The sequence below is a fragment of the Papio anubis genome, chromosome 3 (assembly GCF_008728515.1).
Source record: "Papio anubis isolate 15944 chromosome 3, Panubis1.0, whole genome shotgun sequence".
Lineage (NCBI taxonomy): Eukaryota > Metazoa > Chordata > Mammalia > Primates > Cercopithecidae > Papio > Papio anubis.
This window is the reverse complement of record NC_044978.1, coordinates 120327648-120616005: the sequence shown is the minus strand read 5'-3', so window position 1 is coordinate 120616005 and position 288358 is coordinate 120327648. Positions and strand designations below refer to the sequence as shown.

The 288358-nt window shown below is 41.7% G+C and overlaps 1 protein-coding gene and 1 long non-coding RNA gene across 7 annotated transcripts; both read right to left on the bottom strand.

Moving 5' to 3' along the window:
- Positions 1–52325: 52325 nt before the first annotated feature.
- Positions 52326–72241, bottom strand: LOC108585937. The gene is made up of 3 exons (XR_001902539.3): positions 71589–72241; positions 62153–62209; positions 52326–52347 (listed from the first exon to the last, which is right to left on the bottom strand). It is a non-coding gene; the product is annotated as an uncharacterized LOC108585937 (long non-coding RNA).
- Positions 72242–78438: 6197 nt separating this feature from the next.
- SHROOM3 (shroom family member 3) lies at positions 78439–277207 on the bottom strand. 6 transcript variants are annotated; one of them, XM_017958757.3, is made up of 11 exons: positions 275063–277207; positions 204718–204813; positions 147278–147409; positions 125569–125700; positions 114610–117793; positions 107912–107985; positions 101914–102795; positions 100174–100662; positions 97521–97671; positions 84238–84510; positions 78439–79422 (listed from the first exon to the last, which is right to left on the bottom strand). In XM_017958757.3, the coding sequence occupies exons 4-11, from the start codon at positions 125625–125627 to the stop codon at positions 79054–79056; spliced, it is 5481 nt and encodes a 1826-aa protein (XP_017814246.2). In that variant the 5' UTR covers positions 125628–125700; positions 147278–147409; positions 204718–204813; positions 275063–277207; the 3' UTR covers positions 78439–79053. The 6 variants fall into 6 exon arrangements, with proteins under 6 accessions (XP_017814246.2, XP_009205171.2, XP_031520384.1 ...); XM_009206907.4 differs by lacking the exon at positions 204718–204813; XM_031664524.1 differs by lacking the exon at positions 275063–277207 and having other exon boundaries at positions 204718–205515.
- Positions 277208–288358: the final 11151 nt, after the last annotated feature.

Here is a 288358-nt window from a genome sequence, read left to right as displayed (position 1 = left end):
AACTCCTGGCCTCAAATGATCTGCCTGCCTCGGTCTCTCAAACTGCTGGGATTACAGGCGTGAGCCATCATGACCGGTGAGTAGCAGCTTTTAGTGTCCTATTTTTACAAGGGAAGACCAGCAGGAAGCAGAATTTGGTGATTCGAGTGTAACTCTGCTGGGGGTGGGAGTTCCTACACTCACCTGCCGTACACTTTCCCCTCTGCTTAGCCTCTGACCCTCTGTGTCTGATCTCTAGGCTCTGGGTACCCAACCTTAGTTTTTATCCGTTGGCCACTTTGCTCTAGTGCTTTATGTTAGAGCCTTGAAGCTCCTGTACATTAAACTTTGGTTAAGGTTGTCTCTGCCCATGGTATCTCGTTTCCTTTAATAACATCCTGGCCGGGCGCGGTGGCTCACGCCTGTAATCCCAGCACTTTGGGAGGCCGAGACGGGCGGATCACCTAAGGTCAGGAGGTCAAGACCAGCCTGGCTAACACGGTGAAACCCCGTCTAAAAAAAAAAAAAAAAAAAACATCCTTTGCCTGACCCTGAACCTTAGAACCAACCACTCTCCCCTGTCCCTTGACTCAGTCAGCTACAAGCCATACTTCCCTCTTCTCCCTCAACCAGTCAGAGAGAAAACAAAACCTATTTATTCATCCCATTGACAAATATTTATTAAGGGTCTACTAACTACCAGACACACTTTTGACCCAGGGAATAAAATAGACAAAACTTTACCCTCGTATGGAGCCTACATTCTATTAGAGGGAGATAGAAAACAAAATAAATTGGCCAATATGTAATTTGATAGATGGTGATAGATTGTTATGGAGAAAAATAAAGGTTGTCTTATGCAGCCTGTGGGTCTAGACCCAAAAAGCAGTCACTGGGAATAAGAGAATCTACTTAGCCATAATCTCTCTGTGGTGGATCCAGGCAACTGGTTTGGTCACAAAGTTCAAGAATCGCTGCTCTTTTCCATACCTGGGATTTCTCAATGCTTTTATAATAATGCCACCTGTTTACCAAATTTCCCTGATGATAAGATGCAAGAAGTACAGGTTCATTGTGAATTCTGAGAGGTAACCAAAGAACACTTTTCTTAATGGAGAAACAAATACCTATGCAACTAAATCAGGTTAGTGCAAATCAATTAAGTTCTTTCTAGGAAGGAGAATAAGCAAAGTGTAATTGGACCTTCTTGGAAAATAAGTAGTGTGATCTGATAGTAAAGATAAGCTCCCACTGAGAAATAGCATTTTGATTTCAGGCTGATGTGACATTAATGAGGAAATTTCAGAGACTGGAACCTCTGGGGTGTAATTTGTTGTCTTCACCAAGTTTCAGTCCAAGCTGCAGTTTACAAAGGCATTTACAATGTCATGTGGTTGAGAGGGCTGTGGCTTTCACCGGTTCAGGTATGCACTCAGCGTGAGATTTGGGCTGGTAGCACTCGGTAGAGTTTTGACCCACCCTGAAAGTTGATGAGGATTAGAAGTTGAGGCTGGGCACAGTGGCTCACACCTGTAATCCCAGCACTTTATGAGGCCGAGTCGGGCGGATCACCTAAGGTCAGGAGGTCAAGACCAGCCTGGCCAACATGGTGAAACCCCATCTCTACTAAGTAAAGTACAAAAATTAGCCAGACATGGTGGCAGGTGCCTGTAGTCCCAGGTACTCGGGAGGCTGAGGCAGGAGAATCACTTGAACCCGGGAGGTGGAGGTTGCAGTGAGCCCAGATTGCACCACTGCACTCTAGCCTGGGTGACAAGAGCGAGACTCCGTCTCACAAAAAATCAAAAGCAAAAACAAGTTGATGACGAGTTGCCATCATGAGGAACTGAGGGGAAGAAAGGGAAGCTTCCCTGTCTGTGCCCCTGCTGTCTCACTCTTAACCCAGCCACAGGTCCTAAATATCCCAGAGTTGCCTTTAAGCTTGCTGAAGGCCTGCATTGTGCTCTACCTTCCCCCATAGCAGAGGTAGCAGAGCCTGCTCCAAAATTGTTCTGAGCCCATTACTTACCTTTCATTTATTTTTTCGAAAAAAATTATATTCTTTCATGGTAGGGGATCTCAGAATCAAAACACTTTGATGATAGAAAAAAAAAAAGAGAAAAACCATCTAATAAAACCATCTCGGCCGGGTGTGCTGGCTCACACCTGTAATCCCAACACTTTGGGAGGCCAAGGCAGGCAGATCACCTGAGGCCAGGAGTTCTAGACCAGCCTGGCCAACATAGTGAAATCCCAACTCCACTAAAAACACAAAAAATTAGCTGGGTGTGGTGGCACACACCTGTAATCCCAGTTACGCAGGAGGCTGAGGCAGGAGAATCTCTTAAATCTGGGAGGCGGAGATCGCAGTGAGCCGAGATCGCACCATTGCACTCCAGCCTGCGCAACAAGGAAGATCCCATCTCTAGGGGAAAAAAAAAAAAAAAAAAAAAAACTCATCTTGGCTGTTCTCAAAGTTGAGTGTACATATTAACTGTCTGGGGAATAAAACGGTGATTCCTGGGCTTTAGGACAGATCTACTTAGTCATAATCTCTCTGTGGTGGATCCAAGTAATTGGTATGTTCACAAAGTTCAAGAATCACTGCTCTTTTCCATACCTGGGATTTCCCAATGCCTTTATAAAAAAGCCACCTGTTTACCAAACTTCCCTGATGATAAGATGCATCTGGGGCCTTGTTAAACAGATTCACAGGCCCCCTTCAAACACCTGAATCAATTCCAAGACAACAGCCTGAGTATCTGTCCTTTAATCAGTCCCTTGTATGTTTTATGTTTAATCATCACAGAAGTCTGAGCATGCTGCTCTGGAAGCCTGCCTATCGGTATGTAACAACAGGAAGCCACCTTTAGACTCAGAGAAAACATGCCATAGATCAATCATGGACTGTCTACCCTTGGAAGAAGTATCCTGTTTCAGTTCAATCTGCTGTAGCCAGTTAGGGTAGGATTACATGGTATAGAATATGATCATTCATACCATTTTTTTCCTGGGAAAAAATGGCAGTTCTGGAATTATAACAATAAAAAGCAAAGATATAACCTAATTCCTAAGTAAAGGCTTGAGTGTTTTTCAATTTATCGCAAGAGAAATTGGCAATTCTAATAAGAATAAAACAAGACAGGATGTGAAATAAGGGGAGTATGAGATGAAAACTTATAGCACAAACACATGTTACATTCTGAGTTTTTAGTGATTGTCTTTGTGTTCACCTTTACTTGAGCCTTCTTGAGTGGATCTTTGATCTTCACAATCCATGAAGCTCTGCCTGTCAGACAGCTGCTGAGAAATAAAGTGTCTTAGACTGTTTTAGCTGCTATAATAAAGTACCATAAACTACGTGGCTTATAAACAACAGAAATTTATTTCTCACAGCTCTCGGGGCTGGGAAGTCTACAATCAAACTGGGTCTGGACAATAAAGGGACAGGGAAGACTGCAGGAATCTTGTCTAAAGCATGGGGTTGGAGCATCTGAATTTCAGTACATAAGCTTACATTACTCACTAGAAAGTAAGCTTTGCAAGAACAGAATTTTGTCTTTTTTGTGCATAGATTTATCCCACAGGTAAGAAAAAATGCCTGACACATTGCACCAGCAGATTTGGGCCAGAGGGACTGCTTTCTGCTTCATAGACGATGCCCTCTAGCTTTGTCTTCACATGGAAGGAGTGAACAAGCTCTCTTGGGCCTATTTTGTAAGGGCATTAGTCCCATTCAGGAAGGTGGAGCCCTCGTGACCTAAACATATCTCCAAAAGTTCCACCTCCTAATACCATCACCATGGGGGTTAGGATTTCAACATATGAACTTTGAGGGAACATAAACATTCAAACCATAGCACAAAGGAAGTTGATATGTTATAGAAGCATTGATTTCACATTGCTTTCCTCGTAACATTTCTAAAAATATTTTGATGCGGTGATAATCTGTGAATTTGAACTTTGAGCCCACTTCTATCCAGTGACTACCTGGTATGTTGGTTTTAGGACCATTTTTCTATTAAAAAATATTGAACATTTCAAAATGCTTTTGTTATATGGGTTATATTTATTGATATCCACTGTATTAGAAACTAAAGTAGATACATCTTTATTTTAATTTATTCATTCATTTAAAAGTAACAGTCAATGTATATGTTAATATAATTTTTTTTTTAAGTTAGCAATAGGACAGTCATTGTCTTACATTTTTGCGAATATCTTTCATGTCTGGCCTATTAAAGATGGCTAGATTCTCATATCTGCTTCTGTGTGTGTTCAGTTGCAACATCACATGTCATGTGGCATCTAGAAAACTCCACGGCACCCTCAAGAGAGAATAAGAGTGGGAAAGCCCTCATCGACTACCTCAAAGGGTTTTGGGGATTCCCTGGTGTCCCCAAACCATACTTTGAGAACTGCCACACTAGATATTGCAGCTAAATAGGAATATACCCCAGTCCTTGGAAAACATAAATTATTTTTTCTTCTTGAATGTAAACATTCCCTTACAATATCCTATTAATGTCCAGTTTCCTAACCTTCTCTGTCCCCTCATTGAATTCATTGTTCACTTCTATCAGCATCTAAAAATAATGAGATAACATTTCTTGAGCAGCTTCTGTATGCCAGGCTCTAGACTAAGCATTCTAAGTGCACTATCACTTTTAATCTTTATACCAACTCTAGGAGCCAGGCTGTATTGTTATCTCTATTTTATTAATGAGGAAAATGAGGTGTGGAGAAAGGAGTAATATGCCCAAATTATAGAGCAAGTAACTTACGAAACTGGGAATCAAATCTAGGATCATCTGACTCTAGACTTTATGCTTTTAATTATTTGCCCATTTCAAACTCAACTATAATTTTGAAACAAAATTTCTCCTTTCATACATTCCATGTGTGTTTTAAATTGTTCTCAGTTTTTGGAAATTCAATCCAGAAGGTTATGTGTCTATTGGGAGCCCTACATTTGCAGTTGTCTCTTTTCTTTTGTGTTGTTCTGGAATGACTTCAGAAACTTTGAGGCTTTGGCTGCATACTGGTCTTTGGGAATCCTGGTCCCTTGAGTTTTTGTTTTTGTCATTGCTGTTCTACCCATTTGTGCTGGGTTGAAAAGTGTCATCCAAAAATTTGTGTCATAGTCTCATATGCTGGAACCTCAAGATAGGACCTTGTTTGGAAACAGGGTCTTTGCAGATGTAATTTAAGATAAGGCTCAAAATGGGATCACACTGGAGTAGGGTGGGCCCTAAGCCCAATGAGAGTATCCTGACACAGAGAGACATAGGGAAGAAGGTTGTCAGAAGCCAGAGACAGAGATTGGAGTTATGCTTCCACAAGCCAAGGAATGCCAGCAGCCACCAAAATCTGGAAGAGCGAAGAAAGGATTCTCCTCTAGAGACTTTGGAGGGAGTGTGGCTCTCCTTGACACTTGTGGCTCCAGAACTGTGAGATACATAAATTCCTGTTGTTTTAAGCCACCCAGTTTGTAGTAATTTGTTATTGCAGCCCTAGGGAACACCATCCTTCAAGACCTGGACCCACATTCACCTCTTTTCCAATACCTTCCCTCATCAGCTGAGACAGAGTTCCTGCTGTCTACACCAATGCTCCAAAACCTAATATAGACTTCAGTTTTTATTGTGCACATATCATCTTCTCCAGAAGGAAAGTTTTTTTTGTTTTTTGTTTTTTGAAATCGTTCCTTGAGCCTATGCTTAGCTCCTAGTCCAGTGATACACAGTAGTGCCCTCTTAACCACCATTTTCCTTTTTTGTGGTTTCAGTTACCTGTGATCAACAGTAGTCTGCAAATATTAAATGGAAAGGAACAGAAATAAACAATCCCTATGTTTTAAATTGCTCACTGTTCTCAGTAGTGTGATGAAAGCTTTGCTGTCCAGCTCCATACTGTTTGGGATGTGCATCAGCCCTTTGTCCAGTGTATCGAGGATGCAGATGCTACCCACCCGTTAGTCACTTACTAGCCACCTCAGTTATCAGATTGACTGCCAAGGTATTGCAGTGCTTGTGTTCAAGTTACCATTATTTTATTTAATAATGGCTCCAAAGCATAAGAGTAGTGATGTTGACATATTATTGTAATTGTTCTATTCTTAATTATTATTGTTAATCTCTTTACTATGCCTAATTTATAACTTAAACTTGATTATACATATGTATGTATAGGAATAAACATAGTATATACAGGGTTCAGAACTATCCATGGTTTTGGGTATCCACAGGGGGGCTTGGAACGTATCCCTGGTGGATAAGGGGGACTACTGCACATATGTTAAGTATCTAATATATAATTGTTGAGTATATGGTTTTCCGAATTCATTCTTTCCGTTTAATGAATAAATTCAGAAGGTTAATTAATCCAAATATTTATAGAATGCCTACAATGTGTCAGGCATTTTTTTCTTACCTGTGGGATAAATCCATGCACAAAAAAGACAAAAATTCTGTGCTTATGAAGCTTACTTTCTAGTGAGTAATGTAAGCTTACATTTTGAAATTCGGATACTCCAGCCCCATGCTTTAGACAAGGTTCCTGCAGTCTTCCCTGTCCCTTTATTATCCAGACCCAGTTTCCAAGGCTAGGACTATTCTTGGCATCCTTACAGATCTTCCTCTTGATGATCAAGGTTGGGGGAGCAGAGGAGGGAGTGAAATGACTTGAGAGGCAGCTCAGTTCGCTCAGAATTGTTCTCTCATAAGCCATCCAGTGCCCCGAACTTCTTTCTGCCCAGTTACACGTTTGTAAGCTATTTTGCAGCCAACTTCTGGAGACAATATTTGCAAGTCTGCATGCAGGCCGAGAAAATGGGAAGGCACGTGCCTTCCTGGCATAGCATTAGCCAGAACTCAGTGCTTTGGTCTAGTCCCAGAGAGGTGGCTGGTACCACTTTTGCCAGGACCTGTGGCTGATCAGCTGTTCTCTGTTGTTGCCAAAATAAAGGATTCTGGCTTTTCTAAGTAGAGAGAGATGCCAGACCCCAGGCCCACATGTTTGGGATAAGTAGTGTGTATTTTGATAGGGGATATGTGTAGAACAAAGAATATGTTCTTTAGTCTTATTTTGATTTTCAGCCCCCAGTAAACCTTACTGCTATGAGAGCCAGTCTCCCTGTAGCTAATTTGAGGCATGAGGGTGGCTGGTGGTAGAGGAAGAATGCCAGTGTATCGATCAGCCTGTCCAATAGGCAAACACATGTTTGAAGAATAATCCTCAGTTGTTTGGGAGTGTGGTAAAATGGCACTCTCCCACACTGTTCTGGGAGGAGATAAAGCAAACTGATACAAACTTGCTAGTGAGCATTTTGGCAACATGTATCAAAAACCTTAAAATGTTCATCCTCTTTAATCAGGTAATTCTGTTTCCAGGAATTTATCCTGAGGATATAATTTTATATTTGCGCAAAGACTTATTCAGAAAGAGCTTTCTATAGTATTATTCACAATAATAAAAGACAATGCAAATGTTCATCCATGCAGAATGGGTTAAATTATCAATGCTACATCTATCCATGAAAATGTGAAACAACCATTAAAAATTATGTTCAAAGATTAGAAAATGTTAATACTTTTTAGGTAATGATGCATGAAGGTTCATTATGATATTCTCTTTCCTTGTAGTATGGTTGAAATTTTCCACCATAAAACTAAAAAAACTCTTGTTCTCAAAGAATGTTTATATGTAATGGAAAATTTTATAAGGCAAATGTTTATAAGGCTTTATTAAGTGCTAAAGGCAGGTGATAAAACAGTATGTATAAATATATGATGGGAATTCCGCTTTCGGATGCGGTAGCGGTGGCTCAAGCCACCTGTAATCCCAGCACTTTGGAGGCGAGACGGTGGTCCACAAAGTCAGGAGATCGAGACCATCCTGGCTAACCTGAGTGAAACCATTCCTACTAAAAAATACAAAAAAAAAACTAGCGAGGTGGCGCCCTGTAGTCCCAGCTACTCTGGGCTGGGCAGGAAAGAATGGCGTGAACCCGGGGAGCTTGCAGTGAGCTGAGATCCGGCCACTGCACTCCAGCCTGAAGTGAAAGAGCAAGACTCCGTCTCAAAAAAAAAAAGAATTCCATAGGATCCTAACTTTGTAAAACAGATTAAAAAAAATTCTGACACACACATATATACACTCATACATATATATTCACACATATGTAATAATATATTTATGTTGATTATATGGTTTATTAGTCAGGGTTCTCTAGAGGGACAGAACTAATAGGATATATATATATAAAAGTTTATTAAGCAGTATTAACTGACATGATCACAAGGTCCCACAACAGGCTGTCTGCAAGTTGAGCAGCAAGGAAGCCAGTCTGAGTCCCAAAGCTGAAGAACTTGGAGTCCGATGTTCAAGGGTAGGAAGCATCCAGCACGGGAGAAAGATGTAGGCTGAGAGGCTAAGCCAGTCTAGCCTTTCACATTTTTCTGCCTGCTTTATATTCTAGCCTCATTGACAGCTGATTAGATGGTGCCCACCCAGGTTAAGGTTGGGTCTGCCCTTCCCAGCCCATTGACACAAACGTTAATCTCCTTTAGGAATACCCTCACAGACACACCCAAGATCAATATTTTGCACCCTTCAATCCAATCAAGTTGACACTCAGTATTAACCATCACATATGTGTATATATGGGACATATATATGTATATATAATTTGAACAGAAAGCTATGTTAGCAGTGCATATCCCTGGGTAGTGCAACTATGGGAATTTTAGATTTTCTTTTTATAAATCTTTATATTTTCAAAGATTTATTGAATAATCATGCATTACTTTTATAATTAGCAAAAATAATCATTGAATATTAAATGGGAAGATAGTCTTTTTAATGAAGGGGAAGAATCAGACAGGTCTGGGTCCTGGTTCATGACTTACCAGCTCTGTGACTTGAGGCAAGTTTTTTGACCTTCATAACTCTCAGTTTATGTGTCTCTAATAAGAAAAAAAGTACTGCAAATTTGTGGTGTTTATATGAAGTTTAGATAAAATAATGCAAATAAAGCTTTTAACATTGTGTCTAATAGAGATAAAGGCTCAATAAATTTTAATAAAACTTCAGTCTGACTCTGCTGTGATCATGATAGCATAATTGGTAGTTGATTAGCCTTCCAGCAATGAAAACAAATTAGAAAACTAGACGAAATATATGAAACAACTATCTTCAGACATTGGACAACAGGCATGCAGAATTTTGATTACTGACAGAAGGAAAACAAATTCAGTGAGCTCTCCAGCTTCCCTGGCTTTCTGGACTACGGTCCAGGAAGGGGGATTACTAACAGAGTGTGATAGCGTTGCTGAAATGAGGAGACATAGATCAGACTTTGGGGAGGTCAAGACAACAAGAATTTATAAGGCAAGTTATCAGAGAGAAAGAATATTCAGGCCAGGTGTGGTGGCTCATGCCTGTAATCCTAGCAGTTTGGGAGGCCGAGGCAGGCAGATCACCTGAGATCAGGAGTTTGAGACCAGTCTGGCCAAAATGGCAAAACCCAATCTCTACTAAAAATACAAAAACAAAACAAAAAAATTTAGCCGGGTATGGTGGTGCATGCCTGTAGTCCCAGCGACTTGGGAGGCTGAGGCAGGAGAATCACTTGAACCCAGGAAGCGGAGGTTGCAGTGAGTCGAGATCATGCCACTGCACTCCAGCCTGGGCAACAGAACGAGACTGTGTCTCAAAACAAACAAACAAACAAACAAACACACAAAACCATTAGCCAGGCATGGTGTCAGCTGCCTGTGATCCCAGCTACTCGGGAGTGAGCCGAGATAGTGCCACTGCACTCCAGTGTGGGTGACAGAGCGAGACTCCATCTTAAAAAAAAAAAAAAAGGATCCAGAGAAGGGACTGCATAAGTATTCATAGGCGTTCCCTTGAGTCTGTAGCCAAATACCAGACTGCATATGTGTAAGGTGAGACTCCATAGGTTGGGCACATAAAACAATGATCAGGGAAAGAAAAACTACCAGGGAACTGCAAACTGAATAATAACTGGAACCTGCAGAAGGTTAAGAGACGCTCGCTAGGGCCCAGAAAAGGCCACCCCTTAGGAGTAAGGCCAGAGTGGTCATAAAATAAAGGGTACTTTAGGCCATCCCAAACACAGCTTAAAAATAAGCCTCAAAAAGACTAAGCTAGTCTGGGCATGGTGGCTCATGCCTATAATCCCAACACTTTGGGAGGCTGAGGCAGGATGATCACTTGAGCCCGGGGGTTCAAGACCACCCTGAGCAACATGGTGAGACTCTCATCTCTACAAAAAATTTTAAAAATTAGCCACATGTGGTGGCATATGCCTATGGTCGCAGCTACTTGGGAGACTGCTTGAGCCCAGGAGGTTGAGACTAGAGTGAGAGTGAGACTCCGTCTCAAAAAAAAAAAAGGAAAAACATAACATTCACAATGTCAAAATCCAATAAAAACATTACTAGACATGAAAGAAAAGATGAAAATGTGATCCTTAACCAGAAGAAAACCAATCAATAGAAATGGGACCAGAAATGATATAAACAATGAAATTAGCAGCCAAGAATTTTAAGAGAAATTATATTGTGAATATGTTAAGGAATTAACTTATTGTAAGGATACAAGTATTACAAAATAACACAATGGAGTTGGGTTCAATAACACATGTGTAAGTAAAAGGTATGACAAAGGCAGAGTGGGGAAATCAGATTGTTATAAAGGTCTAATATGATATATGCAGCAGAACAATTTTACCTGAAGGTAGACTGTGATAAGGTAAAGATGCATATTGTAAACCCTAGAGCAATCACCATACAAATAGACTAAAGATGTATAAGCTGGCCGAGTGCATTGGCTCATGCCTGTAATCACAACAGTTTCGGAGGTTGAGGTGGGCAGATTTGCTTGAGTCCAGGAGTTTCAGAACAGTCTGGGCAACATGGCAAAAACCTACTTCTAGAAAAAAATACAAAAATTAGCCACGCATAGTGGTGCATGCCTGTAGTCCCAACTACTCAGAAGGCTGAGGTGGGAGGATCACTTCTTTAGCCTGGGAGACGGAGGTTGCAGTGAGCTAGATGGTGCCACTGCACTCCAGCCTGGATGACAGAGCAAGACCGTATTGCCAAAAAAAAAAAAAAAAAAAAAAAGTATAAACCAATAAGGGAGAATAAATAAAATACTTTTAAAAAAAATCCAAAAGAGGCCAGGCATAGTGGCTCATGCCTGTAATCCCAGCACTTTGGGAGGCTGAGGTGGGTGAATCATGAGGTCAAGAGATAGAGACCATCCTGGCCAACATGGTGAAACCCCGTCTCTACTAAAAATACAAAAATTAGCTGGGCCTGGTGGTGCGCACCTCTAGTCCCAGCTACTTGGGAAGCTGAGGCAGGAGAATCGCTTGAACCTGGGAGGCAGAGGTTGCAGTGAGCTACTGCACTCCAGCCTGGTGACAGAGTGAGACTCTGTCTCAAAAAAAGAAAAGAAAAAACAAGAAAAAGAAAAAGAAAGAAAATAGGAAACAGAAAAAAGTGAACAAAGAAGAGATGAGACAACAAAATGGTTGCTATAAATTCAACAATTGCATTAAATATAAGTGGACTAAATGCATCAATTAAAAGCAGAGATTATCAGATGGGAAAAAAAAGAAGACACATACATGTCTTGTAAAAGAAACACACTCTACGAAAACAGAGGCTGAGTAATCTTAGCACTTTGGGAAGCCGAGGAGGAAGGGAACACTTGAGCCCAAGAGTTTGAGACCAGCTTGGGCAACAGAGTAAGACCCTGTCTCTACAAAAACAAAAAACAAACAACAACAACAACAAAACCAAAAAACCAGCCAGGCGTAGTGGCATGTGCCTGTAGTCCTAGCTACTGTGGAGGCTGAGGTGGGAAGATCACCTGAGCCCGGGAGGTTGAGGCTGCAGAGCTGTGATTATACCACTGGAAAGAGAGACAAGAGAGAGAGAGAGAGGGAGAGAGAGAAAGAAGAGAAGAGAAAGAAAGAAGACAAGAAGCTGGGTGCGGTGGCTCAAGCCTGTAATCCCAGCACTTTGGGAGGCTGAGACGGGCGGATCACGAGGTCAGGAGATCGAGACCATCCTGGCTAACATAGTGAAACCCCGTCTCTACTAAAAAAAAAATACAAAAAAAACTAGCCGGGCGAGGTGGCGGGCGCCTGTAGTCCCACCTACTCGGGAGGCTGAGGCAGGAGAATGGCATGAACCCGGGAGGCGGAGCTTGCAGTGAGCTGAGACCCGGCCACTGCACTCCAGCCTGGGCGACAGAGCGAGACCCCGTCTCAAAAAAAAAAAAAAAAAAAAAAAGGAAAGAAGAAGAGAAGAGAAGAAGAAACTAAATGTAAAGACAGAGTTTTAAAATAAATGAATCAAAATACACCATGCAAATATTAATCAAGAGAAAACTGGCCAGGTGCTCATGCCTGTAATTCCAGCACTTTGGGAGGCTGAGGTGGGTGGATCACTTGAGGTCAAGAGTTAGAGACCAGCCTGGCCAATATGGTGAAACCTAGGCTCTACTAAAAATACAAAAATTAGCCGGGCATGGTGGCGGGCGCCTGTAGTCCCAGCTGGTCGGGAGCCTGAGACACAAGAATCACTTGAACCTGGGAGGTGGAAGTTGCAGTGAGCCGAGATCATGCCACTGCACTCCAGCCTAGGTGACAAAGTGAAACTCTGTCTCAAAAGAAAAAAAAAAAAGCAATATACCTATATGAAAGTGAACTTTAGGACATAACTATCATCAACAACAATATAGGGGACATTTCATAATGAAAAAAGAGTCACTTCATAATGATATATGTGTGTGTGTATACACACAATGAATATATAGCTATTCTAAATGTATGCATTTAATAACAGATATTCAGAATACATGAAAACTGACAGAACTGAAATAGACAAATCCACAATTATAGTTAGAGATTTTAATAATTTATAAAATAAGTAGGTAACCAGTAAGGATATAGATTTGAAAAAAATGCTATCTACCAACATAACCCAGTTGGCATAGATAGGCACTACACCAAACAGTGGCAGAATACATATTCTTTCCAAGTACATATGGAATATTCATCAAGGGAGACCATAGGGTAGGTTATGAAATAAGTCTAAATAAATTTAAAAGAAGTATATCTTCTGATGACAATGTAATACAATTAAATGAGAAAAAATGTATCTATAAAATCTCTGAAATATTTGGAAATTAAACAAGGCACTTCTAGGCTGGGCACAGTGGCTCACACCTCTAATTCTAGCACTTTGGGAGGCCAAGGCAGGCGGATCACCTGAGGTCGGGAGTTTGAGACCAGCCTGGCCAACATGGTGAAACTCTATCTCTACTAAAAATACAAAAGAAAAAAAAATTAGCTTGGTGTGGTGTTGTGCACCTGTAATCCCAGTACTCGGGAACCTGAGGCAAGAGAGTCACTTGAACCAAGGAGGCAGAGGTTGTAGTGAGCCAAGATGGCACCACTACTCTCCAACCTGGGTGACAGAGCAGTACTCTATCTCCAAAAAAAAAAAAAAAAGAAAGAAAGAAAGAAAAAAAAGAAATTAGAAGAGAAGTTAGAAAATATTTCCACTTGAGGCTGGGCATGGTAACTCACGCCTGTAATCTCAGCACTTTGGGAGGCCGAGATAGGTGGATCACCTGAGGTCGAGAGTTCAAGACCAGCCTGACCAACATGGAGAAACCCCGTCTCTACTAAAAACACAAAATTAGCCAGGCATGGTGGTGCACGCCTGTAATCCCAGCTACTCAGGAGGCTGAGGCAGGAGAATTGCTTAAACCTGGGAGGCGGAGGTTGCGGTGAGCTGATATTATAAACAAAGTTAGTTCCAAAATTAACATCTAGAGCGATACTCCACCTCAAGAAGCTAAAAGAAAAGATTAAAAAAGAAAATATTTCCACTTCAATGACAATGAAATACAAAATATCAGAATTTGCAGGATTCAATTAAATAGTGTTTAGAGGGAAATTTATAGCTTTAAATGTCTATATTATAAACAAAGTTAGTTCCAAAATTAACATCTAAGCATTCCACCTCAAGAAGCTAAAAGAAAAGATTAAAAGAAACTCAAAGCAAGTAGAAGGCAGGAAATAATAAAGAGCAGAAATCAATGAAATAAAAATGGGCAAAGACAGAAAACCCAGTTAAAACAAAAGTTGGGTTTTTTTTTTGAAGGTTCAGTATAATTGATAAATCTTTAGCTGAGCTGAACAAAAAAGGGCAGGGGGAGAGAACACGCATTACCAGCATTAGAAATGAAAGAATTGCTAGCACTACAGACTGTGAACATTTATGACAATACATTTGACAATTTAGATGAAATCAGGAAATTCTTTAAAGACATAGATAACTAAGATATAGCAAGAAATGGAGTGGAATGCCTCAGATCCTGGGTTCTGGAGTCAGGCTGCTAGGGTTGGAATATGTGCTCTTTCACCCACTAGCTGTGTGAGATTGAGCAAATTCCTTAACTTTTCTGTGCCTCAGTTTCTTCTTCTGTAATATCAGGATAATAGAGTTTTTGTGAAGATTAAATTATATTGTAAAGATCCATGCCTGACACTATATAAGTGTTAGCTTTTATCATTCCTTAAATTTATATGATTTTTCTGGGTTGAGACTTACAATTGATATGGCTCAAATGAAAGAAAGTTGATGCTACTTGGGAGGCTGAGGCCAGGGGACCACTTGAGGCCAAGGAGTTTGAGGATGCAGTGAGCTATGATTGCACCACGGCACTGCAGTCTGGGTGATGGAGTGAGACCAGAAAGAGAGTTGAAGATTTTTGGGCAATGCTAGAACTTTTCTTGGTCAATAAGACAGGCTATTAATGGATATAGCTAGAAAGTTCATATATACAGTTCAAAAGTATATTGGTGGTTTGTTTAAATTCAACATAGAAAATCAATCAACTTCAAAAAAAGAAAAGCCCTGATGAAACATACTGCCCTTTGCCACAACCTCCTAGCTCCTGACATTATTCACTTCCCTACACAATCCTGAAAGAGAGTTAAAAGGTTGACCTCATGGTATGTTGAAAGACTTATGTTTTCAGTGGTCAAAGGGCAGTCAAAAGTAACTATTGGAAACAGGGCGCTCCTGAGTCAGTTGGCAGATGGGGGGAAATGCAGTTTATTTTCTATGGTTTCCAATCAACCAGGAACAGAGTTTCTCATCATAGATTCTGAAACACCAGAAGTTACTTGGCCATCCAGTTTCCTTCCTCCCATGGGCCCACTGAGTCAGAGCCATGCCACGCACTCTCTCTGGTCACCACTGTGCAGTGGCCCCACCAGCCTGCCGCCATCCATCACGCTGAAAGCCTTGGTACAAGCCTTGGTACATCCATCACGCTGAAAGCCTTGGTACAAGGATAGGGCTCTTGGCCAGCCAAGACTGACAGCCAATGACACCACCCACTGACCAAGGCTGTCTTCTCCCGAGGGCTTCTGCCTGCTGCCTGGGAAGCCAGATGTTGTCTCCTCCAAGTGCCCTGCTCAGAAGGTCTCTTGTCCTCAATTGTTTCACTGGGACTCAGTCCCCACCAAGCATCAACTGGGTAGCAATGCCTCAGGCAAAGAGGTGAGCCAAGAAATTATCTACCAAAAAAGAACATGAACCCAAGCTGACTTTGGGCATCTATATCCTATGTGATGCCCTTCAGAAAGCATGGTGTCATTTTCCAAATCAGTTCCCAGGAATCCAGGGATAAAAGTTTTTCAAAACCAAATAGCCATCAATGTCTGAGGCAAGACTGGGTCTTTTCTAAGAGGTCAATAGTCCTTTTCTCTGTGCCTTGGGGTCCCCAGGGATCCTCAAATGCTCAACATGTAAAGGTCCCACTGATGGGTGTGCCGGCAGAGTCTATGAATCTTGCTTTTCTTGAGAAACCTGGGACTCTCCAAAAAGGGGAGAGAAGTAGGCATGCATTTTAAATCCCTTGTAAAATTTGGGAAAGGCTTGAGTAACTCCTTAAGAGAGAGCATAGCCGTTAATTTTAGAATCTGGACCTGCCGTTCTGGTGAACATTCTGTAATCAGAGATTCCACAACCACATTGGCTAGAGTCTGGGCTTGGGGCTACACAGAGCTGAGTTCAAATCCCTGCCCTGGAATTTATGAGCCATGTGACATTGGGCAAGTAATGTAATTGCTTGTAATTACTTGAAAATAATAATAATGGCTTGTTGTGTAGATTCAATGATCAAGCTGTTTGCAAAGCATCTGGGTGGTGCATGGCATTGAGCAGATACCTAACATGGCTAGCTATTATAATCATCATTATTAGGCTCATATAATCATCAGTCCAAGCTATGAAACACATCCTGTTTGGCACATTGGTAGTTTTTTTTATAGTATATAGAAATATGGGGCCAGGCTGGGCATGGTGGCTCATGCCTTTAATCCCAGCACTTTGGGAGGCTGAAGAGGGTGGATCACCTGAGGCCAGGAGTTCAAGACCAGCCTGGTCAACATGGTGAAACCCTGTCTCTACTAAAAATTCAAAAATTAGCCGGGTGTGGTGGTGTGCAACTGTAATCCCAGCTACGTGGGAGGCTGAGGCAGGAGAATCACTTGAACCCTGGAGGTGGAGGTTGCAGTGAGCCAAGATTGCACTGCACTCTAGCCCAGGCAACAGAGCAAGACTCTGTCTCAAAAGAAAAAAAAATTAAAATTTAAATTTAAAAAAAGAAGTATGGGGCCAGATGTGGTGGCTCATGCCTGTAATCCCAACACTTTGGGAGGCCAAGACAGGAGGACTGTTGACCCCAGGAGTTTGAGAGTTTGAGGCTGCAGTGAACTATGATTGCACCACTGCACTCCAAGCTAAGCAACAGAGCGAGATCCTGTCTCTAAAAATAAATAAATTAATTAATTAATTTAATTTAATTAAAATTTTTAAAAAATGTATTTTCTGCCTTTGAAGAATTTATATTCTAGGAAATTTAATACGGCCTAACCCAAAGAGTAATACCAACTGGTTCATAGTGATGGGAAATAGATCAGTAAGGAAAAATTTTGAAGGAAGTGGACAGCAGGGTCTTCAGTAACACTATGCTGATCCCTCTACTAATTTTCAATTTCATTCAAATTATTTATTCATTTATGGACTTACAGTGTAATTTATTTACGAATATTTGCTAAGGTCCCTTCTATGTAGGCCCTTCAACTTCAATGCCAAGTTGGCATTAGACAATCAGAAACCCTCATAAACCAATGGCTTGTCATGGAACTAATTAGTGAGCAAGCTAAAGATTCAGGCTCAGGCCTCACTGGATTTTTGAGGCGGGTCTTGCTCTGTCACAGGCTTCCAGATGCAGTGGCGGATCTCCGGCTGCTGCAAGCTCCGCTCCGGGTTTCGCCCATTCTCCTGCCTCAGCCTCCCGAGTGGCTGGGACTGGCCATGCACCTCGCCCGGCTGAATTTTGTATTTTTAGTAGAGGCGAGGGGTTTCACACGTCCCTTCAAGGATGGTCTCAAATCTCCTGACCTGCATTGATCCGCCCATCTCGGCCTCCCAAAGTGCTGGGATTACAGGCTTGAGCCACCGCGCCCGGCCCTCACTGGATTTTTATACCCTGTTTATGTAAGGACAAGGAGTACTTTTATGGTATTTTTCTAGCCATTCTATGTACCTTGAATACTATTAGTTTCACCAGTGGAGGCCCATTTCTGATATCAGTGGTGCTCATTAAAACACAACTAGTTTGCCAATAAAACCCCATCTCTGACATTGAGTATATTTATTTGAAACTGCTGTTGAGGTACGATAATGCAAAGACCAGCTCCAGAGGAGGACACTTTCTGAGATAACACAAGCTGCTTGCCCTTTCACTGGGCATCCTTGATTAGTTTTGGGGTTTTTGCTTAAGAAACAGACAGGTAATAGCACATTGCAAATGCTAAAATACTTTAAAATAAATTATAGACACTATTACCTGTGTGTGCAGAAGACTCACAGCATGAACTCAATATCATCTAGGATCTGACCTTCAGTTTCCTGGGCTAGACATCTGATTTTGTCCTCACACCACAAGGGAAAAGCTCAAATTAGCCAAGCTCATGGAGCCTGGGTGTATGAATCCAGAAAGTCAAGTTGTTTGTTTATAATGATAACTCAAACTTTTGTGCAGCTTTGATATTGATGGGATAAGCATATTTTCTCCCTGGACACCAATTTAAGGGGAAGCTATCATCTTAAAGCTGCTTGTTGAACACTGAAATATGAATAAGAAAACGCTGTGATTGGCTGATCTGCAACAGATATAGACCTGCCAGAGGTATTTAAGTCCATAAGCGAAGACACTTTCTATCCTTAACTGCGCTTAAACAGTCATGGCCAGTTTCTGACTTTTTGAGTTTCATGCCGCAGGAGGCTATTCACACAAAAGGTCATTAATCCAGCCACTATATAATTCATTACATTTCTATTTATTAAATTACTATGATATTCTACTTCCTAACACTCTAGAAATACCCACTTTTCCTTTATTGAAGTTTGGAGTACAGTCAAATTCTTCTATTATGCATTGATTGGAAGACGGTTTATCACATTCCCTTTCAGTGTGTAGATTATACTGATTAAAATTTTGGGGAGGGGGTTTTTAGTGTTCGATGACAGTGTTCTTTTAATCACAAGAAACAGAAAACCCAACTCAGAATTTGTAAAGTTTCCGTCACAGCTGGATCTCAGGGTTCAGACAATGCCATTAACCTAATCCTTTCAATCTCCTCTATTCCACGTTGGCTTCATTTTCAAGTTGGCTCCTGCCAAGTAGGTGGCTCCTGCCCTACAGTTCCAGGCACACATCTTCCCAGTTTCAAGATCGGTTGACAGTCTCTTTTTCTCGATAGTTCAATAAAAACTTCTAAAGCTAAATCTCATTGGCCTGGCTTGGGTTATGTGCCCATTCCTAAACTAAGAATGGAGTCCAGGGAGTTGAAATACATGGATTGTCTAGACCTTGTTTACATGGCCATATCGGGTTTTGTACTATGATTTTTGTACCATGAATTGAAAGCTAGTGTAAAATAATGGTGCTGTTACCAGAAGAAGGTGGGCAGAATCCAGACAGGCAAAACCAGTGGAAATCTCTGGGGGAGGCAACCTTATTTTTCTTATCTCCAAGTTCTGGGTAGGGATATTGGGGCAGGGAGAGTACTTTTCAGCTGTGCCATGTATGTCCAAAACCAGGTAGTATGGATGATGTAAGGTATGAGCTGTAGCATCCAGGAACTCAGTCTAGCAGTGAGAATAAATATGTGCACAAATGACCACAACAAATGAACAAAACAAGGTAAGTATCATGAATAGTATAGAGGAAAAATGGGACTTATCTAAGTTCAGAGGAAAGAGGAACTTGTTTTTCAAAAAGGCAAAGGAAGACTTCATGGAAGAGGTGGCACTTGAGGTAGGGTTAAAGGACAGATAGGGTTTTGATAGGTACAGACAGAGGAGTTGACATTACAGGGGGAGGGAACTGCATGAGCAAACCCACTGCAATTGGAAAGAGGATAATGGGCAAGCGTTTTGGTGTCTCCTGGAATTGCTTCAGACTGTGTGTGGAGGGTGCTGTAAAGGTGATGTGATTAAGGTTGAATAGCAGGTGGTGGTAGGTTTAGGCAGCTTACCCAGGAGAAGGGCCTTCTCCCGACGATAAAGGTAGGTGAGTTTTAGGACCTGTGATGATGTCTCATACATAGCTTCTGTTACATTTCTGTTTGTTTTTGGTGTTTTTGTTTTGTTTTGTTTTGTTTTTGGAGACAGAGTTTCACTCTATCTATCGCCTAGGCTGGAGTGCAGTGGCACGATCTTGGCTCACTGCAACCTCTGCCTCCTGGGTTCAAGAGATTCTCATGCCTCAGCCTCCCAAGTAGCTGGGGCTACAGGCACATGCAACTATGCCCAGCTAATTTTTTTGTATTTTTGTAGAGACGGAGTTTCGCCATGTTGGCCAGGCTGGTCTCGAGCTCCTGACCTCAGGTGATCCGTCCGCCTCAGCCCCCAAAAGTGCTGGGATTATAGGCATCAGCTACTAAACCTGGCCCTGTTTCAACATTCCTAATTAAAAGTGTGATCCAGGATGCTTTTCAATATGCAGTTTCCTGCACTGATCCCAGACCTTACAGAATCAGCATCTCTGAGCAAGGAAGTCCTTAAGCTTTTCATCTAGGGCTGAGCCCAAATGAATTCCCAGGCATTCTCCAAGCCCACATTCAGCTATCTTCCATTTTGACAGGAAATGCCCACTTTCAGTCACACTACTTTTAAAAAAGCCCATAGCCCTTCCAGACTAAGACTCCTCTGCCCCATCCTGCCCTACTGGACCCAATGCCCAGGTGCCACAGCCTTTGGGCTGAGAAGAGCAGAGCTGAGCATGGGTCCAGAAAGAGGCAGGGTACAGGCCTCCTTTAACCCTAAGGAAGAAAACAAGAGTCTTATCAGATCCACGGGACTAGCCAAGCAGTTCTTCCTGTAACTGCTCTTCATGAGGAGACCCAGAGGAGAAGGTTTCAGATTTTGTTTGGAAAAAGCCAGACTGCCTGACGTCCCTCAGTACTGAATCTCCAAAGGCTGTGGGTATTAACAGGCACAAAACTGCAATTCAGGGGCCTCCAGCCCTTTGTGGGAGTGGGTGGGCTTCCACTCCAGGTAAATAAACACTTCAATTCAATTGAGCGCACATTGCCAGTAACTCACTTTCTTTCTTTCTTTATTTTGGGGCCTGCCACTGTGCTTTGTATTGAGTAGCCTGCACAGTATTCTTCTACATGAAAGGACACGTCCTCTGAAGCAAAATTTCACAGTTCACAGTGCTCTGTACATCTTGGGAACTGTGTCAGCATTTTTGGAAAGGAAAACAGTGGACTATGATGTTTATATCATTGAAGTTGAGAGATCATCTCACTTAAAACTTCCAAAGCTCTACTGGAAACTGAAGAGATAAGTAAAGAACAGAGAGACCCAGATGAGAGCCTGATCATTTTCTTCTATTGATTTTGGTGGGGGGGTCTCAACTGCCATACAGTCTCCAGCCCTTCCACTGCTCCACACGTACACTGCCCGCTTTGGAGCTGGGATGAATGAGCAGAGCTACCTGGAATCCTCTTCCTAAGAACAGGAGAAGAGCACCCAGGGGCTGCCCTTGCCCCTGCCCAGCAGGCGAGCCAGGGGTCCCCAGCTCAACTCCCTCCCTGAAGGACTTAGGAGAGTTGTCCAGGGAGCCTGCCTTTCTAACCCTGTCCCTACCTCCCATGCACCCTGCTGTTCCCCTTGGCCCCAGGCTCATGCCGCTTAGTGCAGGGCAGGCAAATTCAGGCTTCAGCTCCCAAACCACAGCATTTTGAGCCCAAGAACTCCTTCTGGAATGAGGCTGGCCTCCCTCAGGCTGGTGTGGCTGTTGTTTTCATTCCCTCACTCTGCCCCCTTCCCCATCCCCATTTCATTTTACTCTCAGTTTTCAATCCCTTTGGAGTAGAAAGTGTGACTCTGATTCCTCCTGTGTGGCTCCTAGCATGGTGATGACTTCTTTCTTTCCACTTCCTGGCTCTGCTGATGTGACCTTTGGAATTTCTTGGCTCACTATCAGAAACCCTAATTTTTCCCAGCGTCTGTTTAAACACCGTGCTTCCGGTGACAATGCCCTTTGCCTTTCTAACCTTTTTGTCATCTGGCTCCAAGTTCCAAAGGGGATTTTACTGCCTGCTGGGTCAGTAACAGTGCCCTGTGACTAGAAGAAGGCTTCATAGTACATTTCCTTTGTATATGGAGTTGCCAAATTTTAAAGACTGGCACTTGGGGAAATGTCAGGGCTTTTCTTGACCTGTTGAAAAGCTGCAGCCTGTAGCCTGGCGTGGGTGCGCTCCTCGGTGTGGGCGACCCTGCCTTTCCAGCCTCCCCTTCCACCACAGCTCCTTTCCTTCAGCATCTGCTTAAACATTATCCAGCACTCTTGCCTCTGGGCTTTGCTTAAGCTGCTACCTCTGCCAGATCCTCTTTTCCTATCCACTTTTCTATGCTGTATGGCACATATTGTGTGTCCATGCCCACTCCAAAAAGCTTTCTAGATCCCTACCTACCTGACTTAATATCTCTCCCAGCCCCTGCACTCCCATTATGCTATTCTTATATATTTTTATTTTGATTTATTTTTATGGGTACCTAGAAGGTGTGTTCTCATATTTTCTTGATTCTAAGTGGCACAGTTCTTTGATTACAGCTATACTGTAGTCCCCTTTTATCTGCAGGGGACATGTTCCAAGACCCCCAGTGGATGCCTAAAACCACAGATGGCACTAAACCTCATATGCATTATGTTTTTATCCTATGCATACCTATGTACATACCTATGTTAAAGTTTCACTTATAAACTAGGCCCAGTAAGAGATTAGCTAACAACAAAATAGAACAATTATAACAATATACTATAATAATAGTTATGTGAATGCCGGGCATGGTGGTTTACGCCTGTAATCCCAACACTTTGGGAGGCCGAGCTGGGTGGATCACGAGGTCAAGAGATCGAGACCATCCTGGCCAACATGGTGAAACCTCATCTCTACTAAAAATACAAAAAATTAGCCAGGCGTGGTGGCATGCGCCTATAGTCCCAGCTACTTGGGAGGCTGAGGCAGGAGAATTGGTTGAACCCGGGAGGCGGAGGTTGCAGTGAGCTGAGATCGTGCCACTGCACTCCAGCCTGGCAACAGAGCGAGACTCAGTCTAAAAAAAAAAAAAAGCTATGTGAATGTGGTCTCTCTCTCAAAATATGTTATTGTGCTGTGCTCACTCAGACCACAGTTGACCATGGGGTAACTGAAACCTTGGAAAGTGAAACCATGGATAAGGGAGGACTATTGTATTGAGCTACTAGTCACATATTATAAATTCACGTATTTAATGTGCACAATGTAATGGTTTTTAGAAGTCACAGAGTTGTGCAACCATTCCCACAATCAGTTCTAGAATATTTTCATCACGCTAAAAAGAAATCTCCTGCCCTTTAGCTGTCACCCACTAGTTCCTCTTTCCTAGCCTTAACAACCACTCATCTACTTTCTGTCTCTATAGATTTGCCAATTCAGGATGCTTTATACAAACAGAATCAGACTAAATGTGACCTGTTTTGTCTGGCTTCTTTCATTTAGTATAATGTTTTCAAGATTCATCAATATTGTAGCATGTGTTAGTAGTACTTCATTCAAGAGGCATCTTTTTAAAACATTTTAACATCTCTGCAATAAAGATGCATCTTCTAATCAATAGTGAGCATCGTTTAATTAGCATCAACTTTTATTTCTTAGTAATGCTTAGAATAATGATGTATCTTCCAGTCAATGGCATCTAATTCAATGAAATGCTACATTTATGTCCCTGGGTATTACCCCTTATCACAGTCAGCTTTGCGGCCAAGTAATTTGTTTATGTGTCAGTCTTGTCTCCTAAACTTCAGGCTCCAGATGAACAGAGCTATGCCTTAATTATCTTTGTGTCCTTCAAAAGACCTAGTACAGGTCGGGTGCGGTGGCTGACGACTGTAATCCCAGCACTTTGGGAGGCCAAAGTGGGTGGATCACTTGAGGTCAGGAGTTCGAGACCAGCCTGGCCAATATGGTGAAACTCCGTCTCTACTAAAAATACAAAAATTAGCCGGGTGTAGTGGTGCATGTCGGTAATCCCAGCTACTTGGGAGGCTGAGGCAGGAGAATAGCTTGAACCTGCCTATACACTTTTAATTAAAATGATAAGTTTTTGGTGACTGGTATAGTTAATTACCTAAACATGTGAACACCTACTGTGTGCCAGGTCCTATGTTCTAAGCAGAGAGTGTTATAAAGATGCTCAAAATATAGTTCCTCTTCTAAGGAATTCATATTTTGGAAAGACGTTTCTATAAATGTTATAGAACAAGGAGAATGGGTAAGTGTGACAAAGGGGTTAACAATGCTGTGAGAGACAGAGAGAGGTGGAAGAAGGTTTTGAGAAGATAGCACATGAACTAAACACATAGGTGCTAAGAACACAGGTTTACACTCCGACAGTCCTGGATTCTGCCAATTCTTTAGAAATTTGGCATGATATTGAATTCCCCATGTCTTGTCTCTTGATCTGAAAAATGGACGTAACAAGAGTGTGTATCTCTCACAGTTGTTATAAGAATTAAATGAGACAGTGAGTGCCAACTATCTGGCATATTAGTTTGTGCTGAAATAAATGATAGTTATTTGTGAATTTTAGATCATTTTAGAAATTATTTAGTCAGCCCTCTCCCGCACACACCTAATTTTATGCAGTAAGATCTTAGCCCTAAGCGGCTTATGTTTCAGCAAGAAGAGGGGAAAGCAAGGTTCCTGGAACAGAGATGTTTGAGGGATAAAACATTAAAATGGCTGAGAATTTTCAGTAAATGAGATAAGCACATTACAGGTGAGTTTGCAGAGGTCTGTTCCTCAAGTTCAACCCACTGACTCTCCTTTTTTCCTCCTCATCGGCAGCTACTTTATTTATTTATTTATTTATTATATTTATTTTAATGGAAGCTTCATATTTATAGGTATAATATGCCCAGGGTTTGAATAGCCTTTAACAAGAAAAGTCCCAGTCCAGACTTGATTATAAGCTCTAGTTCCTTCCTGGATATTATTTTTCTGTTCGCAGTAAAGCCGTATATTTCCTGAACTGCCAGGGGTGAGGTTTCTGCATTTTCATTCCCTGGTTATCTAGCATGATGGGCAGGGTTCTACTTAACACCGAGAACTTTTTAAAACAAGAGTTAAGTAGAACTCTGCCCATGATGCTAGATAACATTTAACGTGCCTGTATGCGTTTTTTAAACATTTTACTTCAGAATACTAATGTCTTGTTGAAAAGAGGAATAAATCACTGCTTTTTGGGGTTTTGTTACTTTGTTTTCTTTGAGACAGGGTCTTTCTATGTTGCCCAGGCTGGAGTGCAGTGGTGTGATCCTGGCACACTGCAACCCCTGCCTGTCGAGCTCAAGTGATCCTCCCACCTCAGCCTCCTGAGTAGCTGGGACTGTAGGCATGTGCTACCACACTTGGCTAATTGTTAATGTTTTTTATAGATATGAGGTCTCACTATATTGCCCAGGCTGGTCTTTAACTCCTGGGATCAAGCAATCCTCCTGCCTTGGCCTCCCAAAGTGCTGGAATTATAGGCGTGAGTCATTGCTCCTGGTCTGAAACACTATATTTTGAATGAATAAATGAACAAACAAATGGTTACAGGGTTGGTTTTGACAATTAGCCACTGAAACAAATTATATTTATTTTCCAAGGGGAAAATCAGGTATAGATTAAAGCTAAAAAATTGTACTCATGTATTAACATTTTTTTCAGTTTTATGAATAACATCATATTCATATCACTGTTTAACCAACAGAGCTACAATGATTAGGTTTACATAGTTTGCTTTCTAAGTAGACAGACAAATAAAGTTGTTGATTCCACGGCTGCCAGCCTTTGTCTAATAGAAGATTCTGAAAGATATGCAGAGCTAAGAAGCTCTACTGAGAACTGAGGCTGGACTCTTCTTTCCCTCTGGGTGGTAGAGCAAGGGATGGTGCTCTGTTTCAGGACACTGGTCTCTTCAGCGTGGGTCACAGCATGGGCCCAAGTGTGCACATATCAGAAGTGGGATTGTATTAAACAGGGGCATGAGTGTTAATTCAGTTAACAGAAAAGGCAAGAGAATTTTTTTTTTTTTTTTTTTTTTTAAAAGGGTTTTTTTCTTTTCACCCAGGCTGGAGTGCAATGGCGTGATCTTGGCTCACCACAACCTCTGCCTCCTAGGTTCAAGTGATTCTCCTGCCTCAGCCTCTCAAGTAGCTGGGATTACAGGTGCCTGCCACCATGCCTGGCTAATTTTTGTATTTTTAGCAGAGATGGGGTTTCACCATGTTGGCCAGGCTGGTCTTTAAACTTCTGACCTCAGGTGATCCACCTTGCCTCAGCCTCCCAAAGTGCTGGGATTACAGGTGTGAGCCACCACGCCTGGCCTAAATTTAAATTAAATAGTGGCTTAAGCAAGATAAAGCTCATTTCTCTCCCACTTAAAAGAACCCCCAGTTTAGATGGCTCAGGGCAGGAATAGCTCCACAGCACCGGCTCCTCTCAGCTCTCTGCTGCAACATCCCTCTGTTGTGGTCCTCCAGTTTCCAAGATGGTAGCTGGAGCCCTAGCCACACATCTGGAGTGGACAAAGAAGTGACAAAGGAGGAGGCCAAACTCTTACATCATTTGCTTTTAAGAAGATTTCTCAGAAGTTGCCACACAGCACTCTAATACCTCATTGACCAGAATGTAATCATGGAGACACCAGACTCCAAAGGAGAATGTGGGAAAGGTGGTCTTTATTCTAGGTAGTCATGTGCCCTGATAAAAACCAGTTTCATTACTGAGGAAAAAAGAGAAGAATGAATGTAGAGGTAGCAACCATCAGCCTCTGCCATGAGGGTATACAGTCCCTACACCTGCCCCTGAGGTTACGATATACATGGACCTGGGACTTCCATGTCCTTGGGAAAGTTCTCTTATAGAACAGGCCCATGAAAAATGTCCCAGGATGAGCAGCTCTGCTTTCCCTCCATAGGAATGGCTCACAAGGATTTGCCCTTCATCTTGAAAGTCCCCAAGCCCCCACATTAGGGTCTCCTTTGGATGCAACTGGAACATTATGTCCCTCTACTTTAACCCTTGCCCATTTTCTTTTGAAACTAAATTTGAGACTAGGCTTAACCCCTTGGTAAATGTATAATGTTGGGCAGGTAATTAAACATTTCTGTCCTCATTTTCCATACCTCTGAAATGTGAATAATCTATAATAATGATCCTCAAGTCTGACACAAAGTTGGTGCTCAAAAAATGTCAACTTACTTTCCCAACCAAAAGGGCTGCATGAGAGTGTGGACAGCCCAGCGTCCTAATACACTTTCTTGAGATATTTCTAATTTAATTCATACTCTAAATCTAATCTTTATCCAATTCTAATTGTATTAATAGGGTTTGCATTTACTGAGTGCATACTATGTGTCAGGCACTATTCTAAGTGTTTTGCATGTGTTAACTCATTTAAACTTCACAATAATGCTATGAGCTAGGTACCATTTTACAGAGAGGGGTTAAGTAACATGCTGGAGCTCTCACACCCAGGAAGGGATAAAGAGAACTAAGACATGAATCCTGGTAGTCTGACTCCAGAGCCTGTGAGTTTAACCACGAGTGAGAAATCTTCCCTGTGGAGCCCTCTCATCTGTTTCAGATCTTCATCAAAGCTTTGTACATTTATCAGGATCTAAACCTTTTGAGGTCCCAAAGTCCCTCCTATCCTCCCCATCCTTTATCTTCTTAACTTTCATCCTCTTACATAATTCTTTTTACTGGAGTTAATGATCAGTTATTCAACAAGTATGTGTGTTAAGACAGTCTTTGGAGGTAGAGAGGAGAATGATCATTATCAGCGACTGGGAAGGGTGTGTGGGTGGGAGGGGAGAATGAAGAGAGGTTGGTTATTCGACACAAACAGGGCCAAGTGCAGTGGCTCATGCCTGTAATCCCAGTACTTTGGGATGCTGAGATGAGAGGATCGCTTGAGTCCAGGAGTTTGAGACGAGCCTTTGCAACATAGTGAGACCCCTGTCTCGACTACCACCACTACCAACAACAAATTAGCTAGGCATGATGGTTGTGCACCTATAGTCCCAGCTACTTGCGAAGTTGAGGTGGGAGGATCACTTGTGCCCAGGAGTTTGAGGCTGCAGTGAGCTGTGATGGCATCACCGCACTCCAGCCTGGGCAAGAGAGTGAGATTCTGTCCCCCTCCCCACTCCCCTCAAAAAAAAAGAAGAGGAAGAAGGAAATGCGGACATATGCTACCACACAGACGAAACTTGAAGACTTATGCTAAGTGAAATAACCCAGACTCAAAAGGACAAATACTTCATAATTCCACTTATGTGAGGTACCTAGAGAATGGTCAAGTTCATACAGACAGAAAGTAGAATGGTGGTAGCCAGTGGCTGAGGAGTGAGGAGAATGGGGAGTTATTATTTAATGGGTATGGAGTTTCGTTTAGGGAGATGAAAAAGTTCCGGAGACGGATGGTGGTGATGGTGGCACAACACTGTGAATGTACTTAATGCCACTGAACTATACATTTAAAAATAATTAAAATGATACATTTTATGTTATGTTTATCACAATTTAAAAAACAATTACAATGCAATGAAGTATGTGCTAAGAGGCTGCAGTCGAGGCCCATAACCAGGGCGACCTGCCTGCTCATCTCTTGGGTCACTGATACGACCTTTGCTTAACTCCTCAGCTCATTTTCCTTGGCTGGGCTCACAGCATTCCTTTCTCTTGGCCCTCGCGCTAGACTGTGCAAGCTTCTAGGGAATGGGAGAAGTCTGGTGGAATAGCTTATTATGGCGGAGTGCTGTAGAAATGCCGGTTGCGGAGGCCTGGGCTGGGGCCAAGTCTAGGCAATCTAGTAGCTGGGAGTTGAGGCCTTCATGGATAATACATGGCAATTCAGGTGAGCAAAGATGGGGTCCTGAACTAGATGAGGGCAAGAAGAGATGGAGAGAAGTGGAGGAATTTGAAAAAGATTTTGGATGCAGACTTGATAGAACTTAGTGACCTATGGGAAAAGTAGCATGAGAAAAAGGGCACCCAAGGAGGACACCCAGGCTTCTGGTTTAGGGGATGGCTTGGCGGGGAGTGCTACTTCTGAGACATGGAATAGAGGACGATAAACATATTTGTCAGGGGACATGATGACTTCTATTTTTCATCTTTGGACATGCTGGGGGTAAGGTGCTTGCAATATATCCAAGTAAGCAGGCAGCTACCCTAAAGAAAATATCAGTTTTAATTTTCTTCAAAAAAGACTCAGAAGGATCCACTAGGAGAACAGATTGAGATTTAAAGAAAAAAAAAAAAGTGTTGCTCAGAAACCTTCCAAAGAGAATGTAGGACCAGATGTGCAGCTTGCATAATTCTGGCATCTTCCTAAGTCTCATTTCTGATTTATGTTTATTTTCAGCAAGTAACCCACACTCAGTTTGATTCTCTTGTTCTTATTAGCAAAATCACTGATTGGGATTCAGAACTAGTTATGTGGTCTTCCCGGTTGGAATCCAAGCCATTATTTCCAGTGCTTGAAAGGAAGGAATAAAATTATTTAGCTTTGGGGGATTATAAAACACAACCCCCTAATTTTATGTTATTAGAAATGGTCTCTGTTTCTAAACTTGACTCGCCTTCAAAAGGACTGTCATTGGGGAGATATTTCCATCATTTTATTTGCTTTGTTTTTAGATTATATTTACCTTTCATTTTAAATCTACCAACTCTACAGCTACAATCTTCAGACATTACTTTTGGAGATACTGAATTGGCCTTAGCCTTTCCAGTCTGTTTCCCTCTTCTCACAGCCCTCTGAGGCTTGAGGATATACCCAGATAAACCATCAAGCTCATCCCTAAGGCTTTCTCCCATCTGCCTAAACTTGGGAGGTCTCTCTTCACACATTAGGCAAGTTTTCCTTCCTCTTTCCTCAGCAGGGAGAACACTGAAGAGTTGAGATGCCTGGGGTTTCGGTACTGCTCCTTTGTTTATCAGCTTGTGTGGCAACAAACAACCAGAAACACTCTTGTGCATGTTCATTATCTTATGATAATGGCCCTCAATTTCTTCATCTGTGAAATGGGGATAAACTTATCTATTCACCTTTTCTACTTCACACATAACATCAGAGCCCCTGGGAAGCTATCATATCTGATTTTAAATGACATACTTAAGTTCCTGACTCTAGGCTCTGGCTTCCAGATGGCATTTCTGGACCTACCTGCTGACTGAAGAGCCCTTGGGCCTTGAGTGAACCTTGGAAGTAGCCAGGAAGTAGTCACTGCAGGTGTTGGTGAGACCCAGTGCTGTGCTGGCTTCAAATCTGACCCAGCGCAGGCCCACGGGTGGTGGCTAGTATCACCCCTCCTCCAGCTCCAGGCAGCTGAGCATGGAGAAAAAGACTCTGTTTGGAGGAAAGTAACGGAAGAGAATAACAGTCCCTGTCTGGTAATCCAGATAATTCTCTTTGATCTTACCAACGACCACCAAGGCGGTGCCTGTACGAGTCTGCAAGAGTCACAGTGTTACTGGGTTTGGGTTGCCGTCTAATGCAGATACTACCACAGTGACCAAAGATGTAGATCACAACACCCAAGTATTCCCTTTGAATACTTTTTAAAAAATGTTTTATTTTATTTGAGACAGGGTCTTGCCCTGTTGCCTAGGCTGGAGGGTAGTGGCACAAACATAGCTCACTGTAGCCTCGAACCCTAGGCTCAAGTGATCTTCCCACCTCAGCCTTCCAAGTAGCTAGGAACACAGACAACGTGCCACTGTGCCTGGCTAATTAAATTTTTTTTTTTTTTTTTTGCAGAGACAGGGTTTTGCCACGTTGCCCAGCCTGGTGTCAAACTCCTGAACTCAAGCAATCTTCCCTCCTCGGCCTTCCAAAATGCTAGGATCACAGGCATGAGCTACCACGCCTGGCCCCTTTGAATACTTGAAAAGCCTTCTCAAGAAGGATGGATACAAACAAGCCCAGACTGTGAAGACTGTAATAAATACCTAACTCTTCAATGCCCAAACATCAACAAACATCCCCAAGCACCAAGATTATCCAGGAAAACATGACCTCCCCAAATGAACTAAATAAGGCACCAGTGGTCAATCTGGGAGAAACAGAAATATGTGAATTTTCAGACAAAAAAATCAAAATAGCTGTTTTGAGGAAGCTCAGTGAAATTCAAGATAACACAAAGAAGGAATTCAAAATACTATCAGATAAATTTACAAAGAGGTCGAAATAATTTTTTAAAAATTAAGTAGAAACAATGGAGCTGAAAAATTCAATTGACATACTAAAGAATGCATCAGTCTCTCAATAGTAGAATTGATCAAGTAGAAGAAAAAAATAGCTTAAAGATAGGCTATTTGAAAATATAGTCAGAGAAGACAAAATAAAAAAGAATTTTAAAAATGAAGCACACCTACAAGATCTAGAAAACAGCCTCAAAAGGGCAAATCTAAGAGTTATTAGCCTTAAAGAGGAGGTTGAGACAGAGACTGGGGCAGAAAGTTTATGCAAAGGGATAATAACACGTGACCTCTCAAATGGAGAGAAAGGTATCAATATACAAATAAGTACAAGAAGGTTATAGAATACCAAACATATTTAACCAAAATAAGACTACAACTAGACATTTAATAATCAAACTCCCAAAGGTCAAGAATAAGGTAAAGATCCTAAAAGCAGCAAGAGAAAAGAAACAAATAACATAAAAGAAGCTCTGATAGATCTGGCAGCAGACTCTTCGCTGGAAACCTTACAGGCTAGGAGAGAGTGGTATGACATATTTAGAACACTGAAGGAAAAAGACTTTCACCCTAGAATAGTATATCCAGTGAAAAGATCCTTCAAATGTGGAGGAGAAATGGAATTTTCCAGACAAACAAAAGCCAAGGGATTTCATCCATACCAGACTTGTACTACAAGAAATGCTAAATGGAGAGCTTCAATCTAAAAGAAAAGGACATGAGTGAGCAATATGAAATCATCTGAAGGTACAAAACTCACCGGTAACAGTAAGAATATAGAAAATTAGAATATAATAACACTAACTGTGGTAAAGTATTCATATCTCAAATAGAAAGACTTGAACATGAACCTATAAAAATAACAACTACAGCAGCTTTTCAAGACATAGAAAGTATAGTAAGATATAAATAGAAACCAAAAGTTAAAAAGTTGGAGGATAAAGTTAAAGTGTAGAGTGTTTATTGGTTTTCTCTTTGCTTGTTTGTCAGTTTTTGCAATCAGTGTTAAGTTGTCATCAGTTTAAAATAATGGGTTATAAGATGTTACTTGCAAGCCTCATGGTAACCTGACATCAAAAAGCCCACAATAGATACACAAAAAATAAAAAGCAAAAAATTAAAACATACCTCCAAAGAAAATCACCTTCAGAAAAAGGAAGACAGGAAGGAAGGAAGAGAAGACCAGAAAACAATCAGAAAACAAATGTTAAAATGGCAGTAGTAGGTCCTTACTTATCAATAATAATATTGAATATAAACGGACTAAACTCTCCAATGAAAAGGCACACAGTGACTGATTGGTAAAAACAAAAAGAAAAAGAAAACAAGACCCAGCCATCTCCTGCCTATAACAAACACACTTCACCTATAAAGTCACTTGTAGACTGAAAATAAAGGAATGGAAAAAGATATTTCATGCCAATGGAAACTAAAAAGGAGCAAGAGTAGCTACACATATAAAACAAAATTGATTTCAAGACCAAAACTATAAAAGAGACAAAGAAGGTCATTATGTAATGATAAAGTGATCAGTTCAGCAAGATGATATAACAGTTGTAAATGTATATGCACCAACACTGGAGTGCCCAGATATATAAAGCAAATATTATTAGAGCTAAAATGAGAGATAGGTCTCAATATAATTATAGCTGAAGACTTCACCACCCCACTTTCAGCACTGGACAGATTATCCAGACAGAAAATGAACCAAGAATCACTGGACTTAATCTGCACTACAGATCAAGTGGACCTAATCAATGTTTACAGAATATTTCATTCAACAGCTGTGGAATACACATTCTTCTCCTCAGCACAGGGATCATTCTCAAGGACAGACCGTATGTTAGCTCACAAAACATGTTTTAAAACATTTTTAAGGCCGGGCGCGGTGGCTCAAGCCTGTAATCCCAGCACTGTGGGAGGCCGAGACGGGCGGATCACGAGGTCAGGAGATCGAGACTATCCTGGCTAACACGGTGAAACCCCGTCTCTATTAAGAAATACAAAAAACTAGCCGGGCGAGGTGGCGGGCGCCTGTAGTCCCAGCTACTCGGGAGGCTGAGGCCGGAGAATGGCGTGAACCCGGGAGGCGGAGCTTGCAGTGAGCTGAGATCCGGCCACTGCAGTCCAGCCTGGGTGACAGAGCGAGACTCCGTCTCAAAAAAAAAAAAAAAAAAAAATTTTAAAAACCTGAAATAATGTTAAGCATCTTCTCTGACCACAATGGAATAAAACTAAAAATCAATAACAAGAGGAATTTTGGAAACTGTACAAACACATGGAAATTAAACAATATGCTCCTGAATGATGAGTAGGTCAATTAAAAGAGTAAGAAGGAAATTGAAAAACTTCTTGAAACAAATCAAAATGGAAATACAACATATCAAAACCTTTGGGATATGGGAAAGTAGTACTAAGAAGTTTATAACTATAAGTGCTTAAATCAAAAAAGAGAAAAAAGTTCAAATAAATAACATAATGATACTTTTTAACGAACTGAAAAAGCAAGACCAAACTAAACCCAAAGTTGGTACAAGAAATGAAAGAATAAAGATCAGAGCAGAAATAAATGAAATTGAAACAAATAAAATAATACAAAAGATTAATGAAACAAATCATTGTTTTTTTGAAAACATAAAATTGACAAAACTTTAGCCAGACTAACAAGAAACAAAAATAGAGAACAGTCTGGGAAACATTGTGAGACCCTGTCTGTACAAAAAGTAGAAAAAACTAGCTGAGTGTGGTGGCATGTGTCTGTAGTCGTAGCTACTCAGGAAGCCAAGGTGTGAGGATAACTTGAGCCTGAGAGATGGAGTCTGCAGTGAGCTGTGATCATGTCACTGCATTACAGTCTGGGAGACAGAGTGAGACCTTGTCTCAAAAACAAAACAAAACAAAAATAGAGAGAGGATCCAAATAAATGAAATCAGAGATTTTAAAAGGAGACATTACAATCAGTACTGCAGAAATTCAAAAGATCATTAGAGGCTACCATGAGCAACTATATGTCAACAAATTGGAAAACACAGAATACATGAATAAATTCCTAGACACATACAATCTACCAAGATTGAACCATGAAGAAACCCAAAACCTGAACAGACCAATAACAAGTAACAAGATTGAAGCTGTAGTAAAAAGTCTCCTAGCAAAGACCAGGACCCAGTGACTTCACTGCTGAATTTTACCAAACATTTAAAGAAGAACTTATATCAACTCTACTCAAACTATTCCAAGAAATAGAAAAGGAGTACTTCCAAACTCATTCTGTGAGGCCAGTAGTATCCTGATACCAAAACTAGGCAAGGATGATCAAAAAAAGAAAACTATAGGCCAATATCCCTGATGAACATTGATGTAAAAATCCTCAACAAAATACTAGCAAACTGAATTCAACAAAACATTAAAAAGATCTTCATCATGACCAAGGGGGATTTATCCCAGGGATGCAAAGATGGTACAACATATGCAGATCAATCAATACGATACATCATATCAACAGAATGAAGAATAAAAACCATATGATTGTTTCAATTGATGCTGAAAAAGCATTTAATAAAATTCAACATCCCTTCATGATAAATAAAAAAACAAAAGAAACTAGATATAATAGGAACATACCTCAACACAACAAAAGCTATATATGACAGACCCACAACTAGTATCACACTGAGTAGGAAAAAACTGAAAGCCTTTCCTCTAAAGTCTGGAACAAGACAAGGATACCCATTTTCTTTTCTTTCTTTTTTTTTTTAAATTTTTGTTTTACTTTAAGTTCTGGATACACATGCAGAATGTGCAGGTTAAATAGGTATATGTGTGCCATTGTGGTTTGCTCCACCTATCAACCCACCATCTAGGTTTTAAGCCCTGCATGCATTAGCTATTTGTCCTGGTGCTCTCCCTCCTTGCACTGCCCACCCCGGACTGGACCAGTGTGTGTTATTCCCCTCCTAGTGGCCATGTGTTCTCATTGTTCAACTCCCACTTATGAATGAGAGCATGTGGTGTTTGGTTTTCTGTTCCTGTGTTAGTTTGCTGAGAATGATGGCTTCCAGCTTCATCCATATCTCTGCCAAGGACATATCTCATTCCTTTTTATGGCTACATAGTATTCCATGGTGTATATATAATACATTTTCTTTATCCAGTCTATCATTGATGGAAGGATGCCCACTTTCACCACTGTTATTCAACATAGTACTGGAATCCTAGCTAGAGCAATCACACAAGGGAAACAAATAAAGGACATCCAAATTGGAAGGGAAGACGTTAAATTATCCTTGTTTAAAGATGATATTACATTTGGAAAACCCTAAAGACTCTACCAAGAAACTATTAGAATTGATAAATAAATTCAGCCTAGTTGCAGGATATAAAATACGAAAGTCAGTGGCATTTCTATATGCCAACAGTTAAGAATTTAAAAAAGAAATCAAGAAAGTAATCTCATTTATAATAGCTACAAACAAAATACCTAGGAATAAACTTAAGCAAAAAAGTGAAATATCTCTACAGTGAAAACTACAAAAGATTAATGAAAGAAATTGAAGACGACACAGAAAAATTGAAAGATATTCTACGTTCACAGATTGGAAGAATCAATATTTTTAAAATGTTCATACTACCCAAAGCAATTTACACATTCAATGCAATCCTTATCAAAATACCAATGTCATTCTTCACAGAAATAGAAAAAATAATCTTAAAATTTCTATGGAACCACAGAATACCGAAAAGAGCCAAAACCATCCTGAGCAAAAAGAATGAAAGTGGAGGAATTACCTGACTTCAAGTTATACTACAGAGCTATTGTAACCAAAACAGGATGGTATTGGCATAAAAACAGACACATATACCAGTGGAATGGAACAGAGAACCTAGAAATAAATCCATACGTCTACAGTGAGCTCAATTTTGACAACGGTGCCAAGAACATACACTGGGGAGAAAACAGTCTCTTCAATAAATGGTGCTGGAGAAAGTGGATATTCATATGCAGAAGAATGAAACTAGACCCCTATCTCTCACCATAGACAAAAATCAAATAAAAATGGATTAAAGACTTAAATCTAATGCCTGAATCTACAAAACTACTAAAAGAAAACATTAGGGAAACTCTCTAGGAAATTGGTCTGAGCGAAGATTTCTTGAGTAATAAAAACCACAGGTCACCAAGGCAAAAGTGGACAAATGGGAATATATCAAGTTAAAAATCTTCTGCACCACAAAGGAAATAATAAATGAAGTGAAGAGACAATCCACACAATAGGAGAAAATATTTGCAAACTCTCCCTCTGACAAGGACTTAATAACCAGACTATATATGAAGCTCAAACAGCTCTATAGGAAAAAAACTAATAATCTAATTTTTTTTTTTTTTTTTTTTTGAGACGGAGTCTCGCTGTGCTCCCAGGCTGGAGTGCAGTGGCCTGATCTCGGCTCACTGCAAGCTCCGCCTCCCGGGTTCACGCCATTCTCCCGCCTCAGCCTCCCAAGTAGCTGAGACTACAGGTGCCCGCCACCACGCCCGGCTAGTTTTTTGTATTTTCAGTAGAGACGGGGTTTCACCATGTTAGCCAGGATAGTCTCGATCTCCTGACCTCGTGATCCACCCGCCTCGGCCTCCCAAAGTGCTGGGATTACAGGCTTGAGCCACTGCGCCCGGCCAATAATCTAATTTTTAACATGGACAAAAGATATGAATAGATATTTCTCAAAAGAAGACATACTAATGGCAAACAGTATATGAAAAGTTGCTCAATATCATCGGTCATCAGAGAAATGGAAATCAAAACTACAACGAAATGTCATCTCACCCTAGTTAGAATGGCTTATATCCAAAAGACAGGCACTAACAGATGCTGGCGAGGATGTGGAGAAAAGGGAACCCTCATACACTGTTGGTGGCAATGTAAATTAGTATAACTGCCATGGAGAACAAGTCAAAGGTTCCTCAAAAAACTAAAGTAGAGCTACACTATGATCCAGCAATCCCACTGCTAGGTATACATCCAAAATAAAGGAAATCAGGATATCAAAGGGACATTTGCACTCCCATGCTTACCGCCAGCACCATTCACAGTAGCCAAGATGTGGAAGCAGCCTAAGTGTCCATCAATGGACAAATGGATAAAGAAATGTGGTACATATTCACAATAGAGTACTGTTTAGCCATTAGAAAACAAAGTCCTATCATCTGTAGCAACATGGATGGTCATTATAGTAAGTAAAATAAACCAGGCACAGGAAAGACAAACTTCATATGCTTACTTGTTTGCGGGAGCTAAAAATTAAAACAACTGAACTCAAGGGGATAGATAGTAGAAGGTTAGTTACCAGAGGCTGGGATGGGTGGTCAGATGCAAGACGGGAAGAGGAGATGGTTAATGGGTACATAAATGCAGTTCGAAAACATGAATAAAATCTGGTATTTGATAGCACAATAGGGTAATTACAGTCAACAATAATTTATTGCATACTTAAAAATAACTACAAGAGTATAATTGGAATGTTTGTAACACAAAGCAATGATATATGCTTGAGGTGATGGTTACCCCATTTACCCTGATGTGATTATTACACATTGTATGCCTAGATCAAAATATCTCATGTATCCCATAAATATGTATACCCATGTACCCATAAACATTTAACAAAATACGTAAAAGGCATAAATAGGGTGGCTCACGCTGTAATCCCATCACTTTGGAGGATTATTTTAGGCCAGGAGGAGTTTGAGACTAGCCTGGGCAACATAGTGAGAACCAGTCTGTTTTAAAAAAAAGACATACAGCATCCAGCTGAAAGCTGTGTTTCCAAAGCTCCTCACCAGCTAGTTTCCTGGTTTTGTTTCTTTGAAAGTATCTGCCAGCTATTCCAATGTTCCCTTTACGTGAATAATATTCATTATTATTATTATTATTTTTTTTTTGAGACAGAGTCTCGCTGTGTCTCCCAGGCTGGAGTGCAGTGGCGTGATCTCGGCTCACTGCAAGCTCCGCCTCCCGGGTTCACGCCATTCTCCCACCCCATCTCTATTAAAAATACAAAAATTAGCCAAGTGTAGTGGTGCATGCCTGTAGTCCCAGCTACTCAGGAGGCTGACCCAGGAGAATCGCTTGAACCCAGAAGTGGAGGTTGCAGTGAGCCGAGATCACGCCACTGCATTCCAGCCTGGGCAACAGAGGGAGACTCTGTCTCAAAAAAGAAAAAGAAAAAGAAAAAGAAAAGAAAAGAAAAGAAGAGCCTCAGTTTTTAACTTAGATAAGCAGATACAATTATACCCATTTTACAGATGAGGAAACAGAGCCTCAGAGAAGTTAAAACAGACAACCTTAATTCACAAGGCAATAAGCAGCAGTTATAGGATTATAAACCAGGTTTGAGTGAATCTGGAGCTCCTGCCTTTAACCATTACAATTTATTGACTCACTAGCTTCTCCACTTTTCTTTTCTTTCTTTTTTTCTTTCGTTCTTTCTTTTTTTTTTTTTTTTGTTGTTGTTTTTTGTTTTTTGAGACAGGGTCTAGCTCCGTCACCGAGGCTGAAGTGCAGTGGCAAAATCACGGCTTACGGCTCACTGGAGCCTCAACCTCATGGGTTCAAGTGATCCTCCCACAGCAGCCTCATGAGTAGCTGGGTTTACAGGCCTGCCACTATGCCTTACTAATTTAAATTTTTTTGTTTGTTTGTTTGTTTTGTTTTGGTAGAGACGGGGCGTCATGATGTTGCCCATGCTGGTCTCAAACTCCTGGTCTCAAGTGATCCGCCCACTTTGGCCTCTCAAAGTGCAGGAATTACAGCTATGAACCACTGTGCCTGGCCTGCTCTACTTTTCAATGCCACTTCTTTCTTTCCTCCTCCTCCTCTCCCTCCAATATCCCTTTTCCTACCAGTATCTTTACCTCTAAGCTTTGAAAGTGTCTATTTTGGAAACCGCAAAGAAAATAAATCTGTTTGAATGCTCGCCACAGACTTGGGGCAAGTCATTAGTGTGGGAAGGGGAAGTGGAGAGAGGGCAGAGGGAAGTGAGGGGCTGACAGGTCGCAGGAACACACATTTGAGTGTGTTTGCTGCACCCCGTCATCCTTCCCAGACGAGAGGTGACAGATCCGTGGAACAGGTTTCCAGAAGAGGGAAGCTCCCCCTCAGCTTTTCAGCTTCTCGTTCCCTGGATTCTTCTTTTTTGACTGATGTTTTCCACCCGAAATATTGTCTGGACTGCGGGTTGGCCGAAGGAGGGAGGGAAAGGGGGCCCCAAACCGGAAAGGGGGATGGGGAGAGGAAGAAGCAGCAAAAAAGAAAAGCAGCTGGAACTCATCTCCTGGGGACCAGCCAAGGAGGCCCAGGCCCTGGGAAATCTGCTTGTCTCCTTCTAAGCAATCCCTCTTCCAGCTTCCTTTTCAGTCTGTGTGACTCCGACTCAGACCATGTGTGGCAGCTCCCAACAGCAGGCACTGCAGATGTCCCAGCAGAGATGGAGACCCCCACCGGGAGAGGAGACCTGCTTCCAAGCTGTGAGGAGCCAGTTGCCAAAACTTACAGATGTCCTTCCAGTGTCAATGTTGCAAATCAGAAAAAAAAAAAAAAAAAAATCCATGGGTATGCATGACTCCAGCCAGGAGGGCAGTGTGGCCAGCAGATATGTGGAGTTTTATTGACAGAAGGATAATAAAAGTACTGGACTTGATAGAGGAATTTTAAAACTTCAGTACTCTTATTTCTGCAGGATTCTGGTCTCCAGATTGCTCAGCAAAGGGTAGGCGCCCTTGTGGAGGGAAAGGAACCTAGGAAATGAGTTTCACTGAATGACTGTGGGGGAGCGTGAAAGAATTCTCTACGAAGGGTCTTAAAACCATTCCAGGCTTGTTTTAAATTTAGAGAAAATTAGGTCATTCTGTAATCATTTTAGGGCTGTGCATGAGGTCAGGAGAAACTATTTTGGAAAATAGATTATATCATGTCACTTCCCTGCTTAAAACCACTGGGAGCTTCCATTAAAATAATGGAAGCCAGGCACGGCAGCATGCTCCTGATCCAAGCTACTCAGGATGCTGAAGGAGGAGAATCCCTCCCTTGAGCCTAGGAGTTTAAGACCAGCCTGGGCAACGTAGCAAGACCCTTTATTTTTTATTTTTTAAAGAGTAAATTCCGAATGCCCTGCCATAGCCTACAGACCTTCCTGGCAGACCCTCGTCTACATTTCCCACCTCATCTCCCACTTCGTAGGCTCCCCGCATGCTGATCTTCTTTTGATCCTGCAAGCTCCAAACTCAGGCTCTTTCCTAACCCCTCAAAGGGAACATGCTGTTCCCTTTGCCTAGAAAAGTGGTGTTCCTAGCCTCAGTTTATGAAAATGCTTTTCAAACTACAGATCATAACCCATTAGTGAGTGGTTAATTTAGTGGGCCATAACTTACTTTTTTTTTTTTTTTTTTGAGATAGAGTACTGCTCAGTCACCAGGCTGGAGAGCGGTGGCACGATCTTGGATCACTGCAACCTCTGTCTCCCAGGTTCAAGTCATTCTCCTGCCTCTGCCTCCTAAGTAGCTGGGATTATAAGCGTGCACCACCATGCCCAGTTAATTTTTGTATTTTTAGTAGAGATGGGGTTTCACCATGTCAGGCTGGACTCGAACTCCTGACCTCAAGTGACCCACCCACCTCAGCCTCCCAAAGTGCTGGGATTACAGGTGTGAGCCACAGCGACTGGCCTATAACTTATTTTTCTTTAAAAAAAAAAAATGTGTACCTGTATATTCTGGATGCTGTAAAATAAATTTCTTGCTAATGGGTCTTAGTTCATAAATGTTGACAGCCACTGGCTTAGGAGTTGGTGGTGGGTAATTCAGGCTTTGTTTTTTGTTTTGAGACAAGGTCTCATTCTGTTGTGGAGCTCAGTAGCATGATCTCAACTCACTGCAACCTTCACCTCCTGAGCTCAAGTGATCCTCCCACCTCAGCCTCCCAAGTAGCTGGGACTATAGGTACATGACACCACAGCCAGATAATTTTTGTATTTTTTGTAGAGTTGGGGTTTTGCCATGTTGCCCAGGCTGGTCTTGAACTCCTGAGCTCAAGCAATCTGTCCACCTTAGCCTCCCAAAGTGCTAGGATTAAAGGCATGAGCCACCACGCCTGGTTTTTATTATTTTTTTTCCCCTAATAGTGCAGAGGCACTATTACCAATGTTTGATAGAGGTGAATTGCATCTGGCCTCAAAGATCATTAAGCAGCTTAACAAATTTTTGGGGTGCTATGTAGCGGAAGAAAAGAAGTGTGGGAATTAACAAAATGAGCACAAATTTTTCCCTTCCCTGCTCTCTTGCCCTTGCAGTGCGATTGCAGCTCCACCTATCATGAGATGGACTTTATTTCTCCATCTCTGGAATCTGGGCTGAGCTTGTGACTTACTTTGATCAATGGAACAGGTAGCAAATATGACACAAGCAGAAACTTGAAAAGTCCTAGCACATTAGGGCTTGCCCACTCTTCCTACTCTTGAGAATCCTGTAACCACCACCTTAGTTATAAGCCTCAGCAAGCCTGCTGGAGAATGAGTGACACGTGGCCCTCTTACCCCACTGCCCTAGCTGACAGCCAGCACCAACCACCAGACATGTGAGTGAGGCCATCTTAGGCCAAGTGACCTCAGCTGACCCGCTGGTGAATTGCAAACACATGAGCAAGTCCAGCTGGGATCAGCTAGGCCTGGCCCAGATCAGAAGAACCAGCCACTTGACCTGCAGACTTGTGAGTAATACATGATTGTTGTTTTAAGCTACAAAGTTTCAGGATTGTTAGTTATTGCAGCAAAAGCTAACTGATACAAGAAAAATGGGAATGGAAATGGAAGTTAAAAGAGGAAATAGATGAAGGCCAGGCACAGTGGCTCACACCTGTAATCCCAGCACTTTGGGAGGCAGAGGTAGGGGGATCACTTTAGGTCAGGAGTTCGAGACCACCTTGGCCAACATGGCGAAACCCTATCTCTACTAAAAAAACAAAAATTAGCCAGGCATGGTGGCACACACCTATAATCCCAGCTACTCAGGAGGCTGAGGCACTAGAATCACTTGAACTCAGGAGGTGGAAGCTGCAGTAAGCCAAGATCACACCACTGCACTCCAGCCTGGACGACAGAGCAAGACTGTCTCAAAAAAAGAAAAAAAAAAGAAAGAAAAGAAAAATGAAATAGATGTGAAAACGGAAGTTACAGTGAAATGAGAGGCTGTTGGCAATCTTTATCCCTTCTCTCCAGGCCTACAGGGAGGCTGAATTCTTTGTCCTACAGATCAGCAGGTCTATTCCTGAATCTCAAGATGGTATTTCAAAGCCTAGCTCAATGCCTAACTTGTAGAATTATCCTCAGTAAATATTTGTTGAACAAATCAATGGCTTGGAGATAATTTCTTCCCTTTGAATTGTAAAATAAAGCTTGGAAATTGGCTAGCAGCTTCCAGTCTCCATGTTGTATACATTTGTGGTTGATATACTTTGGATATTTGTCCCCTCAAATCTCATGTTGAAATGCAATCCCCAGTGTTAGATGTGGGGCTGGATGGGAGGTATTTGGGTCATGAAGGTAGATCCTGCATGGCTTGTCCTTGCAATAGTGAGTTCTCAGGAGATCTGGTTATGTAAAAGTGTGGCACCTCCCCGCATCTCACTCCCACTCTCACCATGTGACACACCCTTTCCTGCTTCACCTTCTCTCATGAGTAAATGCTCCCTGAGGCCTCTCTCAAAGCTGAGCAGATGCTGGTACTTTGCTTGTACAGCCTGTAGAAATTGAGCCAATTAAACCTCTTTTCTTTATACATTACCCAGCCTCAGGTATTTCTTTCTAGCAATGCAAGAATGGCCTAACACAGTGGTATAAATAGGAGCATGGCTATGTATGGGACCCACAATTAAAAGTTCCACAGCGGCACTGCTATTTAGTCAACCCAATATCCTTTCCTAAACTCTTATTTCCTTGTCAGTTTTACTACAGAGGCTTGGAAAACCTAAATATTCCATTTTCCAGACTCCCTTGCAGCTAACAATGGCCAAATGACAAAGATCAATGAGATATAAATGAAAGTCTGCTGGAATGTTGCTGGAAAAAATTTTGTTTTTCTAATAAAAGCAGCTCTGGTGCCAGGCATGGTAGCTCACACCGGTAATCCCAGTGCTTTGGGAGGCAGAAGGAGGAGGATCACTTGAGGCCAGGAGTTTGAGACCAGCTTGTGCAACATAGTGAGTCCCTTGTCTTTATAAATAAAAAGACATTAGCCAGTTGCGGTGGCACACACCTTATACTTCTGGCTACTTGGGAAGCTGAGACAGGAGGATCACTTGAGCCCAGGAGTTTGAAATTGCAATGAGCTATGATTGCTTCATTGCACTTCAGCCTGGGTGACAGAGTAAAACTCTGTCAAAAGAAAAGAAAAGAAAAAAGAGAAGAGAGAAAAGACACTCTGGTTGGCATTGCCTATGCTGCTCCTTTTCTACCTACTTTGAATGCAGACGTGATCCCTACAGATGTTTGGATCAGCAGCAGCCATCTTTTGATGATAAGGGAAAGTCCATAAAAATCACAGAGAACTTGACTTAGATCATTGGGAATTTTGCAAATTCTGCCTGTGTCACATTTGCTGATTTCCCAATGGCTCAGCATTAATATGGCAGAGGACCAAAGAAGGGTGTGAATACCAGGAAATGTGATTCACTGGAGCCATTAATATAACAATATACCACTACCTTCCTCAAGACACTTTATTTCCATCTGTTGAAAAATTGCTGTAGTATACTCTTTTTATTAGAATAAGACATTGGACTTATCTGCCAAAAATTGTAACAAATACACAAATCTATGATGTCTAAAATGTGAACAGTACCTTCTTAGATGGCATCATGGTGCAGTGCACAGCCTGCACAACCATACCTAGTGACTGTAGTAAATCTTATCAGCCTACTTTAATTATGTGTTGAGGACTGGGTTCAAGTTTAATGTCTCTTTGGTGCTTCACACTTAATACCATGCCTACCATTTTATAAAAATGTGTCTTCTGTCACTTTCTATAAATTTCATTTATCTTTCACAGAGCCCCTCTGAACAGTATTTATTACAGCAAGATCTCCAGACCACCTGCATCAAAATCACGTAAAGAACTTGATAAATGCAGATTCCTGGGCCCCACCACAGACTTACTGGCCTAAAAGTTAAAGCTTCAACTTCTTAGCGTGGTGTCTGATATGGTTTGGCTCTGTGTCCCCATCCAAATCTCATCTCGAATTGTAATCCCCACGTGTCAAGGGAGGGACCTGGTGGGAAGTGATTGGATCATGGGGGCAATTTCCCCCATGCTGTTCTCCTGATAGTGAGTTCTGATGAGATCTGAGGGTTTTATGAGTGCTGGTTTCCTCTGCTCTTCTCTCTTTCCTGCTCTCTTGTGAAAAAGGTACTTGCTTCTCCTTTGCCTTCTGCCATTTTTGTAAGTTTCCTGAGGCCTCCCCAGCTATGCGGAGGCCTGACTCATTAACTGTGAGTCATTCAAACCTCTTTCCTTTGTAAATTACCCAGTCTCAGGTATTTCATTATAGCAGTGTGAAAACAGACTAATACAGTGTATTAGTGTGTTTGTGCTGCTATAACAAAAATACTGTAGACTGGGTAACTTATAAACAGAAATTTACAGCTCACAGTTCTGAGGGCTGGAAAGTCTAAGATGAAGGTGGAAGCAGATTTGGTGTCTGGTAAGGGTTTGTTCTCTGCCTTGTGGGTAGTGCCTGGTTGCTACATCCTCACATGGTGGAAGGGGTAAATGAGCTGCCTTCAGCTTCTTTTATAAAGGCACTCATCCCATTCATGAGAACTGAGCCTGACTTCCCAAAAGGCTGCCTGTTAATAGTCTCACATTGGGGATTGTTTTAACATATGAATTTGGGGGGACACATTCAGAACTTTACCTTCATCTTGGTCTTTCCACTGCCCCCAGCATTCTCCCAGACAAATGCACATCCTGCAGGTACACACAGATGTACTCAGCAAACTTCAAATATGCTAGACACTTACCTTGGGGCCTGAACTCTCACAATTCCTCCTTGGAATAACTCCACCTCCTCCTACTTGTTTAGTCTGGTGAAATTTCTCTTATCCTTCAAGGCTCAGCTTAAAGGCCAGCTTCTCTGAAAAACCGTTCCTATTGCCTCTTCCCCTGATTGGAGTCTGCTCTCCTGAGCTTTTCTTGCTACTTAACAGTGCTACTCCAAATTTACAAGTCTACAATTGTTTTTCTTACATCTTATTTGTTACAGCTTCACATTTAGTAAGTCTTAATAAATGTTTTTCAATGAAGTCAACTGCTTTAAAATAATTATAATATTTTTAACGTTACAAAAACATAGTTTAACAATAAAATGGGTCTTGCTCGCCCAGCACAGTGTCTCATGCCTGTAGCACTTTGGGAAGCTGAGGCAGGAGGATTGCTTGAGTCCTGGAGTTTGAGACCAGCCTGGGCAACATACGGAGACCCTGTCTCAAAAAAAAACTAGCCAGGCATGGTGGCACAAAACTGTGGTCTCAGCTACCCAGGAGGCTGAGGCGGGAGGATTGCTTGAGCCCAGGAGGTTGAGGCTGCAATGAGCTGTGATTATGCTGCCGCATTCCACCTTGGGCAGCAGAGCGAAACACTGTCTCAAAATCATCACCATCTATATCTCAGATTGTGCTAAACAAATCTCAAACACACAAACATACCCCCAGAAAGCGAGACAAAAATTTTCTCTAGGAAATAGTGGTAAAGGTTGTTTTCTCAACTTATAAGGAGAAATTCATTCAGAACATTTTATTTTGAGATGGAGTCTCACTGTTGTCCAGGCTGCAGTGCAGTGGCACAATCTCTACTCACTGCAACCTCCACCTCCTGGGTTCAAGCGATTCTCCTGCATCAGCCTCCTGAGTAGTTGGGATTACAGGTATGTGCCACCACACCTGGCTAATTCTTTTGGATTTTTTTTTTTTTTCAGTAGAGATAGGGTTTCTCCACGTTGGCCAGGCTAGTCTCAAACTCTTGACCTCAATTGATCCACCCACCTCGGCCTCCCAAAGTGTTGGGATTACAGGAGTGAGCCACAGCACCCAACCCAGAACATTTTATTCTTAATGCTAGTATTTAGAGTAAATTTAGATTCAAGAGCATTTTACTTACATTTTATTTTTGTTATGGAAATGTCTAACATACATGAAAGTAGAAAGTCCAGCACAATGATTCCTGAGTACCTATCACTCAGCTCCAGCAATGGCAGCTGCTGTTCTTTCAAATGATGCTAATTCTAAAACACTTTTATTCACTTAAAAACAGAGTTCAAAATCAATTAATTTAAAAACACCCTTGTGTGTGTGTTGGAAAACCAGCCATGGTTTTAAAATAACGTTATTAACAATCATCAGTGGACAGCTGAAGGCAGAAAGCCACCATTTTCAACTGAGTGCCCTGTTGGGGAGAGGGAGTCTCAGACTGCCCAGGCAGGGGAGGGGACTGGCAATAGAGGAATCAGTACTCTGCCCTGCTGCTCAAATTCCCCAGTAGCTAGTTGAGCCAAGATAAGAAGAGCAATATGTGGGCCACAAGGTTCTTCAAGGAGAAATGGACATCAGAGGTTTTGACTAGGGTCCCAAATTCACAAGGAGCTTCATATTTAGACTTACATGACATCTTGAGTTACATTGTTTTGTGAGTGTGTGTTAAGGAATAATTTGTTTAGTGTAAACACCTAAGATATTCTACAGTTTGTGTGACTTTGGGGCATTTATTGTCATGCACGTCCGTGTGAAGAGACCACCAAACAGGCTTTGTGTGAGCAATAAAGCTTTTTTTTTTTTTTTGAGACGGAGTCTCGCTCTGTCGCCCAGGCTGGAGTGCAGTGGCCCGATCTCGGCTCACTGCAAGCTCCGCCTCCCGGGTTTACGCCATTCTCCTGCCTCAGCCTCCCGAGTAGCGGGGACTACAGGCGCCCGCCACCTCGCCCGGCTAGTTTTTTGTATTTTTTTAGTAGAGACGGGGTTTCACCGTGTCAGCCAGGATGGTCTCGATCTCCTGACCTCGTGATCCGCCCGTCTCGGCCTCCCAAAGTGCTAGGATTACAGGCTTGAGCCACCGCGCCCGGCCGCAATAAAGCTTTTTAATCACCTGGGTGCAGGCGGGCTGAGTCCAAAAAGAGAATCAGCAAAGAGAGATAAGGGTGGGGCCGTTTTGTAGGATTTGGGTAGGTAAAGGAAAATTACAGTCAAAGGGGGGTTGTTCTCTGGTGGGCAGGAGTGGGGGGGTCACAAGGTGCACAGTCGGGGAGCTCTTTGAGCCAGGATGAGCCAGGAAAAGGACTTTCACAAGGTAATGTCATCACTTAAGGCAAGGACCGGCCATTTTCACTTCTTTTGTGGTGGAATGTCATCAGTTAAGGCAGGGGCAGGGCATTTGAACTTCTTTTGTGATTCTTCAGTTACTTCAGGCCATCTGGGCTTATACGTGCAAGTCACAGGGGATGCGATGGCTTGGCTTGGGCTCAGAGGCCTGACATCTATCAAATTTTAAAAAGTGGTTCCGGGATCCTCGGTAAAAGGAAGTGGCTTGAGGTGCTCTTGACCGCTAGAAGACTCTGATAAAAGTTAGGTTAAAAAACAAGCAGCACTTTTCAGTTTTGTCCAAGATTTTCTTCACTACTAGCTCCTGGCTGAAGCTGATTGAAATAGTGTCAAGGATAGAATTGGGTTCAAGAGTGACAAAAATGGGGAAAAAAAATTAAATTAAAAAAAGACCCAGAAGCCAATTAAATAAGATGGTTGGAGAGGCAGGAAGGGAAGTAAAAAGGAAAAAATAAGAGATAGGAATGGGGTGGGGCACACTGAGAAGAGAGTGGCTGAGAGGAGAGGAGCAGTGTTCTCTTGGGGTCCACAAAAGGAAGTCTGGACTTAATTTTATTTAATCCAAGTGCTTTTGGCTTTCTTAGAAAGCAGGATGCCAAGGCACAAAAAGTCAGGATCTTGATAATTAAATTTTTTTAAACTGGAAAGCAAATACCAGGATTTTCCCTAGAGACACACTCACCACAGGACACATGGGCGAGGGAGAGCCTGAATTGCTGTTTCTTACATAAACATTAAAACCCAAGGCTTTCCATCTCTCCCTACCCCTCTCCCCCAACCCCCAAATGGTAGCTGTGAGAGCCCTCAATGAGACTCCTAGGAGGGCTTCCCACAGTCTGGGGCCACTCTGCTTCTCTGTAAGGGGGAAAACAATGAGAGGAATTCAGGGCTCCCTACTAGGCTGGCGCTGACCCGCGACAGGAAGCAGCCTCTTGGAGAAGAAAGGAGGAAGAAAGAATTGCTGACTTGATTCCCCTGCCTCCCAAGGAACCCGGGAGGAGGGCACTGAGGAGTTGGTGGCATCCCGGAGAAAGGGTGGCCTTTGTGAAAAGTGCAGGCTCCACTGGATGCTTGGAATGACTGCTCCTGCCACACTTTCTAAGGTCTCCTCCAGGAAGGGGGAGGAGTGCAGTGAGAGCGGGGTGAGGACTTGCTTCACCACACAAGGAAAGCTGGTGAACCAGTGAGCACTGGGTGAAGAAAGAGAACTAGGGTCTGGAGAAGAGCCAGTGGAGAAAGCCTGTGGGGCGGCTCCTTAATGAGCTCATCCATCCAGGCAGGTTAAATGGCAGGCAACTGGGTTGCCCAGGAAGCAGTTCGCACAGCTGAAGTTTAGAGACTAAACAATACGCAATCACGATAATTTCCTCTGCCTGTGACTCATCTCCGAGGGTGTCCAGGTGATAGTGCAAAGATAGACTGAGACAGAAGGTCTTTCTTTTCTAGTAGCAAATGCGGAGAGCAGGAGCAATGATATTAAGTCAGGAATGCATTTCTCGGAAATCTAAAAAAAGTGTTTTGTCACTTTATTGATAACATTTCAAAACTATTTTTGACTTGCATTGCCTAATTACTTTGATTTTTAGGTAGTGCAAAGCTCTTTGTAATGCATAACAAACACATGCTTCCTCCCGCACCCCACTTAGGGAGAAAACAGAATGTTGGGCTTTTGCAGCCTAACAAGTTTATGTAACAAGCGGCATCCTTTTTGCTGTTTATGCATGAAGGGAAGCCTTGGGGAAAGTGGATGAAGTGTGGAATTCCAAGATTTTAATAAATATCAAACACAAGAAAAACTCTCTACTTGGTTGGGATGAATCATGTTCTTTGCCAACTGCCTGTTAAAGCATTTTGTTTCCATCTCAGGGAGGAGAGGAGGGAGGCTAGAAGGAGGAAAGAAACATCTTCAGGGTGCTCTTAGCAATGCATTTCTGCTTCCTGGCTCGTGGCCTCTTTTCTCCTTAGAACTGTTTTTAATCTTTGTTGGAGAACAAAGCCTCTTTCAACATTCCTTAGCTTACAGATGGGTAATGAGGCAAGAAGGTGAAGTATCCTAACTGGCACCCAATATGAACCCAGTTCTCAAGTCCACTTATTTTTTTAAACCTCACTGTCTCTGCTATAGGGTTAATTCTCCTCCCGCCCCCTCTCTCAGGCCGCTTCCCCTCCCCTCCCTGTGCATTTGCCGGCACAGAGCTCGTCTCAGAGGGGAGAGAAGAGCCATTTGATCCTGGCCTCACATATGGCCTTTAGGCCTTATCTCTCGATGAGCTTATGCAAGCAGCCATTACAGTTGCATGCGTGTAAAGAACACTGGTAATCAAGGCGGCCCTTTAAAATACAGCACAATTACAACTTTTTGTATCTATTTGGCATGTATTCATTTAAAAAATACATTTAGGGCCTCAAAAGAAGTGGCCCAGGCCTCTTTCACCCGATAAGCCTTGCGTGCGCTGTTAGCAAACTCACACAAGTGAAGAGGGACCTTTCTCTGCTACACAGCGTCCTCCGTGGTGAGCTGCAGGGAAGCGTTCTCAGCAGGGAGGGTCGCCCTCACCAAGAAGCCAAAGGGAAGAGGACGGAATCTTATCTCGGAGGGACGCCCTTAGTCTTCAGAAGGAACTTTATTTATTTTTCTGTTTCACAGCGATCTGTGGAATGTGTGGGTTCCCTGAAGAGGTGGACGGACCCCCGGGGTCGTGCGTTTTCTCAGCCCTGGACCCCTAGCGGAGCTCGATCCTTCCAGAGCTCAGGGCCAGAAATGTTGCGATTCCGAACACTTTCCCCTTCTTCTGAGAGGAGCCGCCCGGCAGACGCTCATCATTAAGAGGCAACGTAATTAACAACGAATGTTTTCCCTTGGCGCTAATGCGAACACCCTGGGGAACTGCCAAGTCTGGTAGGGGAATCGCAGCCGGGGGTGTCTGGGGGAAGCCAGCCGGTGGGCCTGGGATTGCTTGTAGGCGCAGCAGCAAGGAGGGCGAGGTCGAGTGGAATAGAGGTCAGAGACCTTGCTGAACTGCTGGCCTTTTCATGTTTCGGACCCTGAGAGTAAGCTGAGAGAATGGATGGGGTCAAGGCTGGGACAGGCTCTTGGCTACTGCCTGTGGGAGGGGATCTGGGCGGGAAACTGAGACCGGGCGGAAAGGAGGGAGGCAGACCGCTCGCTCTAGGCGCTGAGGTCCGACACCCGCTTGATTTGTCAGTGTCGCCAACAGCCCTCCTCCTGTTGTCAGCAAGGACAGTCGGGAGGGCCTGCTGAGGGCCAGGCACAGTGCAGGGGCGAGCGCCCGAAGGGATCAGCCGCTGGTCTCTGTGCCCAGGGGTTCAAGGCCTGGGAGGAGACGGGCTTTGAAGAGACTTATAAAACAGTGGTGGGTGCTAATTTAGACATATTCCAGACATAGTCACAGGGCGGTCCCGACCAGAGGAGTTTAAGTCAGTGTTACAGTGCTTTATTTAATTACTATTATTTTTGGAAGGCTGTGTGCACCTAGAGGAGGCCAGGGGCTATCTGTGTCTGTTCACTGCTCTATCACTCCCACCTGGGATAACTCTTGGCAAATATGATGCCAGCACCCATTGACCAGGTGCTTAAGATATATAAGGTTGGTGCAAAGTATTTGTATGGTGCAGTCATCATATAAATACTTTTGGCATATAAATGTCATCATTTGGCAGTCATCCTCAGCATAGCCTTGAGACAGATTAGCCCCATTTTACAGATTATCAAACTAAGGCAAAGGATAATAGTGAATCTGGGTCTGAATGTAGTCTGTCTGGATTTTAAAACCTATGTTTTAAAATCATAGTATGAGGCATAAATTGTCTCAGAACTTGAAGAATGACTAGGAGACCAGGAGGGTTGGGTCGGGGGGAATTTTTGCTTTTATTTTCATGGTTTTGCTTCTCAGGTGTTGAGAGTGGTGCACCCTAAAAGTCCCACTCATGTTTTGGTTGCCTGTGCTTGAGGGATATTACTCAAGAAATCTTTGCCCAGTCCAACGTCCTGGAGCGTTTTCCCATTGTTTTCTTGTAGTAGTTTCATGGTTCGAGGCCTTGGATTTAAGTCTTTAATCCATTTTGATTTGATTTTTGTATATAGTGAGATGGAGTCTAGTTTCCTTCTTCTGCATATGGATATCCAGTTTCCCCAGCACCATTTGTTGAAGAGACTGTCCTTTCCCCAATGCATGTTCTTGGCACCTTTGTTGAAAATGAGTTCACTCTAGATGTATGAATTTATTTCTGGGTTCTCCATTCTGTTCCATTGGTCTATGGGTCTGTTTTCATGCCAGTACCGTGCTGTTTTGGTTATAATAACTGTAGCATAATTTAAAGTCAGGTAATGTTCCTCCAGTTTCATTCTTTTTGTTCGGAATGGCTTTGGCTCTTTTGGATCTTTTGTGGTTGCATATAAATTTTATAATTTTTTCTATTTCTATGAAGAATGTCATTGGTGTTTTGATAGAGCTTGCAGTGACTCTGTAGAGTGCTTTGGGTAATATGGACATTTTAACAATATTGATCTAGTCCATGAACATGGAATATCTTTCAATTTTTTTGTGTCTTCAATTTCTTACATCAGTGTTTTACAGTTTTCATCATAGAGATGTTTCATTTTTTGATTAATTCCTAAGTATTTTATTTTATGTGTACCTATTGTGAGATTACTTTCTTGATTTCTTTTTCAGATTGTTCAGCGTTAACATACTGAAATGCTACTGATTTTTTGTAGATTTTGTATACTTCAACTTGACTGAATTTATCAGCTCTAATAGTTTTTTGGTGGAGTCTTTAGGTTTTTCCAAATATAAGATTTTATCACCAGCAAATGAGGATTATTTGACTTCTTTCTTTGCATTTGGATGCTCTCGCTCTCTCTTTCTCTTTTTCTTTCTTTCTTTCTGCCACTCATGTTTTATATTTACTGAGGTTCAACAGGTTTTGGCCCAATTGCCTGTCTCAATTCTGAAGTCAGCATCTCAGGCACTATTGTTCATGATGCAGAAAGGCTATGAGGAAACAAAAAGGGGAAAACTTGATTCTAACATCCCTGTACAGAATTATATACAGTGTGAAAGCAAAGAGGTGGGGCCATATACAGTTGGGCAAATGTAAACCAAGTTTATTTTTGCTGCCCTGTGGAATTGTACATTCTCTCATCTAGGCCTTTTTAATCTTTTAGATACCTACCTGCTTTATTTTGTCTAGACCTGTACAGTACTTAGGAAAAGAACTGTAACTCAAACATGGTAAGGTGCAAATAGCTAATATTTGTAACTTCAACAAGCATTTAATGAGCTTACCCTTGTTAAACTAAAATCTGGCCTGAGAAAGCCTCTGTACTCACATACTTGAGTCCTTATGGACAAACCGTAACCTAACTTAGTAGGTAGACAAACTATGAACCTGATGTAGGAGTATGTAACAAGAGCTGAGTCTTAGCCAATCCTGAGGCAGAAGAATAGGATCCACTCACAGGCGGCCAACTGTTCAAACTGTGTCCAAATAAGGCAAAGGCTGAGCTGTAACCAATCTGGCTGTTTCTGTACCTCACTTCCGTTTTCTATATGTCACCTTCCTCTCTCTGTCCATAAATTTGCTCTGGCCACGTTGTATTGCTCGAGTTGCTCCAAATCTGTAATTCTGAGGGCTGCCCAGTTTGCGAATTTTTTTTTTCTTACTTCATTTTTACAATGGGAAAGAGGAGAGAAAGAGTATAGATTTTTAAAAAGGGAATAGGAAACTTATGTCTTTTAAGACCTTTTCGTGATTAGAAGAGAGCATGTGTATGAATAACTGGGTTCTAAATCTTGGATATTTTGAGATCATAAGTCAGGCCTTTTCTCTAAGTTCTTTTCCTCCCCCTCTCTAAGGCAAGGGATCTGGCTGAGTGGGGAAATTAGGAGGAGGCTGCAACCCTTTATGACTTTTATATTTAAAAGTCCAAACTCTTAGGCAAAGTAAACTCCCTAGGACAGATGATCCCTCTTAGAAGAATAGAGGAGAAGAGCTAGTGCTTCCTAACACCCCAGAATCTATTAGTTTCTGGAAGCAGAGGGGCTCCACTGGCCTGCTGGCTTGCATGAAGAAGTAGTAAGTGCTCAGATTAGAAACGATTGTGTGTGGTTTAGGAGTGGGTGGTCACACCATGTATTGGCCAAACCAGGACACATTTGACAGTGAAAGGGGGCGCTATTAATAATTACGCTGGGACAATAAGCATAAACCAGTACTGTCCCAGGCAAACTGGGATATACAGCAGAATGAAACATACGCAGCTTCAGAAACTAGTAGAATGCCCTAAGCAGGGTGCAGAAGTACCAAATCACTGGGCCTGAAGGGCCATGCACATAGGAGTGATGGGTGGGTAACCCAGTGTAACCTGGGTGATAATTAATTGATGACCCCTGGAGCCCTCTCCTTTCTCTCAGGCAATAAAATGATTACTGTTTATTCATTAAACGTGGAAAGGAAAAAGGAGGGAAGGAGCAACTAGATTGTAATAAACTGTAAGCCTCGAAAGTGCAGGGATTATGTCCGCTTTGTTCATCTACTTCTAGCAGAGGGATTTCAAAGTAAAACCCGATAACTATTGAATGAATGAATGAGGTAAATCTGTATCCTGGGAATAACGGTGGTACTAATAACAGACATAGAGGGTGTAGGAGGGAGGAGAGTTTTGGTTTTGAAAATATTGGCCTTGTCCAGGAGCATGCCTGTGGGTCATGCCTGTAATCCCAGCACTTTGGGAGGCCAAGATGGGAGGATCGCTTGAGGCTAGGAGTTGGAGACCAGCCTGGGCCTCATAGCAAGAGCCCATCTCTACAAAAAATAAAATAATTGGCCGGAAATAAGCAGCCAGGACCTGTTGTCCTGGCTACTCAGGAGGCTGGAGCAGGAGGATAGCTTGAGCCCAGGAGTTTGAGTCTGCAGTGAGCTACGATTGTACCACTGCACTCCGGCCTAGGTAACAGATCCAGACCCTGTCTCCAAAAAAAAAAAAAAAAAAAAAAAAGGGAATACTGGCTTTGAGGTGGCAGTGATATAGTTTTCCAAGGAACTATCTACGAATCATGTGGACATGTGCAACTGTAGCAAGGGAAGTGAGTGCTTGGGAGTCAGATGCATGTTAATAGTGACTGCTGGTCACAGGGAAAGAAAAGAATAAGTCAGAGTTCTAGGGGACTGGAGGAAATATAATCCAAGGGAGGCAATAAGGAATTATCAAACTACTGTATTTGAATTTCAACAAGGGTCAGAGTTTAAAGGAATGACTCTTTGAGGATAGAATTTAATTCATAGAGAAGGTGGGATGGGAGGGAATGGGTGAGAATGGACTGCTCAGTAGGTAAACATTATTCACTGGGGCAGGCTGTTAATTAGCCCCAGTATCGATTTTTTTCTTCGTTCATTTAGTAATAGAGGCCCTACACCCTCGATGAGTTTTTTTCCTCAACAATTTACTTTGAAAATGTTCAAATAACAAAAATACAAGAATTTTGCAATAAAAACAAATATACCCACCATCTAGATTCTACCATTAACATTTTATGGTTCTTGTTTGAGCACTAATCTATCCATCTATCCATTTTAAATGTTGACATATTTTTTAAAAAATTGCACTTTTAAATCCTTTGTGCCTGTCATTACCCAGAGTTCAATATTTGTTTAGTTTTTCTTTTGTTATAAAATTTAAATTCAATAAAATGCACAAATCTTAAGTGTATATGCACTGAATTTCCCCAAATAATCTAATAAGCATTTTATTATAAATATTAAAATAATATAACATAAACATTTTATTATAAATATTATAATTATATATTATAACATATAATAAACATTTTATTGTAAATTTTTTCCAAATATACATCATACTGAAAAGAATTTCATAATGAGCCGCTGTATACTCCCCACCTAATTTTACCTTAACAGTTTATTATAAATGCTTCCTCAATCTATCCACTCATCTGCCTGTCTCTCAGTCAACCTAATTTTTGAGGCATTTCAAATACCTTATTTCTCTCAAGTGCTTCAACATGGGTATCAATCAGAGATAAATGTATGTTTACAGTTTCCTTTCATTTGATGCAGAATTTACATGCAGGAAAATACACAAATTTTAAATGTACATTCACTGAATTTTAACACACACATACACTCATGTAACTTGAGCCTCAATGAAGTTCTAGAACATTACCATCACCCCAGAAAGTTCCCTTTTGCTCCTTATCACGCAATCCGTGCCCCACTTGCCCCAGAGTTTTAATGTTTTCTACCGTAGATTTCATTTGCTAATGGAATCATACAGTATATGTACACTCTTCTGTGAAAGGCTTTTTTCACTCAGCATAATATTTTTGAGATTCATTCATGTTGTTGCTTTTATCAGTATTCCACGTCTTTTTATTACAGAGTAGTAGTTCATTGTGTGAATATACCAAATTGTTCTATTGGTAGATATACCTGGGCTGTTTCCAATTTGGGGATATATTGAGTAAAGCTGCCATGAATGTTCTTATACATGTCTTTTTGTGGATGTATGTTTTTATTTCTCATGAGTAAATACCTGGAATTGGATTGCTGGGTTATAAGGGTAGGAATGTAAGTTAAGATTTGTAAGAAACTGCCAGATATTTTCCCCAAAGTGTTTCTAACTCCTACACTCCCATCAACAGGGTATTAGAGTTCTTGTTGCTGTATGCTTACCAACATTTGGAATTGTCAGTCTTTTAATTTTGGCCATTGTGGTGGCTATGTAGTCATAACCCATTATGTTTTAAATTTGCATTTCCCTGATGATTAATCATGGTGAGCACTTGCCTGTTAATTGCCTATTCATGTGATGACTTGCCTATTAATTGTCTCAATAATAGCTTTTTGACGAGTAGAAGTTTTAAATTTTGATGAAATTTATATATGTTTCTGGCTTTCTGTGACCAGTGTCACAAAATTTTGCCTCTCCCTAAGTCACAGAGATATTCTCATATGTTTGCCTCTAAAAGCTTTATGATTATAGCTTTTATGTTTAGATCTATGATTTGATGGGGTTCAAGACACACTACCCTAACAACTTGATCTTTGAGGAAAGAACAGAAGCAAGAAGGTCATTCTTTGACCTCCTCCTGCCCTTCTTCCCTGACCCAGGCCATAAAACAGTTGACCTTCCCTTGAAGTAGGCTGTATGACCCTAATGTGAACTTTGAAGACCCAGAGATGTCCAGAAGAATCTGAACAAACAGGCCTTGCTAAATTCTCCCCAGTTTATTACCGTTAAATCCTACCCCTTTTGTCCAATTTTACTTCTCAACTATCCACTTCATTAAACTTAGCATAGAAACACAGTTTTTCCTGTTTCTTTGGGTCTTCATTTCTGAAGGCTCCTGTGTCACATAAAACTTAAATACATTTGTGTGCTTTTCTCTTGTTAGCCTGTCTTTTTTTATAGGTTCCTCAGCTGTGAATCTGGTGATGGGTGAGACAGATTCATTTACAGTTAACTTTTTTGTGTGGTGTGAAGAGGGACCCGGTTAATTTTTTTCCAATATGAACATCAGATTATTACAGTTTTATTTGTTGAAAGTACCTTCGTCCCTATTTGTGTTGGTGCCTCTTTTGAAAAATCAAATGGCCATATAAGTGCCATCCTATTTCTGGGCTGTATTCTGTTCTGTAAATCTGTATCTTGATCCTTAAGCCAGTACCACACTTCCTTGATTAATCTTTATGGTAAGTCTTGCAGTCAGGTAATATACATACTCCAAATTTGTTATTTTTCAAAATGCCTTAGCTATCCTAGAGTCTTTGAAAATCCATATAAATTTTATAACAAGCTTGTCAATTAAAAAAGACCTTGGGATTATTATCACCGGATTACATTGAATCTATGATCAGTTTGGGTAGAACTGACATGTTTCCATTTATTTTAAATGCCTTAATTTCTCTCAACAATGTTTTATAGTTATCAGTAGAGTAGTCTTGCATGTCTTTGACTACATTTGTTCCTGAATATTTTATTTTATTTTTTAGATCGTGTCTCGCTCTATCACCCAGGTGGGAGTGCAGTGGTGCAGTCTTGGCTCATTGCAACCTCTGTCTCCTGGGTTCAAGCAATTCTCCTGCCTTAACCTCCCAAGTAACTGGAATAACAGGTGCCCACCACCATGCCCAGCTAATTTTTGTATTTTTAGTAGAGATGCAGTTTCACCATGTTGGCCAGGCTGATCTCGAACTCCTGATCTCAGTTGACCTGCCTGCTTCAGGCTCCCAAAGTGCTGGGATTATAGACATGAGCCATTGTGCCCAGCCCTGAATATTTTATTTTATAATACAATTATAAATTAAAGTTCTGGTTAGTTTTCAGTTGTTTGCTGCTAGTATGCTGGAATACAATTGTTTTTGTATATTTACTTTATATCTTGAAACCCTGTTAAATTCACTTATTAGTTCTAACAGTTGTTTATAGGTTAAGACTTTTTTGTAAACAATTACATCAAATGCAAATAGAGATAATTTTACTTCTTCCTTTGTAAGTTTTTGTCTTTTATTCTTTTTGCCTTATGGCAAAGTCTAGTACCTCCAATACAATGTAAAATAGAGGTAGTTGCAGTGGATATCCTTGCCTTGATCCCAATTTTAGGGGGAACTTTCAATATTTCACTATTAAGTATAACATTAGCTATAGATGTTTGGGTTAATTATATTTTTCAAGGAAGTATCCATTTCCTCTACATTGTTGAAATTTTTTTTTGCATAAAGTTCATAATATTCTCTTGTTAGATCCTTCCTGATGTAGGTAATTTATATTCTCACTTTTTTTCCTGGATTAAATTGGGGAATTATCAGTTCTGTTGACTTTTGTTCTTGTTAATTTCCTCAGTTGTTTGTTTTGTCCTTTGTTGAGTTTTGCTCTGGCCTTTATTATTTTCTTCTTCCTCCTTAGTTTTGGTTTGTGTTGCTCTTTCTCTAGCTTTATTTAAAAAACAAAACAAAACAAAAAAAAGGAACAGAGTCAGACTTGCTCAGCCTGCCTTGTAGCTAGGACTACAGGTGCACACCACCATGCCTGGCTGTTTTTTTTTTATTTAAAATTGTTTTTTGTAGAGATGAGATCTTGCTATGTTACCCAGGCTGGTCCCAAATTCCTGGGCTCAAGCAATCCTTTTGCCTTGGCCTCCCAAAGTGCTAGGATTACAGGTGTGAGCCATTGTGCCCAGCTAGAGCTTTTAAAGTAGAACCTTAGCTATTGATTTTAGTCTATTCTTCTTTTCTAATATAAGCATTTTCTACCATAGATTGTATTTGCAAATAGAATCATTATATATGTATACTATTAATTTCCCTCTATTCATTTCCTTCAATATATCCCATAATTCTTGATGTATTTCATTATTACTCAGTTTAAAATATTTTCTAATTTTTCTTATGATCTCCTCTTTGGTTTGGCTGCAGTATGAAAGCATTTTAATTTCCAAATATTTGCAATTTTCCTACATATCTTACTGTTATTTCTAATTTCAGTGTCAGGGAACATAATCTGTATGGTTTTAATCCTTTTAATTTTATTGAGACTTGTTTTATGGGCATGTATATGGTCTATCTTGGTGCATATATCATGTGTAATTGAAAAAAAATTATATTCTTCACTTATTAGGTTTAATGTTCTAAAATATCAGTTAGGTCAAGATAACTGACCTTGTTCCAATCATCTATGTGCTTACTGAGACTTTTTGGCCTAGTTTTAACTATTTTTTAAAAATCTTACTTTAAGTTCCAAAATATGTGTGCAGAACGTGCAGGTTTGTTACATAGGTAAACGTGTGCCATGGTGGTTTACTGAACCCATCAACCTGCCATCTAGGTAGTAATCCCCACATGCATTCGGTATTTATCCTATTAACTGATTAGGAAGAGATATTAAGATCATAGATTTATATTCTGTCTTTAATTTTGTCAATTGTGTTATGCATTTTGAAGCTTTTTAAGTAGATATGTATTATAGTTTTTGATGAATTGACACTTTTATCACTATGAAATTGCCCTCTTTATCTGTGGTAAAACTTTTAGTCTTGTATCTATTTTATCTGATATTAATATAGCCACTTCAGTTTTATGATTACTGATTGCATGTCATTTTTCATCTAATTACCTTTAATATATTACTTTCTAAATATTTAAGTGTATCTTGAAAGTAAAGTTGGGTCTTGGCTTTATAATTTATTTGGACAATTACCACCTTTAAATTGGAATGTTTAGCTCACTAAAATGTAATGCAATTACTGATAATGTTGAGTTTAGGGTTAAAGTGTCAATGCTTTCTGTTTGTCTCCTTTGTTCTTTGTTTCTCTGTTCTTCCTTTCCTGCTCTCTTTTGAAGTATTTTTTAAAATTTCTTTTTTTTTTTTTTTTTTTTTTTTTTGAGATGGAGTCTTGCTCTGTCTCCCAGGCTGGAGTGCAGTGGTACAATCTCAGTTCACTACAACCTCTGGTTCAAGTGATTGTCCTGCCTCAGCCTCTAGAGTAGCTGGGATTACAGGCATGCGACCATGCCCAGCTAATTTTTGTATTTTTTTTTTTTAGTAGAGACAGAGTAGAGACAGAGATTACAGGCGTGAGCCACTGTGCCTGGCCAAAGTTTTGTTTTAACTTATGGACTGACCTTTTAGTTATAACTTTTTGTATTTTAAAATTCATAGTCTAGAGATTACAATTACAGACTCTTGGTTCCTTGTAATTTATTAAAATTCTTCATTTTTTATGTTATTCAAACTGAATTTCTATTGATCTATTTCAAGTTCATTGACCATTTCATCATCTCTATTTTGCCTTAGATACATTCAGTGTCTTTTTCATTTCAGATATTATATGTTTCAGGCTTATAAATTTTCTTTTCATGATCTTTATTTGTCTTCTGAGATGTACTCTCTTTTAATTCACTATGAGCCTTTATTATGAACATTTTCCTTTACCTCACTGAGCATAGTTAGATTCGCTGCCTTAAGATCTTTTTTGTGCTAATTCTAGCCTCTGGGTCAACCCAGGGGTTGGTCTTTGCTGACTGTCATTTCTTTTGAGATTGGATCACATATTCCTGCTTCCTCATATGTCAAGTAATTCTGGATTGTAACCTGGACAATGTGACTATTGTATCCTGGAAACTCTGTATTCTGTTGTATCTTTCTTCAACGAGTGTTGATATTTTTGTTTTAATAGGCAATTAATGTGGTTGAAATAAAATTTCAAGCTCTAGCTTTTGGTGAACAGCTCAAATCTCAGTACAATTATTATATTTTTAGATTGTCTTCTTGCAATCTGCCCTGCAAATGCATAGTTCAGGGTTCAGTCAGAAATTTGGGCAGAGTTAAAAACAAGAGTTAGGCCTTTTTTCTTTCTTTTTTTTTTTTTTTTTTTTTTTTGAGACGGAGTCTCGCTCTGTCGCCCAGGCTGGATTGCAGTGGCCCGATCTCGGCTCACTGCAAGCTCCGCCTCCCGGGTTCACGCCATTCTCCTGCCTCAGCCTCCGGAGTAGCTGGGACTACAGGCGCCCGCCACCACGCCCGGCCAGGCCTTTTTTCTTTATCTTTCTTCTGTGTTGCCTTGCTGCCTTTTTAGCAATTGTGGTTTGTCTGAACTCTCCTCTGCTGCATTGAGCCAGAAAAATAGTGGGTTTGCTATCAGATTTTTAGCTGTTCATAAGATGCTGACTGTGGCCTGCCCTCGGGATACAAGCCCTAAAAATGGAAAACATCATGTTCCTTTTTAAAATTTTGATGAATTTTCAAGACTCTTTTGTTCCTTCCCCAGAGCTTTCAGGTAGATGTTTTTGTATTTTGTCCTTTATGGTTGATAAATGCAGGAGGATCAACCTATTAGGGTACTCCTTCACCATATTCACAGTGGAACTCCTCGAAGAATTTTAACTAAACACAATGTCATCCATGTAGAGTTGATACTTTCTAGGTCTGACCATATGCCTAAGTTCTTATCACTGGAATTTAAGACGAAGAGATTTATGTAATTTGGTTGGGGGTTGTATCCTTAAGAGTAATTGGCTTGCCTTTCCTTTCTCTCTTTTTTCTCTTAGGGTCTTTGACCATACAGATGAGAGTGAAACCTTAGGGGATGACAGAGTAATAAGAAGGAATGATGGGCCGGGCGCAGTGGCTCACGCCTGTAATCCCAGCACTTTGGGAGGTTGGGGCGGGCGATCGGACAGGAGATCGAGACCATCCTGGCCAACACTTGGTGAAACCCCGTCTCTACCAAAAATACAAAAAAAAATTAGCCGGGTGTGGTGGCAGCTGCCTTGAGTCCCAGCTACTCGGGAGGCTGAGGCAGGAGAATGGCGTGAACCCGGGAGGCGGAGCTTGCAGTGAGCTGAGATCTCGCCACTGCACTCCAGCCCGGACGACTGACCGAGACTGTCTCAAAAAAAAAAAAAAAAAAAGAAGGAATGATGGATCCCATATAGTTTCGTGAAACAAAGCCACTGAATGCCCACCTACCTCTTGACTTTCATGAGAGACAAATTCCTCTCTTGTTTTAGTCACTGTATTTTTCATCTATCTGTTACAGCAGCTTAGGCTATATCTTAATTATGATGAAAATTTCTGGAGTGTTTATCTTCAAGATCCCCAATAACTGGATGCAGGATAAAAACCAGTAACCTAGTTGTTTAGTCAATGTCAGATAACTAGTTTGCCCAGTTTCTCACTTTCCTTTCCCACTATTTTTTTAAATTGAGGTATAATTGACAATATAATACACAGATCTTAAATATTCAGCTTGATGAATGTTGAGAATTGCATATACTCACGTGTAGGGGAGAAAAAACACCTTTTCCTCTATCCATCTTAGGTTCGTGGCTGAGGCCCTACAACAAAAGACAGATTAACAAAAGGAAAGCATGTAAATTTGTTTAATGTAAGTTTTATGTGACATGGAGCCTTCATAGGGGAATAAAGACCCAAAGAAATAAATTAACGTGAGTATTTTGTGATAGGTTTGAAGAAGAGTGAACCGTCATGGAGAAATATAATAGAGCAAAAAGGGTATGATCCAGGGGAAATAAACATGGGAGAACTTAGCAAGCGTGTGTGTTCAGATTCCTGTCAGTGTGCTTGTGTCTTCAGAGATAAGGATGCTCCCTTCCTTTGGGTATTGAGACGGTACTTCTCTTTGAGGGTCTTATGACCTGTTTCAGGGGATGGTCAGAAAATCCTTCCTAGGTTTTATGACCTGCTTCAGTGGAGTACAGTGGGGAAAGATCTGAGGCACCTTCCTATACATGCTGTTTCTCAAATTTCTTCAACTTAAAATATTTAATATGCCAAGGTTCCTCATTCTGGGGTACCGTGTTCTGAACCGCATTACATGTAACCACCACCCTAAGCATGACACAGAATATTTCTAACTTCCAGTAAATTCCCTTTTGCCATCCACAACCACTTTCTCATTTCTTTCATTACTTTTGTCTATCATTTGTTTATATCAAGTTCTGTTCTGGAACTTGATATAAACAAAGTATGTATGCTTGTGTGTGTGTCTTCTTTTGCTTAACACAGTGGTTTTGTAATTCGTTCATGTTGTTACATGTATCAGTAATTCATTCTTTTTTATTGATAGTAGTATTCTGTGGCATTCGGCTACAGCAATTTGGTTTACATATTTACCTGTTGATGAACATTTGGGTTGTTTTGTGTTTTGACTATTGTGATTCAAGCTGCTATGAACATTTTTGTACAAGTCTTTTGTATGGACATACATTTTCATTTCTCTGTGGAAATTATCTAGAAGTAAAATTGCTAGATCATAGGGTAAATATGTTTAATTTTATAACTACCAAAGTTTGCTCAAGTGGCTTACATGCTCACCAGCAGTGCGTGAGGACTCGGTTTCCTGCGTTACTCACCGACACTTGATCTCAGTCATTCTAGTGAGTGTGTAATGGACTCTTACTGTGTTTTAACCTTCCATTTCCCTGATAATTTAAAAACATTGATCACCTTGTGCATATTGGCTCTTTGCACGTCTTCTTCTGTCAAATGTCTATTTAATTCTTTTTCCACGTTTTGTATTTATATTTGCTGATTTGTATTTATATGTAACATGTAAGACAGGGTTCAGAGCACACTACCCCAAAATATAGCACTTTGGCATTTGAGAAAACAGTAGAAGCAAGAAAGACTCTCAATCTTCTCCTGCCATTCTCCCCTAAAGCAGGACATAAAATAATTCTGACTTTCCTCTAAAGTAGGTCATAAGACCTTCATTCCAAAGGGGTCCTCCCTATATCCAGAGGAAGGAAATAAAGACACAGAGAAGTATCTGAACAAGCAGACCTTGCTAAGTTTCCCTCCATTTATCACCATTAGATCAGATTCCTTTGTCTAATCATAATTCTATATGACTATCTACTCTTCATCAAACCGAAGCATAAAAAGATACACTTTTCCCTGTTTCTCTTGGCCTTCATTCCTAAAGGCTCCCATGTCATATAAAACTTGTATTAAATAAATTTGTGGGATTTTTTTTCTTGTTAATCTGTATTTTGTCTCAGCCATGAACCTTGTGATAGGTAAAAAATATATATTACTTTTTCTTTCCTATGTGGAAATAAATATATTTGTATTTACACCTCATAGACACATTTCTTTTTTAAAAAGCTGTATTTGCAAGATTTATTTAAATCTTATGTGTATTTGGGATGGTTAAAGAGGGAATTGATATAGATTATGGAAGGGGCTAAATCCCCACCTAAGCCACCCCCAGGTGCTTTGACCCTAGCAGGCGATGGGGTACAGAGACTGACTATTGGTAGAGCAAAATTGAAGATCTCTTAAAGAAAAGCAAAGACCAGGAATCAATGCCTCCATCACCTCTGGATTCAGTACTATCAAAGCAAGCATTGCTCCCCTTACATGACCAACCCCTCCCAACCCACTTTGGGGTGAAATTTTCTAGCTCCCCATCTACAGCACATAGCCCCATTACAGGTATCTCTCCCTGCAACCTGCAGTTGAGATAATTCACTATGTTCCTCTCTTGTGTCAAACTCTTCATAAGCATGAATTCTGGTGGCTGGATAAGCTCCATCAAACAGATATTTTCTTACTTATTCATTCTTCTACTAATTTCTATTTTCTATCAGCAATATATGAGGGTTTTGCTTTCTGTAGATCCTTGCCAACACTTGTTATTATTCATCTTTTTTTTTTTTTTTAACTATAGCCATCCTAGTGGGTATGGAGTCGTATCTCATGATTTTGATTTGCACTTCCCTAATGATTGATGATGCTTACCATCTTTTCATGTGCATTTTGCCCATTTGTATATTTTCATTGAAGAAATGTCTTTTTAAATCCTTTACCCATTTTAAAAATTATTTATCTTTTTATTATTGAGTTGTAAAAGTTAGTTGTATGTTCTGGATACAAGTCCTTTATTAGGTATATGATTTGCAAAAAAATTTTCCCATCATGTGGTTTGTCTTTTTGCTGTTTTCTCCCTACATTATTCCCTTTTTGTAGCTTTTATTTCCTTATTTTTAATTGACACATAATTGTACATATTTATGGAGTACAGTGTGATATTTTCATACATGCCTATACAATGTGTAATGATCAAGTTAGGGTAATTAGCATATCTGTTACCTCAAACACATATTATTTCTTTGTATTTGGAATGTTCAAAATCTGCTTTTAGCTATTCGAAAATATATAATAAACTGTTTTTCCTTATACCCACCCTATAGTGCTGTAGAGCCGCAGAATTGATTCCTCCCATCTAGCTGTACTTTTGTGTCCATTAACCAACCTTAGGCTATCCCACTCTCCCCTCTACCCTTCCCCACCACTACTAACCACTGTTCTATCCTCCACTTCTGTGAGGTCAACTTTTTTAGCCTCCACTATGAGTGAGAGCATACTGTGTTTGTCTTTGTATCTGTCTTATTTCACTTAAGATAATGTCCTCCTAGCTCATCCATGTTGTCATGAATGACAGAGATTTGTTCTTTTTTGTGGCTAAATAGTGTTCCATTGGGTATATATACCACATTTTCTTTATCCATTCATCTGTTGACTGACACTTAGGTTGAGTCCATATTAGGGTATTGTGAATAGTGCTGGAATAAACATGGGGATGCAGATACCTCTTTGACATACTAATTTCCTTTCCTTTGAATATATACCCAGTAGTGAGATTGCTGGATTGTGTGATAGTTCTGTCTTTAGTTTTTTGAAGAACCTCTGTACAGTTTTCCATAATGGCTATACTAATTTATATTCCCACCAAGAGTGTATGAGTTCCCCCTTCTTCACATCCTTGCCAGCATTTATTTTTTGTCTTTTTGATAATAGCTGTTCTAATTGGAGTGACATGATACCTCATTGTGGTTTTGATTTTTGTTTCTCTGATGTTGAAAATTTAGTGATGTTGAGCATTTTTTCATATACCTCTTGGCCGTTTGTATGTCTTCTTTTGAGATATTTATTGAGCTCATTAGCCCATTTTAAAATCAGATTATTAGGTTTTTTGCCATTGAGTTGTTTGAGATTTTTATGCTGGATATTAGTCTTTTTTTTTTTTTTTTTTTGAGACGGAGTCTCGCTTTGTCGCCCAGGCTGGAGTGCAGTGGCGCGATCTCGGCTCACTGCAAGCTCCGCCTCCCAGGTTCCCGCCATTCTCCTGCCTCAGCCTCCCGAGTAGCTGGGACTACAGGCGCCCGCCACCACGACCGGCTAATTTTTTGTATTTTTAGTAGAGACGGGGTTTCACTGGGTTAGCCAGGATGGTCTCGATCTCCTGACCTCGTGATCTGCCCGTCTCGGCCTCCCAAAGTGCTGGGATTACAGGCGTGAGCCACCGCGCCCAGCCTGGATATTAGTCTTGTGTCAGATAAATAGTTGGCAAATATTTTTCTCTTGTTCTGCAGGTTGTTTTTTTATTCTGTTCATTTTTACCTTTTGCTATGCAGAAGCTTTCTAGTTTGATATTTGCTAGTTTTTGCTTTTTAGTTCGTCTTTGTCTATTTTTGCTTTTGTTGACTGTACTTTTGAGGTCCTCTCCATAAAATATTTTCCCAGACCAATGTCTAGAAGTGTTTTCCCTACGATTTTTTCTTTCTCTTTTTTTCTTTTCTTTTCTTTTTTTTTTTTTTGGAACAGGATCCAGCTGTGAGTCACCCAGGCTGGAGTGCAGTGATATGACCACGACTCCCTGCAGCCTTGACCTCTTAGGCTCAAACAATCCTTCCACCTCAGCCTTCTGAGTAGCTGGGACTACAGGTGTGTAACACTATACCTGGCTAGTTTTTTATGTTTATTTTTGTAGAGATGGGGGTCTCTCTCTGTTTCCCAGTCTAGTCTCAAACTCCTGGGCTCAAGTGATCCTCCCACCTCAGCTTCCCAAAGTGCTGGGATTACAGGAACAAGCCACTGCACCTGGTTTTCCCCTATGTTTTCTTCTAGTAGTTTCATAGTTTCAGGTCTTATAATCAACCTTGAATCCATATTTGGTTGATTTTTTTTTAATATAGTGAGAGATAGGGGTCTATTTTTATTTTTCTGCAACTGGATACCCAGTTTTCCAGTACCACTTACTGAAAAGACTGACCCTTCCTCAATGAATGTTCTTGATATCTTTGTTGAAAATCTGTTGGCTATAAATATGTGAATTTATTTCTGGATTCTCTGTTGTGTTCCATTGGTCTGTAGCTCTGGTTTTATGCCAGTACCTTACTATAGCTTTGTAGTGTATTTGGAAGCCTGGTAGTGTAAGGCCTCCAGTTTTGGTGTTTTTGGTTTTTAGTTTTGTTTAGTTTAGTTTTGCTCTGCTCAGGATTGCTTTGGCTATTTGGAGTCTTCTGTGGTTCTGTGTGAATTTTAGGACTTTTTTTCTATTTTTGTGAAGAATGTCATTAGTATTTTGGTAGGGATTGTATTGAATCTATAGATAGTTTTTGGTAGTATAGCCATTTTCACAATATTAATTCTTCCAAGCCGTGAACATGGAATATCTTTTCTTTCTTTTTTTTCATCCTCTTGCATTTCTTTCATTGGTGTTTTATAGTTTTTCTTCTAGAAATCTTTTACCTCCTTGGTTCATTTTATGCCTAGGCCTTTTATTATTATTTTTTGGTAGCTATTGTAAATAGGATTACTTTGACTTCTTTTTCTGCTACTTTGTTGCTGGTATATAGAAATGCTATTGATTTTTGTATGTTGATTTTGTACACTGTAACTTTACTGAATTTATCAGTTCTAGGAGTTTTCTGGTACAGCTTTTTAGGGCTTTCTATATATAACATCATGTTATCTGCAAACAGAAAATTTGACTTCCTCCTTTCCAGTTTGGATGCCCTTTATTTCTTTCTGTTGCCTAATTGCTCTAGCTAGTAATTCCTGTACTGTGTCGAATAAAAGTGGGGAAAGTGGGCACTGTTGTGTTGTTGCAACGTTTGGAGGAAAGGATTTCAACTTTTCCTCATTTGGCATGATGTTGATTGTGGGTCTGTTATATATGGCCTTTATTGTGTTGACGTATATTCTTTCTATACTTAGCTTGTTGAAAGTTTTTTTCATGAAGGTATGTTGAATTTTATCAAACGCTTTTTCTGTGTCTATTGAGATGATCATATGGTTTTTGCCCTCTATTATATTAATGTGATGTATCATGTTTATTGATTTGCATATGTTAAACTATTCTTGTATCCATGGGATAAATCTCGCTTAATTATATACGATGAATGATGTTTTTAATGTGCTGCTGGATTCGGTTTGCTATTATTTTGTTGTGCATTTTTGTATCTATGTTCATCAGGAATATTGGCCTATAGGTGTGTGTGTGCGCGCGCGTGTGTGTGTCCGTCCTTGTCTGGTTTTGTTATCAATACTGGGCTCACAGAATGAGTTTGGAAGAATTTCTTCCTCTTCAATTGTCTGGAAGAGTTTGAGAAAAATTGGTATTAGTCCTTCTTTAAATGTTTGGTAGAATTCCACAGAAAAGCCGTTGGTTCCTGGGCTCTTCCTTGATGGTAGACTTTTTATTACAGATTCAATCTTGTTACTTGTTGGTGTATTTAGACTTCCTATTTATTCTTCGTTTAATCTTGATAGGTTGTATAGTCCAGGAATTTATCCATTTTTGCCAGGTTTTCTAACTTGGCACATAGTTGTTTGTAATAGTTTCTAGTGATCCTTTGTATTTCTGTGGTGTCAATTGTAATGTCTCGTTTTTTGTTTCTGATTTTATTTGGGATTTTTCTCTTTTTTCTTGGTTAGTCTAGCTAGTGGTTTGTCAGTTTTTGTTTATCTTTTAAAAAAAACAACTTTTTATTTCACTGGTTTTTTTTTTTTTTTTAGTTGTATTTGTTTTTAGTCCCAATTTTGTTTCTTTCTGCTCTGATCTTTAGTATTTCTTTCCTTCTAATTTTGGGTTTGGGTTGTTCTTGCTTTTCTAGTTTCTTGAGATACATTGTTATATTGTTTATTTGAAACCTTTAAACTTTTTTGATGTAGGTGTTTATTGCCATAAATGTTCTTAATACTGCTTTTGTTGTATTCCATAGGTTTTAGTATGTTGTTTCTATTTTCTTTCTTTTTTTTTTTTTTTTTTTGAGACGGAGTCTCGCTCTGTCGCCCAGGCTGGAGTGCAGTGGCCTGATCTCAGCTCACTGCAAGCTCCGCCTCCCGGGTTCACGCCATTCTCCTGCCTCAGCCTCCTGAGTAGCTGGGACTACAGGCGCCCGCCACCTCGCCCGGCTAGTTTTTTTTTGTACTTTTTAGTAGAGACGGGGTTTCACCGTGTTCGCCAGGATGGTCTCGATCTCCTGACCTCGTTATCCGCCCGCCTCGGCCTCCCAAAGTGCTGGGATTACAGGCTTGAGCCACCGCGCCCGGCTCTATTTTCATTTGTTTCAAAACATTTACAAATTTTTTCCTTTTTTATTTCATTTTTTTAGAAACGGGATCTTGCTCTGTTCCCCAGGCTGGAATGCAGTCATAGCTCATTGCAGCCTTGAACACCTCAGCTCAAGCAATCCTCCTGTTCCAGCCTCCTGAGTAGCAAGGACTATAGGAGACTGCCACTATGCCTGGCTAATTTAAAAAATATATATTTTGTAGATATAGAGTCTTGCTATTTACTCAGGCTTGTCTTGAACTCCTGGGCTCAAGCAATCCTCCTGCCTCAGCCTTCCAAACGGATGGGATTATAAACATGAGCCACTATGCCTGGCTAATTTCCTTCTTAACTTCTTCATTGATCCATTGGTCATTCAGGAATATGTTATTTAATTTCCATATTTGTAAAGTTCTTCTTATTGATTTCTATTTTTATTCCATTGTGGTCAGAAAAGATACTTGACATAATTTTAATTATTTAAAAACTTTTAAGACTTGTTTTGTGGCCTGATATGGGGTTTATCCTGGAGAGTATCCCATGTGCTGATAAAAAGAATATATATTGTGCAGCTGTTGGATGAAATGTTTTGTAAATGTCTGTTAGGTTCATTTGATCTAAAGAGCAGTTTAAGTCCAATGTTTCTTTGTTAATTTTCTGTCTTGATAATGTGTCCAATGCTGAGAGTGGGGTGTTGAAGTCTTCTTCTATTATTATATTCAAGTCGATGGGGAGAGTTAAAGGGATTCCTCTTGGTGTCAGGTATGACATGGTCTACAAGCAGCTGCACCAGCGCTGGGTTTGAGGTGCAGGTGCTCAGAGCAGCTGTAGGGCTCAGAGTCTCACAAACCCATTGTGGCACTTGGGTCTTGGGGTGTAGATTTGCTCTCTGTGACAGGGTTGGATGTAGGTTGCCCACACCACCAGAATCGGTAACTCCGAGTCATCCCCTGTAGCTGAGGCAGGGTTGTGGTGATGGTTCTTCCACTGGGTACAGGGCACACCACTGGCCAGACTCAGGAAGAACAAGGGTGCTCTGGAGGTTTGGGCCTGGGGAGCGGGAGATCCCTGCAATCTGGGAACTCGAGTCAATAGGGCTCAGTGGCAACTCAGGTCCCATAAGGTGACTGTGTAGTAGTGACTCTAAACTAAGCTTGTCCAACCTATGGTGTGTGGCCACATGTGGTCCAGATGACTTTGTATGTGGCCCAACACAAATTCATAAACTTTCTTAAAACATTGAGTTTTTTTTTTTAAGTCTGTCAGCTGTCATCACCTATCATGTTAGTATATTTTACGTGTGGCCCAAGACAATTTTTCTTCCACTGTGGCCCAGGGAAGCCAAAAGATTGGATACCCCTCCTCTAGACCGTGGGATGGTGGGACTCGGCAGTGTCCCAGAGTGAGAGGCCAGGTGCAGTGGCAGCAAGTATCCCAGAATGGTGGAGCACATCTGTCGTTTGGGCCTTGGGGGAGCAGGGAATAGCAAGTGATATCTTCACTTCCCAAGAAGAGGGGTATCTCAGCAGTTCAGACTTGAGGGAGCTAGTCCAGCCCCAAGGAAGCACAGGGTACTAGAGTCGTTTGGCCTGTAGGACAGGGTGTCTCACCTCAACCACTGCTCTATTTCCCTGGGACGTGGGGTACTACATCAGCTCAGCCCTGTGATCACAGCTGCTCAGCTTGGCCAAGGCACCAATTCCCCAGGGGCTGTGCTGCTTCAGGACTGGGAGGCATGACTGTTCTGGGTGGCCCAGGGACCATTTCCCTCAGTTGCAGGACACTGCATCAGCATTAAGTCCTAGGGTGCATGGCCTCTCTGAGTGGTAGCCGAGGCATCATTTTTTGGGATGCAGGGTGCTGCTTCAACTTAAGTAGAGGGGAAGAGTGACTACTGTGAACAGCTTAGGTACTGTTGCAGGGAGGCAGGGTGCCGCTTCAGCTCTGGCCTGAAAGGACAGGGGTAGGGGTAGGTGGAGTGACTCCACCTCTGCTTGGCGCTATGGGAAGGCTGTAACAGCTACTTGCAGCTCAGCTTGGGGCTGTCAGGTCACCGGGATAGGGTGGTTAAGTGGCAGCTTAGCCTCAGGGATGAAAGGGAGCTGGGGCTATGCACCCCTGGAGCAAGACACACTCCAGCTGTAGTTTCAGTTCCTAGGTGGTATAGCACAGTAGCCACGTGGGCTGTGGGGCACAGCACGGTGTTCGCTCCTTCTCTTGGGGAGCACAGCTATGTGGACTCCAGGCAGGTCCCCCAGCTGGGCTGAGTGCCTGTGAGGACCGCAGGGGACCCCAGTGATGAGGCTTGTAGATATCCAAGGTGCTGATGGGGATTTATGGAGTCCTCTTACCTCCACACCATAAGGAGAAGTTCTTCCTGGTTCCCAGCTAGTCCCAGTTAGGAGACAGGACAGTAGAGGCCCAGGATTTCCTTCCATTCTCTTTGGCCATCCTGAATTTCTCTGCTCACTGGGGTTTCTGTTACTTCTCTGATGCACTGTGGCACTCTCCCTCACTTATTTTGGTTAAAATGTAGTTGTTTATTCATTGTTCTGGTGGTCATTGTGAGAGAGACGAGCACCAGGGGCTTCCAGTTGGCCATCTTGCTCAATGCCATAAATCTCCTATAGATAGAAGTCTTTATTTGGTACTTTCTACTGATTTCTGATCAGTATGATCTGAAGAGCTGTAGTTGGTTGTACTTTTATTAGCAGACATATCATATATCTTCTCAATTAGCTATGCAAATGCATATATTTAATCATCTAGAGTAATGATGAACTCAGAGATTTCCTGCTGTACCTCCCTCCCTACACATGCGTCTCTCTCATCTACCTGTAGAGGCACATTAATTAACCCCACACTGTAAATTGATTTTCTTAGTTTCTTCTTCCTAAGCACATTTTACTCCTTAGTTAGCTTTTAACTGACATTTGCAAGAAGGATTTACTTTTTTTTTTTTTTTTTTGAGACAGAGTCTCACTCTGTTGCCCAGGCTGAAGTGCAGTGATGCAATCTCATCTCACTGCAAACTCCGCCTGCTGGGTTCAAGCAATTCTCCTGCCTCAGCCTCCAGAGTAGCTGGGACCACAGGCGTGCACCACCATGCCTGGCTAATTTTTGTATTATTATTATTTTTTTTTTTTAGCAGAGACAGGGTTTCAGCATGTTGGCCAGGCCAGTCTTGATCTCCTGACCTCAAATAATCCACCCACCTTGGCCTCCCAAAGGCACGGGCTCACTCTGTCTCGAAAGAACAAAACAAAACAAAAACCCAAAAACAAACAAAAAACACATTCAGTGATACATTATCAAACTGAGGTTGACCTTCTGAGGCAACTTGGAAGATGTTGTTTGTTCTTCATATCCTAAGCTTAAGTTCCTTTTCTGCCTATCTGCTTTCACTGGAAGGGACATCAGACTACCTTCCTGCCTTTTAATAAATCTGCTCTAAACCATTGTGTACAAGGTTAGGTATTCTATTTCTTTTTTTTTTTTTTTTTCTTTTAATCTTTGAGGGAAGATGGCCTTTTAAAATTCTCATTCCGGTGTTCATGAGCTGTCTTTGAGTTGTTCCTTTTTTATCAAATCAATTATTATCACTACAAAATAAAGCCAATTCCTATATTCTGTTCTAATTAGAGATGAGGAATAGCTCTCATTCATTCTTACACATAAACAATCTTGCAACATCTTTAGATTTTTTTTTTTTAACTTGAGGTGAGATTCTTAATTTTTCTTTCAAATTAAAAACAAAACAAAACACACCTGGGCATGGTGGCTCACGCCTGTAATCCCAGCACTTTGGGAGGTTGAGGCAGGAGGACTGCTTCAGTTCAGGAGTTTGAGACCAGCCTGGGAAACATAGGGAGACCCCATCTCTGCCAAAAATATTTTAAATTAGCCAGGTGTGGTGGCTCATGCCTGTGGTCCCAGCTACTTGAGAGGCTGAAGCAGGAGGATCACTTAAGCCCGGGAGTTCAAGGCTGTGGTGAGCTATGCTTGCACCACTGAACTTCATGTATAAATATGAATCATTTTGGGAATAAATGAGCAGGAAAATATGACAGTTGCAGATGTTGGAATAGAGAAAAACATACGTGGAGACACACCAAGAGAGACATGGACACATACAGAGGTATACAGAGACAGAGCTAAGCAGAGAGAGACCTCAACAGAAACAAACCTTAGACATGCTCTTAAATTGGCCTGAATCTAAATCTGTTTCTTTAGATACTTGGAGTAATATAGGTGTATGGAGCACATTTAAAGAAAACATAAATGAGAAACTGCTTTCCATGTGACACCTCCTTCAAGAGATATGTTGTCCATTTTATAAGCACTGTTTATTATCTGAGGAATGGTTCTTACAGAATCAGCAACTATAAAATTATATGTGATATCAGAAGATAATGCCAGGGTATATATGTAGAACAATATGTCTGTGACAGCTATCAATTTATTGGCTCTCAGCTCTGGATTAACCCTTCAATCAAGTGTCTGTGGTGATGGGCAGGGTCCTTTTAAGCATCTCTCCTTTACAGTCAGCACGATGTTAAGCTTTTTCCATAGGGGGCGCTGTTGGGGTCGCTGGTGGCTGCTGCCTGATGGGTCAGTGGTATGGGTGTGAGGACATCTGATGGAGTTCTGCTCCAACCACTGCCTACAATTAATTGGTGGTGCCTTGGGACCTTGCAGCCTCATTCTGGCCATAACCTTCTCCTGGGCCTGTGGATTACAAACTTGAGCCCTGAAAGATTCCTGCAGGATCAGTGCCCGGAAAGCCTTCCGCCGACATTGGGTCCTCACTCTCTGCAGATACTGTGCGGATCACCTGTGACCTGGAGGGTTCCCACTGATGAGTCACACCTGCTGCAGGCCCTCACTCTCTGTGCACAGCCAGGCCGTTGATTGCTGGTGGACTGACCCTGCCTGCACTCTGGAGAGTTGTTTCCTATGTGCTCAGGGACTGCAGAGCAGTTCCAGCCTGGGCAAACCAGCTAACTTCCCTGCTATGTGGGTCGAGTTCAGTTCTCCAAGGAGGTCTGAACCTCAGGGTTGGGACTTTTTCCCAGCTTGTCTTTCCTTGAGTACTCTTCCTTAACTCTAGGATACCAGACAGAATTTCCTTATGTCCTATCGTCACTCGTTTATCAGAATAACTCTTTATATAAATTATATTTCCCCCGTTCAACCTACTGTAAAGCAATAGCAATGCTGATGTCTTAGCAAGAAATACAGCTGCCTTTCCACTTAGAGAATAATTTATAGAATGAAGTAGGAATCAATGAGCCAGTTTTTTCATTCACAACTTTTTTCTTGCCTAATTTTGATTTTAGAGTTTCAAAATTGGGTGACAGCTGCTTTCATTTCTCAAAGGAAATGAACACAGTCTTGTTTCATTAGCTAGATTGTCAAATCCACACCAGGAGAGGTTCTAATTCATATGAAGGATAAAATTTGTGATGAAGCAACAGGAATCTGATTCCCACTGAATCAGTAAAGTTCCCACTGAAAAGGCCAGTTGATTAATTTCAGTCAGGGCAGAACTTAAAATTACTGGCAACGTGTGATAAAACTGATTCCTTTTGAGGAAAAATAATTAGTGCAATTAAATCGGAATAAGTGCATAACTTGTTTAAAACAGATCTAGGGAAGAGTGAACAGGGGACAAAATCTGTATCACAACCTTGGCGATTACATAAAAGTAGTGGAGACAGTATAAACTTATAATTATATAGCTAATAGAATAAATATGACAGGACTTTCAACTTCTAAGGTTATTTTTATTTTTAAATTAACTTCAATTTCTCAGTTTTTTATTTAAATTTAAAAAATTATTCAGATTATTAAATTCATGTTAGTCTTATTGTGATCATAACAGTAGGAACTGTACAGATGATTGGCAGTGGCTCTCAAATGTTAAAATACATCAGAATAACATGGGAAACTTGCCGAAATGCAGATTCCAGCAGACTTGGTTATGTCATAGCAATTGGAATTTTTAACAAGCATTCCAAGGATTCTGATGCAGATCGTATCCTGACCACACTTTGAGAAACCAAGATTTAGTTTCTGAATGAGCTCCCCATTAAGAAATGTGAAGTTTTATTTAGAAATTAATAAGACAACCCTTTCTGATATTAAAATGGTCTTTATCATTTTATCCTATGCATCCCAAAGAGTTAAGGCAGCAGGAAATACTTTATTCCAATTATTCCTGTGTAGAAGAGCCCATTCACATTCACCTGACCACTTTTTATACCTTGTTAGGAAATGAAGTTATTTCTGGCTGTAGTTCTTCCTTTTTCTAATAGTAAGGTGAATAAAACTCATGTTGTTCCAAAAGGAAAATAATAACTCCAACCTAACGATGAAGCCAGCACTACCATGGACAATTAAACTGAAGACAAGTAAATTTGGAACCATGTAAGAATAAAAAGCCAACATTTCCCTGGGTATCCAGAGACCCAGTATCTTAATAAGAGATGCCTGAATAACATACGAGTTTAAAGGCAGAGCTTAAAGCATATATTTACCATTTAAACTCATGAATTATTTTAGGTGAGATATTAACAGTGGAGGAATAGGAAAACTGGGATGTCCCAGGCTGTTTCTCCTTTATAGCTCCCTCAAAGGACCTCAGTTAAGCCCACACTCCTCACTTTAAAAGACAGCCACTGATTCTTAGGGGTGGATCCACACTTGTTAATCTTCTAGTCTGGAAACCAGCTGTGCAAAACAAACCCTAAAATGTTCCCCTACAGCAAAGGAAAAGATGTTTGGTTTCGACACCGTCTCGTCTCGTAGAGAAACTCACTGTGGATCCTCCCTTCATTCTTTGGGGTTAAGTGGCCACCGCAAGAAACAAAACAGCATGAGAAATGGCTGAGTCAGCCAACATGTAGTGACATGCCCAGGAACTTCTCAAGTGGCCCAGGAAGTGGAGGCCTCCTGATTTTCTCGCAGGACATTGTCCTTTCCTGGAACCTTGCAGGTGGCTAGAGTATCTGCATTTGGAGTATTGCAAGATTATCTCACCTGACTTCTGACCAGAAGTATATCTCCAAAATGATCACATCCACAGAGACAATTATTGACTGTGAACAAACATTCTCAGCGACATCACACGTGTTCTGAAACCCTGACCACCAACATGCTCCTGACTGTTTTCATGGTCTTGGCAAAGGATACTGTTGGGAGAAAGAAGGATGGTTTCTACTGTAAATGACATTTTAAAAATAGTGGGAGAAGAATGCAAAATGGGAAAGGGATAAATACATAGATTTCTAGCTAAACGCATTTAAAATGAAACTTTGAAATTTGGGTTAGTGATTTCTTTAAAGCACAGAGGTCAAGTCCTACTACAATAAATATCACATTCACCTGAAAATTGTATTTCAAAGTCTCACTTGGTACCTTACCCATTTCACATAACAGAACAATGTTTCCATGTAATGAAAGAATGGATACAATCCTAGGAATGTCACAAGCTTTCTGATGTTTGTGGCATGCCAAGCAGCATTGCCTGTTACTGTGCTGTGGGAGTCAATTACTTTTATGTCTATACATTAGAAAAGTGGCGGGTGCAGTGGCTCATGCCTGTAATCCCAGCACTTCTGGGGTCAAAGTGGTAGGATCCCTTGAGCCCAGGAGTTTGAAACCAGCCTGGGCAACATAGCGAGACCCCCGTCTCTACAAAAAAATAAAAAAATTAGCAAGGCATAGTGGTGCACACCTGTGGTCCCAGCTACTCGGAAGGCTGAGATGGGAGGATGGCTTGAGCCTCAGAAGCTGAGACTGCAATGAGCTGTGATCACACCACTGCACTCCAGCCTCGGCAACACAGTAAGACCCTTTCTCAAGAAAATAAATAAAAGTTATTGAGAAAGACTGAATATGTAAAATGTTCCCCAGTCAAATTGTGAAAAATGGTAATCTTGAAGAGTGTTGGGAACTGGGAGCCCCCTGGATTCCTCTGAGGAATTTCACTAAGAATAGCTGTAGGTGTTTGCTGGCTGGCTTCCACCTGGCTTGGCTTGTGAGGGCTCATTCAGTATCAGCAAGACACACAGGTAGTTACTGATGGAGTTAATTTCAGGCCCATGTTGGCCTAAGACTGATGACCATGCAGTGTGGCTATTGAATGCTGTCACTGGTTCTACTGCTTCCCTGGGAGACAGGACCTCTGAATGAAAACACCCCTGGGAAACCAAGGTGCTGTCTTATTTGTATCAATGGAGTCACACAGTATATAAGCTCCAAAGAACAAAGCCATAGCTTTGGTTGACTATGCAAAGGAAACTTCTGGGTGGCCAGTTGTTTATAAGTTAATCAAAACACATCTCTACTGGAGACCCAAACTATAATTTTGATATTCTTACCTAGGAGATAAAACTTCATTAAGTAATTAAAATGTACTAAGGGGAGAAGGGACATTTGGTTCCCTTGTCATTTTTTTTTACTGCAAAATTTTACTCCCCCAATTTTCTAACACTGGCTACTATGAAACTCGTAAGCCCAAATCAACAAAGGTGGCCACCAGCCACAGATCAAACGTGAAATAACAAATCTACCTACAGCACAGCCTAGGATGTACCATCTGCTCAAAGTATTAGGCTACTGCTATCTCCAGTAGCTGTAAACATAGCCTGGCTGCCAGCCCATAACTCCTCAGCCTTCCACTTCGTTTCTATAGGCTTACAACTGGAGTTACAGAGTAATCTCTGAAATGTTATTATTGAAACACCATAAAGCAAAATCAGTCTTCAGAGGTTAAGGAGGGAGTTCTTAATCAAAGTGTGGTTGACAGTGACATTTTAGAAAACTTTTTTTTTTAAAGCATCATTAAAACAGTCTCAATAAACAGGCTGTGTTTAGCCCAAATCTTGTTCAGGAGAACAGCATGGGTTTTGAATTTTGTTGGATTCTGGATGTCCTCCTCCTATGATACAGGTCTGAGAGTTGTCTTTCTTAATAAAATTTAGCTTTGTTTCCCCACCAGTGATAATGACATGAAGCACTAGGAAATGATGCAATAACCGCAGTGCATGAGGCCTTCCTCCTGGGGAAGGTGTGATACAGGAAAAGAACAGGGGAACAGGACTCCCCCATACTCGGTCCAGTGGAAGTGCAGAATGCCTGCTTGTGTTTGTAAAAATAAGACAGGAATGTTAAGAAAAAGTCTTCACGCTCAACGTGACTATCTTTGGAATTCATTTCATTAAGGTTTTCACAAAATACAAAGCTCAAACGTAATCGTCTACGTCCACCACAAAACAGAATCAAGTAAGTGGTTAGCACAACAAACATAATGATCTTTTCCATTTTAAAAAATATAAATAACAATGTTCAAGGTTTTACAGTTTTCTTAGTGTGTGTCTTTTTAAGGCTTTATGTTGCAGACCCTTCATTAATGGTACTTGTACCCTGCCATCAGGATACACTGCCCACCAGCAAGGAAGGCCACTGTGGATACATTCCTGAGGGGGACACACACTGATCCATGTTGCCTCAGCCTGTTAAAAACTAAATGATCAAACACCCTCCAATCAGTTCTCAGTTTCATTAACTTTCTTTCTACTACAAAGTAATAATAGAAAGGGGTACGTGTCCAGCAGCATTCGAGCTCTCAGAAGATCAATCAGGAAGGGCAAGAAGGAAAAAGGCTTCCTCCTGGAGAGAATTTTTTTCCTTTCATCCAGAACAAACACCAGTAACCCAGATAGTTCAAACAGTGGTTTGTACTGAAACATTTTTCAGATTAAATAGTGTTGAGAGAAACAGTGATCTTTTGGTTGGGTATTTTAGAAGAGGTTAAAGTGGAGAGGTTAATGTTGGGAAAACACCACTGAAAGTACAGCCCCCAGCAGGAGTGGGCTCACTCGTGAGGTTTGGGGGCAGAGCCAGGGCCCCAGCCTTGGGAATGAAATCTGAGGGCAGGCTCTCCAGCAGACACTTGACTTGCTCCTGACCCAGCTTGATCTTGTCGTCCAGTTTCCGCTGCTCGATGAGGAGCGTGGACTTCATTTTCACGAAGTGCTGGTAGTCCTGGAGCTGCTCCTCTGAAAGGTAATTGGCCAGGATGCCCAGCACTATCCGCTCCCTGCGATCCAGGTTCTCCTTCAGCTCCCGGGCGTCCTCATGCTGACCAGCCAGGATCTTCCTTTTCTCGTAGAGAGAGCTCTGCCAGGGAAAATCGGACAGATCAATGAGGGCCAGGGAAAAGGAGAAAAGAGCCAGACTCCCTGCAAGGACACCTCTGACAGAAATGGGAAATATCTAAGCTCTAATCCTATTGTCACTCCTAAGTAAGGAGGCTAACTTTTTGAAAATCAGCTTATTATCCTTATATTACATATTACAGCATTCTCTAGTTTATAACATCATAGGGTAGCTTCAGTTTGAGAGGTGTTACATTAAATTGGGGATAAAATTGCTTTCGGATTCTTGACTTTAAAACCAATAATCAGCTGGGCATGGTGGTTCACGCCTGAAATTACAGCACTTTGGGAGGCTGGGACGGGTGAATCACTTGAGGCCAGGAGTTCAAAACCAGCCTGGCCAACAAGGTGAAACCCCGTCTCTACTAAAAATACAAAAATCAGCCAGGCATGGTGGTGCATGCCTGTAGTACCAGCTACTTGAGAGGCTGAGGCATGAGAATTGCTTGAACCCAGGAGGCGGAGGTTGCAGTGAGCCGAGATTACGCCACTGCACTCCAGCCTGGGTGACAGAGTGAGACTCTGTCTCAAAAAAAACCAAAAAAAACCCAAAAAAATCACGGTACCTTGAGTATATACACTAATATGGTGGTTCTCAAGGTGTGGTTGCTGGACCAGCAGCAGTGGCATCACCTGGGAAATTGTTAGAAATGCAAGGATTCAGGCCCTCTTCCACCTCCTGAATAAAAAACTCTGGAGGTGAGGCCCAGTAACCTGTTTTAACAAGGCTTCCAGATGATTCTTTTGGGGCTAAAGTTTGAGAACCTCTCCCTAATTCATAATAACAATGAGATCATCATATTTCCCATCTCTAAAGAAGTCAGTTTCTATTTTTATAGTTCTCTTTTGCAGGCCTCTGAATCTAAAATGAGAGAAATTCTGTTGAACAATGATGGCAATGTCATACTCTAAGAGTTTCTTATGCTTCTCTGTGATATTGTAGCATACGTTATATTTAATGTGGTTCTCTGTCCAACATGCTGACACATAATATCATTTTTAAATTCAAAAAAATTTATATTTAACCATTCAGACATTTTAGGCAAAGTAATTGAGGAGACAAACCCACAGCCAACATTACACTGAACAAGGAAAAGTTGAAAGCATTCCCCCTGAGAACTGGAACAAGACAAGGATGCTCACTTTCACCACTGCTATTCAACATTGTACTAAAAGTTCTAGCCAGAGCAGTCAGGCAAGAGAAAGAAATGGCATCCAAATTGGTAAAGAGGAAGTCAAACTGTTGCTGTTTGCCAATGATAGGATCCTATACCTAGAAAACCCTAAAGACCATCCAAAAAGCTCCTACATCTAATAAATGAATTCAGTAAAGTCTCAGGATACAAAATCAACATACACAAATAAGTAGCACTGCTATATACCAACAGCGACCAAGCTGAGAATAAAATCAAGTGAGCAAACTTACTTGTATTTAAGAATGGAGGCGTGCATGTAAGTGTTGAATTTAATTCAGTTCTAGAACAATTTATCTTGCCCTAACTAGAAACTTCTCTAGTCTTTCTTATCTCAGATATCTAGAGCATTCATCCAGGTGGCCCAATAGGAAACTTGGAGTTATTTTCTGCTCTACCCTTCCCCTCATCTAACATGCCCCTTGCTAATCCAAATTCATTCTCTAATTTATTCCCTCTTCTCTATCCCCGGGACAATTGTCTACATCAATAGCATAAAACCTCCTTGTCTAGACTATTACAATGAGCCTCCCAACTGTTATTTTAACATCAATCTTGCCCCTCCCCAGGCTGACTAAGTCACAAAGTTAGTTCATGACTCTTCCCGACCTACAGGCTGAAGTCTAAAGTCTAGGGTATGACTGCAGTAAGGTCTTTGTGATGATTTTCTGTGCTGGATATTGTGTCTGCCTCTCCAGGTCCACTCTCCTCTGCCCTGTGCTGAGGGAATCTGAACTCTAGGGGTTGCATCCACTGGGCTCCCTTGCTGTCTGGATTTGACCACGGGGAGTGATGGAAAAGACTGGAGAGTGCAAAAAGAAATTGTGGCATGTATCCCTGGCTGCCTCTGTGCCAGGCTTCGAGTTAGTGGCAGTTGCATTCTTTCACCAGGGCCTCAGTGCTGTAGGGCAGCTACAGCTATGGTTCTGATCAGGGCTCCCTTCCCCTTGCTCCTTCAGAAAGAGGCCGATAATGGCTTTGCTGCTGATGCTAGCTCTGGGTGAGAGACAAGGGGAGGAGCCCTCATTACCCTTTCCTGGTTTCCCCCTTAATCCTTCCCATACCTTCTTTGAACTTGCTTCTTTATCCCTTTTGATGGGGCCATGTACTTTCTGTCAGTTTCTAATATTCCTATAGCTCACTTTTTTTTTTTTTTTTTTCCGGAGACCGTCTTGCTCTGTCATCCAGGCTGGAGTGCAGTGGTGTGATTTTGGCTCACTGCAACCTCCACTTCCCAGGTTCAAGCAATTCTCCTGCCTCAGCCTCCTAAGTAGCTGGGATTACAGGCACGCGCTACCACACCCGGCTAATTTTTGTATTTTTAGTACAGACGGGGTTTTGCCATGTTGGCCAGGCTGGTCTCAAACTCCTGACCTCGTGATCTGCCCGTCTTGGCCTCCCAAAGTGCTGGGATTACAGGTGTGAGCCACTGTGCCCAGCCTTAGCTCACTATTTTTAAAAACAAACCAACGAAGCAATCACTGTATGTTCTAGACATACCAAACCACATGCAAATCAATTCTTAAATGTGGCATCTCTTTCTTGACTTTATCCATGGTATTTCTTCTAAATGGTGAGGCCCTTCACCTCTCAGTCCTCTTAGAATTAAGATGTTCTTCTAAACTGTATTCATGTGCCACTGTGTGAAGTCCTTCCTGCCTTACACTCCCCCAACTAAGAAGTGTTTGGTGGCTGTTTCTCACTATGCTCAGCACCAGCACACAATTGCTCCTGCATGCTGCTTTCCTCCATAACTTGTGAGTTCCTGGAGAGCAGGGCCGGTGTCTTAGTCAGCATTTGTCCCCAGCAGACACAGCACCTCATATTTGACAGGCTACTGTTAGCTGTTTGTCGAGTGGAAGAAAGGAGGAAAGGACACACTTCTGAGTTAGGTAGTATCAGACAATTTCTAGATAAGGAAGCTGACTCAGCACATTGACATGAGGTAGATGCTGAGAGTGGTGCTGCAGAGTTCCTAAATGCTGAGTCACTTTCCTAAATGATTAGGATCCAGACTTTTTCTAATCCTTTTAAAATCTATTTGAAAAAGGACATCTTTCCTTTTAATGCAATATATTAGAAATTATTGGAGAATCCATGAGAGCAATGAAAAAGAAAGATGGTATGGTAGGCTGGACGTGGTGGCTGATGCCTGCAATCCCAGCACTTTGTGAGGCCAGGGCGGGTGGATCACCTGAGGTCAGGAGCTCAAGACCAGCCTGGCCAATATGGAAAACCCCGTCTCTACTAAAAATACAAAAATTAGCTGGGCATGGTGGTGTGCGCCTATAATATTAGCTACTTGGGAGGCTGAGGCATGATAATGGCATGAACCCGGGAGCCAGAAGTTGTAGTGAGCTTAGACTGCGCCACTGCACTCAAGCCTGGGTGACAGAGTGAGACTCCGTCTCAAAAACAAAAAAAAAAGAAAAAGATGGTAGCATAGACAAGAAAAGGAGCCCCTTTTCATGGCTGGAGTACTTTCCATCTTCTAGCATGTATGTACACACACACACACACTGTGCACATATATATAAAATAATTGTGTCTACTGTTTGTTGTTCAGTATCAGGAAGGTAGGATCTGTCTGCTTTGCTCACAAATGTATCCCAGTTGTGCCTTAGTCCACTAAGTGACGCACACGAGACCTCCACTATTTGCTGTACAGATGAGTAGACGAAGAATGCTCTGTAGCTCTGGAATTCTGTTCAATGTAGTGATACAACTTGGGGTCTGCAGTAGGACTCCTATCCTAGCTCCCCCACTGGGCTGTTGTGAGGATTCCATGAGACTGCGCATAAGCTTGCAGTGCCTGACAGGTGGAAGGTCTTGGTGAACTGTCTCCAGCGGGGTCAGCACTGGACCTGTCCCCCTGTACCCTCCCTTCAAGGAGGGGGTGCAGTGGAGACACCCCGGTGCATCCTCATTGAGTGCCTGTGGCCCCTCCTGTAAGATACCCTGGAGCCTTGAGCCTATGTTCCTGCCCCCTCCCTGTTTCAATGTATTCATCATGTTTTTATCTTTTTTTGAAAGAAAGGAAGGAAGACAGTTGGGAGGAAAGAAACTCTGGTGCCTGTGGTTTTCACTTTCCCAAGAATTCCGTGAACCTTAAGTGTCAGCATTACATCTTTTTTTTTTTTTTTTTTTTTGAGGTGGTCGCCCAGGCTGGAGTGCAGTGGTGCAATCTCGGCTCACTGCAACCTCTGCCTCCCAGGTTCAAGTGATTCTCCTGCCTCAGCCTCCCGAGTAGCTGGGATGACAAGCATGCACCATGGTGCCTGGCTAATTTTTGTATTTTTAGTAGAGACGGGGTTTCACCATGTTGGTTCACCATCTTGGCTAGGGCTGCCTTGGGCTCCCAAAATGCTGGAATTACAGGTATGAGCCACCACACCCAGCCAGCATTGTATCTTGACACAGAAAATGCCTTCTCTGTTTCTTGGTTACCTATATATGTATTCTCTCCCTGCCCCAAACGTATTGCCACAAATCCTCCTGAGAGAAGGGATGGCATCTAATGGCACCTCTCTATGTATGTGGGCTCTGAGGGAGAACCTGTTGAACTGCATCACGAGGCCACCTACCCTTTCTTCATTACTGGCATCTTCACCAAGGCCGCTAAGGACATTCTCAACACGGGCTAGACGCCCTGAGAGGGATAGCAGCAGGTTGACCACCTTGTCCAAATCCCCTATGAACATCCTATACTTGTCAAACTCATTGGGCTTGCAGAGCTCGCTGATCAGAGCCTCCACCTCTTCTCCCAGAGCGTTGTTGAGCTTGATGTCCATCAGCAGGCTCCCCTTCGCCTCCTGGAGGGTCTCCAGCTTGTGGGTGAGGCTTCCAATGAGCTCAGCCTGAAATGACAGATGAGACCGCAAAGATCAGCCAACAGGAGGTGCCAGTGGAAGCAGGAGTCACCTGCCCCAGCTGCTTTCTGTCATCTTCAAGGCTCAGCTGAATACCCTCCCCCTCCTCTATATGGAGTGTTCCCCAATATTATGCTATAATAGCCTTCTTTCCCTAAGGGTCTACCATTGCTTTTCTCTAAACCTCATATGCCAACACACAACCTTGTAATGTTCTCCATTGTGTCATGCTATGTACAGCTTTGCCTTCTAACTGGTTTCTTAACTATTTTAACTATTCTTTTTTTTTTTTTGATATGGAGTTTTGCTCTTGTCACCCAGACTGGAGTGCAATGGTGTAATCTTGGCTCACTGCAACCTCTGCCTCCTGGGTTCAAGCAATTCTCCTGCCTCAGCCTCCCAAATAGCTGGGATTACAGGCGCCCATCACCATGCCTGGCTAATGTGTCTGTTTTTAGTAGAGACGGGTTTCATAATGTTGGCCAGGCTGGTCTTGAACTCCTGACCTCAAGTGATGTACCCACCTCGGCTTCTCAAAGTGCTGGGATTATAGGTGTAAGCCACCGTGCCTGGCCAACTACTCATTTTTAAAAGTCCTTTTAAGACATGTTCTCATTTGATCCTCATGACAATACCATGGGTAAGTAGGCAGGTAGAGTAAACAGTACTCTTATTTTACAAATACAGAGGCCAAGGGTCAGAGGAATTAAGGGATTCGCCCAAGGTCTTAGAGTTGAGTTGAATATTAACTGTAGCTACCATTTGTAGAGCAGTTGATATGTGCCATACATATGGAGAAACTCTACATTGATTATGTTACTTAGTCTTCCCAGCAATCTTACAGTAGATACTGTTTTATCTACCTATAACAAGGGAGGAAACTAAGATGGCCTAATGGTGCACACGTACCATCAGGTAGGGCTGCTGTGAACTCAAGTCAGCCTCACTTTAGGGGCCACCCATGTATAATTATTAGAAATTGACACCAAGACCTTTATCAGAAAGTCAACTCCTTGTTCTACCTCCCCTGTCTCCAGTTACCAGAGCTGTGCAATTCGACACCTTAATTTGCCACATATTTTCATACTTATAAAACAGTGAGGCAAATACCCAATATATTTAACTGAAGGAAGGAAGTAAATGTCTTAGTGGCTTCTAGTTTGAATTCATTTATATTAAGTGTCTACTGCTTCTTTTGCAAAACAGAAATTAAACTACACGGTTTTTGTAATTAGTGTCTCATTTTTCTCTTAGCCTAAAATAGCTAGATGGAAAGAAGACAATGTTTTTTAGTTAAAACTTACTTTTTTTTTTTAACCACTAAAAAGGTCCCAGCTCAACTGCACACACACACACACACACACACACTATATATATATATATATATATATTTAAAATCAGTGTGTGTATATATACACACACGCCCCAAACTGGCTTCAACTGGAAACTTGGTTAAACATAAAGGTTACAACTTCTATGTTGGAAGTATATGTTAATTTTAAAGGAAAAATAAATAAACAGGAAAAACCTATTTTTGACCAACAGAATTGAAGGGTACTGACAACTTGTGTATTATTTCAATATCAGCACCAGAGAAGGTCCATGAGGAATGTAATCACAATGACTAGGGAAATATTTATTTCTCCACAATCTGCCCATCTTGGAGTTGGAGCATCAGAGGTACTTCACAAGTGAGTGAGGTTCATAATGTCCTTGAAATGTCTAAGTTCTGGCTTTAATGGTGACATCTTGTTTTCTCAATCTGCCTAATCCTAGAGGCTGCAGGTGGCTAAAAAATTCACATCCAGGCCAGGCGCAGTGGCTCACGCCTGTAATCCCAACACTTTGGGAGGCCGAGGTGGGCGGATCACCTGAGGTCAGGAGTTTGAGACCAACCTGGCCAACATGGTGAAACCCCATCTCCACTGAAAAAAATACAAAAATTAGCTGGTTGTGATGGTGGGCATCTGTAATCCCAGCTACTAGAAGGCTAAGGCAGGAGAATCGCTTGAACCCGAGAGGTGGAGTTTGCAGTGAGCCTAGATCGCACCACTGCACTCCAGCCTGGGCGACAGAACGAGACTCTGTCTCTAAATCAGTCAATCAATCAATCCATATCTGCTGTACCATCTCATCACAGGTTATAATCTTTGGTTTTCCTCAAGCTGTTAAAATTGCATAATATTAATTATTTAAGTTTTCTTATCTTCTCCTGGAAAAATTTCATTTTCCAAAAAAGCAATTCCGGCTGGAAGCTATGAAATTTACCTGCAAGGTAACATGTTATGTACCTCCAGCAAAATGCCGGGCAGGGTGTGATGATCTTTCACTGTGATATCAGCTCATATAGAGAAGAAGGCAAGGATACTGAAATGCAAAGCAACAGGAAAAATAAACACTGCATGCTGTTGTACCTCCCAGCATTCCTGCTGGACTGGGTTAAGACAAGTCAAATGTCATCATTCCTGTTTTTCAGATAGATGAGAGAGAATGTCATCTACGTGAAGTCAGCCCAGGAATTTTTAACTTGTAGGGTACATTTCCTAGGCTTGTTGCTCTAGATGTTACTGGAAGACACTTAAAGACAACCAGGTTATACCAAATTGAAAGAGATAGTTATCACGGCAAAACATTCTTATCACTCCACCCTCAGGAAAAGGCCTTCGGCTCATTCAAATTTCAGGCGTCCATTTCAACCTCATGTCCTGAGAAGCAGAATTTCTAGAATGTCTAGAAAATGCTTTTTAAAAACTAAATAGTGGAAAGAAACAAGGTGCTTTTTTTCAGCCTGTTTTTCATTATTTCTATTAATGACTTTTTTGGAAACTAGTATTATGTGTTGTCATTTCTGGAAGGAACTAAAACACTTATTAAATTATTATTTCATGTGACCTCATTGTATTTAAAACTCCTCCTGTGGCTCTCAGAGGCTGGTTTTGTTTTGTTTTGTTTTGTTTTTTTGAGATGGAGTTTCGCTCTTGTTGCCCAGGCTGGAGTGCAATGGCGCGATCTTGGCTCACTGCAACCTTCGCCTCCCGGGCGCAAGTGATTCTCCTGCCTCAGCCTCCCGAGTAGCTGGGATTACTGGCACCTGCCACCATGCCCAGCTAATTTTGTACTTTTAGTGGAGATGGGGTTTCACTATGTTGGTCAGGCTAGTTTTGAACTCCTGACCTCAGGTTATTCACCTGCCTTGGCCTCCCAAAGTGCTGGGATTAGGGGTGTAAGCCACCGCACCCAGCCAGAGGCTGCTATTTTAAAGGATGTGTGTGATGCTTATCAATTTGCAAATGGGCAGAAACCAAGGATAAGTAGTTTGCTCTTATATGTGGGGGTGAGTGATGAGAGGAGAGAACTCTTCCTTTCAAATTTGCTGCCGAACTCAGCTCAAAAGCTCTCGCGGGCACTTAAGCAGATCAGCAACACTGCAGGGGTGGCCCTGAGGTGAGCATGGCTCAGTGGACTGGAAGGGCCAAAATAACTTGACCCAGCTGAACTGCAATCAGGCTTCAGACACAGCTGTCCAACCTACCTCATCTTTCCTTCCCAGACCCTGTTTTGGTTTTCAGAGACATCAGTGCTGGGCAGAACCATAAATAAATCTGTCACAGGAGCATGTGTGTACCCCAGGCTTCACAGTACAAGAAAGAACAGAATGAGATGAAAATGTATAGAAGTGACGCAGGGAGGCTTCTGTGGAAAGAACCAATATACATTTTGTGGCATTCTGATTTTGGAAAGTTATTAATATTTGCTGGACTATAATGTGACATCTCACAGCTCAGCCATAGATGCTAAGGCCAGAATTACTGAGTGGTCACATCAGTCACTCCTGGCTGAATGTTCCTCAGGTAAATGGCATTTCAATTTTTTAAAAACCCTAACAAGCCCCTTAAAATATTAGAATTTGAATTTAAAAATGCAATTAAGAGGGATTTGAGAAACTGACAGCAGCAAGAGAAAGCTGGCTGTACTAAATAGCCATTTCTTTGCCAGGCAGATCTCTTCCAAAAAACCTACCAATTTCTACCAGAATAACTCACCGGGGGAGGGAGAAGAGGTGTGTTTTGTTTTAAATAACACACTAGTCTCTCAGGAGCTACTTAATTTGTAAAATCATTTATCCACTTCTCATCTGGCATAAACTGTTAGCTCACCCTGTGTGAGATGCTATTTATAAGAGTTCTTCCTCCAAACATAGCTTCGCAGACCCTTCCTCCCACCTCATCCTCTGCAGAAAGGTCCTGCTGGACCCTTCCCCACTTCCTGCCTGCAGCAGGATGAACACTGGACAAGGAGGCAGGAGGATCTGACATAAAATTCGGCATCAGGCAAGTCACTTGACCTTCTGTGTCTCAGTTATCCACAGCAAGAAGAAAATAACGCCTGCTGAAAACTAATAATAATGTCAGCTCTTTCTCTGTGCCAGACACCATTTAAGTGTTTCACTATTCAATTACTACTTGCAACAACCCGCTGAGAGAGGTATTATTATTATCCCCATTTACTGATGAGGAAAGTGAGGAGGATAGAGGTTATTTAACTTGTTCAAGGCCACACAGCTGGTAAGTGACAGAGCCAGGCTTAAATGCAGATCATCTGGCTTTCATCACTATATTAAAATAGCTCATAAGAATACTATGAGGCTCACACAAGGCTGGCGGAAATCACAACATATGATATTAGTTTCAAAAGAAGTCATAATAGAAATAAAGCCCTGAGGATAAAAAGAAAAGCCTTGTTTCTTTCCACTATTGAGTTTTTTAAAAGCATTTTCTAGAAATTTGACTTCTCGAGACATGAATGTTGAAATGGATGCCAGAAGTTTGAAGAGTTGAAGGCTGATGCAATCACTTTGGAAAATATGAAAGTATTATACACATTCTAATTATTTTTTGTGCAGTCGTTAAGATTAGACAACAATTTGAAGATAACACACCACTCATATTAGATAGATGTCTGTAGGGGGAATACACCTTCCCCTGACAAGACCACGTCACCAGTAACATCACTCTACACACACAGTTGGCCTCTGTGTGTCTCCGTCTTAAGAGTAATTAGGACTACTAGCCAAGTGGTTGGGATTCAGGAATAGAGTGGAATTCAGCTTAGCTTGTAAAAACTAGGATGAGATAAAGCCATTTCTACCATATAGGCTTTGCTGGTATCTTTCTTTCTTTAGTCTTAAAAGGAAGGATGCAGGCTGCAGCAGCCATTTCTGCTTTCTTTAGCTGAATTTCACCCTCAGTGAGGCAGAGGCAGTTTCTGTCCTAGTGACAGCAACTGGATCACAGCTCCATCCCATGTTGTGTAACCTCATTAAAGCAGAAGGATCACAGGGACCTGGCTGCCATTTCAGATGTTCTCCAGCACATTCTCTATCAACAACGGTTCTTTACCATTTCCTCTCAGGAAGGCTTATGGCCAGAAAGCCACCCAATCTACTCAAGGTCTCTTGGTTGCAGTTAGCAGGGATCTTTGATAACCCACTAGAAACAATACTAAATTTCTTCAAATTTAACTAAACTCATCATCTCCTCTCCCCCGAATGGCCTCCCACTTTTCCGTTTGAGTTCTGACAGTTAGCTAGGCCTGGGGCTTGCGAGTCACCCTTGACTCTTTCTCTTTCCCTTTTTCTGCATCTAATCTGTCACTAGGTTCTGCCCATCTTACTCCTCCTCTTTTTTTTAATGGCCCTGTTTCTCACTGATCCTACTGCACTGGCCCTGAGACCCATATCACTACTTTCCCAGAGGGCTATGAGACCCCCACGTCCACCCTCCTCCTGTCCTCCTCCACACGCAGCTGCCAGAGTGACTGCTCTAAAATGTCCCTCTGTCACAAACCCTGGGGCTGTGGGGGCCAAGACAGCACCAGCCCACTGCAGCCTTTCCTACTTATCACAATTAAAATCTCTAGATTCTGGAGAGGACCCTGAAAAGTTCACCATAGCAGTGATGGGGGAAGGCAGTCAAGCCTGAAGTGCAACCCATAATGGGGGTGAGTGAGTTTCCTGTTTTCTGTCCTTGATGTTGTAGCTCTGACCCAAGGACAGGCCCAGTGCAGAGCTGCTCAGAGGCTACAGTAGCAAAAACCCTGCCTTTAAAGCCAGAGGTCTAGGAAAGGGGCCTCTGTGAGCTAGAGTGTGGAGGAAATCCTGTCCTTTTCCAACCTGCTCTCTTTTCTCTCTTCTCCCAGCTCTGTCCCCAAGGGTGGCTGCACTCAGAGCTGCATTGCACAGCGGGGCACAGGTTCTCGAACCCCAAGAGAAAACTCTTCCCTCTGGCCAGAGGAACTGGGAAAATGAGACCCTGTTGTCCAAAGACTGTGAGGAGAATCCCCATTATCCTTCCCTCTTTTCCAGTGAGGGTGGTCCCAGTCATGCAGAACTGCACAGCAGCACAGAACACCAGGAGAGCCTCTCTCTCCAGCCAGAGAGTGTGGGGCTAACACTGGACAGGAGAGAGCTGAGAAAGAAGATGCCCTCATTTTGTGCAGGAGCAGACACAAGTCTTCGGCACAGTTTCAGTCTACACGTTTGTGGTTATAGCCACAGCAGCACAGCAAAGGCTTTGAGAAATGACACTCGAGTCTCAGACTAACCTCTGCAAGAGGCACACGTGGGACAGACTGGTACAATATAGCAATGGCCCTGAAAATGGAATTGACATTGGAACTACCACCCAAGGGTAATACAGAACCTGCGGGCTAAACCTAACTAGGTTGACTGCCTCCTAAAACTAAAGCATAACAAAAAGAAATTCTCTAAAGGATTCTAACAGAACTCAGTCTCACAGCATAATATTCAAAATGTTCAAAATACAATACAAAAATTGCCCAGTATACAAAGAACCAGTGAAATGGTGACCAATTCTCAGGGGAAAAGGCAATGAACAGATGCTAATGCTGAGATAACCCAGATGTTGCCCAGGCTGGAGCTCAGTGGCGTAATCAGAGCTCACTGCAGCCTCGCCCCCTCAGGCTCAGGTGATCCTCCCACCTCAGCATCCCGGGTAGCTGGGATTACAGGTACGTACCACCACCCCTGGCTAATTTTTTTTTTTCTTTTTTTTTTTTGTAGAGATGGAGTTTCACCATGTTGACCAGGCTGGTCTTGAACTCTTAGACTCAAGGGATCTGCCTGCCTCGGCCTCCCTAAGTGCTGGGTTACAGGCATGAGCCACTGTGCCTAGACTCTAAAAGAGTCTTTAAAACAACTTTGAAAAGAGGCACGTTCTCAGCAAAGAAATATAAACTTTTTTTTTTTTTTTTTGAGACGGAGTTCGCTTCACGCCCAGGCTGGAGTGCAGTGGCCAGATCTCAGCTCACCGCAAGCCCGGCCCTGGGTTTAGCCACCTCCCACCTCAGCCTCCCAGTAGCTGGACTACAGGCTCATATCGCCGTTTTGTATTTTTAGTAGAGACGGGGTTTCACCGTGTTAGCCAGGATGGTCTCGATTTCCTGACCTCGTGATCCGCCCGTCTCGGCCTCCCAAAGTGCTGGGATTACAGGCTTGAGCCACTGCGCCCGGCCTAAACTATTTTTTAAATGTAAATTTTAGAACTGAAAACTATAATATTTGAAATTAAAAAAAAAATAACTGGCAGAATGGAGATAGGAAAGTCAGTGAACTTGAAAACAGACCAATAGAAATTATCCAATCTGAAGGACTGAAAGAAAACAGATTAAAAAAAAAATGAACGGAGCTTGTGGGACATGAACCGTCATTGAAATACTGTGTCACTAGTCACTAAAGTCCTGGAGGGAGAAGGGAAAGAGATTAATGCATTAAGAATATTTGAAGACAGAATGGCTGAAAACTTCCAGAATTTTGTGAAAGACATAAATTTACAGAATCAAGAGGCTCAGCAAACCCCAAATACGATCAACTCAAAACTAAGTCCGTCCACATCATAATCAAAATGCTAAAGACTAAAGAGAGTGGCCAGAGGAAAACAACATATTGAATACAGGAGGAGCCAATATTTAAAGGACTGTGCATTTTTCATTAGAAACCATGGAAGCAAGAGGAAAGTGAACATTTGTTAAGTACTGAAAGAAAAGAGTCAACCCAGAATTCCACATCCAGCGAAAATGTCCTTCAAGGGTGACAGTAGAATAAAGACATTCCTAGACGGAGAAAACTAAAAGAATGTGTTATCAGCAGACCTATTCTAAAATAAATACTGAAAGGAAGACAGACCAGAGGGAGAGCTGGAACTTCAGGAATGAAGGAAGAGCAGCAGGAATGGGCAGCTGAGAACCAGTGATCTCCTGAGAAAAGCTGACTCAGAGGACAACAGATTCCTTTTGCCTTTTGAAACATTCCTCTAAGTTTCTGAAGCCAAAGCCTGTTGGCCTTCAGAATAGGGAATCATGTGATCGGTTTAAGTAGAATTTTGCTTAATAATAAGGCAGGCTTTAGTTAAAAAATTGACAGCTCTGATTATTTGCACTGTCTTTAGTTTTATGTGTATCAGAAGTTCAGACAATGAAAGCTTCATATTTTAACTGATACTTACATTTACTTGGAATATTATTATTCATCATCTAGGATATATAAATAGAAATATCAAAGTAAAACTAAAGTGTTATTTTTAATTTATAAAAGAGTTATTAGTAAACCAAGACTCTAGTTCCTAGCCTAGATATATATCTTAGGTTATTAATAACTTTAAATATTAATAACAAATTATTACTTTGCAAAAGTTGGTCAAAGGCTACATTCTACCTCAAAATAATACTGGAGAATGGATATTGACCAAGTTTAATTTTTCTAAACCATCATTAGAAAAGCTTTTTGTATTTCAGGAAGAAAACTGCATTTTGCTGAATATATTAACAGATGCTTTCAACAACATCACTTATTTAAAACTTTGTGTTTCCAAACCAGATATGTAAATGTAAGTGATACTGATGAAAATTCAATTACACATTTATAAACTACAAGTTTATACTTGTAGTATTACAACAAACTAAACCTCAAAGCGTTCTCCATTGTCATATGATAAAATCCGAACTTCAGCATTTCACACAAAGCCCTACATGACCTTATGACCTGCTGGCTCTTGTGAACCCTTCCAGCCTCATCTCGCACTGTTTGTGGCCCTCCTTTGTTATTTTCTAAATTTGGTAATTTTTTTTTTTTTTTTTTTTGAGACAGTGTCTCACTCTGTCACTGAGGCTGGATTGGAGTGGCACAATCTTGGTTCACTGCAGCCTCTGCCTGTTGGGCTCAAGCGATTCTCCCCTCAGCCTCCCAAGTAGCTGGGACCACAGGTGTGTGCCATCATGCTCAGCTAATTTTTAAATTTTTTTTTTTGAGATGGAGTCTCGCTCTGTCACCAGGCTGGAGTGCAGTGGCATGATCTCAGCTCACTGCAACCTCTGCCTCCTGGATTCAAGCAATTTTCCTGCCTTAGCCTTCCGAGTAGCTGGGATTACAGGCGTGCACCAACACACCTGGCTAATTTTTTATATTTTTGATAGAGACAGGGTTTCACTATATTGCTCAGGCTGGTCTTTAACTCCTGGGCTCCAGAAATCCTCCTGCCTTGGCCTCCCAAAGTGTTGGGATTACAGGCATGAGCCACTGTGCCTGGCCTAAATTTGGTGATTTTTTATTTAATCATGAGCCCTTGTTACATTCCAAAATATCAAACTACTTGAAGCATGCTTCTTTACCATACACATTCTATGCTTTTTCGTATCTTTCAGTTTCTCCCTATGCTTCTCCTTTTGTCCCAAATGCCCGTTTTCTTCTGACTCCCGTCGATACATTCTTCAATGCTGATCTCAGGTTTTATCTTCCGGGAGGAGGTAAAACCTGACTCTACTCTCTTGAGTTAGGAACTGCTCCTTTGGGCTCCCCCGGCACAGTCCATGTGTCTGTCAGAAGATCAATAATGTATACTAAAATAATCCACCTCCCTTGCTAATCCAGAGTTCCAGGAGAGCAGACACAGTGTCTTATTCATGTTTGTATGCCCAAGGCAGAGCACAGTGTCTGAAACAGAGAAGGCGTGTTCTCAGTAACTGTTTATGAGCCTAACATTTTACACTCACAAAGTGATGCAAACCCTCAGGCCACTTGCAGCCCTAGAAGACAGGATTGAAGGAAGAAGGAACCAAAGGAAATTCTAACTGGACGTGGAGGCCTCATTAACTAAATAGCCTTTTCTCATCTTTCTTTCTCCCTGAAGAGCCAGATAAGCCCATGGGGCAAGTGGGTATCATCCCCCTGGTGCTGTGGGCAATATTTTCCACAGTGAAGAGAGAAAACAAATGTGAGCTGTTTTTCCTTGTAAGAGTCTGATTTAGGAAAGTGCCTAGCCTTGTTGGCAATAAGGCACCTTCTCACTGAATATCTTAACACGAAAGATATCAGATGCCATCAATATTTGCATACTTACATGACATTGCCTTTAACACTTCTCTAATAAGATATGATATGCTCTTACACCCTGCAGCTTAAAAAGCACATTAATATCCATCAGTTAATTGGACCCCACAACTATTATGTGAGAGATCATTACCACTTCCATTTTATAAAGAAAAAAGGGTCAAGAAAGGTCAAGCTAGTTGCTTAACTTCCAGATTTTTTTTTTCTTCTGAATTCTAATCCCATGATGTCCCATCCAAGTACTAACCAGGCCCGACCCTGGTCACCTTCTGAGATCAGATGTGTTCAGGATAGCAAGGCCATAGACTCTAATCCTAGAACCTTTCCACAGTGGCCTTCTGGATATTTTTCTTCAGTTAAATGGTAAAATTCAACTTGGGAGTTTTGCACTTTATAACTTCATGAAACAAATGTTTATTGAGCACGTGCTAGGTGCCAGGCCCTGGTTATGTGGCTGTGACATTTCCTCTCCCTAGGATCCCTTTCACCCTGAGTGGGGTTTTGTCTTCCTAAGCCCGTGACTCCTCAAAAAGGCACTCCAAATGACTCGAAACTCCTCAGTCCTCAAGTCACAGACACTGCTGTTCTCATATTTTTGGTTTAAAATGGGTTTTAACTGGTTTTAATCTCAAACTCTAGCTCTGGTTAGTTATACCCAGAGAACCTCCAGTTTAGCTCAGTTCCCAGGGCAGCAAGGTTTAAAGGCAGCTGACCTGGGAGCAATTTTTAGCAAGCTTTAGGGTCAGAAACACATAAGGTTAGATCTGACTTTAGCATCTATTAACTGTGTGACCCCAGCCCTCTAATTCTCATTAGCATAAAATGTGGTGGTACAAGTGTCAGAGGAGTTTTGTGCAAATAAGATAGTACAGCATTGTGTTGAAAAGAAAACTAAACACATAGCCCGCACTTGGAATGAAATACATGCTACCTATTTCCCGTGAGGATGAATTAATTCTCTCTTTTTTCATATTCTCAATCTAAAAATACTTTTTGCCACATAATGCTTCGTGTGAGAGGGTGATAATTGAAAGTGATGGGAAAACAGTTAATTGGGTACACATGGACATAAATATGGGAACAACAGACACTGGGGAATAAAAGAAGGGGAGGAAGGAAAAGGGACAAAGGTTAAAAACTACTATGGGTACTATGCTCACTACCTGGATGATGCATACAATCATACAGCAAGCCTCAGGATCATGCAATATACCTTTGTAACAAACCTGCCTATGCCCCCGATTCTAAAAAGTTAGAAAAAAAAAAAACCACTTAAAAATTAAGATAGGGAGGAAAAGCAATGAGTATTTGCCACACTGCAACTGTCAAGCAGGTATGCCCACAGGCAGAAAACAAAAAAATTGTAAAACCTTCAGTTAAAGATGCCATGGCAACCTGGTACATGTAAGGGTATATACATAGCTCTCTCTTTGGGATAAATATAGACAGACCAAAAGCCAAGTGGTCTTATTTGCAATCAGGGGACCTGTTAAATGAAGTGCTTAGCTGTGCTGGGGCAGGTACATATCAGGGGTATACAATGACAAGTCTGTACATAGGAAAACTTTGGGCTAGCAGGGAACTTGCTACTACAATGGTTGCATCAGCATGTTAGTCATGAGCCAGAGGTGCTGCAAAGATCTCTCCTGTCCAATTACCCTCTGCTCCTCGGGTCTGTATCCTGTGGTTTCATTCCAACAGACAAGACAGCTTGGGACACATTGTAGAGCAAATGAAATAAAATGACCCTAGAAAGTTTCTCCTGGAATCAGGATCACTGAAAACCACTTACATTCCAGGCTCAGAAAGAAGCAAGCAAGCTTTCCTTTGCAGCACGCATGCCCGAGCTGCATAGAGAGCTGCAAGCACAGCAGAAGGCAGCCCCTCTGGTGCTATAGAGAAAGTGGAATGGCGAGAACTTTCTCCCCTGCAGACACAGCCCAGTTTAGATCTCCATGGCATGTGGGAAGACAGCAGCAGCACCATGGTCATTTTTTAAGTGTCTAACATTTGAAATCTCTGTAGGAGTATCAAATGCTAACAACTAGATTCCAGTCCTGCACTTTCAAGCTATTCACTGAAGTCCTGCAAAGAGGGCTGGGGAAGATATAAAAGTTAATATTACTTTTTCTCAGAAGTGTCATTTGACAATTGGCCTCCTTCCCTAAAAAAGTTTCTAGATTTTTACATTTTCCTTTTGACCATGAAACACGAAAATTACACACACCGTTGGCACTGGCCAAACAGCAGCTGAGAACAGTGTCAGGGTCCTGGTGCTGGATTGGGAGGCTAGGTACTTGGGTTCAAGTCCTGGCTATGAGACTTCTAAGAAATAATCCCTCTAAGTTTCACTTCTGTTATTTGTAAAAATGAAAAGGACAGTAGCTTACCTGCCCTGCCTACTCGCAGAAAAGCTAAGAGGAAATTGGTTAAAGTGCCATGTAAATCCAAAAAGTCTAATGATTTTGGTGCAATTTGGTGATGCGACAGGTCCTTTCCCCACCTGCCTCAAGAGGCCCAGTCACCACGCTAATTACGTGGACTTTGTCGATTTTTCTGGGGAAAGCAGAACAAGGGCATCCCATTCTTTATTTACCTTCTTTTCATTGACATCTGCCTGTTCCTCTTCCTCATTCACTTCTGCTGGCATCTCTTTGATTTTGTTCAGCAGCTCAGCCTTGGGAGCAGACACACTGTAGTAGGCAGGGCAGTTGACCAGCATGCTCACTGCTTCCTTGTCTTCATTCCTGGGCCAGAAAGAGCACAAAGTACAGCCATACAGAGCATGCCAGAGGCTTTGTTTCACTGCAGACATCAGTCCATTCAGAAGCGCGTGACAATTCTATTTAATTTCTTTCTCAGAAATTAGGATAAACTAGTAACTGTTAAGTAATGAGTGATTACTATGTACAAGGCTGTTGAAGCCAGGCAAACCTCTCTGCTTTTGTGATTCATATAAGAACGATACTGACTCCTTATTCCAGAGAAAGGCAGTGTGGAACCATGACTCAATCAATGTGAAAGTATTTTCAAGGTGCTGCACAAACCTCAGGTTTTAGGTCAATTATTTCCTATGTAATCTTTCCAGTGCCTACTATGTATTGTTGCTTGAACACACAAAAATTTTCCTTCTCAAGTATGCCTGCTATCCCATATAAGCCTAGGAAATCTGCAGTTTGCTGGTCCGCAGTGAACTAATACAAGATATAAAATCTACTCATTGATAATATAATAGGGATGTTTCAAGGCTGAAGAAAAAACTCGGAATTGAGAAACCTGCTATCTAGTGTTCTCTGTTTTACCACATTTGAGTTGCCTTTCAGCCTATAATTCATATTCGACCCACTGAATAAATGACTCTATGGAAGTAAGATTCTCTTGGAGAGGAACTTTATTCAATCTTGTGATATTATTTAACATCTAGCCCACCATTTTACTATGAAATAAGGAACCACACACACAAAAATCATCTTTACTAGTTTCCCGCTTGATAACTGTCCCAGTAAGCAACAATGACCACATTTAATCCAGTTAATTGAAAGACAGGGAAAAGATTTTCTAATACATTTTTGTTTTCAGATATGTCCACCGCATTACAAATGGGATTCTCTGGCATCTGACCAACCCTCACAATGGCTACTGGCTATCTCATGCCCAACAGGACAATGCTTATTTCCACCAGGAGATGGCGCATGCCTTTTATTTATTTATTTTTTAAATCCCCAGGAAGATCTCAGTGCTGCAAAAGCTACATGACCATTCTGCTTCTAAACTGATGGAGTAAACATGTATTTTCAGTGGTAACGCTACGAAATACTTTGCTAAGAATGTTACTTTGGTCCTTCTACAGCCAGTGGTCAGAGAACAGAATGACCATACTGCAACCACCCATGGCGAACTGACTGGCACATCCACAAAAATAGTATCTTTGGGGTCCCCATAGTACCCAGTGGATTACTTTGCACATTGCAGGTGCTCAGTATGTGTTTGCTAAAGACATGACCCTGGATAAATCACTTCACCTCAATTAGTCTATTTCCCAAGTCTGAAAATAAAAGCGGGGGAATGGACAAGGTGACAGTTAAGGCCTTGAATCAGAAGCGCTTCTGACAACATGACAAATAGCTTGTAAGTATCACACAGCTCTTTCCTTTCTCTCTCCTCCACAAAATGAAACGTGGTGTTCCTGTTAGTAATTTAGTTAGGATCAGTTGGAAATTTTTAAAATGCAATCCTAAATTTGGATAAAATGTTCTGTTTTTATTTAGTCTGGAAGCCACTAACTGCTGAGTCCCAGACTGTCAATCCACAAAGATTTCACTGAAAATTAAAGAGAAAATGAAAGCTACTCAATCTTTCTCATAGTAGTCTTTTAAGGAAATAAAACATGCAAGAAAATACTGCAGTAACCCAGGAGAAATGAAAAGCATCAAAAACACGAACTGCACACTGGGGCACGTGTTAGTTACATGGCTGGTTCAAGGAGCTTCAGAAGTAGAGGCTCACGGACTGGGCCAAACCAGAGAGTGCGCCCCTACTCAGACCTTTCCTGATTTTCAGGTTTTGTGCCAACACCCACCTTAATGCCTCAGAGGTAAGGGTCAGTGTAATACATGAACTTATTTCTCTAGGCTCTCCTCCTTACAAAGCCCTTCCCCTCTCAGTCTTGGCAAGACGTTGGCCACGCTCACCACTTCTACTTGCTCCTTTCCCAGCACCGAGCCCTGAGGGCCTCTCTGCCAGAGCAGCTCTGATACAGAACGGGCAAGTACACCTTCGCTGAGCTGGGGACGCTGTGTAATTGCTGGACACAGACACAGTCATGGGGCTGTGATCAAATCCAGGTGCTATCATTCTCATGTTCAATGACCTTGGTGAGCATGGTCTTAATTCCTCTGTACTTCAGTTTCCTCATTTGTAAATGGAGATAAAATTGGTAGCTACCTCAGCAAGTTCTTGTGAAAATTAAATAATGTTGATATAAATAAATAAATACAATGCTTGACACGTGAAAAATGGGTATTAATTGCAGTTATTATCATTATTACTATTACTTTCTTTGTTGTTGCATTATCTGTCCCGCATCCTTCCTCCCAGAGCCATTCCTGCAAGACTGAGATAAAAATGGCACTCTTGGGTCAGGAGCTGTGGAAGTGGGAAAACATCAGGCAACTAGTCCTAGACTTATCATCATCCCCATGGAAGGAGTTCGATTGTAAGTCGCTCTGAAGACATCACCAGGGACTTACCTCTTGCCTTCACATCCGGAAGAGCTGACAGTTCTCTGTATGGCCTTCCTCTTTACGCTGTTTTCCTTCAGCAAGTTCACATCTCGGGGAAACAAACCTTCCATCAGGTCCATTGTTGTCTTCAGCCTGGAATCTGGATCCAAAATGTCTGCCAGAGATTTGTCTTGGTGGACAATTTCCTTGGCCAGAGCCTCTGTTCTAATGTCTTCTGAGCTCTTCTGAGGATCAGAATTGACTTTCTTTTCTAAACCCTGAGTTCCATTGACTGGATCATGGGTGAGGCTTTGAGTCCGGATGGGTGCTGGCTGCCCACCAAGAGACCCAGCAAGTTGGGGGTGAACACTCATGAAGGAGGGTGGTGTGGACTCAGCCTCTGAACCCTTGATAGAAGTTTGGAGTCTGGAAGCCAGTGTCTGACTACCTACCACATGAGCTGCACCAGGCATGTGCCTTTCCCTTGCAATTGTCACTTTAGAAAGTTTGTTGGAGCTGCCAGGGATATTAAAAAAAAAGAGAAAGAGAAAGTAATAAGAGAAGGGTGATGATAAGAGGGTGGAGGAAGACTGAGGGAGAAGCTTTCCACATCAGGGTTGTAGCTTTCCACATCTTCCACATTTTCCACAACTTACTGACAGAGCTAATGTTAAAGAATATGGCTTCTGATTATAAGTGGGTCTCCTGATACCGAACCCCTAAATCAAAAACATTTACCTACCTAGTCACAGTTCATGCTAGACACACAAACATACATAGATATATACATAGGAGTGGGGTGAGATAGTCACATTTCTGAGGTCAACCCCGTCTTTTGAAAACCACAGCACTCTAAAGGGCCTCCTGAGCCCAGCAGCTGGTCAGGAGGTTGTCATCTCCTGAGGAAGATGGAATAGGAATTCAGTTTGGGTGAATGTTGCTGTTAGATTCCAGAGATTTCTGAAAGGTCTAGGTTAAATTAACAGGGGGTAGTGGTAATAAGTCACTCTTGCGGTGTTTAAGGAAAGCTACTCCAAAGGTGCTGTCAGGCAATGTGTTTTTTTTGGTGTTTTGAGAGATCACTTGTTCTAGGGACTGTGTGTTGGGGAATGCTGCTTTCTCATTCTCCTAGCTTCCAAGAGGTTTTCCCTAAACATTACTGACCTTGAGCCCTACTCTTTATTCCTATGGACATGGAGTGATTTTGGAAAGAGAGCTCAGCATTCACATCCCAGTCTCTTCTCTTTCGAGACTGAGGCTGCCTCACGGCTGTGTATAATAATATCTATGTGTATTTGTGTGTCTAGCATGACCTTTGATGAAGTAGGTAAACCTGTTTAACTTGGGGGTTCAGTATCAAGGGGCCCACTTACAATCTGAAGTCATATTCTTTCATGTTAGCTCTGTCAGTAATAAAAGTGATGTTTTTGTCTTCTATATGCCCTCCTCTTTTGTCTTATTTCCTAACTGATTCAGAACTCGGCCAGGGAGGAGGGATTTACTTGGACCGCCTGAGCCTATCCTGTCCCCAGAAGTGAAATGTGCCCCTTGGGTTCCAGCTTTCGTTTCTGCCACCCTGACTCCTCGGTACCCAATGACACTGGTCCAACTACCTCCTGAGGCAAACAGATGAATACTGTCCTGAGCCGAGCTGTATAGAAACATCTCCATGCCAGGTCTCTTCTGTGGCCAGCAGAAGGACCTGGGCCACCTGGGGCATGACACTCTCCTGTTAGTGAAGGAAACCTGCCCAGTCTGCTCACTCACCTGGGGCGCGGCCCCTCAGGATCCTCACTGTCCAGCTGCGCCTCACACACTGCGTGGGGAGGAGGTGGAGGGAAGTCATCCATGCTATACACCAGGGTTTCCTGACTGGGGGGGGGGGGGGGGGGGGGGGGAAGAGTTTCAAACGTGGGGCTGGACGTGGCCTTGGGGTGCAGATCCCTCACAAACACTTCGTCTTCATAATCCTCGCGAGGTGGCGGGGAGTCCCGCAGGACGGATTCAGATATTCGGAGGGAGATCCTCCCTGGAGTGCTCGGGGTCCCAAGAGGCGTGTCTGGGTCAGAAGTGCTGCACGAACTTGGAAGACTCTGCTGTTTTTGATAGTGCTTCAGGTTTGCAAACTCAGGGGCTGCGGATTCCTCAGGAAGGCTGTCCTCTCTGCCTGCGTGGGCCCACTTCACTCGAGAAGGCGGTGGCCACTGAGGCAGTGAGACCCTCTTCCTCGTTCCCTCTTCTACCCCATGCTCTGGGCCATCACCCTCACAGCCTCTTGGACCGGGAGGCTGGGTCAGGGTGTGACCATTGCTTCTGTGGGTCATGGCAGGGGTGTAGGGCGGGAGAGGCTGTCGCCCTGTCTGACCATCCTGTGAGCAGTAGCCAGAGGGAACAGCTGAAGGCAGAGGGGTGCCAAGTGGGGTCAGGGGTGCAGCCCTGGTGTCTGTGAGCTGCCCTTGCGTTCCTGCCAGTGGTGGCCTGGGACAGGGTGTCCTGCTGGCTTGCCTCTGATGGTCCGGGGTTCCAGGACATTCACTAGGAACGGAGGAATCACCAATGGCTTTGCAACCTGAACCACCCCAACGAGGGGTGGGATGGTGGAAGAGCAGCGGCATCTCTTCTTGGCCTGTTTCTGAACAACTGAGTGACCTGGAACAGCACACAGACAGGAGGGTTACAGCTCTGAAGAAAGGGGCAAGCATGCAGCCCAATGTTCCTTACATAGATGAGAAAAGCACTTAAGAGGAAGGAGGACCTCCTTTCCTCCCCCCAGAAACTGCACACTGTCCTCCCTGGCTGCTCACAGGAAGACCCATGTTAAACTAGTACTCGACAGGCATAAATTCCTACAGGAAAATGTCACATGGAATGCCTGGGTTCACAAGGCATTTTCTTTTATTAACCCTCTCACCGCCCCCACATCCTGTACATACCATGCAACATAAGGCAGCTTTTGAGGACAGGCTTCAGGATATAAAAACAAACAGTACATTTCTGCAGCCCCTTTTAGGACTACTTCAGGAAATAGCTCCCAGCTCTGGGGAAGAATAACACTGCCTTCTTCTCTCCCAGTGTAATCCCCACGGGGGAGGTCTGTTTTGAAAGCATTTGCATGGACTGCTGAATTTGAAGGTTTTATTTACGTTTGGTCACTCTCCTAGTGTTTTCATTTCATCTGATGAAAAATAAAAAGGAGGGGGAAAGGCTCACCTAAGGAGCTAATAAACAGTTACCTCTCGAGAAAGAGGCTGGCAATAATAAGCAAATATGGTACGTGGTGATTTAAACAACTGTACTCTAGACTCCGAGGAAAAACCCAACAATTCGCAAAACTTTTGTTATTGTGTTCTAAAGGAGAAAAAAACCACAAACCAAAACAAAGGAAAAAGAGTCTGTGGCACTGCCTGCTATGCAAGAGTTAATGTGAGGATAAAAAGCTCTCCAGCAAACCCACCGTGATTTGTACATTCCCTGTCTGCAGTTCCCTGACTGGCTCTGTGAGTGAATCTGGACCGCAGATGGCACGTTTCATCTCACGGATCAGACTCCTCTGAGGGAGCGGTGACTCAGTCCCACATCAGAGCAATAATACAGGGCTTGCCACAAGATCATCCAAGGGCCAGGCAAGCAGAATGCGTGGTGGAAGAAGATGGCAAAGAACCAAATTAGCTCTTCTCATGCCTTTATTTTTCCTTTATTACACACAGATGCAGATGATGAAATAAAGGGCCCACCTCTCTCTCTGATGCAACCCCTCCCTTCCGATGACCGGTCCCTTTCATTCAAACATGGTTTCTTTACCAGGAACCTCCCCATAGTGAAGAGTAGCCACTCTGCACTTCCTGGTGGCTTCCCCCATGAGCATATTAGAAACCCCAAGGAAGGAGATTCGCTGGGGATGCTCTTCCCTTCTCTCATCCATCCTGGCATCCCCAATACCTGGCACCAAGTACCCCCTCAGCAAGTGTCTGTTGAACAGTGACGTCTCCTTTGCCCAGCTGCTCTCCAGACTGTAGCATACAAACTGTTTTTAAACTCAGCATCCTTTAAGAGGACGTGGAGTCAGCTGAAATCTGATGTTTTAACGACTAATTCAGATGCCTTTATTTTATTTATTATATCTTGAGGCTTTTCTAAAGGGGGAGACATCACTAAAACATACAATAATATAACACTTATCCTTTAAAGATCCAGCCCAATAGACTTTCATATGATATTTTTAGTTTGTGTGACCTTACTTTACACAGACTGTATTAAAGTGGCATTTTCTTTTTGAAGATAATATCAGTAGTAAATGCTTAGCTTGGTTGATAATGCTTCTCCATGGTGATTATTTTGTGTTTTTAGGAATGAAGTTTGGGATAAAAAAAAAAAGACTTTGTTCAAGTCCCTTTTATAATACAGTGTGAGAGGCTCACCCAGAATCTTGCTGATATGTATCCAGGAATCCTACTATTCAAGAATGGATTTTGAGAGCAATTAGTCTCACCTTTGTTTTGTTTTGCTTTTTTTAAAAAAAGCACTTTTTAAAAATTGTGGTTAAAAAAGCAACATAAAATTTCATCTTAACCATTTTTAAGTTCAGTAGTGTTAATATGTTCACACTGTTGTGAAACAGATCTCCAGAACTTTCACAACTTGCAACCTAAAACTATGTACCCGCTAAATAATAACTCCCCATTTCCCCCTCCTACTAAACCCTGGAAATCACCATTTTACTTTGTGTTTTTATGAATTTGACTACTTTAAGCACTTCATACAAGTGAAATTATACAGTATGTCTTTTTTGTGACTGGCCTGTTTCACCTCACATAATGTCATGTTGTAGCATGTGGCAGAATTTCCTTTTTAAGGCTGAGTAACATTCCATTGTATGGCTACACCACATTTTGTTTTATCCAATCATCTGTCATGAGTAGACATTTGGGTTGTTTTCACCTCTTGGTGAATAGTAAATACTGCTGCTATGAACATGGGTGTGCAATATATCTCTTGGAGACCCTGCTTTCAATTCTTTTGGACATATACTCAGAAGTAGCATTGCCAGATCATATGGTAGTTCTATTTTTAATGTTCTGAGACCTCCATGCTGTTTTTCATATGGCTGCACCATTTTATATTCCCACTAACAGTGTGCAAGATTTCCAATTTTCCCATATCCTCACCAACATTTGTTGTTTTTCGTTTTCTTAATTGCAGCCATCCTAATGTGTGTGAGGTAACATCTCATTGTGGATTGTGGTTTTGAGTTCTCTGATGATTAGTGGTGTTGAGCATCTTTTCACTTGCTTGTTGGCCATGTGTCTGCCATCTTTAGAGAAATGTCTATTTAAATCATTTGCCCATTTTTATACAGACAAGTAAATTTTTATGTTTGAAATTAACAAGTGAATGTCTGAATTTAGTTTGATTGGTGTCCTCTAGTGTTTTTCTTTAAAATGGAAGCTAAAAAGAATGGAGAATAGTTTGAAAGCAGGAAAGAAGTATATAATAATGATAACTATTGTCTCTTTGTGACCCATGAAGGCATCAAACTCTTATAAAACTTGAACGGTGCAAAATCTCTATTTTTCTATGAATTAGAGCATTTTATGTTTTTACAAAAGCACTAATGTAAAGTCTGAATTTCATGTATTTAGAAAGAATTATGTCAGCATGGAGGAAAACTGATCCTAATAAGCATCCATGGAGGACAGAGGGCACATTCCTCCAAATTCCACCTTCCAAATTATTCTGACATTTCAATATTGTCCACAGTTGATGGGACTTCTGTCTTCCTACTATTATTAATAGAGTGACTATGGTAAAAGACCATGCAAGCCTTTAGAAAAAAAAAAGAATGTTATACTTTTTTGTGTCTTCTTGGTTGTGGTGGTCAGAAAAACACGCTGCAAGCAGAATTTTTAGTATTCAAAATTCATAGCGCAGGATCTGTGATCAAGTCCCTCCCATGTTTTCCTGTGGGCTGCACTTTCCATGGCTATGCTTTTCCCCAGGACAGCTGAGAATTACATGTCCTGAAATTATCACTATCTTTTTCAGCAAGCATTAGGCATGCAGCTGCACCTATGCTAATGTCAGTTGCTGAAGAACAGGACAAGCATTTCAGTTATTCAGCGGTATGTGATGCTTGTCATATTTATTCTTTTGGCATTTTTACAGCTCATAATTTTTTTTTTAAACACAGAACTAGTTTTGTTGAGGAAGATTTCCCCCTCCCCACAAAATTGCTACCTGTGTTTCTCAGATTGTCGATATTGCCACTGAGCCAACAAGCAGTCCACACACCTGTCACCTTCAATTTTTTTTTTCCTTTCCAACTTTTATTTTAGGTTCAAGGACTACATGTACAGGTTTGTTACATGGGTAAATTGCATGTCGCTGGGGTTTGGTGTACAGATAATTTTGTCACCCAGGTAAGCACAGTACCTGATAGGTAGTTTTTTCAATCCTCACCTTCCTACCACCCTCCGCCCTCAAACAGGCACCAGTGTCTATTGTTCCCTTCTCTGTGTCCATGTGTACTTAATGTTTAGCTTCCACTTGTAAGTGAGAACATGTGGTATTTGTTTTTTTGTTCCTGTGTTCATTTGCTTAGGATGATGGCCTTCAGCTCCATCCATGTTGCTGCAAAGGACATGATCTTGTTCTTTTTTCACCTTTGCCCATTTTTAAATAGGGTTATTTGATTGTTTGTTGTTTAGTCCCACCTTTGATTTCAGACCAATTTTCTTTAGCAGTGCTCTAGTTTATTGTTACTTTTCCCTTGTCTCTAGCTTTTAATTAATGCACCCAAACTAACCAAAGTCCTCAGTCTCACCTTGAATACTTTCTTCCTTGTCAACACAGCTACAGGAGCAAGAGCATATAAATATAGAAGGCTGATGTTGGCTGGAAAGCAGGTAATTAATACCTACTTCCTGACCATGTTGGCTGCTTCTACTTGACAGTATTGCGTTGTGTTATTAAGAAGGTGAATGTAGAAACAATGATTGAATGAAATATAAGAAAAATTAAGGAAATGGCTTAAAAACATGGAAAGGAGTAGGTAGGGTATAGGTATATTATCATTAGTAATAATAGATTAAAGTAGATAACTCTGTAATGCTGCATTAAAACTACATACAGAGTACATGGTTCAGAGAAAAACCCTTTCTGGAAATTTCTACTTATTAAGTCCCATGTGAACAGTTCAAAATTTTAAATTCTAAAAAAGTGCTCATTATATTTTTCTACCTAGAATATGATTTTGATGGCATTTTAAAAAAATGACTTTCCTCTGTTTTCTATCCCCACATGTATAAAATTATGATTTTGAGCTTTATTTTTCACCTCCAATGCTTACAGTTTGCCTTCCTCTGTGAAGCTGTTCATGAAATGCCCATTCTTCCCTAGCACTGTGGTCACCAGACGTGATGCTCTGCACACAGAGCTGGATGAGATGAGCCACACAGGAGGCCCTGTTTGTGACAGCCAAGGGGCATGCGCGAGAAAAGCACCTCCATTAATTATTCTGTTGTCAAACTGGTTAGCCAAGTCTACCTTGTCCTCAATAGCACATGTTCAAAACCTATTTTGAACAAGTGTCATTCTCAAAGAAAATCATTTCTAAATGGAAAATAAAAAGTTATCCATGGCCTAGACAAATCAAAAAAGCATGTGACACTATACAACATCATATTTCAATTTCTTGTAGAAAGGAACAAGAGTAGTTTAACACCAGCAGCATTCATACGTGGAGAGCATCATAAGTACACGTACATACCTAGATCCAGGACCAGCCAAATAACATGGATCCTTCACAAGACCAAAGCCATTGTCTTGCCCCAAAAGCACATCCTTGAAACACAAGAAAGACACAGCATTACTGCCAATAAACAGGTGTTTAAATTTACCAAGGGGGTGGGGTAAAAAGGAGAAGAAACACCTATTTACTGGCAACCTACTATTGTCAGGCCACGTGGTGGCACTCTTACATAATCCCATGGCATCAATGCAGGAGATAAGCTGAAGATTTAAAAAAAAAAAAAGTGCCAGAGTCAGAATTTGAACTTCAGTCTGTCTCACCAGGTGCCTCCTCTAACAAGGATGTTTCCTAAGTAAGAGAAGTCTCCTAACGATTATCTCCAGAGTTCAAAACAACTGCTAAACTTGAAATAGGGTAATGAAGACAATGAATTCAATGGGTCAAACTTTTCAAATGGCAATAGGGAAATATGAGAGATGACGGGAAAGGATAGACTATTACATTTTGCAAAAATCTCAAATGTTCTTAGTTACAATTAGTGAAGATATGAATTTGGATTGTAATTGGGTTGCAATAAGTTCTGGGAAAAAGTTCACTCACATGTGAGATCAATAACTCTAGGGACTTTTCAGGGGTAGTTGTTTTTTATCAATGAGGGTATATACTGGGGTCCTGAAAGGGTTGTCAGTTTTTGACAGTATACAATTTGGTCCCTGTGTTCAGGTCCATGAGTTCAGGTCCATGTTGCTATTGATGATAATACATTCAACTCCCAATTATTTATGACAGGAGACAGGCAAAAACCAGAAAAAAATAAATCCATATATAATCTCTAACTTAATTTCAGTAATTTATTTTGCCATTTAACCCTGCCCAAAGGGTTAACTGCTCTTCACCCCGTTCCTCATTGTTTTTGTTTAGTGGCTGAGAAACTAATAAGCAATGGAAAGGGTCAAAGGTGATAGCAGGCAGAAGAAACAAACCCCTGAACATTATTCATAATTGCAGCTACAGGTACTGGGTATTTACTGTGTACCAGACACTCTGCTAAGTACCTTGCACCAACAAATTATATGCCTGGAATATTAGGCACTTGACTTTTTTTTTTTTTTGTAACTTAATCTATAACAATTGGAAGCGGGGTATGTAATTGCAGCTCAGCGAGGTGACATATCTTGCCCACAGTTAAGTAAGTGGAGAAACTATGATTCAAGCCATGATCTCAAAGCCCAAGGTCTTGCCATGGAATCTTTACAGGTTGAATGGCAGCTGGGCTGGATGCAATCAGACTTGAATGGCTTGAGAAAAATGAATTCCATAGTGTTCTGATTCACTCAAGTATCATTGTAGGGAATGAGAATTCCTGCTCTCCATGAAATTTATGGTCCTTTAAAAGTCTTTTCCCACCACTTTTCCCTATGTTGACATGAATGTGCCACTTTGCCAATAATTAATTGGAAAAGCCTAGGTCCCATGTGAGCTCCTAACACAGTAAAGTATAAATATATATTCATATCCTATTATATCCTTTGCATTTCAGTTTGACAATGAATCTAACTTCTGTATTCACATGATTTGGCCCCTACAATATCAAGCTTAAACTATTTATGTGGATGTGGGTAAAATAAAGGAATTAGACCCAGTAATAAATGATTGAGAGAATTCTCTCAATCTTCTGTCAATCAAAATACCACTTGGACAAAGGAAAATATCTTCCCAATCTGATACAAGTCCAAGAAGATAAATTCCTGTTGCATTTCTTGCTTTAATTTAAGCATATATTCACTGTCAAGACTTAAATTTTCTGTGAACTGGTAAGAAGTACAAAGTACTTATTATGGCAATTACAGCAAAAAAGCAGTGGCTATGGGAAAAATACTAGGCATAGAATTATACCAACTTCTTGTCTAATTTATTTTTGTTAATTATCTCAAAATTGACTTAAAAATACACCAGTTCTTAGCATACTTAATAATGTAAATCAGCTGGGCACGGTGGCTCACGCCTGTGATCCCAGCACTTTGGGAGGCGGAGACGGGTGGATCACGAGGTCAGGAGATCGAGACCATCCTGGCTAACACGGTGAAACCCCGTCTCTACTAAAAGTACAAAAAAAATTACCCGGGCATGGTGGCAGACGCCTGTAGTCCCAGGTACTCGGGAGGCTGAGGAAGGAGAATGATGTGAACCCGGGAGGCGGAGCTTGCAGTGAGCTGAGATCGCGCCACTCTGTCTCCAATAATAATAATAATAATAATAATAATAATAATAATAATAATGTAAATCTAAAGTCTACTGAATCTCAGTCCTCTTGTTTTGGGTTCCAAGTTAGTTATCTCAATATCTCTGTCACTGATGAAATGTGAAGACAACAATATTCACCTACTTTAGAATATTTCAAGTAACTACTAAAATTAACTAGAAATCCTTATGAAAAATCTGATGTCATGTGTCACTTAACAACAGGGATATGTTCTGAGAAATGCATCATTAGGCAATTTTGTCCTTGTGCAAACATCATAGAGTGTGCTTACAGAAACCAGATGACACAGACTACTACATCCCTAGGCTATATGGTATAGGCCTATTGCTCCTAGGCTACAAACTTGCACAGCATATTACTGTACTGAATACTGTAGGCAGTTGCAACACAATGATATGTATTTTTGTTTCTAAACATGGAGAAGGTACGGTAAAAGTATAGTATTATAATCTTATGGGACCACTGTCGCATATCTGGTCCATCCTTGACCATTATATGATGCATGACTGAAATAGTAATCAATAAAAGTTAAAATGAAATAAATTCATTGGCTGAATATCTGATATTTTCAGATACAGAACGTTTAACTCTTGCCTCTCTTTCCCCATTCCCAGCCTCTTTTTATTCAAGGAGACGGCATGGTATATTGACTTAAAGACTCTGCAGTCAGGCAGTATGGGGTCAAAACCTCACCTTACTACTTTGGGCAAATTTTGTATCCTCTTTGTGACTTGGTTCATTCTTCTGTAACTTAGAGATAATAATAGTATTTACCTCATTGCACAGATGTGAGGACTAATTTTATTTTATTTTATTTTTTGAGACAGAGTCTCGCTCTGTTGCCCAGGCTGGAGGGCAGTGGCGCAATGTCAGCTCACTGCAACCTCTGCCTCCTGAGTTCAAGCAATTCTCATGCCTCAGTCTCCCAAGTAGCTGGGACTACAGATGCACACCACCATGCCTAGCTAATTTTTGTATTTTTAGTAGAGACGGGGTTTTGCCATGTTGGCCAGGCTGATCTCGAACTCCTGGCCTCAAGCTATCTACCCACTTTGGCCTCCCAAGGTGCTGGGATTACAGGTGTGCACCACAGCACCCAGCCAAGACTAACTTTATACTTATAAAACACAACACAATGACTGGCACACAGCAAAATTTTGATTATTGTTAGCTATTTGTATCTTCACATTTTGTGGAAAGTTGATTCTGTTTTGTATAAGCTTAAATGTGTGCGTGTAGAAAGGTATTAAAAAAGATTTACAAGTTGCATTCCACAGAATCAAGTCTATATCCAATACTGTGGTTCCATGCATTGAGCAATTTCCTCAGCAATTCAATAAGGTTTGTCACAGCATCTCATAGTGATTATGTTATACATCAGACAAAATACTGTGAGAACCAGAGAAGTCTCTAACTTAGCATCTGGGGGAAAAATCCCCACCAGTAATCTTATTTCTCCAAGGGTTTCTCTTTATAGGCTCTACTATATTTTAAATCTATGCAATGAACAGATACACATTTCTGTCTCTAAGGCAGAAATGTTGGATATCTTTCTGTAGCTTTGCAGGTCCTACCCACTTTTAACAGGTTAAGCTTTCCAAGGTCTCACAGAAAGAAAGTGGCAACAGGCAAAAGTCTGATGTGCACTTAAGCTCCACCACTAGTATCTATTTATTCTGCAATGAAGAAGAATTACAGAGAAGAAAATGGAAGGTTGCATGTTTCAGAGAGGATTTCAAGCTGGCTGAGGAAAGGCCAGACCTGCCAAATATATGAGAAGGTCTCAGGCTACAAGTAGTTCAAAATGGTAGCCTCCTGCAGTCATTATTTCAGGCCAGAGATGGATCAATTGTCATGTACAGAGGAACTGATTTCCATGATGACTTTGTTTTTGGAGGCAGAAAGGCCTCACTAATGAGAATTTTGAAAAAGAGCTAAATCCTTGTCAAAAACTTGTAAAATCCTGCCCTGTCAGCATCTGACTGGTAAGAGCAAGCAGCATTTGTTGGAGATAGCATCAACTAAGCCAGCAGCAGAAACACACTCCACATTTTGGTTTTAACTCAGGCAGACAGCCTCTACAAGGTCACTTAACTTGTCAGAATTCTCTAAAGCAAGGATGAGAAAAATGATTAACAAACCTTCCCAAAAGCTTACTGGTAATGTTCTTGAAATGTATTCAATAGGAAATATATATATATATAAAATAACCACAATAGTTATGTGGTGAGAATAACTTTGTTTTATTTTTAACTCATCATAACTACAAATAAGGCAGATGACGAAGAGGATGCAAGGAGCAGACCGCCTTGCCGTGAGATGCTTCTCCAGTCAGCGTAGGTCTGGCTGCTGTGCAGGAGACCAGGAGGAAGTTCAAGAATGCAGTCCTGGCACAGTGACAATATAAGAGACGATGCATTGTTCAGAAATTTCAGAATTTGTTGGAGCAAAGCAGTACAAAAGAAGTATTTCATTTGGAAATATTTCCCCCTCTGCCTGCATATTCCCCAAGTTAAATAACATCTAAATATGGCATTCCCTTTATGAAAAGGGTACCCAAGTACTGTTCTGTATTCACTTGTCTTTCTAAAAAGTTTCCCAAATAATACAAAGTATTTAATTGGGATTTGGAGGAATCTCTTCACTTCCCTTAACACCCATGTTTTAGCTTTATTTCTTAATCAACCAGGCTTAAGAAATATTTGGGGGAAAAGATAAAATAACATTCATAGCCATCCAACCAACCTCTAAGACAAAATAACAATATCTAATGGGGAATAAACAATAATGATTTGGTTTTCACCTAAGCATTTCTATTTTCTTTAAAACACGGGGAGAGAAAGGAGGGTGTTTAGACTGCTATGCAGTTAAGTTGCTAAAATCTATCAAGCTAGATGAAATTGCGTGTTACATATATGGATTTTAAATGTGTGTTATTGGTAGGATAGGGAGTCAGAATTAGCTCTGTTCATTCTGAAGGAGGAAAAAGCTACTGAAGGCTTATGGGAAGTTGCCTCTACATTTGTCGGGGGTTTATACTGGGAGAATATATTTCTGTACAATTCTAAACAGAAAACATCTGGGAAGGGACAGTATTTTCTCTCAGAAGGGTGTTTGTATGTGTGTGCTAGAGTGCAGCAAACTTCTCAGCCAGTAACTGCTGAATCTTTCTTTGTCTCAACTGGTTTCTTCCGATCAATGTATTCCCTCTCGCCTAATCTCTTGTCATCATGCCCATCTTTTACATCCTGGCCCCAAATCCCATTTACCTTCAGGAGAAGCACTTTCAGATCACCTCAGAATTAATCACTTTCCTTACCATAGCATATTATTGATCACCATTCCCAAAACATTCACTAGTCATATTAGAATTATTTATATATATAAGGCCGTATTCCTTGCTTAATTGTGAACCCCAGAAAGGCATGAGCCTTTTTTTTCCTTTGTGTATCCTTTGATGCTGTAACACAGCATTTTTCATACAACACATGCTCTACAGATGCTTGCTGAATGGCTGACTTCTCTGAAAGGGAAAACAGCAGAATCTGAGAGGAGGCAGTGGAGCAGAGTTCTTCCTTCCCTGTGCTAACAGGTATGTGATTCCTATTATTTTCTTTGGTGGGAAGGGAAGCATGAGGCAGGCCACTGATCTCCAATGGAAGTGAAGCCTGAGGATAGGCTAAGAATTGGGGAAATTAATAGGCTCCTAGGAGTCAGAATGCTCAGCTTCTATTCCTAGCATTGCTTAAAATTTTCAGGGGAAAGTACTTTATAACCCTTGCAGCATTTGGTGCCTTTATTAGAAAATCCTTTTATGTGAGATTTTGAGTTTTTATTTTCTCCCCTCACCAGGATAATGCACAGAAAGAGCTCAGGTGGGAGTCTGAGACACAGGGGTCTGACATGTATAATATACTCTACTGCACAGGATTATCGTGAGGGTTAAATGAAATAATAAATGTAGATTACACTTAGCTCAGGACCTGCCACACACTTAGCTGAGGGCCAGGAATTCAATAACCAATGACTATCAATGTCAATCACTCTAGCTATTTTGTAGATGCAGAGTCCAATAGAAACAGAAAGGGTGCAAAGCTAAAACGTTTTAAATACTCAGATCCACACTCTAATCCATTAAAAAACAAAAAAACAAAAAAGATAATCCCTAATTTTTCCTAACCTTGCATTTTTGCATTGAGAGGTGGTGACTTCCTAAAAAGGAGATAGATAATCTGTATAACAATATAGGTAATCTAGATACCTATATCTTTGTAAGGAAACCAGGCAGGGACACTTGAGAAACTCAACTCATGAAAACGAATGCTACTTTTCTGTTTTCACAAGGAAAACTGAACTGGGAGAGGGAGTGAGAGTGTGGGGGGTTGGGGAGCCCCATTAAAACTTCTAGGGAGGAAGGGACAGTCCGAGGCCAGGACTTGCTGGTTGCACATACCTGGTGCTTGTCCGCAGTGGCGGGAGATGACCTGGACCTCACGTGGACAGGGCCGGCGAGGACGTCTGAGCGTTCCAGCAGGTCCTCAGCTGACATGGACTTCCCAGCCCTGGCCCCCCAGGAGGATGGCTCCCTGTGGGTCTCATCCACTCTCTGGGTGCCCCTTGTTCCACCGTTTGCTCCACTGAGCAGCTCCCTTGGGACCTGTGGGTCCCCGCGTCGCCGTTCCCAGAGGCGGCGGCCACCGGCAAAGGAGCTGCTGCGATCTCGGGGAGCCTGCGGGGTTTCTGCAACTGTGGCCGGCAGGAGTGTGGCCTCCCTGCGGGGCTGCAGGCTGGGCTCCCGCAGTGAGCTCAAGCTGGAGGCTGAGGTGAGGCCGGAGGGTTCGAGCGCCGCGGGGCCAGGCTGGAGGTAGGCACTCTGGGCGCGCTCGCGCAGTGGCCCGGGCTCCTGGAGGCTGCAGCCGGCGGCGGAGGTAGGCCGCTTGCCGGTCTTGCGCTGTATGTAGTCGGCCAGGGCGCTCTGCTGGAACTGCTTCAGCTCGGGCCCCGACAGGCTGAGCGTGGAGCAGGCCTTGCCATCGCGCTCGAAGAGGCGGCGCCGGTCGGCCACGCTGCTCTCCGGGAAACGCATCCCATTCCTCTGCGGGCCCAGGGGTGTTGGTTCGGCCTCCTCCGCGACCCCCACCTCGTTCATCTTCTCGGGCTCGGAGTAGGAGCGCTTCTTCTGCTCGGGAGTCAGGCGCCGGCGAGCCCCTCTCCGGGCGGCAGCGGGCACGGGCCTGGCCAGGTCGCCCTCCGCAGGGGTCACACTGTGCCGCTCCCGGGGCGTGTGCGGGGAGGCGGAAGCCGGCGCCTCGGGGCTCCGCAGCCCCACGTGGGCCGAGGAAGGCCGCGGCCGCCAGGACTTCGATGCCACAGGCGCCCCCAGCTCCAGGTCTCGGCGTCGAAAGGAAGTGGCCCCCAAGACACGAGACTGTGCATCCTTGATGCTGTTCCGGTAGGCGCGACTGAAGGGGGCATCCAGCAGGGGCGACTCGGGCGAGCCGGGCCTGTCCCGCCACTCGGGCTCCCTCTCTGGCTCGCTGGAGAGCTGGAAGGTGCTCTGGCTGCGGAGGAGCCGAGCATCCGGCCTCTGGGGGCCACGGCCGCTGTCCGAGGCTCCTCCGCTCAGCTGCTGACCACAGGGCTGCCGGGAAGCCTCTTCCAACTTCAGCTCCCCGTTTTTGAAGTGCTGTTCCCCGTTGCCTAGGGGTTCAGCTGACTCAGAGAAACGGATGTGGGCTTTTATCTCCTCGAAGTCATTCCCAGAAGTACTGGAAGTTGAGACTGTCCTGTGGGGCCTATAGTTCTGGCCAAAACCGGAGCCGCCCACACTCGGTCTCTGGCTCCCTTGCTCTCGCTGCTCGAATTTGGAGACCTTCTCCAGCACCGAGCAGTGGGGCTTCCCGTACTGAAAGCCCTGAAGAGCCGAGGCGCTGCCTGGGCCGGGCCCCCTCCGGCCGAGACTGGATGTGTGCGGGTGCGAGGCGGCAGGCAGCTCTTCAGGCCTTGGGTCTGTGCTGTGGAAAGAGGCCGAGGCACCGGTCCTCCCCTCGGGCCGCGGGTAGGAAAGCTGCCGGTCCAGATGGCTCCCAAGGTCAGGAGCGGCTTTCCTCCCAGGGTCTTCTGCCTTGGTGTTGACTGCACAGGTGGGCCTGCCTCCCGGGTAACCCTCCTGGGCTCCCCGGCCTAGCTCCAGGCTGCTGTGTCTTCTCAGACTCTCAGGAATGTTCTGGAGAGATGAGAAGGCTGACTTGGTCTTGCCAAAGTTGCCTGACAGGCTCTGGCCTAGGCCTTCTCTCTCCAGCCTCCTCCAGAGGTTGGCATTGTGGTCTTCCTGGAAATCACCCTCCCAAGGCTCTGAGAGCCTGGAAGATCTCTTGTCTTCACCCGCTTGCCAGGCCTGAGCCTGAGGGCATTTGAGGCTGTGGGGATGAGAAGATGGTTTGTTGCTGTGGGTGCTCTTTCTCTCATTGGAATGTGGGCTGTTGCCTTGGGGAGGTGTGAGATGTCTCTTCAGGGAGGCATCCTCCTCATTTTCAGGCACTGAAGAAAAATGGACTTTGGAGGGGACATACTTGACTGTAGCTTCTGGTTTCTTCTCCACTGGGGACAGCAAGTCATGTTCTAAGGGCTGGCAAAAGGCAAACCCAGGCCTGCTAGATCCATTCTGGTTCCCATTCTCATCAATGGTAGCCATCTTGTTGCACGCTCCCTGAGGGGCTATATATCCACTCTCCTTGGCCAGTGCAGGGTACACCAGACCGTTGCTACTCACAGAAGGCTGAGGCACCTGGGCAAAGTGTGGCTCCAGGGAAGGTACAGGGTAGATGCTGGTTGGCAGCAGAGGTTGGCCAGGTTGGGCCTTCTGGGTATAGTTATGCTTGGGCTTCACTGGGGGGCTGTTCTCTGGACTCTTCTCCAGCACAGTATGCAGCTGCTCCTCTATGAATGGAGACTTCAGGGAGCCTAAAGAGTTTCCCTGAGGCCGGCAGAGCCGTTTCTGATCAAGGCTAGACCAGGAGCTGGGCCGCTCACGGTGCCGAAATGCTGCATAACTGTCACTCCGAGCTGGAGGCAGGGGTGCACCCACCTTAGGAGGAAGGTTGTCCGTGGCAGTCTCCAAGGAACTGGGGCACTGCTGGCTCCAGGATGGGGGTGGCACTCCCTTGCCCCGAGGAATATTAGACCATTTATCATAGCCCTGACCATCTGCTGAGGCTCGGGCCTCCCTACCTTGAAGCAGCAGGGCTGAAGAGTTCACCTCATACTCTGCTGAGACTCCCCTCCGGGTGTCATAGACTGTCTTGACATAGCGAATATCTGCCTGCCTCATCCCTTCAAGGAGGCCACCTCGAGCAGAAGTATTGTCCATGGAGCTTGAACGCTCTCGGGCAGAGATGCTAGGGGGCGGATACTCCAGGATGCTAGAACTGGTGGAGAAAGAGCTGTAAGCCGAGTCTCTCTTGTTATGGAAGTGGCTGAGCTGGTCAATGCTGCCGGTGGACTTGGCAGGGGAAAGATGACAGGGTGGGTATGCCCCACTGGGCTCCAGGCTCTCCATGCTCCCCTGAGAGCTGCACTGGTCAGGGCTCCGCCTTAGATAGGCATGGTCATAGTTGGAGAGGTCACTAGTAGAGGAGCTGGAAGAAAGGGAGACAAAGCAGTCAGCACCACTGAGCTGTTATCATTTAGTAGGCTTACAGGCAGAGGACCCAGCTTATAAATGTTCTCTTGTGCAAGACGTTTGGTGTTTGGAAGGGTGGGTAAAAAGGGCCATATTTGGGCCTTGCTCAGGCTCCTTGTTTGTCATCGCTAGGAGTAACTGCCCAACACTCTAACCTATCTGCCTCCAATTAATCACCCAGGCTAGCAAGGAGGAATGAGGAGCTCAGAGGAAGCCACGTGGCCTTTGGGCACAGGCAGCACTTTGATGTGATTTGCTGCATGCTGGAAATGACATTCTGCATGCGCCAAGAAATGAGAGAGGTGGAAGAGTGATTGAGACCGAAATTGTGTATCTGCTGGGGTTGTTTGTGTGAAGAGGAGAAAAGCTTAGTAAGAGAATAGGCATGGGTGAAGGAGACTTTGTGTGCACATGTGTATGTTTTTAGTTAATATCTTTCCTTTTTATGGAATTGAAGGATACACCCTGGCAATCTTCCTGGAATCTCAACTGCACTAGAAACAATTTGTTTGTGGTAAGAAAGCTAAACACAAAGCTGAATGAGAGAAATTAGAGTCAGAAAAAGCTCATGAGAGGCAGAGAGAAGGGGAAAGAGGGAAGGAAAGGGAAGCTTTATGAGAAGGCTTAATCATAGGGGCTCTTGGGTACTGGGATTCCATCACCTGTGGATGACTTCCAAAAGCCAAAGCAAAGCCTCCTCATACATTTAGGAGGGCAAGGCCTTCTCATTTACAAGCTCCTCCAGATGGTTTTCAGAGCCCGTCTGGAGAAGAGGAAAAAGACTATCAATCATGGCATTGTAAACTCCAGACAGTTGTCTCAAAATAAAATTACTTATAAACTCTCTCTCTCTCTCTCTCTCTATATATATATATATTAAAATCACTTAAAATTCGACAATAAGAAAGCAACCTGATTTAAAAACTGGCCAAAGACATCCTAAGAAGATATACAGATGGCGAATAAGCAAATGAAAAGGCTGTCATCCTAAGTCACTAGGAAATTACAAATTAAAAGAACAAGATACTGGGGAACATGTTCTCAGGACCTCCTGAGGGCTGTGTCATAGGCAAAAACAAAAAACAACCAAACCAAACCAAGATACCACTACACACCTATTAGAACAGCCAAAATCCAGAACATTGGCAACACCAAATGCTGGTGAGGATGTGGAGCAAGAGAAGCTCTCATTCATTGCAGGTGGTAATGCAAAATGGCACAGCTACTTTTAAAAGAAGTTTGGCAGTTTCTTACAAAATTAAACATACTCTTACCATAAGGTCCAGTGATCACATTCCTTGGCATTTATCCAAAGGAGCTGAAAACTCATGTCCACACAAAAACCCACACATAGATGTTTACAGCAATTTTATTCATAATTGCCAAAACATGGAAGCAACAAGGCTGTCCTGCAGTAGGTGAATAAACTGTGGTATATCTACACAATGGAATATTATTCATTACTTAAAAAAAAAAAAATGCTGTCAAGCCATGAAAAAAAAATGAAGGAAACTAAAATGTATTTTACTAGATGAAAGAAGCCAGTCTGAAAAGGCTACAAACCATATGATTCCAACTACATGACTGACATTCTGGAAAAGGCAAAACAATGGAGACAATAAAAAGATCAGTGGTTGCCAGGTCTTAGGGGCGATGCAAGGAGGAACGGGTGGAGCACAGAGGATTTTTAGGGCAGTGAAACTATTCTGTATGATACTATAATGGTGGATACATGCCATTATACATTTGTCCAAACCTACAAAATGCACAACAGCAACAGTGAACCCTAATATGAACTATGGACTTTGGGTGATTATGATGTGTCAATGTAGGTTTATCAGTTGTAAGAAATGTACTACTCTGGTGGGGGCTGCTGATAATCGAGGAGGCAATGCACATATGGGGACAGGGACTATATGGGAAATCTCTGGACTTTCTGTTCAATTTCACTGTGAAACTAAAACTGCTCTAAAAAATGTCTGTCTCTGTCTCTCTATAAATACACATGGGGAGGGCATATAGGAAGGAATAAGTGGTTCCAATGTTTGTGACTCACTGTTCTCTAAAGAAGGGTAACTCACTAGAAGTTCTTGCCCAAGATTTTCTATTTTTAAATGGATAGGCATTTCAACCCTATTAAAATTCATGATGTATTCTTATATTTCTAGATCACATGTAAATAAATGTAGTGTCTTATTGGCCAAGTATGTGATAATGCCTTGTGGCTGGAATATCTCCAGATAATATGTTGAGACTAGAAGAACCATATTCTGAGTCAAAATTTGTGCTGGAATTTAAGGAAAAGAAGGACCACACTTTCAGCAGCTCTCCTCAAGAATGTAATTTTTCTGTATCAGAGAAAGTCAGCTTACTGAATGGCACATCCTACTTTGGGGTGGATAGGTATAAATTCAAGGGAGAAAGGAAGGAAATAGCTCCCAAACCAGCCAGATCAGGGAAATCAGACCCGGTACTCAATGGCATGGCATATGTCAAAGATTCTACCCTCTACCCCGAATTTCTTCATTCCCTTCTAAATAAAGAGGTTGTACTAAAGAGGCATTAGAGAGCCTTGTTGTGGATAATCTTGTATGACCCAGTCTGCTTCCTTTTTAGAGCTAATACTTCCAGGGGAAATGGAACCCCATAAGGGCTGTTTCATTCACCATTTCTATGAAGGTAGGAAACATTAGGTAATCCTCCTCCCAACTGCTGAGAATTTTAGCAGTCTTTCATTGAAAGGATAATTCAAATCTAACTTAGGAACACACACAACAAATCAAAGTAAATAAACTGATAGTTAACTGAAACACTACTGAGTGGGGAAAATACTATCCTTAACATATCTTTTTTTGTTTGTTTGTTTGTTTTTTTCTTTGAGATAGAGTCTCGCTCTGTCGCCCAGGCTGGAGTGCAGTGGCGTGATCTTGGCTCACTGCAACCGCTGTCTCCCACGTTCAAGTGATTCTCCTGCCTCGGCCCTCCAAGTGGCTGGGATTACAGGCGTGTGCCACCACACCCAGCAAATTTTTGTATTTTTAGTAGAGACGGGGTTTCACCATGTTGGCCAGGCAGGTCTCAAACTCCTGACCTCAAATGATCCACCCTCCTTGGCCTCCCAAAGTGCTGGGATTACAGGTGTGAGCCATGGTCTAACATATCTTAAAATATAGATGGTGTCTATAAATATGAAATCTCTGTTACACATATCTCTAATCAGACCAGTGCAAGGGTATAGTGGGTTCCTTCCTGTAGCAAACCTAAGGTAGAAAGGCCATGGGAGGCCTCTGTCAGGTGCTCTCCCTCCTACCCAGAGAGGGTTCTGTCCCTTCGGAATTACCATTCCCAAGCTGCCTGGGGAATACAGGCGCTGCTATCACTCTCTAGGATAAGTTCTTCCACTATTGTCTGGAAATATTCATTTTTATTACCTTTGCCATTGATACCTCCAAAATGGCACGTTTAGCGATGGGTAAGAAAACTTGGAATGAAGGTTCTCAATCCTGCAACAATTCCAACTCACATAAAACCAGCCTTACTGTCAAGAGGGGTGCATCTTGAGTGGATCAAAGTTCTTACCATGGTCTGACTACTTCTCCAGCCTTTTTCTTTCGCTCTTCTTCTTGCACCCTGCACTCCAGCATAATAGTATCCCTGCTGAAACTCAAACCCAGGAAATTTCTTCCTATCTCAGGGTCTCAGAGTCTTTGTACTCACTGCACCCACCACCTGGAATGCTCTTCACCTGGCTTACTCCCTCCTTTCATTCAGAGAGGGCCTCCTGGAACTAACTAAAGAGTATCTCTTCTCTCCTTTGTGCCTGTTACCCTGCTTTATTTTCTTCACAGCACTTACCACTACTTGACATTATATCATATCCTGTTGGTTATGTGAAAGAGACTGCAACTGTATCTATAATATTTAAAGAACTGAAGTGCACATAAAATGCTTGTTAATTCTGTGGTAGATATATGCATTCTTACAATATCATTCTATTTTGTGTGTTTAAAACTATTTTAAACACAGGTATCTACCAGGTATGGTGGCTCACACCTATAATCCCAGCACTTTGGGAGGCTGAGGTGGGAGGATCCCTTGAGCCCAGAATGTCAATACTGGAGTGAGCCTTGATCACATCACTACACCCCAGCCTGGGCTACACAGTGAGAACCATCAAAAAAAAAAAAAAAAAGTTATTGTAAAAATATTTAAAACATAGAGCACAAAATAAAGTGTATGAAAACATTTCCTAAAGTGTGCTCACAGAACACTAATTCCTTAGATGATTAAATATGTTTGGAAAATACTGACCTAAATAAGCTAAACAATTTTATTTACTGCAAGATTTCTGAGTCTTTTATAAACTGTTGTTCTCCCAAACCATTTTTCAGGTGTTGTTCTAAAAGAGAAATATATAATACTAAGAGATGTTTTCTAAACTTACTTGATCCCAGAAACTTTTTTTTCCTAAGGAGTATCTAGTGGACTGTTATTCCACGGAACACATTTTGTGAAACAAATATTGTGGTGTAGGGGGCTTTTTATGTCTTGTTCACCATTGTACTCCCAATACCTACAAAGCATCTGAGATACTGTGGGTGCTCATACAGATTTGTTGAATGAATGAATCACTGATTTGATATTGCTATTTCAGCCTCTTGTCAGGGGGCTGGACTACATAACTTTTCAAGGACTCTGATAAAGTACTTTTGGGTGAGATTTCCGTAGGGCAGCAAAAACAGAATGTCAAGGGTCTGATAGAAAGCAGCTGAAATACAATTTCAGTGAAATTCCAAATCCAACCTAGCTCACAGTTAAATTACACATTTTCAGTCTCAGTCTCTCCATACTTCTCTTTCTCTCTCTCTCTTACTTCACTCCTGTCCCTCCCTCATCCTCTCACCCCCTCATACGCCTGCTTCTCAACAAGAAACAGATCCATAAATTCAGGACTGAGATTGGTTTCTGGAACTTAAACTAAGCCTGTCAGAGAGATACCAGCCACCTGATATGGCACACTGGACCACTAGATGCCACTGTTCTCCTCAGAAACACACCTGGGGCGCCTCTGCACCTGCAGCTGCCAAGATCAGACCCCACAGGTGGAACTTGGCATGGGCCAAGCCCTCTGCCAGAGCTGCAAGCCTCAGGCATGGAATGAACAGAGCACAGGGTGGTTTGTGCTGCAGCAGGAGAGAATGCACACGTCTGTAACATTTTGGGTTATTTGAACTTTCCTTTCTCCTTTTGTCCCCATGTAGTGCTTTGGTGCTGACGGTCCTTGTGTCAGGGGGAACTATTTTGAAGCTTGAATCAGAGAGACAGAGTGGTAGATACAACACAAGGGCAGATCCACCTGCCTAAGCCCTCTGGAGGCTGGGATGCTGAGGAGGAAGGAGGAGGTGCAGAAGTACAGCCTTGAAAATACTGTACTTCTGGTGCTGATGGCCCCATTCCCCTGAGGCCTGTCGGAGCTCACCATAGTTACTGTAAGCAGTCATTCTAAGCACTGATTGCAGCGCTTATTTCTGCTGAAGGGCCAGCACATTTTTTAAGTCACAATATGGCTTTGGATTTAGGACTTCGTAAGAAGGTTAGGAGTAAGGACACTCAAAGACCCCACTGTTGAAGGGCACTCTGTTAATACATACACACCTGCATTTATAAGTGTGTGCCGGCCATTCACTATCAAGTTCAGTACCAGGTTTCATGGTGTCCTGAAGTCTTCAGCTTAATTATTATAATCAGTCATCATTCATTGAGCGCTTACTGTGTACTTAAGAATTGCACATATGCTATTTTATATAATCCTCACAACAATCCAATGACGTAGGTACTAGTTATTTTTTACAGAAAAAGAAGCCAAGATCAAAGGTTAAATGAGTTGCTCAAGCTTACACCATAGGGGGAAGGGGAGATTTAAACCTCTGACTTAAAGGCCCAGTCCCTTACCACTATGCTATTCTTCCTTCATTGTTAGACTCCACACACCTTATCTTCTAAAGGCCCTCAACACCTCCATGCCTGTAAAGCACAAGCAGTCTACCTTTGTCAAGGGTCAGGAGACACTGCTAGGAAACCTGCTCTCTGAGAACAGATGGCTCAGACAGTGAGAATAATTTCTTTCAGGGTGATTGGGAGGGACATGACCAAGGGAGAGAAGCATCTGTAACCAGGAGGGAACCAGGACATTATCTCTTCCTGTGGCCCGAAGCCTACCCTGATATGCTGAGAAAGGTTTGTCCTGTTCAATTCCATGAGCTACTGTTCATCAGTGAGAGGTCTAGGATTTGGCCCTTGACTTGACCAGACATGAGCATTAAGGGCTGTGACTGAGTTCTGGCCTTGCCAAATGCATAGGTACCATCTGTTCATTAAGTAATCCTTCCAGAAGCTTCCAGCCTCCCCTCTTCCCCCCAACACACATGCACACACACACACCAACACTTGCACCTCCTTTGTATGTAAGGACTAAGTGACCCTTGTTTTCCTGACCTTGCTACCATTAGCTCTATCTAAGCATTTCCCAAAAGTGATAAGCTACGGAGTCTGACTCCCTGAGATCAGAAGATAGATTCCAGTTTGTATGGGTCCCAAGTCTGAAGTGGAGGGGAGTCCTGGCTTAGTTCTCTCTAATGTGCGGTGGTGGTCAGGCTGTGCTCCCTCCTTCTATAACCCCTCTCCTAAACCACTTGTGAGGGCTCTCCTTCCTCACCAAACCTTCACCCATACAACAGTAGCTAGAAAAACAGAGGAAGTATAATCTACTGATTACATGCAGCAGCTTTGAAACCTGGCTTGGATTTGTCTTGACTTGGATACTGATCAGTTGTTTGCGCTTGGACAAACTAATCTTTCCAAGCTTAAATTTCCTTTTTTTTTTGAGCTGGAGTCTCACTCTGTTACCCAGGCTGGAGTACAGTGGCACAATCTAAGCTCACTGCAACCTGCACCTCCCAGGTTCAAGTGATTCTCCTGCCTCAGTCTCTCGAGTAGCTGGGATTACAGGTTCATGCCACCGCACCTGGCTAATTTTTGTATTTTTAGGAGAGACAGGGTTTCACCATGTTGGCAAGTCTGGTCTTGAACTCCTGACCTCAGGTGATCTGCCCTCCTTGGCCTCCCAAAGTGCTGGGATTACAGGAACGAGCCACTGCACCCAGCCCCAAGCTTCAATTTCCTATTCTGCAAAATGGGGTTAATACTACTGTATCTGTTTTAAAGAAGTCTATGAGTCACTACATGAGATAATGTATACACTGAGTGGTCCTCAGTACGTCAGTTGTTGTGCTGTTGGAGCTAAGATGGACGAAGTACCTTAACTGAAAGAGCAAAATCAAGTGGGGAGTTCAAACACATGAATAAAAATGGATACAGTTTTGACTACAGCAGAAAGCACACTTAAGCACTGAAGGAAGAAAAATCTCAATTTGTCTAATATAGTGCTATCAGTGGAGAAATGTCTGAGAACTGATGGACCCCATAAATATCTCAAATGGCCTGCCAGGGCTTCAAATAATTCTGATCTTCAAGTTGATCTAGCCCAGCATATAAAGGTAACTCATATACACGTCAAACACTGTAAGAGGATGAGAAAAGCAGCCGATAGAGATTTAATATTTAACGTGAGTATAAGAAAAAATGTTCTCAAAACAGAGAAGAAAAAGTTCTTTTCTGGGAACATGACATTAGAAAGAAAGAAACCCTTTGGTCTCAGCTATAGCAACTTACCTGGAATGGTAGCTTTGGTGCCAAGGAGGGCCGATCATACCCTGAGATATCTGCATCATGCTGGCATCGGGTTGCTTCTCCCCAGACTTAGTTGTGTGCCACGAGTGAGGTCGGCCTGCAGGCTCACTGCGCCTGGGGAGACACAGGAGGGACCCCCCAACGTTAGCCAAAGTCTCAGCTGAGTCTCCTCACCGATGTGACTTGTGGATTTGGAGGCAAACACTCTGCGTCCTCAGAGATTGAAAAGCAACCAAGTCAATACTAAGAAGAAGATTTTGCTACTTATTTCTGTGACTAATCATTGCTATTCTCTGCTTAACTTGTAAAAATTTTTACTTATTTTGACATAATTTCAGACTTGCATTAAAATGTTGCAAAATTTGTATAAAGAATTCTCACATAATCTTTGCCTAGATTTCTTACATGTTAACATTTTATACTTTATTAATGTAAAGCACACAGAGTTGCCTTGGTCCCTCTTGGTCTCTATCTATCCATATATAAAAATGGGAACCCGCAATTCCTTTCCATTGCCCAAAGGGCTTTCGATATACGGTAAAACATTTTCTGGGGATTTTGAAGTCCTCTGTCATATCCTGTTGCTGGATAAATGATACTATTACTTTCTTGGTAAGAACTGCATAAACATTAGCAGTAACCTCAGTGTGAACACTGCTGTAAGCTACGTGGTCTAGAGAACAAAATGCTCTCTAAAATTTCTCATTTTGCAAGTCAATGACTTCAACTTTTAAACATCCTGCCCTTACAACACAAAGAATTGACAAAGACAAAGGGAAAATGTGGGTGTCCTTCAGACTGCAACACTGAAGAATGAATTCGGGAAGGAAGCTTGCACTACTATAGAAGGTCAGTCAGAAGAGAGTTGCTGTGCCTTATTTTTGGCAAAAAAAGTCAGGTAATCTATCAGGCATTTCATGCTGAAAATTCTTGAACTGTAAGACTGTAGGAGGATTTTTCTGCAGTTTAGAAACATATGGGATCCAGGAATCCATTTGGATATGATGAAAATAATAACTGTAAGTTATTCCAACTCATTGTACTTGGCCTTGTAGCTAAAAATGCACCTATCCCTTTTCTATGAAAAAATAAGGCCGGGCGCGGTGGCTCAAGCCTGTAATCCCAGCACTTTGGGAGGCCGAGACGGGCGGATCACGAGGTCAGGAGATCGAGACCATTCTGGCTAACCCAGTGAAACCCCGTCTCTACTAAAAATACAAAAACTTAGCCGGGCGAGGTGGCAGGCGCCTGTAGTCCCAGCTACTCAGGAGGCTGAGGCAGGAGAATGGCGTAAACCCGGGAGGCGGCGCTTGCAGTGAGCTGAGATCTGGCCACTGCACTCCAGCCTGGGTGACAGAGCGAGACTCCGTCTCAAAAAAAAAAAAAAAATAAATAAATAAATAAATAAATTAGTTTTTGTAATATAAATGAAAAACAATTCCCCTGAAGCCAATAAAATTTAATGTATTAGGACATCAGAAAAATACTAGACCAGGTGTCAGGAGATCTGGGCTCTTGCCCTGACTTTGTTATTAACTTCCTGTCTGACCTTATGTGAGTTACTTCCCCTTCTTAGCTAAGCCTTTGCTCATCTAGAAAGTGAGAAGATTAATCAGAGGCTGGATTAACCGCATCTTAATCTAAAATAACTTTAAAAATACAGCAGACACTGAAGAGCTTCTCAAAACGAATGATGACTTAAAACACACACACACACACACACACGCACACACATATATTTCAACTCCTTAAAGAGAGATTAGGGTGATAGGAAAATGTTCTTGTGTGAAGCAAGGGAAACAAATATACAAGGTTTTTTTTTGTTTTTGTTTTTGTTTTTTAAACAGTCAGTCAACAAAGATTTACTGAATTGAAGGAGCCTGTAGTCAGGTGGACTAATGCTTGAGTTGCCAAATAGGTCAGGAAAAGTGAGAAAAATTCAACTCTCTCAAGAGAGGAAGAGAGGCTGGAATGTAGCTAAAGCTATCAGCTCTGAGATAAGACAAACCTGGGTTCTAATCCAGTTAAACTGAATACCACTGGCTTTAGCTTTTAGATCTCAGGTAAATTTCTTAATCGCACTGAGTTTCCTTCTCTATAAAAGGCAGATTATAGTTGAACCTATTCACAGGGGTTTTGTGAGATTGAAAATGAGAAAACACAACTGGCCCATAGTAAGAGCTCAAAAAATGTTAAGTCTTATTATCATCATTCATTATTAATAAGTTGATGAAGAGTAGACAGGGTAGGGAGACAAGCCTTTAGAGATCTCTAAAAGGAAGGATGGTAAATGATGAGGGAGATGGGAATGGGCAGGAACCACTGGTGCTGATGAGGCGCCCGGCCCCGAGCTCCCCAGAGAGGTATTGAGTCAATAATTATAGCAGAGTCTGGCCTGAGACTTACCATGGTCACAGCCTGTCGGACCCTGGCCATGGTGGTGAGGAAGGGAGCCATCAGAGCAGTGGCTGTGACCTGAAATAACAGGGGTAAACATAGGCCAAAAAGAAACAGACCTTGCCCACCTGGAAACTATAAAGGAACAAAAAGGAGCAGGTGCACAGCTTGGGCTACAGAGATGAAGTAGATGCAAAATCAAGACATCAACAGCAGAAGCCAATATATGATAATTTGTTTGCCTCCTTGTCCCCATAGTTATTAGTTCATTCTCACGCTGCTGATAAAGACATACCTGAGACTGGGCAATTTACAAAAGAAAGAGGCTTAATGGACTTACACTTCCACATGGCTGGGGAGAGGCCTCAGAATCATGGCAGAAGGCAAGGAGCAGCAAGTCACATCTTACATGGATGGAAGCAGGCAAAGAGAGAGAGAGCTTGTGCAGGGGAACTCCTCTTTTTAAAACCTAGATCTCATGAGACTTATTCACTATCATGAGAACAGCATGGGAAAGACTTGCCTCCATGATTCAATTACCTCCCACCGGCTCCCTCCCACAACATGTAGGAATTAAAGGTGAGATTTTGGTGGGCACACAGCCAAACCATATCACCTCTTTAATCCTCATTAACAGGTCCCATGTAATCACTAAACCTTGAAGTTTAGCACTGCTGCCCAGGCTGGAGTGCAGTGGCAAAATCTCAGCTCACTGCCACCTCCACCTCCCGGGTTCAAGTGATTCTCCTACTTTAGCCTCCTGAGTAGGAGGCTGGAACTACAGGCACATGCCACCATTACTGGCTAATTTTTTTTTGGTAGAGATTTGAATGGAGACACAGCCAAACCATATCACCATACCTCTCTAATCTTCATTAACAGGTCCCATGTAACCACTAAACCTTGAAGTTCAGCACTGCTGTCCAGGCTGGAGTGCAGTGGCGCAATCTCGGCTCACTGCAACCTCTGTGTCCCAGGTTCAAGTGATTCTCCTACCTCAGCCTCCTGAGTGGGAGGCTGGGACTACAGGCACACGCTACCATGACTGGCTAAATTTTTTTTTTTTTTTTTTTGATAGAGACGGGGTTTCACCGTGTTGGCCAGGCTGGTCTCAAACTCCTGGCCTCAACTGATCCGCCCGCCTTAGCCTTCTAAAGTTGAATCAACTTTTTTTTTTTTTTTTTTTTTTGAGATGGAGTCTTGCTCTGTCGCCCAGGCTGGGGTGCAGTGGCACAATCTCAGCTCACTGCAACCTCCGCCTCCCGGGTTCAAGCAGTTCTGCTGCCTCAGCCTCCCGAGTAGCTGGGATTACAGGCATGTGCCACCAAGCCTGGCTAATTTTTTGTATTTTTAGTAGAGATGGGGTTTCACCATATTGGCCAGGCTGGTCTTGAACTCCTGACCTTGTGATCTGCCCACCTTGGCTTCCCAAGGTGCTGGAATTACAGGCATGAGCCACCGTGCCTGGCTGAATCAACCTTTTTCTCAGCGCAGGTAGGCAGAGAGCCTGAGGGTTCATGGCTCAGTATCTTAGCAATTCAGCATTCTTGCTGCTAGTCCTTCTCTAATTTTGGACACCAAAGTCCCCAGAAACTAGGCTGCTGCATCTTCAACCAGTTCCTTGAAGATAGGCTGCCTCACTGACTTAGATTCCTGGTTTATCACCTTGTTCCATCCAATGATTAGAAATCCTTCCTAGTGTTCTAAACCCGTCAGGGGCTGGCCCAAATCACACAGTAAGTCTGGGAGTAAGGTTTTAAACCCAGTTATATATGACTTCAGGTACTCAACAAATGCTACTGCTTAATCACATAGCAAAGACCCAGCCTCAATGAAAAAATAAAGTCTCTTTGCATGAGATACCTAGAGGCATTTTATGTATGTATCACTTTAGACCCCAGTGGGCCCAAAATACATTAGGAGAAAGATGAGAAAGAACAAACTGTCATCTTCCTACTGCTGATTCCCACTACTTAGTGAAGAGAGTTTTGGCAGAATCACTCTCAGTAGTACAAATTAGCCCTGGGACTAGGTATTGGCCTTGAGAAGCCAATGGACACCAATGCATGGTGACCTCAGACCAGCACCACGTGACACTAAGGATGGCTCTTCAGTGACTTCATCACCTAACGGTATCTGTCCATGCCTAGCTAGATGCCAAGAAGATTTTCCCACCCAAGAGAAATAGAAACTGATAAATTCCATAGGCTCCATGGGAAAAAAGATGCCTTTTCCTGTCAAGGAGATGAGGTGTGAGACAATGTTTACTGATAACTTCAGGGGTTCCAGATAGGCCCTCTGGTTTGCTTATGCCTATAAGCCGAGTTACTTGGGAGGCTGAGGCAGGGGGCTCAAAAAAATTTTTTTTACTTAGCTGGGTGTGGTAGCATCCACCTGTAGTCCCCACTACTCAGAGGCTGAAGTAGGAGAATCACTTGAACCCAGGAGTTCGAGGCCGTAGTGAGCAATGACTGTGTACCACTGCACTCCAGCCTCCAGAGAGATGGTTTATTTTATTTTATTTTATTTTATTTTATTTTATTTTATGTTATTTCATTTTATTTTATTTTATTTTATTTCATTTTAGATGGAGGGGATGGGAGTGGAGAGAGAGAAGAGGAAATGAGCAGGATGCAGATGGCTAATTCTGGGGCATGCGAATGAGTGCCTGTGGAACTTTCAGTGGAGAGGTGTGGCAAGGAGAGGGACTAGAGGACTGAGGGCTTGGCTGCATATAGAAATTTACGAGTCACAAAACACAGGGCCTTTGAGAGAAAATAAGTGACTTGGGGAGAATGAACAGGGAGACAAAGGAAATAGTTTAAGGACAAGTCTCTGAGAACGGTCAAAATTTAGGGGAGAGGGAGCCTGGGAAAAAGCCCAAGAAAAGCTTCCACAGAAGAGGGAGGAAAACAAGTTAAGTATGGGAGTCTCACAGATTTCTAGTGGGGAGAGTGAGGAGGAGGAGGAAACTGTCAACCACTGCAACGCTGTAAAGAAGTTAGTGTGATGAGGGTAGATGCACGGCCACTGGACTTGGCAACTAGCAAGACCTCGCAATGGCATGATTTAGGATGGGGCTAAAGGTGAACAAGGGATAAGACAGAGGCAGTATGGGCAGATGATTCCTTCAAAAACCTGTTTCTAAAGGGGAGAAGAGGGTGGTAGCTACAAGACTGGAGGGAGCCAGGGAGTGAAAAGGTTTTGTTCCTGCTGTTTTTGTTTTAAATGAGAAGTTTAAGCAAGTGCCTATAAGGCAGAGAGCGTGCACAGGCCCATCTGACGACACAGGACACAGGAGGAGGACTCCTTAAAGACTCAGGAGCAGGCAGGAAGGGATGGGATTCAAACGCTCAGGTGAAGGGTATGAGCTTATGGAGGAGGAAAGTCAGTGCTGTTGAGATAGAAGAAAGGCAGATGCTGGCAAATGTGAAAGCAAGTAGGTAGCACGAAAAGTTGAGGGGACCTCGTGCCCAATGTCCTGTTTTCATGATGAAGCCTAACCTGGAAGAGGGAGAAGTGAGGGAGGGGACACATGGGGTCGGGCTCCAGGGACGTGGTACATGAGGACTAGAAGAGTTGAAACTGATATTTAAAAATATTCAATTATCCTTATCACTATACATTATTTGTATTGAAACATCGTTATGTACCCCATAAATATGTAAAATTAAATGTCCATTTAAGAAAATTAAAAATTAAACAAATTTTAAACAGACATTTTAAAGAAATAATGACCAAGATACTGTATCTGCCCTTAAGGAGCTTATATTCTGCGGGAAAGACCAAATGAAGTAATTCCTACAGTACAGATAAAATAAGTGCTTTAGAAAGTAGGCCCAATACTTGCAACACGAAGACAGCAAACTCAACTTCGGGGCTTTTTCTTTGGAGGAGGTTGGAGAGGTAACTATTTATTTGCCCTGGGTAGAGTATCAGGTTTCATCACAGTGCTAATAGATTAAGAACAAGATGATTCAGGCGGGGAGAAAGCAAATCAAAAGGCCCTGAAAAAAACAAAAACACGAAAAAAAACCCTACTTTTCTTTTAGATGCAGAACATATGTTAGGAGAAGGTTTCTGAGATAAATCTTTGTTTTATAAGATTCTTCCATAATGTACAGATAGGAGTTAAGTGATGAAATAAGGGGAGAATTGAAAAGGATGACCAAAAATAGCCCACCAGTGTATATCAGTACAACCTGAATGAAGGCCAACTTGGCGACATCTAGCAAATGATTTTTAAAATAACATATCCATCAAAAGATTGGAAGACAACCTAAATGCCCATTAGCAGCAGGCTAGTTAACTCAGTGTGGTACATCCATATAATGGCTGTTAAAAAGGATGAAGTATCTCTATACATACTGACATGGAAATACCTCCAAATATATTAAGTTACACTAGCAAAATGCAGAATTACATGTACAGTCTGCTACAGTATGTGGGGGAAAACATAATCACATGTTAATTACATATTAATGTAAAGAGTATTTTTGGAAGGACACTTAAGAAACTAGATACAATGACTGCCTCTGGGAAGGAAAACTGATTTTCACTGTATTTCATTTTGTAACTTTTCAAATTTTATACTATATGCATGTATTACCTATTGAAAAGCAAAGTATTTTTAAAATAGTCTCTCATTTTGAAAATATAATTCACTGTAGCTTGAGAGTTTAAAAAAAAAAGTTAAACAGCTATTTACGGACTTCTTCAATGATGGGAAACATTTAATAAGCATTCCTAAAGAGCATGGCATGCTAATTTTACATTTTGGGATCACTTTGATCTTTAAGAACATAAAGAAATATTTTCCTAAAGTACATCACATCATGAGCATATCAGTAAGTCAGAAGATGGTTTAATTTTAAAATTTAGCCAACTAAGTTTTGTGTGTGGGTGTAATTCAAACAAAGCCCTTTTGTTGCATTCCTAACCACAAACAAGGAAGCTTCACTGCGTGGGATGGGTAGGCTGATGAAACTGGAATTCGCAAGTGACATGATGTCCTTCTTAGATGATTTTGCCCTAACACAGAGAGATTTGGGAATGCAAAACAAGTTTCTGAGCAATCTACAGTAAGTTCAGTATTTTAAGCAGCATTCACTCATCACCTATGTGCCTTCAACCTTGTTAAATTATAGTTGGAGCTCTGCAAGGTCACGGATGGCCTAAGAGTTTGTAATTTTTGGGGGGAGGCTCAGATGCAAGAAAAACTGTTAAACAAAGTTAGAGCATCATTCATTCACTCAAAAAATATTTGAGTGCCTACTGAGTGCCAACCACCATTCTAGGCACTTGACGAGTATTTTCTCACTTAGCCTTTATATTATCTTTATGATTCAGGGCTATTAATGAGGAAAGTGAGGTAAATATAGAATAAACAACGTGTTCACTATCACAAATGTAGTGAGCAGCACAGCTACCAAAGACAGGCATCTGTCTCCAGAGCCTGTGCTTTTTTTTTGTTTGTTTGTTTTGAGACAGAGTCTTGCTCTGATGCCCAGGCTGGAGTACAGTGGTGCGATCTTGGCTCACTGCAAGCTCTGCCTCCTGGGTTCACACTGTTCTCCTGCCTCAGCCTCCTGAGTAGCTGGGACTGCAGGCGCCCGCCACCATGCCTGGCTATTTTTTGGTATTTTTTTTAGTAGAGACGGGGTTTCACCATGTTAGCCAGGATGGTCTCGATCTCCTGACCTCGTGATCCACCCGCCTCGGCCTCCCAAACTGCCGGGATTACAGGCGTGAGCCACCGCGCCCGGCCCAGAGCCTGTGCTTTTAGTTTGCAAGTAAGGAGCACTATGCAATGAGATGGGAGAGGCAGAGGAGCGAGACAGGGAGTAAGCAAGTAAGCAAATAAAACAAGATATTCTCATATAGGTATAAGGGTTCTGAAGGAAATAAAACTGGGTAATGTGAGAGTGTAATGGAAAGTCCCCGTTTAAGTCAGAGACAGCCTCTATGAGCAAGTGACATTCAAACCAAGACCTAAATGATAAGAAATAATTAACCATGCAAAGAGCTGGGAGAAGAATATATAGCTCCAAAGGAAAAATGAATGCAAAATCCTTGAGAGGAAGAATGAGTTTGGGTTTTTAAAGAATACAACAGAGTATAGCCAGAGCCTTGTGAGTGAAGAGCAGATGGTATAAAATTCAGAACATATTCGGTCACCGAGGCTGTAGAGGCATTTTGGATACAAGCACCAAAAGCTCACGTGAATGGGGTCTGAAATCAGCCAGAAGGCTTAGTAGTACAGTGGGACTTCAGATGACCTTGAAAGATTGGTATGCTTTGCATAAATGGAGAAAGTGACAACTATAAGTTGGAAAATAAAAAATTCTAAGAACTGGTTGATGCTGTTCTTTAACGAACTGTTATGACAGATGTTGCATAGGCTCTTCTGGGTGCAGTGTTATAAAACTCTGCCAGTTACCCACTGTACCTGAGTCAAGTGTACAAGAATACAAAATATATTCAGACTACCAGTACCACAAAAAAAAAGTTACCATATTTCTTAAACCCCTTACTAACCCATCAACCTTTCCATCCATTATTGTTTAGTGCACAATACTATGAGACAAAGTCCATCATAATAAAGTTCTAATCGAACGCCCCCATAGCCCCCAAAAAAGAAACAAAATACCTCAATATATTCTGCAAATTAGGTCAATTAAATTAAAATTTCAAATATTTGAAGTGTAGATCTTTATCATATTCTTATTGCACACTGTGCTTAGCTGGGGATACAGCGTTGTTTTTTTAAAATTTATTTTAGGTTCAGGGGTACATGTGCAGGTTTGTTATATAGGCAAGCTTGTGTCATGGGCTGGGGGGTGTTGTATAGATTATTTCATCACCCAGGTACTAAGCCTAGTACCCAATAGTTATTTTTTCTGATCCTCTCCCTCCTCCCAGTGCTTCCCTCAAGTAGGACCCAGTGTGTATTGTTCCCTTCTATATGTCCATGGTTTCTCATCATTTAGCTCCCACTTATGAAAACATGCAGAATTTGGTTTTCTGTTCCTGCGTTAGTTTGCTAAGGATAATAGCCTCCAGCTCCATTCATGTTCCTGCAAAAGACATGATCTCATTCTTTTTTATGGCCGCATACTATTCCATGGTGTATAGGTAGCATATTTTCTTTATCCAATCGCCATTGATGGCCCTTTAGGATGATTCCATGTCTTTGCTATCGTGAATAGTAAAGCATTGTTTTTAAAGATTCTTTTTACATGCCACTGCTGTTTTTCCCCATTTTTCCTCATCTATTTTTAAAATTATGAAATCTTTTTTTGAGACAGGGTCTCAATCTGTCACCCAAGCTGGAGTGCAGTGGCATGATCATAGCTTACTGCAGCCTTGAACTCTTGGGCTCAAACAATCCTCCCACCTCAGCCTCCTGAGTAGCTAGGACTATAGCATGTACCCCTATGCCTAGCTTATGAAACATTTTAAACATATATAAATGTATCTGGATTAATATAAATAACCATGTATGCATCATCCAAATTTATAAAATTTATAAAGTCTTCATATTTTCCCCATATTTACTTCTGGTATTCCTCCTCCACCATACCCATTTCTCTTACCCCCACAAGCTAACCACTGTAGTTAATTTCTTAAGTATCTTTCCAGTGTTCTGTTATCCAAATACAGGCAAACATGAACATATAATCTCATTTCACTCCTTTCCCAAAAGAAACTTCATGGTGTGTTCTATCCCTTGCTTTTTGTATTCAACAATACATATTCAGCTGGGCATCATAGCTCATGCCTGTAGTCCCAGCTACTTGAAAGTCTGAGGTGGTAGATTGCTTGAGCCCAGGAGTTTGTGATCAGCCTGGGCAAAACTGAGACCCCCTTCTCAAATAAAAGCCCCCAAACATATCGAAGATCATTCTCCATCAGTATTTACAGAGCTTCCTCATACCTTTATTTCCTTTCAGCTACCTAGTACTTCACTATATGCATATATCATATTTGTTTAACCAGACCCCTTTTGTAGACACTTTTTCATGTCTAGTCTTTTGCTATTACAAATAATGCTGCAATGAATGATCATGTCCATATAATGTTTTCTATGTATATTGAAATGTCTGCAGAAATTCTTAAAAGTAGAATTGCTGGCTTAAAGGGTAAATGCACTTGCAATTTTGATAATTACTGCTAAATTGACCCCTTTCACATTTTAAAAAGGAAATAAACTCAATATGAACAATTAAAGGTCACCATAGAAATAATTCAGGGGGAGGCTGGGCATGGTGGCTCAGGCCTGTAATTTCAGCACTTTGGGAGGCTGAGGTGGGTGGATTACGAGGTCAGGAGTTCAAGACCAGCCTAACCAACATGGTGAAACCCCGTCTCTATTAAAAATACAAAAATTGCCGGGTGTGGTGGCACATGCCTGTAATCCCAGCTACTCAGAAGGCTGAGGCAGGAGAATCGCTTGACCCTGGGAGGCGAGGTTGCGGTAAGCCAAGATTGTGCCACTGCACTCCAGCCTGGGCAACAGAGCGAGACTCTGTCTCAAAAAAAAAAAAAAAGGAAAGAAAAGAAAAAGAAAGAATTCGGAGAGAGATTATATCTTCTTTGGTATAGAATAACCGAAGATGCATATTTGAACAACATCACTTTTTAGGCATTTCCTGTTTATAGGAAAATGACAGGCCCCAAATACTACTGATAAAAACATACAGGAATGGAAAACTGGGACCAGGTCAAACAACACTGAGCTGCACTCATAACATTGTTTCATTCATAGATCTGGATGGTGTTGAGATGTTTATAATATGTTCACAGGAGACAGAAAAGGCCTCACGAAGTTTTAAGAGTTGAAACAAACAAGGATCTTTCAAAACACAAAAAAAGGTGGCCATTGTCCTTCAACACTCCATTAGCAAAGACATTATTTTTGAGAAATCCTTTAGCCCTCCACAGCATCCCTAACCCCTTGTTTCTTTTCTTTTCTTTTTTTTTTTTTTTTTTTGAGACAGAGTCTTGCTCTGTCGCCCAGGCTAGAGTGCAATGGTACGATCTTGGCTCACTGTAACCTCTCCCTCTCAAGTTCAAGCGATTCTCCTGGCTCAGCCTCCTGAGTAGCTGGGATTACAGGCACATGTCACCATGCCCAGCTAATTTTTGTATTTTTAGTAGAGACGGGGTTTCACCATGTCGGTCAGGCTGGTCTTGAACTCCTGACCTTGTGATCCACCTGCCTTGGCCTCCTAAAGTGCTGGGATTACAGGCCTGAGCCACCACACCCAGCCAACTCCTTGTTTCAATAACTACTTCCAGGCTCCTCAAGGCTATCCCTCAGAACTTTTGGATTCACAAAAAAAAAAAAACCCTAAAAAACACTTTTCCAAGGCTTTTTGTAATTGCCTTATTAATATCTGTGTCTTTAAAAAGTGGTTCAGTAGGTAGAAAGGTATGCATTAGGTAATACCATCTCATAGCAACACACAGTCCCTTCTGGAAAGAAAAGATTTTTAAATGTCACATCCTGATATTATGTCCTGGGGACTTTTGGCTTTGACAGCTGAATCACCAGTAAGTGTGAAGTCTGCTAATATGCAGACATAACGCTGTAATGCCAAAACTGGCATAAAAGATACAGCCCCTTTTCTTGTATCCTACTTTACCCCATTCCACCATGTCTGTCCCAATATCCCCTTCACTACTAGTTATCTCCTCCCCATCTTCCATTCTGAAACAGTTTTTAAAGATTAAATTTTATTGATTACTGCATGAAAACACTACTGTAAAAGAGAGGGGCTAGCAATAGGGGTGGGTGTTTTTCATTCAATTGCTGGGGGGTAATAAGTTGAAATGTTCTTTTTCCCAATATTCCCCTCTTTATATCCCCTTTGTCAGCAATGACACACACAGAGAATCAGAATATTCAACTGTCCTTCCTACATGTCAACATCTGCATAAAAATCAAGCAGAATTTGATGCAAACATTGTAATATCTATGATGTGTAATAGCATTCATCTTTGTCTTTTATTAACTTACAAACTCAATTACAAAAGAATAGCACAGCATAAATAGAATAGCACAACTTCTAATTACCAATAAATAATTTCTGTTTCTCAACTCTCATTTGGAGCTGGGCATTTTATTTGTTGGAGGAAGGAAGGATGGTTTCTACCAATTTCTCCAGACATCAGAGATTATGATTTTAGAATTTTCTTCCATACTGTTTCTCTGTGCCATAGTATATGTTGCTAAAACTTAGGAGAAATCAATTCCATGATGGTGTATTATTTTCCACAGATGGGCACATGCAAACACCCCCAAGACTGTCATGAATCTCAGAGAGGCTCAGATAGCTGCAGAGGGCTAGAAATATTGTGTATGCCCCTGAATTACTATTGCTTTTTAGGGAGAAGATGTCTGGGAGCTTTCCCAGAAGACTCCTGCTGGCAGACAAATGAGGAGCAGCTCAGCAGGGTGCAGGAAAAGGTGTAGAGCTTCTCCCCTCTATCCAGCAGATGGTGAGGCTGAGTGCCAGAAGAAGGCTACCCCTAAGCAGGAAACCTTCCTCCTTAATGAGAAATCCATAAAAGATTGCCCTTTGAGAGTTTAAAGGAGTCCAAATACCAACCAATATATTTCAAAATTAAGCTAATTTTTATACAATGCCAAAGAATAAATTAAATTGCACTTGTCAAAACAAATGAAGAAAGGGTTGTGTTTTTTGCATTTGTGTGTAGGGGGCAGAAGCCTTACCTTTTGGTGGTGATTTATTCTAAACACCACTCCATTAAACAAAAACAAATCCCTCCCGGACCTCTAACACCAAATAAACTGAATTCTCTTTTGGAGTAAGTCTGATGCCTTGTGTTATATTTTTCACTTCTCTATTTTGCCTTGTGTTATATTTTTCACTTCTCTATTTCACTGTCTTCCTCTTCATTTAAAGGAAAAGGCAACAAGTAAGAAATTAAAGTCAATAAGAAAACAAAGGAAAAGACAGAAGGCATTAATTTTAGTTAAAAATGTTAAACAGTGCTCAAAAGAATCTATATTTTCAAATCATACTGGCAAAGAAACTTCATTGTAATAAAGTTTCCAAATGTTACTGGAACCGAAATAAAAAGAATAGTGAAGGTTTTAAGGCAAAGCAGCTGAAAATGTAAAAGACTTTAACACTTGCTCCAGCTCAATTCCTACCAACCAATATTTCCACAATAAATTTTATAATAGAGGAGAGTTTAACTACCACCGCTCACACAGAAGCTGACACTTGGGGAGAATAAAAGTCAGAAGAACGTTCTCTCTTACTCACTTTCAGATGAAAGAATGCCAAATAAAACTGGAAAAACCAGCCCTGTAATATCTATATATAGATGAGCAAATTTTGTAATATAAGCAGTTCATATTGTCTTTTTTATCTTTTACATGGTGTAATAATAAAATGAATGCCTATAATAATAAAATAAATACTCAAGTCAGCTAGAGAGCTAGAACATTACCATGACTGTTGCATCCACCTGTTTTTTTCCATGTCCTATTTTAAGTAAAGGCATCTCTAGAAGCAAGTGCTGGCATTTAGCATAATTCTGGAGGAAAATTTCAAGTCAAGATTATAGATGGATAAAAGTTGAATTTGAATTACAAGAGAACATATAATGAAGTATTTAAATCTTCAATTGTGATGGAGTTAAATAATGTACAATTGGCAATCTCAAGCAATACCTCTTTTCATATATGACTATAATCTCAAAGTTGAATGAGAAGACTATACCTTTTCTTCGAAATTTAGAATATACACATAGGTTCCTTTTGTCTTCTTTTTTTAAAAAAATAGACTTAAAAAAAATTTTTTTAGAGCAGTTTTAGGTTCACATCAAAGCTGACTGGAAGTTACAGAGATTTCCTTTCCTGTACCCGCACCCCACACATGCATGCTGGACACGGCGGAGGAAAGAATCTTTGTGCCTGAGGATATCTGAATAAAAAACCTCCAAAACTGAAAGGCAAGGAGAAAAAAAGACTGAGAAAATTCCAGAACAGAATAGCCAAGAACTGAGAGACAACTACAAAAGGGGTAACATACACGTAATGGAAATACCAGAATGAAAAGAAAGAGAGAAAAGAAGAAAAGAAATTCTTGAGACAATAATGACTGAGAATCTCCCCAGATTACTGTCAGACACCAAACCACAGATCCAGGAAGCTCCAAGAACACAAAGCAAGATAAATACCAGAAAAACTACACCTAGGTATGTCAGTTTCAAACTATAGAAAACCAAAGATAAAGCCCAAAAGCCTGAAAGAAGCCAGATGGGAAAAGCACGTCACCTATAGGGGAGCAAAGATGAGAATTACATCTGACTTCTCCTCAGAAACCATGCAAGCAAGAAGAGAGTGGAGTAAAAGATCAAAAGTGTTGAAAGGAAAAAAAACAACAAACAAACAAAGAAAAAACACCAACATAGATTCTGGATCCTGTGAAATTATTCTTCAAAAGTGATGAAAGAAATAAAGTCTCTCAGGTAAACAAAAATTGAGGGAATTTGTTGCCAATAGACTTGCCTTGCAAGAAATATTAAAAATTCTTTAGAGAAAAGGAAAAATGATATAGATCAGAAACTTAGATCTATGTAAAAAAAAAAAAGAAGAGCATCAGCGAAGGAATAAGTGAAGGTCAAATAAAATAAAAACTTCCCTTTCTTTATACAAATGTTGGCAATGAGAATAGAGAACTTGGCTACTAGTACATAGGTATATAACCACTCCCATAAGAAACAGCAATGATTACTCTGAAATTCCCCAGGGAAATGAGGAAGCAAAACTATGAAGTACACAGCACAAAGCACTTGTTAATTTGAATGCGATAAAACGTCAGTCTAGATATATACATCATAAAAAATAGGGCAACTGTATTTATACATAGGAGAATGAGAATTCCCGAACAGAAATATTAATAGTACACCAAATCATGTGAGATATTCAAATAATGAGAATATTCATAACAATTTAGAGAAACTGGTTTAAACTTAACAGGCAGTTGGTTATGTTTCTTTATAAACAGATACAGCACAACATCAAAAAGACAGCTGTTAAAGCCTTGTCAGTGGAGGATCCTGCAATGAAAGATTCTGAATCGCATTCTAACACAGTACTGAACTCACCTTGTGGCAAATAGAAACATCCCAGATAGCAACCCTCTGGCCAATTGGATGTCATATTCAGGCGTGGAATAAAAAGCCATTCCGCCCTGCTACTGCTGTTTCTGCTCCCCCCAGCACGGTAAAAGCCTTGCAACAACTACATGTGCCTCCAGTTGGACGGCCTGAACCGCCTTGAACTTGCCCAGCTCAGTGCAAGTGGGAGGGACTCTCCATGCCAGTCCCCTCTGTAAATTGGCCAATTAAAATTCAATTCCTGCTCTGTAAGAGGGAAGAAGAGAAGGTGACCCTTAATAACTCCCTAAGAAGAGCTGGCATCTTGGACAATAGCCTATAGCTTAGAAATGCTGGAATTCTATTTTGTGGGCAAGAGGAGGAGGGAAGCAAGGAAAATCATCTGATAGAATGCATCAAACTGAAATCAGAAGTCTCCTTAAATGATCTTCTCTCCTAAACACATGCCCTCCTCCACATGCAAAAATGCACTGTCTACAAAAGCGCTAATTGCTTTAAGCCTCCCATAGTTAGGGAGTTGACTGAAGCAGTGGTTCTATAACAACATCTCACTGCATCTTCCTAAGGTGTACTGTCATGAAAACACTAAGTCAGCAGCACAGGGACAGAACTCACTGCCAAGGGATAGCACCAGCAGAACTAACCTTGCTGTTCAATTAAGAATGAATTAGAGGAGTCAGATTCTGAGCTTCTATTATCCATTCATCTTGATTTACTCTATGAAGCACATAGCATGGTGATCTGAGATCCCCATATAAGGGTAAATGCTTAATAATTACATCAGACTATTTTTATAATGACTTGCGGGGGAAGGTGAGGAAGGAATGAGAAGTTTATGGAGAAAAGCATCGGCTTGGAAAATCTTCAGTTTCAAGCTAGAACATTTTGTCTCCTTTACCAACTCATTGAGCTACCCTAGCCCAAGTCTTGATAGATTTACAGAGAAGTTTCTGCCAAGATAAGTTAGATCATAAGAATTCCTATTGACAGATAAGAGAGAATGCAGGGATCTAAGCAGGAAAGGAAGGGTGGGATTGGATCTGTGAGAATATTAAGCCCTGGACCACTAAAAGTGTCTCTCTCTGTTTAACTTGGTTGTTTCACTGGCTCCTATATATACCTGGGAAATTAGCTTCTGTCTTTTCTTTTTTCTTATAGATAAGTGAGAAGATCCTTCCTGGCTATTTTCTCCACAATGAAGGAGCTATGAATATATATACCTGTTACTCACTGGACTTGAAAATAGCTCATGAGGTGACCCCAGCACTTTCCAATTCCAAAATCAGTATAGGCCTCTGTGACATGTCACAAATTAGAACTGCTCAATGCCCACCACCAACCTCCCACTTCAACATTTGTAAGACTCCTAAAAAGATGATGGCACATCATGGTCTGCTGTCTTATGTGTAAGGACAAGGCATCACTACCTCATCCTTTTCCATATTTCCAGACAGGACTTAGACCAGAGCCAGCTCAAAAGAGCTCTCAATGGCCAAAACTAGATCCATTTGAGCAACAAAATAAATAACAGTAGTACTGAATTATAACCCACAGGATAAAGTAAATATGAAAGAGTCCTTACTGACATGAAGGAATAATGAATAAATAAGTAGAGGAGAGAAACAGGCTTTATTTTTTTAAGAAGAATTCCAATTAATAAATGTAGAAAAAATGAAAGAAAGAATCAAATTTAGAACATTACGGTAATAGTTGTCACAGGCAACACTGATAGATGCCAAGATCAGCAAAGAAAGTTTGAGGAGAAACAGGATATTTACATAGCCTGAAAATTATCTTTCCAAGGTTATTTATTAATTACAAAGGGACAAATAGTAACTTTAAAGTGGAAAAACCTGGCCAACTTCACCATAACCAAGTAATCGAGGTTAACCATCACCAGTAATGAAACATATTGACATCATGTAACCCTGATATGAGACAGAAGAAAACAACGTAACTTCTGTGGTATTGTCAAAAGCCATAACCTCAATGTAACTAGGAGGACACATCAGACACACCCAAATAGTAAGCATTCTACAAAATAACTGGCTAGAGCTCTTCAAAAGTGTCAAGGTCATAAACGCCAAGGAAAGACTGAGGAAATGTCACCGATCAGAGGAGACTAAGGGAACACAATGTGGGATCCTAGAACAGAAACAGGACATTCATGGGAAAGAATGGTGAGATCTGAGTAAAGTTTATAGTTTATATAAAGTTAGGTCTGTAGCTAATAGTATTACACCAGGGCTGATTTCTTAGTTTTGATATTTGTACTATGGTTATAAAGGGTGTTAACATTAGAGAAAGCTGGGTGACAGGTATACAGGAAATTTCTGTACTATTTTTACAACTTTTCTGTGAGTCTATAATGATTTCAAAACAAAAAGTAAAAAGCAAAACAAACAGGATGTAGGATCTGAGTGTAACCGGATGAGAACGACTCCAATTTCCTAGGTTAGTCCCATGTCAGTAACAGTTGGATTGCAGAGAGACTTCCAGGGGACAGGAAAATTAGGAAGTACACTAACATAGGGCGTACAATTTACAGTCATGTGCCACATAATGACGTTTCAGCCAACAGTGGAGTGCACATTATGACAGTGGTTCCGTAAGATTATAATGGAGCTGAAAAATTCCTGTCATCTAGTGAAGCTGTAGCCATCACGCACGTGGTTTCGATGCTGGTATAAACAAATCTACTCCACTGCCAGTCATCTAAAAGTACAGTACATATAATCATGTACAGTATATAATAGTTTATAATAAATGTGTGTTACTGGCTTATGTATTTACTATATTATACTTTCAATCATTATTTTAGTCTGTATTCCAACTTATTAAAAAAAGAAGCTAACTGTGAAATAGCCTCTGGCAGGTTCTACAGGACGTGTTCTGAATAAGGCAGTGTTATCCCAGGAGAGTTCAGCTCCATGCACTGCCCCTGCAGATGTTCCAGAAGGACAAGACATAAAGGTAGAAGCCAGTGGTATTGATGATCCTGCTCTGTTCGGCCGAGGCTAGGGTGTGTGTTTGTGTCTCAGTTTTTAACAAAAATGTTTAAAAGTTAAAAAAAAAAAAAAAAAAAAAAATTCAAGGATTTTAGGATAAGGAGAGAAAAAAGAAAATATTTGTATAGCTATACAATGTGTCTGTGTTTTAAACTAAGTGTTAATACAAAAGAGTCAAATATTTTTAAAAGTTTATAAAGTTACAGTAAGCTAACATTAATTATTGAAGAAAAAATTTTGAATAAATTTGGCATAGCCTCAGTGTACAGTAAGCAGTGCAGAGTACCGGCTTTCATGTTCACTCACCATCACTCGCGGACTCACCCAGAGCAACTGCCAGTCCTGCAGGCTCCCTTCATGGTGAGTGCCCTATGTAGGTATATCCTTTTTATCTTTTACATCGTATTTCTGTCTGTTTAGACATGCAAATCCTTACCATTGTGTGACAATTGCCTACAGAATTCAGTACAGCAACATGCTGTCCAGGTTCATAGTCTAAGAGCTACACCATAGTCTAGGCTATACCATATAGCCCAGGTGTGTAGGTCACACCATCTAGGTTTGTGTAAGCACACTCTAGTATGTTCAGCAACAATAAAATCACCTAATGACACATTGCACAGAATGTATCCCTGTCATTAGGCAATACATGACTGTTATTTGTGGAGATATGACATATACGTGTAAAATTCTTAGTGTATGAAGAGTAAAAATTCCAGCCAAGAGCAGGAGTGATGTCTGTAACATCTAGCTCATGACTTTTTACAAAGGAAATTGCTTGTTGCTTATGTTCTCCATACAAACATGGCACCATTGGCCAGCTGTGACCACACTGATGAGAACCACCCCAGCTTGTTATAAAGATGATTTCTTTATGTTTAGAATACTAAGTATATTAAGTAGGTATACATTTGTTTGTTCCACTTAACTTTCAGGGATTGTTTTATAAAATATTTTAATTGTTTCTAGCTCAAACCCAGGTCTATGTGATTCTATTGCTGATATTCTTAACCCCCAGTCAGTTTCTGTGATTCCTGCCTTCCCTGTCCTAATGCCCTACAGATATCTCCAAGTGCCTTCATACCAGAAACTCTGCAGTCACTCTTTAGTTTTTCTCTCCCTTATCCTACTCTCGTCTGCTATTTATTCTGCCTCCCTAGATTTATCTTAAATCTATCTCATCTCTTGTCCCATCACCATCGATTTAGTTCAGGTCTTGATCATTTTCCTTCCAGGTTGGAGCAGAAACTCCCTAACTACTATTTTCTGGCCTTGAGGACTTTGGCACTGACATTATATTAGCCTATCGGGCCCTGTGGACACCTCCTTGTTAAAGAGAAAATTTTGATTCTCTATTTTAAAGATCCTAGGAGGCTAAAGGAAACAGTGATAACCTTGGAGTTTCTGCTTCTTAGGATGTCTCTGGGAGCAGCCTTGCTGGCTGGATCTCTTGAGTCAGAGGTCTTGGCAAATCTCACCCTATTCTTGGCCTGACTCTCAGACACCAGCCAGTTGGCCTCCCTAGACCTTCGGTATGTTTAAACTTCTTTTAAATCTTTTTTTTTTTTTTTTCAAATATAATCTAACAAAGAACCTTAAACACCCCAATACAAGTGTTGTTTTATTATATAAAATTAAGAAATTCTTTTATGTATATTTGTGTATTACTGAACATAGTCTAAATATACAAATCTGGATTTGTGTAAATCCAAATTATAATGTTTGTTTGAAGCTCTGTCTCTCAGGCTAGAGTGCAGTGACTCAATCATGGCTCACTGTAGCCTCGACCTCCTGGGTTCAAGTGATCTCCCACCTTAGCCTCCAGAGTACTTGGGACCACAGGTGTGTGCTACTATGCCCAGCTAATTTTTATATTTTTTGTAGAGACAGGGTTTTGCCATTTTGCCCAGGCTGGTCTTGAATCTCTGGGCTTATAGTCATGAGCCACTGAGCCCAGCCTACTTATTTATAATGCAAGTCGATATGTCTATGTGAAAGAACTTCCTAAACTGAAACCAGGATAACTGGTTACTATGATAACATTTGTTGCACTCATGACATAGTAGGCACAGCCCTAGTGCTTGACATGTATCGGCTCTTTCAGTCCTTTCAGCATCCCCAGGAAGCAGATCAGTTATTAAACTTATTTTACAGTTGGAAGTAGAGAGAGCTTCTATAACATGCCTGAGGGTTTATGGTAAGTGACAGAATCTAGGCTTGAATTTTAGGTAGTCTGACACTGCACAAGCCCCATCTTACTCCCCATATTATACTGCCTTTCATGATATCACACAGACTTCTGTGATAATCATGAGAATGATGAGGATAATTATATCCACACAGCATTATACCACCACCTAACATCTATTTTTTGTTCTCTCTGAGTGGGCTTTGTGCTGAGTGCTTTGAATACCATATCTTGTTGAATCCTATAGTTATCCTACGAAGTAGGCACTGTTGTGCTGATGCTGAGGCAATAGTGTAGTGGCTGCATTTGAATCCACTGCCTCCTAGCTGAATGCTATTCTGTAAGTGCAAACTTCACAGGGCTGGTGTGAGAATTTAATGAGACAGCCCATGCGAAGCCAGGACACCTAGCACATGGGAAGCACTCAGGTTCATTCACTCTCAAAATCTGACCCACATGGGTAAGTAGCTACAAATCTTTGTTAGGCTTATATTGGAATCTTGGGACATTCCTCCGAGAAGTTTTAAATGTAGATCAGTTCAAAGATGAATTAGTCTTGCTGTACAAGTTGGCACACTGATCATTTCTAAAGTGTAAAACATCAGCGTATCACTTTTAATGTTTTCAATTGTAGTTTTAAAAATAATTATAAATGTATTTTTGAAGTGATATTTGAATCAAACTATTCTGGGGACCCTGGGATGACCTCCCAGGAACTTTACAGTTCTTTAGAACCTTGTGCGTAAACTACCATTAATAAGATCAGTATCCTTCTAAACTCTGAGCTTCTATCTCGCCTCCTTGTTCTGCCTCTTACCTCTGTCTCTCAACAGCCTGTACCCTGACCATCCTTGCCCCTAGCTGCTCTCCCAGCAGCTGAGTGGCTTTTCGGACCGAGTTCTTTTTCTGAAATGCCAGCACTGACCTCCGTGCCTCTTACCTGTGCTTCAGCCGAAGTTTAACCCCTCCTGACCACGCTGCTTTCCTGTGCTGGGGGCCAGAGGAGAGGTGTTCTGGGCTGATGAAGTTAGAGGCACTAGTATCTGCATGGCCTGGGTCTGCACACACATCTCTGTCAAAAATAGGAAAATAAGAAGCTGAGTATGATGGTGTTCATGGACAAGAGCACAAATGAATCTTAAAAACAAAAACAGCACATGAAAATGAACCCTTGGAGCCAGAGCAAAGCAGCACAACTAAGTGCAGGGTTCTAAGCCTGCACCTAACAAAGTTCTCTGCCCTATGAAGGCAAATCCACTACTGAGTGTCGCATCTTCCTTTTTTATCTATGTTCCTGTGAAGCAATAAAGCATATTTCCCAATCTCAGAAAACTCAGATTTTCTAAGCAAAAAGGCAGAAAGTTATATTAACTGTTATAAAGACAAACTCCCCTGTAATTTGGTTTTGGTAATAAGGGAAAAACTGGATTCACTGAAGAAAATTGTCAAATGAGGTGGTTTGAAACCAAGCCTCTGCCACCTTGCTTCTCAAGTTCACTTTAAGGAGCGGGATCTCCAAGTGTAACAGGCCTTGCTCTGTTCAGTGGGTGGCAGCTCAGAAGCACATGCCAACTCTTGAGCTTCAGCTATTTCAGATTGTTTAGATTCCACTGCACTGGGAGGCAAGCCTTTTGTGTGTCCATTTAGATCCACCCTCCCACCCCCAGCCCCTAACACATTCCCATAACTCTCTTCCTCCATACTCCCAGGGAGTCAGAGAAAAATTTTAAGCCCTACATGGCCAATGTGTTCCGCCATGGGAACAGGCACATTTCTTCTCCTTAGGACAGTGACAGGTCATGCATTTCTAAGCATCCTGACTGTACTCTTGATGTCTCATCACACTGTCCCCTGCATCAGGCTTTGAAGTTTTGTCATCGTCTCTGTTTGTGGGGAACCAGTGGTTTATTTTCAATTTCTGTCTGCAAGGATTTTTCTAAGCCTCTGAGATCCGACTGGTGGGCCCATAAACAGGAATCTGGAGAAGTACAAATGAGGCCGTGCCTCCTCTGCACAGGCCCTGGCTGAGAGGGGATGGGATTACTGAACAGCTGTTAAGAATAAGCCCTGTCCATCTGGCCTTCTATTTCCTGGAACACAGAACGGAAGTGAAAGAGCTTTCTTTCCTAAATCCTAAGGCAAATGAAAGGATTTCTTTTTATTCTGCAGCATGGGGGAGATGGCCAGGAGGCCAACAGGGAGTTTCCATTTCTAAGCTCAAGTTTTCACGTTTACCTTCGTTATATCTAAGCACCACCACCTCCTTCTGTACATTACTTTTCTCACCGAATTTAGGATTCTTGGCTTTGGATATATTCGATACAGTGCTAGACTTGAAGTTTGAAAACTGGTTGAGGTTAAGTCAATAATGAACTGAATACATTGGTCAAGTAAATTCTGAGTCTCAGGCTCGTCATCCATTGTAAAGTGAAACCAAGAGGCAGTGTACCACGATTAGGAGCATGGCTCTGGAGTCTGAGTCCTGGCTCTACCCACTGAGCAGCTCTGTGACTTTGTCTTCTCTGTGCCTGTTCTGTCATCTATATAATGCACGCATAGGAACAATCAGTGACTAGAAAGTAGATTGAAAGATACCTCACCATCCAATACCTGACAGTAAAGATTACATGAGTGTAAACAGCACCCTCCAAGACCACCCACTGGTACAACCAGGAGAGGGACTTTTCCATTCCAGGACCCATTTAGACCCTAACTTTGTTTGCTGGGGGAAAACAATCAAGACCAGGCCTGAGCTTTCATAAAACCTTTGTAGTATTTAATAACTTCCTCATTTTTTTACTCCATCTTTTTTTTTTTTTCCGCACAATGTCTTGGGCACCAGAGACTGAGCTCTTTTCTCTTTCCTTTCCACTTCTCCTTCCTGGGAGATGCCTAGAGACAGAAGTCTAGGAGTGGTGGCTGTCACAGTGAAGGGCTGGCAGGAAGAGCAGGCAGACCAGAAAGAGAAGGAAGCATGAGGAACATAAAATCATTCCATCAATTTAAGCATTTTCAATGCATGATTCCTTTCTACCCTAGAAAAGCAGAGACCAGTACCCCAGCACTGCCCCCAAAACCATGTTGTCCTACTACTTGTCACCTCTAAAGGACCAGTGGAAATTAGCAATTGGGTGTGAGAATCCTGAAACCCATTTTGATTGTTGTTAATCCCAACCCCCAGGCTAATCTTTGCCCCTCCTAATCTTCTGCCCTCCTGCCCTGGATGGGTTGGCTCTGGATGCCAGAAAAAGCCTGGGCACCTGGGTGAGCTGTCTGGATGCACCACACAAACTAGAAATCAGGTTGGAGAGAGTAAGTGCTAGAATCACCAGCACACCAAGCACACCTTTCCTCCCTTCAACTCTTTCTGGAATAATTTGGGCAACAAACACACATTTTAAAAATTCATATATTCAGGCCAGGCGTGGTAGCTCATGCCTGTAATCCCAGCACTTTGGGAGGCCGAGGTAGGTGGATCACGAGGTCAGGAGATTGAGACCATCCTGGCTAACATGGTGACACCCCATCTCTACTAAAAATACAAAAAATTAGTCGGGTGTGGTGGCGCGCAGCTGTGGTCCCAGCTACTCAGGAGGCTGAGGCAGGAGAATGGCGTGAACCCAGGAGGCGGAGCTTGCAGTGAGCCAGATTGCGCCACTGCACTCCAGCCTGGGAGACAGAGCGATAGTCCGTCTCAACAACAACAACAAAATTCATGTATTCAAAAAACAAAACAAAACAAAACAAAAAACCCATAGTGAACCTAGGTAGAAAATAGTCCTGGCATGAGTGTTGGGAAGACTGTCATCCCAGAAACCAGGGCCCTGGAATTGTTTCTTTGCCCTTCCTTCCTTCTGCCTTACCTGTACATTGTACACCTTACTTGTACATTGAACTCCTGCTGTCTCTAGAATGCACATTTTCTTACCCACCTCAGTTTACTACATTAACAGCCTCAAAACAGACTGCCATAGACAAAGTCTGCAATGTGCTCTGACCTCATCAGGCAATGGTGCCCCACTGGTGCTCCAATGGTCATACATGACTCAGGCAGATTATTCCAAGTGTTTCTTTAAAATAAAAATTTAAAAAAAATGTGCTTTCCCATGTGCCAGATATTCCCATAACTTTTTTTTATGAAGGAAAGAATGAATGAGGGTTTAAGTCCCATTTTACAGATTGACAACCTGAGATACAGAGAAGTTATGTAAATTTGCTCAAACCACACATGGAATCATGTTCCTTTGGGACTGTCAACCACTCAGTCTCCTTCCTTTCAGTTTAGCAGGTTTTAAAAATGTTCAATTTATGCCACAAATTGTGTAGGCTTTAGAATTACTAACCCAGATTTGGTAGGGCATGGTGATGGTAGAATCATTAACTAAACATATTACCAAATGAGGTCATTTTTACTTAAAAGATACTAAAAGGTACAATGTCTCACTTAAAGATAACCAACGATACATTGTAGAAGCCTGGAAATCAATGAATCCAGTTCAAGTGAAAGATACTGGGACAAACTATATGCTCTCCAGGCCTATGGGGCTACTTCCAGGTCCCTAAAGGTACCATCCTCTCCTGGCTTATCCACACTCATCCTTCAGGTTTCAATTTCGACATCATTTCCTCTACCCAGAGGAACTGTGGAAGTCGGGCTGAGGTGGCCCCTTGTGTGCTAGTAGTACAGCACACTGGCTATCGATGTGCACCTCAAAGTGCAATTCACACTGGCTGCTAGTTGCCAGCTTGCTGGTCTCTCTCTTCCACAGGTCAACAAAGATAAACCGGCTCAGCTTAGTGCCCAGCACAGAGAGTCGCTCAACAAATATTTGTTGAATGACTAAAGTACAGATGACCCTTGAACAACAGGAGTTTGAACTACATGGGTCCTCTTATATGCAGATTTTTTTTTTCAAACAACTGTATCCACCTCTCCCATCTTCCCTTCCACCTCTTCTTCCATCTCTGCCACCCAAGACAGCAAGACCAACCCATCCTCTTACTCCTCCTCAGCCTACTCAACATGAAGACAATGAGAATGAAGACCTTTGTGATGATCCATTTTTGATTAATGAATAAATGTATTTTCTCTTCCTTATGATTTTCTTAGTATAATAACATTCTTTTCGGCTGGGCACAGTGGCTCATGCTGTAATCCCAGCACTTTGGGAGGCCAAGGCAGGTGGATCACGAGTTCAAGAGATCGAGACCAGCCTGGTCAACATGGTGAAACCCCATCTCTACTAAAGATACAAAAATTAGCTGGGTGTGGTGGTACATGCCTGTAATCCCAGCTACTTGGGAGGCTAAGGTAGGAGAATCACTTGAACCTGGGAGGCGGAGGTTGCAGTGAGCTGAGATGGCGCTATTGCATTCCAGCCTGGCAACAGAGGGAGACTCCATCTCAAAAATAAACTACAAAAAACAAAAAAAAACAAAACAAAAAATTATTTTCTCTAGCATACTTTGTTGAAAGAATATAGTACATAATGCATATGACATACAAAATATGTTAATCAACACACAAAATATGTTAATCAACTGTAAGGCTTCCAGTCAACAGTAGGCTATTGGTAGTTAGGTTTTAGGGTAGTCAAGAGTTGTAAATGGATTTTTTACTCTAGGGGGTTAGCATCCCCAACCCCCGTGTTGTTCAAGGGTCAACTGTACTGCTAAATGTTCCACAGATCTGCAGCCTTTCTTCCCTCCTATCTCCTTTTAACTCACAAGTTAACTTGTTGGCAAAACTAACAAGACATTTCTTGGAGTTGTTTTATGTTTATGTTTCTTGCTGTTCTCCAGTATCTGTATCTCAATATTATGAGTGATGAGCTAGGAATCAAAGCTGACCTGAGAAAGTTCAGCAGAGGCTAAAAAAACTATACTGCAGTATGATCTTTCTTCTTCCAGACAGTTAAACAAGAAAGCCAGGCCAGCCACCCACATATTTCTTCTACTTCCCATGATGAGGACATTCATATTTGCTCTGCCTGCCACCCAATATTCATAACTCCAGAATATATACTGACTGCTTTCTTATTTGCTTTTTGTTTCATTTCATTTTTGAGACAGGGTCTTGCTCTGTCACCCAGGCTGGAGTGCAGTGGCACAATCTTGGCTCACTGCAGCCTTGACCTCCCAGGCTCAAGTGATCCTCCCACCTCAGCCTCCCAAGTATCTGGGATCACAGGCATGCACCACCATGTCAGGCTGATTTTTAATGGTTGTTTTTTTTGTTTTGTTTTGTTTTTTTTGGTAGAGACAGAGTCTCACTACATTGCCCGAGCTGGTCTTAAACTCCTGAGGTCAAGTGATCCACCCACCTTGGCCTCCCAAAGTGTTGGGATTACAGGCATGAGTCACCATGCCCAACCTATTTGGTATTTTAATAGTACCCATTAACTGCTTTCTGAACTGAGTTTCAGCCAATACAAGAAGAAAGGATTCCAGATCATTCAGTTCCTTAGGGCTCTCTTGAACACTGTACTAATTAGGGAAGGCTGGGGAAACTGGAGTAAAAGACAAGGAACTGAGCCAGCAGTCATGGTCTCTCCAGGTCCCTTTGCTTCCTGGTTTCTATTGAGTTTGCATTTTTCTATTTTATCCTTAAAGGGGAGGGTGAGATGGAGGAATCATGTCTCCTTGGCATGGGCTGTTACAACCTTAGGGAAGTGCTTGGTTTTGTCTGTTAGAATCAGCCATTTCCTCCTTTTTTGTTATGTTCCATCCAGGAGGGAATGCTTCCTCACTGGCCACCCACTTCCACTTCTGTCTCCTCCAATCCAGTGTCTACCCAGCAGCCAGTACCACCTTTCAAAAAGTGTAAATGGATGATGTCATTCCCTGATGAAATCCTGTAGCTTCCCTATGCATTTTGGATAAAATCCAGGTTCCCCTACTTGGCCTGCAAGGTCTCAGGTGACGTGGCTCCTGCCCCTCCTTCAACCCTTCCCCTTACTGCATCCTGACCTCACTGGCCTTCCTTAGGTTCCCCAAACTTGCCAAGCTCTTTGCTTTTTGCACATGCTGTTCTCTAAGCCTGGAATATTCTTCCCAATTCATTACTTGGCTGACCACTCCTTAGTTTCTGCTCCCAACTGGAACATCACCTCCTCAGAGACCGCCTTATCTAATGCAAATACTCTTTCCTGGCACCCGATCTTTCCCTTTACTGCACTTATAACCACATGAAATTGTTCACTTGTACGTTGTCTGCTTCATCGTTAAGACATAAGCTCAGCCAGGTCAGGGTCCACCTCTGGCTTTTCTTCAGCCTTGTTTTTTGACACTTCTACACACCCAAGGCCTAGCACAGTGAGTGGCTCATGGTAGGCACACAATGCATATTTGCTGAATGAATCATAGGAAACTGTAAAGGAAATAATTGTAATGCATCCGAAACAAGGTTCTATGTCATTAAATCCTTAAGGGCATTAAACTGTTCATAATATCCATTTTGGGAAATGTGGGATCTTCTTTTCTTCCAGTTACTTTCTAGATCAGTCTCTGAGTTGATTTCTTCCTGAAAATAGAATCTGGCCCTAATTTTGATCCTTCTCATTAGTGGCAGGCTTTCTTGGGGCAGACAAGAAAAGTTGGGAGTTGGGAGACTGTGGCCGAGCCCCTTCGACAAACAGCTGGTATGGCTCAGTGCAATTTTGTTGCCATAAATTATGTTTGGAGGCAATCAGAATGCTTTTTGTGATTAAGTAGACAGGATGCATTTATACAGGGCTAAGTTTGTCCTCAGAATCCTTTAGAGAAATTCCTTTTGATTTATGCTGGGTGTGTATACTCATTTATGTGGCAATTTGTCTTACTTAAAGCCATGTTCTTGGTTTTCAAGTTTTTCTTCTACTCTGTGTCCTTCATCCATGAACTGAGCCTTACTATTGCATCTCTATCCTGTCATCCCCCTTCTCTTGGGTTCGAAGGTCTCTAATGTCATAGTTGTAGGTTTCTCAGCACTTTTTCTCTTGAGTCTCCAGGAGGCTGAAGGCTGAAAAGACCTTAGATTAGAGGCTTTTTCAGTGTCTGACGATTTTAAGAAGTGATGCCCTCAGGCACAGATTTCTGTTCTTAGCCAAACATAGGTGCTCTTCATTTTCTGATGACTGACCATTGATCAGCCATTTCACAGACATTCTCAATGAATTGCCCTTTCTTTTAAAGGCCCCCTTGTTCCTGTTACTGACCTTTTGTAACCTACACATTTAAGTCTTAACCTTCTGGGTCTTGTCCTTTCATTACTCATCTTTTTTTGCTTTTTAAGTCATTATTTACCATCTAGGAAGCTCCCTCTGCATGCCCTCAGGCCTGTATCCTATCTAGTGTTTTAGTCATAGGCATGACATTCATTTGTACTTAAAGCCTCCTCCTGTCTTTCTGCTCACCTACCCTGGTCTGCAGCTGGTTTTATTACAGGAGGGCCATACATAACCCTTCAGCTCTGCAGAGTTGCACTTTGTATGTCTCAAACCTCTGTCCATTTGCACCTCCTGCTCTGGCTGCTGCTTTTTTTCACTTGATTTCCCCCTGAAACTTGCCAAACAAATCCAGGTGTTCAATATACCCCAGTAACATTCAGCATGTTTTTGACTCTTTCTGAAACCATAAGCTTGATTATCTCTAGATCTTAGCCAATGACCTCTATGTCAACCTTGCAGAAAGACGAGGAAAGGGTAGATAGGAGAAAAAGCCAAATGATCTGCCAAATCTTTTAACCTACCTAATAAATATTAATCTGCTTCAGTTTACTGCTGACATCAGTCTCTCTACCCATGGAGCCCTTTGACACAGCTAGTAGCCCAGGACAAGTGCATAAGAAAACCAAGGGCTCTCACAAGGGCTTTACAGCTGAACAGATGATATCTTCATGGAAGCGGTGTGCCCCCAGCTACAAGCACGCAGAGCCTAGATCTTAAGACAACTCTGACAAGCAGCAGGCTGTGTAATGTATATGGATGATATGGATTCCGGAGCCAGCAGCTTGGGGTGCTGTTCTGGCTCTGTCACCTAGGAAGGTGTTCGACTTTGAGCAGGTCCCTTAACCTCTTGTGCCTGTTTTCTTCTCTATAAAATAAGAATACTAATAGCACCTTCATCAAAGGGTAGATGTGAGGCTTGAATGAATTAATATGTATAAAGCAATCAGAACAGTGCCTGGCAGTAATTATTACATTTTTACCCGTAGAACTGAAACTTACATTTACTGGGCACATGGTATGTACCAGATTATTCGTGCTTTAAAAACACTAATTCAGTTAATCTTCTTATCATTTGAGGCAATAATCATCTTTATTTTACAGAAGAAAAGAAAAATTAAATTAAAAAGTAGAAAGAGCTATGGCTAAAGGCCTCACCCTCTCCACTACCTACCCCATTAGATTCCTTTTAGGATTACTGGGTTTTATATACTTTGATAGGCATCAACCACATATCAAACCATGTATGCCTGTCATTTTTCCACATCACTCTTTTGTTATTCATATGAGATAAAATATATGCATAAAAACAAAACACCAGCAAGTATTCCACAATGTTACTACTGGGTGATAGGATTATGGGTACTATTTTTCTTCTCTTTTTTTCTACGTCTTGCAAATTGTTTACAATTAATGTTTATTATTTTAATTATCAGAAAAAGTAAAATGAGCCTTATTTTTTCTTAATAGAATGAGTCTAAGGGTCTAAATGTTCTACATTTTTAAAGGAAAATCCTCTCTAGGAAATGGAGGTGCCTATCCTGAGAGCTTATCTGGGCAGTAGAAAGACTTCACACTAGTTGGTGAAGGGGATTACTTTAGGAGCTCCAATAACTGCTGAAAATAGTCAATGGAGGAAGAAGCAGGGTTTCTGTGAAACTAGTATCAGTAGAGAGAGATAAATACCTCCTGAAAAAATTCAGTCTAGGCCTTTCTTTCCCTATCCTCTATCATTAGCCTACAGTAACAGATGAGTGTTCCCAGAGAACCATGCAAATCTCTGCAGTGAACTATTATTCATTACTTTAATACCAGATTATAGCTTATAAAGCACTTTCCCAAACATTATTTCATTTGGCCCTCAATAATCCTAAAAGGCAAGTAAAGCAAGTATTATTTATCCCCATTTAACAGATGCAGAGACAGCCTCATAGAGGGACAGTTATTCGCTCAAGGTCAGGACTTGTAAGCTACACGATTGGCACAGCAGGATCCCATACTCTAATTTTTATGCTTTCTTGTTCCATACTGCCTTTGGATTCTGTGATCCTAAAAGTCCATTGACACAGTAGCAAACATTTAATACCAAATGCCTCTTTAAAGGGAAAGCTTCAGAAGAAGAAAGTAGACTTGCTGAAATTCAGATGAGAACCCTCTCTCAAGTCCAACTGTCCCTAGATCTAGAGAAATGATGAAGTCCCTACCCCTGACATCCAGATGGCATTCCTGCCCTAAGAACTTTCAAGCACCAGTCACACTGCTGAAATGATGCAGGATATATTAAGATAGATATTTCAGGGCCAGGCGCAGTGGCTCATGCCTCTAATCCCAGCACTTTGGGAGGCTGAGGGAGGCAGATCACTTGAGATTAGGAGTTTGAGACCAGCCTGGTCAATGTGGTGAAACACCATCTCTATTAAAAATACAAAAACTAGCTGGGTATAGTGGCTTACACCTGTAATCCCAGCTACTCAGGAGGCTGAGGCAAGAGAATCACTTGAACCCAGGAGGTGGAGGAAGGTTGCAACAAGCTAAGATCGTGCCACTGCACTCCAGCCTGGGTGACAGAGTGAGACCCTGTCTCGAAAAAAAAAAAAAAAAAAAAAAGATATTTCATGGTGAAACCCAGAGCCTGGTCACATCTATACCCAGCCCAATCATCCATTCATTCAATCAACTATTACGAAGGGCTAACCACAGGCCACACATCAGACTAGGCACCGGACTTGTGGTAAAACAGACACGATCCCTCCCTCTGTGGAATTATAAATTAATGGGAAGAAAGGCAAAATTAACGGAGTAAATATATACATCCAAACCATAAGTGCTGGGAAAAGAGACCAGGAGAGCAGCCCACAATCAGCATGCCTCCCTTTCCTTGTCATTCACTTTCACACAGTCTGTGTAGACGCTTGCTTCCCCAGTTGCATGCCCCAGGGAGGGCAGGTTTCCAAGCATCAGTCCTCAAAGTTGCAATTACCTTATGGAGTGCTCTGAGCCAGGCTGGGGCCAAACTGTTACCTGCACAGCTTCCTACCATCCTTACAGCCAACCTTGAAGGCAGGTGACTTTCTGCTATTAGTCCCTACTTCATACATGAGGAAAGAGACTCAAAGAAGTGCAGGAAGTTTGTCCAAATGCTGGTGAAAAAAGAATTTGAATCCAGATCTGGCTGATGACAAAGTCTATGCTCTTAACTATGATTTAATAGTCTTAATCTTATTTGGGATTCTCCTTTCCTCCTTGGCCCCATATGGTTCTCTTCCTTGGATGATGCCCAATAAGTATTTGTTTAATAAAAATATGCCAAGTGGACATGAGGCCAGCTTCCTGGTGGGTTCCCTGCAGTATCTCTCCTGTCTCATTTGAATGGGAATCACTGTCTTCCCAGAGTACAGCTCTGTTGCTGATATTCTGCTTGGACTACATCAGTGTGAATATAACTCAGCCAATGCTCAGACCCTCAGCTGAAGCCACAAATTTGGGCTAACATCCTGCATCAGGGGAGTGTCATGAAAGGGTAAAGTTGGGGTCACATAGAACACATCCCAGTCAAAATACCTCTGACATGCCTCTCCTAGACTATGCTGCATGGTGCAGTACCATTAATCATCTCCAGAAAAGCACTTTGGAAAGGAGCTACTTGTGGAGAGGAGCAAGAAAGAGAACATGCAACAAGCATGGTGGAAGTAAAGCAGGAAAGTCGATTTGGTAATCCTTCTTCCCTGTTCAAAAACATCAGAGAAAGGAGCACGGATGGTCAAGTAGATACTCTAAAAGGCCATATATACATGCACTATTATAGCAGGAAACATTTCTGGACCTGCAGTCAGGACACCTGTACTAGGCCCTCTCTGTATTGCTATGAGCAAGTCATTTTCATGTCCTGGGCTGCTATTTTCTCATGTGTAAAATGAGGAGGTTGGTACAGATGAGCCTGGGGGTCCCTTTACCTTTAACAGTTGATGAACCAAAGGTAAAAAGCAGGGGGAGGGCATACACAGCAAATCCCAAGTGAGAAAACATGATCTGCATACCTACATCAACAAGGGATGAGCATGTTCTACGTGCAGGCTCCGAGTTGGAATCAGCGTAGAATAAAAGACAGCTTCTGACCTCCAGTCTTGTTGGGGAGGCAAATACAGGATTTGTAGCTGGATCAATCTGAGTTCTAATCTGACCTCTGCCAGTTCCTGGCCACTATACTCTCTGAACCTCAGGACCTCATCTGTGAAAAGGGGGCAAAGTATTATCTACCTTGTGGCTTAACAACCACTGCAAAACAGGTGCTATCATCGTTCAGTCAACGCGGTCTACATAAGGGAGATGGATGTGGAAAGTCACCATGGGAAGGGTGACAGGATGGTGGTGTCTTGATAGGTTAATTCCTTAAAAAGGGCAACTACAAACTGTCCAAAACCTTTGGGGAGGAATATAAATATTTAAATCCAAAGTGGAGGGTTTTTTTTGCAGCTAAGAACAGGAAATACAGGGCATTACCTGAGTTCCTTGGGAACAGATATAGAGGACCCAGTGATTGGTGTGAAAGAAAGGGTTCCTCAAGGTCAAGGATGACAGAATTAACCTAAAAGAGCTGCCTAGAGGCTGCCTCTCACCAGCAGGAGTGGCAGGCACTAGGCAGGGATGGCTGTTGGTGAATACATCTTCAAGGCTGTCTTTAAAACAGAATGAGTTTGGTCCCAGCTTTTTTCAGCCCGAGTCCTTCCTACTTCAGGCTCTGGGGTAAGAGACCCCTTCCCTTGTGTAAGTGAGTGAGGTAAAGGGACTCTGGCTCAGGAAGGTCCCTGGTGATCCCAATGTAGTCTGTAGGATCCAGGGTCCTGTCTCCCATCTATATGCAAATAAGTTGCTCCAGCTCTAGACCTGCCTAAAGGAGTGGACATTAAAAATGTAAATGGGGATTGTCATTCATTGGGGAAAAATGGGTCCCTTGCTAAATTTGGCATCAGCTGAGGAATCTTAGCAAAAATGAACTCGCTGCCTTGTTTGTGAGGGAGGCCTAATCCTTACTTTGCCCAAGAGGATTATTGGGTCTTAGAAAGAAGCTCACATGCACTTTTTTTAAGCTCGTGCCAAATGCATTTGTGTCCATAATATCCAAGATTCGTTCTGCTTTTTAGGGTATATAATAGACATTCCATGCTATTTAAATGCCTCCGAATATCAAACCTAAATGTTTCCAACCTTTACTATCACCCAAAGGGGGACTCAGCTTTTCCCAGCGGTTATTTTATATTCTTTAGGTGCACAATTTACATGGACATCAAGGTACCAAACTGCAGCCCATTTGTGGAAAAGTAATGGTTTACAGCTTACCGTAGACCTTTTCAAGGTGTTTGTGACTGTAGTTCCATGGGCTGATTTTCTACTTATCCCTTCGTTTTTCCTTTCTCTTAGTTACTATAGGGTAGGTCATAAACGCTTGAATTCTTTTGTTCCTCATTCTGTGTGTTCCTGCTCACCCCAGCACTTTCCTGTGCTCTCCAAGGGAATTCTGGACCCACTGACATATACACCACAAAGTAGGACTGATAAAATCTATGTCCTCAGTTTAGCATGACATTCTCAAAACATTTAAAAACATTACAATTGGCACCTGTGCTGGCTGTACAACATACGAAGTATTTTTACATAACAAATTTAATCTTTACAGCAACCTCATGAAGTGCTGTCCTCATTTCACAGAAAAAGAAACTGAAGCAAATGTAACTTAAATAACCTGCTCAAGATCACAAAGGAAGTGGTAAAGCTTGGATCCAACCTATTATAGGCTCAGAGTGTGCCCTTAACTGCCTTCTCCCACAATCGCATCACTTAAGTGCTTAGTTAGATACCTACAGGGCTGAAAGATCTCTGAAAACAGATTTGCCTTGTCCCAAGAAGAGCATAACAATTCCTCCAGTATTGAATTCCTCAGGAGTGTTGATTTTTGGTGCTTTCTACTAGGAACTACCTCCCCTTACCCTCACCACCAGGGCTGCTTAATTTCCACCTGTAATTCCAAGTCCTGCCTCAACTCTGGGGCCCACCAGACTCTAAATGAGAAGGAATTTAAGAAACCTCCAAATAGTATGTCAGGAAATAGCTTCAAGACAAACTCTCAGGGCAGGGTACAGTGGCTGACACCTTAATCCCAGTGTTTTGGGAGGCCAGGGTGGGAGGATCACTTGAGGCCAGGCATTTGAGACCAGCCTGGGCAACAGAGGGAGACCTCATCTCTTACAAAAAATAATAATAATAATTAGCTGGGTGTGGTGCCATGTGCCTGTGGTCCTAGCTACTCAGGAAGCTGAGGTGGGAGGATTGTTTGAGCCCAGGAGTTCGAGGTTGCGGTGAGATATGATTGCACCACCGCACCCCACTTGGGCAACAGAACAAGACCCTGTCTCTTACAAAAACAACAACAACAAAAACCTCTCAGCTAGTTTTGCTCTTGTCTTGAACCTTGAATCCCTATGCTATCCCCCAGTTCCCAGAGCCTGCCTGGTCTTCCAAGCTGGATGTGAAAACATGCCTTTGGTGCAAATTCTTTCCAGACTGGAGCCCGCCCTTGTTCATGTTGACTAACTTAAGAATAGATGGTAATGGGAACAGAATCTGAGCAGAAAGCAGGTAGGGAAGTAAGTGATCATTTTTATCTGACCAGGCAGAGCAGCCCCTTCCCCCTGAATGGGCATTCACACAGGGAAGGGTGACCTCAGGGAGGAGTTTGGCAAGTCAGGGACAGCCAGGCCAGGCCAGGCCAGCCTATGGCAGGATATGCCCTGTGAGCAGTCCATCACCCACCACGTCCCCTCCCACTGCAACCCTGATATGTCAAGCCTGGGAAAGGTACAGAACCCATGACAAAGAGAAGGTACTGGACTGTGACCCCATTTCACGAATCCAGCTGCGGATCAATGGCCTCCGCCCCAGCCAGACCTGGCTCAGTAGGGGAGGCAGCCTCCTCTCACTATCACATTCCAGCTGCCAGTAGTGAGGAGGTAACCATGGGAACCAACACAAAGGGCTTAATGTTAGAGGGAAAGAGGCTGGAGGCGATGGTGAAGAGGCTGAGAGGGACTTCAAGTGACAGTCCTGCAATTCTCCTAACTTCAACCATGTGCGTCTATTGTGAGTCAGACTAAAAGACTGAAGTGGAGCTTTTGCACAGCAAAGCAGCCTGGCACAAGGCCTCAAGAGTGTCAGGGACAAGCAGACAGCTAAGATCCTTGTAGGTTCTTCTTCCAGTTTATTTTTTCCCCATCAGAGAGCAGAGTCCTAATACTTTCATTTCCCAGTCATTTTGCCCTGAAATAATATAGCTCATTTGGATGGACAGAATTGGTACACAGTGGCACTCCTTCTGACACAGGGCTGCAAGCAACACTTTGCTTAGGGGCTTCTTTCTGCACCATCTGGTTTCAGTCCAAAGGTCTCTGCATGCTGAGGGGCTTCTTCGATGGGTCTGGAAATAGACCAACGTGGCACCACTTGAGTGGCTGAGGAAATGGTCCAGAGATTCTGGCTGCCTAGCTAACCCCACACTGCAGTGGAGAGGCTCTGATGTCAGGACCAATAATCCAGAGTATCGTGCACAACACTCAGGACTTTGGGGGAGAAATTAAGTGAAAAGGCTCACATAGGAACAGGTACTAGGATCCATATTTATTTAACTACCTTTTCTCCTGGGCATCCACACATTACTTTAATGAATTGGTCAAGGTGACTTCGTCTTCATTAAATCAGTAGGATTTTCAACCTACCACTTGGAACTTATTTTTATTTAAAGTTTTAGCTCAAGGTTCTCCAGAATCTGAGAGTTGAGAAAATGCCAATGGAAACAGGAAATATGAAACATCCAGGATCAATGGTAGACTTTTCTTCTTACTGTAACAGTGCTCTGGGGCACATTTCTTACCTTGCTATTTTTTTTGGAGACCAAGAAAATATTGCATCTATGTCAATCCCTACGTAAACCTCACAAAGCATAGGTCAAATTCTAACAGGCAGCCATGATACTCCAATTTTTTGTTCACAAATAAATCGACTGACTTCCTAATCGGAGTCATTGAGGGTAAGGAGTGAAGGATAGTGTCAGAGTGGGCAACTTGACAGGTGAACTTGTGAGGGGCTGGGAAGAGAAAATACATGTTCGTTACAGCCTTTCCAACAAGCATCCCACAAACCCCCAAAGGTGGTAGACCCATTAACCATTTAAGAACATATTCAAGGAGTCAACCATCCCCCACCACCAGTATTAATCTGCATGCAGCCATAAGCAGGGCACTAATTAGTTCCACTTATTGTTATAAAACAATCATATCTAAAAGGGAAAGATAGTTGACATCTATTATGGACCTCATCCATTAATTGATCATATCTGAAAGGGATAGTTGACATCTATTATGGACCTCATCCAGGATTAAGACAGGGTGGTATTGGGTACTAACCCTGGCACCTTCATACCCTCAGCAAGTTATTTAACCTGTGACTTTGGTTTCCTCACCTTTAAAAAGGGATAGTAATAGTGCCTGCCTCATAGGAGTGTGAGGAAGGTAAAATCAGTCAACACAAAAAGTATTAGACAGTGCTTGACTCCTAGTAAGTACTCAATAAATGTTAGGAATTAACACCTATCAGGTGCCAGCCTAGTTATATTTACATATATTCTGTCACTTAATCCTTACAACAGCCTTAACCTAATAAATATTAATACCTCTCTTAAGGTATTATTATCACCATTTTGCAGATGAGGAAACAGTGGCTTAAAGGACTCTCCAAATTACTAGGGTAGCAGAGCTCAGATTCAAACGTAGGTCATTCTGCTTGCACAGTCTCTGACCTTTCCACTGTACTCAACTGCCTTTATATAAGAACATTTTGTTTTTGCTATTTTTACTAAGGAATAACAAGGGAAGCCCTAATGAGAAACACTAATGTTTAAGAAAATAACATCAATTAAAAGGAACCAGGATTTTAAACCTCCGCTGTAAGCAGGAGGCTTTTAAAACAAACAACAAAACACAAAAAAACAAACAAAAAGACTAGCCCGAGACAGACCTCTCTGCTCTGAGAAAAATTCCAAAAGAAATGTGTACACATTCACACTTGTGGCTGGAGTGTCTATGAACCCTCGAGGGTACAATGTCTTATTATTCATCATTGAATTCCCAGAGGCTAATGCGTTCTCAGTAAATGTTTGACAAATGTTTACTGAATGAATTAAACCAACCCAACAACAAAATGCCTCACTTGGAGTTGGCAAAATATATAACATCTTTCCCAAATGCTTTGTTGAACTTAAATTAAATCATTGAAGCTTAATAGATTAAATAAACTATTATAAATTTACCACTCTGTCCAAAGCATTTTACTGAAAATTCAAGTTATATAATTTGTCCCTTTTTTAAAAAAGCATGACATTACTTTTGATAGAGAGATTGAGGTTTTTTTTTTTTTTTCCTACCTACATCTTTGGGAAGAGAATATAGTATGTTAACCTTTCACTTGGATTCCCAGAAGATGTGAGCCTCATCTGTGGGCTCAGCTTCGACAATCATCATTAAATCAGTCCACAGGAAAAAAAAAAAAAAAAAGGAGTTTGCCTAGTCGGTAGTTCCTCTTTGGAGTTTACTTCTGCTGGCAAAACCAAACCCCAGTAGTATTTTGATCATGTACACAGGAACTTCACATTTAAAATCCCCACAACCTTCAAAAATGACTCATCAAGGGCCAGGTGCAGTGGCTCACGCCTGTAATCCCAGCACTTTGGGAGGCTGGGGCAGGCGGATCACGAGGTCAAGAGATTGAGACCATCCTGGCCAACATGGTGAAACCCCATCTCTACTAAAAATACAAAAAAAATTAGCAGGGTGTAGTGGCATGCGCCTGCAGTCCCAGCTACTTGGGAGGCTGAGGCAGGAGAATCACTTGAACCCGCAAGGTGGAGGTTGCAGTGAGCCAAGATTGCGCCACTGCACTCTAGCCTGGGCGACAGAGCAAGACTCCGTCTCAAAAAAAAAAAAAAAAAAAAAAAAGCCTTATCAAAATGGAGGTATGTATAGTAATAATGGTAAGGATACCAGTAAATATAAGATCCTTGATAATCTTAAATGATATGGCTTTCACAAAAGTGTAAATACTTTATCATCAACTCCAAAATCACATATTTATCACAGTGCCTGCAAATAGTAGCTGACATTTATTGAGTTCTTACTAAGCTAAGTACCTTCAGTCATTAACTCAATCTTTGCAACAACCCTATGAAGATGTTCTGTTATTGTCCAATGTCTTGCAGCTCAGAGGCATTTATCTTGTCCAGGGTAATATATGCCTAGAAGCAGATGTGGGATGTGTACTCTTGTCTAACTCTAGAACCTAACTTTTTCTTCTAATTCAGGTAATGCTTTGCATACAATAAAATGCACAGGTCTTAGGTGTTCAGTTCGATGGGGGTGGATAATTGTGTATACCTATGAAACCATCACGAAAAACAAAACATAAAACATTTCCATCATTCCAGAAAATCCCTTCTTATCTCTTTCTAGTCAATCCCTACCCACTGGCAACCACTGACTTCTGTCACAGATTAGTTTTGCCTGTTCTAGCACTTCATGAATAGAACTGCTTATTATTATTTTGTATCTGGCTTCTTTCAGTTAACACGCTCTTGAGACTCATCCAGGTTTTTGTATCAAGAGTTCACTCCCATTGATTGCTGAGTGGTATTCCATTGTATGGATGTGCCACTGTTTCTTTACCCATTTTCCTGTTGATGGATGTAGGGTTGTTTCCAGGTATTGGTCATTATAAATAAGGTTACTCTGAACATTCTGTACAAGTCATTTGTGGACATTTGTTTTCACCTATCTTGGGTAAATACCTAGGCGTGGAAATGTTGGGTCATAGGATGGTGTATGTTTAACTTTACAACAAACTTAATTTCTTTATCCCCTGTACTCTACACCTTCAGAATGGCACTAGCTTATTAACATGTTTCATTTTGCCTCTTATAAGACGAGTTCCTGAGGGCAGGGAACCCATCGCCAGTTCCTGGGATGCCTCCCACACAGTAAGCGATTGTTGAATAAATGAATGACCATTGTTCATGCTCCTGTTCCTTCTTTGGGTGTTACAACAGCATTAAAAAACTAGTTTCTGACATGCATGAAGAAATCTCACAAGCTGAAGGCTGTGAAATGTAGGCATTGCTCATTCAGGCAGGTGAAGGCTGCCCAGCCACCAGGCTCTATCTCCCAATCTTCTTTCTGACATGACCTTCCATAGAAAGTGAACCCCTCTCAGTGATCCTGCAGGAGGAAACAGTTCCTGTTCAAGTGATACTACAGAAGGGGAGGAAGGTGTCAAGGCAATTGAGGTCATACGGTGGTTAGAATTACAGGATACTTCTGTCAAATAGAAGGTCAGAAGAAGCGGCAACCCATGAAATCCTGACCTTCTGGAAGTCACCAGCAAAACCTCAGCACTGCTGGACTCCAGGGAAACATCCTCGAACAGACCTTACAAGAATAACTGATTTTGGTCAAAGGGCTCTAGGGGTTCTGCATGAAAAGGGAAAGCAAGAATAAACACTGAAGAGACAGTAGAATGTTGATGTTTTAAAAATGTAACCAGATTTAACATATAAGACAGGATTCCAAAAATAACACTAGGTTAACAGTGGAGAAAGCTCAGGCACACTCCTCACACACACCCTGCCCACCTTTTAGGCAAAACTTTTAATTCCCATGAATCAGTTCATTTACCTTAAAATCACAGAATTGATACTGTAATTCACCTATACCTTCCTAGAAAGCAGTTAAATCATTGTTGATTTTCTATGCATAATAGAAAAGGATTGGTAACTCCTAAGAATAATTTAACATATCTGTTACCAAAGAAAGACCTTTGTTTCACATAAATCAAAACAAGGCTTTACCTCCTACTGGGCTCAGGTACTTTTGGCAACCTTAATTTGCTTTGGTCCCAGGTCACAGAGGACCTGGTCCTAGGTCAAAATTGAGGAATTCTAAACAAATTCCTCAATTTTGAGGTTCAGAGTGGTGACCTAGTCTTCCTTTATCCAGACAGTACTGCTCTGAAGCCATCCTAGGCAGATGGATGTTTATCCTTTTCTTAAAATCTCCAGGGAAGTGAATTCTCTACAACATCCCTTGGTAACCTTCTCCAGGGTTTTATCAAATGTATGGTGAGGTAGTTGTGATGCAGAAGCCAATAAACATATTAACTATACGAGCCAAGCTACAAGCACTGGAAAGGGGTATGTGTTTGGGCACCTCGCCTTAATGGTAGAGAGATGTATTTACAAAATAGGCTGTACAAACAGAAACCATTTGCCAGGAACAGATGTAGGAAGTTGATTCAAGAGAAATTGCCACAATAAATTCTGTTCCAACTCATGGGCAATGTGAATAAGTTATTGTTGGTTATAACATTTTTTTTAAAGTAAGTTTATTTCCTTGTCAATTCCTAGCTTTAGTTCCTAACCCAGGATTGTTAGCAATGGAGGAAAAAAAAAAAGTCCATAGCTGAAAAGTTTTCAAATGACTAGGATTCTGTGAAAAACTAGGTCTTAGCAAACAAAACATACATGTTGTTATAACAGTTTACTTCTTTCTCTGTATATTACACCTTTTCTGCAACGATTGTGTAATATTTTTATAATTGGAAAAAAAAGATAACCATCAAAATAAATTTAAAATGTAAACCAACTTCTGGTGAAATTATTTGGGGGAAAGATGTAGCCATATATCTGACCAGGGTGCTTTTAACTGGAAATGGACATTTAACTAGGCTTTAAAACAACTAATTAAAAACAGAAAACGCACAGAACTCTCTCTAGAAGCCTCTGTGCTAGGACTTCCTGTTGCACCCCCGATATCACAGCAATCTCTCCATGGAGATGACCCGCATGCAGGGCACCCATTTGCTCCCAGTGCAGAAGCTCCCGTGCACACAGTGTGCCACAATAACACTACTATTTAAAGGGAGAGGGGAAAAAGGCAATGCCAAAATACATCTTAGAGGAAGAGAAATATATCCCGCCCCCAGAGCGTGCTCCAGGTGTTGAAATTTTGTAACCACTCCCCTGTCCCACCAGCAAAAGTTTTATTCCTCTGGCAATTCGGAGTAAAGCCGCCGTCAGGTATAATTTCATTTTCATGATTTAAGTGTTGCTGCAGGACAAGGAACACACTATTTAAGTAACTGTCTTAAGATCTGGAGCAAGTGGGGGTTGGGGGTAGGCGTGCCCCTCAACGCACTTCAGGAGCCTTTCCTACAGAAACAAATCCAGTAAAATTAAGAAAGGCAAGGCGTTCTCAACACAGCAGGGGCCCTGGTGGGAAGCAATTTATCAAAATTAAAATATTTCACAGATCATTTCTTCCGAAAAGTTTTCATGCTGTCAATAATCAACAATTATTTTCCTGTTGGAATGGCAGCTACTGCCTCTCTAATAAAAAGCCAAGGCCTAGGAGTGTCAGGAGACCCTCGGAGCACGCCACCTGCACCCATCAGCCGGGGTGCTGGCCGTGAAAGCCCCTGGGAGCCTTCCTCGAGACAGGGCTTTCCAGAGTCGCCGCAGAGTCCGAAATAGACGCGCTCCAGAAAGCAGCCGGCCGGCCCCCGCCTCCCACTCCGTGCCCCGCCGCCCTCCGCACTCACCATCGCCACTCGCCTCGCGGCCGCCGCCCCCGGACTGCTCGGGGCTCCAGGCCGACGCCAAGTTCAAACCTCGCCGCCGCTCCAAGGAGGCGGCGCCGGGCATCGCCGGCGGGGCCCACGGCGCTCAACAATGGGCGGCCCAGCCGCGCCCCGCGCCACCGCGCCCGGGCTATGGCTGCACGGCGGGCTGGGGGAGCGCGGCTGGAGGACGCTGATCCCGCGCGGGGCGCCGAGGATGCGGGGCGCTCGCCCACCTCGCGTCCCTCCCGGGCCCGTGCAGTCCACCCCGCGCCCGCCGCTCCCGAGGAGCCGCGCTGGCTCCGCGCTGGCTCGGCGCTCGCTTGCCACCAGGTAATCCCACAGGAAGCCTCCCGGATTGGCTCGGGAGCTCAGGACCGGATTTGCATTTCAATGGCAAAGAAGGCTCCCTAAGGTTTGAAAACGGATTCTGGGGTGGAAGCGTCGCGCTCCACTCGCCCCTCCGCGGTCCTCGGGTCCTTGCGGTATTAAGGGGACCGAAGCACACACGCTCAGTCCCTCTGCCCATTCAATCAGAAAGGTGCCTTAATTACCCTCCCCCCATTGTAAAATGCAGAGGAATCCAAAAGCAAAATACCAACTTTAAGAAGCCCGCGCTCGCTTTTCAGAGGCTATACAGTTAGTAATTGATCAAATGAAGCATGAATGAAGCAAGGTAAAAAGTTCACAGCTAAAAAAAAAAAAAAAAAAAAAAAAAAAAAAAAAAAAAGCTCGCATTACAAGGAAAATAGCCATCCTTTTTCTCAGCATGCCCTCTTCTCAGTGTAAGTCACAACAGAGATGCAGGTGGTGGTGAATGCCGCTGAAGCCTCCCTTACCGGCCTGTTTTTGTTTCCATAAGCACCGTCTCTGATTAGACAAGAGACGTGATTCTTTCGGTTGTCATGACTGTAATTTCAAGGGATTTTTGATTCAGCTTTGCAAACTTTGGAATTTTAGAAAATCCATTTGCATTTACTTTGCATTTATGATATAGGCGTCCAGTTAATATTCTAAAGGAAGGGATGGTGCTAGTTTAAGTTTCATCTTTCTTCAAAGGTTCTTCCAGCCTCGTTCAACGGAGGTAGGAACTTTTTCCCCTCAGAGTCCTCTCTTAATTGCTCTCACGTGTCATCTTCAGAGATGAAAGTAACAGTAAGGTTTGAAATTGGCTTTATTCTAATTCAAGCAGAATCCCTGTTGTTAAATGTCCAGGTTCTATATTTAAGGTAATAAATATACATATGGACACAGAGAAGGCCTTACTAGGTAGGAAATAGAAACCTCCCTTACCAAACAGCTGATACCACATTTGCCTTTACTTGTCTGTGCTCTTATATCCTGGCAGAATGCAGAAGCATTAGCAGCCACAGTAACCGCTGAATAACCTCTTTACTGAAACCTTCATGGACAGGCTCCTCCCCGCCATAAAGTATTATCCTCCTTAAAACCGTATTTTGTTTTACCTATGGTATCACAAGCAGGTATCAACACATACACACCTGTCACGCAGTCATAGGGTTACCACAAACATTGTTGCTAGGCATTGGAAGCAGAGAGGTTAACATGGTTTGTTCTGTGTCCTCATGTCCTGTGGGAATCTTGTTTGGGGGAGAGGGAGGTGGTGTCCAGAACTTGAGCTTTGAAGAAATAGCCCCTGCAGTTTATAACGCACATTGCCGCTGCCACTGCGTGTGGGGGAGGGGGGGGAATAAAAAGTATTAGCTGGAGAATACAGCCAGGAGCTCTGTGGGCAGAACAGATAAGGCCTCCTCTCCTGCTGCTGCTTTATCTTGTTTTCTAAGTGCTCTGGGTCAGGTGAAATCTCATAAGGGTGGAACAGATCCCTCTACTTCTGTGTGAAACATCACTGTAAACTGGTGATTAAAAACACACTTTGGGTCTAAATCTCACCTCCCACACAGCATGGATGTTACACCAGTGAAATTCATCACTATGACCAGAGGTCCCTGGGCTTCCTTTGTAACATAGATTCTGGAAAAACACTTTTAACTTGTATCTGCAATATAGAGGCATCATCTGATATTTTTAGATGGAAACAACCAACTTGTCTCATGGGATCAAAAGTAAGACATGAAGAAATTTCAGCAACAATACAAAAGTATGCTAATGTCTCTCTGCATGAGCTGGGGGTTAGTTTCCTCAACTCGTGCCTCAGTTCTCCTGCAAAGTGGTCTGTCCCTTCCTTCACAAAACGAAAGAATGACCTGAAATAGTTACACATATCAAGTATGTGTATGTGTAAACTCCCTGCCACTATTAAAGATGTTCTCTGTAAAATCACACTGTCCTTTAGTTCCTGTATTAAGACTGCTTTCAGAAATAATGCATCACATTAGAATCCAAAGCATTTTACTTTTTATTAAAATGGAGTATATTAATGAAGAAATATAGCTTTAAAAATGCTAAAATATTTTGTGAGAAAGTTACACATAGGAAAAACGTGCACAGCCTGTCTTAGAAAGGGTATACATGGGCCGGGCGCGGTGGCTCAAGCCTGTAATCCCAGCACTTTGGGAGGCCGAGACGGGCGGATCACGAGGTCAGGAGATCGAGACCATCCTGGCTGACACGGTGAAACCCCGTCTCTACTAAAAAAATACAAAAAACTAGCCGGGCGAGGTGGCGGGCGCCTGTAGTCCCAGCTACTCGGGAGGCTGAGGCAGGAGAATGGCGTGAACCTGGGAGGCGGAGCTTGCAGTGAGCTGAGATCCGGCCACTGCACTCCAGCCTGGGCGACAGAGCGAGACTCCGTCTCAAAAAAAAAAAAAAAAAAAAAAGAAAGGGTATACATGACCAGTCTGGAACTTGTAATTTGTATTTTTCTTTTGTTTGAAAGGTTTTATTTTAAACATTTTAATGGACAGATGATTCACATGCCATTAAAATTTACACTTTTCAAAAGACATTTTTAAATAGGCTACCATTTTTTTGCTCCCTTTCCTTCCCCAAAGCCACCTCTGGTGCTGGAGTGTGTTGTGGGAAGGAAAGACTAGAGAGACTGGAATAAGTTCCCAACATGGTAGAGCAGCACAGCACCCACCTGCACAGAGGTACACCAGAATGAGGTGTGCAAGGTACCGCAGGTGGTCCTGAGTCAAAAACAGGGAGTTAGTGACAGAACCCACAGCACTGGCAGCCAGAACAGCACTGTGTGCATTTATGCCAAGTCAGTTTCTTCCCTCCTCTCTTAAACATTTCAACCTACCAATCCAAATGTCAGTGTAAGATAAATATAATAACCTGCAAAAAATACTTAAAATCAGATCAAATTAGAGTATGCTTATTGAGGAGCTAGTATATTCAGAAGGGTCTGATTCATACTGTATACATATAGATATTTAGAAGTTTGTTTTTTTACTACAGTTGATTACTTAGGAGGGACCTGTGAGAATGAGTATCTTTTTCAGACAAAAAGCTCTAGAAATTTCAGATGATTGTCATACATCTCTAAATTCTAGATTCAGCACTTATTCTTTGAATTATTTCATCTTAATTTAAAGTCTAATACATTTTCAATTTGTCTAATACATTTAATTAATTGTATATTTAAAAAGACTACATCTAGAAATCATACATTATTTGGGTTCTGAATTTATTCACAAGTTTAACTTTTTTTATTTATTATGGCAATTTGGTTTTGTAACATTTGTTATACTTTAAAATGTTCAACTAAATTTCACTTAGAAATAGTCTATGAGGCTGGGCTCATGCCTATAATCCCAGAACTTTGGGAGGCTGAGGTGGGAGGATCGCTCAAGACCAGTCTGGGCAACATAGGGAGACGCCATCTCTACAAAAAATAAAAATAAAAAAATTAGCCAGGCGTGGTGGCATCACCTGTGGTCCTAGCTATTAATGATAGGGAGGCTGAGGCAGGAGGATCGTTTGTGCCTAGGAGTTTGAAGCTGCAGTGAGCTAGGGTCGTGTCACTGCACTACTTTGGGAGGCCGAGACAGGCGGATCACGAGGTCAGGAGATCCAGACCATCCTGGCTAACACGGTGAAACCCCGCCTCTACTAAAAAATACAAAAAAAACCCTAGCTGGGCGAGGTGGCGGGTCCCTGTAGTCCCAGCTATTCGGGAGGCTGAGGCAGGAGAATGGCATGAACCCAGGAGGCGGAGCTTGCAGTAAGCTGAGATCCCGCCACTGCATTCCAGCCTGGGCGACAGAGTGATACTCCGTCTCAAAAAAAAAAAAAAAAAGTCTATGATTACTTCTATACTTTATTTTATTTTATATTGAGATGGAGTCTCGCTCTGTCACCCAGGCTGGAGTGCAGTGGTGCGATCTCAGCTCACTGCAACCTCTGCCTCCCTGGTTCAAGCAATTCTCCTGCCTCCCAAGTAGCTGGGATTATAGGTGCACACCACAAGGCCTGGCTAATTTTTGTATTTTTAGTAGAGATGGGTTTCACCATGTTGGCCAGGCTGGTCTTGAAGTCCTGACCTCAAGTGATCCGCCCATGTCAGCCTCCCAAAGTGCTGGGATTACAGGTGTGAGCCACTGCGCCAAGCCTATACTTTAAAATATTACTAAATTTTACTTAGAAATAGATTACCATTATTTCTTACCAATTCATTTTGACATTCCTTCTATTATTCCAACTAAAGTTTTGATGTGAAAAACAATTATTTGAAATGTAAGAATCTTTGCTAAATAATTATTAACTCTTTCTTGCCACAGTCATACAATAAATTCCCTGGTTCATCTATACCAAGCTTGCCCAGTCCTCAGCTTGCAGGCCGCATGTGGCCCAGGATGTCTTTCAATGTGGTCTTAAACAAATTCATGAACTTTCCTAAAACATTATGAGATTTTTTTGTGATTTTTTTTTTTTGTTTTTTAGCTCATCACCTATCATTAGTGTTAGTGTATTTTAGGTGTGGCCCAAGACAGTTCTTCTTCTCCAGTGTGTCCCAGGGAAGCCAAAAGATTGGACACCCCTGCTCTATACTGTTCTTTTCAATGTTGACACCTTAGAGAAACAATGTCTATGTATAAGTTGAAAGTCAGTTTTAGGAACTATTTAATGACCAATATGAACAACACACTACAAAGAAAGAACACACTTGAAATATAGATTGTTTGCTTAGGAGAGAAAATATTAGGAGGAACAAATGATGTGCTGCTTTCTCAAATGGGTGTTGGGGTTTAGTGTGAACAATATATAACTTCTAGCATAATATTCACTTTAATAAATATTTTGATTTTTTTGGAACCACTCACAACAAAATGAAAAACAAGTGAACAACCATCCTAGGTGTCCTAGGATAAGATGTTAAAATGGAAACGTTAGGGAAATGCATTCAAGGCCACGCCAACCCCTTAGAAATGATCTATTTCATGTAGTGAACATGAAGGAGGAAAACCAGAATTTCTTTCAGCGTCTCAGAGTTACTTTGTCTTTTCAAATGCCTTTTAACATGTCTATCACAGTCTTTTCCCTTAAATAGGCCAGTGAGCCCCCAGATCCTCTGAGCTGATACCTGCCTCAACCTCTCTCTGGATAAAGTCTCTTTGGTTGGCAGCTATTTCACAGCGACCAAAGCACCTCCAGGTTTTCTGTTGTTCTTTATAGCTCCAGGATTAGGGTCCCAAGTAAAGGCCTTAATGCATCCTGGCTGTTATCCCGAAAGCTACATAGGATCTTGCACAGGTGAGAACCCAAAGAAAAGAGAGAGGAGGACTAGGTAGGTGCGAGTTATTCACTATCTATGCCACTACCAAAGTATGTTAGCACAACAGTCAACTACAATGTGCATGGAGCCTGTATCAAACCTGTATAGGTTTAAACAGAGGCAAAAAGGTTAGGAAAAAACATAGCAACAATACTAGCAGAATGAGGCCTACAGGGATAGCCTCAGAGGGTGAAGGTAGCCAGCAAGTTCTTGTCCTCGTGGAGATACGGGACACAAAGGACCCTGTCAAGGCGATGGTGGTCACTGGTTAAATAACAGTCACTCAGGTCAGCAGCCCCAAGTCATAAAGGAGACAAGAATTGACAGCATTCTTTTGGGGAAGTCTTGGTTGAAAGACTGGAAATGCATCATGTAAATTGGAAGCAACCTAAATGTTCATGTAGAAAATGGTACATTCATTGCAAAGGATATTATGCAGCATTTAAAGTGAAAGAGGGGGGTCCTATATGTGCTGACACGGAGAGATGTCCACATTATCTAGTGAAAAAGCTTCCCATTTTCTGTCTACATCCACCAGTACATACAATATTTGTTACACGTTTTATAAATATCCAGAAAAACTTCATGGAGGAAATGCTAAACTATTGTGGCATTGCAGGGAAAAGAATTCTGGGTGATAAATAAAAATTTATCATTTGTTTTAAACACTTCTATAGACTTTGAGGATTTTTTAAAAACAAGAACTATGATTTACTCTTTGAATTACATTTGTAAAATAAACATTTTAATAATTTTAAAAAGCATCCTGGGTTCTAAAGTAGTTCCATCAAATAAGTTAATTTTGATTAACTGAATGTTTTACTTTCTGCCTACCCGTTTCTATTCCTTTCTTATGCTGAGGCATAAGACAACCCAAGAAAAATGTTCAGAGTCAAAACTCGACTGAACTGTCGCACCTTGAGGGTAAAGGCAATTTCCCAAGAGCCTGGGTCCTCCAAGGCTAACAGAGAAAGAAAGAAGAAAAGATAGAAAATGAAAAACAGAGAAGGGGAAGAAAGAGAGAGAAGGCCGGGTGCAGTGGCTCACGCCTGTAATCCCAGCACTTTGGAAGGCCGAGGTGGGCGGATCATGAGGTCAGGAGATCGAGACCATCCTAACACGGTGAAACCCCGTCTCTACTAAAAACACAAAAAATTAGCCGGCTGTGGTGGCGGGCGCCTGTAGTCCCAGCTACTCCGGAGGCTGAGACAGGAGAATGGCGTGAACCCGGGAGGTGGAGCTTGCAGTGAGCCAAGATGGCACCACTGCACTCCAGTCTGGGCGAAAGAGGGGCACTCCACCTCAAAAAAAAAAAAAAAAAAAAGAAAGAGAGAGAGAGAAAAGAGATGGAGGAGGAATGGGGAATGGGGAATGGGGAAGAGAGAGGGGGAAAGAATGAGGGAAATTCGCTGGAGGGTAAAGGCAGCGAGGGAGGTCAGGAGAAACACTATAAGGAGAAAAAGCAAACTTCTATGAACGAGAATTTGTGCGAGAACACAAATGTTACATTACCCCAAGGAAGAACACACACCAGGCTGTTAATATAAGTTACCTGGGAAAGGTGGGGCAGGGAAATGATTAACTTTATGGTTTCATTTATGTTGTGTTCTAGTTATCTGTTACAACATCAAATAAAAATTTTTTAAAAATAAAACACATGCATATAGATGATTATGAAAAAGAAAAAAAAAAAAAAACTAGTTGGCAAAACTACCTTGATTGTAACTTGGGCATGTCACAGCCTAAAACTTCTACCCTTCACCTACATTCATGGGCAGATAAATATGATATTTGTTATCGGAGGCTTTTATGTAACATGGTAAAACAAGGGCTTTCAGATAAAATTTTAATGGAAAACTGTGAAATTCCAGAAGTTATCAGATTTATATGCCACCAGCATCTTGGATGGCACTATCTAGAAAAGTAAATAAAAATCAGTTATTACTGCATTGACTGGTAAAAACTGTCCACACTGGTCACTGCTCACATATGCACATTTTCCTCATTTGTCATTGCTATGTCACCAACCACATTACACCTTTTTCTTTCCTGGAGACAAGGAATTAATTTCTTTGCCTAGAATAATTTGACAGCATAATATAAGGAGAGCTCAGTGCTAGACATGACTTAGATAATAATCAAACTTTTCATTCCACTTACATTTTAGCCGGCAGAGTATCATTCAGGAAGTTTCAAAATAGCTTAAGATAAGGGAATTTTCTCATTCTCCTTTTTTTTTTTTTTCCTTCTTATCTTCCTTTCTCTCTCCTTGACCCATTTCAATTCAACTGCCACCTACTAAGAACCTGTTATATGCCAGGGATAGGGATATCAAGATGGATGAAGTCCAACCCTAACTTCAAGGAACTCACAGTGTGGTGGAAAACCCAGGTATCTAAAGAAATGATTTCAGTCCCATGTGCTAAGGATGGTGGAGTGTGGTGGTCAAAAGTGTGGACTGAATTCAAGATCTTGCCTGCTGGGGGTGAGGTCAGTTGATCTCACTAAGCCTCAGTTTTTCCTCTGTGAAAATGGTAATTACATCTTCCACAGAAGGTTTTTATAAAAATTAATATGGGATAATCATTGAGTGTGTGTCTGGGGGCAAGGTAAGAGTGAGATATTAACTGCTTACTCATAACATTGATTTTTCCAGTAACCTTCATCTTTCTTCCCAGTCAGTGTCATTCACTGACCAAAGAAAAACAAGGGAACACAACAGAACTCATAGAACAAAGGAATCCAGGCGCCAGACTTAAGGTGTGCAAGAATACTCAATTAGAGCCAGTTTTTCTTCCCAGCAGACGTTACAGCTTTCTAGGACTGAAGAAGAAAGGCAAGGAGAGCCAGAGGGAAAGTGGAGGGGAGTTAGGAGTCTTACGTGGGGTAAGATGGAAGCTCCAGAGAGGCAGAGAGAGTTGAGGGCACAAAGGATGTGGGCCCTGGTCCCAGGCAATACTCCGGAGAACTGGCTCAGTCCAGAGTCCCTGCGAGCCCAGCATAGAGTGGTAAAGAAAGAAATGACTGTGTGGCGCGCCTGGGCTGGAGAGAGTGTCATGCCTTCCACCAATCTTTCCAGTCCAGAGTGGTTCAGGAGAGGCAAACTGCTTCTGGTAAGCCAAGAGGGCACAGATTCCTAATCCATCTGAAAAGGCTGCAGATACCAACATCCCAACACCAGACACCAACCAGACACTAGCATGGGGAATGGTGACAAGAATACCAAAGGTTCAATCTCATCCAGACACACACACACACACACACACACACACATACCCTAGACTCTGCCTAAGCCTCTTACAACTTTGCTGCAACCCCAGGAGCTAGAGGGGATCCTGAATTGGCTGATATAAGTTTCTGTCTTCCAGCTGAATGAGGTCTCAAAATAGAAATTATGGTCAGTTTTTTTTTTTTTTTTTTTTTTTTTTTTTAGACGGAGTCTCGCTCTGTCACCCAGGCTGGAGTACAGTGGCGCGATCTCCGCTCACTGCAAGCTCCGCCTCCCGGGTTCGTGCCATTCTCCTGCCTCAGCCTCCCGAGTAGCTGGGACTACAGGCGCAGTAGCTGGGACTACAGGCGCCGGCACCTCGCCCGGCTAATTTTTTTGTATTTTAAGTACAGACGGGGTTTCACCGTGTTAGCCAGGATGGTCTCGATCTCCTGACCTCGTGATCCGCCCGTCTCAGCCTCCCAAAGTGCTGGGATTACAGGCTTGAGCCACCGCGCCCGGCTAGTTTTTTTTTTTAAAGAAACAGTTACATTTCTCACTTAATTATGTCTGTGGTTCACTATTTGTACCTAGCTAACATGCTAAGTGTTCAATACTGTGCCTGGCACATGACAGCTGAAAATAGTGGCTATCATAATTTTGATAAATAGTTCTATGTGTTGGTAGCAAGCAGAGGAGAAGATATTTATGTCAGGGAAGGATGTGCAGGACATGTTTGGGAGAGGTCCTGAAGGATGTGCATGAACTTGCTAACTAAGAGGAGGGGAGGAATAGTTCAGGGCAGAAAGTTTGAAGATCTCAAAGCATCAAACAGCACAGGCCAATTGTGGAACTGCAAGTAACATCAGTAGGGCATGGGCAGGTGGCAGTTGATAATAGATGGAAAGGCAGATGATGAAAAATAATGGCCCTTTAGGCCATCTTCAAGATCTAGACTTTATATTGTAGGCAAAGAGAAATCACTAAGACTTTTACACCAGTGTCATGATCGGATCTGCACTGTTCAAGACGCCATGCTGACAGCATGTTGAGGATATTGAGTGGGAGGTGCCGGGCTCATTGATTTTGATCGTAATGACTTTGTCACCAAGATGGAATCCCATTTCAGTTGAAACAGCATTGCATCATGATTAAAAGTGTAGTCTCTGAAGCAGAATACGTAAATTTGAGTCCTGGCTGCAGTGCTTATGATGTGACCTTGTGCTGACCACTTACTCCATGAAGCAGCTTTCTCATCTATAAAATTAGAGCTAAACATTGAATCTGAATCATAGAGTTGCTGAAGTTCTAGATGTAATACTTTAGATGAAGCACTTAGGACAGTCTCTGCCATAAAGGAAGTGCTTATTGAATTTTAGCTCTTATTAATCAGGCAGCACTTAACATGAATGGGGGTGAGTGATAATTATGTGGGAGAAATAGGGTAATGTCTTTCACTTGTGGTATTTTTTAAAATTTTGGTCCCCAAGCAAAATTTCAGAGAAGAAAATCCACTTTGTAAATTCACTTGTAAAAGGTACAGGTCAAGCTGCAATCCAAACAACAAAAAACCTCACCAGCTTGAAACTGATTCTGGCTGTTTGCGCTGGAGAAAGTGTGTTTCCTTTTCAACCTTGAAGCTCTCAACAGGGTTAACGTGAATTACTAACAGCTGCCACCTCCTATTAGTGGCAACAACCTTCTGGAAGAAGGTGAAGTGTGCTTGGTATGTGAAGGGCATTTGACTCTTTGAAAAAGACATGTGATCCAGGCGACAATGAGTACTGATGGCCCAGAATCCTGAAAGGTAAAACTCCATGAGTGACAGCTCCTTAACAGCATGGGTTCAACTGGAGTGCATTCAAATACTGGTAGGTCCTTGTCACTGAGGAGAAAGTGCCTGGTGAGCATGGGGAGGTGGTGTGTGCAGGGTGTACAGGCTGAGCTGGATGGCATTCAGAACCTAACCTGTGCCTGAGCAGAAGTGAGAATATTATTTTCTGTTGAGACAAGTGAGTATTTTAATTGATGATGTCCAAAAACCACAAGACTTAAGGACTGAAATCTTTTCTGGGGTATAATCCCATATGTTCTAATGGAAGCTTTTTTTTTTCTTCTAGAAAAATATTCATGTTTTAACGACATAGATGAAGTTAAGTAAAGGCTTGGGGGAGGTATGAGAAGGGGAAGCATAGAAGATTTAAGCATGGAATTCGGTACAGTTCCTATCCTTGGCTTGTAATTTGTATTTTAACAAATACTGCTAGGCCGGGCGCGGTGGCTCAAGCCTGTAATCCCAGCACTTTGGGAGGCCGAGACGGGCGGATCACGAGGTCAGGAGATCGAGACCATCCTGGCGAACATGGTGAAACCCTGTCTCTACTAAAAAATACAAAAAACTAGCCGGGCGAAGTGGCGGTTGCCTGTAGTCCCAGCTACTCGGGAGGCTGAGGCAGGAGAATGGCGTAAACCTGGGAGGCGGAGCTTGCAGTGAGCTGAGATCCGGCCACTGCACTCCAGCCTGGGTGACAGAGCGAGACTCCATCTCAAAAAAAAAAAAAAAACAAAAAAAACAAATACTGCTTCCCTGTCTGAGAAGCTGCCTGATGACTGGGTGGGGAAAAAGAGTCAGGGAAACAGTGTAGGAGATAACGAGATGAAAAGGAAGAAAGACTAGGCCAGAGTAGACCTGGGATGGAAGACACTAGCATGCCTGGAGGGCAGTGGGTGGGGGATTTTAAGACTAGATTGAGGTATCTGACTCTAATCTTATGTGATAAGTAAGGAGACAGGAGAACTAGAAATAGAGAAAGGTGACACTGTCATAAATTGGCATGCAAGTTGAACAAATGACTTATAGAAATCTGTTTTAATGACTGATAGCATCATGTTTTTCCATTGCTACAAACTTATCACTTATTTATTAAGAACTGCTTCGCTGACCAAGAGAATCATCAAAGACACCAAAAATGATTTCTTCATAACAAGGAAAAACATCAACAAGAAAACTAAAATTACTTTTAAAAAATTGCTCATTGATTTGGCACTTCATGTCTTTGCATCATATTCGAATTTTGGGCCTTTCAAAAAGGACCTGTGATTACTTTTATTCATAGCATCAAAATACCCATCCGACTGACTTAGTTGTCTTCTTAACACTTTGGTATATGAAGTCTTGACTACATATATTGAAATGTCATCAACATTGCCATACACTGCTTTAAAAAAAAACCAAAGTGCTATGAAAGTGAAACTTCAAGAGATAAAAGCAAAAAAAGTTGCTAGGGTAAAACTAATTGGGGTTCCTGAAATGCAAATGACTTCCTTTGATGATTTACTCCTACTGAGGTCCAGACAATATGATATTGAATGTCTACAAATTTTCTAAAAGGGGCTAAGTCTTATTTGGTGCTCTATGTAAGAAAAAAAAAAACAAAAAACAACCCTCATGCTTACTTGTAAACCTTAATATTTATGTTTGAAAAGAAAAATTTTCCATTAGCTAGTTGGCAGTTTCATTGGACTTGAAGTGCTGGCCTCCTTGGCTCTCAAAGGAAAAACAGAAATTAAATGTAGCTCCTGTTTACATTTTTTGGCAGTCTCACTTAAATTATTGATTTAAAAATCTAATTCGCCTCTCTTATTCTTTAAAAACCTACAATGTGCTTCTAAAAGGAATTCTAGCCAGTAACCACCATGATAACTCTTCAGAGTACTTAATTTTCTCAGATCTCTTTCATTTGCCTCAAATCACACATTTTATTTTAGACTTTCACGAGTAGATTCAAGCAAGAGGAAAATTTTTCTTGACTTTCCAGTTTATTTGCTTTTAAGCACAACTTTCTCCCCGTAGGTGTTCAGGAAACTGTTCTACTCCAAGCCGGATGTGAGTGTTATTCCACATACTTTAGCGCTTTTGCCTAGAAACCAGAAGATAAGATGGGGGGAAAGTATGTTTTTAAAGTTCTTATAGTCAGCACATTTGGGCGGTGTCCAACATGTGCTTGTATTGGCCAAAGGCAAGAAGATAACAGAGTCCTGAGCAGATTCTAGCAGGCTCTTGGCTGCCATTTCTTGATTGTAGACCAAAATCATGGCAATACAGACAGACACACTTGCCCACAAAGAGCTGCGCCATAGTCTATTGGTAAGAGAAGCAGCCACCATGTATTTTGTGCCGCCTGGCCATTCACCTCGTCTGGTTATTTATATACCTTTTTTCTAATTTTTACAATAATACCTTAAGGTAGCTATTATCAGTCCTGTTTTATAGAAGAGAAAATCGGTCGGGCGCGGTGGCTCAAGCCTGTAATCCCAGCACTTTGGGAGGCCGAGACGGGTGGATCACGAGGTCAGCAGACCGAGACCATCCTGGCTAACACGGTGAAACCCCGTCTCTACTAAGAAATACAAAAAACTAGCCGGGCGAGGTGGCGGGCGCCTGTAGTCCCAGCTACTCGGGAGGCTGAGGCCGGAGAATGGCGTGAACCCGGGAGGCAGAGCTTGCAGTGAGCTGAGATCCGGCCACTGCACTCCAGCCTGGGCGACAGAGCGAGACTCCGTCTCAAAAAAAAAAAAAAAAAGAAGAGAAAATGAAGCTCAGCTTTCAAGTAACTTCCCAAGGTCCAACAGTAAAGAAGGCAGAGAATGAAGACTCAGAGAAGCCTGCCCAACTGCAAAGCCCATGCTTTTCTCTCACACCACGCTGGTGTGAGAGAACCAAGATGTGCTGTAGGTTAAACTATTTTAAGAAGAGGACAAAGTTTGCTATCTCCCAGAGGGTAAAGGAAAGTGGACACATTCATTCTCTGCAGGCAAAGACTTTATTCCTATTCAGGGCACTAAGAAAAACCAAGCTACATATAAACCCTTTTTACCTCATAAGTCTAAAGGGGGATGGACAAAGCCCCAGATGTCTCCAGAATGCTTTTTCCTCAGTAAATGGGAATTTATTCAAATTTTCCTTAAAAATTGTACCTTTTCACATAACTTTGCCTGATTTCATCCTAATTTGTTAAGCTATAAGCATCAGAGTTTTTCTTTTTTCTTTTCTTTTCTTTCTCTCTCTCTTTTTTTTTTTTTAGACGGAGTCTCGCTCTGTCATCCAGGCTGGAATGCAGTGGTGCGATCTCGGCTCATCGCAAGCTCCGCCTCCCAAGTTCACGCCATTCTCCTGCCTCAGCCTCCCGAGTAGCTGGGACTACAGGCGCCCGCCACCACGCCCGGCTAATTTTTGTATTTTTAGTAGAGACGGGGTTTCACTGTGTTAGCCAGGATGGTCTCGATCTCCAAGGGTCAGAGTTTTTCTAACGACCTTTAATGAGTCAAATAATTACGATTTTACAAGCATGTCCTGGTTTCCCTCCATTTTCCTTTGTCTGAGTTTCGGTCCTTTCCTTAATGCCAATCTCTGCTATGGAAATTCTAGCCAATCTCCCAGGACCTGCAAAATATATTCCTTTCTCAATGAAATGCCTCCGATCCTCATCCAAAAGCAACTTCTCTCTCTTCTAAGTGTTCAAAACTGCATCATTCAATAATCTACTATAGCCTTTATCACATTTTTACTTTAATAAAGCTATTGATACCGTTAAAACAAAAATATTCCCCCCTAGATGAAGTGGGTTAGGAGCAGGGATTCTGCCTCATTCATCTCTGATACCACATGGTGAGTAGCACACACAGGTATGGTTGAATTCATGTTCCTAGAACACTAGACACATGCCCATCACCTCATTTTTATAAGGCTAGGTTGTCCTCCTTGTCCCCCTTTGTTTTTGTAAGTCCCATTCTTCCAAGATCTTTTCTCAATTGCTCTAGCCATTTTTTCCACGAATTTATGAACCAAATTTTTGGTACTTATCATAAAACTGCTGAGAAGCATATGTGTATGCCCTGTATTCCCAACGAGATCTACTCCTGGGGCTAATTTATCTGAATATTATTCTTGCTACTGACAACAACTTCCATTTATTGGCCAGTGTCTCAGGCAGTCTGCTGAGTGTTTTATTTTCTTTATCCTGTTTAATCCCTTGAATAACTTTAGAGTCCCCTGACTTTGTTCCTCAGCCTGTATCAGCTCTCAGCCTTCTCTACTATCATCTATGTACTTACTTACCTATCTATCCTCTAACTACGTATCTATTGATTGATTGATGACATGGTCTCACCCTGTCACCCAGGCTGGATTACAGTGGCATGATCACAGCTCACTCTAGCCTCAAAGGGATCCCTGGGCTTAAGGGATTCTTCTGCCTCAGACTCCTGAGTAAGTGAGACTACAGGCACACATCATCATGACCAGCTAATTTTTAAATTTTTTATAAAAATGGCGCCTCTATGTTGCCTAGGCTGGTCTTGAACTCCTGGCCTCAGGTGATCCTCCCATCTTGGCTTTCCAAAGTGCTGGGATTATGGGCGTCAGCCATTGTGCCTGGCCTCTACTTATAATAGACTCCAGGATTTTGACAACTAGACAGTAAGATTCTTGAGAGAAGGAACTACATCTTTCTTACTCATCTGGGTGCCTACAGTGTCTAGTACAAGGCATGGTAGATAACAGATCTCCAATAAATATTCCTTTGGAGGTTTGAAACTACTGAGATCACAAAACAAATAATGCTTTCAAAACTGTTTTTAGAAATACCAGTGGTACTTCAATATGATGAATTAACAAGTGAGAACCCTGCTTCTGTCAGTATGGGAGTTGCCAGGTTAAGAATTCTGCTTTTTGTCCCCTTATCCAGCATAAGATCCCCACTCTTCATAAATGGGTGTGTTTTCACCGGGACTAATAAGCATCTGGACTTTGAGCTTACCTCCCACTCCCTACCCATACCCCACCTTGTTTATCTCTGGTCTGTGTTCATATTCATGTCTGAAGGGAACAATGGTCTCTTCCTCATGCACAGGAATGAATAAATCTGACAGAACCTAAAAGCATACCCAGAGGAAACTGTCTAAGCCCATGATTTATATCCCTGGTTTTCTTATTAACTAACTGCCAGACTTCAGAAAACTGGAGCCAACCCAAGAAGGACCCCTGGCAGCTGGTATGAACCCTAAGACCAGAGACTAGTATGCCACAGTTGCTGAAGAGTGAGGGTAATGGGGAGGATGAGCGGGGAGAAGGTAAGAAATGGCTTCTAAAAACTTGACATGGCCAGGTATGGTGGCTCACGCCTGTAATCCCAGCACTTTGGGAGGCCGAGGCGGGAGGATCGCTTGAACCCAGAAGTTCAAGATCAGCCTGGACAACATGGAGAAACCCTGGCTCTACAAAAAAATGCAAAAATTAGCCGGGCATGGTGATGTGTGCCTGTAGTCCCAGCTACTTGGGAGGCTGAGGTGGGAGGATCACTTGAGCCTGGGAGGCGGAGGTTGCAGTGAGCTGAGATTGTGCCAGCCTGGGCAACAAAGCAAGACCCTGTGTTAAAACAAAATAACAAAAAAACAAAAAAAGAAAAGAAAAATGAAAGGAAGGAAGGAAAGAAGGAAGGAAGGAAGGGAGGAAGGGAGGAAGGGAGGAAGGAAGGAAGAAAAAGAAAAAGAAAGAAAGAAAGAAAGAAAGAAAGAAAGAAAGAAAGAAAGAAAAGAAAGAAAGAAAGAGAAAGAAAGAAAGAAAGAAGAAAAGGAAAGGAAAGGAAAGAAGGAAAAAGAAAGAGAGAGAGAGAAGAAAAGAAATTTGACATATGATCTAGGAAAAAAGGCTTATTCTGCTTCCTACTATTAGAGGACAACTCAACCTCAATCCTCATGTTATGAGGAGTCAGAGAGGTGGCTAAAGGTTCAAGGATGTGAATGATTTCCTCTCTCACCTACCTGAAAATGTGTAGGAGAGAAGAAAAGATAAATAACCTGTAGAAATATAAGATCACTGTTCATAGAAAACAGTATCTCTTATATTAAAAATACTTAAAATTTTTGACTTCTTGATATATGAATTGATGAAAACATTATACAGAATCAGAAGAGTCCAACTTTTTAATTCTAATTTAAAAACAACAGTAAGGCTGGGCATGGTGGCTCGTGCCTGTAATCCTAGCACTTTGGGAAGTGGAGATGGGACGTTTGCTTGAGGCCAGGAGTTCCAGACCAGCCTGGTCAACATAGCAAGACCCATCTCTACAAAAGAAAAAAAAAGTAGCTGGGTGTGGTGGCACATGCCTGTAGTCCTAGCTACTTGGGAGTCTGAGGCAGGAGGATCACTTGACCCCAGGAGTTCAGTGTTACAGTGAGCTATGATTGTGCCACTGTGCGGTAGCTTAGGCAACAAAGTGAGACCCTGTCTCAAAATAAACAAATAAATAAATATTTTTAAAAACAACAGTAAAGTGGGGACACAGGAGTTGTTTAATGGATATAGAGTTTCAGTTTTGCAAGATGAAAAAGTTCAGGAGATCTATTGTACCACAATGTGACTATACTTAACACTACTGAATTGCATGCTTATAAGTGGTGAAGGTGGTAAATTTTATGTTATGTGTTTTTCATCACAATTAAAAATTTTTTTAACAAAAACACAGTAAAGAACAAGTATGAAAAAGAAGAAAATAGCCAAATTCAGAGGAAAATACACTATTGCTCAATTTGGCTGCTATTTAAACCCTACCCCACTGCTCCACCCTTGCCTTTTTTCTCTCAGCAAGCTGCCTAGCAGTTAACCTTAAATATCCTTTCTCTTTATGTGGACAAAAAGGACAAAAAATAGAAAAATATAAGACTACAGAAGCAGAGAGGAGAACTGTGGATCTTCTTCAGAAAAAAATCTTTCTTTCTAAACCATTGACCAATAAGATTATTTTTAAAATTACCTTGGTATAATACATAAGGGCAAAAGAAGCTGTCGAAGACCCAGATAAGACTATATTAAGTCCCTAATCACACAGTGTGATTCCAACTCAAGTCTGATAGAGATTCATAGAGCTAACAGTTGAAGACATTCATGGCGACAGACAAAATGAGAAGCTTAAGGAACCCAACTCAATTACTTATTACCTGGGCTACCTACCCACCCTCACCCCATCCCACTTTTTCTTTCTTATCCAGTGGGGAGGCTAAGCTGTTTATATTGACTGATTTAATTCAGGAAGGGACTTTAAAAAAAAAAAAATCTGCCCTAGTTCTGAGTTTGTTTTTGAAATGGGTGTTTCTTGATCAAAGTGACAGACAGCAAATGTTGTTTTGATGTATGCTCCCTTTAGCTTGGAAATTTGGGGGGAAGAGAACTTTTTTAAGAGTAATGAGGCAGAATCCCCTTAAGGCAAGTAATATTTTTTCACCAAATTAAAATGCAGGTATCCTTTACAAAATAGTAAAATAGAACTAGCTTTTCTTTGGGGAGTAAGTAAGTTTCAAGTCAACTTGCCACACAGTTTGAGCTTACTGTCCCTATCAAAAGAAGCTGGTGAACAGAGAGAAACAAGGTATTCTTTTTTGTTTTGTTTTGTTTTTGTCCCTAAGTTGAAGTAACAGAATAAGTTCCAGTAAAAATAATTTAATTAAAACATTTAAGATATATGCCTGCTGAAGCAATATCTTCAATGTCAACAATAGGGATAGAATTATTCTCTGGTTTTCTTTTCTCTCTGAAAATATTACCTTAGTTTATTTTAGCCAAATGACCTTAGCACTTTGTAGGCATATCACTTCATTGTTAATCTCATTTATAGAATTAGACTGGAAAATCTTGCTATGTTCATTTTTTTTAGAGGGATAAATCATCTTGACTTTCTTTCTCACTGTGTCCTTCATGGAAATTGTATATAAAGCTTCTGTTTCCTAACTCTGAAAAACACCCTTTCCCTTAAATGTGGGGGGCCATGGTATCACATAAGTAATAAAAGTCAATACAGGTTGGGTATCCCTAATCCAAAAATCTGAAATCCATACTGCTCCAAAATCTGAAACGTTTTGAGCACTGACGTGATGCTCAAAGGAAATTTTCACTGGAGCACTGTGGATTTTGGATTTTTCGGTTAGGGATGCTCAACTGGTAAATATATAATGCAAACATACCAAAATCAAAAAAAAAAAAAAATCTGAAATCCAAAACACTTCTAGTCCCAAGCATGTAGGATAAGAGATACTCAACCTGTATTGGCTCAACCTGTCTGTCTCTGGATGTTTCTGGCTGTTCATTCACCTAACATGTTTTATTAACATGTTTTATTGTGCATCTCTTTTCCATGGGAACTGTGTGATGAAATCTGTCTGGCAGGCTGGGGAACTATAGGAAGGCCCCCTAAACTGGAACTGAGGGAGTACCAAAGGATTCTAAACAGAGATATAGAGATTAAATGGGAGTTGGGTTAGCAAAGAGAATGAAGAGGGCTGGCAGACCTAGGAAAGGGAAGATGCCAGTATGGATGGAGGAGAGCACAAAGGAGGAAGTGGCTACGGTTGGCACACGCAGCCTGGGCACAAAGGCCCCGCCAGCTCCAGATACACAGCTACAGTCAGGTCCTGGTTAGGAGTTTGAAGTTTATCCAAAAGGCAACTGGAAGCCATTGAAAGTTTTTAAGCAGAGGGACAGGATCAGATCTGCAATCTTGAAGGATCACTATGGTTGTGGTGGACACTGATGGAGTGGGGCAAGGCCAGAGGTAGGGAGAACAGTCAGGGCACAGCCATGGGAGTACAACCTGGAGGTGATGTTGGCCCCTCTATTGCCAGCATGTAAGCTCCATGAGGCCAGGGGTCTGCTTGGTTTGTTTACTATACCTCAAGCATCTAGGAAAGTGCCTGGCACATAGTAGGTGGTCAAATGTTTGTTGAACAAACAAATAAATAGGTTAAACTAGAGTAATAGCAGAGGGGATTAAAAGAGGTGAGGACAGGGAGAAAAATTAGAAAGTGGAGTGGATAGGTCTTGTTAATCTTTCTTGAAACTCTTTTATTTTTATTTATTTTTTTGATACAGGGTCTCACTCTGTCACCCAGCCTGGGGTGCAGTGGCATGATCTCAGCTCACTGTGACCTCCCAGGCTCAAGTGATCCTCCCACTTCAATCTCCCAAGTATCTGAGACCACAGGCATGCACCACCATGCCCGGCTAATTTTTGTATTTTTAGTAGAGAGAGGGTTTTACCATGTTGCCCAGGGTGGTCTCAAGTTCCTGAGCTCAAGTGATCCACTCACCTTGGCCTCCCAAAGTGCTAGGATTACAGGCATGTGCCACTGCACCTAGCCAAAATCTCTTTCTTGATTTATACAGTTATGCCCTTTGCTTTTCTTTCTATAATAAATCTGTTTGACTCAATATAAAATATTTAAGTTATTTTTCAAATAACATGCCTTTTTAATTCAATGATTTTTAGCAGATGGATAGAGTTTTGCAACCATCACCATAATTCAGGTTTAGGACATTTTCATCACCCCCAAAATTCCCCCAGGCCCAATCCCTGCACCCACCCCTAACCCAGGCATCACTGGTCTCCTTTTTGTCTCTAGAGATTTTCCTTTTCTAGATATTTCAAATAACTTGAATCACAATATGTAATCTTTTGTGTCTGGCTTCCTTTACTTAGCATAATGTTTTTGAGATCCATTCATTTTGCAGCATGTTTCAATAGTTAATTCCTGTTTATTGTAGAATAGTATTCTATTGTATAGAAATACAATATTTTATTTATCCATTTACAAGTTGATGAACACTTGGATTATTCCCACATTTGGTCTATGATGAATAATTCTGCTTTGAACATTCGTGTAAAAGTCTTGGAGTGGACAGACAGAGGCCTTGTTAATTTTTATTAGATGTGTGAGGCTGTGAGAAAAACAAAGGGGGCAAGGAAGATGCCCAGATTTCAAGCTTGGCAGCTAATGAGTGATGATACCTAATTCACAGAAATGGGGAAGACTAGAAAGAGAGCAGCTTTGATGAGAAAGATGACCTCAGTCTGAAGCAAGTGCCTATGAGATATGGTGTGGGTGTGCCCAGTTGGCAGGTAGGCACATGGATGTGGAACCTTAGTTTCCTTAAAACATCTAACAAAGTTAGGCCCAGTTTTGAGCAGCATGTCCCGTGTTTAAGATGCATTCCTCAGGCATAATAAAAACAATTCTCTGTGACTTAGGCTCACCTCTATATAAATCTGACCAGAGAAATTCATGTAACATCCCACATACTCGTTTTGGTTTGCACAACAATTATTTTTTTCATTTTAAGCAAAAAAGTTTATTTAAACAAGATATTTGAAGGGCAAAGTATCTAGGATTCTCTTTGTTTGTTTGTTTGTTTGTTTGTTTTTTGAGACAGAGGCTTGCTCTGTCGCAGTGTAGTGGCCCGATCTCAGCTCACTGCAACCTCCGCTTCCCGGGTTCAAGCGATTCTCCTGCCTCAGCCTCCCAAGTAGCTGTGATTACAGGCACACCCAGCTAATTTTTTGTATTTTTAGTAGAGACAGGGTTTTACCATGTTGGCCAGGCTGGTTTCGAACTACTGACCTCAAGTGATCTGCCTGCCTCGACCTCCCAAAGTGCTAGGATTTCAGGTGTGAGCCACTGAGCCCAGCCATAAGATTCCTTTTTTGTTTGTTTGTTTTAGAGTAATTTATCCCTACTTAAAGACAGATTCCCCTACATGTAAGAGCTACGTACAAAAAAGTTATAAAACTGTCCTTGGTTTAAGAAGGATAAATGAAAAACATTAAAATTCTCCAATTGAACAAGGTATGCAAGGATTTTTATGTTTTTTTTTTGTTGTTGTTGTTAAAACAGTAAAAGCAAAATAACTTACCAGAATAGAAAGATAAGAGCTGAATGAGCATGCCACTAAAGGAGAAAGGGGGCATTTTCATAGTCAGTATTTTTCCCTATCCCATCTCCATGTGATGTCAATCAAAACATACCATTGGCTGTTTAGTTAAAAAAACGCAATATGCTTGTGCACATATACCAGTTACTTTATGTGCAATAAAGGAACGGGGAAGGGGGAAATTAAATAATAGAGAAAACTATACTGTAGTAGTCAGGATTTGGTGGAACCAAATTTCAGTTTTCCAATTGAGAATGTCATGTTGGTCTGAAAAGAAGAGTTCTGGAGTAATGAAGCAGGTTCCCTTCTCAGTAGACACCTCCCATCTGCTGTTGGAACACATCAATTGTATCTTCATCCTCTATTTCAAACTTTGCAGGTGTGTCTGTTTCATTGATTTGTTGCCTGTCAAATCGGAATCTGATTGGCCTCACTGGCAATCCCTGTCGTTCACAATACGCTTTCATTAGTTTACTAAGTGATGTATGCCTCTTTGTTTTTTGTTCGTTTGTTTGTTTTTGTTTTTTGTTTTGTTTTGTTTTGTTTTTTTGAGACAGAGTTTCGCTCTTGTCGCCCCAGCTGGAGTGCAATAGCGCAATCTTGGCCCACTGCAACCTCTGCCTCCTGGGTTCAAGCAATTCTCCTACCTCAGCCTCCTGAGTAGCTAGGACTACAGACGTGTGCTACTACATCTGGCTAATTTTTTTTTTTTTTTTTGTATTTTTAGTAGAGATGGGATTTCACCATTTTGGCCAGTCTGGTCTCGAACTCCTCACCTCAGGTGATCTGCCTGCCTCAGCCTCCCAAAGTGCTAAGATTACAGGCGTGAGCTACTGCGCCCAACCTATGCCTTTTAATCTTAAACTGCACCACAGAACCATCCTGCCCCACCACCTTCAAATTAATATGATCGTTGTTCTCAGTCTTGACTCCTTCCTTGGGCTTTTCGCCATGGCAAGCGCCGGAGTCTCCTCAGCTGCCACTTCACAAAAGAGGTACCAGGTTCTCACCAAACGAGCACACAAGCAGCACCAGGAGCTGCAGAAGGAGGCTGCAGCGGTGGACAAGAGAGAGGGTGCCATTATATGCTCCCTCCCCCCACCCTGCGTGCACCTGCACAACCTTTTTTTTTTTTTTTTTGAGACGGAGCCTCCCTCTGTCACTCAGGCTGAAGGGCGGTGGTGTGATCCTGGCTCACTGCAACCTCCGCCTCCCTGCAACCTCTGCCTCCCCGGTTCAAGCGATTCGCCTGCCTCAGCCTTCCGAGTAGCTAGGACTACAGGCGGGCGCCACCACGCCCAGCTAATTTTTTTGCATTTTTAGTAGAGGCGGGGTTTCAGCATGTTGGCCAGGATGGTCTCGATCTCCTGCCCTCATGATCCACCCGCCTTAGCAAAGTGCTGGGATTACAGGCGTGAGCCACCGCACCCAGCCAACAATTTTAATAACATCTTCTATTTGCTTAACATTTCCCCTTTAAACAAATTGTTGTAAAGAATACATAACAGGCTGGGCATGATGGCTCATGCCTGTAATCCCAGTACTTTGGGAGGCTGAGGAGGAAGGATCACTTGAGCCCATGAGTTGAAGACCAGCAACAGTGTGAGACCTTGTTTCTACAAAAAATAATTTAAAAATTAGCTGGGCATGATGGCACATCCCTGTAGTCCCAGCTACTCATGGGGCTGAGGTGGGAGGATCGCCTGAGCCCTGGAGGTTGAGGCTGCAGTAAGCGGTAATTACATCACTGCATCCAGCATAGGTGACAGAGTCAGAAACTGTCTAAACAAAACAAAACAAAACAAAAAAACCAGCCTACATAACATAAAGTGAACCATCTTAACCACATGTAAGTGTACAGTCCAGGGGCATTAAGTACATTCATGTTGTTGTACAACCATCACCAGCATTCATCCACAGAACTCTCTTCCTCTTGTAAAACTGAAACTTTGTATTTGCTGAACAATTATTGTCCAATTCTCCCACTCCCCAGCCCCTGGCAACCACCAGTCTACTTTCTGTTTCTATGAATTTGACTATTCTAGGTAACTTGTATAAGTGGAATTACACTGCATTTTTCCTTTTGTGACCGGCTTATTTCACTTAGCATAACATCCCCAAAGTTCACCTATGCCATATTCTATAAAAGGATTTCATTCCTTTTGAAGGCGGAATAATAGGCCATTGAATGTTTATACCACAGTTTATTGATTTGTCCCTCCATGGACACTTGGGTTGCTTCCACCCTTTGTCTATCGTGAATGATGCTGCGATGAACATGGGTATGCAGATACCTCTGAGTCCCTGCCTGCTCTGTATTTCTTTTTAAGAAATTAAGATACAAGAATTGAAAGATCTTTATCATACTTCATATAACATCATCCCACATTCTCATTTTGGTTTGCACTACAATTTCAATAACATCTATTTGCTTAGCATTTCCTCTTCTTAAAAAAAATGTTGTAAAGAACACATAACAGGCCAGGCATGATGGCTTATGCCTATAATTCCAGCACTTTGGGAGGCTGAGGAGGGAGGATCATTTGAGCCCACAAGTTCAAGACCAGCTAAGGCAACAGAGTGAGACTTTGTTTCTACAAAAAATAATTTAAAAATTAGTTGGGCACAGTGGTGTATGCCTGTAGTCCCACCTACTCAGGGGGCTGAGTTGGGAGGATCATTTGAACCCTGGAGGTTGAGGCTGCAGCGAGCCGTGATTACACCAGGCAAGCTGTAATCTGTTGATGCATCTGAATAGACGTAATCACATGAACAAGTCCAAGATTAAACCTGCAAAGCTCCAGCTGCAATGAGTGAGGCCAGAACTTTCTGCAGCTTTGATACTGGGGTATCACTGGACTTTTCTTAAACACTAGACCGACAATGTAGAAAATTACTCTTTTTTTTAAGGACTTTAGAGGTACCACCATAAGTCAACAAACACTTCAGCCCCAAATTTTCCTCATAAAATTTTCTTTTTTTCCCAGTAATCCACAGGGGTCCTAAAGGTGACCCAGTCTTGTTTGGTTTTGTGATAAAAGTGTTCAGCTGGAACGTCCTAATGCACTTAAAGATTTCTGTAGTATGCCAGGTCAGGTAGGTCAGCATAGATGCAGCAGAACTTGCCGGGCAGTGCTTATCAGGGAATGAAGGTATGGCGTGGGGTCAGGATGTCACGCCTGATGGCAGAGAGAAAGATTAGATACACACCAGCAAAGAAGAGAGAGAGGTTTTGAATTTTATGGTACAAAAAAGGATGCAAGCCAGGTCCTAACTCCATCAACTTGAATCTGTTTCTCAAAACAACTGTTTTCCACAGATGAACAAAGCAGGCAGCTCATGGAAACTACCAGAACAGGACAATGTTTCTATTCTATTGGGATCATGAGAGACAGATGAAAGTGCCAGGAATCAAGTTAATAAAATAAGTAAGCTTAAACAGCCCCAAACATCACAAAACACCATTTTAATTATTGTAGATGTGGCAAAAAGCAGCCAAATCCATAGAACAGTCCAGCACTCCAGGCAAAGCCTTGAATTTCACCACTGCTGGTGCAGGAAATCTGTATGGATCTGGGCTCTCTTCCAGATGACTGGTTCTTTTGACAGTCCAAGTCCAAGTCCAAAGAACTCTTGGAATGCCACAGCTTCCTGGTACACCTTCCCAGGTGCCGCACCCTCAACTGGTATTGAGGGTGGGTCAAGAAATCAAACACAAGCTATCAATGGCAGAGAGATAGGAGATTAAAAAAAAAAAAAACCATGGATCCCAGCCAGGCCACATGGCATGAGTGAGTACTTCATAGGCAAAACTGCAGCCAAGTTGAGGTAGTTCCACAGTTGGAGGCCTGAGGCAGAGGCTAACTGTACTCAAGTTCATCAGAAGTCCTGGTACTATTGTGTACACAAAAAACCCATCCCACCTATTTGTGGATGGTATTGCCAGCTGTGGAAACCCTGGTAAGAACTGTAAAATCCTTAGAACCCCTTTGAGGTGGGAATCCTTCCCTCCAAGTCAAGGTTGGAGGCACATCTGAATCACCTGGAAGCCTTTATTTTTTTAATATATATATTTTTGAGATGTGGTCTCACTGTGTTGCCCAGGCTGGTCATAAACTCCTGGGGTCAAATGATCTGCCCACCTCGGCCTCCCAAAGTGCTAGGATTACAGGCAAAAGCCACCGTGCTGGATCACCTGGAAGCCTTTAAAACCAAAGTGCAGCCGGAGGGTGTGGAAGAGGGAAATGGGAAGTTTTTAGTGTGTATAGAGTTTCAGTTTTGCAGGATAAAAAAGTTATCAAGCTCGATTGCACAATAACTTTTATATACTTAACATTATTGAACTATATACTTAAAACTGGTTAAGATGACAAATTTAATGTATGTGTGTATGTGTGTGTGTGTGTGTGTGTGTTTGCCACAATAAAACAATACAACAGGAACAAAAGCATAAAGACCCAGAGGCCCAGGACCAACCTCAAACCAACTGAATCAGAATTTCTGGGGATAAATGGCAGGCATCATCATCATCATGACTATTTTAATTGTAGCACAGGCATCATTATTTTTAAAAGCTTTCAAGATCATTGTCCTGTGCAGCTAAGATTGAGAATCACAACTATTAATCAATGAAAGATTCTGGCTGCATAAACTCAAGAATTATTATCAATTAACAACTGCCTGCATTCATTTCATATGGCTACACAGATGTTCTCCAAAGAAGTCAGGTTCAGTAAGCCCTTTAGATGAGAAAGCGGCTTTTCTAGGCAAACTCTTTGACTTCACAAATACCAGATGTTTTATTCACTGAAAGTCAGAACTTTCTGAGGAGTAAGCTGGCACATAAGGAAAGGGATACTTTTTGAAATTACATGAATGCTGACAGCCAGGAGGATCCCATGTGGTAACTGACTATGGGCCTACACAGCAAGTATTCTTTCAATTAAGCCAGACTTAGAGCCAGCAAGTAGTTCACCCGCTTTGAAAATCTGGTTTATTATTTTCAACTGCCAGGAAATGAGAGCCAAACACACTTGGTATGTATAGGCCAGATAAGAAATTATTCGAACAGTCAGACCAGGTGTCTCAGAACTGCAGCTTGGGGTGAGGCAGGTGTCATGACTCAAGTTCCTACATAGACCAAGAAGGTAAATGGGGAAAGTGAACCAGTTGGACCATGGCCACTGAAGGCCTTGTGTCCTGTTTAAAAGGACCACTCTAACCCAACTGTTACACTGCAGAAAGTGGGTCCACTGCTACCTGAGTTCCCAACTTTTCAGAAAAGTGCTGGACATCTGGATGTTTATGTAAAGTTTTCCAATTTTAAAATATTGGGGAAAAAATTAATCCAATTAAAAACCAAAGCTGTGTGCAGCAGTGTGCACCTATAATTCCAGCTACTCAGGAGGCTGAGGGAGGAGGATCACTTTAGCCCAGGAGTTCAGCCTGAGCAACATAGTGAGACCCCATCTCCAAATCAACAAGAACAACAACAATCTATGGGCCAAACAAAGCACAGCTTCACCAGAGATTGAGCTTGTTTGCTGCTGGTTATTACCTCTGGTGTATAGCAACAAGGAAACCTGGATTTTAGTCTTGACTTAGCAAGTTGTGTAGCTTCACAACCAACTTCTCTGGAATCCATCTTGAAAAATAAAAGGCTTATGAGAGTATCTTGAATGTCAGGCCTATGATTACTTATTCTCTATTAGGGAGAAATGCAGGGTCCCCAGGTTGAATGAGATTTCAAACACAAACACACAACCGAGAAATCCTAAGATCTTAACATCTAGGCATGAACATGCCAGACCCAATGGCTCCTTCCTACCCAGTTGGTTTCAAGCTGACAAAACACAACTTTTCTTTTTTTTTTTGAGATGGAGTCTTGCTCTGTCACCCAGGCTGGAGTGCAGTGGCCGGATCTCAGCTCACTGCAAGCTCCGCCTCCCGGGTTTACGCCATTCTCCTGCCTCAGCCTCCCGAGTAGCTGGGACTACAGGCGCCCGCCACCTCGCCCGGCTAGTTTTTTTGTATTTTTTAGTAGAGACGGGGTTTCACCGTATTAGCCAGGATAGTCTCGATCTCCTGACCTCGTGATCCACCCGTCTCGGCCTCCCAAAGTGCTGGGATTACAGGCTTGAGCCACCGTGCCCGGCCAAAACACAACTTTTCTTGGAATAGATTTAGCCAGTTTAAAAATTTTGATTTGGAACTATCTATGCATGATTTTCAATAAATGTTTTCTAGATTTCCAGAGACTTTCATGGTGATTTAAATTACCAAACCTCAAAGTCCCCTTATAGGATTAGACACTCTCTAGAAGCAAGAAGTGATGAGAGTGTAGTAGACAGCGTTCTAGGCTAGGAATCTAGAGACATGGCTCTCTGTAACCAACTCTGTGAATCTCTCTCTCTCTCCCCCTCCCTCTCTCCCTCTCTCTCCCCCTCCCTCTCTCCCTCTCTCTCCCTCTCCCTCTCCCTCTCCCTCTCCCTCTCCCTCTCCCTCAGATAGGGTCTTGTTTTGTTACCCAGGCTGGAGCGCAGTGTCACAATCATAGCCCACTGCAGCCTCGAACTCCTAGGCTCAAGCAGTCCTCCTGCCTCAGCCTCTCAAGTAGCTCGAACCACAGGAGTGCAATTACTGAAACTACAGTAGGTATGCTTCTTTAGAAGGAAAATATACATGAATTCTTAAGCAACTGGATAATGGAAAGTGATCCTGATTTTAGGGCTTCATCATAGACTGCTATGGTAGGCAGAATTCTGAAGATGGCCCAAGATTCCTGTCCCCTAGTTATTCAAACATTGATTGTGAAGGAAAAGTGCAGATGCAATTAAAGTCCCAAGTCAATGAATCTTAAGATACAGGAGATTATCCAGGTATGTTTGGCCCAGGCAGGTGAGCCTTTTAAAAGGCAGAGTTTTTTATTCTCTGCCTGGCAGTAGAAGAGGAAGGCAGAGAGATTCAAAGCATGAGGCGATTCAATGCATCTTGCAGACTTGAAGATGGGTGTGTGGGGTTCCATATGAGAAGAAATGCAGGCTGCCTCTGGGAGCAGAGAGAGCAGCTCTGGGTGAGAGCCAATAAGGAAACAGAGACTTCATCCTACAACTACAAGAAACTGAATTCAACCAAGAAGAAGAAGGAGCTTTGAAGCAGACTCTTCCCTAGAGCCTCCAGATAAGAGACCAGCTCAGTCTACACCTTGATTTCAGCTTTGTGAGGCCTTAGGTAGAGAACCCAATGGTGCCATGCACTCTAGGTGCTATGACCTAGAGTACTGTGACCTAATAAATCGAGGCTGCTTCAAGACACTTCATTTGTGATAATTTGTTATGCAGCAATAGAAAACTAACACAACTGCCATACCACATGTTGGGAAGGTTATGGAACAAAATGGTACCACACTTTGGAAAATGGTATGGAAAATCAAACACACATCCACCCTATGATGCAGCATTTTACTCTTAGGTATTTACCCAAGAAAAATGAAAACATATGTCTACAAAAATACTTGTACACTAATATCTATAGCAGTTTTATTCATAATAGCCCCAAATTAGACATAGTCCAAATGTCCATCAGTAGGAGAATGGATAAACAATGAACTATTAATACAAGCAACAACACAGATAAAGTTCAGAAACCTTACATTGAGTGAAAAATATCAACAAAAAAGAGTATATAGCCGGGCGCGGTGGCTCAAGCCTGTAATCCCAGCACTTTGGGAGGTCGAGACAGGCGGATCACAAGGTCAGGAGATCGAGACCATCCTGGCTAACACGGTGAAACCCCGTCTCTACTAAAAAATACAAAAAACTAGCCGGGCAAGGTGGCGGGTGCCTGCAGTCCCAGCTACTCGGGAGGCTGAGGCAGGAGAATGGCGGGAACCCGGGAGGCGGAGCTTGCAGTGAGCGGAGATCCGACCACTGCACTCCAGCCTGGGCGGCAGAGCGAGACTCCGTCTCAAAAAAAAAAAAAAAGTATATATTGTGTTATTTCATTTAACAAATTTCTAGGATAGAAAAAACTAATCTATGGTGAAATAAACCAGAACAGTAGGTGCCTGGGAGTGCACAGTGGACTGGAAAGGGGCACAAAGAAACTTTATCTGGTGATGAAAATGGATTATAGTGTGATAGGGATGTGGATTACACAAGTGAATACATTTGTCAGGATTCATGGAACTGGAATACTTAAGTTTCACACATTTTATATAAATTATCTCTCAATAAAAATATCTTTAAAAACAAATTAAGCCAGGTACAGTGGCTCACACCTGTAATCCCAGCACTTTGGGAGGCTGAGGCAGGAGGATCACTTGAGGCCAGGAGTTCAAGACAAGTTTGGGTAACAGTGAGACCCTGTCTTTACAAAAAATAAAAAATTAAGCAGGCATGGTGGTACATACCAGTAGTCCCAGTTACTCAGGAAGCTGGGGTAGGAAGATCACTTGTGACCAAGAGTTCAGGGCCACAGTGAGCTATGATCGTGCTCCTGCACGTCAGCCTGGGTGACAGAGTGAGACTCTGTCTCAAAAAACAAAACCACCCACAAATGAAAAAAAATAACTCATCAGGCCAGGCATGGCTTACACCTGTAATCCCAGCACTTTGGGAGGCCGAGGCAGGTGGATTACCTGAGGTCAGGAGTTTGAGACTAGCCTGACCAACATGGTGAAACCCCGTCTCTACTAAAAATACAAAAATTAGCTGGATGTGGTGGCAGGCACCTGTAATCCCAGCTATTCGGGAGGTTGAGGCAGGAGAATTGCTTAAGTCTGGGAGGCGGATGTTGCAGTGAGCCAAGATCGTTCCACTGCACTCCAGCCTAGACAACAGAGCAAGACTCCATCTCAAAAAAAGGTTAATTAAAACAAATTTAAAAACTAATTCAACCAATATGTGATAGACTAGTTATCACTGAGGTGTTGATGACTCTCTCCTAGGGGTAGCTATTTAAAAACAGACAGGGTAAGAGTTAACTCAAATGGATGAGCCCCTCATAGAGGCATATGGGACCCTAAGCAGCCGGGTGAAAGATTTTTGGGCAGTGAGACCTCCACAGAGGACCTCAAATCAGTCTATGCACTTAATCAGAGAGTCCTGCAAAGGGCTCCTTGTGGGTTTATTCTATGCCCAAGTACAAATTGCTAAAAGATGAATGGTGAAGATGCTGATGGTACCGGAGCTTCCCAAGCAAGAAGCGCTCTGGAGGGGGCTGGGGTGCACGGAGGCGGGTGGCAGTGCCCTGACGTGTGTGAGAGAGGTGTGTGTGAGGTGGGGAGGAGCAGTGAGCTTCGCACTCTCGAGTCTGGTGGCCTCCGAGTGATACCCAGCATCTGAGCACAGCCTCTGGGAATACGCCTGCACAGCTTCATTCTTGGTTTCTTTAGCATATGCATGTTTTAAATGGTTTGCTTCAGTCAAAATGAACCCATCTTTTCTTGTTTTGTAAAAAAAGCCTTCTCAGGCTGGGCATGGTGGCTCACGCCTGTAATTCCAGCACTTTGGGAAGCCAAGGAGGGTGGATCACCTGAGGTCAGGAGTTCGAGACCAGCCTGGCCAACATGGCGAAACCCCATCTCTACTAAAAATACAAAAATTAGCTGGTGTGGTGGCGCACAACTGTAGTCCCAGCTACTTTGGAGACTGAGGCAGGAGAATCACTTGAACCTGGGAGGCGGAGGTTGCAGTGAGCCAAGATCATGCCACAGCACCTCAGCCTGGGCAACAGTGTGAGACTCCATCTAAGAAAAGAAAGGAAAGAAAGGAAGGATGGAAAGGAAGGATGGAAAGGAGAGGTGAGGTGAGGCAAGGCAAGGAGAGGAGAGGAGGAAAGAAAGGCTTCTCAAAGCCCACAGTAACTTCACTGGATTCCTGACATACACTTTGGTGCTTATTACACATACGTAAGGATTTCAAAGAGAGCCAACAATTGTAGGCTAAAATCTCAGTATGTCTAACGTATGGCTCTAAATCCAAATGACCAATATGAGCAGTGATGTTTTAAACTGTGGGCTCCACTTTTTCCAAAGGAGCCCAGATGGCTAGATGGTGGGGGAGTAAAGAACTCAGTTATGGGGCCTGGCCTCTTGGCAAGGTGCCTGGGGTTTGCTGTTGGCTTCTGTCCTCAGAAAGTTCCACCTGTAAGTGGGGAGTGGTCCATCCACTTGAGGCTCTCCAATGAGGAACAGTCAGTTCACATCGGGAAGTATTTTGAGGGAGAGGAGAGGTGGCTGAAGGATGGGCCTTGAGTATTTACAATGAGGGTTCCAATGAGACCATTTAATCAGAGGGGACACCAGAACCAAGCTTTTCCTGCTAGGGGACCAACCGAGAAGGAAGAATGGGATCTAAATGAGATCCATTTTTAGATGAGCCATTTTTTTTTGTTTGTTTAATCATAACAGTGCTTTGAAAAGACTTTACCAGTGAGTCAGTGCTGGGTTTTGCTACATCCACCACAAATTAGTTACGAATTCCCTAATTGTTTCCAAAAAAAGATTTACTACGAAATGATACAAAGTACAATCGAATCCTTGGGTTTTGTTTTTGTATGTGGTATGTATCTGATGTGTCAGTTTTGCAATCTGCTTGGTTTTGATATTGAAAAATGTTTGAGGTTTTGGCTTCCAGTTGAACTGACACTATTATTCTGTTTATCCATCCAGGGGTACCTACATTAGTCACTAGTTGGATCCTACCAAGCACACATGCGGGCACATGCACACACACACAAACACACACACACATACACACATGGGAGGTGGTTTGGAAGGGTAGCATGCTGCAGGAATGCTTGATGTAACACTTACCACGCTGTTATATATAGTTCACTGTTCCTGCTCTGTATCCCTCACTTGACAATGAGGTTCTAGATGGTATGAAACAGTTTGTCTAGTTTATCCTCCATTCTTAATGCTTAACAGAGTATCTGACACATACTAGGCAAAAATAAATATTTTTAGTCTTGCTATTTCCTGTTATGTTCTTTATGGAGATGGAAACCAGCAATGTAAATCTTTTTCTACTTAAAGATACTGACTCATTGCTCAATCTCTCACATCCAGCCACATAGCCTTTCCTTTGATTTTCCATTTTTAGAACCTCCCCTGAGGGCTCTTCCAGAAATGAAGCAGGAATTTCTGTAATGATTTCGTTAATTCCAACTAAGGCAGCAAGCATAAGTCATCAAGGCTTGAGGTTTGAAACCCTGTAATTTGGTGTTCAGCTTCACATCCTCATAGTCGGTGGATGCTAAGCAGATCTGATCTGTGCTTTCCTAATTTTCACAATTGTTGTGGGATTGTGGGAAGTTATTATAAAATGCATGGAAGAGCACTTTGGTAACTACAAAGCAGGTATTGCTATCAACTTCACTTTATCAATGTGGAAAAGTCCAGAGGCAAAGTGATTTGCCCTGGCTTAGGCTAGAGCCCAAACCAATGGTTTCCCAACAGCCCAATGAATGTACTGAACTCCATGGAGAGGACCAGTTCCAGGACTGTCTCCACATGACCAGAAGGGAACACCCAGCTGGTGCTGATCTTAGAACATGTATCCTTGGGAAGGGTCCTGAAACCAGCCCAATCTGCAGGGGACCAGGTGTTGACCGCTAGCTTGTCTTACTTGGGCCCAGAGACAGTTTGTTCTCTTTGTATCTTTATATCAGAAAATTCAACAGGCACAGAGCAGAGAAGCAGGTTTCTTCTATAATTAGCATAATGGGCCAATGGATGTCACTGTTGCACCACAGAAGCAGAACCTAAACTCCAAGGGGACCCCCTGCCCCCAAACAGCAGCACCCTCACTGTTTGGGAACTTTAGGAGAGCACAGCACACTTGGAACCGAAAGAAAGCAATTATAAATGAGTAACTGATATTCCATTTAAAAATGTTAGTGCTAGTAATGAGCAGGTATATTCAGGGACAAGTTAAGGCAAATAGCTTTGAACATCATGAATGGCTATAAATGAGTGTATATGTCACTCACCAGGAGGAAAGGTCACAAAATTTTGAATCAAACCAAGTCTTTTGACTTCAAATACTGTGTTTCTTTCAGTCTGCCACTCACAGTGTTCAAAATTATTTCAGAAAATATGTTGATACTTAGATTAAGACTTCTCACCATCCATCAACAGCCTTGCATAAATGTTTTGGAAAGAATTTTTAATCCTCAACTTAGTATAATGATCAAATAAATATGCATATATACATAGACAGAGACGGAGTTTTGCTCTTGTTGCCCAGGCTGGAGTGCAATGGTGCGATCTCAGCTCGCTGCAACCTCTGCCTCCCGGGTTCAAGCGATTCTCCTGCCTCAGCGTTCCGAGTAGGTGGGATTACAGGCGCCACCACCACGCCCAGCTAATTTTTTGTATTTTTAATAGAGGTGGGGTTTCACTATGTTGGCCACACTGGTCTCGAACTCCTGACCTCAGGTGATCTACCCACCTCAGCCTCCTAAAGTGCTGGGATTACAGGCGTGGGCCACCGCGCCCAGCGAATATGTATATTTATTAAGCATCTACTTTGTGCCAGGAACTGTGTTTGACTTTTCACAACTCTTGAAGGTAAGATGATTATTTCCATTTATCATGTGGGTTCAGCAAGAGTAAGTAATGTTTCCATTATGCAGCTGGTAAGAGACAGACATTGGTACAGGTCCATGTCTACTGGCCTGCAAAACCCCTGCATATTAGGATATGCTCCCATTCAGTTCAAGCCTTCTTTGACATCCCACTGCATGTGCCTTATTGGAGATACTACAATAAATGCAAACCACCTCTGCTCCCAAAGAAATGTTAAGGTTTTTAACAGACAATTATATTACAATCGAGTGAGAAGGGCTTTTTCCAGGTGCTATGCAACTCAGTGAGGGTTAGAAAGGGCCTATGACACTGAGATATGAAGACTGAATAAAATCCAGCAGGCAAAGAAAAATATAGCTCAAGGGCATTTAACCTGAAGGAATATCCAGTGTTTAGGTAAGAAGTGGAGAAACATTATAAATACCTGTAATTTAAATGCAGAGAAGATTTTTTAAAAGAAACAATCTGTTTCTTTTAAATTGGACTGGGTGTGAACTATTACTATTAATAACCTACTGCCCAGCAGTAATTCCTAAGAGGAGCCATAGTACAAGACTCTGCTTATAGTATGGGTTGGAAAGTCAAGCCTTGTCTTGGGAATGGTGAGGGGCTCTGGTACCACAAATGCACTAAAAATACTTCCATGAGTTTCCTTGTAGTCGGAACTGAAGCAGGAGCAGCAGGAATAAGAAATGAGGAACTCCCTGCCGGCTCTCCTGGCGCCCTCACCATTCCTGAGTCCCTGACTCCAGACCAAGGAATCTCTGATACTGCAGGGTAAGAACGGGCCACAGCAGAATGGTCTACATGAGTCTCTAATTTCATGAATACAAAATTGTGACTGTCTCTCTATTTTCAGGTCTAGTATAAAACCTCACGTGCACAGATAACAGATGTAAGCAGCTATATTAACTGGGGTACTGGGAATCCTTTTCCATCCAGGTCCAGAACTGACTCCCCCAGCAGTGAGAGGGAAGGTGATCCTGAGAGATAAATACCAGGGACGTTCCCTGGCAATTCCTACGGCCTTTGGAGCCATCACAGGTCACAGGCTATAATCATTCTTGAAATTTCTGACGATGAGACCTGTCACTGCTGTCAGACAGGCTTAACTGGCCTTTTTGGACACTTTCTTAAAATATAAGTAAATTGGGCAGCTAATCCTACACTGTTGTATCTTGTTTTTTCTTGGAGCTTTGAAGTCTGGACTTGGAGACGGAAAGGTTAAGGGAGCAACCCTAGAGAAAAGTAACACAGGAATTTCTTTGTGTTTATCTTAACAATATCCATAAGTTTCTACTTTTAGCCCAGTGGCATTTTTCCCTTTTTTCCTGCCCAACAGTCTTTCTTGGTCCTGGTAACATTTAATAGTTTTGGATAGAAATGACAATAGGACTGAAGGTCCTCTTATTGGCCCAGAATGTAATGGTGATGCTAAAAATACATAAATGACTGAATCATTTAACAAGTATTTGCTATACCTGTGTCCTTAGCTCTGTGTCTAAAGAGAACATGGTGAGTGATTAAACAGAGGCAGAACAATGGACTAGGGGACCTCAAGACTTCACTTGTAGCTGCAGGAACCTGAGAAGAGACTAAAGCTGCAGCTCAGGTGGGGGATATTTGCATGTAATATTGGATAAGCTATTTATTTTTCCCCTCATGGATTCTAATTTGAAATACATGAAAATGATATGTAAATATATTAGTATAATTGTCATTAAAATCATTCCTTTCTTCAACAAATACTGAGCACCTGCCAAGCATAAAGGCCAACAGTAACCAAGTCGACTACTTTCTGAATGATTCATTTTCACCACTTTAATCCATACTTAGCCAAAGCCACATAGTATGATAGGCTGGAAGTCAGATAATCAAATAGATCTCAAATCCTGGCTTCTCTACTCAATAGCTGTGTGACTTTGGGCTAAGCAACTTTCTCCTTTGAGCCTCAATTTTATCATTTGCAAAGTGGGGATAAATAAGTTAATATAATAGCATAATACAATAATTACCCTCACTATATATTTCCTATAGGATAGGCAATGATGGTGGCACCCCAACTGTGAGAGGTAATCATCCTTGAACCCTCCCCCTCTTCCTCATCTCCTGTATCAAAAGAGTCACTAAATCATACTGTTTTATCTCTGAAATATTTCCCAAATCCTGTCCCCTATTTCCCACTGCCCTAGTTCAAGCCCTCATTACCTCTTGGCCTTCTAAATTGTCTCCCTGCTTTTACTCTTGTGCTCCTTTAGTCCATTCTCTGCATGGCAGCCTGGGCAACATGGTGAAACCCCATCTCTACAAAAAAAAATTACCAAAATTAGCTAGGCATGGTGGCACATACCTGTAGTCCCAGCTACTTGGGAGGCTGAGGTGGGAGGATCCCTTGAGTCCAGCAGGTAGAGGTTGTCAAAACAACCGGTTTAAACAAAAACCAGTTCCTTACTTGAAGCCTCTCAATGGCTCCCCACCTCTTAGAATAAAGTACAAACTCTCAGAACGCCAGACAAGGTCACCTGTCTACCTCTGCAGACTTTTAATGTTCCCTTCCCAACACTCAACACACACCAGGCTTTTTCACCTGCGTCTTACCTTATGCTTCAATGTTAACTCTGCTTCACTGCATTACACCTCTGCTTCAGTGTCCTCACCTCCTCCACCCACTTATCTAAGGCTCAGTTCAGGCCAGGCAACTCGGGAAAGCTTTCCTTGATGCCTCCAGCTTCTACTGCCCAGCTGGGTTAGGAACTCTCCACCCAAGCCTGTTACCATGTCTATTTTGTTACATTTACCACATTGATTGGTAATTTAGCTATGTATGAGTTCTTCTCCATTACTAGAGTCTTCTACTTAAGGCAAAAACCATGCCTTATTCATCTTTGTATCCCCATCACCTAGTATAGTTCATGGCATGTTGCAAAGGCTCAATAAATAAAATGAATGAGTTGAGCGTGGTGGCTCAGCTGGGCCATAGGCCCAGCACTTTGGGAGGCTGAGGTGGGCAGATTGCTTGAGTCTGGGAGTCTGAGACCAGCCTGGGCAACATGAAGAAACCCTGTCTCTACTGAAAATACAAAAATTAGCCAGGCGTGGTGGCATGGCCCTGTAGTCCCAGCTACTCAGAAGGCTGAGGTGGGAGGAGCCTTTGAGCCCAGGAGGGAGAGGTTGCAGTGAGCTGAGATCGTGCCACTGTACTCCAGCCTGGGTGACAAAGTGAGACTCTGTCTCAAAAAAATTAATTAGTTAAATAAAATGAATGAAGAAATGAAGACAAGAATGTGACTCTGCAGTTCATGCTTTTTGCATACACCACATGTCATGCCACATGTCATGTATCTAGAATGCTCGTTCTCAACCAGGGGCAGTTTTGCTCCCCGAGGACATCCAGCAATGTCTGGAGACACCTGGGTTGTCACAATTGGGGGAGGGGGCTATGCTTCTACCATTTAGTGGGTAAAGGCCAGGGATGCTACTAAGCATCCTTCAATGCCCAGGGCAGCCCCTAACAACAAAGAACTATCCAACCCCAAACAGAAACAGCGCCAAGGCTGAAAAATCCTGATCTAGAACAAGGTCTGGCACATGGAAGAACTCAATATAGGATTCCTAACCCTGACTGCTTAGTGGTACAAGTGGCAGAAATGATTATCATACTCAATATAAACCATATAATTGTATGGTATACTTCTTTAAGTTTATTGAGCAATTCTTCATAATATGAGCTCATTTCACAGGCTAAGACTTAAGGGAAATCAGTTCTAGCTTTGAAGTCAGACTGTAAATATAGCAAAAGACCTACTCAGAATCAATGGAATATGATGCATGGCTCTCTCCTCTCATCTCTTCTCTCACCACACCATGATATATCTGCTCCAGGTCTACATCCCTCAACAACCAGCTAGAATGCCTGGATCATAAGGGTAAACATATATTAGCTCACCAGCCAATGTTTTTTGAGTCATATATATATATTTTATATATGTGTGTGTATATGTGTATATATATACACACACACTTATACACACCACACACATACATACACAGAGAGAGAGAGAGAGAGACTCAAGTGTATCTCTTACATCTCTTACTTTGCATGAACTCATAACCTGGAATACCCTCTCCAGGAAGGCCTGGCCTCCCTAGGATCATAAGGAAATGTAAAAATTAAAACTTTTATGCTGTGCAGCCGGGCGCAGTGGCTCACGCCTGAAATCCCAGCACTTTGGGAGGCCAAGGAGGGTGGATCACGAGGTCAGGAGATCGAGACCATCCCTTCTAACATGGTGAAACCCTGTCTCTACTAAAAATACAAAACTTAGCCAAGTGTGGTGGCAGGTGCCTGTAGTCCCAGCTACTTGGGAGGCTGAGGCAGGAGAATGGTGTGAACCTGGGAGGCAGAGCTTGCAGTGAGCCGAGATCGTGCCACTGCACTCCAGCCTGGGTGACAGAGCGAGACTGTCTCAAAAAAAAAAAAAAACTTTTATGCTGTTGCAAGAGTTTTATTGGCCATTTGACATAACACAGTTAAGGCAGGAGCCTGTGATATGGGACATAGGCTGAGCTACTTCTCAGGGACTTCATAGTCCCATGAACTGTATGTAACCTATAATACATGTTTATACTGGGCAATTCTTTTCATATATGCATATTCAACCTCCCAATGTTTGGGGATGGGTGCATGATGATGGAGGCTGCCTATAGGCATCAGAATCAGGACACAAGTTCTAAAGCTGCCACCATGACCCCTGTCTATAATTCAACGGCATGACCCCCTGTCTGAACCTTGAGGCAAATTTATGATCAGTTTCTCTTGGTTATCTTTAGCTCCACTTTCAGTTGCCCTCTTATCAGTCCAGATGTCTTTTACTTTTGAGAAGAGCCATCTTTCTTGTCTCAAACAACTCCCTTTTTCTTTATCTAGCTCAAATTATTAAACCACTAAACCAACTGCCAACACTGGGTAAGTTTGCCTCAGCCTAATACATATAAGCACAAAAATGGTTGTGTCCTTTCTGGAATTGAATTTAACACTTAATTCATCCTCAAACACATAATTAATTCTAGAATTTCCAAGCTGAGATGAGGCATCCTGGGCTCCTTAGGTAGCTTTGAGTCCCAGTATAAATAGAAATGACCAGCTTTCTAGAAAAACTTTTCAATTCTAAAATAATGATTTTAGCCACCATAGCAGGTTGAAGTGCAGGGGCAGTAAAGCTGGACACTGTGAAGCTTCCTTTGTCAATACCCCAATTTGCTGTATAGATGACTCATGTTCAAAACTGATGGTTTGTGACAGAGAATTTCCCCATTGGTTACATTGCCATTAAACATATCTTTTGGGAGTTCAAGCAAATTTGTAAGGAGGAGGCTTCTACTGGTTATGCTCTTTGTCTTCGACAATTAATTCATTTATAATTCAAACAAATTGAAAATGCAGCACTAGCTGGCTTTTAGGTTTCGTGACTGCTTGACAGCCACCCTCCCAACTATTCTTTAAGTGGCAAAGACATTAGCCATTGACATCCAAGTGTAGCAGGAAACCTAGCTCCTTGACAAGCCCAGGGATTTCCTGACTTCTTGCTTATTGTTGGATGGTGGTATGGACTAAGTGGTTTTTTAAAAAAATACTTTTACTTTTATTTTTTGTGAGTACATAGTAGATATATATATTTATGGGGTATATGAGATGTGTTAATACAGGCATGCAATGTGAAATAACCACATCCCCCTCAAGCGTCTTTCCTTTGAATTACAAACAATCCAATTACACTCTTTAGGTGATTTTAAAATATAAGATTAAGTTATTATTGACTATAGTCACTCTGTTGTGCTTTCAAATAGTAGGTCTTATTTATTCATTCCATTTTGTTTTTACCCATTAACCATCCTTACCTCCCCACCAAGCCCGCTACTACCCTTCCCAGCCTATGGTAACATCCTTCTACTCTGTATGTTCATGAGCTCAATTGTTTTGATTTTTAAATCCCACAAATAAGTGAGAACATGCAATGTTTGTCTTTCTGTGCCTGGCTTATTTCTTAACATAATGATCTCCAGTTCCATTCATGTTGTTGCAAATGACTGGTTCTATTCTTTTTTATGGCTAAATAGTACTCCATTGTGTATAAGTACCACATTTACTTTATCCATTCATCTGTTGATGGACACTGAAGTTGCTTCCAAATCTTAGCTATTGTAAAGAATGTTGAGGCTGGCACAGTGGCTCATGCCTATAATCCCAGCACTTTGGGAAGCCGAGATGGGTGGATCATGAGGTCAGGAGTTCAAGACTGGCCAGGCCAAGATGCTGAAATCCCATCTCTATGAAAAACACAAAAATTAGCCGGGCGTGGTGGCATGCGCCTGTAACCCCAGCTACTCGGGAGGCCGAGGCAGGAGAATCGCTTGAACCTAGGCAGCAGAGGTTGCAGTGAGCTGAGATCGTGCCACTGCACTCCAGCCTGGGTGACAGAGCAAGACTCTGTCAAAAAAATAAAATAAAAATACTAAAAAAAAAAAAAAAAAAAAGAATGTTGCAACGAACACAGAAGTGTAGATACCTCTTTGATATACTGATTTCCTTTATCTGGGGTATATGCCCTGCAGTGGGATTGCTGGATCATATGGTAGATCTCTTTTTAGTTTGTTGAGAAAGCTCCAAACTGTTCTCCATAGTGGTTGTACTAATTGACATTCCCACTAATAGCGTATGAGGGTTTCCTTTTCTCTACACCCTCATCAGCATTTGTCACTGCCTGTCTTTTGAATATAAGTCATTTTAACTGGGGTGAGATATCTCATTGTAGTTTTGATTTGCTGGTCTAAATGTTTATGTATTCCCCAAATTCTCACGTTGAAGCCCTAACTCTCACTGTGGCTGTATTTGGAGATAAGGTCTTAAAGGTAGGGCCCCGATCAGACAGGATTAGTATCCTTATAAGTAGAGACATTGGAGAGTTCATTTTTTAAAATCTCTCCCAGCACATGCACCTAGGAAAAGCCATGTAAGGACATAACCAGAAGGAAGCCACCTGTGAGCCAGGAAGAATGCCCTCACCAGAAATTGAATTCTGCAAGAACCTTGTTCTTGGACTTTACAGCCGCCAGAACTGTCAAAAATACATTTCTATTGTTCAAGCCACATGGTCTGTGGTATTTTGTTATGGCTGCCCAAGTAGACTAATACAGATGGTGATAATAAAGTGTATTAAGGAATGTACAACCTACCAAGGTTGTGCTAATTACAATCACAGCAATCACCTAACAATTGTCCACCACAGGACAATTTTGACAGTGATTTCCTATACGTCTATCATCAAAATGCTAGATTTTAACCCAGGAATTATTTTGTGTCAGATGGGGAATCAATTATAAAGCACTCTTATATGTATGATTTTTTAGAGTTATCCTTCTGATATTTTTCTTGACTATCTAATTTGGGAGAAAAGCTAGTTTACCTTTTATAACACCATGTCAAATTTATGTAGCATAATTATCCTAAATGTTCAAAGAATTTTGCTCAAAACTACTCAACTGGTTTTGATTGAAGCCCCAGGATCCAGGGAAAAGGCTGAATCCATTGCCCCACTTTTCATTAAAAATCATTTTGCTGTCTTCTGGTATTTGATGAGAGAAGCAGCTCTTTGATTTGGGGGATCTTTTTAAAACTGACTTTGTTCTTTTTTAATCCTCACTGCTCCAGGCATCATTAGCTCCTTTTAATAGAAGTTTCAATTTCCTTTTATCCCTTTGAGTATGGGTTCCAATATCCTCAAAGCAGCACTTTTTAATTGGTCAGAAAAAAGTCACCCTTCTAAGAAGAAACCATATCACACATTCTAACAAAGTCAACGTGGGTCTCTGAGATCAGAAGGAGATGGTTGCTGAGGTTGAATTCATCCCCCAGCAAAATGGTTAACTAGCTAGCCGGTGGCATGTGATTACATTTTCAACATAATTACTATGTAATTACATATACCTACTCTTATCCAACACATTCCCTGCTATAATTAGTGGCCTTTATTTAAAGTTCATTTGTCTTAAAGAATTTTGTCCTCCTTTTTTTATTTAGTCAATGACTGAGGGGCACTGTTAATTTTGACAATAGTTTCCTGTATGTGATAATTTTCTGTGATACTCTCCTATACAGCCTCCCCCCAATCATATGCTTTTTAGAAAATGATATAAGGACATCTAATGTATTTTTCCACCTTCATATGTCCACCACCACATGTTGCCTTGTATATTCTAGCAGTAACTTCTCCAGGTAAGTCTAAAGTTATAATCACATCTTATATCTACATGGTCACAGTTTCTAATCAAGGAAAGCCTTTTCAGATAGATCTACTCTATTACAATTTTTCTAGTGATACAAAACCAAATCTGGATCTGGAGTGGGTACCTAAATCCTCAGTGGAGGAGGGAAGTAGTGAGCTCTTTCAAAGCAATCTGAAGAAATTCATATAAATATGACTCCATCAAGATGGCAGTAAAGGGTAGGGTGAGGAGGTGGTTGCTAAAAAAAATCCAGGTCTTTAACAGCCTAGCCATCCATTTCAAAGAATCACTGGCATAAAGAAATACTCTACAATATTTCATCTCTTACTTTTAACAGGCCACAATATTTGATACCACAGGGGTTGTTACTCAGACACTTATGAAAAGTTAAGCATTGGTTTTTTGTTTTTCTTTCTTTCTTTTTTTAAAGATAGGGTATCACTCTGTCACCAAGGCTACAGTGCAGTGGTGCACTCATAGTTCACTGCAGCCTCAGCTTCCTGGACTCAACCAATCCTCCCATCCCAGCCTCCTTAGTGGCTGGGACCACAGGTACGCACCACCACACCAGGGTAATTTTTAAATGTTTTGTAGAGACAGGGTCTCATTATGTTGCTCAGGGTGGTCTTGAACTCTTGGTCTCAAGTGAGCCTCCTGTCTTAGCCTCCCAACGTGCTAGGACCACAGGTATGAGTCACTGTGCATAGCCAGCATTGTTATTTTTACACAATTCCTATCTTACAGATGGTATCATGGATAAATACTATTACAAAAACTGGTATATAAGAAAGATACTACAATACACAAAATAACATATCTAGGTCCATAGTTTTTTTCTGTATTATTATTATTATTATTTGAGACAGGGTCTAGCTGTGTCACCCAGGCTGGGCTGCAACTTGTGCATGATCACTACTCACCACAGCTGCAACCTCCAGGGCTCAAGCAATATTCCCACCTCAGCCTTCCAAGTAGCTAGGACTAGAGGTGCACATCACCACACCCAGCTAACTTTTGTATTTTTCTATAGAGATGGGGTTTCACCATGTTGTCTAGGCTGGTCTTGAATTCTTAGGCTCAAGAGATCTGCCTGCCTTGGCCTCTCAAAGTACTGGGATTACAGGTATGATCTACTCCGCCCAACTTCCTGTATTATTGTTTGAAGAAAAATAAATTGACCAGTTGATTTCTTTCTATTTATTTTTGTTAATACATAATATCTGTACATAGTTCTGGGGTACACGTGATATTTTGTTACACGCGTTTTAGGGCATATCAAAGAAGAGGGACCTTAACAGTCCAAAATGCTAGATCATGACATGGGAATAATAGGTGAAGATTGAATCAAAGACCGTAACCTGGAAAAGAAACAATTTGGCACGGAAATGATGACTATTCTTAAAGATTGGAAGGTGGTAAAGTATAAAAACTGTTTGATGTTTTCTGTTTGGTCTGAGAAGGATGAAAGAATGGAAGTTTTGGGACAGCAGATATGGAGTTACCATAAAGAAGAACACTGTTGTAATTCAACAGGTTCTGAAAATGAAATAGTCTACTTTCTTACTTAGTGAGTTCACTTTCCTTGACTGTGTTCAGATGGAAGCTAGTCGCCCACTGTGGGGGACTGTTGGAAAATGTATCAGAGAAGAAATGGAACTTCTGAAATCTTCGGTCCCCTTCTCACCCTAAAGTTCTACGAAGATGCCTATTTCGAGGAGTATGAGGCAGGCTAAGCAACCCTTATCTGAAATGTTTGGAAGCAGAAGTGTTTTGGATTTGGGATTTTTCCAGATTTTGGAATATTTGCAGGTATATAATGAGATGTGTTGAGAATGGGATCAAATATGAATGGTGTTAGGAATCTAGGTCTGTGGGGTTTTTCTTATATGTCTTTGTATTGGTTTTCCTAGCACACAGCTAAGGAGACAATTACTTTATTTCATTAAAAGAGGCAGTATGTTAAAGCAGTCTAGTTTATTTCGACAAAAACCAATACAAAGCAAAACAAAAAACCAAACTCCTTTGAAGGATGCTCTCCCAGAGTTATTTATCTATGCTCATCTAATTAAATAGGCTCTTTTGAAATGTCTGCATGTGTTGTGCTCGTGGGTAGATACAGCCTTTCTGTGGCCATCGTGCTGCCCAGTTGGGACGTGGAGACCACCACTTCACCCAAGGTGGTCGACAACTCCACTCATGGCATCCACCAGCAGTAGAGACACTAAATGAGGTTCGAGTCCTAGGAGGCATCCTCTGGGGATGTTGAGGGTCAGACTCGAGGCTAACAGTGACCAGTGGGGAGAGGCTGGAGAGAGAAGCAGCAGAAAGGAAGCTGCTCCTTCAGACAACTCCCTGCTTTCTGTGCTAGATGTGCCACAGAGAGAAGTGATAGGGCTTTATCTTCATTGACTTTTACACCATGGTTGACCGCATGATGCTATGGAAGCCACTTTATATTAATTAGTTTAGGTAAAAGACTTGTAAAAGAGATAAAGAGGCAGTGTGGTATAAATATGCAGGTTTTGGAGTCAAAGAGCCAGTGTTCAAGTTCTGACTTTTTAACCATATGACCTTGAGCAAGTGAATTACTTCATCTCTCTAGGCCTCAGTCTCCTTATCTGTGCAATGGAGCTAGGAACAGTTGCTGGCTCATAATAACTACTACATAAGTGCTAGCCTCTATTGTTTTCACAGAAACAGAAAACTGAGCCCCATTTGAACTTGCTTCTCCTTAAGTACTGTCCAAGACACAAAAGGAACAAAAGTGGCATTGAGGTAAGAATCTAGGTCACTTCAGACCTGCTGCTCTGGTGGTTGCAAAAGAACATGAATCCAGATGGAGTGATGCTGAAAGTGAAAGTGAATCCTATATAACTTTTAAAGGAAATGATATAAAACTGTATATCCTTGCTAATTACCCTGATTTCATTATTACACCACGTATACATGTATCACATCATCACATTTTATCCCTTAAATATATATAATTATTATGTTTCAATTAAAAATAAAATAAAACTTAAAAAAAACCCGCATATGTCCTGACATGGAAAGCTGTCCTATTTATTAAGTGAAAAAGCATGTTACAAAACAGTATGATCACCTTTGGGAAAAAAAGATTACTATTGACATAAATGATGGTAATACAGCAGTCTATATAAAAGAGGTGGGCTGGGTGTGGTGGCTCATGCCTGGAATCCCAGCACTTTGGGAGGCTGAGGCGGGCAGATCACCCGAGGTCGGGAGTTTGAGACCAGCCTGACCAACATGGTGAAACCCCATCTCTACTAAAAATACAAAATTAGCCAGGTGTAGTGGCGCATGCCTGTAATCCCAGCTACTTTGGAGGCCGAGGCAGGAGAATGGCTTGAACCTAGGAAATGGAGGTTGCAGTGAGCTGAGACCACGCCATTACACTCCAGCCTGGGAAACAAGAGCAAAACTCTGTCTCAGAGAAAAAAAAGACAAAAGCTGGAGGAATTTCTACCCAACAGTAAATAATGATTTGGGGGTTGGGGGGGTAATTAAGATTTCATGGGATATTCACTCTATATCTGTTATTTCTATAAGATTTAAATTTTTATAATAAATATTAATTTTTAAATGAGAAAAATCGGTGTTTAAAAGGCAAAATAAGAAACATATTATCCTATTACGGATTTTAAATTTTACTATATACTGATCACCTTAAACTGTGTGTGAGCAGGCAATTAATAATGATGATCGGAAAATGGATGCAGGAAATGCTTCTCTGGTCTCCTTTCAAAATGATAACAAACCCCTTCTTCATCATACCTTAAATCTTCCCATGAACCTGCTGAAGCAGGTATTTATGGTTAAGATTCGGGCCTCGGCAGCCTCACTCCTGGTCTGAATCCTGTCTCTCTGTCTTATAACTGTATGACCTTGGGCAGGCGCCTTAATCTCTCTGTGCCTCAGTTTATCTGTTGAGTGGGGCCAATAATAATACTACAAAGGGGTGTTCTGTGGATGAATTGAGCTACTGTTTGTAAAATGCCTAGAACAGTGACTGGCATATAGCCAACACCTAATAAAGAATTTAGCCTCATGCCATTTTTTGAGACAGAGTCTCAAAAACTGGCATGATGGAGTGCAATGGCGTGATCTCGGCTCACCACAAGCTCCATCTCCCAGGTTCAAGCAATTCTCCTGCCTCAGCCTCCTGCCTCAGCTACTGTAATGCCGAGTAGCTGGGATTACAGGCATGCGCCACCATGGCCGGCTTATTTTGTATTTCTAAAAGAGATGGGGTTCTCCATGTTGGTCAGGCTGGTCTCAAACTCCCGACCTCAGGTGATCTGCCCATCTCGGCCTCCCAAAGTGCTGGGATTACAGGTATGAGCCATTGTGCCCAGCCGATTCTTTTAACCTTATTTAGAGAGAAAACTCTGGATCCAAATGATACATTAATCTCAAATCTCCCCTCCCCCAGAAATACTCCAGAATCCTAACATTTATTCCCACTGCCCTTCTCCCCCACCCAGATCAGCATTTTATCACACTCATGGGTATGGCTTCCATTCCTTCATAGAGCCCTTGTTTCTGGCACCTCACGCTCTAACCTATTACCCAGATTCAATTCTTTTGAATTTTCCTTTTATCTCTTTACAGCTTGGCTTAAATGGCTTCAGTGGTTTCCCATTGCCAGAAGTTTAAATTTCAAACAACTTTCTTGACCCTTCACACACTGGCCTCTGGTCCATTCACTGTTCCCCAAGAACCACAAGAGCATTCCTAATCCTGAGCCTTTGCCTCCAGTGACTGGCCTCCTCCCAACCCGCTTAATCCCATCATCTCAAAATCCCAGTGGTGTCATACTGCATATTCAAGAAAGCTGTCAACCATTCAAATCCAGTCACCTCTATTTTGAATTCCTTGAACACCTCAAATCCTGGCCCTTGTTCTAATCTGAGACCCAATTGCAGTCACCCTTACCCTGTTAAATGGCTTTGGGGATTAGGGATGTCATACGTATATTCAACAAGCATTTATTGATCAGGCTTTAGACATTCAGAGATGAGGAAGACAAAGTCCTTGCCCTCACTGAGCTCATGATCCATTAGAAGAGATAGAAAGTAAACAAATAATTGCTTTGTTACTTTGTAACAAAGTACATTGGCCATAGCCTATATCAGAAGCACATATAAGACACAATAGTGGCCCAAAGATAGAAACAATCAGGAAAGAATGAGCCAACATTGAGGGCATGAAGTGTGTGGTTCATCTTTCCTGCTCTCAACCAAATTTGCCCTCCTTCTGGCTGATCAAAAACATGAAGCTGGATCTGAAATATTTTGAGATCCTGTCCTACTTAAGCTCTGAAAATGACAGGCTCTGACCGGTTTCCCCTCCCCAGCACCAGCCTCTCCCTGGAGTATATTTCCACCTTCCTTTCTATTTAGTTCACCTCTACCTGCCTATTTATTTGTTTAAAATGTGAACCGACTGGTCAGGGATAGTAATCTAATTCTGCATTTGGTTTGAGGCCAATGCATTGAGGGCATTCAATAAATAATGGTGTTTGGTGAGCCTTTCCTAGATCCTGGCTGCTTATGTCCAAGATGAAGCTAGGACCTTCAGAAGCAAGCTCAAGAGATGATGAATGAAGGGAGGTGGAGCTCTGAAGACCATGAAGGCAAATTTGCTCTGGTTGCCTGGCTCAGAGATTATGCACCTGTGTGTAGGCTTGCGGGGGTGAAGCCTGTAACATGCAAATGTTACTTCTGTGCGTTGGCTAGGGTGTGCCCTTCTTCCTGACATGGTTTTCCCTGATTCAATCTGGGTAAAAGTACACAAAGGCTTCCTCCCTATGGGCATACAGGCCTGTGTTTACTTGCCTTCGTTAAGGAAATTCTCCTTCCTGTGGGTGGGTGGTTCTGGGAGGGGTGAAACAGGTGTCTCTGTCGGATTGAATGGGCTGTCCCAAGTGAGGACGAGCAGGGAGAAGATGGAGAGGCCTTAAAATAAAATCTCATGGCCGGGCACGGTGGCTCACGCCTGTAATCCCAGCACTTTGGGAGGCCGAGGCGGGCGGATCACAAGGTCAGGAGATCGAGACCATCCTGGCTAACACGGTGAAACCCCATCTCTACTAAAAATACCAAAAAAAAAAAAAAAAAAAAAAAAAATTAGCCAGGCATAGTGGCAGGCGCCTGTAGTCCCAGCTACTCTGGAGGCTGAGGCAGGAGAATGGCGTGAACCCAGGAGGCAGAGCTTGCAGTGAGCCGAGATCGCGCCACTGCACTCCAGCCTGGGCGACTGAGCGAGACTCCGTCTCAAAAATAAAATAAAATAAAATAAAATAAAATAAAATAAATTAAAATAAAATAAAATAAAATAAAATCTCATGAACAATATGTGTTCATCCATTCATCAAGGCATCCTTCCTGTCCATCCACTGAATGATAGGCACTTAAATTACAAAGCTGAATATTATGGGACTTGGCTCATGGGAGAGCCTCAATAAATATTTCCTGCATTAATGATTTAAATTAATACATTGGCTTTACTTTAAATATTTCCTACCAGTGGGACATTGTACTTTCTGTACAACAGATACTATCCTGTATATTTCAGCCCATAGTTAAAACAGGGATGGCCTGCATAAAAAGGATATTCCAGCATATTCCCTACATTCCTGGACTTCGATCCCCCATTTCCTCACTTTTAACCTTCTTCCCATTTAGGTACGCATGCAGCCCCTTTAGTTTGACCCACTTCTTGGTTTCACCTGACCTCTGAGAGGCAATTCAAATACAGATTGCTTGCAGGCAACTCTAGGTGGTTCCGACTTAGCCTCCAGCTCTCCTCTTTTAAGCTGCAGATTCACAGGCAACAAGGAGTTAGAGAGACACCAGGGGTGCTGGCTCCCAGTGTCAGAGAGATCATCCGGCTTTTGGGCATTTTGGCTTGCACAGCTGTGTCTCCCATTCTCCATCTGTAGAACGGCAATGATGCCAACCAGCTCAGAGACAGAACAAGGGCTGGTGAGCTCATAACTGGAAAGGATGTACCCAAGAACAAAACAATATTATGAGGCAAAATTCTGATTTTATGGTCCCTCAATACCAAGTCTCATACTGTTTCTGGCTTTTCTGCTTCTGTGATTTTGGCACATGACTTCCAAGGAGGAGGTCTGAATAATTAGTATGACTAGTTTTCTCAAGCACAGGCTCCCATATTTAGAATGGATTTGGCACCCGGTTGTGGCTGGCTGCTAATCAAACACGCCAGCAGGTGAGCGTGAAGAGCACCTGGTTTAAAGAAGCACTTCTGACGCAGGAGAGCATTTTTTAAAGTGTCACTCAAAGCTGGATTCAATTACATGACAAGTTTGAAAAGAAATCATGTTACAAAATGAGAAAGCGATCTTTATGCTTAAAGATGCAGAAATCTTTGCAGATTACAGCTGACAACACACATAGACACACACACAAAGACACCAATGAATTATTGCCCTCCCACCCACCCCCACAGGGTATACAAAACAAATTCTTTGAGCGTGAACTATGGGGGTCTCTCTAGAAGAAAACTCCCCCTTTATCTGCTTGTAATAATCTGGCAGCTGACAAAAATGTTAGCAACATAACACAAGAGAGGAGCTAAAATCTAAAACAAACACCATTCAGAAAGGGAAATAGCAAAACCAATGTATAAGCAAAATTATGGTTACAAGAGTAACCATAATTACTCTTGTATTATAACTTTCTAACATAAGAGTGAACAAGCAGACATTATTTCGAGTTTTAAAAAAAGAAGTTTGCAGAAATAAGATTCCTTTAGGGAAAAGGTCGTCTAACCTAAAATCAGCCCAAAGGTGACTGGAAGAGGCAGTCAACATCCATTTTACTCTTGTGTGCCAAGTAAGAACTTGCCATTTACTTAACGAGGGAAGGAAGAGTAATGCTGTAGTGGTGTCTTCTCATTTGCTCCTTCTCCCCAGAAAGCTTCATGCAGGAATACTGGCTAATAGGAAACACAGGCCCATGAAGCCCTCACTTACATGTTTCGTTGCCTTCTTGAGTTTTGGGTCCCAAGTCTGGGAAGCATCAGAGCCAGGCAGCCGCCCTTGCTTACCACCATATCCGCAACAGGCCAACAATGAGATTGGCATGGGAGAGAAGGGCAGCCCAGAGGGAAGAGGAAGAGGCTCTTACTCACCACGCACTCAGAGCTGGCACTGGTTATAAAAACAATAGAACTCCCCCATGTAGGTGCACCTCCCAGCCAATTTGCCTCACCGCCAATTTGCAATGATAGACCTTGCTGTGGGCATGAAAGGGAAGGGAGCTGGGATGTGGGGATGTGGAAGAAACCTCAAGCACTTTTTGGAGAAATATTCATTTCAGGGTGGGTTTTGTGAATCCAGAGGCTCTTCAGAGGCTATCTATCTCAAAAGTAGGTAGCAGGGAGTTATACATGGGTTTATTAGATACTCAGTAAGTGGCTGTGGATTGTTCCATTGGGGTTATTTAGAACATCTCCTTATAACTAGAGCTAGTCTGCTGAGGGGCACTAGCCAAAGATGTGAGCAGTTGACTTGTGGCTGCCTCAAGGGGACTGCCTTATGATGTCTGGGGGGATAGTGATTCTCTCTCTCCCCAAAGCTCACGACGGTATCCACACGGGTAAGGGCTTACAGATCCGTAGGAGTCCTTGGTTGGTCTGTGTCATTCAAGACTGAATGCCCCTCCCTTCCCAAGAGGTTAGGTCATGTTTAGGGTTAGCAAAAGTTTCTTCTGAAGTAGTAAACAAATCATCTCTCTTGATCTGATCTGCATAGCACTCATTTCCTAGGGTCAGACTGCAGAGGTATCGGAGGAAGGAGAAGATAAGAAGGGATCATTTCATTTCTGTCTTGCTCTTGAATTCGCTTTAAAAATACTAGCTACCTTGCCTTATTCCTGAAGGCCATTTTAGAGCTTCACAGATAAAGGCCCAGGAAAAAATAAAAAGGAAAGGTCTTCTTGGATAAATTATGCTATTTAAAGTTTTGAACCCATTTGGTCTGCTCGCTTTGCATGCCAGAAAATTAACCTTTAAAAATACCCTTTTGAAAGAATATTTTGACTAAAAAAAAAAAATTTTTTTTAAAGACATGAGATCTCACTCTGTCACTCAGGCTGTAGTGCAGTGGCATGATCATAGCTCACTGCAGCCTTGAACTCCTAGGCTCAAGCGATCCTCCTGCCTCAGCCTCCTGAATAGCTGGAACTACAGATGTGTACCACCACATCTGGCTGATTTTTTTATTTTTTTGTTGAAATGGGGTCTTGCTATGCTGCTTATTAAAAATATTTTATTTTTTATTTTTACTTTTATTTTTAAATTTTTGAGGTACATATTAGGTATATATAAAAATATTTTTTATTTGTTTAATTCAACACTTATGTCAGAGGCAACCCATGCATTGGAAATAACACTAATCAACCAACCGTCTAACATCTGTTATAAATGTACAACATCAGATAATTCATTTCTGGATTTTCTATATATTTGGTGCTATTAAAAAATTAGGATGAACGAAAGCAGAGATGGAAGTCTCTATCTGTTGACTCATCTAACAGGCTTGGCAAAAGCTTTCTTTGACCTCTCCAAGAAGATAACCTCTTAGGTGTCCAGCTCATAGTCACCCCGCCCAACCTCCAATCCCAGTTTGTGTTGGGTGGTGTTGGCTACTTCCCCTGAGCTACCAAGATGCCACTCAGGGCACAAATTGAGTCATTAAATCCTGCCAGACCTGACCTCCAGGAGGGGAAAGGTATTTTAGGAGAGGCACTGAGCCCAGTTCCCTGCATCCTCACTTCCAAGGCACTCCCCCTGACTCAGAGGCTGGAGTCCTTGGTTTTGTTTCATAATCCCCAGGCCTAGTGATGAGGGTGGTTTCCCCAGTGCAAGCAATTGAAAAGTTTCGACTGAACACATTCCCACAACTTCCACAACTTGGATTCATTCTTGAAGCACACAGAGTTGCCATTCTGGGGAGAATTTTTTACCTTCACAGTTTGTTTCTCCTTTAGCAAGTCTCTCATTGCCTGATGGAGCCAGTGATTGAGAAGTTACCACCAGCTTCTAAAGATCCTGAACACAGCCTTCTTCTCAAAAAATTATAAAGGAAACATTGAATTTCACACAGGAAAAAAGAGAAAAGGAGCATGAATTATTCAGAGTAATATTCCCTTTTGAGGCCTTTCTTTCCCCTGAATATGATGATTCTTCTGATGTTCACATTTTTACTACCACAGTTCCGTTCTTGATCATATTACTAGGGTGGGGCCAAGCCCTCAGTCTTTTTTTTTTTTTTTTTTTTGAGACGGAGTCCCGCTCTGCCGCCCAGGCTGGAGTGCAGTGGCCGGATCTCAGCTCACTGCAAGCTCCGCCTCCCGGGTTCACGCCATTCTCCTGCCTCAGCCTCCCGAGTAGTTGGGACTACAGGCGCCCGCCACCGCGCCCGGCTATTTTTTTGTATTTTTTTAGTAGAGACGGGGTTTCACCGTGTTAGCCAGGATGGTCTCGATCTCCTGACCTCGTGATCCGCCCGTCTCGGCCTCCCAAAGTGCTGGGATTACAGGCTTGAGCCACCGCGCCCGGCCAAGCCCTCAGTCTTTATGTTTTCATTAGACCTAGAAAAACAATGAGCAAACAGAGAGGCTGTGCCTACTGCATCTGCAAGAGTTTTGGTTCAACCTCTGTGGGTCCATCTTTTCTTGATACAGTGTGCTCATACAGAGAAGCACTGTGATATTTTCTTTCTTTGGAAAACCCCTGGTTTCTTAAATAGGAGTATATATCATAGAAATATCTTTTCTCTCATCCAGGAATGAATTCAAAGGCTATAATTCTTGGACAATTACAGTAAGTCCTCAGTTAATGTCGTTAATAGGTTCTTAAAAACTACGACCTTAAGCAAAATGAGTTCTAGTTAAACCAATTCTACCATAGGCTAATTGATAGAAACAAGAGTTAAATTCCTATGGTGTATTCCTGGCCACAAAAACATCACCAAACTTCTAAATAAAGATCAAAGAACTTCTAATATTAATCATTGAAATAAATGTGAACTATGTATGCATTTAAGAAAGATTAATAAAAACAAGTAAAATAATTATTTACCCACTTCTTCCAGTTCAGGGCTTTGGTTGGCCATGGCCTATCCCAGCAGCTCAGGGTGAAAGGTGGTTACCAATCCTAGCCAGGATGTCATCCCATTACAAGGCGCACTCACACACAAACCCACACTCATTCAGACTGGGACTGTGTAGACATGCCAACTCATCTAACATGCATATCCCTGGGATGTGGGAGGAAAACAGAGTCCCTGGGGAAAACCCGCACAGACATGGGAAGGAAGTGCAAATTCTACACAGATAGTGACCCCAGCTGGAAATCCATTTTTTTTTTTTCCTCATCAATTTATAGTGAAACAGTGTTGAACGAAACAATGTTATTTGAGGACCTGTGGTATAGGCAAATGAGACTGCTAGGCACATTAGGAAAAGTGATTTTAAATTACTAATAGTAGTAATTTCAGGGCTGCAGTAAAAGGCTGCTTCTGAGTCCTTAGTTATACTTTATGTGAAAGTGACTACATAGAAGTTTCATTAAGTAATTACCAACTTCTTTCCCTTACAGTTCCTAATGGTTGGAGTATTTATTAAACAAGTAGGGCTCTGTGTATGTCTTTCCATCATGAGGTCTGTCAAAAATTTTAAAATAGCTGGATGTTTCTTGAAATATTTGTCATATGGCAATTAAAACAAATTAATGAAGAACATCTTGAAATTTCAGAATTGCTACAGAAGAAAACAAGCTTTCAATAAAATAAAAGCGAGATCAATCACACATTTTACCCATTTATGAAACATGCCCAGGGCAAGATACTCAGATATGGAGAAGCATTCCCAGGAACCATCTTGGAGAACTGGACTTGGTAACATGAGAGCTGGGAAGTCCTAATTCTTGGTTATGAAGAATCTAACATGAAGAGAATTGGTTTGGATACCAGAAGGCTAACTTTTACATGAGGCACCAGGGCTAATGCCCACAGATGTCACACAGGACAATAATGGGTATTTCTGATGTTGAAATCCTAGGATTGATCTGACAGCACAAACCAAATGCCAGCAGTTTCCCTGGAGTTCTGCTGCATGCTTTTGCCATCCCTGCTGATCCAGAGGACTTCACATCTCGAGTTGCTCCTATGGTGAAGAAACCACGGAGTTTCTCTGAGCACCTAAGATTACTCTGCTTCAAGGAACTCCTGAGTGTGTGGACAGAAAATATCTCTGAGGGATTCCCAGGAGCGACTCCAATGAAAGACCAAGAGTGAGTACACATAGGCTGTTGTTCCATTTCTCCAGAAGCCTTTCAGACCTGACTTAGGCAGGACAGAATTCCTTTGGAAGAGTCCCTGAGTTTCACATTTCTAGAATTCCACAACCTGAATGGTAGGTCTGGCTGTCCCTCCATCAGGCTGTACTTATTTAATAAATGCTCCAACCATTAGGAACTCAAGGGGAAACGAGTTGGAATTAGAAGCCACTGTTTTTTGGTTCTGGTTTTTTTCTTTCATGACCAGCTCATGTCAGGTCCCAAAACGAAGAGGAGAGCAGGTCTCAAACTAGGAGAAGAGATTTACACTTTCTATCACCAAAAGGAGGATTGTAATCCCCCAAATATGGTTGATCAGTGAGTGACCCTTGAGTTAGCAGAAGCTGGAGCTACTATGTAATGGCCATATGGATAAGGAGACAGTCAGAGGCAAGGTGTCCACATGGTTCAGTGAGGATTCTCCTCTACCTTTAGCTTGCCCTCTTTGAACACATCTAATTGCAGTCTTCCAGGGTAATTTTGAAGACAGAAACTTCAATATGATAATATCAGCTTAATAAAGACAGGAGGTTTTGTTCCCATCTCTCCCCACTCTCCTCTGGCCCCTGCAGTATCCTCAGCATAATCCCCAACACATAGTAGGTGCTCAATAAATATTTGTGGAGTAAATACAATGATGCTATTGCTGGAATTAATGGATAGTCAAGCCTGCCTCAGGAAAGGGTGTGGAATTGTCACAAAAAGATTCTTAAAGGAAACACGGTCTATCAATTCTGCTTTTAGAGTGTGTGTGTATGTGCTAACACAGTTCAATACATCTCTTTCCTTCTCTCTCTAAGTCACACAAACATTTTTTCCTGCTTATATAATAAAATACAGTTATTTTTAAAAGTTTAAAAATAAAGTCAGCCTTCAAAGAACAAGTGAATACATATATGAAATATAGTTAGAGATTGTTTTGAATCATTTTAGAATTTGAAGATGCTTTCTCTTTTTGCAACACTACTGATGAAAAGCTTAGAGTTTGATAAATTATAAACCTAATGAGGCTTCTGACTCCTCTAGCTAGTCATTAGCTGCCAGGAAATGATCATTATTACTTAATTACAAGATGAAACTAAACATTGAGAAATGTTGAAAGTGATCTGATTGGCCAATACACTAAGGACTAATTTCACAGGCATGCCCTCTACATACCAATTAAAGCTGCATCACCATAATAAAATGCTGCATGCTGTTGGCTGTGTTCTATGTTGTCATTTTCAGATTAGAACAACAAAAATAATTCCAGTCTAGGGCACTTCCTGGCCACCAATGTCTGCTAGGCGTTTCTATACCTTGGTGGATAAGGTCTCCTCCTGAGGGCTTATTGCTCCTCAGGAAATGCCCCTAATTTTACACACAAAATAAGAGGCAGTCTTAAAAATAATAAAGGCAACAAGTTGATCAATTATCTGTTTTCCTAGCTGTCAGGTAGAAAAATATCAAAATGCTTTCCAAAAGGAAACTATATATGTGACACTCTCATTTTGATTTTGAGGGACAGTTTATTAGCAGAGTGAGAACGGGCGTTAGGGGAGAATGCTGAGGACTAGCATTCCATTAGTATGGGCTCTACTGGCACACAGATTTTAAAACACCATTAGGAAGGGGTCTCCAGGATAAAATTTCCCATTCTAGCTCAATGCATTATAATATCTATGTCATTTTGTACCAATACTGATTTGATAAAATGTCATCTGCTTTTCCTTTCCGGAGTCTCCCTTCCATTTGCCTGGTATTAAAGGATAGCATGTTGGTTGAGACTAGGGGGCCTGGAACTCCCAGACTGCCTGGGTTCCAATCCCAATGCTATTATTTAAACATTCTATTTGGTATTTGGTGAGAAGAAGAGAGAGAAAATGAAGATTTTTTTGCTGAAACAAAGGCACTACCCAACTCAAGTAGAAGAAGGTGTGTTGCAAGATTTCTTTTTCTTTTCTTCCTTTTTTTTTTTTTTTTGAGACTGAGTCTTACTCTGTCCCCCAGGTTGGAATGCAGTGGCGTTTCACTGCAGCCTCCACTTCCCAGATTCAAGCAATTCTCACGCCTCAGCCTCCTGAGTAGCTGGGACTACAGATGTGTGCCACGACATAGAGACTCACCATGTTGGCCAGGGTGGTCTCAAACTCCTGGCCTCAAGTGATCCCCCTGCCTCAGCCTTCCAAAGTGCTGTGATTACAGGCATGAGCCACTGCGCCCGGCTGCAAGATTTCAATTATCAATTGATCACCTGGAGTTTAGAATAGTCATGTGAACCTTATCAAAAACAGATTATAACAGCTCCTACCTCCTGAGGAATTGTGAGGATAAAATGAGCAAAAACACCTTTAAACTGCACACTATGTGCTCTATAAATGCTGGATTTTTCTTATTACTGCTTTTTGTTCTATTTGAGGGGTAGAGCTGCAGGAAAAAGATCCAAGAAATTAGTATTCCAGAGTGGTAAGGGCAGCATGGATACTTACCAAGGTGTCTCCATGAAAACTTAATCCCCCCAAGTAGACACAGCAGATCCAATTTCCTAGGAATATGTATTAGTTTTAATTCACCTTTTTAAAGCCTAATACTTGGGAGTTCTTCTAGCAATACTGCTTGTAGTCCTGCCTCATTACTATATCACTAGCTAAAATGGTGATAGAAACTCCAAACATAAATCGTCTGTACTTATCTCCATTTTGTCATTTCCCATTCTCCCTTCAACCCACTGCGGTTCAGCCTTCTTTCCCCTCCATCCCCAGTAACAGCTCTATCAAAGTCACTTCTTGCCAAGCCAATGATTTGTGTTGATGTCATGGACCCCTCAGCAGCATCTATCACAGCTCACTATTGTCCCCTTCAACACTTCCTTTTCTTGACTTGCACACCACCACACTCTACTGAGTTTTTCTCCTTGTCCCCAACTCACTGTTTCTTTTAAGTAGCCTTTGCTGGGTCCACCTCCTCGCGAGGTTGATGTGTCCCAGGGCTTGGTCTTCATGTTTCTATCTACATTCTTTCCTAGTATGAGGGATTCCAGTCCTTTGACCTTAAATATTATTTATATAAAGTTGGTAACTCTCAACTTTATCTCTCTGGCTGTCTCTCTCCCTCAGATTCCAAACTCTTTCATACAATTACTTGCCCGGATGTCAGATTGGTCTATCCAACATAATAAATCTAAAATAGAACTCTCATTTCTGCTGTTCCCAACCCCTCAACCTCTACTCTACAAACGTGCTGTTCTCCAGTTTTCTCCATCTTGACTCATGATCCTATCACCATCCCAATTATTCAGATAAAACCCAGTGTCTCCTCCATTGTTTCTTCCCTTAATCCTTTTATTCAACCATCTGCAAGTCAATTGATCCTATCAGTCCCAAATTCCATCACTTCAGCTGTCTTCACTGCTACCACCCTAAGGCAAGCTACCACCATCTCCTTAGATTGGTGTAATAACTTCTAACTGGTCTCCCTCTCTGCTTCGACTTTTTCCCTCATTGACTCTATTTCCTCAAAAAAAGGAATCTCAGTGTGATTTCAAGAAAAAAAGTTGATAATAATTGTTCCTTTGCTCAAAATGCTCCAATAGCCTCATGTTATACTTAGAATACAATTCTTACTATGGCCTATGAGGCCCTAAATGATGTGGCCCCAACTCTGTTCACTGTGCTGCTGTCACACTGCTAATGTTGTTCCCATGTCAAGGCTCTTGCTCTTGGGATTTTTCTCTCTGCCTGGAATGGCCCACATCTCCATGTGGCTGGTTCTTTCCTATTATTTAGGTTTCAGTTCAAAAGTCACATGTCCTTGTGGCCGGGCGCGGTGGCTCATGCCTGTAATCCCAGCACCTTGGGAAGCTGAGGCGGGTGGATCACCTGAGGTTGGGAGTTTGAGACCAGCCTGGCCAATGTGGTGAAGACCCATCTCTACTAAAAAAATACAAAAAATTAGCCGGGCATAGTGGCGGGCACCTGTAATCCCAGCTACTTAGGAGACTCAGGCAGAATAATCACTTGAACCCAGGAGGCGGAGGTTTCTGTGAGCCAAGATTGTGCCACTACACTCCAGCCTAGGCACAACAGAGCAAGACTCCATCTCAAAAAAATAAATAAATACAAAAAATAAAAATAAAGTCACCTGTCCTTCTCTGACCCTCCTATTAAAGTGGCTCACTCAATCTCTCTATCCCAAGACCCTGTTCCATTTTCTTCATAGCACTTATTACTGTCTGAACCTATCTTCTTTGCTTATTTGTTTATTGTCTGTATACCCCTATGAGACTGTAAATTCTATGAAAACAAATACCTCATCTATCTTATTCATCCTACAATTCCCATGCCTGCACTCCATGAATATCTGTTCAATGAGTTCATTCTCTCTAAGTATAACAGCAGTTTACAAATTATACATGATGACCCATTGGAACCCAGTAGCCCATCCACATAATTTACAATAGCTAAGAAAGTACTGGAACTAGGGGCAAATTCAAGTGGAATATATGTCTAACTGTAATCCACAGTCAAATAAAAAGTACGTTCAATTCTATGTTCCTTTAGCTCTTTCCAGGCTTCTCCAATTCATTATCAAGAATCATCAAAAGCTCATGGTAGAGTCACCCACATTCTCTTTCTTCTCCTTCTTCCTTAAGTTTCCTTGTCTAACAGGAAACGAATCACTTTATTGTGACTGATTGAATGGAAAAAAATGATTTCCCCATGTCCCAGCTTCCTATAATCCAATGGTCACTCCCTGATTTATCCAAAACCTGGCCTGAGTAACTCGGCTCTCTCAGACTCTCCTTTCAAGAGCAGGTCTGCTAGACTTCGCCTGTGGCTTTTTACTATACAGGATACAAGTGCCACCAAAGTTAATGCATAGGAGAGCTCTGCTACCTAGAGTTTTGCTTTGAAGGAAACAATTGGTGGCAGAAATGACCTCTGACTTTACCTCTTTGTTATCAACTTTTCTGCTCCATCTAATGAAGCTGCAAATGCTCTTGCTGGTGTAAGGAAGAGGACTGGGCTGAAAGGTAGGCACTCCTGGTCCCACTGTAACCATTTCGTGAAATTTTGGGTGAGTCATTTAACTCCTCTGAGCCTAGCCTCTTTATCTGTAAAATGAGAGGCTGTTAGTAGATGACCCCTAGTTCTAGCTGTGCATGGTGTGAAAATATGGTGAACCAGTAAATGCAAAACAATGAAACTAGTGAGTGTAGCTGGTTATGATTGGTGCAGTGTTACTGTAGTTAAAAGACAATAGAAGGCCGGGCGCAGTGGCTCACGCCTGTAATCCCAGCACTTTGGGAGGCTGAGGCGGGAGGATCACAAGGTCAGGAGATCGAGACCACCCTGGCTAACACGGTGAAACCCCGTCTCTACTAAAAATACAAAAAATTAGCCGGGTGTGCTGGCGGGCACCTGTAGTCCCAGCTACTCGGGAGGCTGTGGCAGGAGAATGGCGTGAACCCAGGAGGCGGAGCTTGCAGTGAGCCGAGATTGCACCTCTGCACTCCAGTCTGGGTGACAGAGCGAGACTCCGTCCCCCCTCCCAAAAAAAAAGAAAAAAAGACAATAGAAGGCAAGGTCAGCTTGGCCAGAGGACTAGACTGAGTCCTGCGTCATTGACTGCAACTTATAGAGATGGGACTTCCAGGGATTAGCAACTTCCCATGGAAATTTCCTGGTTCATATATAGGCTAAGGACTCCAAAATTCACACATCCAGCCCAGTTTTCACTCCTAAACACCAGATTTACACACCAATCTGCCTCGTTAACATCTTCACCCGATTTAGTAGCTATACACAGTTTACAGTGTTTAAAACCTTTCTCACCTGTTCCACTTCTCATCTTTTCCATCTCAGTTGATGGCAGTTCCAGCCACTTGGTACTCAAGTCTAAAAGCTTGACTTCTCTCTTTCTGTCACCCTACATTTAACATTCCAGTAGATACTGTTGTTTCGACCTTCAAAATAAATACAGAATCCAACAGCATCTCCCATCCCCCCCGCTATGATCCAGGTCCAAGTCACCAGCATCTCTGTCCTGGATCTGTGCCACAGCCTCTGGAATCCTTGCCTTGTCCTTACCTGCTCACCTCCAGTCTTCATAGCCAGAGTGATTATTCTAAAATATAAGCCAAATTATGTTGATTCTTTGCTCAAAACCCTGCAACGTTTCATCATTTCACCCAGAATAAAAGCGAGTCCTTACAACAGGCTGCGAATCCCCATATGACCCACTCCTCCCCACACACCCATTACCTCTTTGACCTGATCTGGTACTATCCTCCCCCTCTCACTCTGCCCCAGCCACAGTGGCCTTCTTGCTCTTTTTCACACAGACTAGGCATGGTCCTGGCCTTAGGGTCTTTGCACAGACAATTCCCTTTACTAGATGTCCCCATAGCTACCATCCTCATCTCCTTCAAATGTTGCTTTGGCATTGAGGCTTACCCTCACTTCCTTATTTAAAATTACAACCGGCTGGGCATGGTAGCTCATACCTAGCACTTTGGGAGGCCAAGGTGGGCAGATCCCTTGAGCTTAGGAGTTAGAGACCAGCCTGGGCAACATGACAAAACCCCATCTCTATAAAAAATATGAAAAAAAAAAACTTAGCTGGGTAATGGTGGCACACACCTATAGTCCCAGCTACTTAGGAGGCTGAGATGGGAGAATTGCTTGAGCCCAGAAGGTCCAAGCCACAGTGAGCCAAGATCGCACCACTGCATTCCAGGCTGGGTGACAAAGCGAGACTCTGTATCAAAAAAAAAAAAAAAAATCAACCTGTCCCCCTTTTTCCTACTCTAGAACTCCTGATCCTCTTCTCCATTTTCTCTCATGCACTAATCTTTGAATACTATTTCTTTATTTTAATACTTATAATTTTTAAATGCCCTTCAAATATTCTTTAGAGTTATAGATTCATGTAAATTACTTTTTATAAAGTAGTTATGTTTAACATTTATTATCTATACCTAACCCTGAATATAATATAATCCAACTAAGGCAAGGATTTTGGCATGTTTTATCCCTGGCACAAAGACACGATAAGTATCTGCTGAGTAAAGTAAAGGACGAGTATCACTGCAGGTTAGGAGTAATCCCAACGTCTGTGCCCCACTGCACTCACTTCCTGGAAAAGCATGAATTTGTTTAAGGTTCACTAACCATTGTTCACATTTCCTCTTGGTTGATCCCATCCTCATATCAAGAATCGCATGAGAGATCCAACCTGCTCACTGAACCACAGGGGAAAATAATGATAAACCTGCTCTCTTTGATTTTAAGGCTATTTCCCCAGTGAGCCAAGGATTTCAGAAACAGGGAAAAATCTGGTGATCTACATAAATTAATTTCCTAATAGTGAAAGAAGTAGCCAAATATCATTCTAACGTAAGATCTAAGATCCCTTCTTGGACTACTTTCCTAACATCAATGTTGACTCTATAATTTTTTTATATCTCACTTTCTAAAAATTTTTAAAGCCATTTCTAGTTTTCTTTTGGGGAAATCATGCCTATATTTTCAATGCCTTTTCATACAGACCTATTAGTCTGCCCAAACTGTTATAAAGTGGGATTTCTACTTTCAAAAGGCCTATATGGTAATCCAGGATAGAGAAAGGAAGAAGAATCACCTGAAAGGACATCTTCATCAAAGGGGAGGTTGCTGGTGTGGAATTATAGGAACTCACTTGGGGCTAATATTTATAGCTTCTATAAGTTGGAGTCAATGCCCTACCTTTCGAATTACCTTTGTGAATAAAAGTCAATAATAAGACTTTTGTGCTGGACATGGTGGCACACACCTATAGTCCCAGCTACTGGGGAGGCTGAGGCAGAGGATCATTTGAGACCAGGAGTTCAAGGCTGCAGTGCATGATGATCATGCCTATGAAGAGCCACTACCTTCCATCCTGGGCGACATAGCAAGACCCCATTTCTTAAAAAAAAAAAAAAAAAAGACTTTTGCAAAACAGAGGAATATGTATTCCTTTAAACCTATGATGATCATAGGCTTTGTGGATAATTTTAGGAAGGTAGGTTGCTGACTTTCTTGGCAGTTGACTTCCAGAGAGCTTAAAATAGGCATTCTCCCTAAATCCTTGTCAGCACCATCATGTACAGAATATAAACATTAGAGAACACAATATTGGGTAGAATCCCTACCTAGGGGACATCTTGCTGGCATATCTACAAGACCCGAAACTAAGTTTTCTTAAAATATTAGAACTAATTCAGCCACAAGTCTCTACTAAAGACATGGTTGTTTGTTGTATCTTATTCCAGAAACAAAGCCACAGTTCTGAACGGTCTGACTTGGGACCCAAGTTTTAGACTATTTTGTAAGCTTTACATGAACCCTAGGATCTCCCCCTGCAGGCTGCTTTCCAGAAGTTCATGAGTTTACCTCCTGAGTCTGGAAGCTGGGAGAAAATCTGAGAATAATATTCAGAGAAAAAGCCCGTCGTAGCATCCCCCAAAGTGCTGGGATCATAACAGAAGCAAATAATATGACACAGCCACACACAATCTATATACTGTAATATGGCTGTAGAATCTGGGAAACACAATCATAGACTCATCTGTTTGGCAATTCCTAATCATTTGGTCTTTGTAGGAAGACTCCCAACAGCTTGGATTAAAATCCTAAAGTTCTGTCAATGCTGTCTGTGGGCATGAATTCAAGAAGGCTGCTGTTGGTAGCCCATTAGCCATGATGTCATCATGGTATATACAAAGAAAAGTATTCTAAAATGACATGTGCAAACATCCAATGCCTGAGAAAACAATAGTGCTTTAATTGAGGAAGAGAAATATGCTATAAAGAAAAGGGCTTTTGGACCAAGAGACCAAGTTTCAAATCTTAGATTTGCCACTTAATAGATGATCTTGGCCAAGGTGTTTCACCAATCTGAGCCTCAATTCCTTCCTCTGTAAAGAGGGACAATACCACCCACCTATCAGTGTTGTTGAGATGATCAGAGATGGCACAAATAAAATGCCTGGCATTGACTCTGAATAAATGGCAGCTACTTTAGGTAATTCTACCCATGCATGTTAAACTAAGATTATATTTCATAATCCCAGCAATTTCATAACTGCAATCATGGTTATCTAAAATTTTTCTTATTAGTACAACTTGGGGATGAATGGTAAGCAGTGTTTGAGATAGACAATGGGTATGTATTTAAGAAGGAATAGTTTAAGAAAGAACAGTTTTAGGCCGTCTTTTTGGTGGAAATGTAGCAGCAAGAAGCATTTGTGAAACTCAACTTCTCTTATTTAAATATCCACAATTAATATTCAGGCAAATAGAATTAATGTAGCAGACTGGAGGCAAATTTTAAAACAATCTCCACCTAGAGAGAAAAAAAATCCCACTATCATTTCTACCACTTGGAGGGAGTGATTTTCCTTTCTTTTGATTTCCCAGCATTGAATTGTACATGAATTAGGGTTCGCCTGATGAAGCAGCCCTACGTATGTGCTTCCTCATCACAACCCTTTCGTGCTTCAATTTGAAACCTATATAATGCTATAACGAGCTGCCTCCTGCAGAGTTATAAAACACCACAGGGCACATTCTGCCCTCTGCTCTCTTCCCTCCAACAATAAAGTAAAAGGTAAAGAGAGTTTCTGTACGTGTAAAACAAACTGAATGACAACTAGACTCAATTGAGCCTTCAACAAATATGTGCTGTATAGCTACTATATGCCAGGCACTGTGCTAGGCTCTAAGTAATAGTGAAAGAGATGGAAACAGTCCTTGCTCACAAGTTGCTTAGAGTCTGAAGAGGAAGAGAGAAGTTGAAATACAATATGGTTAGTTATAGGGGTAAACAAAGACATGATGTCATGAGAATACTTGCCAGCCTTTAGGGAGGGAAGGATGAGCCTTCTAGTTAGAGAAGTAACACACAGGAAGACGGAGAAAGTGTGGTATGCTCAGGAACTGAATGTGGTTCTCGGTGATTGGAGTGTGAAGTAGGAAAAGAAGGCCGCTGTGGTCAGGTGTGAGGCTGGAGAGAAATGCCTCGTGCATTATGTGTAAATCTTGACTTCATCTTAATGAGATGTGGAGCAATGAGGGCTTTAGGTAATGCAAGAAAAGACAGACAGAGGGAGAGGGTGGGTGGGAGGAGGGACTAAAGAGGGAGAAGGCGAGGGAGGGAAGTGAGGGGTTAAGGGAGAGGGAGGGAGACAGAGAGATTGGTTATCATTGTTGAAAATGAAAAGATTTGTTTCATATCCCCAAAAGAACGTTCTCTTGTATTTTATTTGGGCATAGCTGTATAACACCAAGAAGCTAGCTATTTGGGGTTAGGTAAAAAATTTGAAAACAAAATTTAAGGACTATAGTTTCTCACCAGGAAATTTTAAACTATGTTTGATAGCACTTATTAGAATTTACTTTGGGGCTGATGAAGCTGAAACTGTAACCATACTGCTATTGTAGTTTGGAAATGATTTTGGTTCCTGGCAAAGATTTGGCTGATGATCTTATGTGACATAGGAACTACAGCCCAAAAGTACTGCACAAACTAGGAGTCTGGCATTAAAATGTCTGTTCTCTCCTTATACAATTCAAGGGTACTTGAATTACCAAGCAAGGCTTACATAGGAACCTTTTCAATTCCAATAATAATACAATATCACTGTACTGAGGTTAATGAAGAAACAATAGGTCATAAAGGCAAAAATTATAAATCATGTGCTATTATTCTTTTTTACTCAGAAAAATACTAAAATCCATTGTAGACCACATCAAAAATTTTTGTAAATATAGCAAGTCTTATCTGGCTTTAATTCAATCTTTCCAATGTTCAATATTATTAAATCCTGAACAAATTTGAGGCAGCTCTGGAATATGCAACATACACACTCGTATTAGTTCAGATGTTAACACACTGATTCATTTCAGACACCTCTTAATAATTTCTGTTTGGCATCTGAGGCACAGCCCCACTTTAAAAACACCACGATAAGCACTCTTTATAAAAATGTAACAGAGAGTCTCCCGATACCAGTATTCACGTGTAGTGGTAACTGCCCCTGCTGGGAATTCTCATGCCCCTCACCCACCCTTGGAAACCCAAATAACAAAACAGGACTCAAGGCCTTCTGAAATTACTCAGGCTGGAGCAAATGTTGCTCATGCTTCATCTCCTAGGAAACCTAAAAGCCTCCCAAGAATGAAGTCACCACGGGAGCAAAGCAGGCAGCTGAGTGAACTCTGGAGCTCTAATGTACTGTCTTTTGCAGACAACAGCGCTTCGGTGTTAAAGCCACAAGACCAAGAGCAGACACAGCATCCAGAAGAAAACCTCTATTGGCAAGCACAAGACAGTGATCACAGATGTGGCCCCAGACGATGGAAGGACAGGAGTGCAGCACGCTGAAATGGAATACTGCACGCCTGCAATCGCCTTTCCCTCTGGTATTTAATGAGAAATAAAAAGCACATGTGAAGGTTTTGTGATCATTTTATTTATGTGTTAAAAATACTATAGGTAACTCTTTTGGAATGTCCTGTTCTCTCTAACATAAGTGGATATTTGAAAAATATTTGGTTAGAAAAATTAAAATAGCCTAAATTTAAAATCCATGCACAAGAATGACAAATACGAACATGCTAGTGGTTAAAAGCAACACAAAACTAAAATAGAATTTCTCTCAGAAATAAATCATCTCCACTGCATGCTTTAGAAAGAAAATGTAGACTCCTCAGTTATGGCGCATCTGAGTATGCAAAGAATATATTTCCCCACTTCCCCTATCCAGATCTCTCATTTCAAATCCCAGGCGTGTTCATTCAATTCCACACTCTCTGCTCACACTGCTGAAAAATGCTTGGGTGTTTTGTGCAAATTCAAAGCTAAATAGGAAAGAGACAGAAAAAGATTTAGAGGCATAATAATCTTGAAAGAAAATAGTTCTGTATCATGTTTGTCAGTTAGTGGGCGAAAAAGTGATTTATTTAGGAAGTTTTAATTGAATAAGAACCTTTAAAATGTCATCTTTCTTCAAAGAAATATTTGTACATATCAGATAAGGAAAATATATAATGTTCTTGCTAACTCCTTGAAAAGAGCCAGATCATTTGGGCTATGTAGTAAATGGAGGATTCTGAGTGTAGCCCAGTGCTTTCCTTGGAACCTCTGGCAATTAACTTTCTAGCTAGGCGTCAAGTTTTATAAACTGCTAAGTGACCAGGCAGACAGACTGGCTCTACAAGGTAATGTTTCCAATTTGACTCATGCTTATGGTCTTTGACCTTAAAAGTCATTTGTAGTCCAAGTGACCCAGACATTCTTAAAGCTGGTATACGGAGGGATCAGCTTAGACTTTTGGATTTTGGTTGACTTTTTGCATTGCTGTCCACAGACTTGGGGCAGCAGGAGATACCTGTTATAGGGAAGAAGGAAGAAAGGAAGAGAAAAGAAAAGGAAAAGAAAGGACCAAAATACGTCTCCTGGAAGCAAAATATATCCCAAACTTGAAAGAGGAGTCATAACTTAAGTCAAAAGCATGAAATGTGTTATAAGGAGGTCTTTTCCTTAAAACAAATATATTACTAAAAGAGTAAACAGCGGTAAGCTGTAAATCATAATCTTTTGCCTAATGCATTCCTAAAGTTTCATCCTGAGAGCAAACACCAGTGAGAAATGGACACTCAGGAACCCAGATAACTCAAAAGTTGGAAGGAAGCTGTCTGCAGTCATTTTCATTAAAGAGATAAGATCACCTGGCCCTCTTCAGTAGCTTTTACAATTAATGTCCCTCCTTCTTGACTCTTAAAACTATAAACCGAGAAGAAAAAACCCAGCTTTGCGCCACAACCCTAGGAATTTAAGCAAAGACAGGGTAGGGAACAATAAAAATATTCATGGCCATCATGAAGATTTACCATAACATTCATTATGCTTTCTTGGTGGAATTAGTTTCCCATGGCCTCCTTTCTTCAACCAAGGAAAAAATACGCCTTCCAAATTCCACGTTTTTGTTCCTTCTTGAGCCAAAAATATAATCTATATTTGCTTAAAATAGGCTTCTGGAAAGTGAAAGAGCCTTTATCTGCCTGTGAGAAATGGAATTAACTGAAAACCAAATGGAAACTTTGGTAGGAATACTATGGTGAATGGTTAAATATTTACAATATAAGAACCAGTTCGTTTGAAAACAAATGTACAAGTGCCTGGCTTCCTTCCCTGCCTTAGGAGTCAAGAATGTTCCGTTGCTGAGAAACGCCATTTTATTGACATTCAAGTAAAAGATGTGGTTCCAGGAAAAGAAGGTAAGACTGAATACAAGAGCTATGGTTCTGCAAACTAGTATTGTACCAGATGAGTCCATTCTGATGAGGTTGTCCTTTAAAGACAAATTCACAAAGAAAAAGTGCCTAGGGGAAAATGTGTAATTCTGACATCAAGCATAGGAGTGCCTCTAGCACAACTAAGTGTAGTCGTCCAATTTCCCAAAACTAAATGGGATATAAAGAATGGAAGAACATTCAGCCATGTGCAATCCCAGTACTTTAGGAGGCCGAGGTGGGTGGATTGCCTGAGGTCAGGAGTTCAAGACCAGCCTGCCCAGCATGGTGAAACCCCGACTCTACTAAAAATATAAAAATTAGCTAGGCGTGGTAGCAGGTACCTGTAATCCCAGCTACTCGGGAAGCTGAGGCAGGAGAATTGCTTGCCCGGGAGGCAGAGGTTGCCGTGAGCCGGAGATCGCACCGTTGCACACAAGCCTGGGTAACAGAGCAGCGAGACTTCGTCTCAAAAAGAACATTCAAACTGTCACAGACCTAAAGGAAACACTGGAACTATGTTCTTTAGGCAATTGGGACCTATATCTCATGCTGAATATGCAGTTCTGAAACAAGCAGCACAAACACTCCATATTAGTTCAGATGTTAACACACTGATTCATTTCACACACTTCTTTGTAATTTCTGCTTTGTTTCTGAGGCACAGCCCAACTTTGAAAACATCAGGACAACTACTCTTTATAAAAATGTGACAGAGGGTCTGTCTGTTCCCTAAGGTGGAAGGAAAAGGAAAGAATGACCGTGAGAAAATCAAGCTTCACCCAAACCACTGCACAAATAAATAAATAACCTCCAAGGCTCAATAACCCAAGTTTGCTTTGGTGCAAAGGTGGTGGTTTGGGAACTAGAAAAGTGTGTAAAATAATTCCTATTAGCAATCCTTCTTTGTACTGTTTGTGTTTTCTCTTAATCAGCATTAGTCCAGCCTCTCTGAAGGGACGTGTTGGGCCTGCCGGGCTAATGTACCAGGTGACTCTGCAGCTCCTGACAGGGTTTCTGGAACAGTCTGATGATCACCTGAGCTAGTCATTTGGTAACTTCCTGTGGCAGGTGTTGGCCCAGTGTGAGGCTCTCTGCAGTGCTGAGACTCTGTCCTTGACTGACAGGAGGCTTTATTTTTATTTTTATTTTTTTTAATACTCGGCAATAAAAGGCTCTTGGAGGTAGAAATGAAAAATCAATGCAGAAAACCACAAAAATCCCACCCAAACCAGCTTCACTTTTCTAGACTCTTTATGTTATAAGGGCTGCTTCAGGTTTCCACATTTCCCTGGAGGGCAGGATGCTTAAGGGTTTTAATCCTAGTCCCTTCAAATCACATAATGGTGCTGATAAGGTGCTTTCTCCTGCTGACCCAGGGAAAAGTGGCCCTTCATCCTTTCGTCTGCTTCTGGGTAGAAGTGACTGTTGAATGATTTAAAAGAGTCATTAAAGAGTGGAGAAATGCCTCCTCACTACGATGAAAGACTGACAGTTACATAGGAAGACGGTCATGGGGTTCCTCGCCCTGGTGACCCTACGTCCCCATCTTCTCACTGCCTCTAGAGCTGGACATTGCCACACAGCCCCCTGCCCTTTCAGCCTCTGCCTCCCCGTTCTCCACTCACATTTCTTAATCCCCTGTAGTCGGGCTTTCAAGTTTGTCCAAATGGCTCCACCTCAATTGCCATCTGCCTGCCTTTTCTCAGTGTCCACACACTCCCTTGCTGTTGGCATTGCCAACCATTCCCTCCGTCTAAAACTTTCTTCCCTTGGCCTCTGAAACAGTGTGTTCTTATTAGTCCTCCACCTGTCACTTGTGCTAGGTTTACTTCTTCCTCTAAGTACCAAGGTACCAGCCCTCCTCTCCTGGGCACTTCTGCTCTCGCCCTCGGGGATCCCATTCATTCTCATCTTTAATGGTCACCCTCTATGTAGATAATTCCCATATCTCTAACATCACTTTGGATGCTCTCCTTGACTTTATTCTACATTTCCAACTGCCTGTTGGACACCTTCATCAGTGGAGCCCAAGACCTCTCCAAGACCAAAATCACCACCTTTTCCCAGAACAAACAAAAAAGTCCCAGACTGTCTTCCCAAATTGCCCATTTCTACTAATAACCTCACAATTCCACAGGTCGATGAGCTTCAAACATTCCTCACAATTAGTGATCAAATCAAATCCTATTGTTTCTGTTTCTTTTTCTTTTCTTCTTCTTTTTTTTTTTGAGGTGGATTCCTGCTCTGTCGCCCAGGCTGGAGTGCTGTGGCAGCTCACTGCAACTCCCCACTCTCCCCTCCACCAGGTTCAAGTAATTCTCCTGCCTCAGCCTCCCGAGTAGGTGGGATTACAGGCATGCGCCGCCACCACTCCCGGCTAATTTTTGTATTTTTAGTAGAGACAGGGTTTTGCCATGTTGGCCAGGCTGGTCTCGAACTCCTGACCTCAGGTGATCCACACGCCTTGGCTTCCCAGAGTGTTAGGATTAGAGGCATGAGCCACCATGCCTGGCCGATCCTATCGTTTGTTAAAGCCCTCTGGGTTTGTGTGACTGTCCCCTGTACTTCATTCTACTACCACCCCCTAATTCAAATCATCACCACTTTTCCTCTAAACCATTACAGCTCTGTCTCTTACAATAAAAACAGTAGCTCGCCGCTCATTAGATAGTAAGTCTGTATCCCCATGTTTCCATTGAACTTCTAGATACACCCCTGAGCTCTTTTACTACTTGCTTTCACACTTATATGAAAATAATTGAATAAAAGACCATGGGATTACTCAGTATTTCAGAAATCTTTAGGCAAATGCTTGTATGTTTATAAATTTCACTACAATGTGAAGACATTTGGTCAATGACTCTCTTTAAGAACAGGCTGCTCTCCCAAGACTGGATCGGTCCATTTAGAAACCTCATATTCCAGGCTGAAGTATCATGACACAGCAACTCAGCACTGTGATCACGGGGCTCTGCAGAGAATCCAAGAGTCAATCATCTTTCATTCAAACACAATACGGGTCAGAAAGTCAAATTAAGTGTTCTTGGTCCTTTATTGAAAACAAGGAGGATTATATTCTTCAAAAATGACAATTCATTAAAGAAAGGCTGGCACATGTTCCAGATTAAAAGAAATGAAAAAGAAGGCTGGGCATGGTGGTTCACGCTTGTAATCCCAATAGTTTGGGAGGCTAAGGCAGGTGGATCATTTAAGGTCAGGAGTTTGAGACCAGCCTGACCAACACTGTGAAACCCCGTCTCTACTAAAAATACAAAAATTAGCCAGGCATGGTAGCAGGTGCCTGTTATCCCAGCTACTCGGGAGGCTGAGGCAGTAGAATTGCTTGAACTTGGGAGGGAGAGGCTGCAGCCTGGGTAACAGAATGATACTTCGTCTCAAGAAAAAATAAACAAAAAGACATGAGAACTAAATACAATACCTGGCCTGGGATTCGATCCTGTACTGGAAGGAAAAAATAAGCTATAAAGGACATTATTGTGTCAACTAACAAAACTGAAATTCAGACAATAAAGTATTATATCAATGTTAAAATTACTAGAGTTGACAATTGTACTGTAGCTATAAAAGAGAATATCCATGTTCTTAGGAAATATGCACTGAAATATTGAGGCATAAAAGGGCCATGGTGTAACTTATCATCAGTGGTTCAAAAAATATTACAGTATATAAGATATGTGATAAAGCAAATAGGGGCAATAAGCTCACAAATGAGTGCTTTGTGTACTGTTCTTACTCTTGTAACTTTCCTATTAAGTTTGAAATTATTTTCAAATAAAAAGTTTAAAGATTTAAAAAATTAAGTCCTCAATCTGTATTATTGATAAACAAGGTAGCCATCACATAACAAGGAATCAAAAAATATGTGAGGAAGGATCTCGAACTAGAAATACCATTTGACCCAGCCATCCCATTACTGGGTATATACCCAAAGGATTATAAATCAGGCTGCTATAAAGACACATGCACATGTATGTTTATTGCAGTACTATCCACAATAGCAAAGACTTGGAATCAACCCAAATGTCCATCAGTGACAGCCTGGATTAAGAAAATATGGCACATATACACCATGGAATACTATGCAGCCATAAGAAAGGATAAGTTCATGTCCTTTGTAGGGACATGGATGCAGCTGGAAACCATCATTCTCAGCAAACTATCACAAGAACAGAAAACCAAACACCACATGTTCTCACTCATAGGTGGGAATTGAACAATGAGATCACTTGGACACAGGAAGGAGAACATCACACATTGGGACCTGTCGTGGGGTGAGGCGGGGGAGGGATAGCATTAGGAGATATACCTAATGTAAACGATGAGTTAATGGGTGAAGCACACCAACATGGCACATGTACACATGTGTAACAAACCTGCATGTTGTGCACATGTACCCTAGAACTTAAAGTATAATAAAAAATAAATAAATAAATAAAAAATATTTGAGGAATGAATATTCATCACATACATCTTTAATATACTAACTGCTTATGTAACAGTATGGTTTTAACAAAATTAATTACTTGTTTTTGGAGACAGTTTCCCTCTGCTATCTAGGCTGGAGTTTAATGGCATGATCATAGCAGCTCACTGCAGCCTTGAACTCCCGGACTCAAGCGATCCTCCCACCTCAGCCTCCCCAGGTAGCTAGGCCTATAGGTACACACCACCATGCCCAGCTAATTATTTTAATTTTAATTTTTAGATATGGAGTCTCTCTGTGTTGCCCAAGCTGGTTTTGAACTCCTGGCCTCAAGCAATCCTCCCGCCTTGGACTCTCAAAGTGCTGGGATTACAGGCGTGAGCCACTGTGCCCAGCCACATTTATGTTCATGATGTTCAGCTTTTCATGCTTGCCAGCATCTTGTTTCTAAGCTCAGCTCAAATTACACTAATGTGGAGATAGATGTATACATAATTTTCAAACCTAATATACAGTAAACAAACATATTATGTGTTTATGAGTTTCAAATTGTCATTCTAACAGTTAATATTTTAGTGTTAAAAATTTTAGATTTTACAGGACTATCCAGGTATCTTAAATTTAGTTTTTAAAAAATTAATTAATATTCTATGTATTAATTCTTGGTTAAAAAACACAATAATTGGGAGGCCGAGGCGGGGAGATCACGAGGTCAGGAGATCGAGACCATCCTGGCTAACACGGTTAAACCCCGTCTCTACTGAAAACAGAAAAAATTAGCCGGGCATGGTGGCAGGTGCCTGTAGTCCTAGCTACTACGGAGGCTGAGGCAGGAGAATGGTGTGAACCCAGGAGGCGGAGCTTGCAGTGAGCCAAGATCGCACCACTGCACTCCCGCCTGGGTGACAGAGCAAGACTCCATCTCAAAAAAAAAAAAAAAAAATACGATAAATATGGGCCAATTCCTAGAACTCAGAAAACACTATTAGCCTCACACTATACCTTAGAGAATTAAAACTTTAATAACAAAGCAAAAACCCTTAGATGATTAAATTACATTTCTGTAATGCAATGAAGTAGTTATACATCTTAGTGTAAGTCTACAAAGTTAAAGCCTGAAAAATATCTGACTGTGGTCAAAAGTAAATTTCCTTAGATTACAAAAACTGCTTTGTATTACTGTATCATTCTCATAATTTTCATAATGTCACCCACTGGCACAGAAAAATATTCAGTTAAAGTATTATATATCATTCAAACACCAACATGGTTATTATTTGAATTAAATAAATTATTTAAGGGAAAAAATGAGTAAAATTTAGTACATCAGGTCAACTCTGTAAACACAGCCTTTCATTCTGCCTTATAACAACAACAGCAGCTAGCATTATTAATCTACCACGATCTGCCATGCTCAGTTCTAAATGTTTTATGCATCCTCTTACTTGTCCCACAAATAACTCTATTTTTGCAGATAATGAAACTGAGGCACAGAGAGATTAAGTAATTTCCCCAACGTCTAGTCTAAGACAGAGCCAGGACTTGAACCCAGGACTCTGGCGCTGGAGCCTGTGCTCTTAACCACTGCGGGTAATACTCATCCAGTTAAAATACAGTGCTACTTCACCTTTCAAATGCAAAGTAGGTTGATTTTAAATACACATTCATTTAATTTTGACTTCGGAGATTTGCTCACATTTTGTATCTCTTTTATTACGTGTTTAACTTCACTATCTGTTCCATGTTAACTTCTGCAGGAGGGAAGTCCAATTGGTAGAACAATTATTGTTATTTCTTTAGGTATTTTTAAATTGTGGTAGAATACACATGCAATTTACTATCTGAGCCATTTTTTGGTGTACAGTTCATAGTGTTAAGCGCATACATATGCTGCACCCCATCACCACTATCCATCCACAGGTTGCTTCTCATCTTGTAAAATTGAAGCTGTCACCATTAAGCAACAGCTCTCCCTTTCCCCACTTCCCCAGTCCCTGACAGCCACCATTCTACTTTTTCTCTCAATGAGTTTGACTACACTAGGTACCTCAGATAATCGGAATCAGACAGTATTTGTCTTTTTGTGACTGGCTTATTTCACTTAGCATCACATCCTCAAGTTTCATCCATGGGATAGCATGAGTCAGAATTTCATTTTTTTTAAGGCTGAATGATATTCCAGTGTGTATGTGTGTTTGTGTGTATGTGTGTGTACACATATGAATGGATACACTATATTTTGTTTATCCATTCATCTATCAATGAACCCTTGGTTGCTTCCATCTTTTGGCTATTGTGAATAATGCTGCTATGAACATGTGTGTACAAATCAGATTATTGTTTGTGTAATTTTTTGCCTGATGATTGTTTTTAAAACATTATTTATGATCCAGGAAGCAGAAAATGCATGAAGGTTGGTCCATTCAAGATTCCAAACCAGATTCGAATCATAGAATCTCAAGGTTAAATAAGAACAGGAACTTCGTCTTACCTAATCCCCGTATGATGCTGCAATGTTTTTTTTAGAACATCTGCCACCAAGGTGTTGTTCAACCCCAGGCCTTTTTTGTTTTCAAAGAATCTAATGTCAAACTGACTTCTACTTCCCTTTAGCTTTCACCCACTGGTCCTAATTCTGCCCTCTGGAGTCTAATCCTGCTTTCCTATAATAGTCTTTTCAAGTATCAGAAGGCAGACACAACCCCTCTGAGTCTTCTCTCCTGTAAGATAAATATTCTCATATATGATGACTGAGAAGCCTGAGAGATTAGCGTGGAGTTCCTTGAAGCAAAGGCATTGTCTTCCTCACTTGATGCACCACTCACATTTGTACACATGTCTGAAATGGAGGGACCAGACCATTCTTTGATCCTGTCTCCTGATCAAAACTCAAATCCCAGTGAATGTGAATGTGAAACACCCCACATTTTATAAGCCATTCAACAGGGACAGGAATGATCTGATCTGAAGGACAGGTGCTTCCGACTTTCCAGACCTGACCATGAGCACCTTTCCTAGATCAAGTATTATGCATGCCCTGGTGCCTCCCCCACTCCTTTCCCTCCACTTCTTCACATGACCACAGTGATGGGTTCATGCTCAATCACCTCCAAAATTCTTAGCTAAAAAACAGCCATTAAGCAGCAGGATGATAATTTACTTTCAACTTCTAACAGGATTTGTAAACATCATGATAAATGGGGAGAGGCACGCTGCATTCCTCCAGCGGGTCCTCTGAACACACCATGTTTCGACATCAGTTGACTTAAATCTTTCATTTCAAATCAGGACTGAAATTCTCCAGTGCTCCTGTCAGGCACCTTTCCCATCTGATCCCCTGGAGAGGATTTGTCAGTCGAAGTCACAGGTAACACGGTGTATTAAGACTTGAGAGTGTGGATTTCAAATCCATTAACTACGTTTTTGGTTGAAGGCAGTACTGACAATATGCAGTAAGCAAAGGAATGATTTTAGGAAAGGCAGAAAAATGTTGAAGGTTCTCATGGCAAGAGTTTAGGCATGTCTTCAAATGTGCTAGAGCTTCGTGCTCTCCTGTGTTCATGCTCTATCCTTGCTGCTTTTGTATCCATGCTCCACACTCCCATTCTCAGCTAGCTTCCTCCTCTGCACACTGATAAGCTCCTTGATCTCAGAGGGAAACAGGCATTTCTCCCAGAATGGCACAAAGCATAGCTCAATTTCTTCTGGAGAAGAGGAAAGGGATTGGCAAAGGCCCATTGTAGAAAACCATCTGGACTCATTCATAGTCCCATCTCAAATGCCCTTACTCAGACGCAACCCTTCCATGAGCCTCTCTGACCCTAGGCCAGCATCTGCAAATGGCATTTGACTCCTAGGCTTGTTTTGGTTGACCTATACTGTGATATTCCACATAATGCTTTCAAATTGCAAATTGAGTCATTTGTGATCATTCACTTAAAAATCCAGATTTCTGGCAACACCGGGTCTGCATTCCTTCATCCTAAGAACCTATTGGGGAACATCGCACACCGGGGCCTGTTAGTGGGTGGGGAGCAAAGGGAGGGAGAGCGTTAGGACAAATACCCAATGCATGCAGGGCTTAAAATCTAGATAATGAGTTGATAGGTGCAGCAAACCACCATGGCACATGTATACCTATGTAACAAACCTGCACATTCTGCACATGTATCCCAAAATTTAAAGTAAAATAAAAAATAAATAAATAAAAAGAACCTATTAGAGATGAGAAGCAGCTGACTCCTTTAGATGGGGCATGAGTCTTCCATTTGCCTCAGTCCTCACCACTCCTCATTGTGTTCTTGAAAAAAGGGCCATTTAGGGCTGGGCTCAGGGGCTCATGCCTGTAATCCCAGCACTTTGGGAGGCCGAGGCGGGCGGATCACTACATCAGCAGATCGAGACCATCCTGGCTAACACGGTGAAACCTCGTCTCTACTAAAAATATAAAAAATTACCCGGGGCTGGTGGCAGGCGCCTGTAGTCCCAGCTACTTGGGAGGCTGAAGCAGGAGAATCACTTGAACCTGGGAGGCGGAGCTTGCAGTGAGCCGAGATCGCGTCACTGCACTGCACTCTAGCCTAGGCGACAGAGCGAGACTCCATCTCAAAAACAAACAAACAAAAAAAGGGCCATTTAGATTTTGCACCTGGAACATTTCATTCATTTGTGTTTCTTTCTTGGTCCTGTAGCCATTTAGGTTTACAAACCTTCTGTCAAAGGCTATTAAATCTGTTTTACAATCTGTAAAATACTGGGGTTGGCCTTCTAGCTCTATGATTATATGATATAGTGGCTTGCTGAGCAAAAGTGATATTGTGTTGTTCTTGATCCCATTTCCTCAGGAGTGAAGTTGAGGATACAGCATGGGCAATAAAATCCATAGTTGAGTGACCAGCTATCCCCCAGCCCTCTCCTCAGATATGCCTACTCCTTAAACCTAGGTATGGCCTTCTCCTTCTTGCTATCAACCTTATAACAAGAGGAGTCGAATGGAAGTTGAAGATTCAGGTTTGAATGGGTGACTTCCATCAAAGTCCTATCTGAGTTTTCCAATTTCCATGCCGAGCTGCACATCTGTAGTATGTTCCCAAGACCACCTGAGGGCTTTTTATCAAAGCAAAGGAGGTGTTAATGAGATGGATATGACATTTCTCATGTACTGTTGGTACTTAACTCCTTGCAACTCTGCTAAAATACTAACAATCCATGGTAAATGCTTTATGTGAGCTCTGCATATGTGTTCTAACACTTGACAGCATAAAATAACAGCTTGTCTTGGCTATGAGTATGGCCAGCCATTATTGAAAGTAGAGTATTGAGGACTCCCAGTTTCAACTTTCTAACAATTAGAACCATGCAGGTAAGAAATGAGCTGACTTGTCCAGTGTGGGAAACCATGCAAGGAGAGTCTGGATAAGCAGAAATACTGTGGAAGAGTTCCCTGCACTGGACCCAGTGGTGAGGTGGAAGTTAGGGATATTTGAGGAGGGACACTGAACTACCTACTCTCATACAATGCCCCCACCAACTTATTATGCTGGGAATTCTCCCTTCTGCCTCTGTTTTGTTTTGTCTTTATAACATAGAAGCTGACCGACTTGGCGTTTACCCACCTCATAAGATGCTAGGATGACTGATACTACATGGATTCAACTCTAACTTAGTTGGCTATTCAATAGTGTCTACTTTTTTTTTTTCCTTTGGAGACAGGGTCTTGTTCTGTTCCCCAGGTTAGAGTACAGCGGTACAATCATATAGCTCACTGCAAACTCAAACTCCTGGCTTCAAGTGATCCTTCTGCCTCTACCTCCCAAGTAGCTGGGACTACAGGAGCATGCCACCACATCTGGCTTGTTGATTGATTGATTGATTGATTGAGATGGGGTCTTGCTATGTTGCCCAAGCTGTTCTTAAACTCCTGGGCTCAATGGATCCTCCTACTTCAGTGTTCCAAAGGGCTGGGATGACAGGTGTGAGCCACCATGCCCAGCCTACTTTTTAAAATATTTGTAAAATGTAACTAAATCTTGCCTGAAATAATATCATTATTATACTAAATTATTTTTCAGTATAGAAAGTTTAATAATAATGGCAGTTGATATTTTATATGAAGACCACTAAAGCTCTGGCCAAAAGAAAACACTTTTAAGTCTGACAGTAAATCCCTTTAGAAGCTACTTAGCATCTCATAATGTTGGTCCCTGGGTTCATTCTCAATTTAAAGGGAGTTAAAACTTAATGACTAACACACCAGTTAGGTCTTCAGATTGTCTCTACAAAGTTTTAAATATTCCTATATCATGAGCACTGCTTCCACTTATATCTTTTTTGGCTCAACAAACTAGTTCTATGCCTAATATCATCTTCCAACTAGCCGGAGGTTTAACTAGACAATCCTGCCATAGGAGAGAAGCAGGATACATGTAGCTGCACACAGATTAAAATTTTGCCCCTTCCTTTAGATGTATAATATTATTACTGGATACTGCCATATGTGGAAGGAAAAAAATACCTCCAAATCAAAAGGCAGAATTCCCTCTGAGCGGGTTTAGAATAGAGGAATAGAAACACTTGGGTTTTACAACAATGAGAGGAGGCAGAAGCGAGCAGGGGGTTTGGATCAGAAAGAACTGTGTCTGAGCAAGTTTTTCCTTGGAGAAAATGAAAACATTGTTCTAAGAATATTTCAAGAAGGAAAATGTCTCTTATTCAACATGGAACTGATTCAGCCTGTGTTGAACAAACAAACTTCCATGGCCGATGATCCGGACACTGGGTGAAGATGATAATCCCTTCAGGTATGATAACCCAGAAACTCCAGAAGCTGGAGCCAGCACAGGGTGTGCCTGACGGGCAGTCTCCCCAAGTCAAGCTGAGCTAGAGGCTGGGCATGTTCCGTGTGTTTCCTTTGTAGAGTTCCTGGTATGCCACGCACACTAGGTAAATATTAAAGAACTTTCTTCTGCCTGGCTTCATTACCCAAGGACACTGTGACCTTAAGAAGTTCTTATCAATGGAGAGCAAATATAAAAACAGCAAGAAGTTTGCCCTAAAGTACAGCCAGAAGATTCACTAGGTAAAAACTGGGAGTCTCAATTTCTTCAGGGTGCCAGGATGCCCCTTTAGCACCCACAATATATCTCCAGGAATGACTTCTCATCACCCCACCATTTTCTCACTTTTGCTAAACTGACTCAAAAGGAGGTGGCTCCCTTGTGCCCCTTCACCCCTGCCATGGCTCTTAGAAAAAAATCCAGCATTCCCGATAAGAAGTAACCAAAACAACGAGATCGTTTGAATTCCACTGAGACCAATTCATCATGCAGTGTAAAAAAAAAAAGAATCCTTCACTCTCTCCAAGTTAAATAATCAGAATGATAACATAGACTTTAAGAGAGAGAGACAGAGACAGAGACAGAGACAGAGAGAGACAGACAGGCACACAAAGTCAACTGGAATTTGTGAGCTGAGGCAAGAGTGACTTTAAAAAAATCATCTTCAACTCACTTAAAGATGGGTAGTGGTGATGGTCGCACAACAGTGTGAATGCGCTTAATGCCACCAAGTTATACACTTAAAATGGTTAAAATGGTCAATTTAATGTTATGTATACTTTATTGCAATTTTTTTTAAAGGGAAAAAAATCACCTTAGAACTCTTCAAGCAAGTCCCTCCCCCATCTCCATCCACAGTGGAGGACAAATGGGTTGAGATTGTTGTGAAATAGTTTCTCATTTGAGGGAGGGCTACTGAACTTGGAGGAAAGCAGCCCTCTCGTCACCAACTGCCTGAATCTTAACCCCCCAGCTGGGTCTGGAGAAAACATATTCATCGTGAGAACCTGCACACCAAATGCCTGACTCACCTTTGACTTTGGATCTCTCAATCAACAGAATAGGGAGATAACCTTAAGATCTGGAGAGGGGTAATGCAGGATCCCTCTGCAGGGATGCCAATAGCATTTTTAAATAAAACCCAAATTACAGAAGAAATCATGGAAAAGCTGGGGGTGGATTCCCAAACGTGTACATTACTGGAAAAAACACACATACGAACAAAATAAGAATCACTGTAAGAGTATATGGACATTTGTGGATGTTTAGGAAATGTATAAAAGTGGATAGCAGAAAACGAGGGGATGCAGTTATTTAAGCAACAAAGAGGCTTCATCTCCAAATTTCACATTAATACATAAAGTAAAACACAAACCATTCTACTTTTTTTTGGTGTTTAAATATAATCTTCAAACCAGAAAAACTCTCAGTCTGCTAACGGTTACTAAAAATCAAATTCTGAAGCTATGGCCACTTTTTAGGAAATTCAAAATTAGCAGAAATGAACAGCTGTGGTTTTGCTAAACAAAGAAAACCTTTCCACAAAATGTCAACATCTAACTCATACCTTGATGGCATTTCACTCAATGAGAGTGAAAAAGTAAACATTTTCTGAAATGAGGGTGGTTTTCTTTGGCTAGACAACAGCCACATGGTGGTTATCTTCTCTTCTAGTTTTACAATAAGGAAAGATGGGCACTGACTTATTTGCTTTGGTTTGACAGATGATGGTCAAGCGTAGCTTTGAGATTATATCCTCATTACCCTTTATGAAGGAAAACAAAGTACAATCCATTTTCCTTGCAGAAAAGTCTTCCCCTTTCTTGCCCAGGAGATTTTTTAAAGCCATTACCTCCTTGCCCTCTAAAAGATAAATAAAAATAAAACAAAATGGGTACTAGGTAGCAATAGCTTCCTGAGACAAGTTTGAAAATCTAAACTCAAGGCTAATAAGATGTTCAAAGTTCAGTAGCATCTACTGAAAAAAAGTACGTTAATGCTATCTTTTATATTGTTACTTCCAGACAGAATACATAATGGCGTAAACATGTGATATTCTAGACTGTCTATTCAGGTAAATGTTAGGAAGTGCTGGATGGGCATAAAAGACTTAATTGCCTGCTAACACTGCTCTTAACATCTAGTCTATTCTGATAGACTGGGGTCATTTGAAAGGAAATGAAGAGTTTACAACATAATTTGGTTTTTCACATTTCTTTTTTAAAGACTTCTGATCCTGAAGAGAAACATGGTCGGATACGGATTCTGAGGGCCAGTTGCAGTGGCTCATGCCTGCAATCCCAACAGTTTGGGAGGCTAAGGCAGGAGAATCTCGTGAGCCCAGCCTAGGCAACATAGTAAGACCCCATCTCTCCAAAATAAAAATAAAAATTAGCTGGACATGGTGGCACAAACCTGTAGTCTTAGCTACTCAGGAGGCTGAGTCTTAGCTACTCGAGAGGATTGCTTGAGCCCAGGAGTTCGAGGTTACAATGAGCTGTGATCTGTGTTCCAGCCTGGCTGACAGAGCAAGATCCTGTCTCTAAAACAAGCAAACAAACAAACCAAAACAGATGGTCTATATGGACTATGATGTACTAGAGGCCTGGACAAAGGATCACTTGACTTTGCAAGGTTCAATGTATACTCCAGAAATGAAATAACTGCCCTTCTCCATTCAGTTATCAGGAAATTATAAACATATACAAGCTTTCCTAAATGTTGAATGGTTAGAGAAGTGTTCTTGTTAATTGCATATCCTAATTCACTTAGTAAAATTTTCCAAATATGACTAATTTTCAAAATTAGATTAGGAAATATACTAGAAATCAAACTATATTGAGCATTATTTATGTTACTGATAATACATAACAATAACAATTACGATTATAATAATATCAGTCACCACTTATTTATTTATTTACTTATTTATTTTTGAGATGGAGTTTCACTCTTGTCTCTCAGGCTGGAGTGTAATGGCGTGATCTTGGCTCACTGCAACCTCTACCTCCCATGTTCAAGTGATTCTCCTGCCTCAGCCTCCCAAGTAGCTGAGATTACAGGCGCCCACTACCATACCTGACTAATTTTTGTATTTTTAGTAGAGATGGGGTTTTACCATGTTGGCCAGGCTGGTCTTGAACTCCTGACCTCAGGTGATCTGCCCACCTCAGCCTCCCAAAGCACTGAGATTACAGAAGTGAGCCACAGTGCCCAGCCGATATCAGCCACTATTTAGTAAATGCTTGCTCTATATTAGTATTTCTCAATTTTGAGCAAGCATCAGAACTACCTAGAGGGGCCTGGTGCAGTGGCTCATGCCTGTAATCCCAGCAGTTTGGGAGGCCAAGGCAGGTGAATCACTTGAGGTCAGGAGTTTGAGACCAGCCTGGCCAACATGGCAAAACCCCGTCTTTACTAAAAAAATGCAAAAAAAAAAAAAAAAAATTAGCTGGGCATGGTGGCACACACCTGTAAGCCCAGCTACTCGGGAGGCTGAGGCAAGGGAATTGCTTGAACTTGCAAGCCAGAGGTTGCAGTGAGCCGAGATGACGCCACTGCACTCTAGCCTGGGCAACAGTGTGAGACTCCATCTCAAAAAGAAAAAAAAGAACTACCTAGAGGAACTATTACAACTCAGATTGTCAGATTGCTAGGCACCACCACTGAGTTTCTATTTAAAACTGGTCAAATACACATAAGAATGATCATCTGAACTATTTTAAGTGTACAGTTCAGTAGTGTTAAGTACATTGACATTGTTATACAACCATCACAACTATTCATCCACAGAACTCTTTCCATCTTGCAAAACTGAAACTCTGTACCCATTAAAAAATAACTCCCATTTCTCCAAACCCCTTGCCCCTGGCAACCACCATACTACTTTCTGTCTCTATAAGTTTGACTATTCTAGGTACCTCATGTAAATGGAATCACATAGTTGTGTGTGTGTGAAGCTGGCTTATTTCACTTAGTATAATGTCCTCAAGGTTCGTTTATGAACCTTGTGTCATGTAGCATGTGTCAAAATTTGACTCCTTATTAGGGCTGAGTAATATTCCATTGTATATATGTGCCACATTTTGTTTATCCATTCATCCACTGATGGACACTGGGGCTGCTTTTGTCATTTGGCTATTGAGAATAACGTTATGAACATGGGTGGACAAATGTCTCTTTGAGACTCTGCTTTCAGTTTTTTGGGGTGTATACCTAGAAATAGAATCCTGGATCATATGGTAATCCTACCTTTAATTTTTTGAGTCATACTCATACTGTTTTTCCTACCGTTGCACCATTTTATATTCCTACCAACAGTGTACAAGCATTCCAATTCCTCCATATCCTTGCCAACACTTGTTATTTTCTTGTTTTTGATAGTGGTTTTGATTTAAATTTCCCAGATGATTAGTGACATTGAGTATCTTTTCATGTGCTTATTGGCCATTTGTATATCTCCTTTAGAAAAATGTCAGCTCAAGTCCTTTGCTCATTTTTTAATCAGATTGCTTGTTTTGTTGTGGTTGTTGAGTTTTGGAGTTCTTTATATATTCTGGATATTAACACCTTGTCAGACATCTTATTTGCAAGTATTTTCTCCTGTACTCCTAAGTTTTCTTTGGGACCTGAGATTTGCATTTCTAACAAGCTCCCAGGTAATGCTGCTGGTCCAGGGCCCAAGATTTGAGAACCACTGCTTTCCAAAGCAAGTGTTCAGCACTTTACATGTATTAACTCACCCGAGCCTCATATTATCATTTTGTTTTACCAAGGCAGAAATGGATTCTCAAAGAGATGAGGTAACTTGCTCAAGGTTATTCCACTAAGTGGTAAAGCAGGGGATTTCCCCCAGGCCTTCTGACCTGACACTGTGCTATGCAATGCGATGCTATGCGATGCTATGCGATGCGATGCGATGCGATGCGATGCGATGCGATGCTATACCATCTCTGTCCAGTCAATCAAATCAGCTTTCCAGAGAGTATAATCTAATGACCAGGCCAATGGACTGAGAGAACAACAGGTGATGCTTTGCAAGCTCTGCCTCTTTTTCTTTAAGTCAGAATTCAAATACCAGCCCCCTTTCCTTGAATGTTGCATTCTGGCTTAAGATGAGTTTATTGAGTAAAAGGAATCCGCTCTAAGGTAATGGGGAAAATGGTAGTGAGGGGAGAGAGACAGGGTGGGGGACACTTGCCAAAGTGAAGCTGGAGCAGGCTCACTGATGAACGAATGCCCTCACTCGAGAGCTAAAAACTGAACTTTGGTAGATTAGGCAAGTGTTGTGCCTTCTTCCCAAGGTTGTGTATGTTTGGACATTTCCTCAATAGCAGCTCTATTCAGTCAGGTCCACAACCATCCCATATGAGGCTTTTCTTTGTGTGCAGGAGGAGAAGGCATCCCTCAGCCTATGTAGTCAGCCTCATAGATGCCTGGCCAGGCCAGTGAAGTAGGAGTGGGTTGCAGGCCCCTGGTGCTACCTAACGGGGCACTGTTTTGGAGTGAACAGCCTGCACAGCTACAGGTTAAAGCAAGATAAAATCAAGTATGTCATCAGTACTCTTGCTATATTTTAATAACCTTCATAAAGGTTAATGCTACTATTGGTTAAAAGGGCTTGGGAATATATAAGGTCTCCCAATTACTCATTTCCATGGATTACCAAGGGCTGGTGGCAACTATGCCCTATGGGTACAAACAATTCATGGTTTTGTGATGCCCACGTAGTGACTTATTCTGATGTAAAGATAGCTATTTAAAGCCTGCCTTGAAACTCCGTCCTTTATTAACCATGAGAAAAAAAATTCACCCCTCATAGAAACCACCAACAGCATTATTGCAGAACCTGTTGCTTTTGTGTTAGACTTTACAGCTGCAAACTGAAACCTGGTGGTTTGTGGTCAGTAATAAATAGAAAATGTGGAGGTCCCTGGATGAAGACATGAATTTTTATTTGTCTTCAGATATTGACATTCCCCAGAGCCACCATAACAAAAACAGAATTAAGATGCAAAAGGAATTCAAGACTTGCCTTTGCTATCCCAAGTCTGGGAATCTTTTCAAATTTAAATGAATATCTGTCAAACTAATTAAGAGAAGATGCAATGCTCTTGTTCTGTGCTCATTAGAGAGCAACTTTACTGGTCATAAATTCCTCAGGGTGTGGGAGTGAATAGGTCTCTACCCTCTAGCTTAAGATTCTTGGCTTTGTTTATTTCCAGTTCAGTCTGTTCATCTCCTAGACCCAGAAGGACCACAAAACATGTACTAAATCAAGCTTTAATTCCATAAAACAGAAATAGATCAGATTTTGATATGTTGCAACTGATGCTTTTAGTCAATAAAACTGGAGGAAATGATGAGTATTTGTTTGTATTTGAATGGCATCTTTTTTTCACAAGATGCTTTATATTCCTGATCACACTGCAAATCTCAAATGTTTCACACACACACACACACACATAAATATTACACACACTCACACACGTGCACACACACACATTTTTGAACACATTGCCATTTTTGAAGATTTTGAAATTGAGGTAGAGTAAGCTGATTTGGTAAAAAAAATATGCAAATTGTCAGATCAGAGTAGAGTTTAACATACCAAGACCACTATCTGCAAGCTGCTACAGCATTTTTTGGACTCCTGCCAGCTACCCAGTACAATACTACATATGTAATTTAATGTATAATGCATGTAATTTATACTCCCAAGAACTCCAGAGGTAAAAGTTTTTACTCCCATTTTATTTATTTATGTACGTATGTATGTATTTATTTTTTGACAGGGAGTCTTGCTCTGTTGCCCAAGCTGGAGTGCAGCGGTGTGATCTCGGCTCACTGCAACCTCTACCTCCAGGGTTCAAGCGATTGTCCTGCCTCAGCCTCCCAAGTAGCTGAGATTACAGGCACCTGCCACCAGGCCCAGCTGATTTTTGTATTTTAGTAAAGATGGGATTTCACTATGTTGGTCTCGAAATTCTGGCCTCAAATGATCCACCTACCTCCCAAAGTGCTGGGATTACAGGTGTGAGCCACTGTGCCCAGCCTTTACTACCATTTTACAGATACAAAAACTGACATTCAGAGTAGCTAACGTGCAACACACTGGTAAGCAGCAGTCGGTAGTAAGCATAACACTTAAAAATATTTGTTTGTTTAAAATACACAGTATTCGTTGGCTCACACCTGTAATCCCAGCACTTTGGGAGGCCGAAGCGGGCAGATCACAAGGGCAAGAGATCAAGACCATCCTGGTCAACTTGGTGAAACCCCTTCTCTACTAAAAATACAAAAATTAGCTGGGCATGGTGGCGGGCGCCTGTAATCCCAGCTACTCAGGAGGCTGAGGCAGGAGAATCGCTGGAACCCAGGAGGCGGAGGTTGCAGTGAGCCAAGATTGCGCCAATGCGCTCCTGCCTGGTGACAGAGAGAGACTCTGTCTCAAAAAAACTATATATATATCTATATATATGTGTGTGTGTGTGTATGTGTATAAATATGTATATATGTGTGTATATATATATATATGTGTGTGTATATACAGAGAGAGAGTATTGTGCCTTTAACACATTTTCAGAACTATGAAATGATAAAGAGTGATTCTGTATCAAAAGTATTATTATAGAATGAAATTTAACTGTAGCTATTAGAATTTTTACCGAGTGTCTTTAGTCACATTTTAGAAAACAAGGATTTTTCCCATCTATTTAAAAGCACACATCTTTTCATTTTGTTTTTGTTTTTGTTTTTCTTCTGGGATTTGTGCCACGGAAAAAATATTTTCCCCCTCTTCAGCAACTTAATTAGGTTTTTTCCCTTTGTTGTCACTTAGCTAAGTTACATAGTTCTCTCAACAACTAAGCAATTCTATTTGACCATTTCTTTATAGTTTCCTTTTGCTATTTATTTCTTAAATAGGATTATTTTAATTTCTGCTTACCCAAGTTTGAGGAATGAGTCATACCTGCCTGTTCTCTGACAGTTTAAGGGGATACAGAATGGGATGTGTTGAGGCTAAAAGGCAGGCCAAATTCAAATCTAATTTATAGTGCTCATTATTTTCCAACTTTTCTTAGAATTTTTATAATGAAAACTATTCTCTCCCACTAGAATGCAATAAAATGGTGCCTCGATATCTCTCTGCCGGGCTGTATGTCATTTAGTTATTTCCTGGATAAATCCTGGCTGTTGATTTCTCCACTTGTTTTTAATTAAAGTTCACTCTGATGATGCTGTCATGGCCATGACTCCACTGCTGCACCGACACCACTAAAGTCATCATGAAATAGGGCTGACTGATCTTCCTACAACAAATCTTTCCACACGTACACTCATACTGATGCTTTTACCGGCATGGGGGCATTACTTTTCAAGCCTGCATTTGAGCTGTATAAGAGGTATTTAAATCCAAATCAGTTAATGTTTATTAGTAATGCTTCGTTCAGCACTATATCAAAGGTGCATGCACCTTGACCCTTGAGGAATTCAATCCAGCGAAACATATTAGATTGATTTTTGGCATTTTAGAGACAAAATGTACCCTAGAGATAAACTAGTTCACATTTTTGGTTTTATAGACAAGTAACTCCTTAGCCTCCTATAGTCTGGTAATTGTTTACTTACTACAAATTCAATCTAAAATCAACAGAATAAATTCCTAGAAATCTTATTTTGAATGCAAGGTCACTTTTGTCTTATAAAACTTACGATTTTAGTATTTCTACATCCCTACTATTTCTCTTTCCTATACTGCCTTAGATGGTTATGATTTCAAAAGTTTCAGACATTGTCTAACAATTACCAACATCAATGCTTAAAAAAATGATTTCTAATATTTTCATGGTATCCTTTAGGTGGATGGTTCTCACTTGAACATTTTAACGAGGACATTCAAACTTTCAAGAGATCATTTTGATCAAGCACCTTTGCTCACCAGAAGTAACACACAGACAACTTAGATACCACACTAAATTTAGTTGAGCTCAAAAGCAATCATGTGTCTTTATGTAGGAAAGCAGGTGAGACATGTTCTAGAAAATAAATTGAAAACTCAAAGCTGCAAAACCATTTTTACCTGTTTGTGTACAGCATTTTGCGCCTATCATGCATTAGGAACAATAAATGTAACACAACATGTCAGCAACTTGGCATAAATATAGCCAGACCATATTTGATATCAACATCCTTTAAAGCACAATCAACCAATAGCCCCCAAGAATTACAACAGGCTAAAAGAGTTGAAAGCATCTTCTTCCAAGGCAGCCAGAGGCTCCAATTCTAATATATGTCCTCTGCTGCCTGAAGACTGATGCTCTAGAGGCTTAAGAATACAATATGCAGCCGGGCGCAGTGGCTCACGCCTGTAATCCCAGTACTTTGGGAGGCCGAGGTGGGCGGATCACGAGGTCAGGAGTTCAAGACCAGCCTGGTCAACATAGTGAAACCCCATCTCTACTAAGAGATGGGGTGGCGGGTGCCTGTAATCCCAATTACTCGGGAGGCTGAGGCAGGAGAATCAGTTGAACCAGTGGGGCGGAGGTTGCAGTTAGCTAAGATCACGCCACTGCCTGGGAGACAGTGCAAGACTCCATCTCAAAAAAAAAAAAAAGAATACAAGATGCTTGTTCTCACTCATACGTGGGAGTTGAACAATGAGAACACGTGGACACAGGGAGGGGAACATCACACACCAGGGCCTGTTGCAGTGTTGGGGGCTTGGGGAGGGATAGTGTTAGGAGAATATATTGTAAATGACGAGTTGATGGGTGCAGCAAACCAACATGGCACACGTATACCTATGTAACAAACCTGCATGTGGTGCACATGTGCCCTAGAACTTAAAGTATTTATTAAAAAAAAAAAAAAGAATACAAGATGGTGGTCTTATTCCATTATATTATATGGTCATACTGCATAGAAAGTCAGAGGCTTTGCTCATACAAATCAATCAATAAATGTCCTGTTAGTTGCAAAGTACGGTTTTTTTGTTGTTGTTGTTTGTGTTTTTGTTTTTTGGTTTTTTTTTGAGACATTCTCTCGCCCAGGCTGGAGTGCAGTGGAGCAATCCTGGCTCACTGCAACCTCCACCTCCCGGGTTCAAGTGATTCTCCTGCCTCAGCCTCCCAAGTAGCTGGGACTACAGGTGCGTGCAACCACACCCAGCTAACTTTTTGTATTTTTAGTAGAGACGGGTTTCACCGTGTTAGCCAGGATGGTTTCAATCTCCTGACCTCATGATCTGCTCTCCTTGGCCTTCCAAAGTGGTGGGATTACAGGCATGAGCCACCGCGCCCGGCCAAGTGTGTGTGTTTAAAAGATAACTATCTCAAGGAACATGTGGAATCAGAATTAGGTGCGTTTATACCACATTACATTTGGGCAAGCTGCAATGACTCTATCCATCAGTCCATCTTTAGTACAAATACAGAAAAATAAAATACAATGCAACAATAATGATGACAATAAAAACAATGTATCTTGAGCATTTACTATGTGCTAGTTACATGCATAACTCATTCAATTCTTATAATCACCTTCTAAGAAAAATACTATGACTGTTATCCTCATTTTGAAGATAAGGAAACTGAGGTATCAGGAGGCAAGTGATCTGTCTAAGGTTGCACAGTCACAGAGTGTCAGTGGCAGAGCCAGGATTTTAATCCAAGCAGTCTGGCTCCAGGGTCCACCATACTAACTCTTCTGTCATATTTGTACAGTGAGTTCCACTGAAGTATCTGGAGATACATTCACACTTATCATAATGAAAAGTAATTTGTTTTCCTAGAGGCTGGACCAAGAGAGATCCAATTTAACACCAACCTATTTCATATAATGAAGCTTATTTATTGTAATTAAATTAATTTTGCCTACTATATATCAATATATTGCCACTAATAAGCCCCAGAACTGGGTAATCTTTCCAGATAAAGCAAAAGCATTCTAAAGGAAAAAAAAATCAAGAAAATTAGCATAAGACTGTATCATTTATTATAAATTTCTATATTTTAACAGTTTTCAATAGACAAATGCATAGAAAAATGTATTTAACTTTATATGTTGTAAGATATAAATTCATAAAATCTAGGAGAGAAATCCTTTGTCCAACATTTCTTTTTCCTGTAGGTGATGACCTACAGGACTTTGTAATTTTTTAGTTACTCTTAAAATCATTTGAGTTTTCTTTGTATTAGGAGCAGTATTTATCATAAGGATTGGGATGGTAAGTACTCAATAAATAGTTAAGTCATAAAATAAGTCAAGGAAAACAGAGGAGAAAGATTGAAAGGATCATTCTGTAATTGCTCCTGGATGGCTTCACGCTTGGCAAGTATTTGAAAAGCCAACTTTCCCTTTCCTTGAAGGAGAGTGTTGAAATGTGAAGACATTTCCTCAACCAACTTCTTTCTTTCTTCAGCTCTCTTTATCACCACAAAACAGCTGTGTGTCCACAGGGTGCTGAACCAATCAGCTGAGAAGTGAACCCTTGAATCAACCTGGTTGTTCTTTTTTTGCACCTACAATCTTTCAAGCACCTGGCCTGAAGACTTTGGGGACTGAATTGTCTGACAATTTGAGAGCTATATATGAAGAAGATAGTCCAGACTAAACTTATAAGAAAGTAGAAGAGTAAGGCCGGGCGTGGTGGCTCACACCTGTAATCCCAGCACTTTGGGAGGTCAAGGTGAATGGATCACCCGAGGTCAGGAGTTGGAGACCAGCCTGGCCACCAACATAGTGAAATCCTGTCCCTACTAAAAGTACAAAAAATTATCTGGGCCTGGTGGCACACCTGTAGTCCCGGTTACTCGGGAGGCTGATGCAGGAGAATCGCTTGAACCTGGGAGGCTAAGGTTGCAGTCAGCCGAGATCATGCCACTGCACTCCAGCCTGGGCGATAAATAAATAAAAAAGAAAGTAGAGGAGTACATTTTCCTTACATAACCTGAAGAAAATAATTTGAATGAACAGGATGGCTAATTTCTTGCTGAAAGAGACAGTCCAGTGGTAGAAGCTCCCAACAGCTGTTATTTTACTCAGTGTTTCTCAGCCTTGGCACTACTGAGAACTGGGGCCAGGTAATTCTCTACTGGGGGACCTTTCCTGTGCATTGCAGGATTTTGGCAACATCCCTGACCTCTACCCACTAGATGCTAGTAGCATGACCCCCTCCCCATACCACACACAGTTGTGACTATCAAAAATGTTTCCAGATATTGTTAAATGTCCCCTGGAGGGAAATAGCCTCTAGCTGAGAACCACTGATGTACATTTTTAACCACCACCAAATTTTATGTCCCTTTTACAGCAAACTATGGGTGGCTAATTTTAAACACTCTGAAAACTTCTCTTCCTTCTCAAAGGCATGGGATAATGCAAAAGTAATTGTGGCTTTTACCATTAAAGTAATTGCAAAAACTGAGATTACTTTTGCACCAACCTTATAGATTTTAGAGTAGTATAAAAATACAGACTTTCCACTTTTCCTAGTTCCTGATTCTGTTTCATTTTTGTGGTTGCTTCATGAGGATTCAGTGGCAATCAAAACCAGGAATACTTCAACACATATTTCTTATCTCAGGTATTCTTACAATATTAACTCCTGAATTCTCACCACTCCCTTTTCTACAGGTGAGATAAGAAAAATACTCGTTCGTTTTCAGTTACAATACAGTATAAAAATGCTGTTAATTTGTAAAAGCGTTTAATGGGAGTATTTATAAAAATTTCCATATTGCACCTATGGGCAATGAAAACTGGCAGCACCATCAGGAACATTCCAGAGCAATGACCAAAGTTACAGTCACCCGGTGTCTTATCAAGACCATTTCTTGATAAGAAAGTTGAAGTACATTTTCTTTAGGTGCTATTAGCTGCTGAAGCCATGGACTGGTAGTTAATTAATGTGCGTTGCTGAATTATTAATGTAATATCAAGTATAGCTTCAGTGGCCTATTGTATCCTAGGAAAACACCTTGATCGTGTGAAAGCCGAAAGTACCACAGTTTTCTGCTTTCTTTCCAGAGATTTCTATAGTCTAATGGTATGCTTCTCTGTCCCAAGCATAATCAGCACAGTGTCTCCAGATACGTCAGGAAGGAGCAAGCCATGTATATAACCTGCTCTTTGACTCACGTGGCATGGAACTCTTTCTCCTCAGGTTAACCCACAAAGAAGGCAACGTGATACACACAGCCAGCATCTAATAGATGCAGGCCCAAGGAATAATCAAAGGCTGCAAAAGCAACTCTTATTTATTTATTTATTTATTTATTTATTTATTTATTTATTTTTTGAGGCAGGGTCTCACTCGGTCACCCAGACTGGAGTACAGTGGCACAATCATGACTCACTGCAGCCTTGACCTCCTGGGCTCAAGCCATCTTCCCACCTCAGCCTCCTGAGTAGCTGGGACTTACAGGTGTGTGCCACTACACCTGGCTAACTTTTTTTTAAATGTTTTTGTAGAGAAAGGGTCCACTACATTGTCCTGGGCTCATTGATCCTCCTACCTCGGCCTCCCAAAGTGCTGGGATTCCAGGTGTCATATCTTTTCTTGATATCTGAACACTGGCATTAATAACAAGTACAGTAGCACCAACAAAGCTCATTTCCACAGCCACCACTCGTGACCAGCATGTGGCCTGCAGATCCTATGCCAAGCACTCCACTTTCCTTGTCCCTTAACCCTCGTAACAGCTCCATGAGGAAACCATATTTCCCTACATTTTACAGACAAGGTTCACAGAGATAAGTATTCTGCCCAAAGTGACAGATGGTGATGAACTAGGAATTCAAACCCAGGACCATTCAACTTCAAAGCCTGTGCTAGGACACCATCATGATAAGCACAGGGAGACAGAAAGAATGCTGCTGACATGTCCACCATCAGAAACAAAACAAAAAACTGCTTTCTCCAAAACAATGAGAAAGGGTCTAAGGTACCTGAGATTTATATTATTTTCATCTTGAAAGAAAGAATAAAGGAGATGAACTAGCTTTCTGCAGCTGGGCATTACTCTCCGACCTATCTTGACTGGGCAAACTATCCACTACAGGAGATTTTGCTGTACTTGAATGGGATCACAATGCAAAAGACCCTACAGTTTCCTTTCAGATCAATTACTCATTCTCTGAAGGGACACAACTCAGGATCAAGGTCTTTTTCCTCTGTCTCAAAAGCTACTACCGAAGCCCTCCTTTTAATCTTTAACCACCGTGATTATATAAAGAACATTTTTATTGTTATTATTCAACAGGTAATACCTCAGCACACACTATGGCAAAGTTCTTGGGTTTATTGATCTTTAATGGGATGTGATAATCTCCCGCCGAGCTGCTAAAGCTAAAACTCTAGGAGTCATCCTCCTCGCCTTGCTCCCCTGCACCCAAGCAGCCAGCCCGTCACCAAGTCTACCTGCTGTACCTTCTGGATATTCAATGCATCACTTCCTTTCCTTCCCCTCCCACAGCTGTCATTCAGGTCCTCATTATTTTTCACCTGTTCCAGCCTTTTCTCACTAGTTTACTTTCCTTTGGACTTAACATCTTCAAAACCACCTCCCAAAGTGCAGCCAGAATCATCTTTCGCAAGCACAAGTCTGATTTTGTCACTACTCTGCCTTTTAATTATTTATTAATGCCCCATCACCTTTCTGGGTTCTGTTCAAACTCATGAGCATCCTCACACATACTCTTTAGTCAAAGAAAACTAAATACACTAAGACAGGGCTACCCCCTGCCCATGTGGCCCCTTGTCAAACCAGAAAAAGACACCTCCTCCAGCTGGATACAGCTGCACCAGGGGGTGAAGCCCAGGCTGAACGTTAGCCCCTGCTCCCCACTTCCTGGCCACCCCATCCCATCCCCACCTTGTCTTTTAGCAGGTCACAAGTATGCCATTAGCCCTGCAGCCCTGACTTAAGGTTCTCTTTGAGTACCTCTCTGCCTTTGCGTAAGCTACTTTGTCTAGCTAGAATGCTTTCACTCACTAAATTCATCTACCAAACGCCTGTTCATCCTTCCAAAGATCAAAACAATCATCCTCCTGCAAGAAGCTTTCATCTTTTCTATGCTACCCGAAAAACTTCATCATAGCATGCCTGTTATAATCACAGATTTTCCTATCTACTTTCACCAGTAGATGCTGCATTCTCTGAAAGCAAGAACCTGGTCCTTCAGATTTGCATGCTCACAAAGCCTAGCACAGTGCCTGGGAGATTGTAGACAAATAGTTGCTAAATGCCAAACAAACAAATAAATGCTGACTTGCTGTCTTAGCCTTGTCACCCTGTTAGATGGGGGCCTTTTGCTTCCCCCACACCCAGCAATTTGGAGATTACACCATGGGATCTGCTTCCTCAAGTTACATAATCCCTACTCAAATGGCTAGAAGCCAGATCTCATTTAGCAATTATTTCATTAACCTATGATTAAGAAGAATAAACATCTTGGATTTCAGCTTCCTGTCCCCTCTCGACAAGTTCACTAATAGATCTGTCACTGAACATTTTGTCCTTCACTGGATCCTGCTCCTTTCTTTCATCTTCTCCACCTCCCTGACTTGTTCTACTTAACAAGAGCCATCCAGCTGGAGGGTGGCTGCGTGGGAATTTGTGGGACTGTCTACTTTCACAAATGTTTATTCCATTTTCATAACAAAATAGTAAAAATAAACATTAGAAAAAAATCTATCCATACTTCCTGAATGACAGTCTCAATGTCTCATATTTCCACCTTCCAAGAGATTTTTCTCATTAGTCCAATTGGCCTGCCCTGATGGCCACACTGATTTTGTCTATGACTTCACTCTGCTCTCCTAGTCACTTGCTCCTCAAATCCTTTACTAATTTCCCACTGATAGGAATCCACAATTCTCTTCTCCTATTTAAGTCAGGCCAAAAGGAATATAGCCACCAGATTTGAACTCCCTGTCAAAGGCACTTGTATATCTGAAATCAAGTCATTTTATTTATGAAAAAATGTACTTGTCAGTAGGGTGGTTTCTTTCGCTGAGTCGCTTTAGGAAAGACTTGGCAGATATTAAACCTTTTATCAGAGACAGAGGTTACTGTCTCTCCATTGCTATCTATTCTAGGAGAACAGGTCCCGATCAAGCCCCAGTTGAAGGGGTGAGGCTAGACCAGCTCTTCCTCAGCTACAGGCAGAGCTGTTCACATTGCTGCTGGTGCGACCTGGTGCTGGCGCGAGGCTGAGTTTATCAGGTGATAAGGCTCTAGAGCTGTGGGGCACATGGGGTAGAGTCCAGTGATGGCTCTGGGGTGAGCCAGGGCCACACACTAGTAGATGTGGGGGACAGAATCCCAGAAGCTTAGGAGAATGCTTCTGATGGGATTTTGTTATTGTTGCAAATGACACAGTGACCCACAGAGAAAATCAAGCAAAAATGGGAATTTCTTGGGAAGGCCAGGGATGGAGATGGCCTCAGGGACTGGAAATTATTGTCAGGTTCTTCCTTGGGAGAGGCAGCATCCATTGGAGTGTGTGTGTGTGTGTGTGTGTTTCTCTGTGCCTATCTACCTACCTATACATCTAGACACAGTCATGCATTGCTGAACAATAGGGATATGTGACAAGAAATGCCCAATTAGGCAATTTCATCGTACAAACATCATAGACAGTATTTACACAAACCTAGATGTTACATACAACATCTTTTGCTTTTCTTTTTAGAGACAAGGTCTTGCTCTGTTGCCCAGGCTGGAGTACAGTGGTGTGATCACAGCTCACTGCAGCCTCTACCTCCCAGGCTCAAGCCATCCTCTTGCCTCTAACTCCCGAGTAGCTGGGATCATAGGCACAAGCCACCACATCCAGCTCTCTATTTTTTCATATGAAAATGTCCCAGCACATTACTGAATACCAAACATTTCCCCTACTTGATCTGCAGGGCCAATATCAAGTACTGTGTATCACTTCTGTGTATGCTCTATTATCAGTTTACGGAACCACTGTCATGCATGGGGTCTGTCATCGACCCAAATGTTATAATGTGGTGCATGAAAGTATATAGATAGCAGGGCACAGTGGCTCACGCCTGTAATCCTAGCACTTTGGGAGGCCGAGACAGGCGGATCATGAGGTCAGGAGATCAAGACCATCCTGGCTAACACGGTGAATAAAATGCTACTCTCTATAATACACGTCTCTACTAAAATAAAAAAAAAAAATTAGCCGGGCGTGGTGGCGGGCGCCTGTAGTCCCAGCTACTCAGGAGGCTGAGGCAGGAGAATGGCATGAACCTGGGAGTCGGAGCTTGCAGTGAGCCAAGATCGCACCACTGCACTCCAGCCTGGGCGACAGAGCGAGACTCCATCTTAAAAAAAAAAAAAAAAAATATGGAAGATAGAGAAAGCAAGGTGAAAAAAAAAAAGACCTCACTTTTATCTTTGCAATAGGATTCAGTGTGTGTGCATGCAGGGGTAAAGTACACAGAAAACAACCACAGTGCAGAGAACTTCGGGTTTACCTTATCCCAGATTAACAACTGCAAGAGTTCTGCCTCCTCTTAGACTCCATGTACAAAAAGATAAAATTCCAAAGAAATACTCCGATTCTCCTGGCTTAGACACTTGCTTATTTAAAACAGCCCTCATAATTGTTTACTCAGTGGTCACTGTTCCCTGTTTTCCTCCATAAGGATAACTTTGATTCCATTGCAGCATCAGATAATGATGTGCTCAGAAAGTCAGCTCCTTCATCACCCGAAGGGATTAACCATTGTCTGGTCTATACTATTCATGGTAATCTGACTCCCTGCCAGTTACTAGTGTAGACAAGGATATAGGACATAAGCCTAACTAATGAGATCTGACTCGCAAAAAAAGAGAGTTTGCAGGAGGATATTTTAAAAAGTATTTCTCATTCTTGATGAAATACACAAAACTAGAACTCCTTCCCTTCTTCGGACAAGGCTCTGTGAGGACGTGATGTCTGGAGCTGCAGCAAACACCTTGCAACCATGAGGAACAAACGTAAGGAAGAAAATCATCATGCTAAGGGTAGTAGAATGAAAATACAGACAAACCTGGAGCTTTGATGACATCACTATGCCACTAAATTAACCCTGGCACCATGTCTTTCAGAAAGCCAGTCTACAGACAAAGCAATGGAACTGATGTTCAAAGTCAGCTGAAGTGAACAACTATGCAATCCAAAAAGAAAGTGAATAGCTGCCTACTTTCTAAACGATAATAAGAGTTAATGGTTACTGAGTTCCTATTACATGTCAGGCAGTGTTCCAAGTGCTTTATATGTATTATCTCACTTAAACTATACAACAACACAACAAGGTAGAAACTTTGATTATTCTCTACTTTTTAGATAAGTAAATGGAGGTTCAGAAATGTTAAGTAACTTACCCAAGGTCACAAATTCATCAATGCCAAGGTTGGAACTCACACACAGGCCTTCTGACTCTAAGAGTTTTTTTTTTTTTTTTTGAGACGGAGTCTCGCTCTGTCGCCCAGGCTGGAGTGCAGTGGCGTAATCTCGGCTCACTGCAAGCTCCACCTCCCGGGTTCATGCCATTCTCCCGCCTCAGCCTCCGAGTAGCTGGGACTACAGGCGCCCGCCACCACGCCCGGCTAGTTTTTTGTATTTTTAGTAGAGACGGGGTTTCACCATGTTAGCCAGGATGGTCTCGATCTCCTGACCTTGTGATCCACCCGCCTCGGCCTCCCAAAGTGCTGGGATTACAGGCTTGAGCCACCGCGCCCGGCCTGACTCTAAGAGTTTTTACCACTAGGTTAACGTTGAGGTGTTTCTGGCTTCCTACAGTTGGATTTCAAAAGCTTCCTTCATATCTTGATATCTTCGTCTCTTTTTATTTGAGCTGGGCTGAGTGAGTTTATGTTCATTGCACCCAAATGTTCCCTTAGACACTGGCATTGTCAAGATTCAGGCTTCCTTTCTCTACTCCATAACAAATCTGTAAGTCTCAATGTCCATTTGTTAAATGCACCAAATCCAGATCACACAGTAAAGCCCTGATTTAGTGGAACTCATGGCATTCCAATGGTTCCCTGTTCCCTCCCCAATTGTCACATAGTAGGTGTTAGTCTGACATCAGGGTCCTTTGGAGCTACACTTCCAGTGCAATGTGATTTATTAATTAAACTATGAATGAGTACCTAACAAGGGATGAAATTGTTGACACTGGTTCAAACACTGTAATTGTCCCATGATGTCCTCACCTCTAATTTTATGTTTTTTAACTTTTCAAAGTTAAAGTTTTTATGTAAATGACATCCTGCGATTACATACATCTCTGTGACTCTTGAGACTAGGAAGGCATTTCTATGGCCTTACTATTGTTTATTCATGTCACACCCTCACTCCCTCACTCGGTCAACAAATATTTGAGTATCTGCATGCACCAGGCACTACATGAGGCACTGGTATCAATAGGTTATGTTCTCTGCCCTCACAGAGGGCAATAAAATGTAATAATATGCCATATCAGTTTTCCCTCTAAATCAACAGGAGAGCTAAAACAAATAAAAAGAGCACATAGGATTAGACATTTTGTGGATGAGAAATCCAGTGTAGCAGCTAAAAGCAGACTCTGTTGACAGATGACCTGGGTTCAAGTCCCTGCCACTGTGTGACTTTGGATTAGTTCCCTGTATCTCAGTTGTTTAACCTGTTAAATGGGGACAAAAACTGTAGCTCTGTCATTGGGTTAAGAGAGATAGCATTTTTGCAAATCACTGAGAATGTAATAAGCACTACAGAAACATTTTTCCAAAAGAAAAAAAGAGTTCCAGTCCACTCTACCCACTGATCATAACCGAGCAACCTGGCAGCCAGCGGTAGTGATGTGACAACACTGGAAACTACAAACAGGAACACAGTATCATCAGTGTTGGGAACTGGGGTTTCGGGCACCAGGACCAGGGTGACACTGCAGGAAAATGACTCCTCTAGCCACTGCCCCTAAGTGAAATAGGGCTTCTACAATCAGTTGCTTCTGGCTCTCAGAATTCCCAAACTAAGGCGTCAGTTAAAGAGATTTTAAGGTGACTTTTCCTGAATAATTTGGTTTTTAATAAGCATATCTTGGAAGGATGAAGCAGAAGCACAAATTTGGAAGGGATCTCAGAAGTCAAGCTCTCACCCAAATTTTTAAAAAGAGTTTACATTGCTTAATAATTAGAGGAATGCCATAAAGATTACTGATTTACAACTAAAAATATACAACATATGTCATCAAAAATAGTGGAACTCGTGAAGCCAGAAGATTAGAACTTGACCAACTAAATAAATAACAGGGCCAGTCATCATGGGTGGTTTTATCATTCTTTCAGATTTATATTAAATTATATCATCCATGTTCTTTACTGTCTTTGGGTTGAAGAGGTAAAAACATGGCACCTTTCTGGGTCATTAATTACATGATCTCTGGTAGGATCCCAAATCCACTAGGGGTTATTTCTTAACTCCAAAGGGGTTCTTTTGGTATGTCATGTGGATAAACTCAAACCCCTCTGACTATTGACTGATTAATCAACCTCTCCTGAAATATTTCCAACGATGAAGGTGCACAGTTTTAGACAGATCTTTTCATTCATTGAGCATCTCTAGTTATCATCAATAATTCCTTTTGTTGCTCCCAAACTGCTTATGGTGGTTCTGGAGCAAGGATATCCCTGACTCTAAATGATGGTCTTCATATGCTTGGAGAAAAGGATTCCCTGACTTGTTCTAATTTCCTGAGCTAGTCATCACTCGACATGAGTTATGACCCAAGTCCCTCAGTTTCAAAGGAGGAGATCAACAGAATCTAGACATTCAAAGGGGTGTCCAGGAAGAGCATTTTGAGAAAGGGTCCCTGAAGTGCCCTGAAAGGTAATCTTGCTTCTGGACTCTGGGGAGAAGAAAAGCACATTGACGCCTTATTTTCATTATATCTGCAATATGCTCCTCCCTACCTCGAATCCTGCCACCTAGAAAAGGGAACTGATATCAAGACTCAAACATGAGTGCATTGTGAGATCATGCAAATTCAGTGGAATTCAACAAGACTTTTGTAGCTGAAATTGGAACCAAATGTCTCAAAATACACCTGTCCCTAGACAGCATGGACTTAGTACTTTCAAAATGGAAACAATGATTTAGCTTAATCAGGGCCAGTTTTTTAAAAGTAGGCTTTATTTCTCTGTAGGTGTGACAATATAGACTTGGAACCTTCTCAGCTGATAGAATTTAATATTTAAGAGGCCAAGGTTGGGAGTTTAATTCTCATAAAAAACAATTAACTTTGATCAAAACAAAGCTCTGTGCTGTGTGCTCACATCATTCCATCCTTAAATCCCAGACTACATAGTGGTAATAATAAATAAATGGATGACAGCTAACAAGTACAGAAGATTTTTTGTGTGCTAGGCACTCTATGGAAGGCTTTGCACAAATTATTTCATTTAATGCTCACAACTGCTCTGTGAAGCAAGTTCTCCTAGGATTTATTCAGAGTAAAAGCTAACTGCCTCCCAGTGACCCACTCTGTCTCTCTGCCCCTGCCACATTCTGCTCCACCCACACTGGCCTCCCAGCTCGTTCCCAAACACATCTGCCCCAGGGCCTTTGCACATGCTCTTCTCTCTGTCAGCAGTGCTCCCCAGGTAACTTTCAAGGCTCATTTTCTCCTCTCTTTCAAGTTTTCCTTTAAATATCATCTTCTTAGCAGGTCCTTCCACCACTCCCTAGAAAATTGCAATACCCTCTCTGCCATCATATGACATACTTCTCTGCTTTATGTATTTTCCATAGCAGTTATCATTTTCTAGCCTATAACACAATTGACGTATTTTTGTGTTATCTGACTTGTTACCTGTGTCACTTGACTAGAAACGTGTGCCAGAATTTTTGTCTACTTTTGTTCACAGTTCTAAACTCGGTACCTAGAAACCCACCTGATACACGGTAGGCACTTCATAAACATCTGGTGGTTATATTGTATATGGGAGGCAATACGCACAAAGAGGGTAAGAGTCAGGCCTTTTGCAGAAAGAAAAACCTCATTAGGAACCGTGTTTCAGAAACCAAACTTGAAGTACAAATCCCTTTCCGGGTAGGTTGGCGCCATTACTAAGGGCAATGTAATAGATCTAAATAACTTGTAAATAGAGGTTGGCGCCATTACTAAGGGCAATGTATTACATTTGAATAATACGTAAGTAGCAATACACACCACCAGTCAAGAATAAAAAGATGTATTCCAAGTGTGTTCCATATTCTGGAATTATGTAACAATAGTCAAAAATCACTTGGAATATTTTGTGACTCTTCTGGGAAATTTTTTGTCACAAAACTTGAGGGAAATGTGCCAAACTAAAAAATGAAGGAGATCTAAAAGTTCTCATGAAAATGTTTTCCCAGGGTTGTGCCACAGCAAGAATGACAGCATATAATACTTCTTTATAGATGCCATTCAGATTCAAGGATCTTTTCCCAAGTTCCTTTTAGGTGATTATATTTAACCTCCTTAACAATGCAGGAATCCAATTTGCAGATGAGGCACTGTGATCTGAGAGGCTGTGTGCCTTCCTGAAATAGCCCGGTAAGGGGTACAATGCAGAACAGAATAGAATTCTTTTGTCTCTATCTGGCATGCCTGCCCAGGCTTCATGTATTTATCATTTTACAGTGTCTTCTATCCTGAGGGAAAATCCTCAGTTTTTGTAAATGACTAACTTAATGTCTCATCAATGAAAAAATATAGAACTACAAATATTACTTTCTCTACCTCTTTTTCTGAGGTCGGCTGTTGCACAGATTCAAGAGATTCATACCGGAGGGCATACATCATCATAGTAAAATTAGTGTCTTTGTCTGAAGTTCATTTCACTAACTAAATAGCCAGGCGTATAAAGCTCACATTATTACAGAGGGGGAAAAATGCAGCTGCTGACAGGGTCGCTAAGAGCAACAAACACCAGGAAAATCTCAAAAAACCACTTTTTTCTTAACCATATTTTTGCTGACTATTTTCTCCACAGCCTTGGAAACTTGTTTTCACCTCCATTCCTTTCCAAAAAAAGAATTTTACCCCGGGGGAGAAAAAAAAATTAAGACCTCAACACCAAGTACAAATTGCTCATTTAAAGAACAGGCATGAAGGATGTGGGGGCTTTTCTTCCTTAAAAGCTCATCACTCTGTAGAAAGAATCTGAATGCTGTCCTGATTCTTCTTGAGCAATGGAGCAGTTTTTTGGTTTTGTGTGAGTTAATTTTAATTAAAAAAAAAAAAAAAAAAAAAAAAAAAGCACCATTCTTGAGAAGCTGTTGCTATGAGACTTCCTGGGCCACAACAGATGGCCACAAGAACAGTTCTCAGGCCTGAGCTCCGAGCTCTGAGGCCTCCACTCAGGCATACCATTAACATTCCTGAAATACCTTCGGAGGCAATGCAGGCCAGCCACCTTCAGACGGCTCACCCGCAGCTGGCCTCCCTGGTCAAGGGGCCAGGGTTGAAATTTGTTATAAATGAAATGATCAGGACTTTCCAGGAAAAAGCCAGAGGTGAGAGGGTGCTGTTCTCAATTTAGGCTTCAGGAAAACTTTACCAGCAACCCACTGGAGTTTTGAGTTGTTCAGGTGAGCACACGCCCAATTCATTTCATTGTTTTAATGCTCTCTCTTTCAGTCACAGAGTCATCTGGTTAAGAGAACCAGCATATTTTTGGCCTGAAGCATTTTAGTGCCCACAGAGAACTGCTCAGGGAAAGGTTTAAGGATCCCTGATTTCCCTTTTGACAGAAAGACAAAAACAAAAGGAAAACCGCATGGTATTTGAGGTTCTAATTTCTCACTAACTTCTTGGTAGTGTTGGACAAATTCTTCTACTTCATTCTTTTTCTCTCTCTCTTCCAAACTAGGATAATGATATATGACCTACCTCAGATGGAAGAACTAGTGATCCACAATTAATAAACAACTGAGAAATAATTGCATAAATATCAGGTCACTAAGACCGGGCCTCCACTGCTGTGAGAGTAAAGATAAGGGAAGAACTTGGAGATTCCCTTCAGAGGCTGATTGCTGGGACCCCCGCCCCTGGAGGGCTGATGGGCAATGCTGAACACCGGGTTTAGTGGGCGGAGTCTACTGGTAGCTCTGCTGCTTACTAGGGAGCTTTGGTACTTGGAAAAAAAATCAAGTGTTTCTGAGCAGCCATAGCTTCCCAGGGTGGGGCTCATTTACATTCCAACACCAGAGTTTTTGCTTTAAAGCCAGGCTTCCAATGCAGAAGCGAAGTCCTCCTTCAGTGACTGATGCCAGGAGTCTCTTTTTCTGTTTTTTGAGACGGAGTTTCACTCTTACCACCCAGGCTGGAGTGCAATGACACAATCTCGGCTCACTGCAACCTCCACCTTCTGGGTTCAAGCGATTCTCCTGCCTCAGCCTCCTGAGTGACTGGGATTACAGGCATGCACCACCACGCCCAGCTAATTTTGTATTTTTAGTAGAGACGGGGTTTCTCCATGTTGGTCAGGCTGGTCTCAAACTCCTGACCTCAGGTCTTGGCCTCCCAAAGTGCTGGGATTACGGGCATGAGCCACCATGTCCGGCTAGGAGTCTCTTGATCACTTGTGGAACATCAGTCATTCTATCAGTTTCGGTTCACACAAGTTTGTTAAGAGCTTTTATGTCAATGAGATCAGATGATATGCCACCAATACCGCTCTGCAGCTATCATTTGGGTTTCATTTTTTAAACCAGTCAGTCGAACTAAGAAGCAAAATGGTGTGAGACAGCTTAGCTTCATGCCTTCCAAAATCATCCATTTGTCCGAAAGCATACCTTACCACCTGTCACCAAAATGTGATCATTAAGACTGCTGGGGATTTTTTGGTTTATTTTTTGTTTTCTAACAAACATGCCTTTTAGGGGTTTGGCCTAACAAGGAGTGCTACCTTTTCCCTATTAACCAGTGACATTTTAATGAAGTCATCTATGGAGGGGTGCAGGTGAGGAAGCTGTTTCTTTTCCCATGTGTCTAGGGCTACCCAAACTCAGCTTGCTTGTCTATTCCCTATGGCCAGAGCACATTGAGCTAAGGGAGGTCTTCACCCAGCTGTTCAGCTTCTGAACTCACAGGTCTCTCCAACCCCAGGAAAAGTCAGGGGCCAAGGCTGGACACTGTGGGGAGAAGAAGAGGGGAGAGACAGAAACAGAGAGAGGAAGGTGTCTGATGTTTGCAGCCTTCCATTTGCAGAGCTGAACCTTCCAAGCAGAGCCAATGGGGTGCACAGTGTGTGTCTGGGAGGGGGAGGCTGCGTGGCTTTCTTGTGCCCCGTTGTGTGTTGTGCTGTTCACAGCACCAGTAGGGACCCTCACCAGACAGCAGTCCGGAAGCCTGGCAGGCATTCCACGGTTCCCGGAAGGAGGCTTTTAAAAATGGTCACTCGGGAAACAATAAACTTAAGACACTTAATCCCCTTGCCCTCCAATCTAACTCTCTAATGGTATTGTTCTTGGAATAAAATATCTATTTATCATAGTTATTAATGAATGTGTTACATTACATATTTGGAGTCCCCTGGTACTCTGTAGACACGAACAAGGGCTTTCTACACTCTTAATATGAAACGTGGGGTTTGTGACTTTGTTTACTTTTTAAGTATTGTTAAGTTTTTCATCCCGCTCTCTCCCTTTCTGTACCTTTTTAGGATACTGGGGTTTTTATGGAAGACAATGATTAGGGCTAACATTAGGGTATAAGATTAGGGTATTTATCCATCTCCATACAAAAAATGACTTATCCTTAACTCAGGAAATTACCTTTGATTTACATATATTCTCTAGGTTGTAATTCATAAGCAAAGGTAGATTTGTAAAATATAAACCAGTGCTAAATGTTTAATATCTATTTAGCTTTCCAATGTTCATTTCTGTTTAACTCCTTCAACCTTTATAAATTCGCTTTTTCTCTACCTACCTATGGATCTATATTTTAAAATCACTTGCATATACATTATATTTTTAAGTGATTGCTATAGACTTGTGTGATGATCATATTTCATCTGCTCAGTAATGTCATTTCTGGTGCTTTTATTCATCAAAACAGTACTTTTTATATTTATATTAAATGTTACTAATGTGTTATCTTAGTACAGGAAAATGTTTTTATGAAGACACTTTAGCTAACTGCTGAAAAAAATGGAAAACTCCAACTGGCTGTAGCCATTGGAAGAAAAAAACACATTCGAGGATGATTAACACAGATTTTGAATGACCTGTTTGCCCCATTGCTGTTTATCACTTGAACAGAATCACTGAGAACTGGTAAACACCTTCCTTTCATGAAGGTGTTTACATCCTTGAAATTAATGAGGTGGGAAAAGTAGTCTCAGAACCTCTTTAGATTTATAAAGAGAACTTTACCCATTTTCAGAATTTTTCAATGAAAAAACAATTTTAATCCAAGGGAAAATTACTTTCCTTCCTATCACAACAAAACAGGGTGAAAACACTAGTCCCAAACCACCAGTCTTTTATCCATCTTCAACTATTAAATCCTCAAGTTACAAATATGGTGACAGCAACCCCAAAGACAGGATGGTCCCTGAAGTATGTGTCAATTGATTTACAGTAAAATGAAATCAGAGCACAGTTTAGGCTTAATCAGAATCACACAGAATTACATTCCTAAGCATCTCAACTGTTGCTTAAATGTAGGTGCTAGTATTTATAATTCGACCTGCTCTGAAACATAAAGGTTGAGAAGAGTGAGCCCACCAATCAATACAATCCAGTTTTGCTGTTGAAGTGCAATTCATTGATTCACCCATGTTGAACAAGCCTAAAAAAGAAAAGCTGCCTTCATATCCCAAACGAGAAAGTTAAAGATAGTTTTAAAAATAAGTTAAAATTAGGCTATAAATTCTGAGATTGCATGATTGGAGGGAGCCAAGATATTTGGGCTGACTTGGTATTATTATACAAGTTAGCATATATATTTGTTGGCCTTAACTAAAAGTTACTTTACTCTGTTATCACTTGAGCTTCTCATCAAATAGGAAAATGTGCCCGTTGCCTGAGAGGACTAGAGTCATTTGTCAAGCTCTCTCCTCCCCATGTACGTCTTTATTTATTCTTTTATATTATTTTGTCAGCATATCTGTTAGCCCAAAACCTTGGTGATTTCATCATAAAGGCCTAACTTGAACAACTTCCCTAGCTATCTTTAGTTTATCTTCCCAATACTGGCATTTCTGCCAACACCGACGGAGAAAAAATGTCATCGAGAAATCGCTGGTTTAAAATGGACTTACCTTAAGGAAGTCTATGCCCAGGCAGGTCCATTGTCCTCAGTTATCTGTTGGACATTTCTGTCTTGCGTGACACTGGGCCGAGGCTGGCCCACCTCGGGAGCTTGGTGGCTTGGGGGAGGTGGCCTAGAGGCACGGTTCTGGCCCAGGAAGGATCCGCAGGAGCCAGCCCGAGGAAGGCAGAGCTGAGACACAGGTGTCTGACACCACAGACGCACCTCCGCTGGTAACCTGGGCTGCCCTGATTAGCCAAGCACAAAAGGCAGTTTGAATGACTGCCTCCTCCCGGCCAATCGCCGGCCGCCTGCCTGACAGGAGCAGGCCCGCTGATGTAAGGGGAAGTCCACTCGGCCAGAACCTGAGAACCGGTTTCCAGCGCGCTGGCACTCCGGCTCCGGCGTGCATTCCCGCCGCCACTCGCAGGAGCTGCTTGTCGGGCTGTGGTGTCCTGCCCGTCCCCAACAAGTGTCGCTCTAGGGTCCTCTGACTCATAAACACGACGTGCTGTGAAGACCATTAAAGCGAAGGTAAAGAAGAACACAGCGTCGGCAGCTTTATCTGCCCTTCCTCCCAGCCCTTGCCAGTCGGGTTTCTTTGTCGCTAATTAAGTTCAATTTTTAATTAGCTATGGTTTTTGCAAGCAACAGTTTCTTGCAGACGCTGGGAGAAGAGGCAGGAGCAATAAACAGTCATTGTTCTCAACAATGAAATTCAGTATTATAAAAATCACAGACATAAAAATAGATCATTTATAATAAAGATGCTGCTCATAAAAAAGACAAAACACCACCACCACATTGCATCTTAGAATTCAGCACAATGGGGTGCGATGCAGCCTGCCTTTGTAGATGAAATCATAACAGGTTTCCTAAACTCCATCCAGTTAGAGACTTTACTTAAATCTATCATCTGAGGCCCTGAAACCGCAATCCTTCGCAGCTGTATGGATAAGTAGTGCTTGATTCGAGTTTGGTATTTGCCCCAGACTGTAGGGGTCAGCTTAACAGTAACCATAGACACAAAGAGAGAGAGAGAAAAGGCACACACAGAAAGAAAATGGGACTCCAAGAGTGTCTGAGTTTATGGGTATGTAAATGTATTTTCCTTAGAGCCATCATGATGGGAAAAAAAATTATAGAATACACAGACAATTTCTAAATTTCCTTGCGAAAGCATTTGAACAAGATTTGCAGGTTATTTTTAGGCATAGAAAGAAGAGAGAAAGAAAGCATGCCGCCCTCCCCACACACACAGAATTCTGAACTCACAGTGGCATTATTTTCTACAAGCAGTAGTAATCATTCCAGACACCGAGAAAGTCTGAAGCATCCTCAAGGTTATCATTGCATTTCAATGGTGATACTAATTTTATTGAAAGATTGTTCCTGTATTAACTGGAAAGTCTGTCTCTCCAGAATGTTCCACTTGAGTTGCAGAGTTATTTATATCTCTATAATGTGAAATATAAGGAAATGAAATTGAGGCAAATGTGGGATAGGAATGGGGTGGGGTACAGAAACATCTTTCAAAAGAAGAGAAGCCTCCCACTAGATCTGGCATCATAGATGCATTCGTTCAAAAGTAGCCTCCTTTTTTCTCAGGAAAGCACAGTTCTTATCCCAGCTTTATGTTTTCCTCTCCCCACCACGCAACCTCCCCAAAACATCACAACAGAGTGGAATTTCCTTCCATCATAGGCTACTCCCAGCAAGCCAGAGTTCAAGAGCAGCCAGGCCATGCAATTCATTTTGAATATGTCAAATTTAATAACCTCCTGCTGCGGACCAGGCCTCATCTCTACTATGTGGAATGATGAATGGTCATGTTTGACGTTTGTTTATCACAATCAGTTGGCTAGTATGGGAACGCCATTTCCGAAAACAGCAGAACATTCCCAGTAGTTTACAGGAGCCAGGAGTGGACTCATTCGTGTCACCAGTCACTTCCTCATAGTCCAGTTCTGTCCAGTTTAAGCTCACTTCAGATCTACCTCTGCTCCAGATTTTCTGTGACAACATCCTCAACATTTTGTTGGCTCCAGGAACCATGTATATTGCATACACAGTCCTCATGGATGCTATGTTACAGTAAAAGAAATCTATGTGACTTTTTTTTTTTTTGAGATGGAGTCTTGCTCTGTTGCCAGGCTGGAGTGCAGTGGTGCAATCTCAGCTCACTGCAACCTCTGCCTCCCGGATACAAGAGATTCTCCTGCCTCCACCTCCCAAGTAGCTGGAATTACAGGCATGTGCCACCACGCCCGGCTAATTTTTGTATTTTTTTAAGTAGAAATGGGGTTTCATCATGTTGGCTAGACTGGTTTTGAACTGCTGACCTCAGGTGATCTGCCTGCCTTGGCTTCCTAAAGTGCTAGGATTATAGGTGCGAGCCGCCGCACCCAGCCTCTATGTCACTTTTTAGGGAAATTAAACAAGTAAAAGTTAAAAGCAATTAAATCACCTGTCCTTTCACAAATTATGAGATGAATAAGGAAAGCATTGCTATTTACAAAGAATGGATGCCTATTAATAATATTAGATTGAATCATATGAAATTGCCAAATTGCCAATATTTGATAATTTTTGGTCCACTACAACAGAAATTTCATGTGATTCCAACCTACAGTTGGCCCATAGTTAGTAGTTACTACGTGTCAGTAGTTACCATGTTACGTTCTCTAATCATCACCACAATTCTATAAGGTAAATATTATAATTATTACTCCAACTTTATAGATGTGGAAACTGAGGCTTCGAGAAGTTAAGTAACTTGTTGAAGATTTTACAGCCAGCAAGCAGCAGATCTGGAATGCACACCCAAGCAATCTGACTGCAGAGCCCACGCTTTGAACCACCACCCTCTGAGATAAAGGCTTTGCATTCACCAGCTTTGTGATTGCAGGCAAATTATTCAGCTTTTCCAAGCGTCAGTTTTCTATCCTCTGAAATGGGTACCTGTCTGATGTGAGGACTGAAGGTGATGCTATGAAAAAGCACTTAGCATAGTGCTTGGTCTACAGGAAGAACTCCAGTGTTACCCAGTCGTGGTGGTATAGGCTGGATGATCGCTCTTCCTACCTTCATCATGACCTGAGGTGAGAGCATAGCGCATGACCTTTCACCCTTGGGTGGTTGGGTGGCCACTCATGGACAGAAGGATGGTGAGGTCTGGGGTCCTCAAGTCTGGAGATTATGCCGTCCTGAGTCAGTGCAGACTACTCTGGTGCACAGGATGTTCTTTACACTGGAACGTGCACCAGCTCCCCTCATTTAGAAGGAAGACCGTCCACACCACGCTGCTCCCCCAGCCCAGTAAGATCTGCCCACAGCCCTATCTTGTATTTCCTCCTTTCTCCACATCTGAGTTCTAGAGAGCATTCAGACTCAGCTGTGATCAAAAACAAACGCATCTGTTCCTCATGTGGAATGCTTTCACAAACATCTTGACTTGTCACTTTCTCCCTTCCCAGATTCTTTGGCGATCAGTTGCAGAGGGTTAGGCCATTCTTGTTGGAAGAAGTAATGATGATCTAATCGGAAGCAGTGCTGTGGACCCTGCTGTACACTGGACCAGAAGGGAGGGGACTTTGCTTTCCCTTCTGGCTCTGCCACTGATTAGCACGTGACCTTGAACACGTTACTTATTGTCTAAGGCTCTGTTCGTCGTCCTTGGAGGAGGCCCCTGGTCCAGAACATCACTCAGTGTCTTCCTAGTCCTAATATTTGTGGTGAAGAGAGGATAAAAAGGAATATACTAGATGAGTGTTTGAATATGGTGCTTTTATTTTTTTCTCTCAAAGCTCATCTACTCAAGCACATCCTGTTTTCTCCTAATTACCATTTTATAAGCCCAAGGCAGGAGAGTTTTATGTTACTCTCTTGATGAACTGCAGACCAAGATGAATAGCCTTGATTTCTGAACACCAGATTTCCGCTGGTATTTTTCCTTAATGATTTGCACATGTCCTTGCGAGGTGCTTGTTTGGGATTAGAGATGAAGTTCCATGGTGGGAAAGCTGCACAAAATAATGAAGACTGATTTCTTTGCTCATTTTGATTTTTTTTTCTGTGTCTGTCCGTAACAGTTAAACTATTCTCTAGGTGTTGTAAGATAGATTGATTTTCTGTGTAAGGCAGGTTTAAATGCGCCTGTAGGGCACAGGCATTTAAACTCCCAGGAGGAACTTAGGAAATTTATGAATGGGGGAGATAGAAACAGCCTCTTGAACTCTTGGTCTGGTTTTCTTTTCCAAGAGCACTCACCAACTTCTAACACACTGTTTCATTTACATATGTATTGTGTTTGTTATTTATTGCTTCTGCTCACAAGAATGTCAACTCCATGAGACAGAGGTGTTTGATTTTTATCATGGCTGAGTCCCAAACACCTAGAGCAATGGCTGGCATTTATTAGGTGCTTAATAAATCAGCTTTACAAAATATGCAAAAGATTCAGGTAGAACAGGTGTCCTGTACATCTCACTTTTGGAAGTCACACTGCATCTTTAGAAGGAAGAGGGATTGTAGAATAAATCTCAATGGCGAGGCTAGAGACCAGGTCCAAGATGATGATGATGTGTTAGACAGTAAATGAACTTTTGTGGGGTTCACGATTAGTTTAGCCCAACTCTGCAAATTCCCACATACAGGTTTCAGGCTGAAAGAAAACTGGGCAGTGAGCCTAGATAGAAACTCAATAAGCTCAGTTTCTCCCTTCTAGCCCATTTTCATTTAATTTCCTGGGAAATTGTATTTGTTGAACTCCAAGTATGTCTGAAAGAGTCAGATCCTTGAAAACGCCGTAAGGGAAGCAGACACACAGCAGCTGAGCCCAATGCTCATTTTGCACTCAGGCAATCATTTTTTATCCCAGTCTGATGACACCCTAACTTTAACAAGTTTGATGAGATAATGGCTCCAGGCTTCTTAGTATCATAAAAGATGTCAGTTAAGTCCAAAGTATTATTATACAATACCTGTCCGGTATAATAACTGTAGGACATAAACCACTTATGATATAAAAAAGGCACACAAATGAAAATGACTGGCATTACAGATGAGAATCAACACATTTTTTCAATTTAATTCTGCTTCTATTCTGCTGGCCTAAAGTAATCATATCCCCCTGTTCTTATTTCTCTCTTTCCATATTCTTTCATTCTTTGGGGAAACCAAGGTATTTCTTCACAAGAATGTTACTGGCCAGAAGGTAGCAATTAAAGGCATTGAACTCAATCATCCCTTCAAAGTCCCAACATCCCAGACAGGGAAAACCAAGTTACCATTTAGTGCTAAGAATAGGAGGTAAAGGAGTTACATTTGGGTTCACAGTTCATTCTTAGGAATGAAAAAAACCTCTTGGAGAAAAAGCATTGTGGAACACAAACTATAGCATTATTAATGATTCATTTCAATCTCTGGGACAATTACACAGCTAATATAAAGAATAAATAAGGTGGAAACGTAGAAGCACGTATCAGTTACATTTATATAATTACATATGTACTTAGTAGAGTACATATGTAATGTTTACTAGGCATCAGGCAGGATACTAAGTACTTTACATATTTTAACTCTCTCAACCACCCTACAAGGGAGGTACTATTATTATCGCCATTTCCCAGGTGGAGAATCTCAAGCACAGAGAGATTAAAAACTTGCCCAAGATCGGCCAGGCGCAGTGGCTCATGCCTGTAATCCCAGCACTTTGGGAGGCTGAGGCTGGCAGATCACCTGAGGTCGGTGTTTGAGACCAGCCTGACCAACATGGAGAAACCCCATCTCTACTAAAAATACAAAATTAGCCAGGTGTGGTGGCACATGCCTGTATTCCCAGCTACTTGGGGGGCTGAGGCAGAGGTTGCAGTGAGCCAAGACCACACCATTGCACTCCAGCCTGGGCAACAAGAGTGAAACTCCATCTCAAAAAAAAAAAAAAACAAAAAAACAAAACAAAACAAAAAAAACTTGCCCAAGGTCACAAAATTAACAAGTGGTAGTAACAGGATTTGAAGCCAGGTAACCTGATTTCAAGTCATATGCTCTTAAACACTACTGCACATATTGGATTTACTGCAACTTCGGAATGGGACATAGATGGCATGTATGATGCTTAGCAGCTTTGGGTATTTTTCCGGGTAGCAGAATTCTCCTTAGTGAGGATATGCCACACCTTCCCCAGCCAGATATCAGCAGAGGGGATCAGTTGAATGGCGCCAGCCAGCAGTAACGAGAGAGGTTGTCAAGCAATTAGCCTGATGAGAATTTGGTATAATAAAACCTGCTTCAAATCATGATTTAAACTGACAGTGAGGAGAACATTTTTCCTTTCACTTTCATAACTCTGCATCTTGTGCTATAGTAGAAAAGGATGGTTTGAATCACAGTGGGACTAACAAACCCATTTGCCATGAAAAGAAATGTGACAGGAGATATGTACAAACAAGTAGTCAGCACATGATGCAGGGTTTTTCATTCACTCAACAAGCATTTCATGAGTGCTTGCCATGGACTGGAGAGATCAAAGAGAGTAAGACACAATGATTCCCTTCCCCGGTTTAGGATTAAAAATCATCAACCAGTTCTCCATTGGAAAAGACAGCTTTGTCAGTTGGCTGGAGATGAAGAAGATAACTGGCCCACCAGTGTTAGCGCTACCAGGCTGGCAAACTCAAATGCTGACTAGACCAGGCAGGTGGAGTAAATGAGCAAAGCAACAGGTGTAGGATCACAGGAAACAGTGGAGCCCCAAGGCAAACTGGAGAGAGAATGCCTCATTAGACGTGGGTGCGTGCAGCTCCAGCTCACCGCTGCCAGATCGTCTGACTTCTCCACAAGCCAGAAATCCAGATTATGCAAAACTTCCAGATTTTTAATGTGGATTAAACAAACATCTGTAGATCAAGTACTTGTGTAAGTGTGTTTATTTATTTACTTTTTGAGACACTCTGTTGCCCAGGCTGGAGTGCAGTGGCACGACCACGACTCATGCAGCCTTGACCTCCCGGGCTGAAGCGATCCTCCCACCCCAACTTCCTGAGTAGCTGGGACCACAGGCAAGCACCACCACACCCAGCTAATTTTTTTTTTAATTTTTAAAAATTTTTTGTAAAGTCAGGGTCTCATTATGTAGCCAGGGCTGGTCTCAAACTGCCAAATTGCTGGGATTACAGGCGTGAGCCACCATGCCCAGCCAGATGTCATTTTTTAATTCTCACAAAAAGCTTTATTAAATTCAGTGAGGCTTGTTAAAAATAAAATCAACTTGCTTTAATGGTGGATTTGGTATGGGTAGGTCTTGTGATCCTTATGAAATCATTTAAAAATTTTTATTAAAGTGTAACATACACAGAATGGATAAAGTGTACTAATCTATGTAAAGGGTAAAAATGATATAGAACATTTCTAACACCCACAAAAGGTTCCATCAAGATCTTTTCAGCTAATTCCAGACTTTCCAGCCCACCTTGGGTCTACATCATAAATGAGCTTTGCCTGTTGTTGTCTCGTTCAAATCTTAATTATGAGAAACTGATAACAGATAGAGTTGCATCAGGTCTGAAAGAAATAAAACTGTGTTCAAATAAATAAGGTACAACCAAAAAGAGTGATGGTAAACTCAACAACCCCATGCAGTTCACAAAGTTAGCCGAGAGCTCTGGTGATTACTGCCTTCACACACCTGTTCTGTCTGATAACCACCATCTCTTGTGCGGTTACCATATGCCAAGTACCTGCTTGTCACTCTGCATAGAGGATCTCATGTAAGTATCACAAAACCCCCTGAGATACAAATTTAGATAAAGTTTCTTCCAACTGTATAGCTAAAGGAAACTGAGCCTGTAATAAGTTATGCAGCTAGAGTCACACAGCCAATAAGTGAAAAGTCCAGATTCAAAGGCAGGGCTACTCCAAAGTTCAAGTACTTTTCCATTGCACTACATAGCCTCCCCATAAAATTAGGGGTGTGTTTTCTTAGCTCTTCCACAATGATAAACTTCTTTTCTTAACCAGGAGCATAATAAACCTTATTTAATTTAGAATCTAAATTCTGAATGATTTACATTATAAGGATTGGTGGAGGTGTGGGTTATTAAAAGATGACATTACCTAGGTACTTAAAAAAAACTTAACACAGTAAAAAGAAGAGGGAGAAAATATATCACTATCTTTTATTAACATAGGTATTATCTACCTTTATTTACCTAAACCAGTTTCCTGGGGCTTATGGAAACATTGTCTTATATGAATATAGTTTTGAGAAAGGTGGCAGAATTTGATGTTTAAAGATTCTTCTCCCTCTCAGAAAATTTATGCAGCACGGCAATAGAATTAGAACAGTGGTGGCTGCAGATTTTCTTATAAGAGGGGCTAAATGTTGGCAACTGGATTGTGAAGGAGTTATAGGGGACTTGTCTTGAAGCTGTGCTATGCATAATAAGTTCAGATTTTACCTAGACTGGAGCATTTTTCTAAAGATTCTTTAATTCATCCTTTAACAAGATTGAGAAACATGAATTGTTATTTTAAAGAATATTATTTTATTGGGTAGGCAAATAAAATAGGAGGTGGAGGTATTGTTCTAAAGCCTCACCATCTGCCAATACCAGTCCCTGTCCTTTATTGCTGCCTCTGGGGAGGCTGGAACCATTCACCTGATGCCAAATGATTGGAAGAATAGGGCAATGAAGGGACTTAGAAGAATTCCTAGTTAACCAATGTACTGTTGACAACAGTACACAGTAAACAGTAAACAATCAGACCCTCTCCAGCACCTCATCCCTTTGGTGGATGGGGAGAAGCTGATTTGCCAATATTTTTAATGTAGAAAGATATAGACCACTAGGAATTAATTTACACAGAGGGCTTTTTAGCCTGTGATATGCAAAAATTTCAAGTATAGATTATCTTTTATCTCAACAGACACACTGACACCAATTTCCCTTTTGGAATACTATAGTCAGATCTATTTGACCAGCTCCTTCTTATACTTTAGGTAGATTAGAAATTCAGTTAAGGTTTGGTGAAATACTCATGTTTACCAGGAGCATCTGTTCCAGTATTCAGTTCTGAACCCTAACCTCTGGGATTACATTCAATGGATAATCAGCTGAGTTGGCCATGTCACCATTCATCAAATTAATACCTATCGCTTCAACTGTTTTTAACTCAGTTTTTATTTTTGCTTTAATCACCAAAGTCCTTTACTTTTATTTTTAAAAATTTAATTGTGATAAAATATTTATAACAAAATTTACCATCTTACCCATTTTTATTTTAACATTTAATGTTTAATTTTTGTGGTTATAAAGTAGGTGTATACCTTTATGGGGTACGTGAGATGTTTTGATACAGGCAGGCAATGCATAATAATCACATCAATGAAGAATGGGGTATCCATCGCCTCAAGCCTTCATCCTTTGTGTTACAAACTATCCAATTACACGATTTTAGTTATTTTTAAATGCACAATTACATTTTTATGGACTATAATCACCTTGTTGTGCTATCGAAGAGTAGGTCTTAGTCATCCTATCTTTTTGTATGCGTTAACCATCCCTACCTCCCCACCAGCCTTCCACTACCCTTCCCAGCCTCTGTAACCATCCTTCTACTCTCTATGTCCATGAGTTCCATCGTTTTGATTTTCAGATCCCAAAAACAAGTGAGAATATGCGAAGTTTGTCTCTCTGTGCCTGGCTCATTTCACTTAACATAATGATCTCCAGTTTGATCCATGTTGTTGCAAATGACAGGATCTCATTTTTTTAATGGCTGAATAATATTCCATTGTGTGTAAGTACCACATTTTCTTTATCCATTCATCTGTTGATGGACACTTAAGTTGCTTCCAAATCTTAGCTATTGTAAAGAATGTTGCAACAAACACAGGAGTCCAGATACCTCTTTGATGTACTGATTTCCTTTCTTTGGGGTATATACCCCACAGTGGGATTCTTGGATCATATGGTAGCTTTCTTTTTAGGTTTTTGAGAAACCTTGAACGGTTCTCCATAGTGGTTGTACTAATTTGCATTCCTACCAACACTGTACAAGGGTTCCCTTTTCTCCACATCCTCACTAGTATTTGTTACTGCCTGTCTTTTGGATATAAGTCATTTTAACGGGTGGGATGATATACTATCTCATTGTAGTTTAGATATGCATTTCTCTAATGATCAGTGATGTTGAGCATGTTTTCATATATCTGTTTGCCATTTATATGTCTTCTTTTGAGAAATGTCTATTCAGATCTTTTACCCATTTTTAAATCAGCTTATTAGATTTTTTCCTATAGAGTTGTTTGAGCTCCTTATATATTCTGGTTATTAATCCCTTGTCAGATGGGTCATTTGCAAATATTTTCTCCTATTCTGTGGGTTGTTCCTTGATTTCGTTGATTATTTCCTTTGCTGTGCAGAAATTTTTTATTTTATTTATTTATTTATTTTTGAAACAGAGTTTCACTCTTGTTGCCCAGGCTGGAGTGCAATGGCACGATCTCGGCTCACTGCAACCTCCGCCTCCCACATTCAAGCAATTCTCCTTCCTCAGTCTCCCGAGTAGCTGGGATTACAGGCATGCCCCACCATGCCCAGCTAGTTTTGTATTTTTAGTAGAGATGAGGTTTCTCCATGTGGGTCAGGCTGGTCTCAAACTCCCAACCTCAGGTGATCTACCCACCTCAGCCTCCCAAAGTGCTGGGATTATAGGGGTGAGCCACTGCGCCCAGGGCAGAAGCTTTTTAACTTGATGTGATCCCATTTGTCCATTTTGCTTTGGTTGTCTATGCTTGTGGGGTGTTACTCAAGAAATCTTTTCCCACTCCAATGTCCTGGAGTTTCCACAGTGTTTTCTTTCAGTAGTTTCATAGTTTGAGGTCTTAGATTTAAGTCTTTAATCTTTTTTTTGAGATGGGGGTCTCAGTCTGTTGCCTAGGCTGGAGTACAGTGGTACAGTCTCGGCTCACTGCAACCTCTGCCTCACGGGTTCAAGCAATTCTCCTGCCTCAGTCTCCCAACTAGCTGGGATTACAGGTGCCCACTACCACACCTGGCTAATTTTCATATTTTTGGTAAAGATGGGGTTTCGTCATGTTGGCCAGGCTGGTCTCGAACTCCTGACCCCAAGTGATCCACCCTCATCAGCCTCCCAAAGTGCTGATGCAAAAGTAACTGGTGTAAAAGTAACTGCAGTTTTTGTCATTACTTTTATTGGCAAACACTGCAATCACTTTTGCACCAACCTAATAGAAATGCTACTGATTTTGGTATGTTAATTTTGTATTCTGTGACATGACTGAATTTGTTTATCAGTTCTACTAGTTTTTGGTGGAGTCTTTAGGTTTTTCCAAATATAAGATCATATTATCTGCAAATAAGAGTAATTTGCCTTCTTCCTTTTTCAAATTTGGATGCCCTTTATTTCTTTCTCTTGTCTGATTGCTCTAGCTAGGACTTCCAGTACTATGTTGAATACCAGTAGTGAAAGTGGGTAGCCTTGTTGTGTTTCAGATCTTAGAGAAAAGGCTTTCCATTTTTTTCCCATTCAGTATGACACTGGTTGTGGGTCTGTCATCTATGCCTTTTATTATGCTGAAGTATGTTCCTTTTATATCCCGTTTTTTGAAGGACTTTTATCATGAAGGGATGTTTATCATGAAAGGATCAAATGCTTTTTCAGCTTCACTTGAAATGATCATATGATTTTGTTCTTCATTCTATTGAGATGATATATAGTATTGATTGATTTGTGTATGTTGAGCCATCCTTGCATCCCAGAGATAAATCCCACTTGGTTGTGATAAATGATCTTGTTGGTGTACTGTTGAATTTGGTTTGCTGGTATACCTGTTTTTTAAGGATATACTTCAGTGGCATTATGTGTATTCCCATTTTTGTATATCCAAAGTCCAGAACTCTTTTAATCTTGCAAAACTTAAACTCTGTACCTACTCAACAAAACTCCCTAATCTCCCCTCCCCCAACCTGTGGCAACTGCCATTCTACATTTTGTGTGTATGAATTTGACTACTCTGGGTACCTTATACAAGTGGAATCATTTACAGTATTTGTCTTTGTGACTGGCTTATTTCACTCAGAATAATGTCCTTAGGGTTCATCCATGTTGCAGCATATATCAGAATTTCCTTTGCTTTTAAGGCTATAAATTTCTTTTTTTAATCATAAAATGATTTGAGTTTATCTAGCTAATCAATCAATTAGATTAAGAGGGAGTATCCGGTCTGTCTAATAAGACTTTAGTCATGAAAAATGGTAAGAGAGGGGTTGGTAGAGAGGGAGAGAGAAAATTTGCTGAAATATTTAATGCCATGGTTCTTTAGGGTGCATCAGAATCATGGGGAAAACTTGGTAAATCAGATTGCTAGGCTCAAACTCCAGAGTTCCCGATTCATTAGGCTTAGAGTAAGGCCTGGGAATTTGTATTTTCCAGAAGTTCCTGGGCACGATCACACTTTTGACAACCATTGTAACCTATCCAGGGTTAGGCCTAGAGGATTCTAATTGTCAAAATTTTCCCATAGTGCAAAGAAGATACCCTTCCCAACTAAGACAAGAAGCTTGGAGTTATAGAAGTAGGGAAGCACAGAGAAGAGTGAGAAATAGTGAGAAAACCCAGCCTCCAAGATCTCAACAACTTGTGGGAATGAGGGAAAAGATGTTGGCAAGTCAAGCTGTGAGGACCAAGTTCTGATTTCTCTTCCAGCCTCAGGGAGGAGAGGGCAAGTGTGTGAGCTAAGTGAGGAGAATGTCAAAGGGCTCAGGGAACCTTGGCTCCACTGCACCATTTGAGACCCTAGGAGAAGGTCACTGGAGTAGGTCTGGCCTGGCTCAATTTCAAGGTCTCTAGAGGTCCAGACAGAAGGAAGAATCTCAGACATCAGACAGCAACCAGGAGACTTGCAAGGAGGCAACTATGGTGGGGTGAGATGATCCTGGGATGGGCCCTGGGTCAGGAGTTGCTGGGATGAGAGTTTGGCAGATGCTAAGTTGTCTGAAGCTAAGGGGAGCTGAGCAGAGACTGAATCTGTAAGTGGGGGGTTGCCAGCAATCCCAGGGGCATTGCCCAGGCCATGGCTGACCATGGATTTACCAGCTGCAGGATTCAGCGTTGGAGGCCAGCAGTGGCTGGGAAGGCTATGGACAGAGCCAAGGGACCAGGGGTGATGGTGCCAAAGACCTGCACTCACCACTGCTCCAAACCCCCAGACACTGTTTAGCAAGACAGTTGGGCAGTGGAGAAAAAAGATGACATCTGGGCAAGGGAGGATTTTATTTCA

What these genes read in the sequence shown, in the direction of transcription:
- SHROOM3 (XM_009206906.4), bottom strand. Translation starts at nt 141,209, where the DNA reads ATGGCTTTTTATTCCACGCCTGAATATGACATCCAATTGGCCAGAGGG. An exon ending in CCACTGCGGACAAGCACCAG is followed by an intron (nt 107,986 to 114,609) that starts GTATGTGCAACC and finishes TTGTGTTTCAAG; the next exon opens with GATGTGCTTTTGGGGCAAGA. An exon ending in CAGATGTCAATGAAAAGAAG is followed by an intron (nt 84,511 to 97,520) that starts GTAAATAAAGAA and finishes CTGTCATTTCAG; the next exon opens with GCTGAGCTCATTGGAAGCCT.